Genomic DNA, 288,358 nt, shown 5'->3' on the forward strand with positions numbered 1-288,358 from the left:
GTTCATAGTTCTTCCATTTCTTTCTATCACTACATCTAACCCCGACATCACCAGCTGGGGTAGAAGTCACCTGGTCATTGTCATGCCTTGCTGTCTCGGATGATTATGGCAAACATCGATTGAGGCCGTGGGGCCTTGAGGGCTCCAGCCTACTAGGAGTCTCCTGTACTGGTGCAGAAGCATTCCCTTCTGCCTCACTGGCTGTAGTTGTTGGGGTAACTGGTGGAGGGGTGAGGAGACACTGCTAACCCTATGGCTGTCCTGAGACGAAGTCTTCTGGGCAGGTGGCATACTATCTGGGTATGTGAATGCACCTCTCTGTCCCCCTGAGTGGAAAAGGTTCCTGGGGAGAGGTCCAGGTGTCTCCTCCCTCTCTTGCCTAGCCACTGCTTCACCGAGCCCATGGCTCGAGCGATGGAATGCAGGTTAGGGTGCATATGGATAGAATGCTCGACCTGGCTCTTCAAGGCAGTCACCATCCTCTCCATGGATGAAGCCATGTGCTCAAATGCCTGAGGCATGGCAGAACTCATGCCAGGCATGGACTCTCCCATACCCTGTGCAAAGCTGCGCATAATCCCTGACATCTCTGCCATGATTTTCCCCTAGCCTCTGCTTCGTGTCCAGCAGGCTTCTTGTGGCCCCAACCAGAGGCCTGCCATCAGTTTGGGCTCAACAGGGGCTTGATCCCCAACAGTCCTCTGATCGTCTGAGGACCCAGTCCTCCCTGCGCTGCTAGGACGTGTCCATGGTGTGCTCACCAGATTGAGCGCCCGAATCTATATGCAACTCCTTTATGGACTATGTGGGTGTAACTGCGCTGCTGGAGGTTGATGCTGAGGCAGATGATTGTCTAGGGCGCTGGCTACTTCATCCCCAGAGGTGGAGTTTTCTTACTCCCTTGGCTGTGGCCTGATCCTTAGAGAGTGATGACCTGTAGTGAAGAGCAAAAAGAATCACAATAAGAATCATCACAGTTTCAGCACTTCGCATTTCATCGCATTCATCCTGTGTGCCCATATCCCACTAGCAGGATGGTTGCCTCTTCCTCCTTACTCCTGGTCGGTCCAGCCTCACCGTCTGCCACCAAACTTGCTCCCTCCTCACTAGCGATCTCCATCACCTCCTCCTCGGTGGCTGTGAGGAGCCTCAGGTCAGGAACTCCTCCTGTGCGTCTTCGCTTGCAGGCATTGTGGGTATTCTTGTCCTTCATGACAAAGTGCAGTGTTAGTGACACATCAAGCAACACCTAAACCCCTTGTCTGCATGCATCCCCGTCACAAGTATGGGCCTGTCATTCACACGCTGCATCCAAGCACACACAAAAGGCAAATATCCAGATTTTTTTTTTGAAAAATATACTTTATTCATAAAATATCTGGAAGAACATTACAAAACATTTCTAAATGGACATCACAAAAATGCAACCAGATTCAACTTTTACACATGGATCACGAGGTGCTTCAATACAATCAATGAATATTACAGTCATTTCAATATGGTCATTACAGACAGTCAGACAATGCAGTGGGATTGGTGTTATCAACATACATCATTTTGTTCAATACAATTATAATACAATTAGTATTCTTTATTGTGAGTCGTACAGACCGAGAGGCCTATACAATTCCCAGCCCCTTGGTGCACTATGGCAGAAAGTTCTTAGACAGCGACCTTTCCCCATTGCGTCTTTGCGGCGGCTGCCCCAAGCTTTAGTGCGTCCCTCAGCACCTAGTCCTGGACCTTGGAATGTGCCAGTCTGAAACACTCGGTCGGGGACAACTCTTTGAACTGGAAGACCAACAAGTTTCGGGCAGACCAAAGAGCGTCTTTCACCGAGTTGATGAACCTCCAGCTGCAGTTGATGTTTGACTCAGTGTGTATCCCTGTGAACAGCCCATAGAGCACAGAGTCTTGTGTCATAGCACTGCTCGGGATGAACCTCGATAAAAATCACTGCAGCTCTCTCCAGACCCTCTTTGCAACGGCACATTCCACAAGGGTGTGAACAACAGTCTCATCCCTACCACAGCCACCTCGAGGGCAACGTGCCGAGGGGGTGAGACTCCTGGCGTGTAGGAAGGATCTGACGGGGAGGGCCTTTCTCACCACTAGCCAAGCTATATCTTGGTGCTTGATGGAAAGTTCTGGCGATGAGGCATTCTGCCAAATGACTTTGACGGTCTGCTCGGGGAACCATCCCACAGGGTCCACCCTCTCCTTTTCCCGCAGGGCCTCTAGGACGATATGTGCCGACCACTGCCTGATGGACTTGTGGTCAAAGGTCTGCATAAATTTTTCCACGAGGGACAGGTGGTACGGCACGGTCCAACTACTTGGAGCGTTCCGTGTCAGCGTGGCCAGACCCATCCTTCGCAACACCGGGGATAGGTAGAACCTCAGCACGTAGTGACACTTGGTGTTTGCATACCGAGGGTCTTTGCACAGCTTGATGCAGCCGCACACAAAGGTGGTCATCAGGATGAGGGCAATGTCATGCACGTTTTTTTCCCCCCTTATCTAGAGGTTTGTAAATCGCGTCCCTGCGGACAGGATCCATTTTCGACCTCCAGATAAAGCGAAAGATGGCTCGGGTGATCGCCATCGCGCAGGAGTGTGGAATGGACCAGACCTGCGCCACGTACAGTAACAGTGAGAGTGCCTCACACCTGATGACCAGATTCTTAACCATAATGGAGAGGGAGCATCGCTCCCACATGCTCAGTTTTCTTTCCACCATAGACTCTCGCTCCTTCCAGTTTCTAACGCATGCCCCGGTCCCTCCGAACTATATCCCTAGCATTTTCAGGCCGTCAGCACTGACGGTGAAGGGGACAAAGGATCGGTCAGCCCAGTTCCCAAAGAACATGGCCTCGCTCTTCCCACGATTTACCTTGGCTCCCGAGGCCAGTTGGAACTGGTCGCAGATGTGGATCAGTCTGCACACCGACAGTGGATCCGAGCAGAAGACGGCGACATCGTCCATGTACAGGGAGGCTTTGACCTGAATGCCTCCACTGCCTGGGATCGTCACTCCTTTTATGTCCGGATCCTTCCTGATGGACTCAGCAAAGTGTTCTATGCAACACACGAAAAGAACAGGCGAGAGAGGACAGCCCTGCCTGACTCCAGATTTCATCGGAAAGCTATCTGATTCCCACCCATTGATTGAGACTGCGCTACTGATGTTAATGTAGAGCAGTTGGATCCAGTTATGGAATCCCTCCCCAAACCCCATTTTGGAGAGCACATCCACCATGTGGGTGTGTGATATTCTGTCAAAGGCCTTCTCCTGATCCAGGCTGATGAGGCAGGTGTCCACACCCCTGTTTGGCACATAGGCAATCATATCCCTGAGTAGCACAAGGCTGTCAGAGATCTTCCTGCTGGGCACAGCGCAGGTCTGGTCAGGGTGGATCACCAATTCCAGAGCGGACTTGACCCGATTGCTGATGACTTTGGATAGAATCTTATAGTCCACATTAAACAATGAAATGGGTCACTAATTTCTAATTTCCTCCCTTTCACCCTTGTGCTTGTAGATGAGGGTGATGATGCCTTTCCTCATGGATTCTGACATGCTGCCGGCTAGAAGCATACTCTCGTACACTTCTAGCAGGTCTGGGCTGATCCACTTCTACAGAGCCGAATACAACTCAGCCGGCAAGCCGTCGCTTCCGGGAGTCTTACTTTTCTCGAAGGACTCAAGGGCCTTAGTCAGTTCATCAGGAGTTAGCGGTTTGTCCAGGCTCTCCCGTGTACTGTCGTCTAAGACCTCCGTGATAGAGGACAGGAAGGACTGGGAGACGGCGCTGCCTGTGGGCTTCACGTCATACAATCCAGCATAAAAGGATTTGCTGATCCTCAAAATGTCAGACTGCGATGACTTTACTGAGCCGTCTTCTTCCTTCAGGCTGCTGATCACAGAGCTCTCTCTGTGTACCTTTTGGAAGAAGAAACGTGAGCACGTCTCATCCTGCTCCACGGAGCGGACTCTGGACCAGAAGATGATCTTGGAGGCCTCCGAGGCAAAGAGCGAGGCTTGCTGGCTCTTCATCTCTTGCAGTTCCTCCTTGACATCGACCCCCATTGACTGCAGCCGGAGCAGGTCCTGCATGTTTTTCTGGAGTTGGGACATTTCCCTCTGTTCCTTTCTAGCTTTCTGGTTGCCCTCGAGGATGAAAAACCTCTTGATGTTCTCCTTGATCACTTCCCACCAGTGTGTCAGGGAGTCAAAGAGGGGTTTCACTCAATGTTCTCTGGGATCAGCAGTTGCACGTTCAGCTTCCATGCCCCCCTGCCAATCCTCTGGTCTTCCTGTAAGTGACGGTCAGCCAGCAGCAGGCAGTGGTCAGAGAAGAACACCGGCTTGACGTCGGTGGATCTAACTATGAACGCACGGGACACAAACAGGAAGTCTATCCTGGAACGGATGGACCCGTCTGGCCGCGACCAGGTGTATCTACGCTGTGCTCCATCTGCAGGGTTGCTGAAGCAATCGTGCAGCTTGGCATCCTTTACTGTTCCTATCAGGGATCTGGACGTAGTGTCCAATCTGCTGTCGGCCCTTCCGGATTATCCAGCCGCATCGTTGATGCAGTTGAAGTCACCACCCAGAATGACCGGCCTGGAGGTCGCCAGCAGCAGTGGGAGCTGCTGGAAGACAGCCAGCTGCGCTTAGGCCTCAATTGCTATGTGGCATTAAAGCTGATCACGCATTCATTCTTCTGGCATAGCTGCCCACTCGCACATATACATTATTGATGACCAAACAAGAGGCTCTTGTTGAAGATGTGATACTGCTACTTACCCTGGTGGATCAGAGGAGGTCATTGATCCATTTCCTGCACTGGCCCCAGGTTTGGTGGATGGCCCGCAGTTGCTCACCACCTCCATCCTGTCCGCCTTGGTCTGGTGGGAGGGCCTTTTTATGCCATCTTCAGGAAAGAGCACCTCCCACTTTTCCCTGACCGTTTGGAGGAGAACGTGCAGGGAGGCATTGCTGAATTGTAAGGCTGGTCTCATCTCTCCAAAAAGTATGGCACTCTCAAGCAGCGGATCATCCTGGCAGTGATGCACACCCTCCCAGAAGGCTCTTTAATAAGTTGCTGATCGATGTTGCATTGTCAGCTGACAGCAGGTTTGACCAATGAAAAGTTTCCACTGATGCTCAATTGCTTGTGTTTTGCATGCATGCCTCTGACACTTAGAATTTTAATTATAATCACGGGAAAAGGCAGAAAAAGAGAAAGCAGAAGTGGCGCTCAGTTCCAGTTACTAGGTCAGGAATGACACACTATTGACAAAATCCCAGCCCCTGCTTTGAACCATCTGCTAGGAGGCACATTTTCCCTAACATCTCCCCCTGCCTTGGCGGATGAATTGCATAGCAAAACAGTTGACATTTAGTACTGTACAGCATATGAAATCTGTGGCAAACACCAACATCCTGCCACACCTAATGAAATGTAATTTGGTGATTCTGTATGTACTGCTGGACAGATTTCTGGCACCCTATCTTGTTGGGAAAAACTTTGAGAGTGCATTAGAAGTAATAAAACACTAAAAATAATTATAAACTTCCTGTAACACAGGAAGGTTCCATATTTGACCCTGACCTGTGCTGAGTTAACCAATCTCGGCCATGTTTAAAGGGCTTTATTGCCACCGGGTAAGAAGAGGAAAATCAGCCAGAGTCCCCTCTCCTGATTACTGTCCAGAGGTCCTAGCTGGAATAGTGTTTATGTGAACATTGTGTGAAGACAGAATTAGGATGTGCTGTAATGCTTCCCACAGTTCAATAATCTGTTGACACCAGTCAAAGCTCAAGTATGAAAAACAAACATAAAAGCAAAATACTGCAGATGCTGGAAATCTGAAATAAAAATAAAGTGCTAGAAAAACTGAGCAGTATGGCTGCATCTGTGGAGAGAGAAACAGAATTAACTTTTCGAGGCCAATGTGACTTCTTCGGAACTGGACGGTTGGGGTAGCTTGATTGCTATGGGAAGAAGAGGGGCCTAAGTCAAGGGACTTGCTGAGAAAGTGCAAGATGTTCACACCTGTAGTATAGGCAAGAGCATCTGTGTTGACCGTGGGTTGACTGATGGTTTCCAAGTCCCTCTCAAGAAGGTGTTTTATAAACAGTTCTACACAGAATTGTTACAGTGCAGAAGGAGGCCATTTGTCCCATCATGTCTGCACCAGCTCCCTTGAGTATTTCATCTAGTGCCATTCTGCCCTCTCCTGAAACCCTGCACATTATTTCTTTTCAAATAATCATCTAATTCCCTGTTGAATGCCTCAATTGAACCTGCCTTCACTACATTCTCAGGCAGTTCATTCCAGAACCTAACCACTCGCTGTGTGAAAAAGTTTTGCCTCATAATGCTTTTGCTTCTTTTACCAATTACCTTAAATCTGTACTCGTTTGGTTCTCAATCCTTCTGCCAATGGGAACAGTTTCTCCCTATCCACCCTGCCCAAGCCTCTCATGATTTTGAATACCTCTATCAAATCTCTCCTCAGCCTCCTTATCTCCAAGGAAGAGAGTCCCAACTTCTCCAGTCTATTTTCATAACTGAAGTTTCTCATCCCAGGAATAATTCTCATAAACCTCTTCTGCACTTTCTCCAATGTTTTCACATCCTTCCTAAAATGTGATGCCCAGAACTGACGCAGTACTCCAGCTTAGTCTAACTAGTGTTAGAAAGCTCAACATAACTACCTTGCTCTTATACTCTCTGCCCCTTTCAATAAAGCCCAGGAAACTGGATGCTTTATTAACTGCTCCCAACCTGTCCTGCCACCTTTAATGTTTTATGTATATAGACACTCAGGTCGCTCTGATCATGCACACCCTTTAGAATTGTACCTTTTACTTTATACTGTCCATGTTCTTCCTATCAAAAGGTATCACCCCACATTTCTCCGCATTGAACTTCATCTGCCACCTATCTGCCCAGCTTGTCGATGTCCTTTTGAAGTTCAGCACTTTCCTCCTCACAGTTTACAATCATTCCAAGTTTCATATCATCTACAAATTTTGAATTTGTTCTCTGTACACCAAGATCTAGCTCATTACTATATATCAGGAAGAGCAAGGGTCTCAATACCAACACCTGGGGAACTCCACTACAAACCTTCCTCCAGCCTGAAAAACATCAGCTATCCATTACTCTCTGTTTCCTGTCACTGAGCCAATTTTGTATCCATGTTGCTACCGTCCCTTTTATTCCATGAGTTATAACTTTTCTCACTAGCCTGTTGTGCGGCACTGTATCAAATGCCTTTTGGAAGTCTATGTATAGCACATCAACAGCATTGCCCTCATCAACCCTCTCTGTTACCTCTTTGGAAAAACTCCTGCAAGTTAATAAAACATGATTTTCCCTTAAGAAATCCATGCTGGCTCTCCTTAACTAACCCACATTTGTCCATGTGCCTTAATTCTGCCCCGAACTATAGTTTCTAGAGGTTTCCCACCATTGAAGTTAAACTGACTGGTCTGTCATTGCTAGACTTATCCTTACCACCTTTTTTGAACAAGGGTGTAATGTTTGCAATTTCCAGTCCCCTGGCACCACCCCTGAGTCTAAGAAAGACTGAAGAGTGTCACTGCAATTTCTGCTCTCGCTTCCCTCAGTATCCTCGGATGCATCTCATCTGGTCCTGGTACCTTGTCAACTTTAGGTATGGACAACCTACGCTATATCTCTTCCTTATCAATTTTAAACCCTTCTAGTGACTGAATTTCCTTCTCTTTCACCATGGCCTGGGTAGAATTTTCTTCCTTGGTAAATATAGATGCAAAGTATTCATTTAATATTTCAGCCATGCCCCCGACTCCATATGTAAACCCTGAATCGGCCCTACTCCTCCTTACACCACCCTTTCACTATTTTTTGGTATTTCCTGTTATGTTATATACGCTAAACTGTCTATTTAATTTCAAGGTAGAATTAAATTGTCATCTAAAGGATAACTAATCCAGGCATTTCTACCAGGATACAAGGCCCATATGATGCATGTTGCCATGGTGATTGGCTTTAGGAAGGAGTAATCCATAGCAACCATTGTAGGGCTGGGCTGCAGATTTTCCTAAGATACCCCCTTAACCTCACAGACACAGCCAGTTTTCAATGATGTGAGAGAGAGAATGAGCGGAAAGATAGGAGCAGCCAACCTTTATTGTTAACCATGCAGAATGACGGTAGGAACTCAAGCTCTGATTGAAGATACCTGAAGTTTGTGAGTGTTCAAATGAGGCTGGAGGATTCACCTAGCTTTGGTTAGAGGGAGGAATCTCCAGGATAACCCTCACTGTGAAAGTCATTTCAGGGATTAGCAGTTACCTGGCTCGGAAAGGGAAAAGGAAGTAAGCTAGTGGGAGTGGAGAATAGCTTTGGACTGATTCCTGAGTAACCTGTCTACTTTAAGGGACAAGGAAAGTATAACCATGGAGGGGGGATTTTTAATTTAAAAGTTAATTGGGGAAACTGTTCTGTAGGGTAAAGTATAAATTGCCTACTGAAATAGTGTTTAGTCAATGTCGCTTGCAGTTTGTTTGTTGCAGTAAAAGTTTTAACTTGAAATACTGTCATGTGATCCTTCCAGTCAGTCACTGGAAATTCGAATATCTTTCTAAAACTTATCAGACTCTACAGGGATCATAACACAAGAAAACACATTGGAATTTATTATTAAGAAAGTCTTAACAATGCACTTAGAAAATTAAATTATGATTAGAACAAGTGACCATGGTTTTATGAAAAAGAACTCCTATTTGGCAAACTTATTAGAGTTTTTTGAGGATGTAGCTAGTAGGGTAGATAAAGGAGAACCAGTTGATGTTGTATATTTGGATTTCCAAAAAGCATTCGATAAGATGCTACACAAAAGGTTAATAGGCAAGATAAGGACTCATGGAGTTGGGGGTAGTATATTAGCATGGATAGAGGATTGGTTAATGGACAGGGAGCAAAGAGTAGGAATAAATGGGGCATTTTCAAGTTGACTAGTGGAGTGCTGCAAGGATCAGTGCTAGGGCCTCAGCTATTTACAATTTATATTAATGAATTAGATGAAGACATGGAAAGTTTGCTGATGATACAAAGCTAGATGGAAATGTAAGCTGTGAGAAGGACACAAGAGAAGCTACAAAAACATATAGACAGGTTAAGTTACTGGACAACAAAATGACAGGCATGGGGAAGTGTGAAGTTATTCACTTCAGTCGTAGGAATAGAAAAGCAGAATATATTTTGAAAAATGTGAAACTTGTCAAGGGACATGGGGAATGGGCGGGAAAGTGGAGTTGAAGCCCAAGATCTGCCATGATTGCATTGAATGGAGGAGCAGGCTCAATGGGTCATATGGTCTACTCCTGCTCTTATTTCTAATTTACTTGTATGCTTGGCTTGCATTTATGTAGTGTTTTTCATTGCACCTTACAGTCAACAAAGCGCTTTTATTGGTTTTCACCCACTGGTGGTCAGGAGACATATTGACTTGAGGAATTCCAGACCATCTCATTTGCATATTCATTCAAGTATTGATTGGCCTAAATCCTATGTAAAACAGATGTAAGCCACAGGAGAGCATGAAAATTAGAGTGTAGTCTTTAAAAAGACAATTCTGATTGAACACTACAGCAATAACCTTGGGGGACAGCCAGGTAAGGAAGGAACTCTGCTTGGTGGAAGCAGAAACAATTAATGCTTTCTAAAGGAAATCGGATGGTCACTTGATGAAATTAACTTGCAAGGCATTGGGGATCAAGTGGGGGAGTGGGACTGACTGGATTGCTTTGCAGGGAACTAGCATTGGCTCAATGTGTCAAACAGCCTCATTTTGAGTTCATAATTGACTCTAATAACCTCTTAAAACTGTCATTCAAACTGTCTACACAGCCCTCTGCTGAGTGAAGCAGTTATATAGCATTTGAAACTCAGGCAGGCATGCACAATGGCCCCAGCTATCAAAACAAACCATTACAAATGCAAACAATGAAGCCTATTGAACCTGCAAAAATAGATGGCTAAGTTTTTTCTAAGATACACCAGATGGCCTGTCAATCGATGCACTCCAGGAGCAGATGTCTGTTTGTCTTCTAAGGGAAAGCTGCAAACCAGTTTTTTTTTTCAAATATAAAGGGCTGTGGACATTTAACACACTTCAAATCATGACAGTAGAGTTCCCAAGCAGTCATTTAGTTTTGAATGCATAATAGCACTTTTCCTAATGGGAAAAGTACTCTAATGCATCTCAACACATATACAATTCTGATTATGTAATAGTCAACTTATCTTTGCAGGAGAGACCCATATGAACAATTACTGCAGTAAAAACACATCTAATGTATAATACATCACCTAACGATTGAAACTGAAAGAACAGGATTTTTTGTATTCAAATGCCTGTAAATGAAAGAATTCCAGGAGCAGGTGACTTTTTTTTATTCCCAAGTTGGGACTCGTGCTCCCCTGACACCACCACCACCCCCCACCCCAGTTAACCACTTTTCTGAGATGCCATGAACCAGACTTACTTATGGCAGTGGCCTGACCCCACATAAATTGTGGTAATGGTGGGGGGGGGGGGGGGGGGGTGGGGGGATGTTGGACTTCCCACCCTCTCAATGGAACTGGCAAAAGCAGGGGTGCTGCATATGGGTGAGTGGGCTGCCCGCACCCTTAATCCACAGCAGCAAAAATGACTGGAAACAGGAATAGAGGTAGGAATCCTGAAATTTCCATTTTTTAAGGGCTTCTGAGCTGGCCCAGCTCAGTGAAAATCCAGGTTTATATATCTAGAAGCTTAACCCAGGCCTCTGGATTACTAGTCCAATTTTATAGCCGCAATGCTACAACATCCATAATTCAGAGTTTAGAGAAGATTGCAGCAAAAGCAAATTTTCTTTAATGGGAGACTTTAATTTTTCTACAGATTGGAAAAAGCAATGTAGTGCAAGTCAAAAAAGTAGTGGATTTCTTGAATTGATGCAAAGTAGTTTTCTGGAGTAATATGTTCTAGAACCAACAAGAGGCTGATCAGACTAGATTTAGTAGTGAGTAATCAACCACGCCTAGTTAATAATCTAAAATAATATGATCACATTTAACATTAGATTTAAAAAGGAGACATGTAACAGTTACTAATGTTGTAGATTTTGAAAAGGTTAATTTTTACAGGATCAGACAGAGCCTGATGACAGCAAACTGGTCAAAAATGTAATTAAGTAAAACTACAGATGGACAGTGAACAGTGTTCAAAAAAGAATTTACCTTAAATAGGATAAGTGCGTATTGCTTAGGGTATAAGCTCTACTTACCAAATAAAAACCACCTGGTCAACAAAAGAGCTGAGAGATAGCATGAAACCAAAGAAAAAAGCATAAAGTGGCAAAAATTATGTAAACTTAGGGGACTGGAGGAAAGATAAAGAACAGCAAAAGAAAACAAGGAAGCTAGTAAAAGCTGCAAAAAAAGTACATACAAAAAATCTTGTGAAGGGTATCAAGATTAACACAAAACATTTTTACAATTATATTAGAAGAGAAATGGTAGTTAAGGGTAATATTTAAAAACAAATATGGATAACATTGCAATTAAAAATGAAAAAATGGCAGACTCATTGAATAATTACTCAGTGCCAGTTTTCACTGTAGAGGAATAGATAATACCCCTGACATTCCAAGGAAACTAATAGTGAATCAAGGGCTGGGACATACTAATGTGTGTAAGCAAGAAAACAGTATTAGAAAAAAAATGGTGTTAAAGACTGGCAAATCTCAAGGACCTGAGTGTTTTAAGGAGGTAATTGAGGATATTGGAGATGCTTTAACCATAATCCTTTCAAAGTATGTTGATTCACAAATTGTCCCTTTAGATAGTAAAACTGCAGCTGTAACTCTATTACTCAAGAAAGGTAAGGGAGAGAAACCAAGAAATTATAGATCTCTTTGTCTGGCATTTGTTGTGGGGAAGTTATTGAAATCTAAGGACAGACTGACTAAGCACTTAGGAAAATTTGAGCTGATTATAGAGAACCAGAACGGATGTACAAAGATTAGGTAGGTCAAATCTTCTGAATCTAACTGAGTTTTTTGAAGAACTAACTAAAGCAGTAGACAGCAGATTGTCTATGGATGTAGTTTGTATGGACTTCCAAAAGCCATTTGATGGAGTTTCACTTGAAAGAATGTTAGCTATAACTGATTAGGATTGAAGATAAATTTTTGACCTTGTCAGAAGATTGGTTAGACTGTAGAAGGCAGGCAGAATGAATCTTGGCACCTGAATTGGAAGGAAGTGACCAGTAGTGTCCTACATGGATCTGTGCCGGGGCATCAACTATTTACTATGTTTATTAATGACTTAGTTAATACAGTAAAGAGAGCCATTTATCCAAATTTGCCAATGACACAGAGATCTGTGCCATGGTAAGTCATGTAGGACAAAGATCAGCAATAACCTCACTGATTGGCAGAACAGGCTTGAGGGTCTGATTGGGCTATTCCTCTTATGTTCCATGGAAATAAGCCTTGTAAGTTTGGTTCTGTAATATAGGTATATTTTTGCACATGGTAAACATGATATTCAAAACCTCAAAGTAAACAGTCATTTTAATTTGCTGTTAGTCAGAATTAATGTAGAAATAGGAAACAGATGTTACTTATGTTAGTCATATTTTCTGAAATAAATATGCATAAACATCAAAGGTTCATACATAACAGTGTCTCCATTCATGTACTGAATCAATTCTGAATTAAGTAGGGGATATATTGTGACGGAAAAGCAATACTCGATGGCATCCTTGATATTATTTATGAACGCTCAGCAGTTCAGAGGAGTTTTCCTTTCAAAATAAAACCATTTATTTATAATCAAACCTTGTTTATGAAGTTGTATGGGGGCTATCTATTTAAATAATTGCTGTTGTCTTGATAGCAAATGACTTCAATTTAAGTTAAGAAAGTATGATCAGAAGACAGATGTTTAAATTGGTGAGAATGGTAATTTTCAAACTGATGTTAAGAATGGTAATGTGGTAAGTTTTCATCATCACTATTCCCAACACAGAGTAGTATGCACAGTATGTCAAGAATTCAGGCACATACAATTTTCCATCCCCAAAGAGTGAACTATGCTTGAAATAGTCTACCAACATAGGTATAATAGCACCAAAAATACAATCAATGCTTAAGTAAGACAGTTACAGTACTAGAGAGATGAGCCTCAGTAATTGAAAAATCCTTTTATAATCCTTGACTTTTTTAGAGTTTTAAGAAAGAAAGGCTTGCATAGCACTTTTCATAACAATAGGACAGCCCATAGCAATCTACAGTTACTGAAGTACTATTGAAATGTAGTCATTACATTGGCAGCTGCTAATTTGGCACAGCAAGGTCCCACAAACAACACCATTAGGACCAAATAATCCATTTTCATAATGTTGTTTGAGGGACACTAGAGAGAACTACTGCATTCTCCTTCAAAACATGCAAATCTTTCTCTTTACTGTCATGCGATCTTTTACCTCCACCCGAGAGGGAAGATGATCTCAGTTTAACACCTCATCCCGAAGGATGACATTGCCAATTGTACGGCACTCCCTCAGTACTGCACTGGATTTTAAAACTGGATTAGGTGTTCAAGTTTCAAGAGTGGGAATGAGACACCATCTGACTTAGAGGTGAGAGTGCTGTATGTTCTTACTCATGGCAAAATTAGTCATAGTTTTAAAACTATTTATAATATGGGAAATCTCTTGCCCCATTTTGAACCAATCATTTTCCTAACAGCTGAAATATAATTATATAATCTTAGCTAATCTTTATATTTCCAGACATGATCTGAAAACAAATTTCCAATGTATACATGCACAACATCTGATTTATCATTATAAATCCTCTTGGTGTCCTGGCCATCAATTAATACTACTATTTCTGACCACTTAACCCAGGAGGAACCTTGAGCAATTTATATTAAGATGTTGCTATGAAATTAAATCTATCCGCAGAATACACATTCTAGGAATCAGTTAGGCCACCTGTTATAGATGGTGCTTCTCCCAGGCATCAGTTGGAGTCAATTAGGATTGATAATGAAATTTAGAGAGGAAATTGGATATAATCTTTTGGAATAACCTTATTCACCTGAGTATGCCAGGAGTCTAGCTGCCCTGGAGAATCCATGGAAATGTGATCCAGGTCATTATGCTGGAATGGCACTCACTGTGGGAACTCTGCCACTGAGCCCATCAACATTTAGAGAGTCGGTGGGGTGGGACCTGCAGGATGGACTATCAACATTATGGGGTCACATTTGCAGCACACCCCATCATCCTTACCCAACCCACCACCCCCCTACAATGTCCTTGGAAATGCCAAGCTGGACACTGGTGAATGTTCACCCCACATTTCCATCAGACAACCTCGAGGGCAATTTCAATGTCCATTCATCACAACATATTTTGAGCACTTCACCTTTAAATGATGAATGCCTGGACACCACCAAGGTATGAGCCATAACACTGCAGCTCCAGTTTTCAATCCTTTGGCTGGAGAAAACCAGGTCCTGTAGAAATTCCACACATTAACTAAGGCCTAGCCAAAATCCAGATCCTTCTGCCATATTCCCATTAATGTGAAACAGATTAAAGTTCATTATAAATAGTATTCTATTCATTGACATATGATATGTAAAATAAATAAAATGAATGATTATTTCCTCTATCACAAGGGATGACATAAGCAATATATCCTCCATAAGTATAATTAATGACTTTGATATAAATAAGATGGAAGTCTTAAGCAGACTAAAAGGATGTAAAACAAAGTAAAGGAATAGATGGTACTTACTCCATAGTACTAATAGAGATTAGGGGAAAAGTATGTGATGGTTAAAATGAATGAATCAATAGACAGAAAGGGCTTTTAGATAAGCGCAATACTTAAACCTTGGAAACTTGAGCTCTCTTGGGAATCTTGAGCCCTCCTGGCATAGCCCCCTGTTATTTTACCAGCTCCCCATCACCTCTAATCCACCACCCAGGGGACAGTAAAGCCCTGTCCACTGCTTCCATTGCCAAATGAAAAGAGCAGTTGATTTTAATGATGCCACTTAAAAAATACAAAATAAAATAGACAAAATATGTCAGTGGGCAGAGCTCAACTTACATTAATTGTAAGGTGCTCTGCATAAGAAGAAGCAAAGGGTGACAAAGTACTTCATGAATGGTGTTGAAATAGTTAAAATAAAATTGAATGAGTCTTAGAAATCTCAGTGACTGGACAAATAAACAATAAATCCGCTGTAGGGCAGCAATTAGCTGAGCAAATAGAATGCCAAATTATAAAGCTAAAAGTGTAAAGTGCAACTTGGAGTGGAGCAATTTGGACCAGTACTCTGGTCAGCCAACACTACTGAGTATTGTGTTTAGACTCGGACACCGGAAGTACAGGGTGACATTCATGGCACTGGAGAGAGATTCCCCCTAGTGCTAGAAGTTGAGTTCCAAGAAAAGGCTGGAGAATTGTGAGGTTTTTGTAGTCTCTGTAGTAAGTGCCTGAGAGGTAGCCTTATAAAGGTATATGATAGTAGACAATATGGAAAAGGTAAGTGTGAATACCAGTAGAACAAGGTTATACAGGTTCAAACTGGGAAAAGACAAATATAATACTGAAATGGAGTTTTTTTTTTCTCAAGAAAGACTGATCAAGGGTATGAACTCCTAGATAGGGTAATGAGGACATAATCCCTGGAATTATTTAGCAAAAACACTTGGTGCTACAATATGTGGCATGTATGGTATATTTCTGAATAGATAAGATGGGCTGAATGGCTCTTTTTATCTTTATTTATCTTGTGATTTCTCACACACTCACCTTAGGCCCACATAAATCAGTATAGGCAGCAAACTTGATTATATTTATACATATTCTGAATAGTACAAATAACATTGACCTGAAATAGACTACAGCCTGCACAATTGACTGCCCCATTCAGACAATGTGTCCCTTTATTCTGAATAATTCTCCAACAGTGGGACTTAATAGCAATAAATACAGTATCAATGGAAATATGTTCTTAGATCACACCCAAAAATGCTTCTTCCATTCCGATAACCTTTGAGTTTCTATTTCATGAAATGTTTTTCAATTCCTTTGTAACTACTGACTATACATCGACCCAAGTATGTTACATACTTCAAGCTTTCTTACAGTATTGTGGCGCATGTAAGATAAAATACTATTCATATTTAAGACTAGTCAGGCTGTTTCCAAGTAAGATCCGCTTGTTTTGTACAGAGCTAAACCTTGTCTTAAGGTAGCAGAAGGATTGTTTTGGCAATGTTTTGCTTCCTTTCTGTTCTGGGATTGTTGCAGCCTCTACTGACTGTGTCTCCCAAGTATAAATTCATCATTCTGCCAATAATTATAGCACAAACAGCCACGGTCTAACTCATATGATACTAAGTATGATCACAGTCAAATTCTTATCATGCATCGGTGGAACGGTCGCAAAATATGATTACAAAAATGTTAGATTATCAAGTGGGATTATACCGTGACGCTTCGCGAGAACATATTGCGCCAAATAAATGTGATTTAGGAGCAAAGCAATAGTACAAATGTTACAGCAAATAGGATCCTAGGGCAGGAATGTGAAACTTAATAAGGTGGATTTACAATACATTTTAAAATAATTCATAAATTATAATTTTAAAATATCCTCCTTGTTATTGGAAAATGACCACGAATTTGTGTTTGTCGTTTACTGTGAACCACTTGAATTAAGCCGGCCGTTTTCCTGCCCTGAACTATTTAAAGGTTTTATAACACCTTTAGTTATTTTGGTTAACAGTTTAATGTAGCGCAGGGTCACATTTGGACAAAACGTACATACTCATTAACGTGAACGAATATTAGCTACACGATCATCTTGCCTCTGGCGATACTTCATTTTTTTAAACTCTTCGTCCGTTTTACTTAGCTGTCAAATACAACAAGGGGGATTCCGTTTGAAAAAAAGAACTAGTCGAGGTTTGAAATGATAATATTGATACATAATTCCCGTTTTGCGTCTCCTGTTCGATACATTTAAGGACATGCAAATTTGAAAGGTTACCGGAGGCTCCGTGCTCCAGTAGGTCTGATATATCCATGGTATAATTTTCCTGAAATTTATTCCAAATTAGATTATTATAACGACAAAGATGTTGTTAAAATATACATAATGTGTTAATAAAATTGAACGTTCCACACTCAGAGTGAAGTATAACTCTTTTCAGTATTTTCGAGGGTTTTTTTTAGGCAAATGCTCCTGAGATTATACCATGTTGAACTGTTCTGAGACATCAAAATTGCCCTTCTCTTGACAGTTTCCAGCATTATTGCTTTTGTTTCAGATTTCCACTGCCTGCAGTATTTTGGGTTTCTTTAAAATTATTTTAATCCTGGGTTGCAATTAACCTTAAAAATAAATAGAATCACGCTAATTATTACCGTAGATATATTGTACCTAACAGCCAATAGTAAGACACACAGAGCGGAAAACACAGAGCCTTGATTTGATTCCCATGTGACAGCCTTGGCAAATGATCATGAGGGTGCTGGGCTCTATATTCCCATGACAGGTGGGAATGAATTTGTATTAAACGCTGCCCCGTTAGAGAGAATGAGCGGAGCTGGATTTCTTCCAGTTGCTCCGTGTCTTGTTGGGGGTCCGTCCACTCCCGGTGAAATCAGCAAGCCTTCAAGATCGAGCTCTCACTCTCCCACCGCGTAGCCTGCTTCTCCTAAGTGCAACTCCGTGAATCTGAAATCACAATGAAGAGATTTGGAAGCTACCCGTTTTGATCAATCCCTTCAGTCTTCCAGTGGCGCGCTCGCTGTTATCTCCTGCCCAGAATTGAACTGGCAATAGCCCTTCTAGATTTCGTTGTCACCTCCTCTGCCAACTAGTTCGCGGTGTATTTACTGAGCCCTCAGGCAAGGCTGATCAGTTCTGTAATTATTAAACAGGTAAAGCGGATGGCCCAGAGGGAGGGTTTTTTGGGGTTTTGTTTCCTTTTATTTTGGTTAATTTTGAAAACGAAAAAGGTGGAGGGTTAACAAAATGTGTTGGTGTATCAGAGTTTGCCAAACAGTTCCGTTTTGATCTTTTAACTTGCAAAAAGGCAAGCTGAATAAACTGGAATTAAGATAGAGTGTGGAGGTGATAATTGTACTTAATTAAGTCTGTTTAGGTAAACGTTTATTTCATGTGACAAGCAGTATTTTTTCTGGGTGAAATGGTAAGCATGTCATTCTGTTTCAGCTGTTTAGACGGTGCTGCATTTCCGAACAGAGGGAAAAAACAATCTCCAGATTTGCCTGGCAGCTGAAGTCCACGCTAGCTGGAAGGAACTTGTTAGGTACAATTATTGCAATATTGATCCTACAATCTTGCTCCAAAACAGATGGAAGCTAGACTTTATATCAGATAAAACTGCGTATGCATGCGCGATATGTTTGCAAACACTGTTAGCATATTTTTCCAAATATTGCTGATATTTAACGCTGTTATAGTTTAACAACAACAATAATTGAGTTAACTTAAAAAGCAAACATGCAATCTATATTTACTATATGATCGAATCATTCGAATGGAAAATGACTCGCGGGCGGTACTTTTCTATGTACATAGCTCAGGAACTATTCCACATATATCCATTGTATAAAAACAAGTTATCGAATGTCACACGGGAACCTGATCAATAGAATTAATGGTCACTGTTTCAAATGTACGGCTCGTCCTTCTTGTTGTTTCCTGATGTGTTCGGTGCAGTTTGAATCGGTAAATTGATTGATTAAGGATTCCGTCTTCTCCTGTTTCCTAGCTTGGATCGGTCACGGTGACTGACATTTTTTGCTGTCCCTGCCCTGAAAGCCTAATTGACGAGTGCTCGAGTCTTGAGGCGGTTAAAGATCTGAAGTGCGCAGGGCTCCCATGATCAAAGCCAAACTCCCCAGCCTGATGTCTTCAGTCGTGGCTCCAGTCCAAGAGTTTAACAGGATGGAGACCAAGAAGGTGGAGCTGATCCTGGTAAAGGAGCAGAATGGCGTTCAGTTCACCAATTCAACTCTGAGCAGCTCTCCCCAGCCTTCCGAGGAAGGAGATAGCGAGACCGTGAACAGGGAGACTTGGGCCAAGAAGATCGATTTCCTTCTCTCAGTTGTTGGCTTTGCCGTGGACTTGGCCAATGTCTGGAGATTCCCTTATCTTTGTTATCGCAACGGCGGAGGTAGGAAATCTACACCATCAGTCCCTCTCTGCTTTTCTCGTCTCTCTGAAATCTTTTGACCTCTTCTCTCATGCTCCTCCGAAGAAACCGTGCATCAGCCCTAACCTATGTTAACAATATATCGGACTGTGTGTTTTGACGACACGCTGATTGGACCACAGTGATAATGACCGTTTGTTAGTTTAGCTTTTTATCCCAGAGGCTAAATCAAAACTAGATAGTGTAATCTGACAGTATGCCCCCCAAATCATTTCCCTCCTGCTCCGTGACTGAGGTCAGTTAAATTCCGAGTGTGCTTTCAGTTAATTTATTGAATTAGTAATTGCAAATATAATGGAGTATTTCATTGAGATATCAAAGAATCGGCAAGTCTTTGTAACTTAAATGAGTGAATTGACAAAGTGAAAACATGCGATTATTCCGTTTGAAGCTCTTTTATCTGCTTGTAAGGACCTATGACTTGGTACAGAACGCCCTTCTCTCCATGTACCATATTGGCGACTTCTGTTTGCAATGCAGTTATTGCTCTGTGACTAAACCCTAAGGACAATGTAATTGTACATCAACAGCTCGAGTCTCCTCGCTGAGGCTGCACTGCCGTAAGCATGCTATAAGGTTCTTTGTTTTCCCCTAGGGGCATTTCTCGTTCCTTATTTGTTCTTTATGTTCATTGCTGGAATGCCACTATTTTATATGGAATTGGCACTGGGACAGTTCAACAGGGAAGGGGCTGCAGGAGTTTGGAAGATCTGCCCCATATTTAAAGGTAAACAGTTCCTTTTGCATTCATTCATTAGGTCTTTTGAAGATGGGGCAAAAAATCAGCTAGGGTTTGCACTCTCGGTCACTTCTCATTGGCCTGTATGAGAGAGTGCACCGTGTGAATGTCGAATAAGGTAGCATGAGGCATGTTTTTTAATAGTCTCAAGAACAAGTCTGTCCACACTTAAAGAACGGGTGAAGTTGCTTGTACACTGGAATTATCGTTTAGCGTGAATCAGACATTCAGAAAAGGAGCGAAAAAAACTAGGAAAAATTAAAATTGCACCGTTCCGTTTTTTGCTAGGCCGTGTATTCATCCAAACTCTGAAAGAAGGTTTTTACAGTATTATTATTAATGCATCCATTAACTGCAGAGCTATTGCCGTTGGAAAGATTCTGGTCTACCCTGTTAAAGCAGATCTCGATGCTAATCTCAAAACCAGATAACCGCGCAATTTTCAATGTTGAAAGTCATATACAGTGCTTCATGTCAATGTCCTAATAGATATTGCGGTTTGAACTGTCACACGGTCCCTCACAATTGTTTTTAGCCTCAATGTTCTAAACAAAAATGTACATTTTCTCGGTGCTTTTGTTAAGAAGTGGGAGTATTTCAGAGCAGTTTATCTCGTGTACCAGATTGTGGGGAAATCAGACATTGGGGGTGCAAAAGCTCACTGCAGAAACTGGAGTTCAGAGCAAATCGCACGTTTCCCTGAGGACTTGGCTACGCCCAATGCTAATCTTCTCATATTTCAGCTAAGACATTGTGTCAATAGTTTCATGGTGCAGGCGCACACCCTTCAATATAGGAAACCCTGTAAAGGGATACTCTAAAAACATTCTCCGATCTCTGAAGGCGGAGGGGCATGTTAGTGGGGTGGTGAAAAAGGCATATGGGACACTTGCCTTTATCAATCGAGGCATAGATTACAAAAGTAGGGAGGTCATGTTGGAGTTGTATAGAACCTTGGTGAGGCCACAGCTGGAGTACTGTGTGCAGTTCTGATCACCACATTATAGGAAGGATGTGATTGCACTGGAGGGGGTGCAGAGGAGATTCACCAGGAGGTTGCCTGGGATGAAACATTTTAGTTATGAAGAGAGGTTGGATAGACTTGGGTTGTTTTCGTTGGAGCAGAGAAGACTGAGGGGCGACCTGATCGAGGTGTACAAGATTATGAGGGGCATGGACAGGATGGATAGGAGCTGTCCTCCTTAGTTGAAGGGTCAGTCACAAGGGGACATAAGTTCAAGGTGAGGGGCAGGAGGCTTAGGGGGGATGTGAGGAAAAACTTTTTTACCCAGAGGGTGGTGATGGCCTGGAATGCACTGCCTGGGAGGGTGGTGGAGGCGGGTTGCCTCACATTCTTTTAAAAAGTACCTGGATGAGCACTTGGCACGTCATAACATTCAAGGCCAAGTGCTGGTAAATGGGATTAGGTAGGTAGGTAGGTCAGGTGTTTCTCACGTGTCGGTGCAGGCACGATGGACTGAATGGCCTCTTCTGCACTGTGATTCTGTGATAATGTTGCTGTACAAAATATTCTTTATAACAGTAGCTGTCAGAAAAAGCTTATTCGATATTTATTACTATCCCCCTTTGCTCAATAGATTGGCTCTCTAAAATCATCTACAAAGCTTTTGGTTCAAGTTATTTTGCAGGCCTATTGTGATAAATACCAGATACAATAATCTGATGTTGAAATTTATTGAAAAGCATTGGAAGGAAATTCAAAATACCTTCTCGTAATCCTTGTTCTGGTCTAATGAGGTTTAGTTTCATTTAAATCAAAGTTATTTTAGAGAATTTTGCATTTGTGAATAAATTTTTATTGTATGTGTATAATGGCATGGATTTAGACATTAAGGATCAATATTGTTTGAAGGAACCCCATACATTGTGTCTTTAGCTTTAAATGTTATATTGAAGGAGATGTGGAACATCATAATTTAACACTATTTAATGAAATAAATGGTTTACCACAGCCAATATTCAAATTTACTTCTGTAACTATTGACCTGGTATAGAAGAATAAACAGAAAAGCAAGATGATAAATAAAAAAAAACATAATTCCAGTATAAACCTGAGCCATAAGGAAAGATTTTCTGAGGCATTGTGGAGTTTGAGTAATATTCCTGTGGCGATAGAAGTGCGATGTGTGATGTGCCATATAACAACCACAACACAAATCAATCACACGTGCATGCCCCATCAGAATGCCTCTGAAGCAATATGAACGTTTCTGAAGTCAAGTTTATTGATAATGCATATAATAATGGCTAATGATATCCTTGGCAATCAAATAATTAACAATGTTGCATTTGTTAATTCTCTGGAGTGCATCATCATTCATGAAGTGTGCTAATGGTTACTATCTGCACTCATTGGTTGCTGCTAACATTACACAGACCTCAAATGGAGTAAAATCGTCATAAAGCTGACAGTGTAGATACTATTAAAACATATGCACTGATATCCTGGTGTGATTTCAAGATAACAATCTAATGTCAGGCATCAGTTGTTATTTATAGAATACTTACATGATGAACTCACAGTTCGTAACACTTTTGAAATCCTCAGTTAGATTTCACTCTTGTAATCACTATTCACTATTCTCCATGTTATCAACCTTTGGAGTCACTTTTTTGTATAGTACAATGAGTGGGATTGTCATGATTTTATTTGTATAAGAAATGTTCTTGATTCTACTTTTAAAATAACAGTGAAGAGCTACACCAGACATTGATTCTCTGTTATCTGCACAATTATTTTAGGTGTTGGCTTCACAGTTATCCTGATTGCACTGTATGTTGGTTTCTACTACAATGTAATCATCGCCTGGGCTCTCTATTATCTGTTCTCATCCTTTACCATGGAGCTACCCTGGATCCACTGCAACAATAGTTGGAACAGCCCCAATTGCTCTGACTTCACCAGCTTTACCCAGCAAAACACATCCACAAAATATTATGAGTACAAAAGCAACCCTGCAGCTGAATACTATGAGTAAGTAGAAGAGTTTTATTACAGCTGCTCCAGGTATTAGATGCTGTCTTTCATAGCATTACCTTTGCCTAAAGGCAATTTATCCTTTTTATGTTGTAACGCTGGTTCTGATTTGCTAATTCTTCTGGTGTGTGTCATCATTCATGAAGAGTACCTGTAGCATTGGTTGCTAAGGTTATAGCTTCTGATACTTTGGGATTTTATTACAGGGCAGGTTTAATAGGGAATACAATTCCCAGGCATAAGGTAACTGAAAGTGCCAAGAAGGACACTCTATCTGCCTGACCCTGCAATTAAGAAAAAGATGGTGTCAGATAGGTGACTCCTCTATCTCTTGCCATCATAACTTTCCTATTTCTTTCTCTCTCTCACTTTCTTCCTCCTACTTTGTCTTTTCCTTTTTGTCCTTTTCCTTCATTGTCTCTTGTTCTCTCTAGGCTTAATATTTTTATGGTCATTGCTCCTCTGTAGTTTACTTTCTTGTTTCTTCTAAGCTTTAAATACATCACTCTACATGCAGCAATTTTCTCTTTTGCCTTCTCTTCCTCTCTCTTTCTTGTTTTCTCTGTTTAATATTGTTTTAATGATCATCGTTCCTCTGCACTTCTGTTTCTTGTTCCTTCTAAACTTTAACTATATCATTCCATTTACCCTTCTTCTTCCTGTGACTAAACAATTTTCAAATCAAGGCTCATCACATGATTCCTAACTTTAACTCACAAATTTGGCAAAAATTCAATCAAAAGAAAAATCTATGATTCTAAGTTGTCAATCAAACTGTTTTCATTATTTCATTTAAGGCGTTTGTGAAAGGTTTAAAAATTCCTATCGTATGTATTTATAGGTATGTGACAAACATAATTGGACTGGATCTTGTTGAAGCGGGGCATCTTGCAGCAAGCAAGCCCCATTAGTTAAACCTTTCTCAGCTGCTCAAACATTTTTGCCCCATAACTTGCTGGAAGTGCAAGCTGATAACAGCACGATGAGAGCAACTGGGACCTAAATGAATAGTAGGACCAAGTATATCTCTGCAACCAATAAGATTTAAGAATTGAAGAAGAAACTCAGAAGGGGGATGAATTAGAGTCAGATAAGGTACTGGAAGAGAAATACAGAGAGTGAAAGAAAGATAGAATTAAGAGAGAGAAAAAAGTGGAAAAAAGGTGTAATGTTTAAAACTTCTAAGAGCAATTTAACAAGTGACTGCACAGTTTAAATTGTTCAATTTCTGAAACAGAGAATAGATGATATTGCATTAGCAATTATCACATTGTTAAAAAGGAATCACCAGGCCTAACTTTCTGTGGCCAGTTTAATGGGCAATTAATTCATATGTGAATCCTGTAAATTCTTAAAAACAATGTGTAGGCAAGTGTGAGATGTCATTTGTGTGAAACAAATAGAGGACCAGGGTAAGTAGATCAACAAGTTCTGCAAATTCACAATTTATGGCATATCTGTTAAGCCACCGATTTTGATGGTTGGTTTGCACTTTAATAATGGTATGCATCGTTAACACAACGTTATTTTTCCGGTAAGATCCTGCCCTCAAAGGAAGATTCTATTGAACAATGGATGAACCCAAGAGTTGGGATTAGAGGTCAGTTTCCCATTTGTGTATGAAGATGCAGAGAGTTTCCAATATAATGACCTTTACCTGTGCCCAAAGAAGTTTCTTGGCTGCATTAGCTTCAAATGTCACCTGTCAACATTCACAATGATAGACAGAACTGATTAACTTCCCACTAATTTTTGAGTTGATCTCTGATTTCAAAAGACAAGACCATGGGAAATATTTTCTCTCCATGGTGCCATCCAGAATTGGGTGGGGTTGCAGAGAAAAATGAACAAAAATTCAGGCAGTGATGTTCACCATTAGCCTCACTACCCAACCTCAGTTTTCTTCTCACTGCCTCACCTTTCACAGTTGGCAATACCTTGCATTTTACTTTAAAAAAATGTGAACCTTCAAATATTTGCACTTCAATATGAATTTTTCTGGTGTTATATTTTGAGTACATCTTATTTGTTGGAAAGGTACATTGGTACTTTAGGCTTGTTATCATGTCCAGGAATGCAGGTCAGCACTGGGAGTAGTACATGTTCAATAATTGAAGCATGATATGTAGCCTAAAGTACTCACAATTCATTCGGGTTGGGAATGGGAAGGAGCAAAAGGTCATGTTATTTAGGGCTGCTGTTCTTATCTGATATAGATAGCATACTTTCTACTCAGTCTGATTTCATCTTCTAGTAATTAATTTGATTACTGTTCAGGGAGAAGTGTTGTGCCAATTAACCCTTCAGAACTGCATCCCATAAAACCTGACATTTTCCAGTACTAGCTGGAAGCCAAACATTATCCATTCAGCTTACAGAGTGCTCCATAAATGTCTCCGCCACATATTTATTGGCTGTGGGGAGATCTCCTTGTTTCTCCAATTCTGGCCTTGTATTTCCTGACAATTATCACTCCACCATTGGCGACCATCTAAGCTCTGAACTTCCCTCCCCCCTAAAACTATTCACCTTTAAGACTCTCCTTAAAACCGACTTGTTTGGTTATCTGCTTGATATATCCCCTTATGCCATGGTGTCGAATTCTGTTTGAATATGTTCTTGTGAAGGGCCTTGGGAAGTTTATTGCATTAAAGGCACCGTTGTTTTTGGGAAGTGCAGCTTCTCTTAGTAAGTAGTGAGAGTTGAATTAGCTGCATTCTGTGGGGTGCAGTAAGCACGGTATTGGATCTGCCTGGTCAATGAGAGCAGTCATTGACTCAGTGGCTTTCTGTACTGCCACCCAGAGTAGTTAAACCTGCAACATATCTGGAGTATGTGCAGGAGGGTTTGCTTACTGGCTACAGCTGATTCAGTGGTTAGAGAAACACTGTTACCTTGTTTTCTGTCCTTCCAGCTTTGCTGGGTTTTTTTACCTTGACTTCTCAATAAATAACACTGAAAGCATCTTCAATTAAAGCAAAACTAATCCAGAATTTCCCCCATCTATGATTTATAAAGTACAGTTTTCATTCCTTGGCTGTTAATATAGTACATGATGTAGGGCGTTGTAGTGGTAGTGTCACTGGACTAGGAATCCAAAGGCTCAGGCTAATGCCCTGGGAGCATAGGTTTAAGTTCCACCATGGCAGCTGGTGAAATTTAAATTTAACTGATTAATTCAATTGATTAATAAAAATCTGGAATTCAATGCTAGTCTCAGTAATGGTGCCATGAAATATAATCGATTATCGTAAAAACCCATCTGGTTCACTAATGTCCTTTAGGGTAGGAAATCTGCCATCTTTACCTGGTGTGGCCTACATGGTACTCCAGACTCTCAGCAAGCCAACCAAAGGCCTAGCAAGCCACTCAGTTCTGCAAAATAGCTACAGAAAAGTCAAAAAGGAATAAATCTGGCGATGGGCCACAGAGCATTGACTTAGGCAATGGAAATGACGACAGCACACCCAGCCGTGTCGATCCTCGACAAAGTCCTCCCTACTAACATCTAGACTTGCACTAAATTGGGAGAGCTGTTCCATAGATTAGTCAAGCAACAACCTGACACAGTCATACTCACTGAATCATACCTTATAGCCAATGTCCCAAACAGCATCATCACCATTCCTGGGTATGTCCTGCCCCATCATCAGAAAAGGCCCAGCAGAGGCAGTGGGACAGTGGAGAGGGTGTTGCCCTGGGAGACCTCAACATCCATGAAGCCTCATGGCATCAGGTCAAATATGGGCAAGAAAATTTCCTACTGATTACCACCTACCACCATCCCTCAGCAGATGAGGGATGCACTCCTTCATGTTGAACCGCTTGGAGGAAGCACTGAGGGTGGCCCGGGCACAATGTATTCTGGGTGAGGGATTTCAATGTCCATAATCAAGACTGACTCAGTGGCACAATTATTGACCAAGCTGGCCGGGTCCTAAAGGACATAACTGCTAGATTGGGGCTGTGGCAGGAGGTGAGGGAACCAACAAAATGAAAAAACCTACTAGATATTGTCCTCATCAATCTAACTTTCTCAGATGCATCTGTCCATGACAACGTGGGTGGGAATGACCACTACACAGTCCTTGTGAAGACGAAGTCCTGCCTTCATATTGAGGATACCCTCCATCGTGTTGTGTGACACTACCACATGCTAAATGGGATAGATTTTGAACAGATTTAGCAACTCAAGACTGGGCGTCCATGAGGCGCTGTGGGCCATCAGCATCAGCAGAACCTTTTTAACCACAATCTGTAACGTAATGGACTGGCATATCTCCCACTCCACCATTGCCACCAAGCCAGGGAATCAACCCTAGTTCAATAATGAGTGCAGGAGGGCATGTCAGGAGCAGCACCAGACATCTAAAAATAAGGGGTCAACCTGATGAAGCTAGAACACAGGACTACTTGCATGCCAAATAGTGGAAGCTGCATGCAATAGACAGAGCTAAACAATCCACAACCAACAGATCAAATCTAAGCTCTGCAGTCCTGCCACATCCGGTCGTGAATGATGCTGGACAATTGAACAATTAGGTGGAGGAGGAGACACTGCAAATACTCCCATTCTCAATAATGGGGAGCCCAGAACATCAGTGCAAAAGATGAGGCTGAAACATTTGCAACCATCTTCAGCCAGAAGTGTCGAGTGGATGATCCATCTCAGCCTCCTCCTAATGTCCCCAGCATCACAGATGCCAGTCTTCAGCCAATTTGATTCACTCCACATGAAGTGAAGAATTGGATGAATGCGCTGGATACAGCTAAGCCTATGGGTCTTGACAACATTCCCGCAATAGTATTGAAAAATTATGCTTAAAAACTAGCTGCACCCCCTAACCAAGCTGTCCCAGCACAGCCACAGCATTGGCATCAACTTGACAATAAGGAACATTGCCCAGGTAGGTCCTTTCCACCAAATGTAGGACAAATCCAATCCAATTAATTACTCCTCGTCAGCCTCCACTCAATTATCTGCAAAATGATGGAAGGTGTCATCAACAGTGCTATCAAGCAGCACTTACATAGCAATAATCTAATCACCGATGCTCAGTTTGGATTCTGCCAGGGTTGCTTGGTTCCTGACCTCATTACAGTCTTGGTCCAAATATGGAGAAAGGATCTGAACTCAAGAGGGGAGGTGAGAGTGACAGCCCTTGACATCAAGCAACACTTGACTGAGTGTGGCATCAAGGAGCCCTGGCAAAATTGAAGTCAATGGGAATCGGGGCGGAAACATCCACTGGTTGGAGTCACACCTAGCACAAAGGAATACAGTTATAGTTGTTGGAGACCAACTATCTCAGTCCCAGAGTTTCTCAGGATAATGCCCCAGCATCTTCAGCTGCTTCACCAATGACCTTCGCTCCATCATAAGGTCAGAAGTGGGATGTTCACTTATGATTTTACAATGTTCAGCACCATTCACAACCCCTCAGATACTGAATCAATCCATGTCCATGTGCAGCAAGACATAGACAATATTCAGGCTTGACTTAGTAAGTGATGAATAACATTCACACCGCACAAGTACCAGGCAATGACCATCCCCAACAAGAGAGAATCTAACCATCTCCCTTTGACATTCAATGGCATTACCATCACTGATTCCCCCACTATCAACAGCCTGGAGGCTACCATTGACCAGAAACTGAACTGAACCAGCCACATAAATACTATGGCTACAAGAGCAGGTCAGAGATTAGAAATCCTGTGACAAGTAACTCACCTCCTGACTCCCCAAAGTCTGTCAACTAACTACAAGGCACAAGTCAGGAATGTGATGGAATACTCTGCACTTGCATGGTGAGTGCAACTCCAACAACATTCAAGAACATCATCCAGGACAAGCAACCCGCTTGATTGTCACCCCATCCACCAGCGTAAACATTCACTTCCTCCACCACTGACACACAGTGGCAGCAGTGTGCACCATCAAACAAGATGCACTGCAGCTACTTGCCAAGCCTCCTTCAACAGCATCTTCCAAACCCATGACCACTACCACCTAGAAGGACAAAGGCAACAAACTCTTGGGAACACCACCATCTGCAAGCTCTGCTTCAAGCCACATACCATCCTGACTTGGAACTATATCACCGTTCCTTCACTGTCACTGGGTCAAAATCCTGGAACTCCCTCCCTAAACAGCACTGTGGGTGTACTTGCACCACATGGACTGCAGCGGTTCAAGAAGGCAGCTCACCATCACCTTCTCAAGGGCAATAAATGCTGCCCTAGTCAGCGATGCCCATATCCCATGAAAGAATTAAAAAAACACATTCATACTGTACAAATCATACAGACTCAGCACTGTTACTAAATGCTGTAGAATTCACCTGTTCGACAAAATCACAACTTCCATTATCTCACAGACAGTTTGTTGGAGACCGGACAAGCTGTGTTTCTTAGCTCTGGTACTGAATGAAATTATCTAGTTTTATGAGAGAACTCAGCCTGACAACCAGTCATTTTACTTTGCTTTTGAAACACAATAGCTTTGTACGAAATTAAGTGGCTTCAAGCTCATTATAAGTAGTGGGACAGAAATGCCGACATTGTCTTCTCCCATAGAAAATATTGCAAGCATAATTTTGTTAAATGCTAATTTTGCTCAGCAAAAAGGTACAGTTTTGCCATCCTTCATGCTAAGGCAGAGACAAATGTAGCATAAAGGATATGCAACAGGCCCAAAATTGCACAATTCTTCTCCCAGTATGCTTTCAAATGCAAAATAAAATGACTGAATATTGAGCTGTGTTCTCCCAGCATGGAGTCCCATTTGAACAGAGTGCAGGTCAGAATGGCCAGCCTGTAATGCCCTTAGTTTTTCATCCATTGATTTATGGCTGCAAAATCAGGAGTGATGTGATTTGGACATGCTGATCTCTGCCTGATTTTCCAATTAGTGTTCTCATCAAGATTGGAAGTGGAGTTTTGCAATTTTGGGATACACTCTAATACATCCTGATGAAAATCACCTTGTACCAACTTATCATTTGAGGACTGATTTTACGAATGTGCACTACTAGCGATGAGGTTTACCCTTTGGCAGCAGATATCATGCAATCATGGATGCAGCACCTATGATTTTAATTTTGATATACAAGAAATTATTAGGTTTGCACATATGATTCCCTGATAGTTCCTTAGCTCATGATCATAAAATTAATCTTATGATCCAGCAGCATGATGTTAAAAAAGGCTTGTTACAGACTCTTGTGATTGAGATGCATCAAGTTCGTTGATTCAGATGCATAGGTAATATTCCCAGCTCTTCCACCCTCAGTAACAGCAGTGTGTACCATCTACAAGATGCATTGCAGCAACTCACGAAGGCTTTTTTGACAACATGTTCCAAACCCGCAACCTCTACTACCTTGAAGGGCAAGGGCAGCAGATGCATGGGAACACCACCACCTGAAAGTTCCCCTCCAAACCACATATCATCCTGACTTGGAAATACATCGTCGTTCCTTCACTGTCACTGGGTCAAAATCCTGGAACTCCCTTCCTAACAGCCTCCTGTGGCCTAAGAAGGTGGCTCACCACCGCCTTCTTAAGGGCAGTTAGGAATGGGCAATAAATGCTGGCCTAGCCAGCGATGCCTGCGCTCCGTGAAAGAATGAAAAAAAAATCTCTGTAGTCCTTCAAAAATTCTGACCTCTTTCGTTTTTCCAATTTTCACTTGTCTGCCATTTACCACTATGCCTTCAGCTGCTTAGATCTTAAGCACTGGAATACCCTTTCTAGACCTTTCCACCTCTCTACTTTTCTCCCCCTTTTTTGGATGTTCCTTAAAGCCTACCTTTGACCAAGCTTTTGCTTTGCTGCAGGAGCTATATAAAAGCAACTGAAAGTGGCCGCCTGAATAAGTGTTAGCTTCCTGCTACAGAAATTGATTTCGTAGTTGTGACTGGGGTGTGAGTCATAAGCTCTGTATAACAGCAGACAAAGTTTGCTACTTCAAAGTGTGGGGAAGCACAAAGTGACCTGAGAACAGAGTGCTTCATGAACCGAATGCTTAGTTGGAAATTTGGCGCTGAGGGGAGGGAGTGCTCCTGTTCATTCTTTTTGTTTTACCTTCAGTAGTTGGTGAGTCTTCTTCTTTTGTTTCCAAGCTTGGAAACTGTAACCTGTCATTGCTTTAACTAACTAAATTAGTAAATAATTGAATAATTAAATGAGTAAGGTTAAAGAGACATGACAAAGCTGGTGGTGTGTCATGAATGTGACATATAGAAATCTATGAAAAGCATTACGTGGATACATTGATGAAGATTGGGTTGTTGTCCTTACAGAAGAGAAGGTTGAAAAGTATTCAAAATCATGAAGGATCTCCTTCTTCCTGCCAAATTAAATTCTCTCCCACCAAACGCATCTCAAGGGAGGGTATTAAATTCCATCCAAAGAGGGATATAGATAGGTTAAGTAACTGGGCAAAAATTTGACAGATGGATATAAAATTGGAAAATGCGAGACTATCCACTTTGGTAGGAAGAATAGAAAAGCAAAATATTAGTTGAGAGGCTACAGAATGCTGTGGAACCGAAAAATCTGGGTGTCCTTGTACATGAATCACAAAAGGTACACCAACTAATTAGGGAGACAAATGTAATGTTGGCCTTTATTGTGAGGGGTATGGACTATAAAAGCAGGTAAGTCATGCTACAACCGTAACCTCAACATAGCTACAACTATAACCATTAGTGAGACCACACCTAGAGCTCTATACACTTTTGGTCTCCCTATTTAAGGAGGGATATACTTACATTGAGAGTAGTTCAGAAGGCTGATTGCTGGGATGAAGAATCTTATGAGGAAAGGCTGAGCAGGTTGAGCTCATTAGAGTTTAGAAGAATGAGAGGTGATCTTATTGAAACTCACTCACACACACACACGCTCACACACACGCTCACACACTCACACACACACTCACACACACTCACACACTCTCACACACTCTCACACACTCTCTCACACTCTCACACTCTCACACTCACACACACACACCCGGTAGCAAGTGCCTTCGCCCTTACCCAGGTCCCGTGGCCTCACTCCCTTGCCTCCCTGGCCCGGCAGCCTTTCTCTCTCTCTCTCTTCCCTGGGCCCTTCAGTACCTTCTGTCTCTTCCCCACATGCATGCGAAAGAGCGCATGGATCTCCCTGAGGCAAAGTGCAGCCTCAGGGACATCAGCTCAGATTTGAAACTTCAAATAAACATGAGAAAAAAATTTCGCTGCCATGTTCCCTCATGTGACAGTCACATGAGCTGGGACATGTCCATAACTTTTATTTTGAAATATTCCGAGATTTTTAAATCACTCATGAAACCGCATTCCGCCCATGGATGAGGCTTCATGTTTTTTCAGAAGCCCGCCTGGGCTCCAGGCCTGCCCGATAACCTTAAGGTTGGATGGGCAGGTCCATTAATGATTTCAATTAGTTTTTTAATGGCACTAATAGGCCATTAACAGGTCGGCGGACACGCAGCCGACCTGGCTGTGTGCCCACCGACCAGAAAATCTAAATGACGCGGGGTGACATCGGACGCATGCCCGATGTCACCCCGCGTCATTTTACACGTTGGTGAGTGGACCCCCCCCATTCACTGAGCAGAAGATTCTGCCCACAGAATAGCTTCGAGGACCACAATGGGCTGTGCTTGGACAAGTCTGCTTTAGTCCCATTAGTTTGCCTAGTACTTTTTCTCCTGTGATAGTTTTTGTTTTAAGTCTCTCCTCCCATTTTACCCCTTGAATTTCTACTGTTATTGGCTTTTAGTGTCTTCAACAGTGAAGACAGATGAAAATTTTTGAGGCAAAAGTCTCTTCCATTTCCTTGTTTCATGTTATTAATTCCCTAGCCTTATCCTTTAAGGGACCAACATTTACTTTAGCTGCATTCTTCCTTTTTATTTATTTGTACAAGCTCTTACTGTCTGTATTGATATTTTATTGCCCGTTTACTCTGATATTCTGATTTTTCCCTATTTATTAGTGTATAGTCATCCTTTGCTGGTTTCTAAAATTTTCCCATCCTCCTTGGCCTACCACTAATTTCAGCAATGTATGTCTGTTCTTTCAATTTGCTACCATCCTTGGCTTCCTTCGCCACAGATGGTTCATGATTCTTGTAGTTTTTCTTTCTCAATAGAATATATCTTTGTTGAGAGTGATAAATTATCTTCTTAAATGTCTGCCACTCCTTATCTATCATCTAACTTTTTAACTTATTTCTCAGTCCACTTTAGCCAACTCTGTCTTCATATCTTTGTAATTGCCTTTATTTAAGTTTAAGACACTAATTTCATACCCACATTTCTCACCTTCAAACTGAATGTCAAGTTCTATCATGGTATTATCAATCTTGCCTAGAGGATTCTTTACCATAAAATTATTAATTAATACTATATCACTACACGCAACTAGGTTTAAAATAACCTGTTCTCTGGTTGCTTCCACAATGTATTGTTTTAAGAAACTGTCCCGAATACATTCTATGAACTTATCCTTGAGGCCACCTTTGCCAATTTGATTTGTTCAGTTTATATGAAGATTAAAATCACCCACAATTACTGCAGTACCTTTCTTATAAGCCCGTTGTTAGGGAGCCTAAAAACTACTCCCATCAGTGACTTATTTCCTTTGCTATTTCCTAGATCCACCCAAACTGATTTTGCACCTTGATCCTCCTGGACAATATAATTTCTCACTACTGTACTGATCCCATCCTTTATTAATAGAGCTACCTCACCTCCTTTCCTTTCTTCTTATCCTTTTGAAATGTCAAATACTCTTGAATACTCAGTTCCTAGTCTTGGTCACTTTGTAGCCATGTCTTTGTAATGGCTATCAAATGTTAGAATCATATCTCTCAGGACTGAAGTTTTATTTTACAAAATGGAAGGATTTGGCATGATCTGGACATGTGGATGCTAACCAGGATTTTTTTTTTAAAACAAGGTCATAAGTTCACCTTGGAACTGTAAACAAACAGTTTAAGAAATCTAAGAAATCACCTGACCTATATGGTACTTGGGAAGGAGTTGTTTGTTCGTGTTGAACTGCAAAAACTTTAATTAATGAAAAGCTGGAAGACAAAAGGCAATCACATAGGAGAGGAAAAAAACTTAAGCTGTGAACCAGCTTGTTTTGAAGGCAGTTTTTTTTTGGAGAACAAGTTGAGGAAAGAAGGCTACCTTGACTGGCTCCCTCTTTCTACCTTGCTTAAAATTGTGTGTGGCTATCAACCTGTAGCCAGATAACCCGCATTTGAGTGTAACCAGTCTGCATTTGGACCTGCAAAGCTGAGGCCGCTGGTGAGAACTTCCAGGCATCCACCTGGACCAGTGACCCATCTTCACATGAGGGAACTCCAGGTCAACAACTTTGAGACCCTGTGGACTTTATCCTTTATTTTATAATGCACATCTTCCAAAGCCCATCTCTGTTGGGAGACTCTATCTGTTTGTCCTGTTTGTCTGTCTGTGTGTCTGTGTGTGCGCTGGGGGGAGTTCTTTAGGAAGAGTTAGATAGTTATACTTCTTGACTGCAACGATTCTCTATCACACTCTCAAACGCCAGTTATCATTACACATATTGCTGCCCTGCACTATTGCTTTGTCCTTTCTCTTTAAATTTCTAGCTTTCCCTCCACCTGAGCCCTTCCCTCCACCATTCCATTTAAGGAGACATTGCTGGATCTGGTACTGGGGAATTAACTGGGCCAACTGGAACAAGTATCTGTGGGGGAACACTTTGGTAAGAGTGATCATTGTATTGTAAGGTTTAGATTGGTACTAGATAAGAGCAAGGAACAATATAAAGTAGAACTTCTTAATTGGAACAGGGCTAACTTCAGTACGATTAGACAGGATTTAGCCAGGGTTAAATGAAACCAAAGATTGACAGGAAAAACTATAACAGAACAATGGGTGATCTTTACGGAAGAGTTATTTCAGGTATATTTCAACAAGGCCAGAAGGTAAGGGAACGAATCCCAGGGGTCCTTGAATGACAAGGGAAATAGAAAATATGCTGAAACGAAAAGGAGGATATATGGTGCAAGTCAGGTGAATTCTTCAAGCGAGAACCAGACCAAAAAAATTAACTAAGAGGGGAAGTAAAGAGGAAAATAAGACTGGCAAAGAGAGAATATGAGAATAGAATGACAGCTAACACAAAAGAGAACGCAAAATCCTCCCACCAGCATGTAAATAGTAAGTGGGCACTACAGGTGGGTTGTGGCCACTTAGGGACAAGGCAGGTGATATAAGCTTGGAAGCATAGAGCAAGACTAGAATACTTAATGAGTACTTTGTGTCTGTGCTTACTAAACAGGAGGATGCAGACAAAATAATGGTAGAAGTGGAGAAGGTAATGGAAGGGGTGAAAATTGACAGGAAGAATGTACTGAAAAGGCTGGCAATGCTTAGAATGAATAAGTTGCCTGGTCCGGAAAGTTTGCATCCCAGGCTGCGAAGTGAAGCATGAGTGGAGAAGATGGGAGGGTTTGCCATAATCTTGCAATATTCCTTACATATGGGGAAGTACTAGAGGATTGAAGAGTGGCAAATATGACATCCTTACTCAAGAAACAGCATAAGAATATTCCTAGTAATTACAGGCTTGGTCAACTTAACATCAGTGGTGGTTAAAGTTATAGAACAATAATCAAAAAAAAAATCAATAGACATTTAGAGAGGTTTGAGCTAATTAAGGATCATGGATTTGTAAAAGGCAGATTGTACTTTACTAATCAAATTGAATTCTTTGATGAAGTGACAGAAAAGGTTGATTAAGCAAAAGCAATGGGTGTTGTCTATATGGATTTTAGAAAAGTGTTTGACGAAGTACAAGGCTGGATAACAAAATTGAGCCTCATAAAATAGGAGGGTCAATGTCCGCTTAAACAGGCCATTAGCGTTAGGACAGAACAATGTTGAGTCATAGTGAATAGTTGTTGTTCAGATTGGAGGATGGTAGAAAGTGATGTTCCCCTCACTTTTTTTGATTTATATAACTGGCTTGGTTATTGGAGTACAGAGTAAAATTTCAAGATTTGCTGACGAAAACAGACAGGTACCAATCAATTGCAGCACATCATGGGCTAGCAGAATGGGCAGACAAGTGGCCAGTGGAATCTATTATAGAGAAGTGTGAGGTGATGCATTTTGGCAGAATTGATAGGGAGAGGCAATCTAGACCAAATGGCACATTTTTAAAGAATGTGTAAAGACAGTGGGAGCTGGGCGTCACGTTAGTTAGCAAAGTATATGGGTTCCTGGGCTTCATAAATAGAATTATTGAGTATAAAATCAGAGAGGTTATGCTGAATTTTCCCAAAGCTCTGGTTAGAATCACAGGGCTGAGTTTTATGGCCCAAGCGCAGGTGGGGAAATAGATGGGTAGACCCGTAAATTAGGGCGCCGTGCTAACAGTGGCATACCCATTGCTGGTCCATCCTCCCCACCCCCTCCATGATTTTATAGGTGGCTGGGGTGTTATCAGGTCGGCCTCCATATCAATTCTGCCAAAATGCATCACCTCACACTTCTCACTAATAAATTCCACTAGCCTGGCCCAATTGAGGCCCTTAAGTGGGCAATGAATACCCAATGAAGGGCCTTATCCCTTGTTGGACAGGGGAAGGGGTGGGGGGGTTAGGGTGGATGAAGGGAGGAAAAACTGTGGGTGAGGAGGCCTCTGATTGACACAGGAGCCCAGGAAGGAGGTACTATTATAGACAGGAGGGGGATTAATTTAAACAGCCATGATTTTTCCTCTCACTACCCGTCTGTAAACAGAAAGGTGTTTTTAATTTCTGATTTCCCCCTTTATAAGTGTTTTCCCCAACCCTTAAGTTTGGAGTGATCCAATCTTTAATTAATAACCCCACAGCAAACTTAACATAAGGTAAAACAAGAGTGTTAGTTTATTCTTACACACACACAAAACCCTGAAAGGGGTTTTGCAGCATTCGCCCCTGTTTGCGCTCATATAATCAAAAACAGATAAGAGAAAAAAAGGGGTACAGGGCAAGACTATGATACACGTAAGAGTTATGGTTTCACATGAGTCCAGAATCAAAGGTCCAGTGGCGTATTCCTTCAGAGGGTAGCAGGCTGAAACTGTTGCAGGGTGATCCGACTTTCCAGAAGTGAGGACTTCCACGATGAAAGAAGGCACATAGAGATGAATCAGTTTTATAGGCACCGATATAGGAGTTCCAATATTCCAGTAGTACACAGTGTAGACCATGGCCAGGCAATTTACCTGGACAGAGCTGTTTCTGCTTCTACCTGTTAGATGGTAAAATGGTAGGCTGTCTGGGCTCAGTTCCACACGGCAATATTACAGGTTCTAGTAGCTTGGGGGAGGTCGTATGACATACCTTTCACTTCTTCTCCTGAGTGTTAGACAAAGGATGTATTCTCCTAGGTCTGGAATATTGAGGTGTTTAATAGAGGAGTCAGTGTTTCTTTTGTCCTTACAGACATGCCACCTCCATTGGCAGCTTTGCCTTAGAAATGTAAAGGGTGTTGGTGCATTTCTTTGGAATTTGAGTTTCTGCGGCATTAGCACCTCTCTAAAGATAACAAGGTCCTTGCTGGTTTCTGAAGGCTGTAAATTCCTCTGGTGTGAGTCATGGCTAGTCAGGGAAAAGCCTTTGTCTATTTTTAAAAATATAATTTTATAAAGTAGCTAGGTTGACATAGATAGATATACTTTCCTTCATGTTTTCTGGATGGGTCAGTACCCTCTCCTTTCACCGACCAGCAGCAGGTTATTTGGATGGAGTGTAATATAAGGATGTGTGCAGTTATTCACTTCAGTCGTAAGAATAACACAGCAGGATATTTTGTAAAAGGTGAGAAACTTGTAAATTCCAAAGATTCACACCGCCTTGAGTGAAGAAATTTCTCCACATCTCAGTCCTAAATGATGTTCAAAGAGACTTGTGTATGGTTGTACAAAGAATGCAGAAAGTTAGCCTGCAGGTGCAGCAAACAATCAGGAAGGCAAATGGCACGTTGGCCTTTATTGCAATGGGATTGGAGTACAGGAATAAAGATGCCTTCTAACACTTGTACAGAGTTTTGGTGAGACCGCATCTGGAATACCGTGTGCAGTTTTAGTGTCCACATTTAAGAAAGGATACAATTGCATTGGAGGTGGTACAACGAAGGTTCACTAAATTGGTCCCTGGGATGAGGGGGTTGTCCTATGATGCGAGCCTGAGTAAATTGGGCTTATATTGTCTGGAGTTTAGAAGAATGAGAGGTGATGTGATTGAAACTTTGATAGAGTTTGATAAGGTGGATGCTAAGAGATTTTTTCCATTGGTCAGGGAGTCTTGAACACAGGGGCTGGGATTTTCCATGCCCGCCAGTGTTGGACGTGTTCGGTGGGGTGAACGGACAATAAGGCGCAATTGGTTTCATGCTGTTGTGAAACCAGTTCGTGATTGTCCCCTCAGCCCGCTGATGGCGTTCCCCACCATCGGACGTCGGGAATCTCATTGTAATACATCAGAATATCATTATTAGGCCTGCCCGCTGGAATTGTTCTCCATCCCCCCACCGCCCCCGGTTGGATCGCCTGCCCAGGTCCGCGGGAAAACACGCTGACATGTTTGACAACAGCACATAAGTGACGTGCACCTGGCAGACTGCACTTTACTCGGGACTTCAAGGTTTGTTTGTCTATCTTGCTTCGGTCAGCACTCGCAGTCATCAGCACCAGGCTTCACAGACAGCACCACATCACTTTTAGGGGGGCTCATGGGCAGGTCTCTACCTACCAGATCAGCCATATTTGAGTGGCTTTTCAATGGCTGCAGGGCTAGGGCTTGCTTGGGGAAGGGGGAGAAGTGGCCTCAGGCAAGGGAAGAAGCTGCAGGACGAGGGCTATAATAGGGAACGAGGGTATCCCAGGGTGTGTGTGGGGGCACATGTTGACCTGTGCAAGTGGCCTCAAGATAGTGAGGGCTGAGGAGGCAGTCTCCAGAGGAGATGAGGCCAGATGGACATATGAGAGTATGTGTGTGAGAATGGGTGGTGATGTCCTTTGAGCTGGCAGTGAGTGAGATGCCAGTGGATGTGTGATGTGCTTGAGTATGTGAGCTTAGAGTGATGAGATGGTCGCCATACCCTGGCTGCATGAATGAGACCATTCCATCCTCTATCTCCATTGGATGGCCAACCTCTTCTGTGCAGCATCGGCAGTGACCAATTGGCCATGCTGGATTGGTGATGTCGCTGCCCATCCTGCGGCCAGATGGACCTCCACGATGGGCCTCCACGGCTTCCAAAAGATATTCGAGGGATGCGTCACTAAAGCAGGGGGCTGCAGTCTTTTGCCTTTCCTGTCTTCTGTGCAACAGTCGTGGGCTGGAAGCGTTGAGAGGTGTGCATGCAGCTGCACACTTTAAATATGGCACCTGACGTGATAAAGCAGAAAAATGATGGTGGGTGGGCGAATGAGGGCCCTCTTCCCATTATATCAGAGCAGCAATGGGATGAGGCCCCAGCCTGACCCCAGCGGGATCCTGGACTTACCTGAATGTCAGAGAGTCCATCGCTGAAAGCCACCTCCTTTGTCTACCCGCAGTACTGGCAGTGATACCGCTCCTGTTTGGTGCTGCTGGTGTGCAGAGCTGCCAATCTCCGAATGAAAATGGACAGAAGTCCCACGTCATACTAATTAAAGGGTTGTTGGTCAAAAAATTAAAGCGGGCCAAGCCAGCTAAGTGGAGGTGGGCTCGTCTGCACCAACCCAAGATGATTTGGATGAAAGGGCTGAATGTATGGTTGCTAAATTTTCTGATGACATAAAGATAGGAGAGTAAGTTGTGAAGAGGACATAAGGAGTCTACAAAATGATATAGTTTAAGTGAGTAGGCAAAAAATTTGGCAGATGCGTTATAACACGGGAAAATGTGAACTTGTTCACTTTGGCAAGAAGAAGTTAAAAGCAGTACATTGTTTAAATGGAGAGAGATTGTAGAACTCGGTGGTACGGAGCAATCTGGGTGTCCTGGTATATGAATCACAAAAAGTTAGTATGCAGGTGCGGCAAGTGATTTGGAAAGGCAAATGGAATGTTGTCGTTTATTACAAGGGTATATAAAAGTAGGAAAGTTTTGCCACAGTTGTACAGAGCATTGGTGAGACCACATCTGGAATACTGTGTACAGTTTTGGCCTCCTTACTTATGAAAGGATGTAATTGTATTAGACACAGTTAGCGAAGGTTCACTTGACCGATTCCTAGAATGAAGAGGTTACCTTATGAGGAAAGGTTGGGCATTGGAGTTTAGAAGATTGAGAGATGATCTTATCAAAACTTAGAAGATCCTGAGGGGACTTGACAGGGTGGATGCTGAAAGGATGTTTCCCCTTGTGGGAGAGACTGAAACTGAGGGTCACAGTTTATAAATAAAGAGTTTACCATTTAAGAAGAGAGGAGGAGAATTTTTTTTTTCTCTGAGGGTTGTTAGTCTGTGGTATTCTCTTCCCCAGCTAGGCCAAATGAGATGGATTCTTGATTCACAAGGAAGTCAAAGGTTATAGGGGCAGATAGGAAAGTGAAGTTGAGCCACAATCAGATCATCCATAATCTTATCAAATGGCAGAGCAGGCTTAAGGGGCCAAATGATCTACTCCTGCTCCTAATTTATAAGCTTGTATATTTGTATGTTATCAATTTTTAGCTCATCCAGTATCTCAACCACCTCCACTTTCAATGTGTCTCGGGCAGAATCTTCTTCCTTGGTAAAGACAGATACAGAGTAATATCATTTAGTATCTCAGCCCTGCCCCCTGCCTCCATGCATAAGTTGCTTTTTTGGTCAATAATCAGCCCCACTGCTCCTCTTACCACACTGTTACTATCTATCTGCTTATAGAAGATTTTTTGATTCCCTTTTATATTAACTGCCAGTCTTTCTGGAACTCTCTGTGTATAACGGTGGTGGAAGTAGAAATGATGAATGATTTCAAAAGGAAATTGGGTGGGCACTTGAGAGAAATAAACTTGTAGGGTTACAGAAGGAATGGGACTGATAGGATGCTCTACAGAGAGCCAGCATGAACTTGATGGGCTGAATGGCCTCCTTCTGTGCTGTTATGGCTATGATTGTTCTCAAACTCTCCTTTGCTTCTCATTTCTTTTTTCACTTCCTCTCTGAACTTTCTATATTCTGCCTGATTCTCAATTGTACCATCTAACTGACATCTGTCATACGCATGGTTTTTCTGCTTTACCTTATTCTCTATCATTGTCGCCATCCAGAAAGCTCTAAATTTTTCTGTCCTAACTTTCCCCTCATGGGAATGTACTTCAGCCGCACTCAAACTATCTCCTCTTTGAATACAGCCCATTGTTCTGTTACAGTTTTCCTGCCAATCTTTGATTCCAATTTTACCTGGGCCAGATTTGTTATCACCCCACTGAATTTGGCCCTCCCCCAGTCAATTATTTTCACTTCGGATTGCTCCTTGTCCTTTTCCATAGTTATCCTAAATCTTATGATGTATGATCACTGTCCTCTAAATGATCCCCCATTAACATTTGATCCACTTGACCCACCGTATTCCCCAGAACCAGATCCAGCAATGCCTCCTTCCTCATTGGGCCAGAAAATACTAATGTAGAAAATTCTCCTGAACACAAATAATAAACTGTTCCCCCTCTTTACTGATAGTAATGCTACTGTATTACCATTCCAGTCTATGTTAGCATGATTAAAGTTTCCCATTATAACTATATAGTTCTTGCACCTCTCTGTAATTTGTTTGCAAATATGCCCCTTGATACATTTTCCACTAGATGTGGCCTATAGAACACACCTAGTAGTGTAATAGTCCCTCTATTTTTTATTGGCTCTAATCAGATAGATTTTGTCTTTGACCCTTTGAGGACATTCTCATTTTCCAGCACTGTAATGTTCTCCTTAAGTACATCCTTTCTTTCCTTCCCTCTCTTTCCTGTACACCTTGTATCCAGGAATATTTAGTACCCAGCCCTGCCCTCTTTTGAGCCAGATCTCTGTTGTCACCACAACATCATATCCCCCCATGGCTATCTGCGTCTGCAGCTCATCAACCTTATTTACCATTCTCCACACATTGCATGGTGAACTTAATTTAGATCTTTTTTAATTCCCTCTTACTCTGACTCCACCTAATATAATAATATTTCCTACTCTTGTGCTATCTGTCTCTTCCAATTCCCTTGCTCCTTATTTTTCCTGGCTCCCACACCCCTGCTATATTAGTTCAAATCCTCCCCAACTTAGGCCACCACTAGAGTATCGCATCCAGTTCTGGTCCTCGCACTTTAGCAAGGATGTGAGGGGCCTAAAGAGGGTGCAGGAGATTTACCAGAATTGTTCCATGAATAAGGGATTTTAACAATAAGGAGAAGATGGGGCATTCTTCTTGGTGCAAAGGTGATTGAAGGGAGATTTGATAGAAGTATACATGAGTATGTGAAGTTTAGATAAGGTAACCAGAGAAAAGCCTTTCCCATTAGCTAATGGTACAAGATCTAAGGGGCACAGATTTAAGGTTTTGGGCAAGTGATGCAGGGAGGATGCGAGGAAGAACTTTTTTTACACAGTAATTTGAAATAACCTGGAACTTGCTGCCTACCAGATCAGCGGAAGCGTTAATTATGAATGATTTAAAATGAAATCTGATGGACACTTGTGAGAAATAAACCTGCAGGGTTAAGGGGATAGATTGGGGGAATGGATTGCTCTACAGAGAGCAGGCATGGATACAAAGGGCTGCATAGCCCCCTTCTGTGCCGTAATGACTCTATGACTCTTTTGTGTGGTACTGAAAACCGATTGATTAAAAGGTATTGATATTTTCTCTTGGCTATTAGGTTATATAGGATCTCTATTAGTTACCCTAGAAATAATCTGGTAAATTTCCATACTGGTTCATCAGTAGTGTATCCAGCTTCATTAAAGAGGACAATAGCAATTTTTGTATGTATACTGGTACTACAATAATAATGTAAATTATAATGCAAAGTAAATCTATGGTATTAAGAGAAGTCTATTAGTGAACCAAAAAGTTAAAAACAATTCTTGTCTAAGTAAGTATTTTTTTTAATTTTTGTTTCTAAACAGACGTGGTGTTCTTAACCTTCATGAAAGTGTCGGGATCCATGACATTGGCAAGCCCAGGTGGCAGCTCACCTGCTGTTTATTTGTGGTTATTATCATCCTTTACTTCAGCCTGTGGAAGGGAGTTCGAACTTCTGGCAAGGTTATCCCACTATTCTGTTAAATTCTAACAACAATGAGCCATACAGACCAGCAGATTTAACGGTGGTTCCGCCAATGCAAAAAAAACAAAAATTGAATTGTATATATTTTTATTTCTAAATAAAGGCATTCATGTTTCTGTTTAGATAATCAAAACAAGTAACTTTAAATATGAAGTTGCCAGCCTTAATATTTGTTTCTCTGTGGAGGCTTGAATCCAGCCCAGTTGCATTCTCACTGATTCTTAATAAAGTTCGATCAATATTACAGAAGTCCACATTGGGAGCCAGATTCAAGATTGTTAGCTTTAACAAGTAAATAATTAATGCTAGGTCATATTAGTATACACTAACATTGGGATTGCTTCTCAGAATTTAAGATTATTAAAGATGTTAAGCTTTGTTAATTGTTAAGAATTGGTGGTATTGGCTTTTGCCTCTGACATTCTCCTACCCTATTTCAAGAGTGGTTAATTTTATCCATGAATGAGGAGATTATCATAACTAGCCAAAATCTTGTCCTATGATAGAATGTCTCAAGGTGAAACAATGAAAACCTGGATATGTGTATTGGGTAAAAAAATTTCACTTGATAGTCACATTGATTAATATTTAATGAGATGAAGCAAAAAATAAATCAAAAACTGATTTAATTTACAATTTTTAAGTGAATGAGCAGAGCAGTAAATCTCATCATTTTTGATTTCATTTCCTCAGAAAAGAAAATAATGTCACACATCATATTGCCACATTTAGTAACTTAAATGTTCACTTTTCTGATCAACTCTTTCTTTGATTCTAACTGACTCAATCTTATGGAGACCTTGGGTGGAATTTTCCGTGCCCGCTGGTGTTGGGCATGTTCGGCAGCGTAAACCGACAATATGGCGAGAAGGCCAGAAATTGGTTTCACTATGTCAGGAAACCAGTTTGCGATTGATTGTCCACTCAGCCCATTGATGGCAGGCCACGTTTCCCACATTCGGACGTCAGGAACCTCATTGTAATACACCTGCATATCATTATAAGGCCAGTCCGCTGGAATCATCCCTCCCCAAACCCCGCTGGATCGCCCGCCCACAGCAACTTGTTTCACAGCAGCATATATAAAACATGCACTTGGCGCCTGCAGATGACCAAAACCAGTGTTGCCAAATATTGTGCATGTCTAGGGACCTGGTCGGTCACAACTGCCACTTACTGCAGGATTTGGCGCCACGGGGGCATGGAGGGCATCCACTGCCTATGGCTGTGAAAGTGACCATGGTGCTCAATTTTTATCCCAGTGGCTCTGTTCAGGGCTCCACAGGCGACCTCTGTGGGATATCACAAGCCTCCACCCAAAAATGCATCCATGAGGTCAGGGATGCCATCTTTACAAGGGCACACAACTTTGTACATTTCGCCCAGGACCAGGAAAGTCAGAATGCAAGAGCGATTGGATTTGTCCAGATCTCGGGTTTCCCACAGGTGCAGGGTGCCATCACCCTCACTCACGTGGCGCTCAGGTCTCCATTGCAACATGCAGTCAACTATGTCAACCGCAAGAGATTCCACTCACTGAACGTGCAGCTGGTGTGTGACCACCACAAACGCATCCTGCAGGTCTGTGCACGGTTTTCAGTGAGTGTCTACGACTCCTACATTCTCAGTAGGTCTCAGATCCCTGACGTCTTCCAGTGTCCACAGAGGCTGCGGGGATGGCTCCTCAGGGGCAAGGACCACTTGTATGTTGGTTGTTGTAGGCTGCACCGTCTTTTTAGCTTCTTGAAAAACCTTTTACTGTTTTGTTTTCATTTCAGTCCCACGCCCCTGATCTATGGGCACCTGGTGCAGAGGGGGGCCGGAAGGGAGGAGGATCTCTTGGTGAACCTGCTCTTGGGCCTGACCAAGTTGGCCATTAACAGGTCCAGGCAGCGGGTGATTGAGGGACTCGTCCAACCTGACTGTCTGCCCTTCTTCTGTGGCCATGTTCACAGCCGGGTGTCCCTGGAGAGAGAGCATGCGGTGTCTGCCGGCACTGTCGACGCCTTCCATTCTTGGTGGGCAGTGGGGGGGGACTGGGGTGTTTTATCAATCCCTTTAATCATATTTTGATTTAATGTTGGTAAGTTTCCTTTGCATTTTGTCTTTTGTTTTTGCAGTTTCCCTTTAAGGGCCTGCCTTTTACTTTATCTGTGATTTTGTTAATTTAGTTTAATTGTTTGACTCAAAAGAGTTACATCTTATTAACCTTGTGCTTTGTTGCTGTCCGGGGTGGAGATCCCCAGTGGGGGGCCCTCTACGGGGGTGGAGGGTGTGGCACGCAGCAGTCCCATACAATCATAGGATGTGTCGGTTTACGGACTCCCAAGATACCTGTGTTTTTTGCGGCCTTGTGGAGTCCATGGACCACGCTTTTGTAAGTTGTTGTAGGCTGCACCCCCTTTTTATTTACTTGAAAAAACCTTTGTTTTCGTTTTGTTTGCACTTCAGTCCTATGTTCCTGATCTACGGGCACCCAGTGCGGAGGGGGCCGGGAAGGAGGAGGACCTCCTCGTGAACCTGCTCCTGGCCAAGTTGGCCATTAACAGGTCCAGGCAGTGGGCGATCGAGGGGGTCATCCGACCCGACTGTATGCCCCTCTTCCGTGGCTATGTTTGCGGCCGAGTGTCCCTGGAGAGGGAGCACGCGGTGTGTGCTGGCACCCTTGAGGCCTTCCGTGCTCGGTGGGCACCGCGGGGACTGGAGTGTTTTATCGACCCCTTTAATCACATTTTGATTTAACGTTTGTAAGTTCCCTTTGAATTTTGTCTTTTCTTTTTGCAGTTTCCCTTAAAGTGGCTGCCTTTTACTTTGTCCCTGATGTTGTTAATTTAGTTTATTTGGGCAGTATTTTACATCCCGCAGGCGGGCGCACACCTGGCCAACTGGGTGTAAATAGCACACTATGACGTCGAGCGAGAGTTCCAATATCATTGTGCACTCACGCGATATTTCGGTCGATGGGCATGTGCGAGGGTCAGCAGCGCACCCACCAACAATTAAGAGGCCTATTAAGGGCATTAATGTATTAATTAAATGGGATTTTACGCTGCTCGTCCAACATTACGATTAGCGGGCGGGCAAATCGGCCCGGCGGCCTTTGGGTTTTTGAGGAAACCTCATCCACGGGCAGGATGAGGTTTCTGATATTAATTTTAAAAATATAATATTTTGACAGATTTTGAATATTTTATAATCTGTATGTTCATGTAAGGGAGTCAAATGTGTAGACAATTTTTCCTTCATTTCCAAATCTTCATTTCATGGTTTAATATTCTTCAACTCCCCAATGCAGGCTCCCCCCCGCCCGGGCAGACGTCAACAGTCGCCATCCTCCCGCCCCCACCCCGGCAGCGCTGGGCCTTTCAGCGTGCGATTCACGCTGGCTGCCTGTTAATTGGCCAGCGTGAAATTGCGGCTGGGAGCCATTTGCGGGCAGCGGCCCTCTTCCCGGCCACCCCTGGGCCCACCCACCGCACCCACCTGACGACCCAAAAATCCTGCCCTTTGTGTTGGAACAAAAGAGTTACATCTTCTTAACTTTGTGCCTTGTTGCCATCCAGCGGTGGAGGGCCCTCCATGGGGGTGTCCTTCCTCTTTCCATCGGGGATCTGGGTTGGAGGGTGTTACACACAACAGTCCCATACAACTGCAGGTGTGTCGGTTCACAGGCTCCCAAGGTGCCTGCGTCTTTTGTGGCCTTCTGGAGTCCATGGACCATGTTTATATAGGGTATTATAGGCTGCACCCCCTTTTCAGTTATTTGAAAAACCTTTCACTTTTGTTTTGTTTGCACTTCAGTCCCACGCACCTGATCTATGGGCACCCGGTGCGGAGGGGGGCCGGGAGGGAGGATGCCCCCCTCGTGAACCTGCTCCTGGGCATAGCCACATTAGCCATCAACTGATCCAGGCAGCGGGCGATTGAGGGGGTTGTCCAGCCTGGCTGTCTGCCTTTCTTCTGCGGCTGTTTTCGTGGCTGGGTGTCCCTGGAGAGGGAGCATGCGGTGTCTACCGGCACCATCAAGGCCTTCTGTGCTTGACGGGCACCGCAGGGGCTGAGGTGTTTTATAGACCCCCTTAATCACATTTTGATTTACTGTTATAAGTTTCCTTTAAATTTTGTCTTTTGTATTTGCAGTTGCCCTTTAAGAGGCTGCCTTTTACTTTGTCCCTGATTTTGTTAATATAGTTTATTTGATTTGCAACAAGGAGTTACATCTTCTTAACCTTGTGCCTTGTTGCTGTACGGTGGCGGAGGTTCTCAGTGGAGGGCTCTCTACACAGGAGTCCTCCCCCTTACCCTTGGGAACCTGGTGTGGAGGGTGTTGCATGCAACAGGCCCATACAACCGTAGTATGTGTCGGTTCATGTACGCCCAAGGTGCCTGCGTCTTTTGTGGCCTTGTGGAGTCCGTGGACCATGTTTATATAGGGTGTTATAGGCTGCACCCCCTTTTCAGTTATTTAAAAAGCCTTTTACTGTTGTTTTGTTTGCACTTCAGTCCCACGCTCCTGATCTACGGGCACCCGGTGCGGAGGGGGGCCGGGAAGGAGGAGGACCTCCTCGTGAACCTGCTCCTGGGTCTGGCCAAGTTCCAACAGATCCAGGCAGCGGGAGATCAAGGGGGTCATCTGACCCGACTGTCTGCCATCTTCTGCGACTACATTCGTGGCCGGGTATCCCTGGAGAGGGAGCACATGGTGCCCACTGGCACCTTCGAGGCCTTCCGTGCTTGGTGGGCACCGTGGGGACTGGGGTGTTTTATTGACCCCTTTAATCATATTTTGATTTGATGTTATAAGTTTCCTTCAAATTCAATCTTTTGTTTTTGCAGTTTCCCTTTAAGGGGCTGCCTTTTACTTTGTCCTTTGATTTGTTAATTTAGCTTATTTGGTTTGTAACAAAAGAGTTCCATCTTCTTAACCTTCCTAACCCTGCTGCTACATCTTGGTGCTCCCCTGACATCCACAGCGGAGGTGGAGGCAGCCTGCTGACTGCTACACCCTGTCTGTGATGTCCTTGACAGGCGTCCTTTGAAGGGCCAAACCCAGAGGGCTCCAGCCTGCTTTGGGGGTCCTGCACATGGCAGTGACACCCTCCTTTACTTGTGGAGCAGGAGCTGCTGGGGTCACAGGAAGAAGGGATTCAGATGGGGGCACACTCCCGGAGTCACCTGGTTGGATGGCCACACAGTGTGCACCTGCTGATCCTCCTCCCTATGGGTGCCCGATTCCCCTTGTTGACTCCTTGAGGAGAAGGGGATGCTAGAGTGAGATCGAGCTATCCGCACCCCTCTCATGTACACACTGTTGGAAGCCAACTATGATGTCAGTGATGGAGTTCAGCCCATGCAGCAGTGTAGGACTGATGTCCTGGACCAAAGTCTCCATGGTGACCGCCATCCTGTCAGAGTTGGCCTCGGTGCGTTGTGATGCCAGCGTTATCACCTCAGCCTGAAGGCAGACGGACTCCTCCATCATGCCTTACAATCTGAGGAGTGCAGTGGACATCCCTTCCTGATGTTCCTGAGCTTGCCTTTGCAGCTCCAGCAACTGAGGTATGACCAAGCCCAGAGGATCTGACTTGTATTCAGCAAATTTCTGGCCTCCAGAAGTCCTCCGAGTTCTGGGGATCTGGTAAGGAACTGCCACCACCTGCTGTGGATCAGAAAGTGCAATGTGCTCACCAGATTGTGATCCCCAGGCTACTCTAATGCTAGATTCCACCAAGGTGTGTGTCTCTGCACTGGTGGAGGGTGTGGGTGAGCGCTGTGACGGGACTTCAGGGAGGATGCCTTCAGATTCCTCTTCAGAGGTTTCCTCGGGGCTTGATTGGAGGCCCTGGGTTGTGGAATCTGTCGGCTGTTTGGCAGATACACCTGCGAAAGCAAGGAGAGAGAATTAGTACATGGCAGGGGATTGCGGAACAGGGCATACCACTCACAGCACAGTTCTCTGATGGATGTTACACTGTTGGATCCTCACTTGGTAGAGCAGCGCCAACCACACCATCAGCACAGGACCGGTCCAGATTCCCATTGGCCAGCTGGATGGCTCTATTTTCAAAGTCCGTGAGAACCTTGATATCAGGCAATCCTCCACCACTCTGTGACCTCTCCCTCTTGTTGTGTGCCAGCTTGTCCTGCATGAATACAGATGGAGAAAGTGTAAGCAGGATGCTTGCCAGGTCAGATGATAAGTATTCTTGACCTGTGCGGATGGTGAGTGGTGCCATTGATGGGATGAGGACAATGAAGGTGTGTGTGAGAGAGTGAATGGTGATGTCCCTTGAACTGGCAGTGAGTGAGAGCCCTGTGAATGTATGATGGGTTTGAGAGTGTGAGATTTGAGAGTGATGAGAAGAGTAACTTATCCTGGTGGAACAAAGGAGATCATTCATCCTCTTTCGGCACTGGGTGGCTGTCCCCTTTACCAGAGCGGTGGCACTGACCACCACAGTCACTGCCTCCCATGCAGGATTGGTGATCCTGCTGCCCCTCCTGTGGCCAGAGCGGGGGTAGAGGACATCACGGTGGCCTCCACGTCCTGCTTCCAAAAGGCGCTCGAGAAACACGTCACTAAACCAGGGTACCACAGTCTTTTTGCCTTTCGGAGCTGTCCTGTCTGCTGTGCAGCAGTCCTGGCCTAGAAGCACTGAGTTGTACACATGGCTGCACTTTAAATATGGTGCGAATGAGAGCCCGACCGCCATGCAAATAGCATATTTCCCGGGAATGCATAATTAATGCAGCAGGTTTGGGACGAAACGGCGTGAAAAGCTGCCATTGCAGCTGGTGGGTTAAACGTCATTTTTACCCGCCCACTACCACACTTAGTGCAAATCTGGGATGATTCCGCCTCTTGGCGCTAGACTATTTCTCACTGTAGGCCTCCTACAACTCACCTGGAGTGAAGAATGTACTTTCCTGTTCTTTAATTCATTTTGTGGACAGAAAGCCAACAACCAACCCTGGCTGGCATTGAAAACAGGCTTTAGAGCCTTAGAGATAAACAAGGGGCCTAGCTCATATTTTCACCCTCTTCTAGGAAATTGGGCATCAGAAAGCAGAGCAGGGAGTGGGCCTGCTGCACTCTGGCTTCTTCAATGGCTGCCACCAAAAGATTAACTTTGAAGAAGAAGAATTCTTTAATAGACATTGCCGTGATGAGCAAGAATGCATCCCCCAACACCACAGCGTTCTGATTGGTCATCCCCTCGCTGCCACTGCACCCACTCCAAAGACTTACCTTTGGACTGCTACCAGTGGGGCAAGCTGACTGGAATTCATCAGTGCAAAAGATAAGGCTCAAGCATTTGCTACAATCTTCAGCCAGAAGTGCCGAATGGGTGATCCATCTTGGCCTCCTCCGGAAGTCCCCAACATCACAGATGCCAGTCTTCAGCCAATTCAATTCACTCCACATGATATCAAGAAATGGCTGAAGGCATTGGATACTGCAAAGGCTATGGGCCCTGACAATATTCCGGCAATAGTACTGAAGACTTGTGCTCCAGAACTTGTTGCACCCCTAACAAAGCTGCTCCAGTACAGCTGCAACACTGACATCAACCCAGTTATGTGAAAAATTGCCCAGGTATTTCCTGTACACAACAAGCAGGACAAATCCAACCTGGCCAATTACCGCCCCTTCAGTCTACTTTTGATCATCAGTAAAGTAATGGAAGGGGTCATCAACAGTGCTAGCAAGCGGCACTTGCTTTGCAATAACTTGCTCACGATGCCAGTTTGGGTTTTGCCAAGGCCACTCAGATCCTGACCTCATTACAGCCTTGGTTCAAACATGAACAAAAGAGCTGAACTCCTGAGGTGAGGTGAGAGTGACTGCTCTTGGCATCAAAGCTGCATTTGACCAAGTGTGGCATCAAGGAGCCCTAGCAAAACTAGAGTCAATGGGAATCAAGGGGAAAATTCTCCACTGGTTGGAGCCATACCTAGCAAAAAGGAAGATGGTTGTGATTGTTGGAGGTCAGTCACCTAAGCTCCAGGGCATCACTGCAGGAGTTCCTCAGGGTAGTGTCCTCAGCCCAACCATCTTCAGCTGCTTCATCAATGACCTTCTTTCCATCATGAGGTCAGAAGTGGGGATGTTCGCTGATGATTGCACAATGTTCAGCACCATTCGTGACTCTTCAGATACTGAAGCAGTCCATGTCCAAATATAGTCAGACCTGGACAATACCCAGGCTTGGGCTGACAAGTGGCAAGTAATGCAACACAAGTGCCAGGCAATGACCATCTCCAACAAAAGAGAATCTAACCATCGCCCCTTGATGTTCAATAGCATTACCATCACTGAAACCCCCACTATCAACATCCTGGGAGTTACTATTGACCAGAAACTGAACTGGACTAGCCATATAAATACTGTGACTACAAGAGCAGGTCAGAGGCTAGGAATCCTGTGATGAGGAACTCATCTCCTGACTCCCCAAAGCCTGTCCAGCATCTACAAGGCACAAGTCAAGAGTGTCATGCAATACTCCCCACTTACCTGGATGAGTGCAGCTCCAACAACACTCAGGAAACTTGACACCATCCAGGACAAAGCAGTCCGCCTGATTGGCACCCCATCCATAAACACTCACTCCCTCCACCGCCGACGCACAGTAGCAGCAGTGTGTACCATCTACAAGATGCACTGCAGGAATTCACCAAGGCACCTTCGACGGCACCTACCAAACCCACGACCACAACCATCTAGAAGGACAAGGGCAGTCTATAGATGGGAACACCACCACCTGGAAATTCCCCTCCAATTCACTCATCATCCTGACTTGTAAATATATATTGTTGTTCCTTCGCTGGGTCAAAACCCTGGAACTCCCATCTTAACAGCACTGCGGGTGTCCCTATACCACATGAACTGCAGCGGTTCAAGAAGGCAGCTCACCACTACCTTTTCAAGGCTAACTAGGGATGGACAATAAATGTTGGTCCAGCCAGCGAAGCCCACATCCCATGAATGAATAAAAAAAAGAGCTGCCTAACAGACACCAACAGCTCATCCAAACAACTATTTTCATTCCATTAGTGTGGGCTGCATTTGAACTCAGGGTATGGAGATGAAAGAAAGCATACAAGTGCATTGCACATGATGGTACATACTCTTTGTAAAACTTTGTGTATTTCTAAATTAATTCTGAAATTATTTTGACACAATTAAATAGTGTTTTATATGCCTAGGTATTAGATGAAAAATCAATGTCACAAGAAGTGAAATTGTAACATATGCAGAAAACCTGCTTTTCATAGGTATGATCAAAATGTCTTACTGTGTTCCTACGTTTGTGTTCAACTATCTTTATATCTAGTTGTACATTAAATTTATTTTTGAGACTTTTGTGCTTATATAGTGAAGGTGTTAATGAACATTGAATTTATCCTTGTTTTAAATGCTTTGAAGCTTCAACGTAGGTGAAACCCAGTTCAATAGAAATCAATAAAACGTGCAAAAATGTTAAATTCAACTTGCTTTCCCTTAATATATAACAGGTCGTCTGGATTACTGCCACTATGCCATACGTGGTTCTCACTATCTTGCTGCTTCGTGGAGTTACTCTTCCTGGAGCAATAGATGGAATCAAAGCGTATCTCAGTGTTGACTTCTTACGTCTCCGTAAAGCCTCAGTAAGTCTTTAAGACCACAGTCTCAATGTTTGTGTGGTGTCCAGTTATAAAAGAGGCACTGATCTTTTCCCCCAGTTAAAATATGGGTGCACATGATTTATTATGTATACTGTAATAAAAACATATGGTATTTAAGTACCAAAACCTGTATTTATTACATTTTAAACACCTGGCAGATTAACAAAAACAATTAGAAAATTAATTTGGGAGAAGAATAATAAAAAATGAATAATTTGGAGAACACTAAATGTGTTTGAATAAAGCAAGTAAAACACTATAAATGCAGAGTATCTTAAACAAAAACAGAAAAAGCTGAAAGACACAGCATGTCAGCATTTATAGAGTCAACAGACAAGTTAATGTTTTGCTAATGAGCTTATCATCCAAATAAACTTATTAAAATTTATTTTACTTTAAATTGAGTGTCAACCTTTAACATATTTATATTAAATTGTTTCATCCAACTAACATTATTCATTGAAGCTAGCAGGATTTTGCTCTGGATCCTCTGTTGTTTATATTGTTCTAAAAATAATGGAGGGTGAATACTTCTAGCAATATTAAACTATATGTTGATACTATCAAGCCATATATTAAATAGCACAACTGCAAAATTATGCTCCTTAGTGGCCTTTTTTGGACCAGGAGTGTCATTTTGTCTCCAAAGTGTTGCCCACTCTGTGAAAGCATGCTTCTGGTACAAACTATGCCAGTGATCATTTTGGTGTGTGCAGGAAATATGCAGAGTTGGTAGATCATGATGTTAATCAGCTTCTAGCTGATTTGACACCAGTACTGCCATTTTGGAGCTCAGTGCTTCAGCTCATGCCTTCTCTTAACCTCACACAGCTTAGTTTGTGTTCAGCAGCAGGAAACCCCCTCTCCCACTGCTATTTAAAGGGATCATCAACCATTTTCATGTTAATCACTAATTGATTTCTACTGGCTGTTGCTTTGATTGTAGAAGAGTTTGCTGGCTTCTGAAATTCATTAAAAGTTGTGGAAGTCTGCAGGCAGTGTGCGGCACATACTGAAGGACTTTGTCTTATCTTCAGCAATTCTGCACAAACCACTTGCTCTCAGACATGGGTGCAATGGTGTGCATTCCCCTTAGACTGCAATATTAGAGGAAAAATGGACAGACGTGACACAAGGAAATCCTTACTGAAATCTTCCAACTCCTACAGCCACAATTATGCTCTCAGAGCAGGACAAGCATTGTTAGTGCCTATGGTAACTGTGGCCACGAGTTTTTATATATCTGGTTCCTTTTAGCTGGAGCAGCATCTCTCAGTTTTACATCCACTATAGCACTGAGGCTCTCTATTCCAAGGAAGCTAAATTAATCTCATTTCCTCTTGCCAGAGAGTCAGGCAATGTGAGCATGCAGTCACTAGGATTGCCGGCTTCCCCCTGATGCAGGGTGCCATTGACTTTATGGACATCGTTTTGTGGACACTGCATATCAACACTGAAACGTATCTCAACAGGAAGGGATTCTACTTCCTCAATGTCCAGCTTGTCTCTGACCAAATCCAGCAGATCATGCAGGTCAATGTCCAGTATCCTGAAAGCAGTCATGATACCTCTGTTCTACGATAGCCCACTGTGCAATCTACATTGGAGCCATTATGCAAAATTAGAGGCAAAATTACGAGGCGACAAGGGCTATCTTTTGATGACGTAGCTCTTGACTCTGATGCACAACCCACACACAGGTGGGAAGCATGAAATGTGGTAGAGCAGACAATTGTGATTCTGAACAAACACTTCTGCTGCCTGGACACTCTGGAGGAGCCCTGCAGTACTCAACAGAATGTGTGCCAGGATTCATGGTGGCCTGCTGTTCCAGCTGCACAAGCTCACCATCATGAGGGGGCACTCATTGTCATCAGCTATATGTCAGCTAGCTGAGAATGAGGAAGAAGAAGCAGTAGAGCAAGGAAGGAGGCAACCCAAGACAGTCCCTTGCTGTCTGTGGTTGACTCACCTGGATGCGATACCAGTAAATGCAACCCCAATCCCCCTTCACCAACAATTCTGAACCTTACCATGTCTCAGTTACTGACCATCACAATGCCCTCTTCATCACAATGCTAAAATAAAAGCAATCCCAAATAAACATTCCAAGCCAAACTTCATCAAATCATGCCATTTGCATAGAAGTGTCAACTACTCACTCTTGTGCCTTCCCTTTGTGCTTGTTTTCCATGAACCTTTTGCCTGGTCTAGGGTTCCTATCCAGGGCTATCCTAGTGGCTGCAACATGGCTGGTGAAAGGTGGTCCTGCAGGACGGCCTTGAGCTGCTTTAGGCCGGGAAGGCTTGGCTGTGAACTGTACCATCATGGCATGGGTTGCAGCAGTCTAAGCTGACTGGCTGATAGGTATTGGCAAGGGCACTGGCAGAGCAGCAGTGGTGGAAGAATGAATACAGTCTTCATGCGAGGGGAGAAAGGTGCATTCTCCCTAGAGCCACTGACACTCCTGAGAGCAGCGTCTCAGCAATTCTAGTAGTGGATTGGAGGAGAGATTGCCGTGGCAACCTGCAAACCCCTGAATCACTGGTATCTGCAGCCATGATGGTGGCATTCTGAGCTCACATGAAAGCAGTCTGATTTCCCATGGCAGCAAGCTGAGTTTTCACTGCAGCACCCAGATGTCTGATGGCTTCTGCTTGTGCTACAATGGGTGCTGAGGTTGTATCATGTTTTTGACCATCACAATGTTAAAATAAAAGCATGTTAACCCATGCTCGGGTCATCAAATGACCTCATGGAGTTGGCCTCCGCTTTCATGCTGGAAGGGATGGGCTCCAGGACTGTGCAAAGCCCGACTAAAGCCAAATTGGTGCCAGATTCCTTTATGCTCTTTGACCTTGACAGCAGGCTTTCAGGCAGTTCTACTAATACCTTAAGCATACTAGAAATAGAGGATAACATGGGGGCTAAAAAGTGAGGAAATTAAAGTAATTAGCATCAGCAGAGAAAAAGTACTGAAGAAATTTAAGGGACTAAAATCTGACAGATTCTCAAGACCTGAGTCCTACATCGTAGGGTTCTAAATGAGATAGCTGCAGTGATAGTGGATGTGTTGGATATGATTTTCCAAAATTCGCTAGATTCCGGAATGTTCCCAGGAGATTGGAAGATAGCAAATATAACACTTCAATTCAAGAAAGGAGGGAGAGAGAAAACAGGGAACTACAGGCCAGCTAGCCTGACAGTCATCAGGAAAGTGCTGGAATCTATTATTAATGAAGTCTTAACAATGTACTTAAAAAATCATAGTATAATCAGACATAGTCAACATGGCTTTATGAAAGGGAATTCATGTTTGACAAATTTATTTGAGTTTTTTGATGTGACTAGTAGGATGGATAAAAGGGAACCAGTAGATGTAGTATATTTGGATTTCCAAAAGGTATTTGATAAGGTGCCACAAAAGGTTAATATGCTAGATAAAGGCTCATGAAGTTGGAAGGTAATATGAATAGAGGATTTGTTAATGGACAGGAAAAAAAAGGTAGGTGTAATGGAGCTAAGACCTCACACTATATGTTTATGAACTATATATATAATACTGGCATGGCCACTTCCTAAAATTTTAAAACTGGACAAAGACTTTAAAAATGCTGAAGCCATTTCTGCCTGTAACCCTGAGCATAAGGAACTTCCTGGCAGTATCAGAGAAGCTGGCACCTCATTATCTCTGAAAAGATGCTAATGACCTGTGTGGTTTCAGAGATCAAATCCAAAGGGAATTCTACAAAGGCCACCTATATTTCATAAGCCACTGGAGTCTTCCAGTCTGCTAGGACAAAGGACCCTGCAACCTCCTTTGGAATTCTTAATGGTTGGGACATTAACAAGGATTTGTCAAAGCCAAACTGGACAGGTGGGAGTCATGTGACATGATCCCTACCTGGAGGAACCTGTAACACTATCTTGCTGTACTGCAAATCGGTCTGCCATTTTCCATATAGCAAGCAGCAGCTCAGAAAAAGGGCTCTTTCCAGGTTTGAATACCTACCACCCCCCCATCTACACTGTTTCCACTGGAATCTCTCAACTCCTGTATCAGCACCTACAGGACTAATTCATTTTTTTGTGTGCTTTTCTCATCATCAAAATCATCTCCATTATAGAAGTGAATCATCCAGCATCAGTCTTCAACCTGCCGACCGCTATGAAGGAATTTGCCATCGGACTTTGATCCTGGACTCTGGGCTCACATGAAACAATACCTCTTTTATTCTGTGGTTTTTGCCCTGTAAATCTTTCTTCTTCTATCCCTCTTTTATTATATGAGTTAAAAGGGAGGCTTCGTTGTGCCTCTCCTCTCGTGTTCGTGTGTGTGCGAATAAACTACCCCTCTGAGTTGCCCTATCTTGAGTTTGCCGTGGGCTATTATTATTGGATCATATCAAAACAGAGGGGTTGGGAAATATGCCACCGCAAAAAAGGAGGAAACCAAAATCAAAACATTTTTCTGTTTACAGACGGGTGGTGAGTGGAGAAATCAGGGCTGTTTAAATTAAACACTCTCCTGTCTGTAACAGTGGGCATAAATGCAGGAATTTTCAAGTTGGCAGGCTGTGACTAGTGGATTGTTGCAATGGTTAGTGCTAGGGCCTCAGCTATTTATAAAGAGACAGAGAGTAATGTATCTAAGTTTGCTGATGATACATAGTTAGGTGGGAATGCAAGCTTTGAGGACACAAAGGGGCTTCAAAGAGATTTGTACGGGTTAAGTAAGCGGGCATCAAGGTGGCAAATAGTGTATAATGTAGGGAAGTGTGAGATTATTCACTTTGGCCAAAAGAATGGAAAAGCAGAATATTTTTTAAATGGTGTGGAACTTGTAAATCTTGATGCTCAGAAGGATTTGGGTGTGCTCATAAAAAAAACACAGGAAGTTAGCATGCAGGCACAGCAAGCAGTTAGGCAAACGAGTGTGTCTGAGAAAATTGAATGCAAACCTGAGAGTTTAATGAGTTGGGGAGTTTAAAGTGTTAATTTTGTTCTTAAATTTTGTTCCTAAAATCTAATCTAGTGTGTAATTAGCAAGTAACTGGAAAGTACTGTGCAAGTAGACTGGGTTCTTTCTTGCAGTTTAGACAGGGTAAACACATTCTGCTGTGAGAGCTGAGCAGCTAATTAGCTAACTGGGTGAATCTGGTTCTCTAGCCCCAGTTCAGTTAACTTTAAATACAGGGTTCTTTAGTGCAGCGTTGGCAAACGAGTGCAGCTGAGGAAACTGAGTGAAAACCTGAGAATTTGGTGAGTGCGGGAGTTCAGTGAAGTCAGGGAAGGAGGTGTTCATTTTCTTTTGCTTTTCTACCACTCTCACCATGTAGGAATTGATTCTTATTCTACAACACAGAAAAGAGCTAACTGTTTGGTGAGTATCTGGTAAGTGGTTAAGGTCTATTCTATATCCAAGGTTTAATATAGTATACAAATTGGTGATAAAGTTAATAAAATGTATTTAAAAAAACATACATAAGTGCACAATATAATCAAGTAAGCAATTAAAATACATTAAGAATGGCAGGACAGATGATGTGTCAAGGCTGCAGCATGTGGGAATTCCTGGATAATATTCTGATCCAGGGCAAATGCATTTGCAGTAATTATTTGCAGCTCGAGGAACTTCAGCTCACAGTCATTGAGCTGGAGGCTGAGCTGCAGACACTGCGACACATCAGGGAGGGGGAAAGTTACCTGGATACTTTGTACCAGGAGACAGTCACGCCACTTATGATAGGGTCTTCTGATTTGGTCAGGGACAGGAGGGTGTTACTGTGAGTGAGGCAAGTAAGGTGACCCAGAGTGCAGAAGTGTCAGGCTTGGCAATTGTCCAATAGGTTTGAGGTTCCTCAGCTTGTTTGATGAGAGCGGGGGCTGCAGGGTGGATAAGCAAACTGACTGTGGTACAGGAAGTCATTCAAGTGAGGGGGGAGGGAAAGGAATTTAATGGTAGTAGGGGACAGTATAGTGAGGAGATTGACATTGTTCTCCGTAGCAATGAGCAAGAGTCCAGACAGTTGTGTTGCCTGCCTGGTGCCAGGGTTCGGGACATCTGCTCAGGGCTGGAGAGGAGCTTGCAGTGAGAGGGGGAGAATCTAGTTGTTGTGGTTTGTGTAGGTACAAATGACATAGATAGAGCTAGGAAAGAGGTCCTGCATAGAATATAAGGAGCTAGGCATTAAATTTATAAAGCAGAACCTCAAAGGTTATAATCTCTGGATTATTAGCTGTGTGCAAATTAGCACAGGGTACATAAAATTAGAGAGATGAATACGTGGCTCAAAGACTGGTGTGGGAGAAATGGGTTCCAGCTTGTGAGGTACTGGGGAAAGTGGGGGCAGTACCATTGGGACGATCTACACCTGAAACCTGTGGGGACCAGTATGCTTAAAAACCACATAACTAGGGATGTAGAGAGGGTTTTAAACTAAATGGTGGGGGCAAGGGATCAAATGTGGAAAGGTGTGGTATATCAAAGAGTAGAGACAAGGTAAGAGAGGAAAATAGTAATATGTGAAATGAAAGCCAGAGAATGGCAGGAAGGGACGGAGAGAAAAAAACCTAAGAATGCACAAACAATCAAGACTATATGTTACAAAGACAACAAAAATACAAAACTAAAGGCTCTGTAAACAAATTGATAGCATGTATTGAAGTAAATAAATGTGATCTGATAGCCATAATGCAGATGTGGCTGCAGGATGAGAAGTATTGGGTCCTGATTATTATGGGGTATATGACATTCAAGAAGAATAGGAAGCTAAGTAAAGGTGGAGGGGTAGCACTGTTAATCAAGATTGGCATTTGTACAATAGTTAGAGATGATCTTGGTTCAGGAGATCAGGATGAAGAACCGGTTTGGGTGGAGATGAGGAATAGTAGGGGAAAGAAGTCATTAATAGGAGTGATTTACAGGCCCCCTAACAGTAACCACAATGTAGGACAAAGGGTACAAGAAGAATTAGTGGGTGCTTGTGATAAAGGGATGGCAATAATCATGGGTGACTCTAATCTGCATATAAACTGGGAAAATCAGACTGGCAGTAGTAGCCTGGATTAGGAGTTCATAGAATGCTTTTGAGATAGTTTCTTGGATCCAACCAGGGAACAGGTTAAATTAGACTTGGTATTGTGTAATGTGTCAGGATTAATTATGACCTCAGAGTAAATGCACCCCGAGATAGCAGCAACCACAATATGATTGAATTTTGCATCCAGTTTGAAAGGGAGAAGAGTGGGTCTCAGACTATTATTTTAAACTTAAGTAAGGGCAACTATGTGGCCATGAAAGCTGAACTAGCTGGAACGAACTGGGATACTAGACTAGGGGATAGATCAAGACAGAAGCAGTTGGCTGACTTTCAAGGGGATATTTCAGAATACTCAGAATAAGTATATTCACCATAAAGAAAAATTCTAAAGGGAGGACCTACCACCCGTGGTTGACTAAGGAATTTAGGGAAAGCATCAAACTCTAGGAAAAAGCATATAACTGTGCAAAGGTGAGTGGCAGGTCAGATGATTAGTTAGAATATAAAGAATGGCAGAGAATGACTAAAAGGTTAATCAGGAGAAAGAAATTAGAGTATGAAAGGAAGCTAGCTAGAAATGTAAAAATGGATAGCAAGAGTTTCTACAGGCATTTGAAAAGGAAAAGAGTAAGTAAAGTGAGTGTTGGTCCTCTGGAAAGTGAGAATGGGGAGTTTATAGTAGATATTAAGGCAATGGTGGATGAAATGAACAAATATTTTTCTTCTGCCCTCACAATAGAGGATACAAAATCATTTCAGTAATAGCTGTAAATCAAGAGCTGGAAGGGAGAGAGGAACTTGGTGAAATTACAATCACTAGGCAAGCAGTACTGAGCAAACTGATGGAGCTGCGGGCTGACAAGTCTCTGCGTCCAGATGGACTTCATCCTAGGGTCTTAAAATAGGTGGCTAATGAGGTAGTAGATGAGTTGTGTTAATTTTCCAAAATTCCTGAGATTCTGGAAAGATTCCATCAGACTGGAAAGTAGCAAATACAGCCCTTTTATTCAAGAAGGGAAGGAGGAAGAAAACAGGAAACTATAGGACAGTTAGCTTGCCGCCTGTCATGGGGAAGGTGTTGGCATTGATCATTAAAGAGGTGATAACTGGGTACTTAGAAAAGCTCAAGGTAATCAGGAACATTCAGAATGGTTTTGTGAAAGGGGAATCATGTTTAACTAATTTATTAAAGTTCTTTTGAAGGAGCAACATGTGCTGTGGATAAAGGGGAGCCTGTAGACGTACTGTACTTTTCCAGAAGGCACTTGATAAGGCACCACATCAAAAGTTATTGTGGAAAATAAAAGCTCATGGTATAGGGGGTACAATATTAGCATGGATAGAAGATGGCTGGCTGACAGAAAACAGAGTATGCATATATGGGTCTTTGATTGGCAGGATGTGACTAGCGGAGTCCCACAGGGGCCTGTGCTAGGGCCTCAACTTTTTACAATTTACTTCAATGATTTAGATGAGGCAGATGACACAAAGATAGGTAGGAAAGTATGTTGTGAAGAAAACATAAGGAGTTTGCAGACAGGTATAAATAGGTTCAGTGAGTAGGCGAAATCTGGCAGATGGAGTATAATGTGGGAAAATGTGAAGTTGTTCACTTTGGCAGGAAGATTAAAAAAGCAGAGTATTACTTAAATGGAGAACAACTGCTGAATTCTGAGGTGCAGAGGGATCTAGGTGTTCCAATGCATGAATCACAAAAAATTAGTATGCAGGTACAGCAAGTAATCAAGAAGGCTAATGGAGTGCTATGCTTTATTATGACAGGAATTGAACTTAAAATTAAGGATGCTCTACTTCAGTTATACAGGGCATTGGTGAGACCGCATCTCAAGTAGTGTGTGCAGTATTCCTTATTTAAGGAAGGATATAAATGCATTGGAGGTGGTTGAGAGGAGGTTTACTAGACTGATACCTAGAATGAGCGGATTGTTTTATGAGGATAGTTTGAACAGGCTGAGCTTGTTTCCACTGGAATTTAGAAGAGTGAGGAGTGACTTGATTGAACTATATAAGATCCTCAATGGTCTTGACAAGGTGGATGTGGAAAGGATGTTCCCCCTTGTGGTTGAGTCCAGAACTAGGGGTCACTGTTTTAAAATTAAGACAGAGATGACGAGAATTTTTTTCTCTCAGAGGGCTGTGCAACTTTGGAACTCTCTGCCTCAGAAGGTGTGGAAGTGGGGTTACTGAATATTTTTAAGGCAAATGTAGATAGATTCTTGTTAGGCAAGGGAATCAAAGGTTATCAGGGATAGATGGGAATGTGGAATTCAAAACACAAACAGATCAGCCATGATTTTATTGAGTGGCAGAACAGGCTCGAGGGCGAATGGCCTGCTTCTGCTCCTACTTCATATGTTCATATGTTCATAAGCAAGTGGCATGTTGGCCTTTATTGTGAGGAAAATTGGTATACAAAAATAAAGAAGTCTTGCTACAATTGTACAGGGCTTTGGTGAGACCACACCTGGGATACTATGCACAGCTTTGATCTCCATATTTAAAGAAGGATATATTTGCATTGGAGTCAGTACAGCAACGTTTCACTACCTTGTTTCCCGGGATGAGAGGGTTATCCTATTCTGAAAGGCTGAGTAAACTGGGCCTTTATTCTCTGGAATTTAGAAGAATGAGAGGTGATCTCATTGATACATTTCAGAGTCTGAAGGGGCTTGATAGGATAGACACTGAGATATTTTATCCCCTGGCTGGGGAATCTGGAACTCAGGATGCAATAAGTGGATGATCATTTAGGACTGAGGTGAGGAGAAATTTCTTCACTCAAAGGGTTCAGAATCTTTGGAATTTTCTACCCCACAGCGTTGTGGATATTCCATCATAGAATATATTTATGGCTGGGATGGACAGATCTTTGATCACTCAGGGAATCGAGGGACATGGGGAGCAGGCGGGAAAGTGGAGTTGATGTCGAAGATCAGCCATAACTGTATTGAATGGTGGAACAGGCCTGATGGGTCACGTGGTCTACTCCTGCTCCTATTTCTTATGGTCTTAGGTTCTTGTGTTTATTTCATCAGGAGTACCCACTAGCCTTTTTCTGCAGGGTGCCCCGTCAATGTCCTCATCTGAGTCCTCTGCAGCAAAACTTACCTGAGACTTCACCCCCCAGCGAGCTGGCACCTGCACTATCATTATCCACTGTCCTGGCTGCATCTCACTTTTCCCCAGTGTGCAGATCCCATCTTTAAACTGTCTTCTAAAGTGCATGCAGTGTCACAATCTGAACTGGTGGCTGCACTGAGAGAATGAGTGACAGTGTTTCTTGTTCATTACTGTCTTCCAGCTCCTTTATAGCTTGCTCTTCCACCACTACTTATCCAGGTTGCAGTTCCTGGGTATCTGAAAGGAGAAAGGCACAATGGAAAAGTTGTGGTGAAAGAGTGGTGATGTGCTAGTGGAGGTGGAAAGCAAGAGAATTCTTACACCACCTGCAGCTTAGGAATCAGAAGAGATTGTGGGATGAGAGGGAAGTGGGGTGTGAGAAGGAGGATTAGGGATGAACATATTGTCACCTTTGGTTTCAGACCCGCTGCTAGTCATATCCACAGTGTAACTGCTCCAAAGACGGCAACCACTGACTCCCAATCAGTGTAAGGACATGCAGCCATGTCTGTTCTCTGCAGGTTAGCTTCTGCTGCCTGCAGTTATTTGTCAATTTGTCCTGCAAGAGAGAGGGAAATGTGTCAACGAATGTGGTACAATATGCTTGGTGCTTGGGTGATATGGGTGTCATGGTTGAAAAGCTCATAACATGTGTAAGCTCTGAGGTGTGAGTATGAGGTTTGCAGCAGTGCTAAGCGTGTGAGGGTGAGATGAAGCTATGAGTGTTAGGTATGGGTCACGAGTGATAGAGACTTTATCTAGGTGAGTGATGGGGGTCTGGAGCATTGAAGAGTATGTGAAGTTAATGGTGCAGTTGGTGAAAAATGGCATTTTTAAAATTCATTCACGGGATGTGGGCTCGCTGGCTGGACCAGCACTTATTGCCAATCCCTGGATGCCCTTGAGAAGGTGGTGATGAAGGTACATTCAATGACTTTTATCTCGGGCAAGGTCAATTAAGCTTTTGTGGCACTGCATCCAGGTTCTCAAGACTCCTGGCATTGACCACCATGCCTATTTGGTCTTATTGTGGATAATCACATCTCACTTCCTCTCCCCTCCTGTACCAAGTCTTCCAGTGCAGTATTGGAAAACCTTCAAGCACACTATCTGCCATGCTATGCCATTATTGAATGTTCCCCACTTCAAAGTCACTTTTAGAATGACTTCTAACACTTGCTTTAGCCACAATTCACCTCCACTGAAAAGAGCTTTAAGTACTGCAACCTGGCTTTAACTCTTGCTAGCCCCTCATAATCTTGCAACCCCTGCTCAGACACGCAGTCACTCAATAGCACACTTAGTGCTGAGTGCATGCTACAATCATTTAAATTAGCAGTTTACGACTGCCTGCATTGGCCTTTGCAAGCTCCTCCCCTGTTTCTGGGCTCTGTTCAATTTCGCAGCCCAGATTTTTATTTTGCATCACCATTAACAAAGGAGTCATTTGAAACTATTAGAGGCATAGCGATAGACAGTGAGTCAGTACTCTCTGATACTCCCTCTGTAAACCTTTTCATCTCTCCCTCTCCACTTTCAAAAACCTTCTCAACACCTATCTCTTCAGTCTAGCTTTCTATTACCTCCCATGATGTTCCCCTTCCTGACTCAATGTCTGCCTTTTTATACCTATTCGTGAGGCACGTTGGAATGTTTCTTTGCATTGAGGATGTTGCATAAATGTAAATTAGTGTTGTCTAAAGTGTCAGAAAAATGAAACTTCCAAAGGTTCAATACAACCATTTTGAAATAGGCAAAGCTCAAAACTTGTAACTCAGGCATAAGCTGTCACTCTTTTCTGAACTCAAAGCACAATTCTACAGTAGAACATTGGTTATCCAACATGATAGAGGAGACCCTGGGCAGAGAACCAAAGCTGATTGAAAACCAATGTTCCACTGAAATGAAGTCTCTGTTTGTCATCTGTTGAGAGCAATGAGACAGAGGAGCAGTGTGATCAGCTATTCAGGGAAGAATGGAAGAGCCTCTTTTATATGACTTTTCTTTTGCTACGTTTCTTTTTAAATATTTTGCTAGCTCAAGCTTGATACAACTAGCTACTGGAGTTCAGCTGTGTTTGGGCGATTGGAAGCCATCAAAGCCTGTTGATTGACTTGGCAAAATGATAGAATGATTTCAGACATTCAGCTGTTTAAACATAGATAACACATCATAACCCGAAATTCTGAGCATGTACTGTGTTGTGGAAAAACAGCTAGAATCATACAGCACAGAAACAGGCTATCATCTCACTGAGTCTCCTGCAGTGTTTGCCTCCATATGACCCATTTGGTCTCTTGTTCACTCTCCATGCCCTTTAATATTCCCGTTTTTCAGCTGTTTGAATTTTTAAAGAACACAAGGACTTTGCTTGAACAATGGTTTGTGTTAGAATTATTCACATTCTAACCACTGTTTATGTAAAGAATTATTTTCCGACCTCTCCTTTAATTCTTTCATAATTATCTTAAATTTGTGCCCCTTTTGCCACCATCTGACTAATTAGTGGAAACAATTCATTGCTATCTTACAATATCCTTTCACTTTCTTGATGACTATCAGGTCACACTACCATCTTCTCAACTCCCAAGAAAAAACACCCAAACATCTCAAGTCTCGCTTGATAAGTGTAAACCTTTAACTCTGCACCATCCCAATGAATCTATGCAGCAGCATTTTCTTTGTTTTCATATCCTTCCTATAAAAGGTACTCAAATCTTTGTCGAAAACTCGAACTGCAACTTAACCAAAGTCTTGTAAAAGTTAAGATTATATCCTTCACTTTGTATTGAATTCCTCTGAATAAAAAAATCAGTGATTCCCTTTGCTTTATTAAGATCTTAACTGTCTGTGCTGTCCTCTTTAATTATCCATGTATCCGCAAACCAAAGTCCCATTGCATCTCCACTTCATTTAAAATGTAGCCACTTAAGATATATTTCTTTTCGTTAATCTTGTTTTCAAACATCATGTATTCTATCATCATTATTCTGCACTGAACTACAACTATATCTTTCTGATCATCCTACCATCCTATCTGTCCTCCTGCAGTCTTGCACAATCTTCATCACAATTTGCATTACTCTGCATCGTGATTTCGCATGCAAATTTTAATATTGCTTCCTTAAATTCTAAGCCTAGATCATATATTGTAGGCAAAGCAAATCTGAGTGGTCCCTAACACAGACCTATGTGGAACACCACTAACCATATAGGAATGGAGAAACAGGAGTGGGCCATTTAGGTGATTTGCTAGTGCTCTCGGGGCTAGTGCTATTATTAAACTAACTGGGCAGGGGTGTGGGAACCAGGAAGTAATAGTAGCGAGGAATACCGAGGTAAACAGAATACTGGGAGAGATAGATAACACTAGAGTATGAAATGCTAGGGGCGGAATAGTCCCAGATTTGCACTAAGTGCGATAGCTGGAGGGAAAAAGAGCGTTTTACCCAACAGCCACAGGCTTTTTACGTCGCATCGTCCCGATTCTGCCTCATTAATCGTGTATTCCCGGGAAACATGCCATTTCGATGGCAGGTGGCCTCCGATTCACCCACCACACCATCACCTCGCCACTTCCTCCCACCGGGCGCCATATTTAAAGTGCAGTTGCACACACTCTCTTGGTGCTCCCAGCCTAGGACTGCTGCACAAGAGACATGGCCCGAAAGGCAAGAAGACTGCAGACCTCCAATTCAATGGCACATCCATGGAACACCTTTTGGATGTCATGGAGGCCCAGCATGATGTCCTCTAATCCCGCTCTGGCTGCAGGAGGGGCAGCAACATCACCAATCTGGCTTGGGAGGCAGTGGTAGAAGTGGTCATGCCAACACCCTGTAAAGGAGGACAGTCACCCAGTGCCAAAAGAAGATGAATGATCTCCTCCGTTCCACCAGGATAAGTCACTCTTCTCATCACTCTCAACTCTCACGCTCTCAAACCATCACACATCTACAGGGCTCTCACTCACTGTAAGTTCAAGGGACATCACCATTCACTCTCTCACACACACCTTCATTGCCCTCAGCCTGTCTATGGGACCACTCACCACCCACACGTGCCAGGCATACTTATCATCTGGCCTGGCAGGCGTCCTGATACACTCTCCCCATCTCTATTCATGCAGGACAAACTGGCTCACAACAAGAGGGAGAGGTCACAGAGTGGTGGAGGAATGCCTGGCATCAAGGTTCTAACAGACTTTGAAACCAGAGCCGTCCAGCTGGCCAGCGAGGATCTGGACTATTCCTGTGCTGATGGTGAAGCTGGTGGCTCTATACCAAGTGAAGACCCAGCAGTGCAACATCCATCAGACAACCATGCTGTGACTGATGTGTCCTGTTTCACAGGCCACTGCCATGCACTAATTATCATTCCTTGCTTTCGCAGGCACATCTTGGAAACAGTCGAGGGAGTACACAGCACAGGTCCTTGACTCAAGCCCCAAAGAAACCTCTGAAGAAGAATCTGCTGAAATCCCAATTGAAGTCCCATCACAGCGCTCAGCCACACCCTCCACCAGCGCAGAGACACACACCTCGGTGGGACCTGGTTTTAGAATAGCCTCGGAATCACATTCTGGTGAGCACATCGCACTGTCTGATCCACAGCAGGCGGAGGCAGGGACCTCCCTGGCGTCTGGCACTCAGAGGACTGCTGGAGGCCAGAACGTTGCTGTGTCCAAGTCAGATGACGAGCCTCTGGACTTGGTCATGTCACAGTTGCTGGAGCTGCAAAGTCTCGGGAACAACAGGAAGGGATGTCCGCTGCAATCCTCAAATTGCAAGGCACGATGAAGGAGTCCATCCGGCTTCAGGCTGAGGTTATACTGCCAGCATGCCAATACACCGAGGTCAACACTGGTAGAATTGTGGCCGCAATGGAGACCTTGGTTCAGGACATCAGTCCTGCACTGCTGCAGGGGCTGAACTCCATCGCTGCTGCCATAGTTGGTCTCCATCACTGTCAACACGAGAGGAGTGTGGGACAGCTCGATCTCACTCCAGCACCCCCTTCTCAAGGAGTCAGCCAGGGGCCCGCGGGCACCCATAGGGAAGATGATCAACAGGTGCACATCCCAGGTACATCCACCCAGGTGACTCCGAAAGGTCTGGCCCATCCAACTGCCCTCCTCCTGTCACCCCAGCAGCTCCAGCTCTACACTGCCACACCGCCGGACCCCGAAAGCTGGCTAGGGCCCTCCAGGCCTTGGCCCTCCAGAGGACACCCATCAAGGTCATCACAGACAGGGTGTAGCAGTCAGCAGGCTGCCTCCCACCTTTGCTGTGGATGTCGGGGGAGCACCAAGACGTAGCATCATGGTTAGGAAGGTTAAGAAGATGCAGTTGCACAGCCTGGGCATGGGTGTTAATCACTTGTTCACTATTCACTGTTGTAAGTAAACTCCCAAGAATGCCTCCCTGCCTATGGCTCCTTGTTCTGACGAGCAGTGTTCATGTTGCTCAGATGTGAAACTTCAGTTCCTGCACAAGATAAAGGCAGGTGTCTCAGTCCAGGGCCTCTTCCCTGTGCACTGTGTAACCTTCAGACCAAAGTGATGGTCCAGCTTCATGCTCCCTGGACACATTACTGATGCCTGCACCTCAATGGTGCTTGTCATTGCTGCCAGAATGTCGTGGGCAGGCAGCACAGGTTTCCATCATTCTCTCTGTGAGCTCAAAGCACCTTTTAAGGTGGGGTTGGCCCCCATCTCGTCAGCATCTGTGACCAGTGACACTGTGCTCCTGAATGGGTCGGGTGCTGAAGGCTGACAAAGGATCAGGTGCATTTAAAGTTTCACGGCTGCAGCTCCATGGTATGACCCTGATCACAGGGCTCAAACGAGTCTGCCCTCAGCCAGACAGGAGACAGACATTCACAGTGGAAATTTGAAGATCTATGGAGTGTCCCCAATGAAAGTCGTCATCACCCTCCTGGAATTGAACAACTATTAAGGCCTCCGCTGCATCTCCAAGACAGGAACCTTATCACAGAGGGTATGTGCACTGCCGTCAGCCAGACTGGAGTTTTTTGTCTGCACTGGAGTGCTGCTTTGGGCTGCATTAGAGTTCTTCAGTTGGAGTTTCGTGAAAGAGGTACTTTTAAGGGTTCATTTCTATCTAAAGTCTAATCTTCCTTTAATTTAACAACTAACTAAAAGTTGCTCTTTGGGTTGGGAGAAGGTGAATTTTAGTCCAGCTTTAAAACAGGGGTTATATAGGCTCTGCTAACAGATGCAGCTAGTAATTAGTTAACTGGCTTAAACAGGTTTTCAGAAGCTAGATTCAGATAGCATAAAAGCAAGTCATCTACAGTGCTGCTTTTGTCTGCACTGGAGTGGTTTGGGCTGGTTGGAGTTTGGTGAGAGAGGGATTTCAGTGAAGAAGGAGGGAGGTGATCCTTTCATTTTCTACTTTTTCTCAGTAAGAAGACTGGTGGCCTTAGTAAGTAGGACCTGGTAAGTATTGCTTCTGTCCTTAATATTCTCTAAACTAGAGGAAGTAAAAGTAAAGGGAGTAATTTAAGGGTAAGTCATAGCAGGGCAGCTCGGCAAAGTGGAATGCTCCTCCTGTATGATGTGGGAAGTCAGGGGCACTTCCAGTGTCCAGGGCGACCATGTGTGTAGGAAGGGTCTCCAGCTGCAGCTACTCAAAATCCATGTTTTGGAGCTGGAGCTGCGCCTGGAGTCACTGTGGAGCATCCGCAAGGATGAGATCTTCGTGAACAGGCAGAAAGGGAATGGTCGACCACCAGACAGAGTAAAAGCACTAGGAAGGTAGTGCAGGAGTCTGCTGGGTCCATCTCCCTTTCCAACAGGATATCCAACGTTTTGGATACTGCTGGGGGAGATGGTTTCACAGGGGAATGCAGCAAGAGCCAAGTCCGTGGCACTACGAGTGGCTCGGCTACACAGAGGAGAGGAAAAGAGTGGAGAGCAATAGTGATAGGGGATTCTATTGTAAGGGGAACACATAGATGTTTCTGCGGCCGCAGACGTGACACCAGGATGGTAAGTTGTCTCCTGGTGCCAGAGTCAAGGATGTCACTGAATGGCTGCAGGACATTCTGAAGGGGGAGGGTGAACAGCCAGAGGTTGTGGTCCATACCGGTACCAATGGCATAGGTATAAAGAGGGATGACGTCCTGCAAGCAGAATATGGGGAGCTAGGAAATAAATATAAGAAGCAGGACCTCAAAGGTAGTAATCTCAGGATTACTACCAGTGCTACATGTTGGCAAGATGAGGAATAGGAGAATAGAGCAGATGAATGCATGGCTGGAGCGATGATAAAAGAGGGAGGAATTTAGATTCCTGTGGCATTGGAACCGATTCTGGGGAAGAAGGGACCTGTACAAGCCGGATAGGTTGCACCCCGGCAGGACCATGACCTCGCAGGGGCTTTCGCCAGTACTATGGGGGAGGGTTTAAGCTAGATTGGCAGGGGGATGGGAACCTGAGAGGGGAGACACAAGAGAGGGAAACAAAGATAGGAATGAAAGACAGAAAAGTAGAAAGCAAAAATGGAAGGCAGAAGAAACAAGGGCTAGCAGCAAATAGGGCCATAGTACAAAAAATGTGTAAAAATGTTAAAAAGACAAAAGTCTAAAGGTACTGTATCTGAATGCATGGAGCGTTCGCAATAAGGCAGATGAATTAATAGATGTAAATGGGTATGATATGATTGCGATTACAAAGACATGGCTGCAGGGTGACCATAGCTGGGAACTGAATATCCAAGGGTGGCCGATATTTAGGATGGACAGGCAAAAAGTAATAGGAGGTGGCATGGCGTTGTTAGTTAAAGATGAAATTAGTGCAATAGTGAGAGAGGATATTGGCTCAGAAAATCTAGATATAAAATCAGTATGGGTGGAGTTAAGAAGCAACAAGGAGCGAAAAACATTAGTGGGAGTTGTCTATACACCTCCAAACAGTAGTGATGAGGTAGGGAACAGCATTAAACAGGAAATTTGGGATGCATGTAACAAAGGTGCTACAGTAATATGGGTGACTTTAATCTACATATAGACTGGGCAAACCAAATTAACAATGCTACTGTGGCGGATGAATTCCTGGAGTGTGTACAAGATGGTGTTTGAGACCAGTATGTCAAGGAACTGACTAGGGAACAGGCTACCCTAGATTTGGTTTTGTGGAATGAGAAGGGGCTAATTAAAATCTTGTTGTGTGGGGTCTTTTAGGGAACAGTGGCCATAACATGACAGAATTCTTCATTAGGTTGGAAAGTGAAGTAGTCTGATCTGAAACTAGGGTCCCAAATCTTAACAAAGGAAACTACAAAGGTATGAGGTGTGAGTTGGCTAAGATAGATTGGGGAACTTCTTGAAAAGGTGGATAAACAATGGCTAATGTCTAAGGAATTAATATATGCATTGCAACAGTTGTGCATTCCTTTCTGGAGCAAAAACACAACAGAAAAAGTGGCCCATACATGGCTAACAAAAGAAATTAAGGATAGTATTAGATCCAAAGAGGAGTCATATAAAGTTGCTGGAAAAAATAGCAAGCCTGAGGACTGGGAGCAGTTTAGAATTCAGCAAAGGAGGACCAAGAGATTGATTAAGAGGGGAAAAATAGGGTATGAGAGTAAACTTGCAAGGAACATATAGAAGCTTTTACAGTCCGCTTTTAAGTATGTAAAAAGAAAAAGATTAATGAAGACAAATGTAGGTCCCTTACAGTCTGAAATGGGAGAATTTATAATAGAGAACAAGGAAATGGCAGAGTAATTAAACAACTAGTTTAGTTCTGTCTTCATGGAGGAAGACACAAATAACTTCCCAGAAATACTAGGGAACCAAGGGTCTAGTGTGAAGGAGGAATTGAAGGAAATTAGTATTACTAAAACAGTAGTGCTGGAGAAATTAATGGGACTGAAAGCTTATAAATCCCCAGGGCCCGATAATCTACATCCGAGGATACTAAGGGAGATGGCCAAGGAAATAGTGGATGTGTTGGTTGTCACCTTCCAAACTTCTGTAGATTCTGGAACAGTCCCAGAAGATTGAAGGATGACAAATGTAACCCCACTATTTAAAAAAGGAGGGAGGGAGAAAACAGCAAATTACAGACTGGTTAGCCTAACATTAGTAGTAGGGAAAATGCTAAAGTCTGTTGTAAAGGATGTGAAAACAGGACACTTAGAAAATATCCATGGTATTAGACAAAGTCAACATGGATTTATGAAAGGGAAATCATGTTTGACAAACCTACTGGAGTTTTTTGAGGACATAACTAGCAGAATAGATAAGGGAGAACCAGTAGATGTGGTGTCTTTGGATTTTCAGAAAGCTTTCGATAAAGCCCCACATAAGAGATTAGTGTGAAAAATTAAAGCACATGAGATTGGGGGTAATATATTGGCATAGATTAAGAATTGGTTAGCAGACAGGAAACGGGATAGGAATAAAAGGGTCTTTTTCGGAGTGGCAGGCGGTGACTAGTGGGGTACCACAAGGTCCAGCCCTTGGACCCCAGCTATTCACAATATATATCAATGATTTGGATGAAGCAACCAAATGTAACATTTCCAAGTTTGCTGACCACACAAAACTTAGTGGGAATGTGATCAATGAGGAGGGTGTTAAGAGGCTACAAGTCAATTTAGACAGGTTGAGTGAGTGGGCAAATACATGGCAAATGCAGTATAACGTGGATAAGTGTGAAGTTATCCACTTTGGCAGGAAAAATAGAATTGTAGAGTACTATTTAAATGATGATAGATTGGGAAATGTTGATGTACAAAGGGACCTGGGTGCCCTTGTACACCAATCACTGAAAGCAAGCATGGAGGTGCAGCAAGAATTTAAGAAGGCAAATGGGCTTCATTGCGAGAGGACTTGAGTATAGGAGCAAGGATGTCTTACTGCAACTGTACAGGACCTTGGTGAGACCATACCTGGAGTTTTGAGCAGCTTTGGTCTCCTTACCTAAGAAAGGATATGCTTGCCATAGAGGGAGTGCAGTGAAGGTTAATCAGACTGATTCCTGGGATGCAGGATTTTTCGCATGAGAGATTTGGCCGACCAGGTCTGTATTTACTGGAGTTTAGAAGAGTGAGAGGAGATCTCATTGAAACATTTAAAATTCTGCCAGGGCTGGACAGCCTGAATGCAGAGATGATGTTTCATCTGGCTGGAGGTCTAGAACAAAGGGCCACAGTCTCAGCATATGGGGTAGACCATTTAGGACTGACATGAGGAGAAACATCTTCACTCAGAGGGTGGTGAACCTAAGGAATTCTCTGCCACAGAGGGCTGTGGAAACCACATCACTGAACATATTTAAAAAGGAAATAAATAGAGTTCTGGACGCTAAAGGCATCAAGGGGTATGGGGAGAGAGTGAGAATCAGCCATGATCATATTGAATAGCGGAGCAGGCTCAAAGGGCTGAATGATTTACTCCTGCTCCTATTTTTCTATGTTTCTAAGTCAAACATTCACAGATGCAATGTGAGGATCTCTGGTGTCTCCTCACTGCACGTCGTCATCAGCCCCCATGAGTCTAGCAGCTATGAGGGCATACTGAGGGTACCTGGTTTGTGTGGCCTGTGTGATGGCCTCATTTCCATCATCCTCACCTTCGAGGACCTCCTCACCCTCATCCCCATCAGCATCCTTCTCTTTGGAGATGTCCAGCTCCTCCTTAGCCGGCTCATCACCCCGTTGCAGCTCAGGTTGTAAAGGGCACAGCAGGCAACGATGATGTGTGACACCCTCTGTGGACTGTATTATAGGGCTCCACCAGACTGGCCCAGGCACTAGAACCTCATTTTCAATACTCCAATTGTTTGTTCCATCTAGGTGCAAGTTGCAGCATGAGCCTCGTTGTACTTTCTCTGTGCTGCAGTCTGAGGCTGCAACACAGGTTTCATCAGCCATGTGCTCTGCAGGTAGCCCTGGTCCCTGAGGAGCCAACCCTGCAGCCTCTATGGACCCTGGAAGATGTCAGGAACCTGAAACCTGCTAAGGATGTAGGAGTTGTGGACACTCCCTGGGAACTATGCACAGACCTACAGGGTGTGTTTGTGGTGGTCACACACTAGCTGCATATTCAACAAGTGGAAGCCCTTGCGGTTGACATAGCAACTGCTTGTTGCCACCGAGATCTGAGCGTCACGTGAGTACAGTCGATGGCACCCTGCACCTGCAGAAAACTGAGACTTGGGCAAATCCCAGTGCTCATGCATCCTGGCTGCCCTGGTACCCGGTGAAATGCACTAAGTTGTGCGCCCTTATGAAGATGGTGTCCGTGCATTTTTGTGTGGAGGCTTGTGATATTCCATAGATGTCACCTGTGGAGTCCTGAAAGGAGCCACTGGCATAAAAATTGAGCACTACGGACACTTTCACGACCACTAGCAGTGGATGCCCTCCATGCCCCCGCAGTATTAAATCCTGCAGTAGGTGACAGATGTGACCGACCAGTTCCCTGGCAGTCTTCGGTGACACTGGTTCTTGATCATCTGCAGGAATGAAAGGCAGTGTATATAGACCCTGGGTCTAGTTAGGTACTGACCAGCTGTGGCTCTTTGATGGTGTTGGGAAGCCCCAACCGCCTCTTCTTCCTGAGGGTGCTGCTCCTCCCTCTGCACAGCCGGGTGCCTCCTTTGCTCTCTTCTCTGTCGTCTCTGCTCTCTGTACACCACAAGGCATATAGCCAGTTCACCCCGCTCCATGCTCCTGATGTACTCCTCCTGCAGGATAAAAGAAAGAGATGCATGGGTTAGCACAAGTGTACTAAGAACCTCTCTTGGTTACGTCTGAAGACCCCTTAACTCATCCTGGAGAATGCAGGCCACCATTTGGATGGTCAGAGTTTAGTGTGCTGCATGGCTGCCTGAAACCCCACCTACCTCCACCCCACTGCACCTGACCTATTGGCAGCAGCTTCGCCCACTGGACTGCATGCTGTGCTCTCAGCTCAGGCGCAAGCATTCTCCTAACCCACACTGCAAGGCTGCACTGTTAGCTTGAACCATGGGGGAGACTGGTCCAAATCGGGATGATGACGTTGCAAGGGTCTGTGAGCATCTCCACCAGTGACTGTTCGATGGCCAGATTTCACAAGGAGATTGTACAATGTGCACAGGCGTCCAATTGTTCTGCGGTCCACTAAAACACTCATTAGTTTGCAGTCTGCCTGAGCGGCAAAAAGCTCTGGTGCATGTGGTGGCACTTTCATGCCTCTGCATTGGTTGAGAGCCCTGACTCCAAACATGTCAATGTGGCTGCGCCTGAACTGTCTCAGCTGCAGAGGAATGGTCACTTTATACAAGGTTTCCCTAATGGGTGACCGCTTCCCTCCCCCACCCCTGCACGAGCTTGTGTGCTACCGTCAACTGCAGTACAGCCCTTGCCCCTGCCCCTGCCCCCAACTCACCTCACCCACGATGCAGCCATTGTCCCAGCACTGCACTGTCAGCCAGCTGGGAAAAGCGACTTGCCTGTACCCTCACCTGAATGTGCAGTGCCTCAATCTTGAAGTGCAAGAGGCGCCCATCGTGAGCGCTGTGCTCCAAGTTCCCCTCAAAGTGCAAGCTTGCCAGGTGCATGCTTTATGAATGCTTTGTGAAACATGCCAGCGTGCTATCATGCCAATGCACTTGGATGATCCAGCGTAGGGAAATTATTCCAGCGAGCCGAGCTTATAATGATATGCAGATGTATTACAATGAAGTTCCTGATGTCTGGTGGCAGGAAACACAGCCCGCTATTGACGGGTGGTGCGGATGATTGCAAACGTGTTTCACGACGTGAAACCGATTTTTGGCCTTCCCACCATATTGCCTGCTCATGCCCACCATGCTGCCCACCGCCAACAGCAGCGGACGATTCCACCCTAAGTTATTAGGTGGGTTCAATGTAACGGAGAAAGTGATAAAGTCTAAATTAGGGTTGCTGTGCATGTATGTGAATGCAAAGTGTGATAAATAAGATTGGTGAGTTACAGGTGCAGCCATGTGGAAATTTAATGTTTTGGCTATAACAGAGAACTGGCTCAAAGAAGGGCAGGACTAGGTGCTAAATACACCTGGATACAAGGGGCAGGGTTTTTTGGATGGCAGGTTTTCCTGCCCCACCACCTAAAGAGTTGGTGGTGTTGCCTGCCTCACAGGCATCAGATTGGCCGGCTGCAGTGTCAGTAGAATGAATCAGGGAATGGCTGTTCCCCAAGCTTTTGTTTCATTGAAAAAAGGTGCAATGCGTAGACATGTTATTTCTGTCTGCAAAGGACAGGGACCTGTGTGTGAATATAGCATGGGCAAGTGAGCCACAGAGCGAGCCAAACTGGTAATCTTAAATTGATTATTAGTGTAATTCTTAGCACAATTGGGATTGTTTAGTAAGTGTTGTCTAATTACAGAATCACACCTAATGTTGGACACTATATTCTGAGTTTTGCGAGCACTGGCTGGTTGGGTACGATCAGTACTTTGCCTGTTGCAAACAGCCAAAGGGATGTGCTTTTTCATATGATCCACCAATCGTACGGCCTGAATACCTGACATCACACTGGCACTGAAATTTACATACCGCATTATGCATTTGTGTGTTAGGCAGAATCTCTTATTGGCTTGACAGCAGCATCCTGTTAGTGGAGGATACCATTTTTGTTGCTACTGCATAATAGCAGCATGAAGTGGCTAGCTTCACCTGTTGCTCAAATTTTTCAGAAACCTCACCTTTCCAGAGTAACCTAAGGTAGACTGGGAATTTTTCGTTCCCCATGGCAATGCCTTGAGCAATCAGAGTCGACTTGTCTGGTTTGAATTTAAACAAAAGCCTGGCAGTTAACTGTTCCCTGGTGCATTCTCCATGGCAATGCCTCTACCAATCATAGTCTACTTGCTAACCAATCAGCACCCTTTTCTCATGTAGGATAAGGTGTCGTTCCCTTTGAGATGTGGTATCCTTGCGATTCTGTCCTGATGAGCGCAACAAGAAAAGCTTTTCTTTTTATGTCTCTTTTTTTCAGCAGTATTAGTTTCCTTAGAATGCTGGCATGCAGGCTTCTTCCTCTACTTTAAATACTGGTAAAAAGTAATTATTCAGCATGTTTTCACTGACAATATCACTACTATTAGTTTCCAAGAGCCCACATTGTTCCTGGCCACCTTTTTCTGGAATAATTATAAAAAATGTTTGTGTTGATTTTAATATCTCTTGCAAATCTTTCTTTCATTCCACCTTTTTGTTGTTCTTCCTATCTGCTTTGACACCTTTTGCTGCCTTGGTATATTTCTTCTTTGCCAGGATCTGTGCTATTTTTTGCTCTACTCGTTTAGAGAAACTTTCCTTTGTAAAATATTGTTTCCTTTCTCCCCTCCAGCATCTCTCCATTCATGTAAACACCTTTCTCGGAATTTCCTGTGCCATATCTTTCTATAAGTTTCTAATGTTGCTTATTGAACTGCTTCCTAAATATCTATATAAACCACCCTGCCCATTATTTATTCAAAGAATTCTACACGGCTAATCAACCAAGATCTGGCCTTATTAGTCTGTGTAGGTTGGTTCTCGATCAACTTTTGTTGTCCAACTGCTTAGTCATTTCATCTCTTGTTATACGGTTTAATAACGTGATGGGTTCTCCTGACCAGCCAGGCAATGACCATTTCCAACAAGAGAGAATCTAATCATCGCCCCTTGACGTTCAATGGCATTACCATCTCTGTCCCCCGCTGTCAACATCCTGAGGGTTACCATTGATCAGAAACTGAACTGGACTAGCCATATAAATACTGTGGCTACAAGAGCAGGTCAGAGGTTAGAAATCCTGCAGTAAGTAACTTACCTCCTGGTCTGTCCACCATCTACTAAGCACAAGTCAGGAGTGTGATGGAAACTCTCCACTTGCCTGGATAAGTGCAGCTCCAACAACACTCAAGAAGCTTGACACCATCCAGGACAAAGCAGCCAGCTTGACTGGCATCCCATCTATAAACATTCACTCCCTCCACCGCCAACACAAAGTAGCAGCAGTGTGTACCATCTACAAAATGCACTGCAGGATCTCACTAAGCCTCCTTCGACAGCACCTTCCAAACCCATGACCGCTACCATCTAGGAGGACAAGGGCAGCAGATAGATGGGAACACCACCACTTGGAAGTTCACCTCCATGTCACTCACCATCCTGACTGTTCCTTCACTCTCGCTGGGTCAAAATCCTGGAACTCCCTTCCTAATAGCACTGTGGGTGTACATACACCATATGGTCTAGCCAGTGATGCCCATATCCCATGAATAAATATTTTAAAAATCCACTTTAATTTTGGCAGAAATCCTGGATAGATCTATAAATGGCGTTTCTCAATTCTGCTGAAGTTACATCAGCCAATTGAGGGAAGCCCTAAAGAAGTTCCTGGCATAGTAGGACTAAATGATGTGTAATTTACTGTCTTAGTTCTGTTTTCTTTCTCACATCACATTTGATGTCTTTCAATATCCCAGCAAAATTTTTGTTTCTGCAAAATTCTGGAAGAGAACCTATGTTGTTTCTTCTTTAGCTTCCCTCAAGATTCTTGAATTGAAATCAGCAAATCTCAGTGACAGGTCTCTTTTAAGCTTGAGTAACTTCTTTAGCCGCATTTCTCCTTGAATGATGACTACTATTTACAGTTAAGAATCATTCTACATCCAACTCTGGTGCCATTTTGAAAAAAACCTACTACCAGGCACACACAGCACCTGCCTGTTTCAGGAAGTAGATCTCTTTTAAAAAATTATTTCGAGTTATCAACAGTCACAGATTGCAACTCTTTTGAGTACAATCACAGTTCTTGGTTTCCGGGAGTGGGACATGAACCCACAACCTTCTGATTCAAAGGCGAGGGTGCTATGGACTGAGCCACAGCTGACACCTCTAGATCTCTTTTAATGAGAAAATTAGAGCCCTAGGACCTGATTGCCATTTTAGATTGGAAGTGGTCAGAGTGTGTGCCATACAATTAGATGCATGATGGAACCTGAAGAGTCTTTGCAAAGGTAAGCTTGGAGTTATTTTTGTGGACCATGGAGGAGCAGGAAGTGTTCCCCTGTGGCCCACAAGAATAACCTGGTCTGCCGCCACCCTCGGACCGTTCCACTCTGCAATCACAAGTTGCCTCCACCATAGTTACTTTGTTGCTGGTTGTTGCAGCCCAAAAGAAGTATGCCTTAATCAGCGAGCTGCATCAGGGAAATCCTTTCAAAATGGCATTGGCCACATTATCCAGGTTAATGGGTCAGTAAGGTTACCAACCCCATTTTGAGATTGTCACTGCCCTGTTAATGCTGGGAGCAACAAATGAAAATGTGTCCTTGAAGACAGATGGACAAGACTTTTGTACAGATGCTAATATAAAACATAGTTTAGAATGAAGATTAGTTGGGCCAGATTTTCAATATGGGGCTGGGAACCTGACACACGGGTGAATTCTGTGTCCCAACTCTGTGCCCGAGCTGTGTCAGTATCACAATGTGACTTTTAATCTTAGATGGCCTAATTGGCCAGGAAGCGAGCTCAGCGCTCAGTTAGAGGCACCAAGCACCTCCAGAAAGAGGGAGCTGTCTGGCTAGGGCCAGCAGCCAAGGTATGCAACAGCCATATTGGAGGCTGCCGCTGCTTTGTTGATTTGAGCAGGCTGCTCATCAGAAGTGGAAGAGGGGGACTGTGGCCTTGCACGACTGGTAGGACTAGGGCTTGTGCCGGTCTTGGTTGGCTCCACAGGTTTGTTTGAAAGACCACTGTAAATAAAATTATTTGGGCTTCGCAATGAACCTAACAGCTGTGCATTGACATGGACAAAACTGGTCTGGATCACCCGAAAAAGTCTATTCTGCATTGACTCCTTAAAAAGCTTCCTAAGGAGCTTAAGGGGCTCTTAATTAGTGTCAGCTGCATTCCCTGCTCCATCCCTCCTGTTGGTGCTTTGAAAATTTGAAACTGTCACAGAGGTGTCAGGATCCCGAGATAACCTCTGGGACTATGATTTTCAAAGCTCGCTCACAACCGTTCTTGCCCTGCCCCAACCTGCTATTGAAAATCCAGCCTGTTAACTGAGTAATTTGTGTGCAAAGTGGTAGATTTTTGTTTGCTTTATGAAAGAAGGGGAAAATAATACTGGTCAGCTTATGTTTTCCAATAATCACTGTGTTAGTTGTTAAGCCGAGGAGACATTTTGCAGATACCTTTCTCAGAAATATAATTTTCAAGTGGCATTTGCTTTGATTATTTACTTGGGGAAGTTGCAATGTAAATAGATCCTGACTTTTCAATAGCACCTGTGGCAACTTTGTTTTAAATGTCAATAGCTGATCAATATTGAATAAATCAATTCATTTTTAGCAAGGTAAGTCTGTAAATTTATTGACTGCCTGCATGCAGTGTTTTACTCTGCAGTGGTGTTCACACTAATATGTTGAACTTGTACAAGCAAACACATACAAAAGACACCAATTTATGCATCCTTCCCCCGTTTGCCAATAACCAAGCATGGAGTGGTAACCTACAAAACAGATTGTACAGATGCACACTGCAACAATTTACAAAATTGCCCTTATTTTAATATTGTCTTTGATCTCTGTGCTGAATATGTTCCAGCAATTATCTCTAATAACAGCTCTTTTTCTCTCCTTTGTGTATCTGTTTTGTTCTTAGGTTTGGATAGATGCAGCTACACAGATATGTTTCTCGCTTGGAGTGGGGTTTGGTGTACTAATAGCATTTGCAAGCTACAACAAATTTAATAACAATTGTTACAGGTAGGTTATGTTGCTTTCTTTGGTTCCTTTGTATGATGCTTCTAATACCTTTTGGAGCACAGTATTCAACAACTTGCCTATAGATTGATTGGCTATTAGTTAATACTATCCAGATCGTTCTCTTCCAGTTTTCTTATCAAGAGCCAAACTGAATCATTCACTGCTAATTTGAGCACATCTTGTGACTTGTACAATGGGTACTACGTGTCCCAATTTAATCTTCACCGACTGAAAGAACCTCCTGTCTGAGAGGAGAATATTTATTTGGTTGCTTCTGTACAGTTAGGGAGTTGATCCCTACTCTAGATCAGGAAATGATGGGAACCTTCATGTTTCAGGCCCAGCTCATCAATTTATTTCTTGTGAAGGATTTCTGAAACCATTTGGGAATGTCTGTAATGCCATTTGAGAAACAATGGGTGGGATTTTCCGTGCCTGCTGGTGCTAGGCATGTTTGGTGGAGTGAGTGGACAATATGGCGAGTTGGCCAAAAATCGGTTTCACAATGTCGTGAAACCAGTTTGCAATTGTCCTCTCTGCCCGTCAATGGCGTGCCGCGTTTCCCACTGTCAGACGTCAGGAACATCCTTGTAATACATCTGTATATAAGCCCATGATGCCAGAATCATCCCCCCACGCTGGATCATCTGCCCACGTCGTCACAGAGCACGTCTTGACAAGAGTGACGTACAAAAGTTGCGGGTGAGGTTGAGGGTGGGGGGGCGCGGAACGAAGGTGTCGGGGAGGGGGGAAGTGTTGAGGTTCAGAGGGGGGAGGAAGGAGTCCCGGGAGCGGGGGGCGAGGGTGGAGGAAGGAGTCCAGCGGGGGAAAGGAATCCGGAGTGGGGGATGTCCAGGTGAACATGCAAAGGAGGGCTCTGTTGAGTCCCTGACTGCCTGGTGTGGAGTGAACTGAGGGTGGGCGTGGTAAGAGGGAATAGTGAGAATGACCAACGGCAGAGTAAGGCAGTAGGGTAGGAGGGTTAGGGTGCGGTAGAAGGGATGGTGAGGGTGGTTGGTGGGGACTTGGAGGTGGACACGGAACCTAGGGATGGGAAGGAGGAGGTCAGGGAGGTGAATGTGGATGGGGTTGGGATTTACGGGAAGGAAGGGAACATGCACATTCACCTGGGCATCCCCAAAGGAAAAGGGTTGTGGCTGGTAGATCATGGAGGGGAGGTGGAAAGTGATGCTGGGGGTTTGACAGTGATGGATGAAAGGAAATGGGTGACTCGGGGAGGGGAAAGGATGGAGGAGTGCAAGAAAAACTGTAGCACTATCATGCTTGCTAAATCGAAAGTGAAATGAGAGTTGTGGTGGGCAAGAACAGGCGCTGCAAGGGAGTGTGATCAGTGGGTGGGTGGAGATGCAGGCCAGCTGAAAGCGAACTCCAGTAGGCAGCATTAAAAACTCTCAGGACATTGAGATGAGTGGTATGCAGGAAGGGTCGTATGTGTGGGAGAGTGCTTGCATGAGGCTCTGAAAGGCCCTGCACTCGTGGGCCGGCTGCATGCAGCTGAACTCCTAGTTGGTGGTGGTGGGGTGCAGGGGGGTGAATGCAAAGCCTGTCAATGAAGCTGAAAGACACCATTACACATTATTCAGTGAAAGTGAATATATTTTTAGATTGTAAAGTGACAAAATGTGTTCACCATATATGATCAGAATTTCTTAGGTTTTGAACACCTTAGGTTTCCAAGTGCTGCCCTGACATCCACAGGAGGGGGTGGAGACAGCCTGTGCAATGGTTGGTCCTGTTGTCTCTGATGACTTCGGCGTAGGTCATCTAGGGAGCCGAGGCCTTGGGGGCCCTGGTTTGCTTTGGCTGTCCTCCCTTGGGCCGGCTGCTCTTCTGCGGAGACAGAGGACGAGGTTGAGGGGGCTCACAGGCAAAGGAGACTCAGAGGAAGAGGACAGCCTTTAGGATTCCTGAGTAGAATACCTAGGGGTGTCCAGCTGCTGCTCCTCCTCCCTTCGGATGCCTGACTTCTTGAGGGGAAGGAGCACTCGGGAGACATTGAGGTGCCCTATTTCTCTCTTGTGTTGCCACTGCAGGAACTCACCTATGGCTACTGCAATGGAGTACAGGTCTGTGCACATCTCCGCATTCTGCTGGACTAGGGTCTCCATGGCATCTGCCACCCCCCCGCCATGGAGACCTCCATACGCGCACCTCTGGGCATCACTTCATCAGAGAGCAGGCAGACAGACTCCTCCAACTTGCATGCCACTCTGCTCAGGCTTCCAACAGCTCAGTGTGATGTTCCCTGCCTTCTGCTGACTCTCCACGATGAGTTGGAAGGCCAAACCCAGAGGGTTGTCATCTGACTTGGACCTCACAAATGCCTCTTCCCCAGCCGTCCTCCGAGTGTTGGGGAGCTCAGCTGAACCTGCTTCCTCATGCTGTGGACACGTGTCCATGCAGTGACCACTAGATTGTGAACCTGAGCCTGCCCTAGATCTAGGTCCCACCGAGGTGTGTGTGTCTGTGCTGGTGGAGGGTGTGGGTAAGCACTGTGACAGGTCTTCCAGGCTGCTTATTACCAGCCCTTCAATGGAGGAGGTGTCCTCTTAGCTGGAGGTGAAGGACTGGATGGAGCTGAGGGACTGGCTGGCTGGTGTCGGTCCCTTGGCAGAGCTCCCTGTGAACCAAAGTAGAGATAATTAGTGCATGGCAGCAGAGTCAAAAGCAGGAGAGAGAGCACTGACATTTGTGTTGAGAGAGGGATGATGTGATGCAGGATCCTCACGTGGGTATTCACTGCTGACCTCACCATCGCCGCAGGCACCATCCACATTCTCACCAATCAGGGCAATGGCAAGTTCCTCAAAGTGAGTGAGGGGGCCTAATATGGGTCACTCCACCCCTGGGCTGGGACCTCTCCCTGCTGTTGTGAGCCAGCTTCTCCTGCATGAAAACAGATGGAGAGAGTGTGAGCAGGACACATGGCACTGCATGGAATGTTTGTGTGGTGAACGGAGCCATGGACGGGATGAGGACCCGAGATCGAGAGGTTTGAGCCCGATGGAGTTGTGAGGGTGTGTGTGAGAGTTAGTGGTGTTGTCCCTTGAGGTGTGAGATCCCTGTGGATGTGTGATGGATTTGTGAGTGTGTGAGTTGAGAGGGATGAGAAGAGTGACTTACCCTGGCAGAACGAATGAGACCATTCATCCTGCAGTGGCACTGGGTAGCTGTCCTCTTTTGCAGGGCATTGGTGCTGATCACTGCTGCCACCGCCTCCCATGCTGGATTAATGATGTTGCTGCCCATCCTGTGGCCAGAGCCGGGGTAGAGGACATCGCGGCGGCCTCCACTGCATCCAAAAGGCACTTGAGGGCTTGAGGGATGCGTCATTAAACTGGGGAGTGGGGTGGGGGGGGGGGGGGGGGGGGGGTACTGCTGTCGTCCTGCCATTCGGGGCCATGTCTTCTTTGCAGCAGCCCTGGGCTGGAAACACTGAGAGGTGTGCTCATGACTGCACTTTAAATGTGGCGTACGGCGTGATGAAGCAGTGAGGTGATGGCATGGCAGGCGAATGAGAACCCGTCCGCCCACCATTGAAATGGCTTGTTTCCCAGGAATGCATATTTAATGAGGCAGGATTGGGATGATATGGGGTGAAAAGCCACCATTGCGGCCAGTGGGTAAAACATTCTTTTTTCCCACCTGCTACTGCACTTAGTGCAAATCTGAGATGGTTCTGCCCAATGTATTATGTTTTATAACTGTTACATTACTTTTAGTATATATTTAAGGTATGGGATCGCATGATAGAACTTGTAATAACATATTATTTTAATAGTGAATTACAGGAATCGTTCACTAGCTTGAAAATATTACAATTATACTTTGAATGTACTATATTGTCTTCCGCTACTATGTGTTTGACCACTAGAGTGCTTTATGGAGGTAAATTATTTTGGCATGTTCATTTACTTTGCACATCAAATTGTTTGTTGAGTATTTTTTGCTCTCTGGGTTAACTCAAAATTTGTGTAAGTTTTCCCTGCACCAATCCAGTATGTTAAAATTTCAAAGACCTTGTCTTCTGATGGAGTGAAAAGTTGACCTTTAGATCCGACTTCAGCCGAGTAGAGACAGGTTTGGAATGATTTGGGCTGCAGATCAAAAATACCAGCATTTCAGAAGCAGTTAACATTTTTAGATAAAAATAAAGGAGTAGAATTTCAGCAGTGTCCTCCTGATCTTCCCCCAATCATCCAAACTCTGTAACTTTTGTAGATCATTGGAAACCATTCCTGAAAGGTGCAGCCAGCCATTTCTCTAGACTTTCTACTAATCTCTCACTAAATATACAACAGGAAATCGGGAGAATCCCCATGGAAATTCTAGATTAAAATGGATACGAAATAATAAAAATTCAAAGTTAAAATTGAAAATGCAGAAGAAAGATATGGGCCGGAAAAGAGAAGACAAATGGTTTTATCATTTAAAACTTTGACAAGTAGATCTCCCACAACATTAATCAAGTTGAAGATGTATTTCTTTCATCTGCACCTGTCTTACTTTTGCTATTCCTATTCTCTGTCTCTTCCTTTCCTCTTCTGCATTTTTGTGCCAATTTTCTGAGTTTTTCTGCTTTTTCTACAGTTGGTGCTTTTTGCGCATCACGGGTAAAATACTTAAAACACTCAGAATGTTTTCATTATTTGCTGATCTATTCTGGTGACCAGTGTTATATCTGTCCGCGTACAGTTAATGACATACCCTCTAGCTGTGCCCACCATGGTGGTTCTACCTCACCCTTTTTCTTTGTGCCCATCATGACTATGTAACATGTATGGACTAAAAGGGTTACCTGCACTAAGGGCAGAATTTTCTGAGCCCGCTGGTGGCGGGCGTGATAGGTGGTGTGCACAGAAAATATGGCACGACCTGCTTCACGACAGCGTGAAAGCAGGGCCGTAATCGTCTGGTCAGCCTGCTGACGGCGGGCTGCGTTTCCCACCATCGGTCGGCGGGGAGCAAATTGTAATACATCAGCATATAATTAAAAGGCCATCCCGCCAGGCTCTTGGAACCCTGCCATATCATTCATCCATGTTGGCGGGAAAGCACGTCAACGTTTTTCACAACAGCACGCAGGTGATGTGCATTTGGTGGCCTTCACTTTGGGGGAACTGAGATGAATGAGCAGCAGAGTTCTCCACAGCTCGCCCATTGTTTACAGGCCTCGGGGCGCCAGGGGTCGGGGGGGTGGTGGTGGTGGTGGGGGGAGAGATGGGTGCGGGGGGTGGGTGGAAATGCCCAGGTGCAAGTGCTGGTCAGCCTAGGAGCCACCGTTATCAGTGGGGGGGGATGGCCAAGTGCTGCCCTGGTGCTGCAACCCACGCACCGACAATCAAGGTGGGGGGTGAGGGAAATGGCCATGCATTAGGGACACCTGTATAAACGGACCATGCCTTTGCAACTGAGACAGATCAGGTGCAGCCACAGTGATATGATTGGGGTTGGGCTCCTAGCCTGTCCGCCCAGGCAACCAACGCGGAGGCACCAAAGGGCCACCGACCGCTCCATACTTCACACTCCACCCCATCCTACCCATCCCATACCGGCCCCCTACACCCCCCTGGCACAGACTTTGAGTCCGCCACCACATTATTGGACCACAGAGCAGCTGGACTGCACACGTTGGACAATCTCCTCGTCAACACTGGCCATGGAGCAGTCACTGCTGGAGACGCTCACAGCCCCTTACAATCTCAGCGTCCTGGTTTGGATCAGTGTCCCCCATGTCGCAGGTTGACGGGGCAGCCATGCAGCGCACTCATCTCTGGCCATCCGAGGGGTGACCAGCACTCTCCAGGAAGCATTAAGGGGCGGTCACCCAGGGCCAGGAAAGGTGCTAAGTACAGCCACGAAAACCATGTCTCTCTCTCTTTCATGCTGCAGGAGGACCACGTCAGGATCATGGATCTTGGTGACCTAGCTGTCTGCCTGATGGCCGACAGAGACTGTAGAAGATGGAGGAGAGAGCGACTGAGGCTCCTGGCCACGCAAAGGCAGGAGCAGCAACCGCATGAAGGGGCAGCAGGGGTTCCCACACGTGCTGCCCAGGAGCGACAGCGAGCCATGGCTGGTTGGAGCCAAGTGACACCCAGGGTCTATAGACGATGCCTGCCATTCCTGCAGATGACTGAGAACCAGTGTCACTGATAACTGCACATGTCCAGGGACCCGGTGGCTCACATTTGACATTTACTCAGGATTTGGTGCCAAGGGGACATGGAGGGCATCCACTGCCAGTGGCTGTGAAAGTGACCGCAGTGCTCAATTTCTATGCCAGTGGCTCCTTTCAAGGCTCGACAGGTGACCTCTGTGGGATTTCACAATCCGCCACCCACAAATGCATCCATGAGGTCACGATGCCATCTTCTCCATGGCACACAAATTTGTGCATTTCACCCAGGAGCGGTAGCCAGGATGCAAGGGCCATTGGATTTGCCCGGATCTCAGGATTCCCACAGGTGCAGGGTGCAATTGACTGCACTCATGTGACACTCAGATCTCCATCGCTACACTCAGTGGACTTCATCAACTGCAAGGGCTTCCACTCACTGAATGTGCAGCTGGTATGTGACCACCAGAAACGCATCCTGCAGGTGCACTGTTTCCAGGGAATGTGCACGATGCCTACATCCTGAGTCGCTCGCAGATCTCTGCAGTCTTCCAGGGTCCACAGAGGCTGCAGGGTTGGGTCCTCTGGGACAAGGGCTACCCGCAGAGGCTGTGGCTGATGACACCCATGCGGAGGCCTCAGGCTGCAGCAGAGCGACGCTATAATGAGGCTCATGCAACAGCTTGCAACTTGGTGGAGCAGACCATCGAGATGCTGAAGATGTGGTTCCGGTGCCTGAACTGGTTTGGTGGAACCATGCAATACAGTCTGCAGAGGGTGTCACACATCGTTGTCGTCTGCTGCACCCTTTACAACCTGGCGCTGCAACGGGGTGAGGAGCTAGCTGAGGAGGAGATGGGGGAGCTGGAGGTCTCTGCGGATCAGGAGGACGCTGCTGGGGATGAGGGTGAGGGGGTCCTCATTGGTGACGATGATGGGGATGAGGCTCTCGCACTGGCTAGACAAGACAAGCACGCTTGGGAGGGCCTCTAGCTGTGCGATTTGTAGAGGATGATGACGACATGCAGTGAGGTTTCCCTGTAAATCTTCACATTGCAGTTGTGAACGTTTGACTCCAGTCTGGCTTATGGCAGTGCACACACCCTCTGTGGGAATGCTCCTGTCATGGAGATTCAGTGGAGACCCTAATAGTCGCTCGATTACAGGAGGATGATGATAACATGCAGTGAGGACACTCCATAAATCTTCACATAGCCCCTGAGAATGTCTGACTCCTGTCTGGTCAAGGGCAGCTCACTTGCGCTCCATGATCAGGGCCATCTCAGAGACGCAGTCATGAAACTTTAGATGCTTCTGATGCTGTGTCTGCCATCAGCACCTCAGCCCTTCAGAAGCTGGTGCACAGTATCACTGGTCGCAGATGCTGGTGTGATGGGGGCCAGCCCCACCTTAAAGGTGCTGAGAGCACACAGAGTATGACAGAACTCTGTGGCACCTGCCCACTACATTCTGGCAGCAATGACCAGCACTGCCGAGGTGCAGGCATCAGTAATGTTTCCAGGGAGTGTGAGACTGGACCATCACTGTGGTCTGAAGGCTGCACAGAGCACAGGGAAGAGGTCCTGGACTGAGACACCTGTCATTTATCCTGTGCAGAAAGGCTCCACATCTGAGTGACAAGAACACTGCTCATCAGAACAAGGAACTACAGGCAGGGAGATGTTCTTAGGAGTTTATTGCCATTAATGAACAGTATGTACAAGTGATTAACACCCTTGGCCAGGCTGTGCAACTACTTTTACCTGACATTCCTAACCTACCGCTACGTCTTAGTGCTCCCTGGACATCCACAGCAGAGGTGGAGGCAGCCTGCTGACTGTGATGTCCTGTCTGTGATGACTTTGGCGGGCGTCCTCTGGAGAGCTGATACTTGGAGGGCCCTGGCCAGCTTTCGGGGTCCTGCTGTGTGGTAGTGGCACCTTCCTCGGCCTGTGAAGCTGAAGCTGCGGAGGTCACAGGAAGGGGGGATTTTGATGGGCCGGACACCCCCGGAGTCACCTGGGTGGATGACCCCAGAGTGTGCACATGCTGATCCTCCTCTCTATGGGTGCCCGAGACCCCTGGATGACTCCGTGAGCAGAAGAGGTAGCTGGAGTGAGATCGAGCTGCCCAGCACCCCTCTCGTGTACACACTGTTGGAGGCCAACTATGGCATCAGCAATGGAGTTCAGCCCGCACAACAATGCAGCAGTGACTTCCTGGACCAAGGTCTCCATGGCTGCCGCCATCCTGCCATCGGTGCGTTGCAATGCCGGCGCTATCACCTCAACCTGAAGGCAGACGGACTCCTCCATCGTGCCTTGCAATCCGACGAGTGCACCGGACATCCCTTCTTGATGTTCTAGAACTTGCCTTTGCAGCTCCAGCAACTGTGACATGATCGAGTCCGGAGGCTCATCATCTGACTCAGACTCAGCAACGTTCTGGCCTCCAGCAGTCGTCCGAGTGGTGAAGACCTGGGAAGTCTCTGCCTCCGCCTGCTGTGGATCAGAAAGTGTGATGTGCTCACCAGATTGTGATCCTGAGGATATTCTAAAGCTAGGTCCCACCGAGGTGGTGTGTCTCTGCGCTGGTGGAGGGACTTCAGGGAGGGTGCCTTCAGATTCCTCTTCAGAGGTTTCCTCGGGGCTTGATTGGAATCCCTGGGTCATGGACTCTGTTGGCTGTTTCCCAGATGTGACTGCGGAAGCAAAGGGAGATAATTCGTGCATGGCAGTGCCCTGTGACAGAGGACACATCACTCATGGCATGGTTGTCTGATGGATGTTGCACTGCTGAATCCTCACTTGGTAGAGCAGCACCAACCTCACCGTCAGCACAGGACAGGTCCTGGTCATCGATGGCCAGCTGGATGGCTCTGTTTTCGAATTCTGTCAGGGCTTTAATTTCCAGCATCCCACCACCTGTCTGCAACCTTTCCCTCCTGTTGTGAGCCAGTTTGTCCTGCATGGATAGAGATGGGGAGAGTGTATCAGGATGCCTGCTGGGCCAGATGATAAGTATGCCTGGCCTGTGTGAGTGATGAGTGGTCCCATGGACGGGATAAGAACAATGACGGTGTGTGTGAAAGAGTGAATGGTGATGTCCCTTTAACTGGCAGTGAGTGAGGGCCCTGTGGGTGTGTGATGGGTTTGTGAGTGTGTGAGTTGGGAGTGATGAAAAGAGTGACTTACTCTGATAGAATGGAGGAGATCATTCATCCTTTGGCAGCACAGGGTGGCTGTCCTCCTCTACAGGGCGTTTGCGCTGCCACCGCCTCCCAAGCTGGGTTGGTGACATTGCTACCAATCCTGCGGCCAGAGCGGGGGTAGAGCACATCCCGGCGGGCCTCCACAGCATCCAGTAGTCGCTCAAGGGACCCGCCGTTGAAGCGGGTGGCTGCAGTCTTTTTGCCTTTGCTGACCATGTCTCCCAGGCAGTGGTGGTGAGCTGGTGGTGATGAGAGCTTTGCTGGCGGCTGCCTTTTAAAGATGGCGGCCGGTGTGATGCAACAGCGGGGTGATGGTGGGTTGGCAAACGACAGCCCACTCACCATGGAAATGGATTGTTTAGCGGGCCTGAATAAATAATGAGGCGAGCTTGGGATGATACCGCGTGAAAACCCACCATTTTCGTCGGCGGGTATGTCTCCATTTTACCCGCCCGCTACTGCACTTAGTGCAATTCTGGGAAAATTCTGCCCAGTATTACAATTACTTTTTTGTGTCCTGTAGCATTCCATGGAAATGTGAGCAACCTGCATTCATTGTAGTATCTGTACCAGTTTGTCGTATTCATGCCATGTAGCTCAAGTTCATGTCCTTTGAGACAGTCGAATCCCTATTTATCATCATGACTTTATGTTCCTTTGTGCCGTGGTCTATCTGTCTCATGTCCTCTGCTTGTACCTGCTGTATGTTTGCCATCCTATAGTGCTATGAATATTTGCTTTGCCTGTTTCTCAATGAATGCTTTTGTGTCCTTGTGTTCACACCTCTGTGGTGTCCTCCCATTTATTCTAAATCCCATCTTTGCTTTTCTGATGGCTCCCTACCACTCTGTTCTTGTCTGTTCAGCTTGTCCATCCATCTGCAGTACCTGAAACTATGGCAAGCAAACACCCTCTTTTCCAGCGTACAGCTGGAAAATAAGCATTTGGTTTAAATCACTTAACATGCAATTCCAATAGGATAAGCACTTTAAAAGGGGCAAGCACCAGTTGCTGTTAGTGGTGTGTTTTGGAGAAGTTAAATGAGGATGGAGACGGCTGGAAGTTGGATGAGTGGGGCCTGAAGTTGTGCCAAATGCCTAAGAACAGTGGAAGTTGGCTGGTGGCCAATGGCCAAGATGCCATCAGGAGAAAAAAGACAACTGTTTATGCAGTCTGTAGCCCAAAGTTAGGCATCTTCCACCCAGGACTTGTCTTGGGGTTGGGAGGCAAGCAGACGAGGCACCTGAAAATCTTTGCGAGAGAACTGGAATGTGGAATTAGCAGGACACAAGGGGAGCAGGTTAAGCAGATCACCTGAGGCTGAGTGCCTGAGGAAAGGAAGGAGGGCGAGGGAGAGAAAAATATGAAGAGGTAAAGAAAATTGTGATTCTGTGAAAAGGGAGGGGGCAGGGGGAGTGGTAAGGGTTACAGGGAGTACAAGGAGCAGAGAGAGGAGGTGAATGCATACAAAACATAGCAGTGTAATTGGGCAAAAGTGCTGCAGGGTCATTATTCGACTATTGATCAGAAAAGGTAGGTGAGTGTGGAGGTCATAAACTATTTTAGATGGAAGGTTGGACAGCTGGGCCAAGGACAAATTAATAAGCTTTATTCATCTTTACCAATATATTCATTGTGCACCAGCAATTACATTGGTGCAGCATCATGCACTGCCAGATGTTTGGAATTGCTATGAAAGTTAAAATACGCAGATGAATGGCAGTTGATTAAGGAGCCATGTAACATCATAGGGAGCCACACTTGCATTACAAATCACATTGTGTTACGCTCACAACACCATCTACAGTGGAAATACTATTACATTGCAATCACACACCATTTTTGAGCATTTTATGGTATACATATTAATAGTATCAAATGTCAAGATAATAAAGCTACTCTTGATATCTCAAGACTATTGCAATAATATTATAGTTATATTCCAGAAAGTGAGAGGTACCTGTAAAATATGATGCACACCCAAGTTATGCTATGGTCATCACACTGCACTTAACTTAGTGGCAAAGAAGCTCTGTGAATTCATGGAAGCACAAACACAGATGTTCGTTCACCAGTTAGTTCAGATAATGTCTAGGAAAGGTTACTCTGTATCCCACTTTCAATGAAAAGCAATGAAAACTGGGAATGCTGGAAATCTGAATTAAAAACAGAAAATGCTGGAAATACTCAGCAGGTCTGGCAGCATCTGCAGAGAGAGAAACAGAGTTAACGTTTCAGGCCAATGAACTGGGAAAAGTTAGAAATGTAATAGTTTTCGAGCAGGGGATGGATAGGAAAAGGGACAAAAGGAAGGTCATTGATAGGATAGAAGACAGAAGAGATTGAACGGCAGCGAGTTAGTCTCCTAGGGCCAAAGAGAGTGGGGAGGGGGCAAGAAAAGAATCAAAGATGTGCTTAGAGCAGATGTGCTGCTGCCTGAAAACAAAAATAAGAGAAAAATCAAAACATGCAAAGTAGGAAAGAAAATGGGGGAGTGGTGGGTGTGGAGGTGGGTTGAGGCAGGGAGCATGGTGCAGAGATTATGTTCTGAAATTGTTATTCTCAATGTTGAGTCTGAAAGCACTTGGAGCATCTTGCATATCTGTAGGAGCTATGTAAATGAGCTATGATCAGTCCATCCGTCACTTTGTGCAGTGCAAGCCTGCAGGAATGGGATCCCAATTGCTTGCTATTTTTCCAGCCTTCGGTGGAAGCCATGTATCTTTTGGACAGACTGACATGTTCCACGCAGATATTTACTTCATATGTTTGAGTTTTTAAACATATCATGAGGATGTGTTTTCCCACAACTGGTGCAAAATCTATGTTACCTTGAATTCCTCCCATCCCTCCCAAGATTCAAATTGTGTTTGACTCTCCCTTTTGTTTTTAGGGACGCTATCGTTACAAGTTCTGTCAACTCCGTGACAAGCTTCTTCTCAGGTTTTGTTGTCTTCTCTTTCTTGGGCTACATTTCAAAGCGGCATGGAGTGGCTCTGGAGGATGTGGCCACTGGAGGTGAGATCACAGAACTGATTTTGCCCTCTGTACTTTCACTTACCATAACGTATGCCAAATAGACGTGTAAAAAAAAAGGAAGGGACCAGTGCAGAATAGCAACATCATTTTCTTTGCAGGTGAAACACCCCATAAGGTTCATCTGTGAAAAAAATCTACATATGAAATGACTGAGAATGAAGTCAATTTACAGATGACTAAGTCAGATAATATCAGATTCACCAATGTTTGTTTTAAGGAACTCTGATCCACAAACATCCAGAATGATTACACACTATTTTATCATTTGCTAAATTACTTTTACATTAAGTTAATATATTTGGATTCCTTTTTAATTTTGTTTTACAATTTGCTCTCATGAAGGTAATGACTTATACTGGACCATAGCAGCATCACTGAAGAACTCGTGAGAGTCTAGACAGTGACTCCTAGTGTACTCTTTCACTGTAGAGGCTAAAGCTGAATATTAGATCATACAGAGTGCCAAAGTTAAACAGTTATTGGCTCGTTAGATCAGCAAAGATTAAATTTGTTTCCCTCCACCAGATTTTTAGTATGTTTTAAATATACTTTGTTGCTGAGGCCATAATATTATCAATGAAAAGCTACCAGTCACTTGCTATGACACTGAGAACCTATGTACAAAATAGCTGCACCCTTGAGAAGTGGGACAAAAAAAACCTAACAGATCCTTTGTCAATCACAGCATACAGAAAATGTTCGCGCAGAAAGCAGACTGCCATTCACTTCCCATCAGAATCCAGGACAGCTAGCATCTGGCTGGCTTTGGGTGTATAGTCTAATTTGGGTTTATAGTCTAATTTGGGTCTATAAATTAGATGCCCATTTCCTTCAATTTGAATTTTACCCCTTCACCAAGTAGTACTGAAAACAGTCATGGAGCAGTCTGGTACCTGTACAGTTCGGTGTGGTGGGAGATTTGAAGACAATTCAGAAAACATGAGCAGGACTATTCTGAAGTTTGATGAGTGTAAATAACTTCCATGTTGACAGTAAAAATGTGTTTTTCCTAACTTGTTGATGCTGGAGAATAGAATCCTTTTCTATTTCATTCATTTGGTGTCAGCATCAAACACTCCAGCCATAAAAAATAGTGAAGCTTCTTTAACTTAATGGACAAAGAGGGAGACTCCATCTGCACTATATGCAACAAAATTGTAAACCTTTTCATAAAGTATTATTTTATTACATTAAGCACACAGACAAAAATGTGCACTGAATCACCTGGGCACAGTTGTAAACTTTGTACACTTGTAAAGGAATCTGCCTGATTTTCCTACCATTTAAATAAATGGAATAAAATCAGGCAGTTCCTTTCCAGGTCAGCAATGCAATCCTCTTCCAATATTTGCTCCACCCAAGTGATCCAGTGTACCAGGACAGACCAAGCTTAATCTCCCCAAACATCTTATCCAAATATATTTGATACTAATCTCAGAAGACTAATGTCAAATGAACCAACCTTACAAATGTCACAAGTTCTCTTAATTGGAAAACTACTTTATTTATATTTTCAGAAGCCGGATTGGTCTTTATCATTTACCCAGAAGCTATTGCCACTCTTCCTGGTTCATCAGTTTGGTCAGTCATCTTTTTCATCATGCTACTGACATTGGGACTTGACAGCGCAGTGAGTGCATTCAATGTTATATTTTGGAGGTCAATTAAGCAAATAGATTGTATTTTTAATCTGTAATTACTATCTCTGTAATTCCCTCCCTCTCTGCAATTTCAGCCAGCCCTACAACTCTCTGAATCTGTGCTCCTCCAATTCTGGCCTCTTGATCATCCCCGATTTGAATGACTCCACCATTGGTGGTTGTGTTTTCAGTTGCCAAGATACTAAGCCCTGGAATTGCCTCCCTAAATCTTTCCACCTCTTCTCCTTTCTTTCTTTCTTTAAGGTGCCACTTAAGGCCTCCACCTTTGAAGATTTTGGTTATCTGCCCAAATCATAGAAGCTTAGATTCATAGAATGGTTAGACACAGAAGGTGCTGTTTGGCCCTGCATGTCCATGCCAGCTCTCTGCAAGAGCAACTCTGCTAGACCTTTCCTGGCAGCCCTGCAAGTGTTTTTGCTTCATGTGCTTATCCAATTCCTTTTTGATAGCCACAATTGAATCTGCCTCCACCACACTCTCAGGCAGTGCATTCCAAATCCTAACCACCCACTGAGTAAAAACATTCTTCCTCATGTTGCTCATTTTGTCAATTGCCTTAAATTGGTGTTCTGAGGTTATCAAACTTCTGTCAACAGGAATTGTTTCTCCCTAGTTACTCTTCCTAAACCTCTCATGAATTTGAACACCTCTATCAAATCTTCTCTCAACCTCTTCCCTAAGAAGTTCAGCCCCAGCTTCTCCAGTTATATGGATAGATTGAAGTATCTCAGCCCTGGAGCCATTCTCTTACTGTCTCCTTATGAGTCGCAGTGTCAAATTTTGTTTTGACAACTTCCCCTGTGAAGCATTTTGGGATATTCTGCTCAATTGGAGGTGCTATATAAATACAATTTGTTTTTATTTGTTAGTAATCAATAGAGTGAAAACGCATGTAGCGATAGTATCAGGGCTGAGTCCTTGAAGCTTGCAGCGCTCTGTAGAACCATAGAATCATTGAAAAGTTACGGTGAAGAAAGAGGCCATTCAGCCCATAGTCACTGCACCAACCAAAAAAAGAAAAAAGAAACTAGCTACTCATTTTAATCCCACTTTCCAGCCTCTGGTCCATAGCCTTGCAGGTTACAGCACTTCAGATGTAGATCCAGGTACCTTTTAAATGAGTTGAGTGTTTCAGTTTCAACCACCAACTTAAGCAGTGAATTCCAGACACCCACCACTCTCTGGGTGAAAAGGTTTTTCCTCATGTCCCTGCTAATCCTTCTACCAATCACCTTAAATCTATTCCCCCTGGTAATTGACCCCTCATCTAGAGGAAACAAATTTTTCCTGTCTATTCTATCTAGGCCCCTCATAATTTTGTACACCTCAATTAGGTCACCCCTTAGCCTCCTCTGTTCAAAGGAAAACAACCCTAGCCTATCCAATCTCTCCTCATCGCTACAATTTTCCAGCCCTGGCAACATTCTTGTACACCTCCTTTGCACTCTCTCCAAAACAATTATGTCCTCTGTGACCTGCGAAAAGAATATATACATAAATTATGTAATTCAAGTAAATTCAAATCCCATCTCCCAGTCATAAAATAATCATGCATGCTGTCTGCTGCAAATATTAAAGCCCACAGGTATTCTCTAATAAGAGAATAAGGCCTAGCCCAGAATTTCATCAGAGCTGCTCCCACTCCCCTGTCAGAACTCCACCTTAAGTACAGCAAAAAATCTGTATACTTCCATTTCCCACATGTTTTCAGGGATAGTCTGAGTCCACACTTCCAGCAGGAGTCAGAAGCTTAAGTCAGAACTCCAACGATTTGTAAAATCATAGACAATATATGTGCAAAGTATGCAATGTCAGCAGGAAAAGTTTCTTGCCAGGGGACAGACTCATAAAATAACTGCATTTTTCTTCTTATCTGAGGCCTTGCCATGGATTTTGAGCTAAGAATAATGAAGAACCTTTCAGCACTCATCATTGTTAAGGAACAAATCATACAGCGCTTCCAGCATCCACACATGAGTAGTTAAATGTGCAAATTAGCCCATTGTTGCCCAGTATGTCCTGATGCTCCAGAATATTCACTGCATCAGTATTTCACTGAGAGACTTGGTATTCAAACACATAAAACAGTGTGAAGTTGGTGGGGGCGGGCGGGGGCAGGGATTGGGGGGGTGCGCTTACTCAATATAAGGAGAGATTAGGCTGCATAGCTCCCACTTTTATGTACTATATGGTCTCCTCATGTTGGAACATTGGCTCCAAGATGTGTGTGTACAATTCCAACAAGAAGTGTGCTAGGCACCATCTTGGAGAGTGAATTTAATAGCCACTGGCAGCATGCAGAGCAAGGAGATTATGATGTCATTTAGTGTGCATTGCTAATTTGATGCCAGAGCTGCCACCTTTGAACACCATGTTCCAACCTGTTCTAACATCGCACAGTTGAACACAACAATAAATGTTCTGATAAACTCCCGCTAGTGCTACTTAAAAGCATTATGAACTCCTTATAAATTAGTTGCTGGACTATTTCTTTTGGCTACCAGTGCAATTATAAGTGTTTTTGTAGCTTTTCTCTACTTGGCTAAAGTCTCAATAGTCTACAGGGAATGGTCTGAAGACCTTTTTGTTCATTTAAAAGCTTCTGCTGAAACAAGTTACTTCCAAACCTGGGCAATTTGGTAGACCTTTCTCTTGGAATAGAGTATGACTGGGAGAATGACGAGAAACCACACAGAGTTAGACCAGCTGCTGGAAGAGAGAGGAGGAGGAAGGGGAGAAGAGCCCTCAGTATGAAAGTGTATTCATGTAAGGTTTTTAAGGAGCAATTTTCTTACCTTAACGTCAGATAGGACCAAGGCTTGAAAAGTCTGTGCTTCACTAAAGTAATCTGTCAACTGCTGCCCTTATAAAATATTGTGGCTACAAAAGCAGGTCTGAGGCTAGGAATCTTGCAGTGAATAGTCACCTCCTGACTCCCCAAAGCCTGCCAACCATCTACAAGGCACATGTCAGCAGTGTGATGGAATAATCTCCACTTGGCTGGATGAGTGCAGCTCCAACAACACTCAAGAAGCTTAACATCATCCAGGACAAAGCAGCCTGCTTGATTGGCACCCCATCTATAAACATTCACTCCCTCCACCATAGTGGCACAGTGTGTGCCATCTACAAGGTGCACTGCAGGAACTCATCAAGCCTCCTTAGACAGCACCTTCCAAATCCACGACTATTACCATCTGGAAGGACAAAGGCAGCAGACACATGGGAACACCACCACCTGCAAGTTCCCCTCCAAGCCATGCACCATCCTGACTTGGAAATGTATCACCATTCCTTCACTGTCACTGGGTCAAAATCTGGGAACTCCCTTCCTAACAGCACTGTGGGTGTACCTACACCACATGGACGGCAGCGGTTCAAGAGACAGCTCACCACCACCTTCTCAAGGGCAATTAGGGATGGGCAAGAAATGCTGCCCTAGCCAACCACACCCATACCCCATGAATGAATTTTTAAAAACCCACAAGTACAGCATCAAAGCAGAACAAGGGCAGCATTACTGTGGATGTCAAGGTGACCGTGACACACAGCCTTTATGCATTTGGTTTCTTCCAGGCTGCTGCTGGAGATACAAGCAACATCACACAGCTTGCTGTGTACTGCTGCATAATGGAAGTCACTGAGGCTCTATACACAGGGCAGAAAAGATTAGAGCAATGGCAAATTCACCTACATCCTGATGTATGTATCATGCCAATGCCCTTTCTCTGTCAAGTCTACTTGAGCACACTGCTCTTCAACTAACTAACTTACTTTGCAGTTGCACCCATCCCTTTCTAACTATGCCCTTCCTCACATCCCCATGTATCCGGCTATCACTGGCAATCATCCCCAACCCAAAGCAATGTCATGTCTCTTCCTCATTGTCACCCTCAACAAATACTCTCCATCCATCCATTCAACACTTATCATTATTCTCAATCATAGGTTTATTCTTCCCCTCCTTGAAGGGAAAGTTACCATCCCATCTTCCTAAATTAGATTCCAAGTTAAGTCAAGGAGAATAGAACACAAAATACGAGGGAGAGGCAGAAAGCCGGAGGTGCCCCTCCAGCCATCTTGCAACTGACAGGTGCAGAGGAAAAGGTGATGCACCCCAGCACAGTGCCTGACGATCAGAGATGGGCATGTCCCAGCTTCCTGGTGACAGAATTAAATATCAGGTTACCAAATGACATATGACACTCACTCATGTTGATTTTATCTCAGCCGCGAGTCAAATATGATCATGTGGATAATGATCACTTATTCAAGTTTTTAATCTCCCACAGAGCCTTCAAGCATCCAGCATAAGGTGACGCAAGAGGATGACAAAAACTCCTTGGAGGAGGTCACTCACACTCACAGGCGTCATTCAGACCATGCACTATGTCCCTCAGTGGAACCAGTAAGCAAGATAGTTGGGTTTTCACTTGGTGACTCACTCGTTAAAAGTGAACAAGAGCAGATGTTGGAGACAGGGGGAGCTTTGGTGAGTTGTGTTGGAGGCCACAGGATATTCCATGCCCTGCTCAGTTGATGCAATGGTGAATCTCAGCAACCAATGATGAAGAGAATACGTTTGGCATAGCAACAAAGAACGTGCAATGTGCAGAGAGATTGGAGGAGTCTGACTCAAGTATGAGTGGCATTGTGCCGCAGGCCTTTGCAATAATGGGCAAAATTGTCCCAGATTTGCACTAAGTGCTGTAGTGGGCAAGAAAAAGAATGTTTTACCTGCCGGCTGCAAAGGTGGCTTTTCATGCTGTATCATCCTGCCTCATTAATCATGCATTCCCGGGAAACACCCCGTTTCTATGGCCATCACCTCACCACTTCCTCACGCTGGGCACCATATTTAAAGTGCAGACGTGTGCCCATCTGTCAGTGCTTCCAGCCCAGGATTGCTGCACATTAGGCATGGCCCTGAAAGGCAGGAAGCCTGCAGCCCCCGATTCAGTGACGCATCCCTGGAACACCTTTTGGACACAGTGGAGGCCCGCCACAATGTCCTCTACCCCCATTCAGCGCCAACGCCTTGCAAAAGAGGGCAGCCACCCAGAGCCTTAAGAGGATGAATGGTCTCATCCGTTCTGCCAGGGTAAGTCACTCTTCTCATCACTTTCAACTCACACACTCACAAACCCATCACACATCCACAGCGATCTCACAACCCAAGGGACAACACTAACTCTCACACACACACTCACATTTGCATCAGACTCATATCCCCTCGAGCTCACGTCCTCAAACCATCCATGGCTCCACTCCTCACACAAACACTCCATGCAGTGCCATGTGACCTGCTTGCACTCTCTCCATCTGTTTTCATGCAGGAGAAGCTGGCTCAAAGCAGCAGGGAGAGGTTCCAGACGGGGGGTGGAGTGGCCCACATTAGGCACATCACTCATTTTGAGGAGCCTGCCATCATGCTGATTGGTGAGAGCGTGGACCATGCCTGTGGCGATGGTGAGGTCGCCAGCGAACACCCACATGAGGATCCTGCATCACATCATCCCTCTCTCAATGCAGCTGTGAGTGCTCTCTCTCCTGCTTTTGACTCTGCTGCCATGCACTAATTATCTCTATTTTGGTTCACAGGGAGCTCTGCCAAGCGACCGACACCCTCAGCCAGCCAGTCCCTCAGCTCTATCCAGGACTTCACTTCCAGCCAAGAGGACACCTCCTCCATTGAAGAGCTGGAAATAAGAGCTGGAAGACCCGTCACAGCGCTTACCCACACCCTCCACCAGCGCAGAGACACACACCTCGGTGGGACCTAGATCTAGAGCAGGCTCAGGTTCACAATCTGGTGGTCACCACACGGATGCATATGGAATTCTCCATGAGAAGGATGGCAGACGCATGGAGACCCTGGTCCAGCAGAACACAGGTGTGTGCAGACCTGCATTCTATCACGATAGCCATGAGTGAGTTCCTGCAGTGGCCATACAAGAGAGAAACGGAGCATCTCGACGTCCCTGCAGGTGCTCCTTCCCCTCAAGGAGTCAGGCCGGGGCTGTTCACTCCCTCCGAGTCCCCTTTGCCTGTGACCCCCTCAACATCGTCCTTTTCCACCACCGAGGGAGCAGCTGGCCCACAGGAAGACAGCTAAAGCAAGCCAGGGCCCTCAAGGCCTCAGCTCTCCAGAGGACCTATGCCCAAGTCATCAGAAGCAACACGGTCAACCATTGCACAGGCTGTCTCCACTCCTGTTGTGGATGTCAGGGCAGCACCTAGAAGTGTTAGGACTACAGAAGTTAAGAAATTCTGATCACAAGTGGTTGCACTGGTGAACACATTTTGTCCCTTTATAATCTGAAAATATATTCACTTTCACTGAATAATGTGTAAAGTTGTCTTTCAGCTTCATTTACAGGCTTTGCGAGTGCCCCCCTTGCATCCACCCCTACTAGCAGTTCAGCTGCACGCAGCCAGACCATAAGTGATTCTGGAGGGAGAAGTGTGTGTGTGGCAGGGCCTTTCAGAGCCTCGTGCAAGCACTTTCCCACACACACAGAGCCTTCATCCATCACACACATCTCACTGTCCTGAGCATTTTCAATGCTGCCTGCTGGGGTTCTCTCTCAGTTGTCCATCTGAGTCGACCTGCATCTCCACCCACCCACTGATCGCACTCCTATGCAGCACCTGTTCCCACCCACCATGAGGCTCCTTTCACTTTCGGATTTAGAAGCATGGTGCATGTAACATTCTACTTTAGCTCCCTTGTTCTTTCCCCTCCCCAGTCAACCATGTTCTTTCCCCCATCACTGTCGACCCCCACCGGCATCACCTTCCACCTCCCCAGCATCACCTACCAGCCACAACCCTTTTCTTTTGGGGATGCCTAGGTGAATGCGCATATTCCCTATCTTCCTGAAAATCCCACCCCCATTCACATTAACCTCCTTGACCACCTCCCTCCCACCCCCAGGGTCTGTGTCTGCCTCCGAGTCCTCATCCACCACCCTCACCAACCCTTCTACTGATACCATCGCACCGTCACCTTCCTACCCGACTGGCTCACTCTGCCTGCCCTCATTCTCACTATTCCCTCCTACAAGCCCACCGTTTCGCTCCCCAGGAAGCAGCTATTGACTCCACAGACCCCTCTCTTGCACGTTCACGTGGATATACCCCAGCCCTTACTCTTTCCCCCTTCCTTACTCTTTCCCCCTTCCTTACTCTTTCCCCCTTCCTTACTCTTTCCCCCTTCCTTACTCCTTCCCCCTCCCCGAACTCCTTCCTCCCTACCGAAGTCCTTTCTGCCCCAGACTCCTTCCCCCCTCTGAACTCCTGCCCTTTTACCTTCCTCCCCCATTACACCTATCTCCAAAGTTGCTGTGTTCTCCCCCATTACCCCCTCCTCGCACCATACTCCCACCCCCTCCAAAACTGACACCCCCCCAACACCTTTGTTTCCCCCCTCCCAAGCTCACCTCCCCCTGCCCACCCACCCCACCCCTGATACACCTTCCTGTCCAGTGAAACCTAAACCTTCCTCTCCCACACCCCGGAACATCGTCTTCTCCCACTGACAGCTGGACGTTCCTCACCACCCCTTCAATGATCATCCATAGCACACCATGGCCAAGACTCTGATGTCCCAAAGCAGACCATCAACGATGACTTTCCACCTTCCATGAGCTGCTTCACGGCAGAGCCATGTCCGTGTGAATCCACCCAGCATGCGACACACATTCCTCCAGGGTCCAGTTGCTGTTGGGCTCCAGCATCTTCTGCTCCAAATGTCCATGATGGGAGCAAGGCCCTGATGGTGAGGTCCGACTTCTGCATGTCACACTTGTCAAGATGTGTTCTGCAGCGGCATGTTTTCCCACTGATGCGGGCAGTAAATTTGATGTGGGGGAATGATTCTGGTGAGCTGGGCTTATAATGATATGCAGATGTATTACAATGAAGTTCCCAACGTCAGGAGGTGGGAAATGTGGCCCGCCATTGATGAGCGGAGCGGATGATTGCAAACTGGTTTCACAAAACTGATTTTTGGCCTTCCCGCCATATTGTCTACTCATGACCGCCATGACACCCAACGCCAGCAGGCACGGAAAATACCGCGCAATGTCTTCATCTACAGATGGAGTAGCCACATGCAATGGGCATTACATGTGATAATCAAATGAGTGCAAGCAGACCCTCACTTGGACACTGGATTCCACACTAAATAGGATTCATGATACTCTAGCCTTGGCCTATCAGTGCCGCCTTGATCTGCAGCAAAGTGCTCTTCAGCTCATTGCTAGCAAGAATGTGTGGTTGGGCCATGATGAGGAAGGTGGTGAAAAGGGACGTGGAAGTTGAGCTCTGCTCAAAAGTGCTTCCAATTCTCACCCATTGCCCTCACCTCATGCCTTGTGTCTCGATGGCTGAGTCTGTCCCTGCACAAGTGCAGGTTGAGCAGTCTTTGGCAGGATCCTCACTGGCTCCTAAATATAGAGGATGTTGACCAAGAGCAGTCAGAGCAGGGATCTAAGGAGACTGTCCCTACCTCTGCTGGAGCCACAGGCATTGCACCAAGTAGAAATGCTAGAAAATAGAAGACTAAATACTTGTAGTCGCACGTTTGTTAGATAATGTTAGATTGTTAATCTATGTGAGTCAAAAATAAAATGGAAACTAATTTGTTTTCACCACTTTCCTGTCTTGCCCATTTCTGGTTGCTGCCTGGCACATGATCTTTTCACTTGTGATGAATGGTAAGACAGGAATTGACACCAAGCAATGGATGGCTGACAAAGGTGGGGGGCTTTCTTCTTGCATAATTGTTTTATGTTGAGAGAGGGAGGGGGGAGAGGGAATGTGCCTTTTGTCTTTCATTGATTGGGTACCTCATGGATGTCATCAGGCACATTTTAAATGGGTACCCCTTGTCTCCAAGCAGCCAGTTGTTGTGTTCGCTTCAAGGTGCAAAGAGACCAGACAGGGTGGGCTGCAACAGGGCGAAAGCATCATGGCAGCTGCCTGGGCATCATCATTGGTAAAGTTAGCATAATTGCCTGTCTTGCCAAACAAGCCATCAGTCACCTGTATTCTGCATTTGTGTGCTGTTGGTTGCAAGTTCCTGTGCATGTCTCCAGCAGAGCCCAGGAGGAAGCCAGAGGCAAACAGTTGAGGGCGGTTGTGACTTTGACAGGCACTGGTGAAGCATGACCACCAAGCATAGCACCAGGTCTTGCTCCAGCAGGCTGCAAATATCTACCACTTGACATGAGACTCTGTTGTTCAAAGATACTTATCCTTTTCCTGTACACACTGTGTTGTGGGTATGGCCCTCATCCAAGCTTCAACTCTGCTTGTGCTCTTTCTTCTTTGGAGCAGCAACAGCCTGTTCCTCACAGACTTGCTACTCTTGCTGCTGATGCCCCTGCTGGTGCTGTTGATCATCTTGGTCATCGTCTGAGATCCAGAGTAAAATGACATAAACAACACCTATGTTGATGTAACAGATCAAAGCTCCAAAGTGGGGATTAGACATACAAACCCCCAAAGATGGAAAAGTAATTTCTCAATACAAGCACTGTGAATAAAGCCACAATCAGGCAAGAAATCAGCTGTGAGGTTTCAGCGCTTATTAGCATAATTCCCTGTCATGTCTTCAGCCCCGTCAATTGCCATTGTGTTCTCACCTTGTTTTACTGACAAATTCCAGGAAGCGTGGGAAACCCATACAGCCACAGTTAAATTCCAAAACCATGTTAATAGCACTGTAATAGAGGGCTTAGCATATTGAAATTGGCAACCTGCCTCTCCAAAGGGAGTTGCTCACAAGCGGCATGACATGATGCAGTCAAATGCAGAATTTGGCAAGCTGGATCCCGTTCTCTGATGTGCTGTCAATTTTGGTGCTATTAACAACCCAATCCCCGCCCCACATACTCCCAAACCCACACACCCCTGCAAGTTAAAATTCATTCTACATATCTCAATGAGGATTCTTCAATCTGGCTGAGGGGGCATACCCTGTTACTTGCCCTATTCACACTGGTGTCAGATCCCCTGTTGAGGACATCACGCTGCTTCAGTTCAGATTATAGCAAATCATACGGCTGTAACTTCCGGGCTCCAGTATAGTGTATCTGGAGGGTACCCCAAAGATGTGCTGGGGAACACCCCACCCCACCCAGAAGTTCCCAGGTAAGGATTGCATGGCAATTGCCCAGGAATTTCAAACTTCCTTTGGGCAGTTGCCCTGCATTGGGAATAAACAATCGTTATCCAGAAAAAGTTCAAAGAATTAAACCACTTCTAGCTTCTGAGTAACTATTATATTGACCTCCCCCACTACAGCCCTGATCCCTCCCAGGACTCCCCCCACCCTCTCATTATGCCCAGGGACTCCCCCCAACCCCTGAATCCCAAGGGACTCCCCCTCCCCCCAGGGGCATCCCCCAACCCCCCCACTGCTACCCCCCACCACAACCCGCCCGTGACTACCTCTGATGACCCGACTCAATTGGAACTCCACTGGGAGTTATGAGCCTTGGTATAGAAGCCCACAAAGTGTAAGTACAAGGAACACCCTGTGCAAATCATTTACCACTGACCGCAAAATCCAAACCATTTTTTGGAAAGAGAGCTATTTTCTTTCCAATTGATAAATCTTCCCTGAATTAATACGCTACCTGAGTGTGTTAGGAATTCTTCCATCTCCAATCAGTATTTTGAGGCTGTCACTTATGTGCATGCCGATCCTTCAACTGGAGTTGGTTGTCCCACACATCCTAAGAACAAGCCCATAGATTCATTTCTCCTTCTTTGAAGTTCAATCATTTGATTAGAAAAGTTGCCCCACACAAATTTCTGCATAACAAAAATGAACCATTTTTATATTTGGTGTGTTTCCAAATTTTTTATTCTTTTTTTTTGAATATTGTACTTGAAGATTTGAACTTGGTTGCTTCAAGCTGCCTGTTGCAATCTGCAGACAATTTTCTTTATAATCTAGCATTCCACTTTTTCCCTATCAATTGCCTAGGCATCCTGTGAAACCCTATGTTCCTATGATCCTATGAACTGTTTGATCAGATGCAGTTGAACAATAGAAATACTCTCTGGTTAAGTCCCCTTTACCTTCTGTCCATTGAAACATAGTACTTCGGAGCAGAAGGAGACCATTTGGCCCTTCAAGCCTGCTCAACCATTCAATAAGATCACGACTGATCTGGTTGTGGTCTCAGCTCCACTTTCCTGTCTGCCCCCCATAACCCTTGACTCTCTTGTCTATCATTGGGTTAAACTATGGGAGACATGATAGGAAAAGATCCAGATTAATGGCTTCAGCAAGAACTAACAGAATATTTTATTGTCTCACTTCACTTTTCTTTCCCTCTGGTTTCTCTCTTGTTTATTATTTCACTCTTCCTCAACTTTTTAATTATTTTGCAACTCTTTGATGATGTTGAACTGGGAAAAGTGCAGGTCATTGAAGAGGTTAACTGTGTATTTGTCAAATTTACACATTTGGAAGTGGATCTGGATGGCCGCCATAAATACATGTTGGGCTGCATCAATTTTACTAGTAAATAAATAGTATATATAATAATCATTAATGGTGGATGGAAAATGTTGTATATTTGCCGCATGCTTTCTAACTATTTGTTCTTGTACTTACAGATGGGTGGCATGGAGTCAGTCATTACAGGGCTAATTGATGAATTCAGAGTCCTGCGTAACCACAGAGAGATCTTTACACTCTTCATCATTACAATTACCTTTCTGGTGTCTCTCTTCTGCGTAACTAATGTAGGTCACTTTTAATGAGAGTTATTTTCAAAATAAGGATTTACTGGAGCTTTTCTGATGGTAAACATACAGCCTATTGCTTAGAGAAAATTGACTCTGAAACTATTCGAAGAATGGGACCGATTGGTTGTGGCACTAAACTTTACCTGATGAGAGTGATCAGTTTCATCCTTGGCTCAGTATTGGAATTACTTTTAGTCTTGGCAGCATTGTTCATTCCATTGTATATTCTGCTATCACCTCTCTTGGAATGTTTTTGTTTCTAGGGCGGGATCTATGTGTTTACTTTACTTGACAAGTTTGCAGCAGAGACATCCATTTTGTTTGGAGTGCTTATAGAAACCATTGGAGTTTCCTGGTTTTATGGTACGTTAACGTTGATTTGGATAACCAGCCTTTTCTTTATTTAAATAGTAGAAATTCTTGTCAATTCGTCTAATCTTTGTGTTGCAATGTAGGGCAGTAATAGTTTATTGACAGCTACCTTTCATTCTTTTTTAGATATCAATCTGATAAACACTGCTAGGTTAAAGATCATCAGTAGTCAGCTTAGTGGAACAGCAAGTCACATAAGAAATTCTGCATAAAAACCCCTTCCCACTGAGAAAAATGCCTCTTTTTCTGCAGTCTTTTCAATGGCACCCAGTTAGAAGCCCCTGTATCATTGGGCTATCACAGCTGTGATTGCTGAACAAGCCATATAGTTTAAAATCAGCAAGTAGGTTAAGCAGTATAACATGTCCAATTACAGAATCAACGGATTCTTTCAGCTAGAGGCAGACAGATAATCACATTGTGTGTAGTTTGTACAGGGAATAGTTTGTTGGCCTGAATGGATTTCTAGTTCTCTACTTCTTGATGCCCTTATTGGAATAAGCTGTCCACCCCTTAGAGACTGACAGCACCAGGCATAGCTAAAAATGAGTTGCCAACCTGCTGAAGCTATAACACAGGACTACATGCAAGATAAGCAGCAGGAGAAGCATGCTGTAGATACAATAACCAATCCCAGAACTAATGGATCAGAATTTAAATCTACAGTCCTGCTATATCCAGTCATGTATGGTGGTGGACAATTGAGCAACTAACAGGAGGAGAAGGCTGCATAAATATCCCCATCTTCAATGTTGGAGGAGCCCAGCATGTGAGTGCAAGAGACAAGGCTGAAGCATTCGCAACAATCTTCAGCTAGAAGTAATGAGTGTGTAATCCATCTCAGTACCCTCCTAAGGTCCCCACCATCACAGATGCCAGCTTTTAGCCAATTTAATTCACTCTTCGTGATATCAAGGAATGGCTCAGTGCATTGAATACAGCAAAGGTTATAGGTCCCACCAACAGCTTGACTAGAGACACTGTATTGCCAAAGACAATGTCTAGAATTAGTCAACCTGTTCCAATACAGCTACAACACTATCATCTACCCGACAATGTGGAAAATTGCCCAGGTATATCTGGTCACAAAAAGCAGAGCAAGCCATATCCAGCCAATTAAAATAATAACAATATGTTGCATTTATATAGCACCCTTAATAAAACATCCCAAGGTGTCGCCCAATCAGTCACCTGTCTATCAACAGAAAAGTGATGGATGGTATTGTCAAAAAGCTTAATCGGCACTTACTCACCAATGCTTGCTCACCGATGTTTAGTTTGTGTTCTGTCAGAACCACAGGTTCTGCCACCCAAGCAAGGACAAAAAACCTGAATTTCGGAGGTGAGATGAGAATAATTGCCCTCATTTCAAGGCAGCATTTGACCGAGTGTGGCAACAAGGAACCCTGGCAAAACTGAACTCAATGGAAATCAGGGGAAATTTCAGTACTGGCTGCAGTCATAACTAGCATCAATGTTGGAGGCCAATCATCTCAGTCCCAGGCCATTCCTGCAGGAATTGCTCAGGACAGTGTCCTAGGCCCAACTATCATCACCTGGGGAAGAATTTTCCCGTCGGTGAGCGGGGGCGGGGGTGGGTCCCGCTCACCAACACATAAAATGACGCACGGTGACATCGGGCGTGTGTCCCAATGTCACCGCGCATCATTTAGATTTTCAGTTCGGCGGGTGCGCAGTTGAGTCGTCTGTGCGCCCACCGAATTGTCCAAGGCCTGTTAAGGCCATTTAAAACCTAATTAATTCAATTTAATGAGCTGCCCGTCCAACCTTAAGGTTGGCGGGCAGGCAAAGAGCCCAGGCGGCCTTCGCGTTTTTCATGAAACCTCATCCACGGGCAGGGTAAAGTTTCATGAAGTGTTTTAAAATCTAATGAAAATTTATACATTTATTCTTTGACATGTCGCAACTCATGTGATAGTGTCACATGAGGGGACATGTTTTAAAAGTGTCAAAAACCATTATTTAAAACTTTAGATCTCTGTGCCTCAGGGAGATCTCTGCGCTCTTTCGCGTGTATGCGCACGAAAAAGCGCAGGGAACCTCTCAGGGATTTCCCCCCCCACCCCCACCCGCACAGGGAGCGCTCAGCACTTCTGGGTGAACTTAATTGGCCCGCCCACGTAAAATGGCGGCACACCCCCTGCTTCATCAATGGCTGTCCCTTCAGCATAAGGTCAGAAGTTGAGGCGGGGACGAAGTTTGCTAAAGATTGGGCAGTGTTCAGTTCCATTCACAACTTCTGAGATAATGTTAACAGTTTGTGCCTGCATGGAGCAAGACCTGGAAAATAATCAGGTTTGGGCTGATAAGTGGCAAGTAACATTCACACCACACAAAGTGCCAGATAATGACCATCTCCAATAAGAGAGAACCTACCCGTTGACATTCAACAGGATTACCAGGGAAGAGAAATACGAAATGTATGAGTAAAACATTAGAGCAGAAGAACAGGTTAGAGCATGTGGCCCAAGTACAAAAGCACAGAATATAATGAAGAAACTGAATGAATTGTAGGTGCAAATTCAACCTGGAGGATATAAAATAGCAGCTATGTTTGGGACATGACTGCATGATGCTCAGGACTGGAAACTAAATGTATCAGGTTATAAGTTCTATAGGAAAGATAGGGAAAATGGTAGAGAGGGAGGAGTAGAACTTGTGATTAAGGATGAAATGGTAAGAGAGGATATAATGTGAGGTAACAGGCAGTGTGGGTGAAACTAAAAAACAGAAAAGGATTCCAGACTGTTGTAGGAGTTCTGCATAGGCTCAATCATAGCAGCTGAGAAATGGTAAAGTGCGTAAAAGCAGAAATTAGACCAGTATGTCACAAAGGCAGAATAGTTTTATTGGCAGCTTTAGCTTTCACATAGGTTGGGGTAAGCAGGTAGTGAATTTCTTGAATGTGTCCTGGAGAGTTTTCTGCAGGAGAGTAGCTTAGAACCAACAAAAGGGAATGACACATTAGATTTAGTAGTGAGCAATGAGACAGATTTCAATAAAGCTTAATGGTGCATGAGCATTTATCCGATAGCATTCATAGTATGATTGTGTTTGACATAGTGTTTGAAAGGGGGAAAAACAAAATATTAGGATTCTAGATTTAGGTAAGGTAGCCTGCAAGTCTCTTGATGTTGCTCAACCCTCATCCCGCTTCATTTGCCCTCGGCTGCAGTCGTCATTTTTCCAGGGGCATGAAGGAAGGGAAAGATCAATACGGAATGGCCAGAAGGACAAAAACCGTTAATGCAAAAGCACAATGGGAGTTCAAAACAGTCAACCCAGCGAGGAGAAGGAGAACATAAGAAATGTTTTTTTTTCCCCAATGATAACGCATGTTTAATTTTGCAACATAGATCTCATGCTCAGTGTATTTGTAGAACAAATTAATGTATTTTAGATGAGACAGAGATTGTTGCAACAAGCCGGCCAAATTGTTAGTAGGTAAAATGACAGAAGATCAATAGAAGGTGTTCAAAACAGTATTTATACCTAAGGGACAAGAGTTCTACTTGCTAAAAAAAGACAGCTATGTACAGCAACATAAATCCAAAAGAAAAAGCATGCAAAAGTGCAAAAAATAACTAGAGATCTGACAAATGGGAAAGATACAAAGAACAGCAAAGGATGACAAAATAGGTAATAGCAGCTACAGAAAGGGAGCAGGAAAAGAAACTCTCAAGGGATATCAAAATCAACACAAAAAATCTGCAATTATATTAAGCAAAAGAAGGTATCCAGGAGAAATGTTCATCTCTTAAAAATTAACAACAGTGATATTGTCAATGAAAATAAGGAAATAGCAGACATGCTGAATAATTACAGTAGAGGAAAAGGTCAGCATGCTGAAAATCCCAAGGAAACAAATATTGAATTAAGGACTCATCAACACTAACATAAGCAAAATAAGAGTTATGAAGAAAATAATGGCACTAAAGAGTGATAGATCTCCAGGAACAGATGGTTTCCAATCCAGGGTTTTAAAGAAAGTAGCTGTGAACATTGCAGGTGGCCCAATTATAATCTTCCAAAGTTCTTTCAATTCAGGAACATTTAGATTAGAAACCTGTGCATGTCACTCCTCTATTTAAAAAAGGTGACAGAGGGGAACAGGAAACTTGTCATGCGCCAAGAGAATATGTCACTGTTAGTGCAAAAAAATCTCATTTGTACATGGGTTTGTTGTTTGTGGTGCTTGTGAGGTTCAAGTCTTTTGGATGTTGCTGTCTGGATTTTGCATAGGGCCAGGTTCAAAGAAGCAGAGGTGGCTGCATAATATGAATGACCAAGTTGTGTGTAATTGTCTGACAAAGCTGTGGTTCTAAAGTGCATCATACTGAAAGCTATGCTTTCGATGGGCTTTATAAATAGAGGCATAGAGTACAAAAGCCAAGAGGTTTTGCTAAAGCTATATAAAACAGTTCAACCCTACTGTGACAATGGTTCCCAATTCTGTGCACCGGAAAGGATGTGGGGTGGGTTAAAGGGGAGGGGATAACGGGCCAAGAAACAGGAGAAGCACCAGAGCCAATGATTTCTCTCCTTGGCCCTGCTAGTGTCCCCAAGGATTCATCCTCGGATCCCTTCGATTTCTCAACTACATGCTGCCTCTCAGTTATAACATTCTCATAGTAAAGGCAATGCTACATAGCAGTGATTATAACATGATTGAATTTTGCATTCAGTTAGAGAAGAGTGGGTCTAAGGCTAGTGTCTTAAATTTAATAAAGGCAATTATAAGGGAATGAAGACAGATCCAGCTGAAGTGGACTAAGAAAATATGTTAATGGATAGGTCAGTAGAGATGCAGTGGAAGACATTTAAGGAGGTATTTCATAAGACTCAGCAAAGATGCATTTCAGTGAGAAAGAAAGACTCTAGGAGAAGGGTACGTCATTCATGGCTAACTAAGGACGTTAAAGATAGTGTCAAATTGAAAGAAAAAGTGTACAATTCTGTGAAGATTAGTGGCAGGTCAGAAGATTGGACAGAAAATTTTAAAAAGCAAAGAATGACTAAAAAGAAAATAAGGTGGAAGAAACAACAGTATGAGAGAAAGCTAGCTAGAAATATCAAAACAGAGTGTAAGAGTTTCAGGTATTTAAAAAGATTAAGTAAAGTGAGCATTAATAATAGGAAATAGCAAATGCATTGAACCAGTAAATTTGTCTGTCTTCATAGTAGAAGGCACAAATAACATCCCAGAAATAATTGTGAATCAGGAGGTGAAAGAGAGGGAGGAATTTAAACAGTTACAATTACTAGGGAAAGGATACTGAGAAAATTATTAGAACTAAAGGCTGACAAGTCCCCAGGTCCTGATGGACTTCATCCTAGGGTCTTAAAAGAAGTAACTGCCGAGATAGTAGATGCATTGATTTTAATTTTTCCAAAATCTCCTAGATTCTGGGAAGGTCCCATCAGATTTGAATAGAATGAATGTAACTCCTCTATTCAAGAATGCAGTGAAACAGAAAGCAGGAAACTACAAGCCAGTTAGCCTAACATCTGTCATAAGGAAATGCTGGAATCCTGAAAAGGAGCTTATAGTAGTACACTTAGAAAATCTTAATGCAATCAGGCAGAGTCAACATGGTTTTGTGAAAGGTAAATCGTGTTTGACTAATTTAGGGTTCTTTGAGTAAGTAACAGGTGACATAAATCAAGGGGAACCTGTTGGTGTGGTGTATTTGGATTTCTAAAATGCATTTGACAAGGGGCTACATCAAAGTTTACTGCACAAAATAAGAGCTCATGATGTAGGGGGTAACATATTAACATGAATAGAGGATTGGTTAGCTAACAGAAAATAGAGTAGAGATAAATGGTTAATTTTTAGGTTGGCAAGATGTAACAAGTGGAGTGCCGCAGGCATCAGTGCTGGGATCTCAACTATTTACAATCAATGACTTGGATGAAGGGATCGAATCTATAGTTGTTAAATTTACTGATGACACAACGATAGGTAGGAAAGTAAATCATGGAGAGGACATAGGAGTCTGCAAAGGGATATAGGTAGGTTACGTGAGTGGGCAAAACTTGTCCACTTTGTCAGGAAGAATAGAAAAGCAGCATATTAGTTAAAATAGAGAGAGATTGCAGAACTCTGCAGTACAGAGGGATCTGGGTGTCCTGGTACATACATCACAAAAACGTTAGTATGGAGGTGCAGCAAGTGATCAGGAAGGCAAGTGGAATATTGTTGCTTATTGCAAGGGAAATGGAATGTAAAAATAAATTTTGCTACAGTTGTACAGGGCATTGGTGAGACAACTTCTTGAGTACCATGTACAGTTTTAGTCTCCTTTTTAAGAAAAGATATAATTGCATTTGTAGTGCAGAGATGGTTTTTTCAACTGATTCCTGGGATGAAAGGGTTTGCCTTATGAGGAAAGGCTGCAGGTTGGGCCTGTATTCATTGGAGTTTAGAAGAATGAGAGGTGACCTTTAAGATCCTAAGGGGACTTGATAGGGTGGATGCTGAAAGGATGTTTCCCCTTGTGGGAGAGGCAAGGACTGGGAGAAACAGTTTAAAAACAAGGGGAGTCCCATTTAAGATGGAAATTAGGAAAAAAAAATTTCTTTCTGAGGGTCGTTAGTCTGTGGGATTTTCTTCCCCAGAGAGCTGTGGAGGCAGGGTCATTAAATATTTCTAAGGCTCTGTTAGATTCTTGATTACAAGGGAGACAAGGGGTATAGAGGGTGGACAGGAAAGTAGAGGCCACAATCCACCATGATCTAATCAAATGGCGGAGCAGGCGTGAGGGGCCAAATAGCCTACTCCTGCTCCTAATTCATATGTTCGTATGTATCCTAAATCATAGTGTCAATTTCCATATGAGCTGACGACACCCAGTGCAACCTCACCACCTCCTCTCCTGACTCCTCCACTGTCTCTCAGTTCCTAGATTGCTTGTCTGACATCTAGAACTGGATGAGCAGAATGTTTTTCCTATTAAGTATTGGCAAAACTGAAGCCATTGTTTTCGGTCCCCACTCCAAACTCCATTCCCCAACTATTGACTCCATCCCTCTCCTTAGCAATTGTCTGAGACTAGACCAGACCATTTGAAACCTCGGTGTCATAATAGACCTCAAGATGAACTTCCAACCCAAAGTATCCACGTCATCACTAAGACCGGCTATTTCTACCCTCAATGACATCGCCAAACTTTACCCCTGGTTAAGCTCATCTGCTGCTGAAAACCTCATTCATCCCTTCGTTACCCCTAGAATTGTCTATTCCAGTGCACTCTGGGCCAGCCTTTGACACACCCTAACAACCATAAAATTGAGGTCATCCAAAAATCAGTTGCCTGCATTCTAACTTTTATCAAGTCCCATTCACCTATCACCCTTATACTCTCTGACATACATTAACTTTCAGTTAAGCAACACCTCAATTTTAAAATTTTCATGCTTGTTTTCAAATCCCTCCATGGCCTTGTCCCTTCCTATCTCTATAATCTCCTCAGGCTTACAATCCTCCAAGATAGCTGCACTTCTCTAATTCTAGCCTCATGCCATCCCAATTTTAATTTCTCCGCTGTTAGTGGCTGTGCCTTCAGCTGCCAAGATCCTAAGCTCTGCAGTTCCCTCCCTAAATTTCTCTGCCTCTCTACTTCTCTTTCCTCCTTTTAAGATGCTCAGTGCCAAATTTTGCTTTATAACACTCCTGTGAAGCATCTTGGGACTTATTATTACATTAAATGTGCTTTTTAAATACAGATATTTGTTGTTCTATCCACTCCAAATGGGAAACATTTGCAAAATACCTGACAAACCTGCCAAGTAAACCAATCCTTGCACGTTAGATTGATCATAAATTTCTTTTCTAGGAGTTGACCGTTTCAGCAATGACATTGAGAAAATGATAGGGAAAAGACCTGGCTTATACTGGAGGCTGTGCTGGAAGATTGTCAGCCCCTGTTTCCTTCTGGTGAGTCAAAAGAGATGTATTTCTTAAAATTAATTTCAGGATGTGGGTATCACTGGCAGCTTGAACATTTATTGCCCACCCTAGTTGTCCTGAGACTATGGTGATACAACTGTGTGGCTTTCTAGGTCATTTCAGAGAGCAGTTAAGAGTCAACCATGTTGGTGTGGGACTAGAGTTGCATAGTGGTGAGATCGGGTAAGAATGGTCAATTTCCTTAGTTAAAGAACATGAATAAACCAATTGATTTTCACAATAAAAATATAAATAAATCAATCTGACTGCTTCATGGTCACTGATACCAGCGTTTTATTATTTACTCAACTTTTCTTATAAACTACCGTGGTCAGATTTGATTTCACGGAATTATTGGTCCAGTAATATAATTACTCTATCACTATACCTGTTATATCCAAGTGTATTTTCATAATGAGAGGTCAGAAAAGCTGTTGATTACCAACTCAACTCTGAAAGCTGAAACATAAACATGGATTATGTTACCTGCAGACAGTTTTATGAAGCTGATGGTTGTTTATAGATGTCCTCGTATTGCAATGAGGCCATTTCAGCATAGTGGAGAATGCAATCTTTCTGTCTGTGCTTTTGTTAGAATTACTGTACATGCTGTGCATGTAATTTATTCTACCCTTTACATTTGATTGTTCCAGTTCTTTCTTAAATCACAGACAGCTGCAATATAAATTGACAAACATTTGTATATTGATTAAGATCAAATTTAAAAATTGCTTCAACTTCAAGTAATTGGATTTTTCAAGCTGACAGATGATCTTTTTTCAATTTACAGTTTCCAATCTATCTTTGTTCAACTTGTTTCAGATGCCATCATCATGGTACTGGTAGGTGATTAGGCTTAAAAGGTAGATGGGACCACTTATAATGCAGGATTTCCAATCATCACCACTGTATGCCGCAACATTCAGATACGTAGAACCCATTTCTTTGGCTCTACAGGTGCCATGCTGTGTCCACAGTGTGTGCACACTTTTGTTGCTGGCTATGTCAGACATCAGTGAAGGTGTTAGCGCACATGCAGGGAACATCTACTGGAAGTATGCAGAGTAGGCAGATCATAAGAACAGTAAGCATGTAATGCTGATTTGACTCCAGTGCTGCCATTTTAGAGCTCATCATTCCTTTACCACCTTCTCTTAACCTTGCACAGCTGAACATCTGTTCGGCAGCAAGAAGAAACACACTCCACCCTCAAATCCATAACTAGTGCTACTTAAAGGGATTATCAGCTCCTTACAATTTAGTTGCTGATTGATTTCCACTGGCAGTTGCTACAGCTGTAGAAGTATTGGCGGTTTCCAGATTTATTTATATTTGCTGAACTCTACTGGGAGTGGCTTGGCAGATGCTGAAGGCCATTGCCCTGACTTCAATGATTCTACATAGATCAATTGCTCCCAGACATAAGTGTAGTAGCTTCCCTCCCTCTTGGACTACAGCATGACAGGGGGAATAAGCAGATGCACCACAGAGCAGGACAGGCTACAGTAAGAGGGAAGCAGGGAGAAGAGTTCTTAGCAGGAGACCATGCCCTCCTAGAGTCTTCAGGGAGCAATTCTCCACCTCAAGACCAGACTTCTCCACTTCACTAAGTAAGACCTCACTAAGATGTCCTTACTGAAATCTGCTACCTACTGTAGCCTTAGCGGATAGCAAGGTCAGCATCGTCAGCACAGTGAGGATGACTATAGTCATGAACTTTTATACTGAGGCTCTGTATTTCATGAAAGCTAAATAAGTTTTATTCTGTTTTGCCAGTAAGAAGTAGGCAGAGAGAGCACCTGGTTTCATAAGGATTGAGGCTTCTCAAAGGTGTAGGGTACTATTGACTGCACACATGTCACTTTGCAGGCATTTCATGTCACCTCTGAATTCTACAGCGCCCAGAAGAGGTTCCTTCAAAGTCCAGCTGACATGCTGGCATACATAGGGTATCATGCAGATCGATACCAGCATTCTGGCAGCAGTTATGATTCCTTCATTCTGTGGATTTTGTTGTGCCATCTTCATTTGAGCCACCACGGTAAATGAGTGGGTGGGTACTGGATGATGATGGCTATCCACTGACCACATTGCTGATTACTCCAGTGCACACCGCATGAACATGTGAGCAGCATGAGTATAATGAAAGCCATGCTACTGCACAGAATGTGCTCGAGCACACCACTGGGTGCTTAAACAATGCTTCCACTACCTGGAGCCCTCTAGAAAAGCCCTGTCATACTCTACAGAGCGTATGTCAAAATTCAATTTGGCCTGCTGCATGCTTCACGACCTCACCATGGTGAGAGCAGAGCCCTTCCAACCAACTATATGTCAGTAAGCTGAGGAGGAGGAGCTGGAGGAGGAGGCGAAGGAATGGATGGAGGAGGCAACCAGCATATCCCATTTCTGGCTGGGCTGTCCATGGGGCAACCAATTGTGGAAAACCTGAATATAACCCCAATTCTCCAGTCATCAATAGTCCCACACTTAATTTTCCTTAATGACTGATCTTCACAACATTCCCTTAGTCACAATGCTAAAACAAAAGTCATCACAAAACAAACATTATAAATCAAATTTCTAAATCAAACATTGCCATATCGGATACAGAATTCAACTATTGATTCTTCTACATTCCCTTAGTCCATGTCTTGCAGATATCTTTGCAGGCATTTTCCCAGTGCACCTATGCAGTGCTACCCCAGTGGCAGCAACATAGATCGAAGTATGCTGACTTTCAGTGGGGAGACTATCGATGGCCATGCAGAATGATTTGGAACAGCTCTGGCCCAGGAGACCTGGCTTTGAATTGCACCAGCTCAGCGTGGGTGGCAGCAGTCTGGGCTGGCTGGCTGATGGGCAGCAACAAAGGCATTGGCAAAGTGGCAGTGGTGGAAAGATAAATGCTGCCACTCAGAGAGGTCAGTAGGTCCCTGCTCCATGCTGCCACAACCACTCCCCTGTTATGGTGCCGTAGCAATCCTAGGAATTTGCTGGAGGACAGATGGTTGGACTGTGGTAAAACCCTGCAAACCCCTTTGAAAACTGAAATCTACCATTATGAAGACAGCAATCTGAGCCTTCATGGCAAAAAACTGAGCTTGCATGCATTCAGCCTGCCCTTCCACTACAGCACCCAGATGTTGGGTGGCTTCTGTTTGTGTTGAAATGGAAGCTAAGGAGTAAGCTATCAGATGCTGCTTCACAGGTGGGTCCATAAGTATTGTCATGGAGTTGGCCACCACTTCCACATTACAGAGGATGGGCTACAAGCTCCATGGAAAGCTCTGTTCCAAATTGATGCCAGGTCCCTCCATGTTTCAGAACATATGACTTTAAAAACATAAGAAATATCAGCAAGAGTAGACAATATGGCCCTTGAACCTATTTTGCCATTTAATAAGATCATGGCTGATCTGATCTTGGGCTCAAATCCACTTCCCTGCCTGTTCCCCATAATCCTTGACCCCTCTATGATTCAGGAATTGGTCTATCTCAGCCTTGAATATATTCAATGACCCAGCCTCCACTGCTCTCTGGAGTACAGAATTCCAAAGATTCACAAGTCTGAGAAAGAAGTTCCTCCATCAGCATCTAAAATCTCTTATTTTGAAACTATGCATTCTAGTTCTTCCACGAGGGAAACACCCTCTCAGCATCTACCCTGTCAAGATCCCTCAGAATCTTATAGGTTCAATAAAATCACCTTTCATTTTTCTAAACACCAGTGAGTATAGGTCTAACCTGCTCAACCTTTCCTCAGAAGACAAACCCTACATACCAAGACTCAACCTAGTCAACCTTCCCTGAAACTGCTCCAATGCAAGCATATCCCTCCTTAAATAAGGAGACCAAAACTGTATGCAGCACTGTAGGTGTGGTAATACCAACACCCTGTAAAGTTGTAGCAAGACTTCTTTTATAATCCATTCGCCTTGCAGTAAAGGCTAAAATTTCATTTGCCTTCCTAATTGCATGTTGTACTTACATGCTAAACTTTTGCGATTCATTTACAAGGACACCCAGATTCCCCTGTACCACAGCATTCTGGAGTGTTTCTCCTTTAAATAATATTTTGCTTTTCTATTCCTACTACCAAAGTTTTCCCACAATATACTCCATCTGCCAAATTTATGACCACTGTCGTATCTATATCCCTTTGCAGACTCTTTTTGTGTCATCCTCACAACTTGCCTTCCCATCCATCTTTGTATCGTCAGCAAATTTGGCTAAAATACAGACAGTCCCTTCATCCAAGTCATTAATACAAACAGCAAATAGTTGAAGCCCCAACACTGATCCCTGTGGCACCGCAACAGTTACATTTTAGCAACCTAAAATTGACCCATTTATCACGACTCTCAATTTCCATTAGTTAGCCAATCCTCTATTCATGCTAATACAATATCCCCAACAACATGGACTCTTATTGTGCATCTGCCCGAATGCCTTTTTGAAATCCAAGTACATTATCTCAACTGGTTCCTCTTTATCCACCCTGCCTGTTGCGCCCTCAAAGACTCAAATAAGAATTTGTCAAACACAATTTCCCTTTCATAAACCAGGTTGACTCTGCTTGATTGTAGAATGATTTTCTAAATGATTTTCCACTACCCCCTTAATAATGGTTTCTAGTATTTTCCTAATGTCGGATGTTGGGCTAATGGCGTACAGTTTTCTGCTTTCTGCTTTCCTTTTCTTGAATAGGGACATTACATTTGCAGTTTTCCAATCCATTGGGGCCTTTTCAGAATCTAGGGAATTTTGGAAGGTTACAATAAATGAGCCCATTTTCTCTCAACTACTTTTAAGACCCTAGGATTCAGGCCATCAGGTCCAAGGGACAAGTCAGCCTTTAGTTCCATAAGATGCTGGAAATCTAAAACAAAAACAGAAAGTACTGGGAAAAAGGTCTGAAGAAGGGTCATAAGGGCTCAAACTGTTAACTTTTTTTTTTCTCTCCACAGATCTGTCAGACCTGCTGAGTTTTTCCAGCATTTTCTGTTTTTGTTTAGTTCTATAAGTTTTCCTAGTACTTTTCCTCTGGTGATAATGATTGTTTTAAGTTTCTCCCTCTCTTTCCCCCCCTCCGATTTTCAATTATCATTGGGATTCTTTTAGTGTCTTCCAATGTGAAGAAAGATACAAAATATTTGTTCAAAGTCTGCCATTTCCTTAATTGTTTCCTATTATGAGTTCCTCAGTCTCATCCTCTAAGGGCCAATGTTTACTTTAGCTACTCTTATCCTTTTTATATGCTTCTGGAACCTCTTACTGACTCTTTTTATATTTCTTGCTAGTTTACCCTTGTAATCTATTTTCTCCCTCTATTACTTTTTATTCACTTTTTCTGATTTCTAAAATATTCCCAATCTTTTGGCCTACCACTAATTTTTGCAACATTGTGTGTCTTTTCTTTCATTTTGACACCATCCTTAACCAAGCCACAGATAGTTCGCCCTTCTTTTAGAACTTTCCTTTCTCACTGGAATATACCTTTTTTTAAAGAATTATTAAATATCTCCTTAAATTTCTACCACTGTTTATCTACCATCTTACCTTGTAATCTATTTTCCCAGTCCACTTTAGGCAACTCTGTCAACATACCTTTCTAATTGCCTTTATTTAAATTTAAGGGCAGGATTTTGTGTTTTGGGTCAAGATCCCAACTGACTTTGCCTGAATTTCTCAATTAGTGGCCAGAGGACATGCTCACTGTCTAATTAAGGAGAATGTGTGGGCTGCCGAAACTGTAAGGCCTCCAGCACAGAAGGATTGCAGTCTGGCATTGTAGATAAGAAAGAGGGAGGATGTCTCCATCTTGATGTGCTGTTCCAGCATGTCTAAAACTTTCTCGGTAATAAATGGTAAACTGCTGGGCCCCAATTGTGGAGTGGAAGCTCCACCACAGGGAAGCCTGCCACAGTAGCTGTGACCAGTTAGGGGGGGTGGGGCTGGATTGCAAAGTCATCCGGGAGTTCTGACTTCCTAGTCTGCTGCCAAGAACCTTCTTCCAAGCAGCTGCCATGCTTCCAATGCCCATGGGAGCCCACCGACCGACTGGAAAATTCCAGCCAGCCTCTGATCAGTGGCCTCAATTGACCAGTTAATTACCTTACCTAGCTAGCCATGGCATGCTGGCAGATAGCCGTTCCACTCCTGAATTGGCCTTTCCCACTTGGGGGCAGGATGTTACCAGCAAACTGGCACACTGGCCAACATTACAAAATTACACATCTGCCCACCCCCATTCCTGTCCCAAATTCTGGACAAAAAATTCTGCTCTCAAACATTAGTTTTAGACTCATGTTTTTCACCCTCAAACTGTGTGAACATATCTATTGTGTTAAGATCATTCTTACAAGAAGATGTTTTACAATGAGGTAATTAATTAATCTTCTCTCATTACATGTTACCAGATCTAAAATAGCTTATTCCCTGTTTGGTTCCACAATGTATTGTCCTAAGAAACTTTCTCAAATACACCTGTGAGCTGGTCCTCAAGACTACCTTTGTTAATTTGATTTGTCCAATCTATATGAAGATTAAATTCGCCCACATTTATTGTAGTAGCTTTCTGACAAATTCCCATTATTTTTTGGTGTATGCTCTGTTCTACAGACAAGCCAAGGATAGGGGGCCTATAGAATACTCCCACCTTTACATCTTTCCTTGCTATTTCTGACCTCCACCAAACTGATTCTTCATCTTAATCTTCTGAGCCAAGATCATTTCTCATAGAGCACTAATCTCATCCTTTATTAACTGATCTACTCCACCTCCTTTTCCTTTCTGCCTATGCTTCTGAAATGTCAGAATATTGAATATCCAGTTCCAGCCACCTTGCAACTATGCCTTTGAAATGGTGACCAGATCATATCAACTTGGTTCTAATTGTGCCATCAATTCATCTATCTTGTTACAAATGCTGTGTGCATTCAGAATAAGAGACTTTAATTTTGTCTTTTTACCATTTTTCTGTACTCTGACCATATTTGCTGGTGCACTCATGTTTGTACAATTCTCCCTTCCTGTCGCACTCTGGTTATCATTACCTACATGTCATTACTCTGCGTTATTGCCTGTCCTTTCTCTTTACATTTCTGAATTTCCCTTGACTTGAACCCCCCTCCTCCCTTTATGAAGTTAAAAGCCCCATTGCACATGAGCTTTCTGACAGGCTTCTCAATACACAAAGCATTTCAGTGTATTCATCGAACATGGGATCCCCATCGAAATCCTTGTCTGAGTACTCTAAAGCAGAACTCGTGTGCAACCTTGCTATCTGGCAATCTGTCATCTACTATCCTTGCACTATCCTTGTCTCTGCCCTGGCAGCAGCCCACTTGTCCCAGGTGCTTCACCAAATGCAGTTCATGCATCTAAACTATCCTCTAAAATAAAGAGCATGTCAGTACTTGAGCTGTTGGCTGTGAGTGTGAGCGCGAGTGACAGTGTTTCTCCTTCAGCACCGTCTTCCTGCTCTTCTGCCACTACCTGGCCAAGTCACATTTCTTAGTTATCTGAAAGGGGAAAGGCATAAAGATAGAGTTGCGGGGAGGGGTGGTGGGAAAACAAGGGGTACGTACTTGCATCATCTGCAGCTTGTAAATCAGTAGAGATTGTGGGACGAGGAGGGAAATGAGCTACGAGAAGAAGAATTAGGTATGAGCATAAAAGCATCTTCCATGGTTTCAGCCCCGCCACTGGCCACAATCATGGCCACTCCAATGATGCTGAGCACCATCTCCTTCATTTGGGGTAGGACATGCAGCCAGGCCTGTTCCACACTGTTTAGGTGCTGCTGCCTCCGTTTATGGACCACCTTGTCCCGCAAGAGAGAGGGAAGTGTGTCATTGAGTGTGGTGTAATATGTTTGGGTAATGTACCTGTCATGGATGAATAGCTGGTAGTGTGTACAAGCTTTGAGGTGTGGGTTTGAGGCATTCAGAAATGCTTTGTGTGTGAGGGTGAGGTAAAGCAATAAATGTTGAATATGAGTTGTGATTGATGGAGATTGTTGGTAAGCGAATGATGAGGATGTGATACACTGAGCAGTGTCTGAGGTTAGTGGTGCAGGTGGTGAGATATGGGTTTGAAGATGTATTCACTAACCTTACCATTCGTGTGAACTTCTTGTGACACTCTATCCCAGCCCTCAGGGCTAGACCCCCAGCATTAACTGCCGTAGCAGTTTTGGTCCTGCAGCCTTCAAAGTGTTTGTCTAGAAGGTTTCTGGCCCTGGTGGATATGTGACATCTCTCCACTTCTAGAGCTTCTCACCCAAGGCCTCCAGAACGACGTAGGAAAATCTTGGAGTGCTCTCTTTGCTATGTTGTGTTAGCCTTGTGTCTTTCCAAGGTCAAACACACTTTTACAATGTCTTTCAGCTCCAGTCAAAATGCACCTCTACTTTAGGATGCGCAGACTAGCTTTAAGCAGTGCAGGGTAGCTTTGACTTGTGTAGCCTCTCACTATTTTGCATCCCCTGCTCAGATGTGCAGTCACTCAACATGCACTTAGTTATCCTCGCATCTGTTTTCAGGTCTTCTTCAATTTCATGTCATAGTGCTTTAGTCATAATATATGAGGTCAACAGCCACAAGGAATGAATTAACAAGCTGTTATATCTGCGCTAATGATTGCATTGAAACAATCGCTAAGAGTGTGTTATTTACAAACGAGTGTGCTGTTGCCTCTCAGAGCTTTCATTATAGAGGAGACATATTTCCTAAGTTAATTTTTGAAGTTGAGTGCCTATCGTTTTAGTTTCTATATGGATATGCACAGCCACTGATTGCAAGTAGCCCCATAAATAGCTCCAAAACATGGTCCCACATTTGTGATTGTGACAATTTTTTGTTGCCCTGCAACAGATGGGACTGCTAGGCCATCAGTGCAACACTGCTTGCACATTAATGTGAGGCCAGCTCGTAATGTTTAAATATTTCTCCCAGCACACTGTTTATGATGCACTGAAAAATAGACAGACATGCAAGGATGGGGGTGCCCGAGGCAACAGTTCCCTGAGAAGCTGCTTTAACCATACCATCTTTGTGGTGGAGTGGGACAGGAGTAAGGATGGGGCGGGGGAGAATGATAGCAGCATACAGACCTTTTGAGGCCAAACTGCACACAGCAGGTAATCCTGAGTGGCCTTAGAAGAAGGTCAAAGCCAAAGGAATACATACTCTTTTCCTACTTCTTTGTAGTGCTCATCTGCAACAGGCAGACCGCAAATGGTGCTTTTCTCAGTTGCACCAGCTGCTTAAGGGGATCTTGATATACTTTAAGCAGATTGACCGGTTCCCAGCGTTCTGGGTACTTCCTGCTTACGGTGTCCAGCACTTAGCCCATGATGTGTCAGCTAGGTCCCAATCCTCCATGTCTGACGTTGCAGGCACTGCAGTTATCATGAGCTCCAGGTTGCAACATTGGCCACATTCTACTACTGGTCAGGTGACCAAATATTGTGTGAAGTAGATTCCATCAATTTTACTTCATTCTGAAAAAATATGATCAGCAATAAATAATAAATATGAGGTTGGGGATTTCAGCACCATTGTAGCACAATGAAGGCATGTTAAGTATTATAGCATTATCACTAATGAAAGTCTTATCACCTCCATTTACAGCAATCAGTAGCTTTAATGTGAACCTTTGTTTGAGTTATTCATCAAAACCTTCTCAAAGTGTAAAAGCTGTTTTAGGCTGTACTTAAAATTTGCTTTATCTGTTTCCATTTTTCCTGTTGGCTTGTTAAATGAAGTTTGTTGTGGTCGTCAGCATTTCAACATTTAAAGCACCGGAATATGACAATTACATCTTTCCAGACTGGGCCAATGTAATTGGATGGTGTGTTGCTATATCTTCAATGGCAATGGTACCCATTTATGCAGTGTACAAATGCATCAGCCTGCGTGGGTCCCTGCGTGAGGTGAGTACATCTGTGAGGTTCCATTATTTAGTAGTTGTTTTCTGATTCCTTTTTGTTCTTTTCATAGACTTGAAGGACATTAGATGGTTTCTTGTTCCTTGTTATTATCCTCCATCTCGCAAACTCAGAGAATAGATTTCACCCTTCAGTCATGATCAAACAGCCCAAAGACCATTTATTGACACAAATGGACCCTATTTCAAAACTTCCTTCAAATTTCACAGCTTTTATTATAATCAGAAGGGTTTGAATGTATGATGACTCCCACAGGTCCTTACAGTGAATTTTACCGTTGAACATTGTTGAGGTGCTTGCTGCACATCTGTTTGCAATACAACAACAATAGAAAATGTACAATAGAAAATGCTAGAAATATGCAGCAGGTCAGTCACCACCTGTAAACAGAAAAGACGGGATAACATTTCAGTTATAATCGTTCGTCAGAACTGAAAACTGAGAGCATTTTCATTGAAAAAAAGCAGACACTCCTCCACATCCCACCCGACCAGAACTGTGCTCTGACAAAGGGTCTTCACATTATGTAACAGTTCTAAAATAGAATTGGTGCAAGCCTGGGAGGAGGTGAACTGCTTTTTGTCTGACCAGGGAGGTGGCTGGTAATATTCCAATGAAGGAGAGGGAAATGATGAAAAGAGGCAAGTGTGTGACACACATTTACTCCACAACATCAAAAGGAAATTGTCTTAAACATCTCAAAGAAGAATATCATGAGCAATGTATTTGCATAATTGAATAGCATTCCAATTTACTAAGAATTTTTGGAAATAATCCAAAATTTAATTTTTTTTCACTGAACATTAAAAGAAGAATTTACAGCTAATACTGAAATGGCTAAAACACTTTATAAGGTAATAGACAAAGAATAAATGTCAAATATAAGTGTAAAAGGATAGGAGCTAGAGTGATAGCACCTTTAAAGACAAAGGCCCTAGGTTTTGTGAAGGCAGGGAAGGATGTGAGTGGGTGAAAATGCTGGAAGAGAATTCCAGAGGTTGAACATGGTGTCTGAAGGAATGGCCACCAATGACCAAGGGAGGGAACCTGGAACAAGAATCAAAAGGCATCAGAGAAGCAGATGGTGCCAGCAGGGAAATATGGCTGAAGAAGATTGCTGGGCTAAGATGGGGTGAGGTCATGAAAGGATTTGAAAACAAATGAAAGAACTAATCAATTTATTGAAAATGGAGGGCCATGGGAGTTGAGGATGATGGGAGTGCCGGGTTTTGTTGCAAATGAAGATAGAAGCTGCAGCATATTAGATTTGTTGTAGAGGCTGCAGTAATAATGGCATTGTTTGAATACCAGAAAAGAAAAGCTAGGATTGAGACAGTTGATGTTACAGAGGTGAAAGAAAGCAGTTATGGTAACAGGGATGGAGGAATCTGAGATTAGGGCCATTCAGTACACTGGCTGGGCAGTCTAGAAAGCTGATGGAGTTCAAAGGTGTCACAAAAAGAAACAAGATAATTTCAAAAGAGATTGACATAAATATCACAGGAGAAGTTAGAATGTGAAAGGGCAGATTTAAAGGAGCTGGGGTGTTGTTTTTCAGAGGACAGGACGTGTCCGTTTGAAACGGGCAGATGGATTGCAGAATAGCAATGACAAAATGATTGGAGAGAGTTCCCTTGTGAGAGAGACTCAGAGGCTTTGAAGCCAAGCGTTGACAAGAGCTAGAGGTGACCATGTGTATGTGAGAGGGGTATTGGAGAGATGAGTGTGAAGTGTAAGGTTTAAGCGAGTTGGGACTGAATTTAACGGAGGCAATGGTGTCTCATTGCCGGCTCTCCAGCCAGCCAAAGCCCTGCATTGTCGCTGCTAGGGAAGACCCGCTGAATTAAGTGACACTCAGGCACCTGCCTGGACAGCGGCAGGCTTTCTGCGGATCAAGGACCCTGAGGGCAAAAGTCCCGCCAACCAAGAGCTGGCCTATGATTGACCTTTGGAGGCCAGCAGCACTATTGAATCGCAGCACCACCAGGGAGGCAGTGGCTGCTGCCAGTACTACACCTACCCAAGGCTGAGGATCATCACCGGATCCCAGGCCACACGTGATTGATGGCTGGAGGAGAGTCGCAGGATGGGGATTGCAGGGGAGAGGACGATTCCCGGTCCCTTGGTCAGGCACTGAGTGCCTTTGACAAGAGGCCCCACCACCATACCCCCATGAGAACCCACAAGCAACCCCGCACGGGCTTGTTTGTCATGCCCCCTACAAGGCGAGCCCCAAATCCATCACTAGGCTAACACCAACAGCAGTGGAATGAGGCCCTTAAATGGGCCTTAATTGCCCACTTAAAGGCCTCAATTGGCGGTGAGGCAGGAAGGCCGCCCACTGGCCTTCCCGCCACAGCCTTAATCAGGTTGGAGGCAGGAAGGCAACAGGATCCCCATTATCGCCCTCCGCAACCCCACCCCCACCCCTGAAAAAACACCACCCCCTCACCACCAAACTCGACAGGGGGAAGGACATTAAATTCTGCCCTTGAGGGCAAGAAAGTTGATTAAAATGGGAAAAGGGGGGTTAAGAAAATGATCGAAATCACTGAGGAGAACATGTTGCTTAATATGGGGAGAGTGGATAGATGGGTAAGAGAATTCATTGAACAAGGCAGTGAGGGAACACTGGATTAAAATTCTGAAATACAGATATAGAAGAGACAGATATTCAAAAGTGGTGAAAGTGCCAGAGCAGTGGGGGAAATATTTTCAATAGTGGTTACTCCATTTGCATTCATGTCTAGGATTATGATAGAGTAAGCTTCTGTCTGATAATAATGCATAGAATCTTGTTTATCATTTCAGAGGTTAGCTTATGCAATTACACCTGAGAAGGACCATCATCTGGTGGAACATGGAGAGGTTCGCCAGTTTACTGTGAGTAACAACCAGTGAACAATGGACTTCAGGAGTATTATCTTGTATTGATGTAATATAAAACAAAACATTTTTGAAGACAGGTATATGCTTCTCAAAAGAATTTATAACATAGATAACTATTTCGCTTAACTCATAATTAAAAACTTTAAAATTAAATAACATAGCTGAGACTAGTTGAATATAACAGCCTGTAACAGGCAGAATATAATACACTATCTTGCCACCAAAATTATGTAAAGAATATATATGAAGAAACAGATACCAAAAATGGTTTAATGAAGCATGAATAACAGAGTTAATAGTCTATTATGGTTTCTGAGGGCCACATTAGATAAAATATCCAAAGTTTTCCATTATGATTTATGTCTTTACCATGGATGTAAAGCAAGATGTGAATTTTTTTTGGTCAGATATGACATAGTGAAAAGGGAAAAATGGGGTAAACCAAACAACAAAAAGCCAGGAAAATTATCTTTCATTTTTCACTCTACAGACAAAGGGCCTAGATTTAGAAATAGAGGAGAATAGATCAGAATTTTGTCTATTAATTCATCTTGTTCCCAGTGATGCCCAGCAGCTCAGGGCAGAATTTCAGTGAGAATCGATTCCACTGTTTTCCCTCTCCCATTGTAAACTTAAATCCATCATCCCATGTCACATCTAGCAGACACTAGAAGTAGCTGTGTGGATGGGTGTTTTATAATTATGTTAATAGACTGATTTTATATGTTACTCTTTGAATTATAAATGCTATAGGAACACTGGATTGAAGAAATGCCAGCATTTTACTGAAATTCAGCATTGCTAAAACTAACAGAATAGGTTTTAAAGTTTAGATTCCCACTCCCTCTTCTGAAAGTGCAATTGATCATTGGCTGTTTGATACATTTTTGAGCTTCTACCAATACTGTTCTGAACAGATGCATCTGTGCAGGTAGATTGGCGAGGATAAGGTCAAGTAGGCTTTTCTCTTGTATTGGTTCTCACCATCTGCTGCAAGCCCAGTCCAACAGTTATGTCCTTCTGGACTCAGCCAATGACAGTAGTGGCGCTACTGAGCCATTCTTAGCGATGGACATTAGAGTCCCCCATCTAGATTACACTTTGTGCCCTTGCTACCCTTGGTGATTCTTCCAAGTGCTGTTCAAAATGGAGGAGCACTGATTCATCAGCTGCAGAACGGTCAAAGATGGTCATCAGAAGGAGATTTCCTTTCCCATGTTTGACCTGATACCATGAGGCTTCATGAGGCCTGGAGTCAGTGTTGAGGACTGCCAGGCTCCCTCCTGACTATATACCACTGTGCCACCAACTCTGGTGGGTATGTTTTCCCAGTGGGGCAGGATCTAGCCAGGGATGGTGATGGAGAAATCTGGGATGTTAGCTGAAAGATGTAATTATGTCAGGTTGTTGCTTGGTTAGTCTACAGCACAGTTCTCCCTAATTTGGCAGTGAGGAGGACTTTGCAAGGTTGACTGGGATTGGCGTACCTTTGTCATGTCCAAACCCAATGCCTAGATCTATGCCATGTGGTCTGGATGGTTTTATTCTTATTAAACTTTGTTTTGGTGGTTTGGGACAACTGAGTGCCTTGCTCTGTCATTTCAGAGGGCAGTTAAGGATCAAACACATTGGGTCTGGCATTGTATATAGTCTACATGAGGTAGGGATGGCAGATTTCCTTCCCTAACCCATTGGTTATTTGGTCATCATACTAGGTTTTTAATTCTGTTTTATTTGGTTAACCGAATTTAAATTCCACACCTGCTGTGGTAGGATTTGAACTGACATTTCTATTAGTTCAGGCCTCTGGATTACTAATCAAACAATATATCCATTATACTATTATACCTGGTGCAGTTGGGATGGAACCTGGAATGATTTGACAGCAAGGGCAGGGAGCAGGCTCTCAGCAGACCCATGCTCCCTTCCTGATGTCAGGTCCCTCGATCAGTCACTAAGCGCCTTTGAACGAGGGACTCCCCCTGAAAATCTGCAAGCAACCCCAAGAGGATTTACCTTTTGGGCTTCCTGCATGGTGAGCCCCTCACCCGCCCCGGGTGAATACCAGCGGCAGCTGGATAAAGCCCTTAAGTGGGCAATTAGGGCCTCAATTGGTGGAGGGGTAGGAAGGTTGTAGACTGGAATTTCTGCCTTGGACTTAATCAGGGAAGAGGCAGGAAGGCGATGAGGTCCCCACCTGCTGCTCTCCCATCTATGTCAGATAAACGGCACAGCATCCTCCCTCATGCTTTGTTCTCCTGAGTTCTGGGCTTAAAGGTTAAAGGTAAGGGAGAGTTGAAATACAATGGAAAAATTCAAGTACACCATCATATAGAGAGAAAGTGTGTGAAGGGCATACAAACTGAGTGTGAAAGGGAGTGAGTAATATGCAGTGACAGAGATTGTGTAACAGAGCTACTTCTATAAGTTTGCAGTGCCTTAAGTTCTTGCAGTTTGACACTTGTGGACCCAACTATAACTTTAATGTAATCTAACCAGATTTGTTAAATCTGATGTCCAGGAAGACTCATTGGGCAGAACTTTGCCAATCGAATGCACAGCCTGACGTTGGGAGAAAATTCACAGGAGGGTAGCAGGACTTACCCTGCATTTTACTATCAGCAGCCAATTAGGGGGCTGCTGCAAGGGAACCACCCAATTAACAGTGGCAGGTGGGCCCACAGGCAGCTGTGATTTTAAAAGGCAGCTGTGGAGCATTCAGGCAGCTGTATGCCAGGAGCAAGAAAGAGGTGGTGGACAGTTGAGGGGGCACTACTGGAATGGAATGGCCGGCCCATGCTTCAGCAGCACCTGCTTTGAAGCTCTTGTAGAAGCAGTCCACAAAAAAAGACATGTCGTCTTTCCAGAAGACAGCAGGAAGAGGCCACCAGTCATAAGCAAGAAGGCATGGCTGGAGGTGGCAGAAGTCGTGAGCAGCTGCTGAGTCGTTGCCAGAACCTCGATCCAGCGCAGAAAGAGATTTAATAACCTGCTCGGGTCTGGAAAGGTGAATGACATTAGCAGTTGGCATTTGCAAGCCCAACATAGGTCAAAGGCACCCATGAAATTGGAGGCGAGGTAATGGACCCTGCATGGGCTATATCAAGTGCCAATGTTAGCATCGAGGCAACCAGTCAACATGCACCCAACACCTTAGACATGGCACCACACCTTTACATTGCTTAGAGTGAGCAGCACATAGGCACAATGAGACAGCACTAGCACTGGACATGTTCATGCTTGCTGGAAAAGTAAGCTCAGAATGCCAACATACAGGAGGAGGAATAGCTTTTATCATCATCTTGACACCAGTGGAGGAGGAGACCATGCAGATTAGATGGATTATTGTAGAGAAGCCTGTCACTGAGGATGAGGCAGATGTAGGGGGTATGGAGAGTTCCAAAAGATTCGGTTGTGTCCAACATTCCCCAGACTTTGTATGGCATTAGGCATCTGTGAGAGACTTCACCACCACTGGAAGCTCTTCACCAATGGGAGGCCCGAGGACTCAGTTGAGGAACTAATTGTTTCACTTTAATATTTTATCCCCACCAGGTCCTACATAACAACATAGAGCAGGAGTAGGCCATTCAGCCCATCGCACCTACAGCCGATGAGGGACAGATAAGTGATACCCTGTACCTAGGGCACCCAGCCATGGCCCCGAAGCCTTCTCGGCCTGACTGACCTGATCTGTTATGAACTTGATGTATTGGTCAGTCCCACAGTACATGGCATCCAAGACCGTCTTTGTGCAGCAATGGGCTGTTGACTGAGAGAGGCCACACAGATGTCCGGACAATCCCTGGAACAATCCGCTGATGTAGAATTTGAGTGCCAGTGTCACCTTTAAGGGGCAGGTTTTGGATGGCTGCCACATTGCAATGGCCTCAATTCCTGTTCCATTATTCCACATAGCTCCACCCCCATCTCCCTGGAAAGGCGCAGCCTGCATAGGCATTGTTGCTTGGACATCTCGATGAAGCTGAACCTCTGACAGTACACCAGTTGCACTGGGTAGTGCCTTCTGCGACCAGGCTGCTCTAGTTGCCCCATGCGCCCTCCTCGTTCACCTCCAATGGTTTCCTCCAGCCGCTGGAGCTCCCCTGGCCTCTGCAAAGCCACTCCATATGGCTGCATACCCATCTCTGGGCCACTCTCATCCTCACTAGAGGAACAATCAAGAGTCTGAAAACTCTAAGGCCTTTGCCAGGTAAAGCCTCCACTGCCTTGAGACTTTGAAGTTTTGCCCTGACTCAAGTGGCTCCTTATGACTTTGGAAACACCATTCTAGCAGAAACAACTCTCTTTGGCCCCACCCTCTGCAGAGCCACCAAACCTGAGAGCCTGGCTGCTGGGTTGAGTACACAGGCTGCAGACAGTTTCACATTTATCCTCCCAACACTGCTGACTGATTTCTCACCTCATTGCACTTGGCAACCCTCCAACTTGCTTCCTGTGTGCTCTGGTAAGATTGAAAGTACCTGGTAAAATCCTGCTCCATTGGCCCCTTAATAATGTTAAATGCCTTCCCACTATATTCAGTCTGCCATTGATCCGCCACACCAACAGTCTTTGGAAAAATTGACTGACGGTGGGAAGAGATCGGGAAACCGACTTGACATGGGCCCAGATTATTTTATCGCCCCCCCCCCCTCCCCTCCGCCCCTCCATTCCTGCCTTCATGGGGCCAGTAAAATTCTGCCTATTGTTTAAAATGTGTCACGCTTATTTTGGAGCAATTGAAGAACTGGAAGTACAAACAACTACTTACCGCCAATATAAAGGCAGCTTCAGAGACAGTGACAGAAGAAGACACAAGATAAGGAAAGACTTGTACAAAGTGATGGAGAGTAAACAAATACAGAGACAACAACTATATATATGAGGTCTACAGAGAGGGAGGGAAACCAAAGGAGTGGAAGACAAAGCAAATAGAAAGAAAAATCTTTCTTTCTGTAAATGTCCTGGCGGATCAATAGTCAAGCGGAGGAATATTTAGACAAAGAAAGATTTTTTTTTAAATTGTGTCTATAACCATGCAACACCAAAAGAGATCAACATTTCTCTGCAAGCCATAATTCAATAAATAAAGGTAAGATTTTCAAAATTAAAAACTTACTTTTTACTTTTGACAGCTGCGCCATTGGCTCATGGTGTGAAAACATGGCACAAAGGAAAGGAATTGGAAAATACAGACTAAAAGGGGCCATAATGAAAATATCAGCTCCTCAACACAAGTGAAGTACGACAAAACAACTCAGAACGTTATACTTTAAACAACGAAAACGTGAAATTTGTTGTGTAAGTGATGCTACATGTACTGTGACACAAGACATACTTCCATTTCTTTGACACTGCGAGCTGCATCAGTCAAAGCAAAATGGAAGATGTTTCTATTTTCCATGCATATAATTTGATTGAGCACTATCAAAATGAAAGAGTTTAGAACAGTGTCAGAAAACGTAATTTAAGAGCATTTAATTTACATTAACAGGATTATTTAGGGTTATAGACTTCAACTCTTGAATAAAAACCTAATACTTAATTTACTCGTACCTTAAATAACTAATCCAGAATATTAAAGTGCAATTTTTCTTCCTGTCCATTGTATTAAGATACAATACAAATTCAAGGATGACTACTGTTGATATGTCTTTTGTCTGCAGTTTAGTTTCAAAAGATTCAGGAAACTTGGATTATTCTACATTTGAATTGGAAGTTGTCCCATTTAACAATATGCTGTATCTTTTTAAAGAATTAATCTTAAAAGACACTTCATATGTTAAATTGATAAGGTTTATTAGAACCTGCCAAAATTAAGTTTGAAATCAGAGTTGTTGATAATTAATTTGTTGGTGATTAAAAATTGTTGGTGTTTAAATTACACAAAAGACATAGTGAAGTCTTGGTAAGTCAAACTTGGTTACATTGAATAACTTGATATGTTGATATTTTGGCCTTTTCCTGGTCACTAAAGTAAAATTTTACTTCAATATATTGGAGTTTGATTTATCAAAGAAATATAGCGGTTCTACAGATTCAGCTACCCAAAGCACAGCCCTGCTGAACTACAATCCCAAATTGCTATACACATTTTAAATGTTAAAATGTTAAAACTCACACAATTTGTCAGTTGTAAATTCTCTGGTGGTTTGACCCTCCCAACCCTCCAAAAACCTCTGCAAAATGAGTCTTCCTCTCTTCTTTCTTCAGTTCATGGTCAGTGTGAGACCAGGAGTTGGCGGAATATTGGGCCAGATTTTGCTGGGGCATCTCATGGCGTGTGCAGTTAGACTTGTAAGTGCATGTTTAGGTATAAAAAATTTTGTCTACAAAGATGCTGGAAGTGCAAGCTGTCAACAGTACAGTGTGGGTCACAGGGCACCTGGCCCTTAGTGAATAACAGGACAGACAATGTATCTCTTTAACCAATGGGATGAAAAGATTAAGAAATAAACAGAGGAAGGACTGAGAAGGAACGTGAAATAGAGTGGGTAAATTCAAAGTTAGATCCAATGCAGAAAGAGAAATAGAGGAAAAGAAAAAATGCATTAAAAAGAGGAAAAAGAGACAGAAATAAAAAGTATCAAACCAAAAATTAAATTTAAAATTTGATATTTTTAAAATCTCCTAAAACAATTAACAACCTGAAGGATGAAGCTCCACACTTACAGTTGTTCACTTTCTGAGCAAGCGAGATTGATTGGCAGACATTGTAAAGGGTACTATTTTTCGTTCATTTGTGGGATATGAGTTTTGCTGGTATGGCCAGCCTTTATTGCACATCCCTAATTGCCCTTGAGAAGGCGGTGGTGAGCTGTCCTCTTGAACTGCTGCAGCCCATGTGGTGTAGGTAACCTGACTGTGCTGTGGAAGGAGTTCCAGGATTATGGCCCAGCAACAATGAAGAAGCAGCAGTATAAGTTCAAGTTAGGATGGTGTGTGGCTTGGAGGGGAATTTGCAGGGGACAGTGGTCCTATGCATCTGCTATCCTTGTCCAAGATGGTAGAGGTTGAAAGTTTGGAATATGTTGTCAAAGGAGCCTAGGCAAGTTGCTGTGGTGCATCGTGGAGATGGTAGAAACTGCTGCCATTTTGCATTGGTGGTGGAGGGTATGAATGTTTAAGGTATGTTGTTAATTACTAGGCACAACCTTCTGTGAGGAGTTCAGTGGTCAATAAATGTGTAAATGTAGCGACTTCATGAAAATCATGAGGCAGTTAAAGGCAGGATGCCATTTTCATCAAACTATTAGTGGAGTGGCACTATTCAGTCAGCAACTTGTGACAATTTGCAATTCACAAGATATCTCTTCTTCATGACATATTGCTGACAAATTTGAGTATTGATAATGGTGAAGATTGTTATTTTATCATCAAAATCTGGCCCAAACTTATCTCTGTGGCTGGGTTTGCCTGTTTGCATTTAATGAACCCAGCTATAGAGAGAACACCACGTTTCAGTGCCATTCTCTCACTGGTGAGTTACTCCATTTTCTACGGTACAGAGGCTGCCACACTGAAACAGACAAACCCAAAGGTTTAGGAAGGATTATTGCTGACTCCTGACTTTGTACTGACTGTTCCAGGCATTGACTGAGGGTTGAAGAGAGAAGACCTGCAGAGAGGGAGAGCAGCACTAGAAAATAAGGGGAGGGTTGGCTATCACAACAGTTACAATGAATGAGTTGGATTTATTTAAAACATTTTGCACCCACGTATAGCAGCCTGAAACATTAGTTCCAGTTATATCCTAAAACGTCAATGTCTTTTGTCTTTCAGTACATTTTGATTCTGCTGTTCCCCAAAAGATACAGGCACTGTTATGTCACAAGTCTTCAGGACTTGAGATATTCTGAGCCAGGCAGCTAATGTTTTCACAATGAAGATGAATGAGTATTCTATTTATATATGGATTTTCATCTTTTTAATCAGCATCAGCATGCTGAATAAGACTGTTAGCTTTATAAATTTGTTGCTTCTCAGAATTTCTGGCAGAAACTGTTTGACAAGAGTTTACTGTGACTATAAATTGCATTTAGTCCTTCTCAGTTTGTTAAGGAACCATCAGGCCAATTCATTGTAGAGAAAAGCAGTGTGACCAGCCTTAATGCCACCCACAATTATAAATTTTAGACGCAGAGATGTTCCAATAATAATCAACATATCAGAAAAATCAGCATTCCAAAATTCTGTAGTGTTTGAGTCGAGAGAAGACAAGATGAGTTAGTGGCTCCAGCAGAGTCAATCTGCAACTAAATCAGAGCAGCTACAATCACTGTTTTAGTTATTAAGTAGGAAATAAGTGCCTAGGTAATAACGGTTAATAAGTAATCTTCTGCTTTTGTAATCCCGGAAGGTAGCTTCACCTGGAGCATGAAGCAGGGTAATCACCCCATCACAACCGGGAGTCAAGTTCCTTGTCATTGTAAAACCTGAGAGCTGGACCACTGAATTTCAGCTTGAAGTATACAAACAAGGTCCATTCTGACATAGCAGGTGGATTGCAGAGAGGCTTATAAAGGGTGATGGAACCCGGGTTAAGCAAAAATGCACAGGAATTTTTAAGGTAGGAAAATCAGGTGGAAGCTGCCTCGATTTCAACCATTTTTAAAATACTTCCCCAAATCCAACCACACCTTTGGAACCTCTCAGTAATTTGATAGTTGCATCATAGCTGACCTGGTGTATGTTTCAGTGTGAGGACCAGTGGCCCATCTCCCAGGTTTTACAATCTCAATACACACTGGGAAACTTAAACGAGATTTATAAAATGCAGCAGCCACCAGAAACAGCTGATCAAGGCAGAACTGAGGAGTTTCTGCAACGGAAGAGACTAGGCATTTTGGATACTGATCTCTGCAGCTGCTAATTGCTTTTTTAAAGCCTTTTTCTGGCACTTTGTCTGCAGACACCTTGGGTGGAATCCTGTGCCCTCCCCTGTGGTGAGTTTGGTCGTGGGAGGGCATTTAATCAGATGGGAAGTTAACAGGTCTATCAGCTTCCCCCCTCCACCCCGATTAATCCTGGAGCAGGAAAGCCTATGAATGGCCTTCCCATCCTGCTGCAATTAATTCCCACTTCATCACCTCGTCCTGTTATCAACTCAGTGGTGGGTGGGGTCTTGTCATCCAGGGAACTTGATAAGCAATCGTGTGCGGTGTTGTCTGCGGGTTCCTAGGGGGTCCTTTGTTCAAAAGAACTTGGGATCAAGGAACCTGGCATGGGGAAGGGTGACTGAGAGCCAACTCCGCCCTGGCTGCCAACCCTACCCACCTCCTCCCCACCGTGCAACCCCCACCCTGCAACTCGTCTCCTGCCATTATTCACCTCTGGTCTGGGGTTCAAAGACTATCGTAGGCCTCAGGTGGGTATTGTACTGGCAGCAATCATCACCTCCCCAGCGGTGTTATCAGTAGAGCAGTCAGCCTCTGATTGGCTGGCAGGTCTTGACAGGCAGGACTTCCACCCTGGGGTCCATGATCCTGGGGAAGGCCCACCGCTAGCCAGTCACATGCCTGAGTGGAAGAAGATATGGCGGGTTTTCCCAAAAAGAGTCCAGCAGGAAGACGCCTGTTGCTTCCACAAGATTCCAGCTCTTGGGCTGACTTTTCCGGATGGATTGCGATCCCAATATCGGCCTCAATTCCTGGTTGGGAGCCCAGGATGTGGCTGTGACAGGACATCGAACCCAATCTTCCCAGGTGGCCAATTAAGAAGCTACCTTCAGAAGCCCCGTCCAATTAGGGATAACAGCTGGGTTTCAGAGTCGGGAGATCCGTTCAGTGCAGCCTGTGGATATGGTCACCAGCTGCCTTCACAATGTCGGCACTGCTGAAGGGTCAGCAGCACCACTGTGGCACTTTCAGTAGGAGGGCAGTGGCTGCCATTGCAGCAAGAGCTATGTTAGTGGAGACATTGGCCTCCATGAAGTGGTTGCAATGGCATGCCTTCTGCTTGGAGAATCTGAGCACTGTAATTTGCTGCCGAAAATTTAATATAAGGCTTCAAATGGACCTCCTGCTGCATTGCCTCCTCTACTGCATTGCTGGGCTCCCGACACAGTGGGCCTTTGGGAAAAATTCAATCTATGGCCAGAATAGGGGCTAATTGCCCGATCACAAACCCTAATTGGCCACCCACCACTGCCGGACTGTTGCCATGAAAAGCACATGGAGATGGGAACCTGTTGGGGAACCAGCCTGACACTATTCCATAGAAATTTCCAGGCCCTCTCTGTCACCCTGGTCCTGTTTCCGTGTGCTTCTCAGAGTGTCAAAACCACAGGCCCCCATACCACAGCACCCATATCCACAGTGAAGGCTTCTCAGATCCTGGTATCCCATTCTCTTATATGTCACCATGACCAAGGAGGGGATGGGCCAAAGGAGAATTAGGCAGCATTTAAGGAAGATGCAACCTACCGGATATTGCAATCCTGCCCCATTGGAGGGCCTTTCTGAGGGGTTGTGCATAAGCAGAGTGAACTTGCCAAAGAAGCAGCAGAACAGATCTGAAACCACGACTAGATCAGTAATATAATTTTCAGCCTTGGCTCATAACTCCCATGACAGCCACGAACAAAAGCAGAATAGCAGGTACCAGGATCATGCTCCACTGGCATGTGAAGCAAAGGTTCAGATGTTGGACAGATCAGGAGAGATACAGCACTATAGCCCCACATAAATCTCTAAGGTCATTGTAACCTGTTGCCTATTGCTTTGCCTTACAAAGAAGCAGATAGAAGAGGAAGGCACAAGCGCAACTATTGGCAGTGGAGACCAATGAATCCCAGCCCAAAAGCAGGCCTGCTGATCCCCAAATCCCTCAATCAAGTAACAATGCCATTCAATCATCTTCACATTTTCTCAAGAAGTGGACCCACACACTGACCTAAATTTTGTGTTCGTCGGGTGGAGGGCACTTGGTGAGCCCTAAAGCGGACGCGAAATGCATTTCCGCCTGCGATCTTATACTGGGCTGGCTAATTAATGGTCATCCAGCGTGAAACGCGCCCAGAGAGACTCAGCACTGCCGTTGGGGGCGGGAAGAAGGCGGGCACCAATATCACTGCGGGTGCTGGTGAACGCTTTCAGTGAGCTCCCTGAAGGCAGACAGGTGCCTCAGGGAGCTGCAAACCTCGAAATAATAAAAGAAAGCACAAAAATGCTGCAAAAAATGTCCATGCAGCACAATCAAGAACCTGAAAGCAGATCTTATTAAAAAAAAAGTCCCCAGATATTTATTTTTATTTTAAATCCTAACGGAGATTTCATCCCACCCTTGGATGAGGTTTCATCAAAAATGTAAAGACAATTGGCCCGTCCGCCAACCATAAGATTAGATGGGCCACGAAAAATCACTGACAATTGGGCTGTTAATGGGCCTAGTTGCCCTATTAATTGTTGGCGGGCGCTCTTCTGACTTTTGCGTGTGACCGCCGAGCGAAATATCACGCGAGTGCGTGATGACGTCTGGATGCTCGCCTGACGTCATGTCGCGCGATTTCATGCCCGTTCAGGTCAGGCACGCCCACGGGCCGGTAAAATTCTGGCCACTATCTCCACCGTTGCCCAAGGATCTACGACTAATACATGGACACCAATCAAATCCTCTTCTGGGACCTTATTCCATTTCATTCCATATGAATGTTCTGGACACAATTGAAATAGAAGAAACTTATTTTGCTCCCCCTAATATTATGAGGTGCACATGTGCTCAGTGTGTCTCACTAGAGCACTTCCCCTTTCTGAAAGTATGTGACACATCTGCCTTACGATATCCATATGTGCCAGTTGGGATGGAGATGTTCCAGAATCAACTCATTTTGGGTCGTAAGATATTCTTGCAACCGCTGGAGCAAAATCTAATGCTGCTGTGTTCACCTTTTCATGTTTACAGTCTTGCTCACTTCACAGGGCAGCCCTACCGATAGCAATTTAAGATTGATTTAATTTAAAAACTAACTCATTTTTCTTATTTCATCTTCTTCTATTGACATTCAAATGTTTTATATAATACCAGTTAAAATGCTTTTTCCACACCAATCTTCAACATCATGAGAAGCTATCAAAGGTTCTGCCCATTGACAGAAAAAGCATGAAAATCACAGCTACAAATTCCAAATAAAAAAGAACACAATTTTCTTTCTTCAAGAACAAGACAACAAAGGCATCATTGCATTTTATTAACATTTAAATAGCTTAACCATCTCTTTAAATTACAACTTAAATTATAATGATGGAAAACAAAGAACCCATTCTACAATAACAGATGTTTATGTTCCTTATGCATCATCTAAGAAAGTATAAAGCAACAGTCTGAAGAACAGTTAATGTACAGATTTATCTGAGGAACAATAGTTTACTTTTAATTTAGTAGCACTTTTATGTGTGCACTGCCAATGTTTTGATGATAGTGCCCACCCAAGGTTGATGTGACACTTGTATATGAATTATGTATAGTACTTTTGGTTTGTGAATTGTGTACATACCCAGTTATTTTTTATGTGCTGTATATTCCATGTTATATCATGTTATTCTGATACATGTTGCAGATTTCAGTGTCTTGATAATCTTTACAGTAAAGTAATTGCTGTCAGTTTCCTTCTCAGTTCTCATATTTGATTTCAGTATTAAAATAAAAAGCTTGTCTGATTTACCAGCTAATAAAGAATGGTAACTTGTAATGGTCAAAAGCAACAATAAACTTCAAAATAAACTATTATGGTCTTAAAAAGATTTCTGAAATTTCATGATTATTACTTTGTGCTTTTAAAAATGTCTTTATATGCACTTCCTATGTTGCCAGTTGAACTAGATTTAATAGCCCTGAAATTTGGGAGCACTCAGGGGTTTGGGAGGATGGGAGTGTAGAGCAAGGGTGGGCTGAAGGGTAAATACCGTGCTCCAGAATAGTGAGGTCTGAAGTTCCCGAGATATCCGAGATATTGGTTTCAGACCTCATTGTAATGTAGTCAACGTTTTGCAACTGCCTTCTGGTAAAGACATGAATGAAGCCTGGAGAACACTTAATTGCAGCTGTCCTCAGAGGTAAGTAAGTTTGGCGATGCTTCCTGACCTCATTTTGGGGCACTATGTGGCCCACTTTTTAGGCCAACATTATATGAAATTAAATTACAATAACGAGCTTTCTTTATCCAATCTTTCAGAGGTATATTTTGAAAGACTCACATTTCAATCTACATTATATTTTTCTAGTCTTATATGTTCTTTTTTAAAATAGTCTCAAACAAATTTCATTCAATATTTTTATTAGTCTCCACTAAGCATATTACAAATATTCCATTATTTTGAAAATCTGTTAATTCTGTTGATGCACTATTTATCAGGGTGATGTTGGTAAAGAAGTAAGAGCAGGGGACAGCCTACCTCACCTAAATAGGTATGGTGCTTAACATGGGAAAACAAAAGCATGGGAAAATTATAAACAGTCTAAATAATTACATTAGTCTAGCCATCTTCAAGGAGCAACATTGAAAGTATGAATAATAAGAATGGTCATAGTTTATAGTCAATAAACTAACTTTTTAAAATCTGGAAATGTACAAAAAGGTTATTCAATATATCCAAAAAAAGAAAATATACATAACATGGGAGTAACTCTTCATTATGAATTTGTAACCAATCTATTCTCTCATGGGTGAGGTCCTTACATTGTTTTTTAAATACCCTCACTTTGTTCTCTATTCATCATTCTCAAATTGTCAGTAAGCTCTGTGAAAGTAGCTGTGGAGACAACCAACTTTTTCTAACATTAAAATCTTAAAGGCCATGCAGAAAATAATCTAGCCTCCTTGTAAACTGTTACTTTTATTTGTGAAGTCAAAGTAGTGTGAGACCATCTCATCACAGTGGTCCCACACCTGCTGAAAATTGGTGAAGTGGCAGAATTTAGTTGCAATCATACTTTGATCTTTGCTTCTTGTCTAAAGAAAAGCAGTATCATTGCACTTATTTTGGAGTTGTTTTAGACTATTTGCGTTATTTTCCTATATAAGAAAGAATATAATCTGTTACGATCCTTGGCCAGACCCCAACTTGTTGATGAGATCAGGTTAGAGACCAATAACATTTTGTTTAAAGTAGATGAAGTTTGCGATTTAAAATGCTTACTAAGTGAATAAAGCCACAAGATTCCGTGGGTTTTAAAGAAACAAAAATAAACTTTACTATGCAAGTTAAAAAGTAAAACAATTTACAATATCTATCTTGTACTCTAACATTCAGAGTAAGTATGAGGTACATGTAATTAATAGGCAAACAGTGGCCAAACACGCCACACACTACACAACAAATGACAAATGTGGCCAACGCGTGGATTTCAGGGATCTTTCAACAACCCACCTAGACGAGAGTCACAGTGTGAGCCAATCAATCTCACTGGAACTTCGCCTTTCTCATTAGGATTTCTAATCTCCAACTTTGAAGATCTTGCCTCTGAATTCTCTCCAAAAGTTGCTCCCATTTGGATGGCTTCAACGTCAGCCTACCTCACAGGATTGCAATCTTACCTTCCGAGTTAGGTTCCCCTGGATTTCAGAATACAGTCAAGCTTCAACTTACAAGCACAATTTCAGATCTTTGGCCATGCCAAGCAGAACACCACCTCTTCAAAGGGGTACCTTTACCGCAACAGAACCTCTTTACTTAAAAGTTTGTTTCCCACAGCCCTCCCTCTAACTTGGAGCCTGTTTCTCTGCTCTTTTTTTCTTAACTGAGACCTGTTTCTGTCCCCTGTCTATGTCCCTTTACCTGGGAATTCCTTTTGGGGCCTCTCCTTATCCCTGTCCCTTGGACACTTCTGATTAAAACTGACTGGCTGCCCGAAATTGAACTGATCTGGTGACCATCAAAAAACTCCAAGAGGGTCTCACCCTTGTTACTAGGCAGGAACAAATGTAATAAACAGTGGAGCATCCTGTACCTTAAATGTTAAAATCTCCACAGACTACACCCTTACATAGCACACAGGGACACAAAATGAATGGATTTCATAACACCTTTTCTCTCGGGAGAAAGGAATCTTCACTACAGTGAAGGTTTCTTTATAATGGCTTCACACTTCCTTTACAAGAAGTACCTAACATCATAAACTTTTAACAAATAGCTTATTACATACTAGGCAGATAAACCTTTCATTTTGTTTCACAGTTACACATGTTGCATTATAAAGTTACAAAAATGTAACCAAAACAAAAGCCAATAGAGGTAACAACTAGGATTAACATGATTTAAACATTATTGAATTATCATAACTCCTAATCTGCCTTTTCTCCCACACCCTTTCTTGAATTTTGAATGGAACCCCAATAATTACATGGTTCTTGGCCATAATCTTTTCAAACTCAACCAAAAATAGTGAAGATACATTAAAGTTTTCTTTAGGAACATCTTGACTAGCTTGTATTTCAATTTCGTACTAGGGTCTTCGACCTTGCTGGTGTGACTGCAAACCAATGCTCTGACAGTCTTCCCTCCTTCAAATATGGATACGTATCAGTCATATTATGTGATACAAATGACTTTCCCCTAGGTTTCTCAACTTGAATGCAGAAGAACATGGATTTTTTATTACTCTTCCCCTCTGTTAATGGAAACATGCCTTCAATGAGCCCTTTAGGTTCACGATGCAAACCATATATGTCTGATTGGCAACCAGCTTCAAAATTATCTTCCTCACCCATTTCTTCCATACAGATTTTCTCTTCATTGTTTTGATCAGCACCAGATGAATAAACTTGCACTGAGGGACTTTTCCTCTCTTTACTCAAGTCATTTTCTAGTTTATCCAAGAGATATACTACAGTCTTCTGAACACGTTCATATTTTCCCTGTTGACATTTCAGAAATAGAACCTTCTTTTTCACTTCTTTCACAATTTTTTCCAATTAGTTGTTTACTCTCTTTATTTCTAATTCTTTTCCAAGCTTGTTAATCTTTTCATTCATCTTCGCAACTGCTCTGGTGAGTTTAGTTGTCTTTGTTTCAGAGTTTTCTGTAAAATCTTTAAACAAGCTTAACAACTCCAGCTGGGCCTTCCATTCATTTCAAAATCTTTCTTCCATGACCACTGACCACTCCTTGTGGCCGGAATGGTCCCAGATTTGTACTAAGTGTGGTGGCAGTTGTGAACAAAGACTTTTACCTGCTGACCACAATGTCAGGATTTCACACCTTATCGTCCCCTTCCCGGAGCGTCCCACCTCATTAATATGCATTCATGGGAAACACACCGGATTGCTGGTGAGCAGCCTCGGATTAGTCATGCCATGACCTCAGCACTTCCTCTTTCTGGGCACCATCTTTAAAGTGCACCAGAGCGCAGCCTACTTCATGTCTACAGACCAGGACTGCTCCAGGTGACAAATGGACCCGAAAGCAAAGAAGATGGCAGCTCTAAAATTTAATGACACCTCTCTGGGGCGCCTGCTATGCGCAGTGGAAGTCCACCGTGATGTCCTCTACCCCCACTCGGGCCACAGGAGGTCTACCAGAGTCACCAACTCGGCCTGGGAGGCAGCAGCGACGGTCAGCACCACCGGACCACAGAGGAGACCAGCCATCCAGTGCAGCAAAAGGATGAATGCTCTTATCCCTTCCACAAGGGTAAGTCACTCTTCTCATCACTCTCAACTCACAAACCCATCACACATCCACAGGGATCTCACACCTCGAGGGACAACACCACTAACTCTCACACACACCCTTACATCTCCATCAGGTTCATATCCTCTGGAGCTCACATCCTCATCCTGTCCGAGGCTCTGCTCACCACACAAACATTCCATGCAGTGCCATGTGCCCTGTTCACACCGTCTCCATCTATCTTCATGCTGGAGAAGCTGGCTGACAATAGGACGGAGAGGTCCCAGACCGCGGTGAAGTAGCCCTCATTAGACAACTCAGTCACTTTGAGAAGCATGCCATCACGATGACTGGTGGGGACATGAACTGTGCCTAAGACAATGATGAGGTCAGTGGCGAACACCCACATGAGGATCCTGCACCACATCGTCCCTCTCTCAACACAGCTGTGAGTGCTCTCTCTCCTGCTTTTGACTCTGCTGCCATGCACTAATTATCTTTACTTTGATTCACAGGGAGCTCTGCCAAGGGACTGACACCTTCAGCTAGCCAGTCCCTCAACCCCATCCACATCCTCATCCCCAGCCAAGAGGACACCTCCTCCATTGAAGAGCTGGAAATAAGCATACCGGAAGACCTGTCACAGCGCTTACCCACAACCTCCACCAACGCAGAGACACACGCCTCGGTGGGGCCTAGATCTAGAACAGGCTCAGGTTCACAATCTGGTGGTCACCGCAAGGACACATGTCTGCAGCAGGAGGAGGCAGGTTCAGCTGAGCTCCCCGGCACTTGGAGGACTGCTGGGAGGAGCATCTGTGAGGTCTGAGTCAGATGACGAGCTTCCGGATTCAGCCTTCCAACTCATCCTGGAGAGTCAGCAGAAGTTGGGGGAACATCGCACAGAGCTGTTCAAAGGCCTCAACAGAATGGCACGTGAGTCAGAGGAGTGCATCTGGCTGCTCTCTGATGAAGTGGTGCCCACATGCGCGAGTATGGAGGTCTCCATGGGAAGGATGGCGGATGCCATGGAGACCCTGGTCCAGCAGAATGTGGAAATATGTGCAGACCAGCACTCCATCACAGTAGCCATGGGTGAGTTCCTGCAGTGGCAATGCGAGAGGGAAATAGGGCACCTTGACATCCCTCCTGGTGCTCCTTCCCCTCAAGGAGCCCTCGGGCACCTGAAGGGAGGAGGAGCGGCAGCTTGACATCCCGGGTCATCCACTCAGAATGTCCGCTCCCTCTGAGTCCCCTTTGCCTGTGACCCCCTCAACCTCATCCTCTGTATAATGCAGAGGGAGCAGCTGGCCCACAGGAGGATAGCTAAGGCAAGCCGGGGCCCTCAAGGCCTCAGATCTCCAGAGGAACCACGCTGAAGTCATCAGAGGCAACAGGGCCAACTGCTGCACACGCTCTCTCCACCCTTGCTCTGGATACCAGGGCAGCACCTAGAAGTGGTAGGCCTAGAAAGGTTAAGAAATTCTGAATTCACATGAATGCGCTAATTCGCCGGGACACTCGCCTGATGTAATCGCGCGCCATTTGATGCTCGAGCAGGTCAGGTGCGTGCCCACCCGCTCAATGAAAGATCCTGCACTAGGTCGGTTCATAAATTGACTTTATGCAAGGGAGCAGGTCATAAACCCAATTAATACCCGCCATTAATGCTTTTTCCTTGATCAAACTATCCAGAACACAAATTGTATCATCAGCCACCATCAAAGACTAATCTCCCCAATGTCCCTGAAACTATTAATTTGTTTCCTTGTTTTGTTGGCGGAATAAGGGAACACTTCCCCCTTCAAGACAAAACATCCAGAACTTCCAGTAGCCTGACTCCCTTTAGCAGTATTTCAGGAAGAATCAGCTTGACTACCCTGAGCCATACCCCACTTTCTAGTATGTTCTGAGGGAGCACGTTTCACCTGTACTATTACTATGGTTTTAACACCCATTTCTGTTTCTGGTACAGCTTTTAACATGGGTTCTCTAGGTGGCCTGATTACCACAACTGGTTTACCGTTTACCTTCTAATAATGGGCTTTGAGATGGCCTGTCTTACAACAATTAAAGCATACTAATTTCTTTACATCGCTTTTATCCTCTACACTATCATTTTTCTTGACTGGGAGATCTTCTGCTTTCTCCATAAAGCTAGACTCTTTCTGTTCCTACAGTTTCCCTGTTGGTTTACAACTGGAGATCTACTGCCCCCTAGCTGCCTACATGATACATCATACCCATCTGCCAGAACCGTTACTTCCCTTGCCCTAGAAACCTTTCGGTCATCCAGGTGTGACCTAATAGCTATTGGGATGCTATTTTGAAATTCTTCCATTATCATTAGCTCCCTCAGATTCTCAAACTTTTGTTTTAACTTCAGGGATCAAAACCACTGGTCCCACAACATTTCTTTCTCCCTAGTAAATTCTACAAATATTTTATTCAGTCTTTTCTTTACAGCCCAAAATTTCAACTGATATGCTTTAGGGACAAGCTCATAAGCATTAAGGACTGCAGTTTTACCCACCTCATAATTTGAAGATGTTTCTTCTGAAAGGCTCGAATACACATCCATAGCCTTCCCAACCAAAACGCTTTGCAAAATGAGAGTCCAAGTGTTACTTGGCCACTTTAGTTGGTTAGCCGTCTTTTCAAATTTGATAAAATATCTCTCAACCGTGTCTTCAGTAAATCCGGGAAATGAACAAAGACTCTTTGTTATAACAAAGCTCTGAATGGGACTTGATTCCTCACCCAAACTACTAGACTCTGTTTTGATCAGTAACCTAAGCTTTTCTCTAGCCAGTTCATGCTGTCTGATTTCTTCCTCTCTTTGAAACTCAAGCTTTTGTGTTTCCATTTCTTTTGCTCTTTTTCTTTTTCCTTTTTTTCCAATTCGAGCTTTTGCATTTCCATTTCTTTTTCTATTTCAAACTGTTTCATTTGAAACTGAATTCTAGCTAATTCAACTGAATTGCTATTTGAGTTAACTTTTCCTTCCAATCCCAGACACTGTGCTGTTACCACAATCACTTCTGCTTTCTTAGTCCCTGCTTTTAATTTTAACTCTTTTACTAATGTGATTAACCTAACCTTAGTTAATTGTAGCAAACCACTAATAATAAATCTTCCCTCTCCAGAAAAGTCTTTGCAATTGACAAAGTCATTCTGCTTTTCAATCAGTATCGTGAAATTCACCATGGAAATCTTAGAAACCTTAACCTTAGCAAGCATCAGCACACATATTTGTCTATGGATTCGAGATCCCGGAAGAACCCCCAATTTATGTCATGGTCCTTGGCCAGACCCCAAGTTGTTGGTGAGATCCGGTTAGGGACCAATAACATCTTGTTTAAAGTGGATGAAGTTTACGATTCAAGGTGCTTACTAAGTGAATGAAGCCACAAGATCCCATGGGCTTTGAACAAACAAAAATAAACTTTACTTTACAAGTTCAGAAAGATAAAACCATTTACAATATCTATCTTATATTATAACGTTCAGGGTAATTATGAGGTACATGTGATTTAGCAGGAAAACTGTGGTCGAACACACCACAGTACACAATAAATGACAGATGCGACCAAAACATGGATTCCAGGGATTTCTCAACAATCCACCCGCCATGGCTTTTCCAAGAGCAGTTCTTCAACCTTCAAATGAGCCAAGAGCATTACTTGAGGTGATTCAGGTTGGCCAAGGAGGAGCCTTGATGCAAGGTGAGGACAGCTCTGCCAATGGTCACGAAGGTCACCATTGTTCTCACCTTGTATGTCTCCGGTCCTTCAGGTGGGAGACAATCACAAACTCCTCTCAGTATGCTGTACACACGGCATCTAGAAGATCATGGGGGCTATTTGCATAAAGCTAGTGGATTTCATCCTCACCTCCCTCAGGAGGAAAGAGCAGGTTAAGGGCACAGGGTTCCCAATGGTGCACCCACATGGTTCTGTGAGTCCCCAGGACAATGGGGAGAGCTCTAGGAATTGCAAGGCCTTCCAATAAATGCACATTTGGTGTGTGACCACACCAAGAAATTAATCTCAGTGAATGCCTACTATCCCACAGCGACAATACCGTCATCCTGCACCATTCTGCCCCACCCTCCACCTTCTGGCTTCGCGGAAGAAAAAGAAGCTGCTGAAGTGAGACAAGTCTCTACATGTGGCTTATGATCCCCTTCCTCCATCTCAACATGTGAGTAAAATAGATCTATAATGAAAGCAAGGGAGCCATCATGAAGCAGGCATTTGGCTTCCTGAGGCAATGCTTTCACTACCCTGACCACTCAGTGATCATTGCAGTGCATGCCAGAAAGGTTGCTATGTTTGTGATGATCTGCTGCGTCCTCCACAACCTGGTTATCATGAGGGCTCTGCCATTGTCCCCTGCAATTCAACAGCAACCTTGGGAGGAAGAAAAGAGGAGGAGGCAGAGAGGAGGAATCCTGGACCCTGTGTAACTAGATGCACCGTGAGGCAATGGATTGTGAGACTCCACTGAAACATTTCCCATCCCAACATGCACTGAAGGGACAGAGGGCATAGCATAGCTCTGGGGGCAGGGGACAGAGCTGAGGTACTACATGAATACTTTGCATCTGTCTCTACGAAGGAAGAAGGTACTACTTAGGCCATGGTAAAAGATTGGGTAATTCAGATGCTCGATGGGTTTAAAATTGAAAAGGAGGTGGTATTGAATAGGTTATCTGTACTAAAGTTGATAAGGCACTGGGACCAGATGAGATGCAGCCAAGGATACTGAGAGAAGCGAGAGTGGAAATTGTGGAGGCACTGGCTATAATTTTCCAGCCTTCCTTAGATTCAGGGGTGGACCTGGAGGACTGGAAAATTGCAAACATTACACCCTTCTTCAAAAAAGGGTGTAAAAATAAGCCCAGGAACTATAGTCCGTTTGACTTTGATGGTGGGGAAACTTCTAGAAACAATAATTCCAAACAAAATTAATAGTTACATAGACAAATGCAGGCTAATTAGGGAAAGCCAGCATGGATTTCTTAAGGGAAAATCATGTTAACTAACTTGCTGGAGCTTCTTGAAGAGGTAACAAGGCAGCTTGATGAGGGCAATGCTGTTGATGTGGCGTACATAGACGTCCAAAAGGCGTTTGATACAGTGCCATACAACAGGCTTGTGAGCAAAGCTATAGCTCATGGAATAAAGGGACAATAGCAACATGGATACGGAATTGGTTGAATGACAGGAAATAGAGAGTAGTGATTAATAGATGCTTTTCAAGCTGGAGGAAGGTTTCTGGAGTTCTTCAGGTATCAGTATTGGAACCCTTGCTTCTTCTGATATATATTAATGATCTAGACCTTGGTGTACAGGGCACAATTTCAAAGTTTGTGAATGATATAAAACTTGGGAACAATATGAACTGTGAGGAGGATAGTGTAGAACTTCAAAAAGATATAGACAAGTTGTGGAATGGGCAGACAGGTGGCAAGTGAAGTTCAATGCACATAAATGTGAAGTCATTTATTTTGGTCAGAAAAACATGGAAATACAATATAAAATAAAGCGTACAACTCTCAAGGAGGTGCAGGAACAGAGGAACATGGGTGAATATGTACATAAACCATTGAAGGTGGCAGGACAGGTTGAGAGACCAGTAATAGGGTCATAGAGTACAAGAGCAAGGAGGTTACGTTGGATTTATATAAGTTACTCGTTTGGCCTCAGCTAGAGTATTGCACCCAGTTCTGGGTGCCGCACTTTAGGAAGGATTAGAGAGAGCGCAGAAAAGATTCACAAGAATGGTTCTAGGGATGAGGAACTTCGGTTATGAAGACAGATTGGAGAAGTTAGGACTGTTTTCCTTAGGTAAAGAAGGTTGAAAGATTTGGTAGAGGTATTCAAAATCATGACAAGTCTGGACAAAGTGGAGATGGAGAAACTGTTCGCATCCATGAAAGAATCAAGAATGAGAGGGCACAGCTTAAAGAAATTAGTAAAAGAAGCAGTCTAACAGAAAATAAAAAGATATGTTCTTTACAACAGTCAAACAGGGATAAAAAGATATGTTCCTTAAAATAGAAATAAAAATTAAACTTAACTTAAAGATATACCTTATTCTTAATACATCCAAATACAAATATAACTTACTTAAACTATCTCTTTTTCCTAAAATCATAGATTTAAAGTAATTCTAGCAGAATTAGAGGGGAATTGAGGAGACCTTTTTCTACCCAGAATGTGGTGGGTATCTGGAAGTCACAGCCTGAGAGGGTGATAGAAGCAGAAACCTTCATTTTGAAAAACACTTGAACACGTACTTGATGTGCCGCAACCTGCACAGACACAGTGGGCTGAATGGCCTTCTTCTATGCCATAATTTGTTTGTTTCTGTGGCCTGGATCTTACGGCCCCTGTAAGGTGTGTTTTCAGTGTGGGAGTCGCATAAAATATGTTGGAAGCCCAGCCCACCTCCTTCCTGCCCACCCCCATGATATCCCCATAATACAGGTGGGTGGGTAAGTCGCCCATTAGGCCAACTGCCCTTAGACCTATGAAGTAGCAATTTTAAGGGCCTCAATCTGCCTTTGCTGCCATAAAATGCTGGGCAGTGGCAGGTGGGCCAGGATGTGAATGCTGTTTTTGAAAGGGAAGGAAGTGTAGGGGGAGGGCACATCAATCACGGAGTGCCCTGTCCACATTGGGGGCACTCCTCCCCAAGACGTCACACCCCTTTGGTTCTCCGCTGCCTACCTTCCAAAACCCTGCACCCCCACACCCCTCTTCCCCACTCAGTCGTGCCTTTGATCCCTCCTACTCTATAAGCCCAGGACTTGCCTATGTTCAGTTCCTGAACCTCCTTGCAGTCCCAGCAGCGTCCACTACTGAGCTATGGTGCTGCCAGGAATGCTAGGGCTGCCAGCTAAACTGATTGGCCAGCAGCTCTCGAGGGTGGGATTTCCTGTCCACTGAAGGCTGGAAGTCTGACCCTGAGCCTGTTTGGCCCGGCCCCAGCACATTATCACTGAGAGGCAGGCTTTTTAGAAGTCAGTGTTCAGGAGTGACTTTCCTTTCTCTTTCCAGGGGAAGAGCAGTGTGCTCCCCTTTACCCCTCCCCTCCCCCATGGCTCCCCACATAAAATCCAGCCCTATGTTTCCAACTAAAAACTGGTTCAGATCTGATAAGGGAGCATTTAGGACAGATAACAGGAAATTCTTCATACAAGGAATGATCAATGTGGAATAAAAGTCCAGATGGAGTGTTGGAGGCACAAACATTGGAATCATTTAAGAAATAGTTGGATGCTACAATGGGTGTGTGTGAGGTGGGGGCCATTTGGATTTCTTGGATGAATCGCATGGACTGAATGGCCTTCCTCATCCATAGGTATCATATGCCAGTAGGCTTCCACAGATGACATTTCTCTACCCCTGTTCCCCACATAGCAACCATCATGTTCTCTGAAGTATTTATTTATTTCAATTAGCCCATTCCATTTATACAGCTCCCTGAAGAAGTCATGTGATCTGCACTTGCTGGTAGAGATGGATTATTTACTGATGTTTCAATGGACTCTACTAATAACACACGAGAAACTCGAACAAACCAGACTTAAGCCATTTAAACGCAGGCATTCTTTAATGTATATTTTTGTATACATCCTCATTACCATATTTAGATTAGTTTTCACAGAAACTTGAGCATTTTAAGCAATTGCAGAAAATAATGAGGAAAAACAGACAAAATGAACCTTGCTAATTTTGGTAAAAAAAATCTTTGATATATTTAAATTGAAGGAGAAATATACAAAAATTCCCTAAATTTTACAAAAAAGAATAATTTGCCTCAAACCTTATTGCTCTGAATGCTGAGGATCAGTTAACTTTGTTGTGTGCTCTGATCTAAACTGTTGGGGAGGATGGGGGAGGGAAAATGCTTTGCTCAGTGGATATGTCATGCAATACTACAGCTGATCCCTCTCTTGGTAATAATAAGCAACAGAGTCCTTCACACAAAAGAAACAATAAACCTTGAACAAGCAAGTGAAGTGAGAGACAGCTGAACTGGAAGGTAGCCATGCTAAGGTCTGCATATTGTTGAGCTTGAAGTTCAGGATGGTGAACATTTCTGGCAAAAATGAAAGCTCAGAACTAACCTAATAACAGGACCAAGTGTACGTGTGAGCCATGAAGCTTGTGTAAATATGAGTATGGGGAGCATTATGACCAGAAAACCATAAGGATTAAAAGATTCTAGAGAAAATATTTTGAAAATGGCGATTTCAAGTTCTGGAGAGAAATTGCAGTTGTTTGAAAAAAATTGTTTTTTTTCAAGAACAGTCATCAATCATACATGATCATTATTACATCAGATGTATTTTTGATAAAAGAAATGATACAACTGTTTTGAGCCTAAAGACACTATTAAAAATGTTAATGAATGAGGGAGGACACAGCTGTTCACACAGTAACACTGAATGGCACCAGAGATTATTCATATAGCTGTCAATTGTCATTATAATTGTTGCCTACTAAATGATTCGGCTTTTAAAAAAATAGTCTTGCAACTGTCCAATCATAAATACTGAGGTTCTACTACAATAAATGGTTCATCATTGATATCTCTTTTTCCTAAAATCATATAATTTTACATGCAGCAATACTCCTCATATGTTACAAGGGGCATTTTTTTAGAACCTCATTTACTATTTTTCCTCTTTTCAAGGTTTTCTAGTATCACACATCAGCCTGAAATTCTCCCAGCTTCTACCAGTCTGCCACTGTAGCTGCAGCAGGAGACTGGTGAAACCCCAGGGGAATGGTATAAACGGTAGTGTTCTAGAGGCAATAGAATCCCACGGCCCAATATCTTAATTTAAGAAAGTAAATATATAAATGACAATGATCTTCCATAAGATTTTGCTAGAAAATGCATAGAAACTGCAGCTTGGATTGAATTTCTCATAACTGGGCTAGCTATTCACTGCCTTGACTGCTTTAAGTGCGATTGGCCTTTCCTCCTTCTGGCCTAGTTACCCTATTACTCTAGAGCAACCCTGGAAATAAAGGACAACCCCAAACTCTACTCCATCATTACCCACGTCCTTTGAATTCTTCCCATATCCTCAATTCTTATAATTGATATTGGATGTAAACAATTCATAGACTTCTTTCATTCCAAAATTAACGTTATTTTTGGCTCCTCCACCTCCTCCTCCCCTCTGCAGTTTTGCTCTGACTCTCTGCTCCCCAGGTCACTTCCGGTCATTTTCTTCTCAGCATTCCTCATCCTCTGCCAATCCTCCTCCTGCCTACTCAATTTCCTTTTTCAACCAATGCTTCCAGTCACCGTAAACTAACCCCTATCATCAAAGATCGTTTCCGCGCCATTCAAAATCAATCATGGCTCCACTGTATTCTCAAATCACACATTTATCTGTAATTTGCCCTTTCTCTGCAAGTTCCTTGAAGGTATCATTGTGACCCAACTGCATCTTTATTCCTTGGGCAACTCTGTTCCGGTCCTTCCAATCCAATTTTTGCCCTTTGTAGTCAAAGCCATTGACGTTATGAAACATTGTTCAAAATATTTTTGGTTAGTTCAGTGATGTGCCAAGTTTAAAATAAAAGTTAAGAATAGTTTCAAATTGTAGAATTCATCAATTAAGATCAGATATTACAATGCTAACTATTGTTATTGTGACTAGATGAATAGGTATTGTTCTCAACCTTCTCAACCTCCCTGCTACTTTCAGTATTGTTGGTCATTCCATTCTAAAACAATGCCTATCTGCCATCATATTCTCTCTTGCAATCCCCTCATGTCTGCCACAATGCAATTACAATATCTTTTCAAATGGTTTCTCTTCTTGTGCTCAAATTATCACCTTTGGCTGACCCAGGACTTCATTGTTGGCCTCCTTCTATCCATTCACTTGGCTCAGTAATAGCATTCATCTCTGGATCAGATAATTGTTGGTTCAAATCCCTCTGCAGGACCTGAGTTCATAATCTAAACATTTAGGGCGAAATTTTTCTCCGAAGTTGGGAGTGCAGAGTTGGGAAAATTCCCAACCCCGCAAAGCTGGCTTGGGAGAAAGTGCCTCAGACAGTCAGGTTTTCTATCTGGCATGGTGGGCTATAACTGGAGTTGGGCCTGCGGTCCCAATAGATAGTGCGGAGGCAGCCACAGGAGCTGGCTGGTGTCGAGGCATGCCATTTAAAAGGCTTTCCTCATTGCTCTGCGACTTCATCCCAGTTGTTAAAAAAAACAATAAAACCATAACCATCCCTCTAGACCTCACCCCTCACACCCCCTCACCGCACACACACTCATGTCCCATCTATGCCAACCTATGCTCCTCCACCTACCCCCATGGTCCTCATACCTTCCATGCCAAGCTACGCCCCTCTATTCACCCCCGGTGCTTTACAGCCCCATACCAACTTAGTGCCAACTCATGCCAAACTATAGACCCCCCCCCCCAACGACAACCATTTGCCCTTAGACCCTTCATGCCAACCTACCCTGTATCCACCATGGGCAGAACTCAGGAACCATGCTAAGATGAAATAAAATAAAGTTCGAAGTGTCTATTGATGATTTCACTATTTTAAAAAAACACTTTCATTGTTAAAAACCCTTTCAATACATTTAAATTTCTTCAAATACTTAATCCTTTATGAAAATAAACATTTCATTCAAGCACTTAGTCCCTTAGAAAAACAAGCATTTGTATTCATAGCCCCACATTAAAGACTTTATAACCACTTAGAAATGTCAATCAAACTGTGAACTTACAGCACTCCTCTGCCCCCCCTCCCCCCCCTCCACCCCACCCCCATTGTGATAATGATAGGTTATGGAATCAACCATGCAGCACTAATCCTATAATGATAATCCTAAGCCATTTGTCAACAGACATAGTGAAAATGTAAACAGCCACAGCAGGCTGATTTGTTTTAAATTTAAAGGGCTTGGGGATTTAAATGCCCTGACAGCATAACAGTTCCAATGAGGTTTTTCCACTTTTTACACACATTCATGGCGAATTTTAACAATCCCGAAGTGCGACTTACCTCTCCCAAAGAGCACCTTACCACTCCCAAATGGGTACCTGAACCAATCCAAAAGGGTCTCTTACCTTTCCAAATGGGTACCCTACCTCTCCAGCAGCCTCGGACCTTTTGCTCAAATATCTAAAGACCACAAGTCGTGTTTTGCACATTCACGAACAAAAAATGCTTCTGTTTGAAAGCAGCTACACTTTTATATATGCACATTGAAGTGTGATAACTGTATTGATTTCATTTGTTGATATTAAACGTGCACCAATAGCTTTAGAATTGACAAATGTAGTTATGAGAGGGTGCAGAGGAGGTTTACCAGGATGCTGCCTGGTCTGGAGGTTATTGAGGAGAGGTTGGAGAAACTCGGATTGTTCTCACTAGAGCGACGGAGATTGAGGGACAACTTGATAGAAGTTTACAAAATTATGAATGGCATGGACAGAGTAGATAGTCAGAAGCTTTTTCCCAGGGTGTAAGACTCAATTACTAGGGGACATAGATTTAAAGTGAGAGGAGAAAGCTATAAAGGAGATGTGCGGGGCAAGTGTTTTACGCAGAGGATAGTGAGTGTCTGGAATTCGCTGCCAGAGGAGGTGGTGGAAGCAGGTACGATAGTGGTGTTTAAGAAGCAGCTTGACAAATACATGAATAGGATGGGAATAGAGGGATACGGACCCCGGAAGTGCAAAATGTTTTAGGTGACGGGCAATATGATCGGCGCAGGCTTGGAGGTCCGAAGGGCCTGTTCCTGTGCTGTACTTTTCTTTCTTTGTTCTTTGTTCATTGAAGATGAGGATATTTGTGGAGCCTCTTCCTCCAGTGAGTTGTTTAATTGCCAACCGCACTTCATGACTATATGTGGCAGTACTGCAGAACTTAGATCTGACCTGTTGGCTGTGGAATCACTTGGTTCTGTCTATCACTTGCTGCTTATGCTGTTTGGCATGCAATTAGTCTTGTGTTGTAGCTTCACCAGGTTGGCACCTCATTTTTAGGTATACCTGGTGCTGCTCCTGGCATGCCCTCCTTCACTCTTCATTGAACCAGGGTTGATCCTCTGGCTTGTGGTAATGGTGGTAAAGTGGGGGATATGCCAGGCCATGAGTTTACAGATTGTGGTTGAGTAAAATTCTGCTGCTGCTGATGATGATGGCCCACAACACCTCATGGATGCCCAGTCTTGAGATGCTACATTTGTTCGAAAGCTATCCTATTTCGCATGGTGGTCATGCCACACAATACAATGGAGGATATCATCAATGTTAAGACAGGACTTCATCTTCGCAAGGACTGTGCAATGGTCACTCCTACCGATACTGCCATGGATAGATGCATCTGCGGCACAGATTGGTGAGGATGAGTCAAGTATGTTTTTCTGAAGAAGGGTCATACAGACTCGAAACGTCAACTCTGTTTCTATCTCCACAGATGCTGTCAGACCTGCTGAGTTTTTCCAGCATTTTCTGTTTTTGTTTTTCTCTCTTGTTGGTTCCCTCGACACCTGGTGCAGACCCAGTATAGCAGCTATGTCCTTCAGGACTCAGCCAGCTCACTCTGTGGTTATGCTACCGAGCTACTCTTGGTGATGGACATTGAAGTTCCCCACCCAGAGGGCATTCTGTGCCCTTGCCACCCTTAGTGCTTCCTCTAAGTGGTGATCAACATGGAGGAGCACTAATACATCAGCTGAGGGAGGGCAGTATGTGGTAATCAGCAGGAGGTTTCCTTGCCCATGTTTCACCTGGTGCCAAGAGACTTCATGGGGTCTGGAGTCAACGTTGAGGACTCCCAGGGCAACTCCCTCCCCACTGTATACCACCTCTGCTGGGTCTGTCCTGCCAGATATACCCAGGGATGGTGATGGTGGTGTCTGGGACTTTATCTGTAAGGTATGATTCCATGAGTATGACTATGTCAGGCTGTTACTTGCCCCCAGATACATGTCAGGAGGATTTTGCAGAGTTGACAAGGCTGAGTTTGCAGTTGTCATTTCTGGTGCCTAGGTCAATGCTGGGTCCGTCCAGTTTCATTCCTTTTTATTGGCTACAATTGAGTGGCTTGCAAGGCCATCCAAGAGTCAACCACATTGCTGTGGGTCTGGAGTCACATGTAGACCAGATTTTCTTCCCTAAAGGGCATTAGTGAAGCAGATGGGTTTTTGCAACAATTGACAATGGTTTCACAGTCATCATCAGATTTTTAATTCCAGATATTTATTGAATTCAAATTCCACCATCTGACATGGTGGGATTCGAACCCACGTCCCCAGTGAATTACCCTGGGTCTCTGGGTTACTAGTCTAGTGACAACGCCACTACACCACTGCCACCACAGCCACACACCCCCACCCCCCAATATTGCAGAGATACTGAAGGAAGCTGCCTCAAGCAAGAGTGGCACTGTGTTGCAGAGTGTTGGGATAAATCTTCTATGAATAGAATGGTCACCTGCATGGAGCATCAAACAAGGCAATCGAATGAGTGCATGCACACCTTCAGAAATGGTTTACACATTCTGCAACCTTAAATAGGGTTTATGAAACCCTAACCTAGGCCTATCAGTGCCCCACTAATCTATAGTAAAGTGTTTTCCAGCTCATTACTAGCAGGAAAGGTTGGGTGGGCCATGAGAGGGATAATGGCTAAAGGGACATGGAAGTGCGGATTCTGCTCAAAGGGCTTCCACTTCTCTCCCGTCTGAGTAACCCAACATGTTGTCTTATACACAGGTATTGAGTTGGCTCCTAATAAGGTGAAGGTGAAGGAATCTTTGACAGGACCTTGCAGGCTCCAAATTCGGGAGGTAACCAGCCAGGAACAACTCCACAGTCAGAGCAGGGATTCAAGCAGCCTATCTCTAAACTCTGCTGAAGCCACAGGGGTTGCACCATGTAGAAATACTTGGAAGAGGAAGAGTAGTAGCACAAATATATGAGTGTGATAGACATTGTTATATGGGGTGTAATTTTACAGCCCCTCTCGCTGATCGGATCTTCCAGTCCCACTGAAGTCGGTGGAGTTTTGAACAGCTGGCTGCATTTTCCGGGCCTGCCCCCGCCACAACGCGCCATAAATTTTTGCCCATTATTACATTCTTGTTGTATATTTTGAGCATGTATATATGCTGGATCCAGTGCCCTTCGTTTGCTGGGGCTAAAGGATCCAGGTTGCATGCTTTGTTCGGGGTTACCAAGTCGGTACAGAGACAGAGAACATCAGGATGTTGTTAGAATAAACACATGCTGCTTATTTACAATCTAACTCTCCAACTATACTTTTGTGTTCACAACATGAAAAATCTGTCTTCACTCATCAGTGACTAACCCAAAACTCTCCCACATAGAGGTAGCCCGTGCTACTCTTATTGATCAATAAGATCATGTGACCTTACATTACAATACTTGTCTTAAAGGTATATCATGTCTCAAGTTACTACATCCCTCTCCTTTGCTGAAAAATACATTTTACAATTTTTCAATACATCAGGTTATTTACACAGTTCAATTATCTACAGAGTCAGTCTCTCTGGAGGTTTCCTTAAGATTGTAGAACGTCTCAACTCTATAGCTTCTGAAGTTTGCAATAGAGTCTCCCTTACTGAAGTCGTCTGAATTTCAGGTTCTACTGCAGGTACTTGTAAATTTGTTTCTTCAACTCTTTCAGGTACAGTCAGCCCTTCAAATACATTTGTACTTGGTTGAATTCTTTCCACAGGAAATGTTGATTCAGTCTCGAGCACTGGTGGAATCACTTCTGGATAGTTGGCTTCCCCATTTCATATGCGATTCACATCTCTTCTTATTATTCGATCTTCAACTTTCACATGGTAGGAAAGAGGTCCCGTTACAGGACTTACTTCACCGAACAACCATACTGGTCCTTCTCTAAAATTTTTCATAAATACCTTATCTCCTACATGAAATGTTCTGTCTCAACTGTGTCAATCGTGTCCCATTTTCTGATTTTCCTGCCCTCTTCCCCCCAAGTTTGGCATAATTAGGCTCAGCCTCGAATGGAGATGGCATTTCATTAACACTTCTGCAGGTGTGACACCTATTGTCGAATAAGGGGTGGTTTGATAGTGGAATAGAAATTGTGCTAACTGTGCTAATTTAGTAACTATCGAATCTCCAGACAATTTTTGAACTGCTCTCTTAACAGTTGGAAGAAGGATGGAATGGAGATGTTTTCACATGAACAATACCATTGAGGCTCATAAATCGATTAAATTCAGCACTTGAGAATACTGTTCCATTATCTGATGCTAGGACTTCAGGTAATCCATTTGTAGCGAAGCTTTGTCGTAACTTGTCTATTGTCGCTGAAGATGTGAGTGACCTTACTTCATATATATGAATGTGCGTCTGTTATAAGGAGAAACATTGTTCCCATAAAAGGTCCCACATAATCAATGTGTACACGGACCCATGGTCTTCCTGGCCATTCCCATGGTGTAATAGGGCTGTTGCGGGTAATTTTTGTATTTGTTGACACTGGATACAACTTTTTACGATGTTTTCCAACTTTCCATCCATTCCCGGCCACCACATAAAGCTGCGTGCTATTGCCTTCATTTTAGAAATTCCGGGATGTGCACTGTGAAGTTCAGATAACAGCGGCTTTCGTCCTTTCGGAGGAACAATTACACGAGCTCCCCACAATAAAATACCTTCTTGGCTGGTTATCTCATATCTTCCCTGGAAACAGTTTTAGTTCATCGATTCTTGTGTTTTTGATCAACCAGAAAGAACTTGATTTCTCATTTTGGATAAGACTGGGTCTCGGTTTGTCTAATCTTTAATTTGTTTAGCACATATCGGTGATGAGTCCAGGAAGTTTAATAACAAGACGTATTCCTGAGGAATTGGAACATCCTCATCTTTTACCTGCAAGTGTAAACAACTAAGTGCACCTGCATTCACAATTTGACTTTGGGCCTATGAATAAAAGTATACTCATACACTACCAAGATCAGTGCCCATCTTTGTACCCTTGCTGAGGCAATAGGGGGTATAGCCTTGTCTTCATCAAATAGTCCTAATAATGGCTTGTGGTCCATTATGATAGTAAAGTGACAACTATGTACATATTGATGAAACTTCTTAACACCGAAAATGATTGCCAGGCCTTCTTTTTCAAATTGTGAGTACTTTTTCTCTGCAGCACTAAGTGTTCTCAACACATAACCTATAGGTCATTCAGATCCATCATGCATTCATTCAAAATGCACCGTTCCTATTCCATAAGCTGATGCCTCACACATGAATATCAACTCTCTCTTTGGATCAAAATGTACTGGAAGTGTAGATGACTGTAACAACTTTTTAACTTTTGTGAAAGCTTCTTCTTGTGGTGTTTGCCATGACCATCTCAGAGTTTTCTTAAGCAAACGATATAATGGTGCCATCTGTCAATAGATTAGGCAAGAAGTAGTTAATCATCCTTAAAAATGATTTCAATTCGGATGTATTCTTTGGTTTTGCGGTTTCTTTAATGGCTTTCACTTTTTCTTCTCTGAAAGTCCATTAGTTCTTAGTGGGAAGATTTAATTCCATTCCAATTTAATTTCTTTCAGCCAGTTTCATCCAACAAGGCTAGGTACCTCGCCTGCTACTACCATCAAGGATAATTTCACTGTTTGACCTTCATAATTTACTGAGACTTTACATATGCCCTTCTACGCTTCCTCCAGTATAAGTCTTCAATTTTTCAACAGTTTCTTCTAAATTCAGCTTACATTTTCCCTGATTCAAGTATTGAAAAGTGTGCTGGCCAATCACCGCAGTGGCTGCACCAGAATCCACCTGATAGGTTTCCCATTCACTCTCATGGTTACGTGGATAGGCTGCATTCTTCCTATTTTTAAATTATATGATGAATAGATATCAGCATCTATTACTTCAGGCTTTTCAACGCTGTTTATCTCATTGGGTTTTTGCCTTTGTCTGACAGTCTGACTGATTCTATCTTTACAATTTCTCATATCCTCTGTAAAATTCTGCAGCCCCTGTGTTAACTAACCTACATTGACTGCCAGTTAAAGGAGCTCCTCAATTTAAATATTTTTTAAAAGGGTGAATGGGAAATCTATCAGACTGGAGGTGGATACTGGTGCAGTCACTGCGGTGATTGGACAGCACACTTTTCAATACTTGAATCAGGGAGAACGTAAGCTGAATTTAGAAGAAACTGTTGAGAAATCGGTTTTCAAAAACAGTTCCTCTGACATGTCTTCCTTCTTCCTTAACCGAGATTTTCCACCCACGGTGGTTGACAGGGCCCTCAACCGTGTCCGGCCCATCTCCCGTGCATCCGCCCTCACACCTTCCTCTCCCTCCCAGAACCATGATAGGATCCCCCTTGTCCTCACTTATCATCCCACCAGCCTCCGCATTCAAAGGATCATCCTCCGCCATTTCCGCCAACTCCAGCATGATGCCACCACCAAACACATCTTCCCTTCACCCCCCCTGGCAGCATTCCGCAGGGATTGTTCTCTCCAGGACACCCTGGTCCACTCCTCCATCACCCCCTACACCTCAACCCCCTCCCATGGCACCTTCCCATGCAACCGGAGAAGGTGCAACACCTGCCCCTTTACTTCCCCTCTCCTCACCGTCCAAGGGCCCAAATACTCCTTCCAAGTGAAGCAGCATTTCACTTGCACTTCCCTCAATTTAGTCTACTGCATTCGCTGCTCACAATGCGGTTTCCTCTACATTGGAGAGACCAAACGCAGACTGGGTGACCGCTTTGCGGAACACCTTTCGTCTGTCCGCAAGCATGACCCAGACCTCCCTTTCGCTTGCCATTTCAACACTCCACCCTGCTCTCATGCCCACATGTCCGTCCTTGGCCTGCTGCATTGTTCCAGTGAAGCTCAACGCAAACTGGAGGAACAGCACCTCATCTTCCAACTAGGAATTTTACAACCTTCCGGACTGAATATTGAGTTCAACAATTTTAGATCATGAACTCTCTCCTCCATCCCCACCCCCTTTCCAATCCCCCCCTTTTTTTTCCCCCAATAATTTATATAGATTTTTCTTTTCCCACCTATTTCCATTATTTTTAAATGTATTTCCATCCATTGTTTTATCTCTACCTTTTAGCCTATTTCGATCCCTTCCCCCCACCCCACCCCCACTAGGGCTATCTGTACCTTGCTTGTCCTGCTTTCTACCCTTAATGTCACCTTAATGGCACATTCCTTAGATATCACCACCTTCAACACTTCTATGTCCTTTTGTCTATGACATCTTTTGGCTATCTTCACCTATCACTGGCCCTCTATCCAGCTCTACCTGTCCCCTCCCCCCCTCCCCTTAAACCGGCTTATATTTCACCTCTTTTCTATTTTTACTTAGTTCTGTTGAAGAGTCATACGCACTCGAAACGTTAACTGTGTTTCTCTCCGCAGATGCTGCCAGACCTGCTGAGTTTTTCCAGGTATTTTTATTTTTATTTTTGTTTTGGATTTCCAGCATCCACAGTTTTTTGCTTTTAGCTTAGTGTTTAATTGACTGCCACTTATTCTTCAAGGAATGCCTACCTTGAAGAAGTATTGCTCTTCTCTCCAACAGGATTTCCATATCTCTCTTTTGCCTTGTTCACCTTCATTGCTTTTCATTTCTCTCCTGGTGTTTGACAAGGTGTTTACTAAAACCCGCTTTCACAGCCATATTTCCTTCCTCAGTGACTGTCTCCATCTCTGACTTACCCCACGTGGATTTCAACTGAAGTTCCATCCCTCATGTTTCGAACCCACCCAGGATTACAGGTATCTCCGGGACATACAACGCTCCTCGGACTGCTGTTCTCGTCACATCCTGAGATCCACACTCAGTGCCATGCACCGCCATATGAACACACTCGACCTCTCCCTCCAGCAGCACCGCCGCACCCTATTTCTAAGCTGCGCGTGCCCCCAGTTTCATTTTCTTCTTTGTCTCATCCGATGCGTCAACAAGAAAGTTTGTCTCTTTCTTTCAGATGCAAAGGAACGCAAGCTCCAACAACTCATCGACACCAACGCCCATCCAGGATCCTCCACCCCTGCCTGTCCCTTTGTCCCCATCCCATCTTCCAATCCCAGCCCCGGCAATGTATTCACCATACCCCCTGACCTTCCCCTCTCCAATACTGAACGTTCAGTGCTCAGCAAAGGGCTTCGTTTCATACCCTTGCGCCCTCATCTCAATGAATTTCGGGCTCAGCATGATGCTGAACGCTTCTTCCGCCACCTTCGTCTCCGTGCTCACTTCTTTGGGCAGGAGTCCTCTCCCCGTTCAACGGATCCTTTTACCCGACTCCAATATACTCCCTCCACCTGGACCCCTCCCTCTGGATTCTTACCTTCTCTTGATCTTTTCATTGAGAACTGCTGGCGTGACATTAGTCATCTCAATTTCTCTGCTCCTCTCACCCACTCTAACCTGTCTCTCTCTGAACTTACTGCACTCCGTTCTCTCAGGTCCAACCCTGACATTGTCATCAAACCCGCTGACAAGGGTGGTGCTGTTGTTGTCCGGTGCACTGACCTCTACCTCGCAGAGGCTGAGCGTCAACTCGCAGACACTTCCTCCTACCTCCCCCTGGACCATGACCCCACCACTGAACATCAAGCTATTGTTTCCAGGACTGTTACTGACCTCATCTCCTCTGGAGATCTTCCTTCCACAGCTTCCAACCTCATAGTCTCCCAACCTCGGATGGCCCGCTTCTACCTCCTACCCAAAATCCACAAACAGGACTGTCCCGGCAGACCGATCGTGTCAGCCTGTTCCTGCCCCATCGAACTCATTTCTAGCTATCTTGACTCCATTCTCTCTCCCCTTGTCCAGTCCCTTCCCACCTACATCCGTGATTCCTCTGACACCCTACATCATGTTAACAATTTCCAGTTCCCTGGCCCCAACCACCTCCTCTTCACCATGGACGTCCAATCCCTCTACACCTCCATCCCCCACCAGGATGGTCTGATGGCTCTCCACTTCTTCCTCGAACAGAGGCCCGAACAATCCCCAGCCACCACTACTCTCCCTCCGTCTGGCTGAACTTGTTCTTTCACTAAACAATTTCTCCTTAAACTCCTCTCACTTCCTCCAAATAAAAGGCTATGGGTACCTGCATGGGCCCCAGTTATGCCTGTCTCTTGATGGGGTGTGTGGAACATTCCTTGTTCCAGTCCTACTCCGGCTCCCTCCCACAACTCTTTCTCCGGTACATCGATGATTTCTTCGGTGCTGCTTCATGCTCTCGTCTGGACCTGGAAAAATTTATTAATTTTGCTTCCAATTTCCTCCCTTCCATCATTTTCACATGGTCTATCTCTGGCACTTCTCTTCCCTTCCTTGACCTCTCTGTCTCAATTTCTGGTGATAGACTGTCCACCAATATTCATTATAAGCCTACCGACTCCCACAGCTACCTCGACTACAGCTCCTCACACCCCGCTTCCTGTAAGGACTCCATCCCATTCTCTCAGTTCCTTCGCCTCCGTCGCATCTGTTCAGATGATGCCACTTTCAAAAACAGTTCCTCTGACATGCCTTCCTTCTTCCTTAACCAAGGTTTTCCACCCACGGTGGTTGACAGGGCCCTCAACCGTGTCCGGCCCATCTCCCATGCATCCACCCTCACACCTTCCTCTCCCTCCCAGAACCATGATAGGGTCCCCCTTGTCCTCACTTATCACCCCACCAGCCTCCGCATTCAAAGGATCATCCTCCGCCATTTCCGCCAACTCCAGCATGATGCCACCACCAAACACATCTTCCCTTCACCCCCCCTGGCAGCATTCCGCAGGGATCGTTCCCTCCGGGACACCCTGGTCCACTTCTCCATCACCCCCTACACCTCAACCCCCTACAACAGCACCTTTCCATGCAATCGCAGATGGTGCAACACTTGCCCCTTTACTTCCCCTCTCCTCACCGTCCAAGGGCCCAAACATTCCTTCCAAGTAAAGCAGCATCTCACTTGCACTTCCCTCAATTTAGTCTACTGCATTCGCTGCTCACAATGCGGTTTCCTCTACATTGGAGAGACCAAACGCAGACTGAGTGACCGCTTTGCGGAACACCTTTCGTCTGTCCGCAAGCATGGCCCAGACCTCCCTTTCGCTTGTCATTTCAACACTCCACCCTGCTGTCATGCCCACATGTCCGTCCTTGGCCTGCTGCATTGTTCCAGTGAAGCTCAACGCAAACTGGAGGAACAGCGCCTCATCTTCCGACTAGGCACTTTACACCCTTCCGGACTGAATATTGAGTACAACAATTTTAGATCATGAACTCTCTCCTCCATCCCCACCCCCTTTCCGATCCCCCCCTTTTTTCCCCCCAATAATTTATACAGATTTTTCTTTTCCCACCTATTTCCATTATTTTTAAATGTATTTCCATCCATTGTTTTATCTTTACCTTTTAGCCTATTTTGATCCCTTCCCCCCACCCCACCCCCACTAGGGCTATCTGTACCTTGCTTGTCCTGCTTTCTACTCTTAATGTCACCTTAATGGCACATTCCTTAGATAACACCACCTTCAACACTTCTGTGTCCTTTTGTCTATGACATCTTTTGGCCATCTCCACCTCTCAATGGCCCTCTATCCAGATCTACCTGTCCCCCCCCTTAAATCAGCTTATATTTCACCTCTTTTCTATTTTTACTTAGTTCTGTTGAAGAGTCATACAGACTCGAAACGTTAACTGTGTTCCTCTCCGCAGATGCTGCCAGACCTGTTGAGTTTTTCTAGGTATTTTTATTTTTATTTTTGTTTTGGATTTCCAGCATCCGCAGTTTATTGATTTTATAAAAATTCTCATACCTGTTTTCTAATTCTGCCATGGACTCGGTCCTCAATACCTCTGTAATCTCCTCCAACCTACAACCCTCTGAGATACCTGCACTCCTCCAATTTTGGCCTCTTGAGCACCCCCAATTTTTAATTGCTCCACTAATGGCGGCTGTGCCTTCAACTGCCAGGACCTAAGCTCTGAAATCCCCTCCCTAAACCTCTTCAACACTTTATCTCTCTTTCCTTCTTTAAGATAATCCTAAAATCTACCTCTTTGATCAAGCTTTTGGTCCCTTGCACTATCTCCTTATGTGGCTCAGTGTCAAATTTTGTTTGATTGCGTTTCTGTGAAGTGCCTTGGGATATTTTAGTATGTTAAAGATGCTACATAATTACAAGTTGATTTGGTTGCTTCCCTGTCTCTTCTGGAGCTACAGGTCTGTAACCAGCAGCCTGTTGCTAGTCCTGTCACTGGTCAGCTTGGTCCTCAACTAATGTTTAAAATATGACAGTGTGAGTGGCACCCACACTGACCTAATCGATCAGAGCTCCAAAATGCAGATCAAACTTCCAAACCTTCAAAGTATAAATGACATATCCAAAGTGTCATATAAACCTCCCAATTGCAGCACAAGCATCATGAACAAACCCTTTCCCTTTCCTCTGGCTCCCCCTGTTCTATGAATCACCCATTCCTGAATCATTCAAAGGCACTGTCAAGTCCTATAATGATGTCCCAGTGTAATCTTTATTATATGTTCAATGGTCCTAGAAATACAGCCTTAATCCCAAGAAGAGTCATATTGGCTTTGAAATGTTAACTCTGTTCTTCTCTCCATAGATGCTGCCAGTCCTGTTGAGTTTTCCAACACTTCCTGTTTTTATTTTAGATCCCAGGCATCCGCAGTATTTTGCCTTTATGCTATTGCCTTAATCCCTACTTGTTTCCCATATAGCCTCCACAGACTGCCCTGTGGGCCCTTCTCTTTCTTCATCTGTTGCCCTTATCAGGGGCCTCTACCTGGAGTCTTTTAACTCCAATTAATGCCAACATTAAAAGGAACTGAGTCACACAGGGGCCCATTACCCTAATTTGTTTTAAGAATGAAAAACATAGACTAGAAATAAATTGTGAAAAATCTTCTGAGGAAATAAAGTTTCTTTCCTAAGACAGATAACTGAAACAACTATTACACAATGCTACTTTAGAAATATAATTATGGTCCCTATTTTTAATGATCAAGGAAAACAAACATAGCGAAATAACTTGGTTACGAATAAATCAATAGGGAAGCACAGGAGAGTGACAGGCCCAACACTCTTCAGTCAAATAGTCTGATGTTCTCTCCATCTGATTTACCACTTTGAAAGCCACTATACTTAAGACACACATTTTCTTGCCTTAATTATTTGTACATATATTTGGTAAAACATGACAAGGAAAAGGAATATCCTTTTGGCAGGTTGAAGTGATTATCAGATTTCAGAAGAACATACGTGCCTGTGCAAACAATGAACTGATAATGGTCTGAGTGAAATATCTGTCAGTAGTGGGAAAACCTTTGTTTCTCTGTTTTAACAGAATTGGCTGCATAGGTAATCAAAGCACACAGGGTTTCAGTTGGTGATATTTTTAAAAATGTATTTGTTAAGAAAACTAGTAGAAATCGATACAAATCAAAATAATATTTGTGAAGAAATTGGATGAGGCAGCAGCAAAGGCATGAGTATTATAAGAAATAAAAAAATGGTTAGAAACCCATAGAAACTTGCTATCACCAAAGTGATGAAGATTCTAAAAGTCAATTGATTTAAAAAGCCATCAAAATGAAGTATGGGCAGCTTTCCATCACAGGGTGCAATAAAATCAACAATCAGCAAACAATGGGAGGAGGGTAAGAGTTGATGGGCAGATTTATATGCCACGGCATTATTTCTCATCACATAGAGTTAAGTACTTTGCTGAAAATAAGAACACACATGTACATCATTGGGAATTACGTGATGAAAGCAAGACACTGGATACAAGTAGCTTTTATACAGAATTTTTCCAGCACACTAGAAGATAAGCAACTTCTTTTTTTACTAAGGCTGGAATTTTCCAGCCCCTCGCTCTGGCGGGATCTTCGGTCCCACCAATGTGAACAGAGATTTCAATGGCTCCCGGGGAACCCACCGTGGGGGCATGCTGGAAAAATTCAGCCTAAGTAACTGGAGTCTACTATTGGGCTGAACAATAGAAATGTTAGCTTACTGGCCTGCTGTGAATTTTCAACATTCTGTTTTTATTTCAGATTTTTAACATAAATTTCTTCTCTCATAAAGAATGTGTATATCTAGATTTTTTTAACAATTACTTTGGTGCAAGGAAAGGCCAAATACTGAAACAAAGGCTAGTGTGGTATTGCGCTAGTTTACATTTATTACTACTCTCGGACCTTGGCTTTTAGCCACAGTTCATTCCCACTTGACCCAATGTTCCTTTGGCCAAGACATCAAAAATGTAATGATTTGCATTCCAAAACCACCTAATCATCTTTGAGATGTGGAAGCATAGCCGAAGTTTATCATCTGGCAGTTTTCTCTCCCTCCCTTTGGCAAAGTGTCCACTCTCCCCATTCAAACTGAACTCATGGTATGGGAAATCACCTGAAGAAACATACTTCTTAATTATTAAATGACACTTTAGAAAACTGGCAGGCATTGACCTAAAAGTCCTGTTTTTTTTAACTTTACATTCCATTAAGTTAATTTCAATTCTTAGTCCAAAAACCTGAATGACTATTAGTCACAAAAGTAATAAGAACAAATTATTTAGCATTGGGAACACCTATTAGACAATGGCAAATTCTAATTTGACTGTGCATTAGCCAGTTGCAACAATGATTTTAATCTTATCATGATCTAATTGTACACATAGAATAAATTTATTGCCACACCACCTTTATGGAAATTCGAACAAATGATTTACCCTTAAGCAAGACTGGGACTTATCATCAACACAGAACTGTGAACCATAGGGTCATGTCTGAAAGATTATAGAAGTTTTGAGTTAATATTGTCAGAAACAGTGCTGGCAAAGTGCATTGTAAATTCATTTTAATTCTGTGATCCAGGAGAGAACTATTATAGTGTGTAAGAAATTACAAGAAACATCAGCCAGAAATGTCAAACCAGCACGGAATTTGTTTGCTAAATATGCTGTGGATTGTTGTAAGTAATGTCAATCTTTCGGTGCACAGAAATGTGTAGTTATCGCAATTACACAGCTTTTACAAAGTGTACCGCTGAGAATGACAATTTCCCTGATGGGGGTTTCAATTCAGGTACAATTTAAATTTACAGAAACAGAGCAGGCTTTCACTCAATATAATCAAAAAGCAGAACTGTTCCTCTTAGAAAATGTCTAAAATTGAAAGGTTGTCAATGCTTATAGATCTGCTTCTTATTAGCCTCTTTAAAAGCTATAAATGTCAATTGAACAGTCTTTCATCACATTAATGTTAATTATTTTATTTTTTAAACATTTTTTCTCAAACCTGTGTCGATCTATATGAAGCAATTTCCCCCTGAAATGTGCTGTAGATCATTATTATTGAATACCAAGTGCTGTACTTATCAACGTATAAGGTGACTATAATTCATGTTTAGTTCAAATGATAGAGCATTAGTCAGACATTTGATAAATGTACCTGAGCCTCAAAAACAACCTATTCCTGTGCAGTAATATATCGTATACAGCATTTATAAAACCTAGAAGAGCTGTGTGTATAACCAGGACATTTCAGGAAAGGAATATTAGGGTAGATATCCATCATGGCAGTAGCGCTAAACAGGCAATATCACACTGGGCTCCAGCTATATACCCCCGATGCCAGGCAGCAAATGCAATAACGACCAGTTTGTACGACTACCAAGAGGAACTTCGGTGCTCTCATACAAAAAATGAGAAAAAGAGCATAAAGCCAACCACTTCAATCGTTCTCAGACTCAGAGACCAGTGCTCTTGAAGCTTAGTCTCCTTAACAAAAAGAACTTTAAGATAAACAGTTCCTCCTGATGACGATTAGCTGTCAAAATTCAGAAAATATGCTGTTGCCCTGAGAACTTTTAAGGCTGGAAAGCTTTCTACAAATAACAGGAAAAATTCAGTGGATGCATAATGTGCAAATTTTTTGATGAAGTGCCCATTGCATTTAAATCCCTCCCAGTGATGTAGGGTGTTTGAAAATTTTGTCCACAGGTTTCTTTAACGGGTTTGTAAAACTGATGCTGAGTAGATGTGTGATTGTGAAAAGAAATTACATGTCACAATATTAGGGGGAAAATTTAATTAGGCTCGATATCAGGCATGAGGACGGCAATGCACGATTGCCCTGCACCCGCTCCCATTGGCAGACAGCATGCAAATTTTGTGCTTCCTGTTCATGAACATGATTGTAGTGTGCAGCCCAGCATGAAACATGCCGCTGACTGGCTGCACATTCACCAAGGGACCCCAGAGCCTGTATGGGGTATATCTACATATTTCTACCCTGCATTTCTTAAAAGGGAAGTGCAGTCAGGCTACAACAATTGTTAGAACAGTTTCAAAAAAGCCTTTGAGGGTAGGAAGGAGGCTGGTAATACAGCAGCAGAGCAGAGAGAGAGAGCTGCCAGATTCTCAGATACGCGCTGGAGGGTTTAATCATTGAGGTCAAAAGGAACAGAGAGGTCATGTCTTCGCAGGGGTCAGGAAGCCCTTAAGGCACAGCCTGCAAAGAGAATGGGAGTAGGTGACCAAGAAAATCCATTTCTGAAGTCTGGTCCCAAAGACCTACACGCAGTGCTGAAAACTGTTCAGTGATTTCACACGTGTGGTAAAGGTCATAAATGCATTTTCAAAAGACATCTCATACCCACCGCACCACCAACTTCTCAAGTTGTTTAATGTACCTCAGCCTCACTCACCTACTCTTCAGCAATCAGGACTCATGCCTAACATTCAGATGCTCCACCTCTCCCTCACACACTTGCCAATGTTGCCAAAACTTACAATCATATCTCACAACTTCCACATACCTCCAGCTATTTAGCTATTGCAGGCACATCTCCAAACACACTCAGTGACACTCTCCCCTCTCTCTTGTAGGAGAATGTGGCACATAGCTTCAGGAAACAGCAGAGAGCAGGGGCACCTTCATCACCTGAGCCCTTCGGAGGGAAGAGTGCTCTGCATCATTGGGCTGGCTGTGACTGAGGCCATTGCATCTGGCATTATTGAGATCTTTTAGGATGATGGTATCTTCTTGCCTTCTGGCCCTTCTCAAATCTCACCTCACCCTCATCCTGCTATCTGGCATGAAGTGCATGCTGTAGGTGGTGTGACCATGGACCTTTTGCTTTCCACCCCTTCCTCTGCCTAACCTTTGTACCACACTGCAACCCTCCACTCCTTTAACTTGCTATCAGATACCTAGAAACTGCCACCTGGTCAGTCAGTGCAGCCTCACTACGAAGGGCATGAGCAGACCTCATGAAGAAACACCACCACTTGATCTGGAACTCACAGACATCAACTCAGATACCAGCACTGCATGTGCCTTAGAGAGCAGCATGGAGTCAGGATCAACATGTGGTGAGTCACCAGGCCTAAGTGGGCTACAGAAAGATGCAAAAAGGGTAGCATGTGTGCCTGCTTACCAGAGGGAGAGGTCACAGGTGACTGCCGCAGAGGACTCAGTTGAGGTTTTCAAAAGAGCAGCGTACAGGAGAATGCTGATAGGCATTCACACAGAGATGCTTGGTGCATTGGCAGGCTTACCACAGAGTGTCATGTCACTGTCAAGGAGCATGGAGGAATCCAGCTCCAACTTGGCACAGGGCTTTGCCCAGAGTTTGGAGCTCATTCTTTCCAACATGGAAAATGGTGCCAACTCCATAACAGCACTTGTGGACCACTTGTGCAGTATCTGGTAGGCCATGTAACAGCTTCGATCACAGCACAGGTAGAAGCCCCCTAATGACTGATTGCTACAGTGAAAGCTCAGACTGAGATCATCAGGTCTCTGCTTGTTGCCATGCAAGCCCAGTCTGGTGCCATGTAGGCTCACATTGCTGTCATCATGGTTGCAGCTACCAATCCTCACAGCAGTCTAGCAAACTGTGCTCTAGCAGATGACGAGCATTGCTGAGGAGACAGCCCAGTGGAGTGTCAATGGTTCCATGATGCATGAACCTACAGTTCTCACTGAGGATGACAGCATTCGTGCTCCCATCACTGCCACCCCACCAGTGCCCCTGATGTAGCCTCACAACCAGCCAGCAAGACTGCTGTCACCTACGCCAAGCAGATGCAATCCAAAGTGAGGCCCTCCAGGTCCAAGGTTGCTCAAGGTCCTGCAAGGCCATCTGCATTCTCCCACGCTGAAACTCAGCAGCCCTTAGCCACCTCTGCTACAGCCACTGTGATAGCGCTGTGTAGGGGCACTGGGCCAAGCAAAGACACCTGCAAGACAGGCACTGAGACAATGTACAAGGATGAATAATTGAGTTTTTTAATGCATTATTGGAAGTGTTTTACTGGATAAACTTGAATGGAATGGTTATAATATTTCAATATTTCAAGAATTTAGGCCAATCAGATGCTATGATATATTGAATAACAGATGGATTGAAAGGTGGGGCACAATGGTCCCGTGGGGATGAGATCTCAGGAGAAGCAGAATCTGAATATCTGCTCATGGACAGCCCATCTAGAGTGAAGGAGTTCCCGATGCCTCCTGTCTTCCTCCTCCTTCTTCTCCTGATAAGATGTCCTCCGAGGCCTGGTGGCAAGGCCTGCACCTCCATGAGAACGAGGTTGTGGTGGACACAGCAATCCACCATGAACTGGTGAGCACTTCGAAGACTCCACCCCACTGAGCAGTCCAGGCAGTAGAACTGTTGATTCACAACACTCATGGTTTGCTCCACAAGGTTCCCTGTAGCACACGGCTCTTGTTGGAGGTGTGACACCCATGCTTGGTCTGCTGGCAGAGAGGAGTTATGAGCCAGGTCTACAGCCATATCCCTTGTCAGTTAGCAGGCTAAGGTTCTTCATGGTGCCTCAAAGATGGCGGGTTCGGCTGACCGACAAAGGATGGATACATCATGACTGTTACCAGGCTAATGGACGTTCACCATCAGGATCTTCCTTGCATGGATGTACACAAACTCCATGGAATAGTAGAATTTGCACTTGTAGTACATCCCCCATAGAGATGTGGGGCCTGCAGAGCCATATGCATGCAGTTGTTGGCACAGTGCATTAGTGGGAATCTCAAATTCAAAAGCAAAATATTGTGGGTGCTGAAATCTGAAATGAAAACAGAGAATGCTAAAAATACTCAATACAAGGGAGGCAATAGTGTAGTGATATTGTCGCTGCAGTAGTAATCCAGACACCCACAGTAACACTTTGGGGACCTGCATTCGAATCCCGCCACGGCAGTTGATGGAATTTGAATTCAATAAAAATCTGGAATTAAAAGTCTAATGCTGACCGTGAAACCATTGTCAATTGTTGTAAAAAAGCCCACCTTGTCCACTAAATACCCTTTAGGGAAGGAAATTTGCCGTCCTTACCTGGTCTGACCTACATCCAGACCCACAGCAATGTGGCTCTTAAATGGCCCAGCAAGCCACTCACCTCAAAGAAGGAATGAAACCGGGCAGACCACCCGGCATCGACCTAGGCACTGGAAACGACAAGGGCAAACTCGACCCTGCAAGTGCTCCTTACTAACATCTGGGGGCTAGTGCCAAAATTGGGAGATAGCTGTCTCACAGATTAGTCATCTTCACAGAATCATATCTTACAGATAATGCCCAGACTCCACCATCACCATCCCTGGTATGTCCTGTCCCACCGGCAGGACAGACCCAGCAAAGGTGGTGGCACAGTGGTATGCAGTCAGGAGGGAGTTGCCCTGGGAGTCCTCAACGTCGACTCCGGACCCCATGAAGTCTCATGGCATCAGGTCAAACAGGAGCAAGGAAACCTCCTGCTGATTACCATGTACCACCCTCCCTCAGCTGATGAATCAGTGCTCCTCCATGTTGAACACCACTTGGAGGAAGCACTGAGGGTGACAAGGGCACAGAATGTACTCTGGATGGGGGACTTCAATATCCATCATCAAGAGTGGCTCGGTAGCACCACTACTGACCGAGCTGGCCAAGCCCTAAAGGAATAGCTACTAGACTGGGTCTGCGGCAGCTCATGAGAGAACCAAGAGGGAAAAACATATTTGACCTCATCCTCACCTACCTACCTGCCGTAGATGCATCTGTCCATGACAGTATTGATAGGAGTGGCCACCGCACAGTCATTGTGGAGGTGCAGTCCCTTCCTCATATTGAGGATATCCTCCGTTGTGTTGTGTGACACTACCACCGCGCTAAATGGGATAGATTTTGAACAAATCTAGCAACTCAAGACTGGGGATCCATGAGGCGCTGTGGGCCATCAGCAGCAGCAGAATTGTATTTGAACACAATCTGTAATCTCATGGCCCGGCATATCCCTCACTTTACCATTACAATCAAGGGAATCAACCGTGGTTCAATGAAGATTGCAGGAAGGCATGCCAGGAGCAGCACCAGGCATACCTAAAAATGAGATGTCAACCTGGTGAAGCTATAACACAGGACTATTGCGTGCCAAACAGGATAAGAAGCAAGTGATAGAGCCAAGCAATCCCACAACCAACGGAGCAGATCTAAGCTCTGCAGTCCTGCCACATCCAGTTGTGAATGGTGGCGGACAATTAAACAACTAACAGGAAGAGGAAGCTCCACAAATATCCCCATCCTCAATGATGGGGGAGCCCAGCATGTCAGTGCAAAAGATAAGACTGAAATATTTGCTACAATCTTCAGCCAGATGTGCCAAGTGGATGATCCATCTCGGCCTCCTCCGGAGGTCCCCAGCATCACAGGTGTCTTCAGTCAATTCAATTCACTCCACATGATATTGAGAAATGGCTGAAGGCACTTGATAGTTCGAAGGCTATGGGCCCTGACAATATTTCGACAATAGTACTGAAGACTCGTGCTCCAGAACTTGCTAGCCAAGCTGCTCCAGTACAGCGACAACACTGACATCTACCTGACTATGTGGGAAATTGCCCAGGTATGTCCTGTACACAAAATGCAGGACAAATCCAACCTGGCCAATTACCACCCCATCAGTCTACTCTCGATCATCAGTAAAGTAATGGAAGGGGTCATCAACAGTGCTATCAAGCAGCACTTGCTTACCAATAACCTGCTCACTGACACTCAATTTGCGTTCTGCCAAGGCCACTCAGCTCCTGACTTCATTACAGCCTTGGTTCAAACATGGACAAAAGAGCTGAACTCCAGAGGTGAGGCGAGAGTGACTGCCCTTGACATCAAGGCATTTGACCGAGTGCAACATCAAGGAACCCTGGCAAAAGTGGAGTCAATGGGAATCAGGAGGAAAACTCTCCACTGGTTGGAGTCATACCTAGCACAAAGGAAGGTGGTTGTTGTTGTTGTTGGAGGTCAATCATCTCAGCTCCAGGACATCACTGCAGGAGTTCCTCAGGGTAGTGTCCTCGGCCCAACCATCTTCAGCTGCTTCATCAATGACCTTCCCTCCATCATAATGTCAGAATTGGGATGTTTGCTGATGATTGCACAATGTTCAGCACCATTTGCGACACCTCAGATACTGAAGCAGTCCTTGTCCAAATGCAGCAAGGCAATATCCAGGCCTGGGCTGACAAGTGGCAAGTAACATTCACACTACACAAGTGCCAGACAATGACCACCTCCAACAAGAGAGATTCTAACCATTGCCCCTTGACACTCAATGGCATTACCATCACTGCATCTCCTGCTATGAACATTTTAGGGGTTACCATTGACCAGAAACTGAATTGGACTAGCTATATAAATACAGTGGCTACAAGAGCAGGTCAGAGGCTAAGAATACTGCAGTGAGTAACTCAGCTCCTGACCAAAGCCCATCCACCACCAACAAGGGACAAGTCAGGAGTAAGATAGAATACTCCCCACTTGCCTGGATGAGTGCAGCTCCCACAACACTCAAGAAGCTTGACACTATCCAAGACAAAGCAGCCCACTTGATTGGCACCACATCCAAAAACATTCACTTCCTCCACCACTGACACACAGTAGCAGCAGTGTGTACCATCTACAAGATGCGCTGCAGAAACTAACCAAGGCTACTTAGGCAGAACTTTGTAAATCCATGACCGCTACCACCTAGAAGGACAAGGGCGGCAGATACATGGGAACACCGCCACTTGAAAGTTCCCCTCCAGACCACACACCATCCTGACTTGGAAATATATCGCCGTTCCTTCACTGTCGCTGGGTCAAAATGCTGGAACTCCCTTCCTAACAGCACTGTGGGTGTACCTGCATCACATGGACTGCAGCAGTTCAAGAAGGCAACTCATCACCACCTGCTTAAGGGCAACTAAGGATGGGCAATATTGCTGGCCCAGCCAGCGAATCCCACATCCCGTGAATGAATTAAAAAAAACATCAGGCAGCATTCATGGACAGAAAAAACAAGTTAACAGGTGGAATCTTCCATTAAAGTCCGGTGGCGGGCAAGAAAGTCGGAGTGATACCCGGTGGGCAGTAGGACGGCTGAACACGTGCAATCTTCCGCTTTCCAGCTCATTAATTATGCATCCATGTGGAGCATGGCAAATCTGAAAGTCCTGCTGCCATATTTAAACAGCACCCAGACAGACATTCACTCACTGCAGGCCAGCAGTTCCAGATTCTGCATCAATCAGGATGTCCAAGAGAAGAAAGCAACATTCAGCCCCACGGTTTGGCAACAACCCCCTGGAGATTCTCCTACATGCCATCCAGGAAAGGCAGGGGGAGCCCTTTCCAAGGAATGGGGGCAGGAGGCCTTCCCACCTGACCACGACAGCTTGGGAGGAGGTCGTCGAGGTGGTTAGTGCCTGTGGGGCCCAAAATAAGACTGGCTTACAGTGCAGGAAGAGAATGAATGATCTGCTGCACTCGGCTAGGGTAAGTGAAATATTCACTCACTGCAATTTCACACTCTTATAAGGGCATCAAGAAGCCTAAGGGTTAGAATGCACAGGGATGTCACAAACAACCAGCAGATGGGACATCAGCGCTGAATGTGTGCCAGCCACTTTAAGTTCTCCATCTCATATTAGTGCCTGAACAAACAGCTTCTTAATTACTTACTGGGAAGGGATCAACAGTGACAATAGACATACATGTTTCTGAACTGTTCAATCACCCAGTGGCCTCACAATCAATCCATCTGTTTTTCTGCAGAACAAGATACCCCATAACAAGTGACAGCATGCGTAGACAGGAGGTTGCACCCCGAAAATCTGTCCCTTCAGTGCCTTCGAGGACAAGCACCTGAGTTGGCAGGAGAGGAGAGAGACTGAATGCACGGATGGTGAGGTCCAGAATCCATCTCCAATACGCTGGCATTGACTGTGAGTGATCTTGAATGAATGAGCCTGCATAGTCAATCACTAAATCTCTCTTTTCTCTATTCCAGATACCAACAAGAAAAAGGAGAGGACAGCAAACTGAATATACCACAGCCCCAGCCCCCAGGCCACCTCTGAGGAGGAAGCCTTTGTATCCTCTGAGGAAGCACCATCACTGCATTCACCTGCACCCTCCACCAGTACAGATAGATGCACCTCGGTGGATCCTAGTTCTAGAGCAGCCTCGGGTTCACAATCTGGTGAGCACATCACAGACACGGGTCCTCAGCCGGCAGACTTAGTGACAGCCGAGGTCTCTGACACTCAGAGGACTGCTGGGGACCAGGCCCCTGCTCAGTCCGGGTCTGATGATGAGCCTCTGGACTCAGCTCTAAGAGACCTCTTGGGGATGCGGAGGCAGATAGGGGAACATCAGGCAGAGTTGTCAGAGGCCGTCCGCAGACTGGACCGAAGACTGGAGGAGTCTGTCCACATTCTGTATGCGTCATGGCTCTGGCATGCGAATGCATCGAAGTATCTATGGGAAGTGTGGGGTTGCCTTTGAGACCCAGGTCCAGCAGGTTCCGCCATATGTGCACTCGGACTTGCACACCATTGCTTTAGCAATGGGCGCGTTTCAGCAGCGGCTATGCGAGAGGGGATGGGCACCTCAACCTTCCTCCAGGTGCCCCTTCTCCTCAAGGAGCCAGGGAGGGGCCATCGGGTACCAACATGGAGGGGGAGTGCCAGCCAGGTACCCCAGGGGAATCCACTCAGAACACGCCAAGAGTACTCTGACGCTCCAACTCCCCTCTGCCTGTGACCCCATCAACTCCAGCTGGTCAGGCCGAGGAGAGTGGACCTGCCCCGGAGCAGGATACCCTTAGCAGGTCAGGGCCTCTGGCCACCAGAGGATGCCTGCCAAATTTATCCAGAAAATAGGGCATTGCAGTTAGCAGGCTGCCTCCACCTCAGCTGCAGATGGTGAGGCTGTACCTGGACATAGCGGTAGTGTTAAAAAAATTAAAAAGTATTGAATGCACATTGGTGGCATGGGTGTTTACTCATTATATATAGTTGTCACTTTTGTAAATATAGGTTGAATCTATCCATCTCCAAGTCTCATGGCTTCCATTTTTATTCAATTTGCTTCAAAGTTTCATCGTCATTTAAGGGACCAGAATTTTGTCCCCTAATGTAGTCCCATAAGGAACTTCAATTGCTTTGGTTTTCCCACATTTTCACCAGAGCAAGTAGTCTATAATTCCACATCAGCAACATCAGCCAATGCACAATATTTGTGATTGTACTGCCTGGACAATACACCTATTAATCAATTATCACAGGCAGCCATGCTTTGGCCTTGGGAAAAGTGCTCATTGATGTTAGTGATTTTACTGCTGCTGTTGCACTGATGTCAGTTGTTTGTGGGTGGCACAAGTAGTCATGTCGACTTAAATTAGAATTGACTGTCCAATGTATCATTTAGAATGACTTTTCATGTGTGAGAAACTGTTTTTGAGCACCGTAATGTTAGCCTTCGAAGCTCATAGGCTACTATGCCTGTCTGGAGGAAGATGTAGTGTCCGCATTTGATGCTGAATGTACTTCCTTGGTGGATTGTCATCATCCAAGAGCATGACGCTGAACTAAGCAAGTAAGGATACAACAGACGCCTTAGACTTGACTGCAGGAGGGGTTATAGTATAAGATTTAAGAGGTGTGTGTTAATCTTGATAAAGTCATTTCCTGAGCTCACATGATGTTTACTTGTAGGTGTACGGCTCCTTAGCAAGGGTTCCCGTAGTCCTTGAGTAAGTGTAAAACACCCTATTTGAATGAGTAATCATTGCATGACAAGGCTCTCAGTGACTTAGGATGGAGACTTAGGATGGCTGATAGGAATGGCCTTGTGTGCTGAGCACCGTAATACTCTCAAAGTGATGCAAAGCCAACTCTCTTAAGGAGTCCATGCTGAAAACAATTCCTCATTGACTAGTATATTTAAACTAACTGCTCAAGGTGTCACCCTAATGCGTCTTTCCAGGACAGAGACTTTTAAGGCTTCTGATGATCACAGGGTCCTGAGTGGTTGCACCGCAGTAAGCCATAGTCCAGGTGAGGCACTCTCAGTGAGGACAATGCAAACAGACCTCAAGGCTTAATTGCATGATCGAGATGTTTCATTGTTTCATGATGTCCTAATGGCGATTGGCTGGCATTAGCAAGATGATGCCTCATCATCATTCTGCATTGAGGAGAGCTGGCAATGGGACATATGGTGCTCTCATGATGCCGCTCCTTGTTGAGCCATCCATCTGGTTATGGCTGGAAGAGTGATGTGTGGTCAGCCTGCCTTATTGAGCAGTTGTCAGACTGGCATGACTGCATCTCTGGATAATTTGGAGTTCCAGACACTTATAAGCTGCCATGCACACTGACTTGGTGAGGGCATGGGCGAAAGAATGGTATTCTGTAAAGTTGTTAAGGATATGTGAGAAGAGAGTACTGTTCAGGTTCCACAGGGGCCATATAGAAACATAAAAACTAGGAGTGGGAGTAGGCCTTTCGGCCCTTTGAGCCTGCTCCGCCATTCATTATGATCACAGCTGATCATCCAACTCAATAGCCTGCTCCCGCTTTCTCCCCATATCTTTTGATGCCTTTCACCCCAAGAGCTATATCTAACTCCTTCTTGAAAACACACAATGTTTTGGTCTCAACTACTTTCTGTGGTAACGAATTCCACAGGCTCACCCTCTCTGGGTGAAGAAATTTCTCCTAATCTCAGTCCTAAATAGTCTACTCCATATCCTCAGACTGTGACCCCTGGTTCTGGACTCCCCCACAATCGGGCACCATATGTTGCCAAGGTTACTCAGTTAATCATAGTTCAAACCATTCCAAGGATGAATCCATCATCAGGGTAAAGGGTGAGTACCAATATTTCCATAATCATCATAAAAGCATTGAACTTTCAAGAGAATTTCTCTCTGACAATAAAGGAACTGGGGCCTTCCAGGCCGCAGAAGTGAAAGAGCTAACAATGGTGACAAAGCGGCTGCACTTTACTCCTCTTGGAATCTTATAGCTATCAGATTGCCACAGGCATGTCTGTCAGGTCGTACCTGTGAAATGGCTTCATGTGGCTCATCGACATCCTTGTCCCCATCAGATCCATCCCTATCAATCCCCTTTCCCCCCACCACCGTCCCCTCCCCCACCCCACCCCCACAAGGGCCAACTGTTACTTGCCATGTTGTTCTTTCCAGAGTCCTTACCTTTGTTCTGCTATTATCACATTCTGCTTTCTTACCTTAATGCCACCAAAAGCACCTCCTTTAGCCAGTACCACTACCATTAACACTCCCTTTGTCCTTTTGTTCATGACATCTTTGTCAATCTCACCTTTGCCCCCACCTATTGCTGGCCTTCTATCCAGCTTCACCTGTTCCACCCAACTTAAACAGTATAAATTTCATCACATTTCTACTTCTCTGTAGCTCTGAAAAAGGGTCATACGGACTTGAAATGTCAACTCTGTTTCTCTCGCCACAGATGCTGTCAGACCTGCTGAGTTTTTCCAGCATTTTCTGTTTTTGTTCCCTTCAACATCCTCCTTGTCAGAGGAGACTTCTTGCTTCTCTATTTCCCCCTCAGGCAACACAGTCTCCCTTTTCACTGCAAGGTTTTGCAGGGCATAGCATCTGTGACACTTTCTGTGGTGAGTATTGAAGAGCCCCACCTGACAAGTCCAAACATCGGAAATGGTTACTCTATCAAAGACATGGTGGAGGGATGTGCAGCTGTTCCAGTACACCTATTCCAGCACAGCTACAACATAGGCATCTACCAGGCTATGTGGAAAATTGCCCAGGTATGTCCAGTACACAAAATGCAGGACAAGTCCAACCTGACCAATTACCACTCATCAGTCTACTCTTGATCATCAATAAAGTAATGGAAGGGGTCATCAACAGTGCTACCAAGCAGCAATTGCCTAGCAATAATCTGCTTACTTACGCTCAGTTTGGGTTCCATTAGGGTCACTCAGCTTCTGACCGCATTACAGCCTTCGTTCAAACATGGAAGAAACAGCTGAACTCCAGAGGTGAGGCAAGGGTAACTGCCCTTGACATCAAGGAAACATTTGACCGAGTGTGGCATCAAGGAGCCCTGGCAAAACTGGAGTCAGTGGGAGTCAGGGGGAAAACTCTCTTCTGGCTGGAGTCATACCTATCACAAAGGAAGATAGTTGTGGTTAGAAACATAGAAACATAGAAAATAGAAGCAGGAGTAGGTCATTTAGCCCTTCAAGCCTTCCCCGCCATTCAGTATGATCATGGCTGATCCTCTATCTCAACACCCGCTCCCTCCCCATACCCCTTGTTGCCTTTAGAGTCTAGAAATCTATCTATTTCCTTCTTAAATATATTCAGTGACTTGGCCTCCACAGCCCTCTGTGGTAGAGAATTCCCCTCATTTCAGTCCTAAATGGCCAACCCCGTATCCTGGGGTTCTGGCCTTTTGTTCTTGAACCTCCCAGCCAGAGTAAACATCATCCCTGCATCCAGTCTGTCCAGCCTTGTCAGAATTTTATACATTTCAATGATATCCTCTTTCATTCTTCTAAACTCCAGTGAATGCAGGCCTAGTCGACCCAATCTCTCCTCATACGACAATCCTGCCATCGCAGGAATCAGTATGGTGAACCTTTGCTGCACTCCCTCTATGGCAAGTATATCCTTTCTTAAGTAAGGGGAACAAAACTGCACACAATACTGCAGGTGTGGTCTCACCAAGGCCCTGTATAACAATAAGAGATCCTTGCTCCTGTATTTAAATCCTCTCACAATGAAGGGCAGCACGTCATTTGCCTTCTTAACCATTTGTGACTCCTCAGATACTGAAGCAGTCCTTGTCCAAATGCAGCAAGACCTGGATGATATAACACCTGACAAGTGGCAAGTAACATTCACACTACACAAGTGCCAGAAAATGACCATCTCCAACAAGAGAGAATCTAACCATCGCCCCTTGACATTCAATGGCATTACCAGCCCTGAATCTCCCGCTATCAACATCTTGGGGGTTACCATTGACCAGAAACTGAACTGGACTAGCCATATAAATATTGTGGCTACAAGAGCAGGTCACAGGCTAGGAATCCTGTAATGAGTAACTCACCTTCTGATTCCCCAAAGCCTGTCTGCCATCTACAAGGCGTAAGTCAGGAGTGTGATGGCATACTCCCCACTTGCCTGGATAAGTGTAACTCCAACAACACTCAAGAAGCTTAACACCATCCAGGGCAAAGCAGTCCACTTGATTGGCACCCCATCTACAAACATTCACTCCCTCCACCACCGACATACAGTGGCAACAGCGTGTATCATCTGCAAGATGCACTGCAGAAACTTACCAAGGCTCCTTAGGCAGCACCTTCCAAACCCACGACCACTACCATCTAGAAGGGAACACCACCGCCTGGAAGTTCCCCTCCAAGCCACTCACCATCCTGACTTTGAAATATATTGCCGTTCCTTCACTGTCATTGGGTCAAAATCCTGGAACTCCCTTCCTAACAGCACTGTTGGTGTACCTACACCACAAAGGCTGCAGCAGTTCAAGAAGGCACCTCAGCACCACCTTCTCAAGGGCAATTAGGGGCCAGCAATAAATGCTGGCCTAGCCAGTGATGTCCACATCTTGTAAATGAATAAAAATAAAAAAGCAGCACTATGTGGACAGCAAACAGGCATCATGAACCACGTCTTCTGGGGGTACCCTTTGTCTCCAAAGAGCTAGCCCTGAAAATGCCGAGGGTCCCTCAAATATCTGAGGCACCTGCGAATGCATCGAGATGTAAGAGTTGTGAGAGCTCCTTGGGTACCTAGCACAAACATGCAGCATTTGCCTTCCGTGATCACAAATTAGCTGATGTTCAGAGGGTGAAATCCTTTTCGATTGATGAATCTCACAGGCTGCTGCCAAGGAGATCTCAAGGTCACATGTGTGCAGTCAATGGCGCCCTGCTCTTGTGGGAAACCAGATATCACTGCAAATCCCACAGCTCTGGAAACCTGGCTTTCGCATCCATGCAGAACTAGGCATATTGGTGAATTCTAGTGAAAAGGGCACCTCCCTTACGCATTTGTATCACCGATTGGGAGATTCCACAAAGATCCCCAGTGGAACTCTGGAATAACCTGCTGGCAAAAAAGTTCAGTGCTGTGGTTACTTTCAAAGCCACCGGCATGGGATGCCCTCCAAGTCCTTGTGTCATAAGTTCCTCACGGACAATATGGCAAGTGTGGGCTACCACATTCCTGAACAATCGACCGCACCTACAGTACTGTCCTTCGCTCATCTCCATGTATGAGCTGCGTCTTCGATACACCCATGGTCCGGCCACTGGTCTTTGTTGCATTTGTCCCTCTTCGGGAGCATCTTGGTCTTCTTGGGGCCCCCCTTCCTCTTGTAGCTCTTGTCGCAGCACATCCTGGCCTGTGCCAATCGGTGACAGGCCTTTCTTCTCCTCATGTGTATTAGAGCTGCAAGGCAGGGTTGCCTGCAGCCCACATTCTCCACGCCTCTTTGTAATTGTCGACGAATACATTTGAAAAATTATTTAAACTTTCCCTTACTGGTTTTCTTCTATCTCCAAGCCTGGAGGCCAGTGCAAAGCCCATGACCTGGCCTCCGTCTAGACATGGCATCCCTAGGGCACGCCTTCTAGGTGAAGCACATCCTAGAGGATCACAGGTGGCTGACCCTCCCCTTCAGACATGACAGCACATGCAGATATAGTGCCTTGATCAGGACGATTACAGCCATGTGCAAAAATCCTCCATCAGGCAATTTTCAACTTGTCTTCATGAGAACATAGCCTTGTCATGATGTCAAGACTTTAAACATTGTGTCTTGTCAACTATTTAGCTGGGATTATTGAGGTTTATAGTGTGCCTCTAGCTGCTGTCCAGCAGCCATGCCCCTTGAATGATTTCACTTCCATTGCTTTTTAAATGCCTCTGCCATGAACAAATGGCCAATCACACCTTCTCAAATGTAGCCCCAAAACCAAATGGACTCTCAGATGAATGCACCCCATTAATCATGGAGCAATGCTCCTTCAGTGGGTATTTGATCACCGAGAATAGTACTCAGCTGAGCCTGGTTCTCCATGGCTTGAGCAAATGATTAATAGGGTGCCCCTTCACTTGGCCCAAAAGAGCAGTCCTGAACGCCTCTCTCATGCTTTAAGACCCCTCCCATATTGTTTTTTTCATGCTTATTTTTCCAACTGCATCATTACTGAGTAAAGACAAAGGGCAGTTTTTTTCCATGCCTGCTGGAGTTGGGCATTATGGCAGGCTTGAGCAGGCAATATGATGGGAAGGCCAAAAATTGGTTTCACAATGTGGTGAAACCAGTTTGCAACCGTCTGCTCCACCCGTCAAGTGTCTCCTGTCGCCGGATGTCGGGAATGTCATTGTAATACATCAGCATATAACTATAAGCCCAGCCTGCCAGAATCATCCCCCCACGTCAGGGGGAAAACACAGCAGTGCAGAACATGTCTTGTCAAATGTGACGTGCAGAAGTTGGGACTTATCGCCAGGGCCTTTCTCACAATGCGGACATCCAAGGAGCAGAAGATGCTGGAGCCTGACAGCAATGGGGCCCTTGAGGAACATCCATGGCATGCTGGGTGGACTCTCATGGACACGGGGTGAGGTTGGGAGGGTGGCAACGAAGGTGTTGGGTGTATGAGGTTGGGAGGGGGGAACGAAGGTGTCGCGGGGTGAGATAGGCAGGAGGGAGTAATGGGAAGGGTGGAGTAACGGGGAAGAATTCAGCAACTGGGGAGGTAAGTGTAAGGGGGAGGAAGGTGTAAGGGAAGGAGTTTGGAGGCGGGAAGGAGTCCGGAGAGGGGAAGGAGTCCAGTGGGAGGAACGACACTGGACGGAGGAAGGGGTCCAGAGAGAGGAAGGAGTAAGTGTGGAAGAAGGAGTCAGGAAGGAGGAAAGGCTAAGGCTGGAGGAAGAAGTAAGGGTGGAGGAAGGAGTCAGGAAGGAGGAAAGGCTAAGGCTGGAGGAAGAAGTAAGGGTGGAGGAAGGAGTCAGGAAGGAGGAAAGGCTAAGGCTGGAGGAAGAAGTAAGGGTGGAGGAAGGAGTCAGGAAGGAGGAAAGGCTAAGGCTGGAGGAAGAAGTAAGGGTGGAGGAAGGAGTCAGGAGAGGGGGAGGAGAAGGGAGGGGGAAGAAGCCTGGTGGGGAGGAGTCTGAGGTGGGGGAAGGGGTTCCAATGCGGGGAAGGAGTCCAGAAATTGCAAGGAGGGGTCTGTGGAGTCAATGGCTGCCTCCTGGGGAGTGAAATGAGGGTGGGCTTGGTAGGAAGGAATGGTGAGAATGACAGAGGGCAGAATGAGGCAGAATGGTGGGAGGGTGAGGGTGTGACAGTGTCAGTGGAGGACTCTGAGTGTTTTTGGTGGGGACTCGGACCATGGGGTTGGGAAGGAGGAGGTCAGGGAGGTTAATGTGGATGGGGGCAGGATGTTCAGGAAGGTAGGGAATGTGCAAATCCACCTAGGCATCCCCTGAAGAAAAGGGTTGTGCTGGTAGGTGATGGTGGGGAGGTGGAAGGTGATACCAGGGAGGTCAACAGTGATGGGGGAAGGGACATGGGTAACTGGGGGAGGGGAAAGGACGAAGGACCTGAAGAAGAATGTTAAATGTACCATGCTTGTAAGTCTGAAAGTGAAAGGAGACTGGTGGTGGGCAAGATCAGGTACTGTATGGGAGTGTGATCAGTGGGTGGGCGGAGATGCAGGTCAGCTCAGGTGGACAGCTGAAAGCAAACCCCAGCAGGCAGCATTGAAAATGCTCAAGATATTGAGATGAGTGTGATGGGGGAAGGATCCAAATGCATGGGAGAGTGCTTGGTGGAATGTAGGGGCTGACTCGCAAGGCCTGTAAATGAAGCTGAAACACACCATGTAACTGTGCAACCAAATGTGATCAGAATTTCGTAATTGCCCTGATATCTGTAGCAGGGGTGGAGACAGCCTTTGCAATGGCTGGCGCTGTTGCCTCTGATGACTTTGGCATCCTCTGGGCAGCCGAGTCTCTGGGGCCCTGGCTCGCTTTGGCTGTCCTGTGGGCCAGCTGCTCCCTCTATGGTGACAGTGGACAAGATTGAGGGGGTCACAGGTAAAGGGGACTCAGAGGGAGAGCCTCTGAGATTCCTGAGTCAATGACCTAGGGGCGTCCAGTTGCTGCAACTCTTTCCTTTCGGTGCCTGAGGGCCCCGGCCTGACACCTTCAGGGAAAGAAGCACCTAGGGGGGGCGTCAAGGTGTCCTGTTTCCCTCTCATATTGCCACTGCAGGAACTCACCCATGGCTACCGCAATGGAGTGCAGGTCTGTGCGCATCTCCGCATTCTGCTGGACCAGGGTCTCCATGGCATCTGCCATCCTTCCCATGAAGACCCCCAGACGTGCACATGTGGGCACCACTTCATCAGAATGCAGCTGGACATACTCTTCCAATTTGCGTGCCACTCTGTTGAGGGCTTCCAACAGCTCTGTGCGATGTTCCCCCGCCTTCAGCTGACTCTCCACGATGAGTTGGAAGGCCAAATCTAGAGGCTCGTCATCTGAATCGGAACTCACAGATGCCTCTTCCCCAGCAGTCCTCAGAGTGCCGAGGGAGCTCGGCTGAACCTGCCTCCTCCAGCTGCAGACACATGTCCGTATAGTGACCACTAGATTGTGAACCCAAGCCTGCTCTAGATCTAGGTCCCACCAAGGGGTGTAGAGGGTGCGGGTAAGCGCTGTGACAGGTCTTTCAGGCTGCAGATTTCCAGCTCTTCAATGGAGGAGGTGTCCTCTTGCCTGGAAATGGGTACCTGGATGGAGCTGAGGGACTGGCCGGCTGAAGGCGTCAGTCACTTGGCAGAGCTCCCTGTGAACCAAAGCAGAGATAATTAGTGCATGGCAGCAGAGTCAAAAGCAGGAGATAGAGCACTCACATTTGCGTTGAGAGAGGGATGATGTGGTGCAGGATCCTCATGAGGATGTTCGCCACCGACCTCATCGTCACCGCAGGCACAGTCCAGGTCCTCACCAGTCAGCATGATGGCACATTCCTCAAAGTGAGTGAGGGGTCTAGTGTGGGCCGTTCCACCCCCGATCTGGAACTTCTCCCTCCTGCTTTGATTCAGCTTCTCCTGCATGAAAACAGATGGAGAGAATGTGAGCAGGACACATGGCGCTGCGTGGAATATTTGTGTGGTGAGCGGAGCCATGGACGGGATGAGGACGCAGGATCAAGAGGATATGAGCCTGATGGAGATGTGAGGGTGTGTGTGAGAGGGTTAGTGTTGTTGTCCCTTGAGGTGTGAGATCCCTGTGGATGTGTGAGTGTGTGAGTTCAGAGTGACGAGAAGAGTGTCTTACTTGCTGGCCTTTGCCCAGAACAGGGTTAGAGGACATCACAGCGGGCCTCCACGTCATCCAAAAAGGGACACGTCACTGAATCAGAGGCTGCAGTCTTCTTGCCTTTTGGGGCTATGTATTATGTGGAGCAACCCTGGGCTGAAAGCACTGAAAGGTGTGCACACGGCTGCACTTTAAATATGGCACCAAGCATCAGGAAGCAGCGATGTGATAGCATGGCGGACAAATGAGAGCCTGCCTGCCATCGAAATGGTGTGTTTCCCGTGAATGCAAGATTAATGAGGTGGGATTGCGACGAGATGTCTTGAAAAGCCACCAATACAGCTGGCAAGTAAAATGTTCTTTTTCTCTCTCGCTACCGCACTTACTGCAAATCTGGGACGGTTCTGCCCAAAGACTTTTGTGAGTGCATCCAGCACCTTCCAGCCTCCTCCTGTCAGGCACCAAGTTCATCTCATCCTCCTCCACAGTCACCATTTTCTTATTCCAACCCCTCCTGTGACCATCCACCCTTCCCCATTACCTTTGACCCCATTATAATTCATGTGGATATTCCTGTTCTCCCCCCGTTCCCTTCAATGTTGACGTCCTCATACCTGTCGTTAAGCCCCCCCCTTGAAAGTGACTGCACCCTCTGCATCCCAGTGCCATGCATCGAACTCTCAGGACCAAATGCCTTAGTTGACTGACCACGCCTTATACACAATTCTGTGCGCAACCGTCACTGCTCAGAGAGGCCTTCACCCACCCAAGACAGGGACCAAGACATACATGCCATGCAGAGGCCTCTAACATGCCCTCTACGGTGTGGCCTCATTCTGTAGGCAGTCTTTTAAACACTGGCAGTGTTTCACCCTTCCCCAGTCAGTCTCTTAAACATGCCCCCAGGATTGTCTTTCACCCTTCTCCTACGGCTCTACCCACTGCCCCCCCCACTCCCCAGTCTTGCCTCCATCTCACCTCTCCCCACTGGTCGTGCCTCCTGTGCCCAGCCTTGGCGCAGCTTGTGCTACAGGCACCCAATATGTATCAGTAACGGCGTTAAAGGAAAGTGAAAGCAGCATCTACTGACCTCCAAGTCATGGATGATGTGCAGCTCGCCAGGTGCACACCACCTATATACAGTCGTAAAACAGAATGGTCTAATAACCTGCTGGCGGGGAATTTAATTTGGCGGGGTAACGTGATTCTGGCGAGTTGGCCTTTTAATGGGCATTCATGACATGCAAATGAACGCAAATAGATTTCCCAACATTATTCAGCGACAAACTTGATCCCCTTTTAACTTGCCTTGAAAGTCTGGAGAACAAATTTACAAACTATCTTCCTGCCATTGGGAAACCGATATTTTGACTCACACCAAATTAAATGCCCCCGCCAACCCCATAAGTCCTGCTGCTGGCAGGTGAGGAAGACTCCGCCCAACATTCCAGATCTGTGGCCTTTCATCAGAATATCTGTCATTGGGAAAATGCTGGAATCCATTATGAAGTAGTAGCAGGACATAATACAGTTAAGCAGAGTCAATATGGTTCATAAAGGAATAAACACAGAAAATGCTGGAAGTGCTCAGCAGTTCAGGCAGCATCTGTGAAGAGAGAAACCGAGTTAACAGAGAAACAGAAAGAAACTGAGCTGCCTCAGGAAGATGGTAAGCGCTTTTTAAAAAAATATATAAGGACAGTAAAAATTTAATGAAACATGTCCCATGACTGTGTCACATGAGATGGGACATGTTTTTATTCTCAAATTAAAATTTTTATTTCATCGGTATTAGCTTTAGGAAACCTCATCCAGCTCGTGGTTGAGGTTTCCTAAAAAACATAAAGGCTGCCGTTAGGTTGGATGAGCAGTGTAAATTTGAAGTTAATTAGTTCATTAATAGTCTTAAAAGGCCTTTTAATTATCAGTGAGCATGCAGCCAACTCCGGCACGCACCTTCCGGACGAAATATCGCGAGACAGATGATGTCAGGACGCATGCCCAACGTCATTGCGCGTCATATTACTTTCTGGCGTATTGGGCGCGTGCCCACATGCCAAATGTAAAATTCTGCCCAGTAGGTTTCAAGCAGATGAAATAGGGGAGTGTGGAAAAAGAACAAAAGGGCAGGTCTGTGATAGGACGGAAGACAGGAGGTATTAAATGGCTAAAAAATTAGTGAGGCAGAGCCAAAGAGAGAGGTCATGGAACAAGTAAAGAAACAAGGGTGTATTAGGAGGAGTGAATGGCAGAATGATGAAAGAATGAGAGAAAAATAGTCAGACCAATTCAAATAAAAGGAAACAAAGGGGGCAGGGGGGCGGCAGAGATTACAGTCTGAAGTTGTTGAACACAATGTTGAGTCCAGATGACTATAAAGTGCCTAATTGAAAGATGAGGTTACTTTACTTTGAACTCTTGGAATACTGTAGTAGGCCGAGGACAGGGAAATCAGCATGTAAGCAAGGTGGAGAATTAAAATGGCATGCCACTCGAAGCTCGGGTTCATACTTGTGGACTAAAAGGAGGCGTTCCACAAAGCGGTACTCAACCTGCATTTAGTTTCCCCTCTGTGGGGCAGATCACATTGTGAACAGCAAATACAGTATATTAAATTGAGAGAAGTACATGTAAATCACTGTTTCACCTTCAAGGAGTGTTCGGGGCCTTGGACAGTGAGAAAAGGTGGAAGGGCAGTTAGTGCATCTCCGCTGCAGTTCCATCATCTCCAGCATGATGCCAGCACCAAACACATCTTTCCCTTCCCTCCCCTCCCCTTTCTGAAAGGACTATTCCCTCTGCCACCCCTGCAACACTCCTCAATAATCCGATCTCCTTCCCATGACACCTTTTCATGCAAGTACATGATAATGCTCCTGACGGAGATAGGAAAAGTACGCTCTGAAGACCCTTGGTGTTAGGGCTTTCTATTGAGACTCCTCTTTCCTCTGCCCATAGTTTACCTTCTCTGCTGCCTGCATTCCATCTCCAAGTCAAGCTGCAACCCAAGAGGAACTGCAGCTATGGCCCCCACAACAATGAAAGAAAACTTTCTCCTGACAGTCTTTCCAACTCCTCTGATTTCCATGTCAAAATCCAACAGCACTTACTTGTGAATCCAAAAAGTGCTGTCAAGCCACCAATAACACTCAACACAGTATTTCCACTAATACTGTAGCAGCAAAAGAAAGTCCTGCACTTGAACTAAAAATACCTTTAAATTGCACTAATGGGATGTTTCTCATGCACATGTTCAGCTAGGATAATAAGCAGGGACATTAACAGGATCTGTGAGGTACAAAATGGCAGTTTGGGTGCCAAATCAATGTAGGACACTGTTTGATCTCACAATTGATCAGTTCTGCATGCTTCCAGTGCGTACACACAGACCATATTGGTACTGTCACTGAACTAGTAATCCAGAGACCCAGGGTAATGCTCTGGGGACAAAAACAAAAATACCTGGAAAAACTCAGCAGGTCTGACAGCATCTGCGGAGAGGAACACAGTTAACGTTTCGAGTCCGTATGACCCTTCATCATAACTAAGGAAATAGAGAAATGAGGTGAAATATAAGCTGGTAGAGGGGGGTGGGACAGGTAGAGCTCGATAGGGGGCCAGTGATAGGTAAAGCCAAAGAAGAGATTGCCATCGATGTCATAGACAAAAGGACAAAGGGGTGTTGATGGTGGTGATATTATCTAAGGAATGTGTTAATGGGGACATTAAGGGTAGCAAGCAGGACAAGCTAGTGGCAGATGGCCCTAGTGGGGGTGGGGTGGGGGGAAGGGATCGAAATGGGATAAAAGGTGGAGATAAAACAATAGATCGAAATACATTTCTAGGGATCAGATTCAAATCCCACCATGGCAGGAATCTTGCAATGAGTAACTCACCTCCTGACTCCCCAAAGCACAAGTCAGGAGTGTGATGGAATACTTCCCACTTGCTTGTATGAGTGCAGCTCCCACAACACTCAAGAAGCTTGACACCATCCAGGACAAAGCAGCCCGCTTGTTTGGCACCACATATACAAACATTCACTCCCTCCACCACCGACACACAGTAGCAACAGTGTGTGCTATCTTCAAGAATTCACCAAGGCTCCTTCGACAGCACCTTTCAAACCCACGACCACTACCATCTAGGAGGACAAAGGCAGCAGATGGATGGGAGTACCACCACCTGGAAGTTTCCCTCCAAGTCACTCGTCATCCTGACTTGGAAATATATCACCTTCCTTCACTTCACTGTTCCTTCACTGTCGCTGGGTCAAAATCCTGGAACTCCCTTTCTAATAGCACTGTGGGTGTACATACACCACATGGACTGCAGCGGTTCAAGAAGGTGACTCACCACCACCTTCTCAAAGGCAACTAGGGATAGGCAATAAATGCTGGCCTAGCCAGCGAAGCCCACATCGTGTGAATGAATAATAAATAAAAATGGTGAACTTTGAATTCAATAAAAAAAATCTGATGACCATGAAACCATTATCGTAAAAACCCATCTGGTTCACCAATGTCCTTTAGGGGAGGAAATCTGCCATCCTTACCTGGTCTGGCCTACATCTGACTCCAGACCCACAGTAATGTGGTTGACTCGTAAATGCCCCTGAAGTGGCCTAGTATGACACTCAGTTCTCATGGGCAATTATGGATGGGCAATAAATGCTGGCCTAGCAAGCGATGCTCACACCCCATGAATAAATAATTTAAAATGGCAGAAACATTCCGACTGACAGGAGTTTCAGGCTTCCATAGAGTCGGCACCAGTGACACCATGGAGCTATATTTCACCTACTTAATATGTTCTTATTCCAGTGTCCCCTATTGTCAGTGTGGGGTGGTTTAACCTTACTTGGTATCTATTAAATATAGAGTGCTATCACTGGACTCGATAGCTTGTTTTATTAAACTACTTAAACACGTGTCTATATGACATTGATGTTTTTGTGTTTTACAAGTAAAACACTAAAACATAAATGTAATATAGACAGGTATAAACAATAAAACTTCAATATCTTGCCAGGACACAAAAGCTTCTTCCTATCAATGGCAGAGTGGCAAATGAGGAGTAGCCCTGATAGTGAAGGATGAGATAAGGGCATTAATGAGAAAGGATCTGACCTCAGAAGATCATGAAATAGAATCAGTCTGGGTAGAAATCAGGAATAGCAAAAATCAGAAATCACTGGTGGGAGAAATTTATAGGCACTGTAACAGTAGTTATACCATTGGACAGAGCATGGGTTGATATGAGTTTTGTTTTTGCAATATTTAAGGACAGACTGATTTTCTTGCATGCATAATTGAAGAGAACAAGTGTACCAGTGTCATGAATAATCCTGAGAGCTCTGAGCTCTGTCTAACTGGGGCTCAGTTTCCCTTACTTTGGATTTTCTGTATGCCTTGTAAAATTATCCACCACCATCCGCCACCCCCCAACCCCCACAACCCCCTACCACCACCCCCAATCCTACACCTATCCTCTGCGGCGACCTGCAATATACCATTCCAGATGTTAGGAAATAGAGATAGATTAAGTAAATTATATTGGTATTTGTAGGTGTTAGGAATGAGCTTTAGCTTTAAAGTTTAAGTTTGATTTGTATTTCTGTATTTGTCTGTTAAGAAAAGGTCAAATTGAATTTTAGTTTCACTTTAAAAGGTGCCCGTATTTTTGATGAGAGTTTTACGACTGTTGCAGCTAAGTTAAACAAACAAGAGTAGAGGAACTGGGCTTTTGCCTAGCAATAGGGGTCCACAGAGGCAGGTCCCTCCCACAGACACACACACACAACAAACTAGCAACAGCAATTTGATTTGGAGGCTGTTAGAGTTCAGTTGGTTTTGAAGACAGCTGCCAGGAGACACTGGAGAAAAGGGGTCAAATAGCCAGTCCCAAGCTAAAGAAAAGAATCCAAAATCTAGGGGAATGGAACAGGAGAAAGTCCCAAGCAGACCTTCTGGTCAAAGGAGGGACAGGAACCTGGAAAAGGTCCTGATAAGCGAAGTTAAGGGTGAGGGGCAAAGAGAAAGGATCCAAGCTTCAAATTTAAAGAGACAAAAGCTACAGAAAGCAGATTTAAAGTGAGAGCAACTTGCAAGAGGCCAGAAGGTCCAAAGAGACAACTGAAGGTCTATAACTCTTTGATATGGGCATGTGAAGCAGTGGTGCACTGTTGACAGCTGAGCCGGTGAGAGTGTGTGGAAGGCAGCTTGAATGCATGTGGTGACCCAGGGAAGAGGAACATCGGAAGGAGAGTTTGAAGCCCTGGAGGTGAACCCTTGCAGAAGGCATCTGGGAGAAAGCATCAGTTTGGGAGAAGATTCCAAAGCAAGTTCTTAGGGAGTGTAAGACTGGAAACCCTCGTGTAAAAGATGGAGTTCAGTGAGACCGGTTGGCTCACAGTGTAACAAGTGTCTGGGGGGAGTTGAGAAGGGATCCACAGCATCTGCCTGGGGAGGCATCTGTCACTTGTTTTCAGAGTGCGTTGTGTCTGACCACAGACTGCCAATTGGTTTACATGGAATGTACTTACTGTGAACATTAGAGTATAAGATAGCTTTTGTAACTTGTGTTATCCTTACAAATCTGTATATATCTGTAAAGGTATAGTTATGGGTGAAGGAGTATTGTAATATAGTTCATCTTTTCTTGTTGAATAAATGTTTTATTCTTTTGTTAAAAGTTCACCAGCTGACTTATGTGACTCTGTTCAGTAGCTATTCTCCACGTATCTAAACAAAAAATAAAAGTTAGGATCGATCAAGCTGGGTTCCACCCTGGGATCAGACTTGTCCATTGATTACCTCAGCTGGGCTCATAATGCAGGCTAAGGAGATGTTTGTCCTAATTCTTGTCCTATTTTGAACATTCTATAGATTCAGTCTAGAGGTATGATGATCTCATTCACCAGGACAATAGATGCTTACAATCACAAGGCTCTCACAAAATGTTTAACTTACTGAACAGATCTTCAATCAGCACATGAGACACCCTAACTTCTTGTGAAAGCTGTTGAGGTAGCATCTAAAACTGCTGTTCTGCAGTTTTTAACTGCTGGGTGGTTATAGTTATAAGCCGAACACCATACCCCACCCCCCCACCACACCCTCCACAAACCGCAGTAATGAGCCTTTGCAGTCCAAATTGGTCTATTTCCCAAACATGCTGGATAACATTACTGGATTCCTTTCTCACAAATAAAAAGTGTAAGGTGAAAGCCAAACTGCAATTAACAATGCTTACTTCTATGCTCAAATCTTAAGCAGGCCAGCTCAAATATGGTACTGGCACAGTAAATACTTCTCTCATTTGTAGCAGCAACAAATACTGAACTAATGTTTGGTAATAGAGGTAAAAAGAACTGTAAAAGCAATGCAGGTGTAGCCTGAAATGGGCAAGCCTTTTATCCAGGGAACATTTTCTTACTTCTTTTTATTGGGCAGTCCCTCGGGATCGAGGATGACTTGCTTTCACTTCTGTTTGATTGGTTCTGAGATGGCTGATAAGTCTAATGGGTGATCTGCAGACTTTGCCAGATGCGGGGCAAGTGGTTCTCGAAGTATCAGGTAGATGAGGTGTTTGGAGGTTTGTGCAGTGTTACAAACATGAAGTTTGTAAGATTGTTATGTTTGGGGACTGTCTCTTTAATTTAGGGTTAAATAGAGAAATGAATGGGGTCATGTGACCTGTTCTGAATTCTGCCCAATAACAAGCTTGGGTGGCTTGGCGGTTAAAGGGTTTTGGGGGCGGGGGGGGTTGGTGGTAGGGTGGTGGTCGTGACTAGGTTGTGTTATTGGGAATAAGATGCAATATATTCACACCTATAACCAATGACCAGAGCAGTTGTGCTGAAAGTGGTTAGGCTTTTATCTCCAAGTCTCACAGGGCGGCATTAGGAATGTCAGGCTTTATAAGCGGTTATATTTTAAACTGTCTATTTAACTCCAAAATAGAATAGAGTTAGTCTGAACAATAGCTAATTAGCATTTCTACCAGAATATAAGGCCCATGTGATTCACGTTGCCATGGAGATGTGCTATAATGACTTCCTATGGACTTCTCCCTTCCCAAGGTCCAAACATCCTCTATGATTTCCATGATAGATTATCTTTGGATGATTAGAAATAAGGGATTAGCCATTTTATGTGTTGTATTATAGGAAAATAAAACAATTTCTTTGCTCCAAATGATTTGACTAGTATGTTCCCTTAAGAAAATATACAATGAAAAAAGTAAAGTAATTATTTATATAACAACCACTAGGGCATTAAGCAATACAGACCAGGAAGTCATAAGCACAGATTTTTATTAAAACATTAGGAACAGGCCAAGCTTTTTACTGCCTATACTGGACTCCCCCTGCCCTAGCCCTGAACTTGCAGATTTCTAGTTAGTGAATCAATTAGGTTTTTAGCCCCTAATTAACTGCCAGGAAGAAGTTGCAAAAGGAGAAAGGGGAATTGAGTTTTCACAGCGTCTACAGGATTTCTTTCTCAAGGTACACAAGAAGTCCGACAAGAAAATAATCACTATTAGATCTTGTAATGAGTAATAAACCAGAAAAGATAGGAGTAAAAATGGGAGAGCATTTTAGCAGTGATCACAACAAAGTAAGGATCAAGAGTGACCTAAGTAGGACAAAGACTGAGGTAAAAGATGGCAAATAGAAAATTATGAGGAAATAAGGGAAGAACTAAAGAATGTAAACTGGGGAAAAAAATTGAAAAACAATTGACAGAAAAACAGTGGGAAAGCTTTCGAAGGATAAATCAATAAAGTTTAAAAGAAATGTATTCTATTGAAAGCTAAGAACAAGCAAGCCACTTATTGGGCGTCAAGGGTGAATAAAGACTAAAGGAAAAGACAAAGGAGAAGCACTGAGATACTAAGGGTGAGGAGAGCCGAAAGGGAAAAAGAAGAGCTTAGGAGAGAACTGAAAGAAACCATAAAGGCAAAAGGAAATGAAAGAAACAATTTATCAAAGCATACAAAAAGAAATAATGGGTGGAATCATCATAGATTTGCAGTAAGTGCAGGAGTGGATGGGAAAAAAGACGTTTTACCTGCCGGCCGCAATGGTGGGTTTTCGTGCCGTGTCATCCCATTCCCACCTCATTTATTATGCAGCCATAGGAAACATGCCTTCTCACTGGTGGGCAGCCTCCAATTTGCCTGGCATGGCGTTACCTCATCACTTCCTCATGCAGAGTGCCATATTTAAACTATAGTCGTGCACACACTTCTCAATGCTTGCAGCCCGGGACTGCTCTGGCAAAGACTTGGCCCCAAAAGCCAAGAAGAGTGCAGCCCCCCAATTCAATGGCAGATTCCTGGGGTGCTTTCTGGATGCCATGGAGGCCCGCCGCAACGTCCTCTACCACCGCTCTGGCCGCAGGAGGCCCATCAGTCTCACCACCCAGGCTTGGGAGGCAGTGGCAGAGGTGGTCAGTGCCATCACTGCACACAAGAGATCGGCCAACCACAGAAAATGGATGAATCTCATCCGTGCCGCCAGGGTAAGGCAACCATCTTATCACTCTAAACTCACACATTTACAAGGCTATCACACATTCACTGGAATCTCACTCACTGCCAGCTCAAGGGACATCACCACTCACTCTCTCACACACACCCTCATCTCCGCTGAAACTGCCTCCTTAGCCTTCACCATCTTGAGGCCACTTGCACATTTCAACACGTGCCCCCACACATACCCTGGGATACTCCCTTCCCTAGTAAATCCCTCACCCTGCAGCCTCTTCCTTTGCCTGAGGCCACTTCTACCCCTTCCCAGGCAAGCCATAGCCCTGCAACCATTGAAAAGTCACCCCCGCCTTATGGCTGGTCTGGTAGGTAGGGACCTGCCCATAAGTCCCCTAAAAGTGATGTGGTGCTTCTGTGAAGCCTGGTGCTGATGACTGGGAGTACTGCCCGAAGCAAGATAGGCAAACAAACCTCGAAGTCCCAAGCAAAGTGCAGCTCACCAAGCGCCCATCACTGATAAACAGTTGTGAAACATGTTGGCGTTCAATCACGCTGCGTGCCCAGATGATCCAGCATGGGGGGATGATTCCGGTAAGCAGAGCTTGTAATGACATGCTAAAGTGTTGAAATTAGGTTCCCGACCTGGGGGCAGTGGGAAATGTAGCCTGCCATTGATGGGTGGAGCGGACGATCGCAAACTGGTTTCACGATGGCGAGAGACTGATTTTTGGCCTTCTCGCCATATTGTCACCCCCCTGCCCGCCATGACGCCCACTGCCAATGTGGTCCATATAAACACACGAATAACAAAAGGAAATTAAAGTAGGAATAGGGTCATTAAAGAATGAACCCAATAAAAGCACAGGTAATGGCAGAGTAATGGCAGTTTGAATAATTATTTTGCCTCAGTTTTACTGAAAAAGATTCATTAGAGGATTAGTTTAAGAAGAAAATTAATACAATTGGAATAAAGAGGGAGAAAATAATTGATAAATTAAAATCAAAAAAGGATAAAACACAGATCTAGATGGTAGCAGAGGCATTAGTTTATATATAGAAAAGCTCCATAGAAGAAGGGATAGTGCCAGAGGACTGGCAGGCAGCTAATGTTGTTCCTGTATACAAAAAGGAAGATAGAACAAAACATGGAAACTATAGACCAGGCAACTTTATATTAATGATGAGGAAGCTACTGAAATCTATCCGAAAAGAAGTGTTACACAAGCATCTAGAGAGAAAATACAATAAAATACAGTCAGCATGGATTCTGAAAGGTTAAGTCATGCTAATCTTTTTTTTGTTTATTTATTCATTTGTAGCATGTGGGTGTGGTGGGCAATACCAGAGTTTATTGCCCATCCTTAATTGTCCTTGAGATGTTGCAGTGAGCTGCCTTCAGAAGCTACTGCAGTCCAGTGTATTGCAGTGAATGTACTCCCACTATTAAGCAGGCAGTTCCAAGATTTTGATCCAGTGACAATGAAGGAATGGAAACATACTTCCATGTCATGATGGTGAGTAACTTGGAGAAGAACTTGTATATGGTTGGCTTCTCATGCACTTGCTGCCCTTGTACTTCAAGATGGTAGAGGATGTGGGTTTGAGGTGGTGGTGCCAAAAGAGCTGTGGGGAGTTGCTTCAGTGCATCTTGTCAATGGCATACACAGCAGCCACTTTACACAAATATTTAAGATGGTGGATGGACTGCCACTCATGCAGACTGCTTTGTCCTAGATGGTGTTGAGCTTCTTAAGTGTTCTAGGGGCTGCACTCATCCAGGCAATTGGAGAGTATTCCATCACACTCCTGACTTATGCCTTGTGGGTGTTGGAAATATTTTGAGGAGTCAGGAGGTGAGTCACTCAACACAAAATACCCAGCCTCTGACTTGTTCCTGCAACCAAACTATTTATATGGCTGGTACAGTTAAGTTTCTGACCAATGGTGACCTCCATGGTGTTAATGGTGAGGAATTTGATGGTAACCCCATTAAATGTCAAGGGGAGGGGGTTATACTGTCTCCTGTGGGAGTGAATATTGTCTGGCATTTCTGTGGCTTGGTTGTCACTTGCTGTTTATCAGTTCAAGCCTGCCTAGGGCTTGCTGCATGTGGGCATGGATGCCTCATTATCTAAGGAACTGCAAATGGGATTGAACATTGCACAATCATCCACACCCCCGCTCAGACATGACCCCCACCCCACCCCATCACCACCCATCCACCCACCCCATTTCTGAACTTGCAATGAAGGGAAGGTCTTTGGTGAAGCAGCTGAAGTTGATTGAGCCTAGGATGCTGCTGTCAGGAACTCCTGTAAACCATCATATGGAATGTATCGAATTGTCTGAAGACTGGCATCTGTGGTGGTGAGGATCACGGAAAGAGGTATAGATGGATCATCCACCAAGCACTCCTGGCCGAAAATGGTTGCAGGCATGTCTGCCTTGTTTTTTGCACTCATATGCTAGGCTCCATCAGCGTTAAAGATGGAATTGTTCCTGAAGATTGCTCCTCCTGTTAGTTGTTTAATTGTCCCCCAGAATTCACAACTGGATGTGGCAGCAATGCAGAACTTTAATCTGATCTATTGGTTGTATCTATCCAAAGCATGCTGTTTTTGCTGTTTAGCATGCATGTAGTCCTCTGTTATAGCTTCACCAATTTGGCAGCTCGTTTTCAGGCACACCTGGTGCTCCTCCTGATATGCTCTCCTGCACTGCTCAATGAACCAGAGCTGCTTCCTTGGCTTGATAGTAATGGTGGAGTGAGGAATATTCAGGCTATGAGGTTACAGATTGTGGCTGAATACAGTTCTGCTGCTGATGGTCCACTCTGCCTCATGGATGCCCAGTTTTGAACCGCAAGAGCTGTTCTGAATTTAGCGTGGTGGTAGTGTCAAGCAACACAATGGAAGGTGTCCTCACTGTGAACTTGAGACTTTATCTCCACAGGGACTGTGCAGTGGTCACTCCTACCAACACTGTCAAGGGGAGATGCAGTAGTGACAAGTAGAATGATGAGGACAAGGTTAGTAGGTTCTTTCCTCTCGTTGTTGTCTCACTACCTGCTACAAGCTGAGTCTGGCAGCTAGATCCTTCAGGATTCAGCCAGCTCTGTCAGCAGTGGTGCCATCGAGCCATGCTTGTTATGGGCAATGAAGCCCACCATACACTCTATGCCCTTGTTGGTGCTTTATCCAAATGGTGTTTAAAATGGAGGAGTACAGGTTCATCAGCTGAAGGAGGGAAGGTGGTGGTTGTTAGGAAACAGAGATAAGTTAAGTAAGTTATATGTGTATTTGGGTGTGTTAGGAATAAGGTACATCTTTAGGTTTAAGTTTAATTTGTATATCTGTATTTGTCGGTTAAGGAAAGAAGTTGAATTTTAGTTTCACTTTAAAAGATGCCTGCATTTTAATGAAAAATTTATGACTTTTAAAGGGGAATTAAAACAAACAAGGTAGAAAAAAAACTGTGCTGTTGCCACAGGAGGCCCCACTGAGACAGAAAAGTATTTTCAATTCAGTTTGAGTGCAGTTGGAGTGTGCTCCAATGTTGAAAGGTGTTGCCAGTTGGAAGCAGCATAACAGAGGGACAGATAGCAAGTCCCAAACTGAAGTTGAAGCCAGGATTCCAGAGAGGCTGGACTGGAAAGGAAACTACAGGAGCAGGTTCCAGAAACTAAAGAAGTAAGTCCCCAAATCCAGGAGAGTGGAACAGGAAAGGTCCCAAGAGGATAGTTAATTCAAAGGAAAAGGACAGGTACCTGGAAAAGCTCCTGTTAAGTGAAGAGTGAGGAGCAGAGAGGAAAGCTCCAAGCTTCAAACTTAGAGAAGAAAGGTGCAGGAAGCAAACTTAAAGCAAAAACTGCTTGCAAGAAGCTAGAAAGTCCAAGGAGACAGCTGAAGGTCTGTAACTCTTTACTATGGGCAGGTGAAGAAGTGGCGTTCTGTTAGCATGACTGAGCATTTGGGAGAGAGTGCATGGAGGAAATGTGAATGCATGTAGCGATCCAGGGGAGAGGAACATCAGAAGGAGAGTTCAAAATACAGAAGGTGGACCCTTGTGGAAGATGTCTGAGAGGAAGTGTTGTTTGGGAGATTCTAGAGCGAGTTCTTCAAGGGTGGAGATTGGAAGCCCTCGCGTGAAAGATGGAGTTCAGTGAGACAGGTTGGTTCACAGTGTGACAAGCATCTGGGGGAAGTTGATGAGGGATCCATAGCATCTGTTTGGGGTAACATCTGTCACTTGGTTTCAGAGTGTGGTGTGTTTAACCACAGGGTCGCCTTTTGGTTTACATGGACTGTGTACTTACTGTGAACATTAAAGTATAAGATAGCTTTTGTAACCTGTGTTATCCTTACGAATCTGTATATATCTGTAAAGGTATAGTTGTGAGTGAAGGAGTATTATAATATAGTTTGTCTTTTCCTGTTTGATAAATTTTTTATTCCTTTGTTAGAAGTTCATCAGCTGACTGTTATGACTCTGTCTAGTAGCCACTCTGCATGTATCTAAACAAAAAATAAAAGTTAGGATCTATTAAGCCGGGCTCCACCCTGGGATCTGGCTTGTCCAGCAGTAAAATTAGCTGGGATCATAACAGTGGTAATCAGCAGGCGCTTCCCTTGTCCAGCATTAGTTTAATGCCATGTGATTTCTTGCAGTCCAGAGTTGATGTTGAGGACTCCCAGGGTCACTCCGTCCTGACTGTGCCATCACCTCTTGTGGGTCTGGACATACCCAGGGACGGTGATAGAGGAATATGGGACATAGGCTAAAAGGAATGATTCTGTGAGTATGACTATATCAGGCTTGACTAGTCTGTGGAACAGCTCTCCTAACTTTGCCAGAGGTCAACTTTTGAGGGTCAGCTGTGATGGGTGTGGCTTTGTCATGTTTGAATCTAATGCCTAGAATGATATCCATCCAATTTTGTTCCTACTATAACTTTTTGCAGCAGTTTGATAAATTGTTCAGCCATTTCAGAAGGCAGTTAAGAATTAACCACATTGCAGCTGGTCTGGAGTCACATAGAGATCAGATCGGGTAAAAACAGTAGGTTTCTTTCCTTAAAAGACATTGGTGAACTAGTTGGATTTTTACAAAAACTTTCATAGCTTCACGGTCACCATTAGTGATACCAGCTTTTTAGGTGTTTGGTGGCCCACCCCTCCTTGGGCCCATTGAGGCCCTTAAGTGGCAACTAATGGCAACTTAAGGGCTTCCTCCCATACTACTGGTATTTTACCAGCAGTGGGGTGTGCCCATGCCATGTGGCAAGGCCACCAAGCAAAGCCTCATGGTGCCTACTTTACAGCACATAGTGCCCAGTGGGGCCCCCATAATAGTGATCCCCGTCCCTGCTTGTACCCTCCCCCTCCTGGTCACCCAATTGCAGCCCCACCTCACTGGAGCCTGCCTGACTGGCCCTGGTGAAACTGCCCCACTTATCTTGGTGTCCGCCCACCATCACTGTTCCTCATCCAGGCTGCAGTTCCAGTAATGGCCACTACTCTAACGCACTGTTGGGACTGGAGAGCTGCTGGCCATCTGAGAGAGGCCATGCTGAGGTTCGCTGGGAGGGATCCCTGGCTGGGGACGCATAGGCGGCTGGAACAATGGATAGAGGGTGACTCTCAGTGGGCTCCCCCTTCCCAATTCAGGGTCCCCTAATCGGGCACCGAGTGCCTTTGAACAAGGGAAGCCCCCATCGCCCCAGGAACCCGCTTCAAACTTCCCGCTTGGCAAGTCCCCCGCCTGTCACTGCTTGAATAGCACTTAAGGCCCTCACTTAGTGTCCGGGCGGGAAGACCATCCATGAGCTTCCCACCCCAAACTTAATCGGACAGTGGAACAAAGGTGGGAGAGTACCCACTCTCCACAGCCTCCTGTCTGATTAAATGTCCTCCCTGTCTCCAAACTTGCCACTGGGGATGGCAGTTGCCAGGTGGTGGGGGGTTTGAGTGGTAAGAAACATTAAATTACGCCCATTATCTCAACATTGAAAGCAACAATATTGTCACTTGGGTCCCTTTCAAAATTTCCTTCTGCTGATTCTATTTCCTTCATTGTCTACATATGTTGTTTGTTCTTCCTCTCAGGTGCAATACATTGCATTTTGAAGTACTTAAAACTTTGCCCAATTGTATTACTCATCCAAATCTTTCTGCAAAACCTAGCTGCATTCTCTTGTATGCCTGGCTTTGTAGCAAGTGATGTCTGCTCATAATAAAGGTTTACAGTCATGTAGCAGCTTTGATTCCAAAATTGATCCAAAATGAATATAGCAGTCTCTGAGCTTTCATCGTAATTGGTTTGTTTAAATTTTCCAGCAGCAAGTGCCCTTACTTCAGTTGCTGACATTTATAAAAACCTAATGGAAAAAAATGTTCTGTCTCCTTTATTCAACGTGACCTGCACAATGAAACACCACACTGTTTACAGTGCATTACAGCACTCCTGATGAATTGGGAGCAGTGTTTAACAACATCAGAGCATACAATCACCAGCTAGAACATTCTCAAGTAAAATACATCCCATTCCAAGAAAACTATCATTCTCTTGCTAACCCCATACCATGAATGCTCTTCAAAACACATCTGAACTTGACCACAATCACAAAATTCCAACTGATTCTATATAACAATTGACACCACACAGCACAAAAATGCTTCATAGCAGATTTATATAAAGACATGATAAAAGGTCATGAAAATAGTATTTTATTACGTTTCTTCATTTTATGGGTGCCTTTTACTGATTTCCTCCTATAGATAAAACAAAGGTATCGTTTCCACTCTGCTGTTTTTAGCTTATTGGTTAATGCATTTATATTAAATATTGAATATTCATATTTTTTAAATTACACTGTGTTCCCACAAGGAAACACACATGCCAAAAATTGCATTGAGAAAGTTAAGCCCATAGGAAGTGTTCTAATGCCCAGAAACAGGGCTTAAGAAGTCAAAAGAAAACTTGCATTTATACAGTGGCATAGTTACTGCTTTGGGCACGATCTTGAAATTGCACCCAAAATACACTTGAAATTAAACCTGTTAGCTTCACTTTCTTCAAATTTCCAGTAAAATGTGCATAATCACAAATGTAAATTCTTCCATGAGCCTGCACAATCAGGCAACATAATGAAACAGAATTGTTTGATTTTTTTTATTTCCATTAAAAAGTATTCATTAATGTATAGAAGAGTAGTAACCTGGTGCTGATTTATGAATGCAAGTTAAGATGGGTGTATTGTGAATATCTAATTCCATAATTCATGTGTTTTAGAGGTATAACTTTTAGTTTTAGGAACTAAATTGTTAAAGGTAAGATAAATGGAACATACGAACAAGGAGCAGGAGTAGGCCATTCGGCCCCTGGAGCCTGCTCCGCCATTTAATAAGATCATGGCTGATCTGATAGTAACCTCAAATCTGCATCCCGCCTGCCCCCGATAACCTATCACCCCCTTTCTTACTAAGAATCTATCCACCTCTGCCTTAAAAATATTCAAAGACTCGGCTTCCATCGCTTTTTCAAGAAGAGATTTCAAAGACAACCCTCCGAGTGAAAAAAATTTGCCTCATCTCCATTTTAAATGGGCGACCCCTTATTTTTAAACAGTGACCCCTAGTTCTAGATTCTCCCACAAGAAGAAACCTTCTCTCCACAGCCACCCTGTCAAGACCCCTCAGGATCTCACATGTTTCAATCAAGTTGCCTCTTACTCTTCTAAACTCCAACGGATACAAGCCTAGCCTGTCCAACCTTTCCTCATAAGACAACCTGTCCATTCCAGGTATTAGTCTGGTAAACCTTCTCTGAACTGCTTCCAGCGCATTTACATCCTTCCTTAAATAAGGTGACCAATACTGTACGCAGTATTCCAGATGTGGTCTCACTAATGCACTGTATAACTGAAGCATAACCTCCCTACTTTTGTATTCAATTCTCCTCGCAATAAATGATAACATTTTATTAGCTTTCCTAATTACTTGCTGTACCTGCATACTAGCCATTTGCAATTCATGCACTAAGACACCCAGATCCCTCTGCACCTCAGACTCTGCAATCTCTCACCATTTAGATAATACGTTTCTCTTTTATTCTTCCTGCCAAAATGGACAATTTCACATTTTCTCACATTATACTCCAATGCCAGATCTTTGCCCACTCACTTAACCTATCTATATCTTTTTGTAGCCTCTTTATGTCCTCTTCACAAATTATTTTCCTACTTATCTTTGTGTCATCAGAAAATTTGGCAACCATCCCATCCATCCCTTCATCCAGGTCATTTATATAAATTGTAAACAGTTGAGGTCCCATCTGATTGAGAGACTAAGTGCAATTCAAACAAATCTGTGGTAATTACAGTTAATAGGGTAACCTGTGTTTATTTAAAGTTAGAAGGCAGTAAACTTAAATAATGGATGACCCATCTTTGAGCTTCCGGTAGGGTCAGGAGGTCTGCAGTTATTTCAGTAAGGGATTTGGATTATTCATGTAGTTCCCAGAACAAAGAAGCTAAAAGCACCTTTGTAAATAAGGTTTCTTGGTGGAACAAACAAGTCTGGAAAATTAGATATATAAGTTATTCATGTGGGTCACAGAATTAAAGCGTTGTTTTGGAGGTAAAAGATAATTAGTTTACATTTTTGTTTGGAGCATCCCAAAGTGCCACATTGCTATGGAGAAGGGATTTGTGAAGATGTTTCTGGGATCAAATTATAGGCTTTCTTATAAACCCAGGAATATGACAGGCAGAAACACTTTTTGCTTAAGTTTTGGGTAGTTATCAGCTCACTGAGTCGAAGAGGCAAAAGAGATGAATGTTAGCCAGACCTGCATCGTAAGCAATGAAAATACTAACTTGTATCATTTACCACATAAATATGTGCATGGGAGCTTACAGTCACTTTGGAGACAGAATTTGCGAATGGGAAAAAGGCTGGAAATTTGCCTGGCTTGGAGGTGGAGAAAAAAATCTACAGCAACTCTCCAAATGAAAGGCAGTTAGCCAGGGAGCAGACTGGGAGAAAGCAATTTGCTTCAGTCCAAAGCCAGGACATGGAGCATTGAGACCGTTAGGAACCAGGAGTGTTCCTGATTTTTAAATCAATAAGCACAAATGAAGCGAGGCCCAAGCTTGAGCTGAAATGTCCCAGACCTTACGCAGCTGTGAAACAGCTTGGAGTTGGTCCCAAGAAAGTGGATAACCTTCAAGAACCTGATAAGTAGCCAAAGACTTTCTGGGGGGAAGTCATAGTGGAAAAAGGTAGGCTCAGTTGAGGGTTTTAGTCTAAAGTATCTGTGAATGTGTTTTATTGGGCTTTTCAATGTAAAGTATGAGTAATTACATAAGATAGAAGTTTATTTAGTAGTGTTTGCTTTACTTGATTCTTGTATTGTAAATTCCATTTGTTTTAAACCATGGAACCTTGTGGGCTTCATTTTTCAGTATATAACTGGATGTTCAAAATTCTCTAAACATTAATGGTCTCCATGAAAATCTTAACAGTACCACAAAAAAAATAATTTTTAATAACAGTCCGATATAAAATACTAAAAATTAACTAAAATAAAAGTATATTGAACCATTTGCTGGCGGAAGCTCTACCCAGTGCCTGGAACATAGTGAAACATCCCAAAGCACTTCACAGAAAGATAATTAACAAAACCAACATTAAAACAAAGGGCAGAATTTTGCCCTTGACGGGCGGGCTCAGCGGGGGTGGGCGGGGGCAGTTGGGAAGCTGACCACTGCCCGCAATTGGCACTGCACCACGATTTCGTGCTGGTGGGCCAATTAAGGCCCGCCCAGCATGAAACGCGAGTGGCAGCAGTCAGCGCTGCCTGTGTGGGGAGGCGGGGTGTGCGAACTGGCTGAGCGCAAACTTTGCACATGCATGCCAGTAAGCACTGCATAATCTCCCTGAGGCAGCTCCATGCCTGAGAAGATATTAAAAAAAATAAAGAAAATAAAAATATAATAAAACATGTCCCCTCATATTACCCTGTCACATGAGCAGGGACATGTTATTAATGAAAAATTAAAGTTTTTATTTTATACTTATTTGCTTTTGGAAACCTCATCCCGTCTGTGGCCTTTTCGCCTGCCTGCCAACCGTTAGGTTGGACAGGCAGCAAAACATTTACATTAATTGATAACTTAATGGCCTTAACAGGCCTTTTAATTGTCAACGAGCGTGTTTCCAGCTCCAGCACGTGGCCACCAACCAAACTATCGCGCAACTGCACATTGACGTCAGCACGCTCAGATGACGTCAACGCGCATCATTCCACGCTCGAGTGGGTTGGGCGCGCGCCTGCCCGCCAAGCAAACATTTCTGCCCAAAGAAAGTGATAATAGGATGGATGGTTGAAAACTTGATCAGATGTATGTTTTATAGAATGCTTTAAAAGGAGAGAGAGGTGGAGAGACAGAGATTTTAGTATCAAAATGGAGTCAGGTACCTCTAGCACAGGAATATACTGGAATCAGAGTCATAGAGCATTAGGTGTCTCCCCACCCCCCAGCACAGCCCCAACCGTTCCAAATACTTGCCAAAGATCCACATGATAGAACTTCTCTTTGAGTAAAGAAGGGGGGAATAGCTCTCTTTTACAAGATGTTAGGAGAATATTCTTAGTCTTGTATATACTATTATAGTGGATACCTGGTGATCTAGTAATGTGATAAACATAGCATCAATCCCTTTCCCCTTTTTTGTTGATTGCTCTTGTCTGTTTCAACTATCAAATACCATCAATGAGTTAACAGTCCACATCAAGTTGCAATCCACTACAGTTTCTTGATACCCACACTTTGATCAGTCAAGCAATGTAACTTCTGAATTGTAGAAATGAATACAGTTAAAATCATAGAATGCTTACAGCACAGAAGGAAGCCATTCAGCCGTTTGGCCCTACAAGAGCAACTCAGCTAGTCCCACTCACTGAATCACAGAATTGTTATGGTGCAGAAGGAGGACATTTGGCCCATTGTGTCTGCATCAGCTTTCCAAATGAGCAACTCACCAAATGCCATTGCCTGGTCTTCTCCCTGTAAACCTGTACATTCTTCCTTTTTAGATAATCTAATTCCCTTTTGAATGGCTTGATTAAACCTGCCTCCACCACACTCTCAAGCAGTGCATTCCAGATCCTAATTGCTCACTGCATGAAAAAGATTTTCCTCATGTCGCCATTGCTTCGTTTGCCAATTACATTAAATCTGTGCCCTCTCATTCTTGATCATTTCACGAGTGGGAACAGTTTCTTTCTATCTACCCTGTCCAGACCCCTCATGATTTTGAATACCTCTATCAAATCTCCTCTCAGCCTTCTCTTCTTCAAAGAAAACAGTCCCAACATCTCCAATCTATCCTTGAAACTGAAGGCTCCCCTGTCTTTTCCCCATAGCCCTACAAAGTTTTTCTCTTCAGGTCCTTATTCAATTTCCTTTCAAAAGCCATAATTGAATCTGCCACCACCAATGTCAGGTAATGCAGTGCAGATGCTAACCACTTGTTCCGTAAAACAACTTTTCCTCATGTCGTCATTGGTTCTTTTGCCATTTATCTGAAATCGGTCCTCTGGTTCTCGACCATTCCACCAATGAGAACGTTTCTCCCTATCTACTCTGTCTAGACCCCTCACAATTTTGAACACATATATGAAATCTCCTCTCAACCTTCTCTTCTCGAAGGAGAACAACCCCAGCTTCTCCAATCAACCTGCATGACTGTGAAGTTCCTCATCCCTGGAACCACTTTCATGAATCTTTTCTGCACCCTCTCTAAAGCCTTCACATCCTTCCTAAAGTGTGGTGCCCAGTACTGGACACACTACTCCAGTCAATGTTGAATCTGTGTTTTATAAATGCTTGTGTTAACTTCCTTGCATTTGTATGTTTTGCCTCCATACCTCTAGTGCCCAATGGGGTTCTGAAAGGGGTTTCTCCTAGGACCACTGCTTTTCTTGGTATATATAAGTTACATTAAACAAAATTCTATTTTACTGTCTTGGAATAAATGTGCTGATGTATTTTTAACTAAACATCAAAAAGTGCTTAAATGTAAAATATTAAATGTAAAACCACAAGGTCTGTACTGTCATTACAGGATTTATCATTAAACACCATAATCTAACTATAAAGAATCCAAACATTTTCAATAACAACAGTTTTTAATGTAAAAACCATCAGTAAGTATATTGAATTAATCTGCTCTTCCTGATATTAATGACTAAGACTTGGGTGTGACAGGGCACAATTTCAAAATTTGCAGATGACACAGAACTCAGAGGTTTTGCAAACTGTGAGGATAGTGATAAACGTCAAGAAGACATAAGCCAGGCTGGTGGAATGGGTGGACAAGTGGCAGATTAAATTTAATACAGGAGTGCGAAGTGATTCACTTTGATAGGAAGAATGAGGAGAAGCATTATAAATTAAAGTGTACAATTTTAGAGGGAGACAGGAGTAGAGGCTGTATATGTGCACAAATCATTGAAGCTGGCAAGGCAGGTTGAGAAAGCATCTAAAAAGGCAGACGTGATCAAGGGCTTTATAAATAGGAGCATAAGCAAGGAAGTTATAATAAGCTTGTATAAAACATTGCTTCTCCCTCAGTTGGAGTTTTGTGTCCACTTCTGGACACCACACTTTTGGAAGAACGTGAAGGCATTAGAGAGGGTGCAGTAAAGATTCATAAGAATGGCTCCAGTGATGAAGAACTTTACTTACTTAAATAGATTAGAGAAGCTAGGGCTGTTCTCCTTGGAGAAGGGAAAATTAAGAGGAGGTTCTATAGAGGTGTTCAAAAGCTTGAGGGGTCTAGGCAGAGTAGATAGGGAGAGACTGGTCCCATTTAGTGGAAGGATCGAAAACCAGAGAATTCTGATTTAAAGCGATTGGCAAAAGAAGCAACAGCGACATGAGAAAAAGCTTTTTTATGTAGCAAGTGGTTAGGACCTGGAATGCACTGTCTGAGTGTGATTCAGTCCAGGCCTTCAAAAGAAAATTGGATAATTAGCTGCAGAACTATGGCAAAAAGGCAGGGGAATGAGTCTATGTGAATTGCTCTTGCTGAGGAAAAGACTGGAGAGGCATTGGAGGCGGATTGCGTGATTAACTGTTTCAAAGACTGCAGACATATCAAGAAGGATGAGGAGGAATAGTTTACTTTTGTCACAATGACACAGGATACCATTTGTGACTTTGGTAAGGGCTGTTTTGTAGCTGTGGCAAGGGCAAAAAACTAGTTGGAGGGATTCAAATATGGAGTCCTAGGAATGATGGGCACAGATTTGGGAGGTGACAATATAGTCAAGGGCTTTGGAGAGGAAAGGGAGGTTGGAGGTAGGATGGTAGTTCGCAAGGATGGTGGCGTCAAGGACGGTGGTTGTTTTTTTGAGGACAGGTATGATGATGGTAGATTTAAAGGGGAGAGGGACAGTACCTGAAGAAATCTGTTAACAATATCAGCTAACATGAGGACCAGGTAGGGAAGTTAGGGGTGGTCATCAGTTTATTGGAAATAAAGTCAAGGGAGCAGAGGGCGCATTTTATGGATGCGCTGAGCACAGAGACGACATGAGAGAAGATAGGAGAGAAACTAGAGAAAGGTGTGAACTTGGGGCAAGAGCAAGGAGGAATTTTACTGCAAGTTTGGCCTGGTGGAATAATGGAAGGGAGGGAAGCAATGGAGATAGCTGATTGATGGTCTCAACCTTGGTGACATGAGCTCCTTGCACCTAATGTCGGAGGTGAGGGTGCCACAGATGGAGAGAGGGGTTTAAGAAAATAGTTTGCAGTAGAGAAAAGTCAAGGCTTATCTTTGCATTTTGGGCTGATCCTCAACTAGTGGGTAATTTTAGCAGACAAGAGCAGGTCCCAATAGTGCCTCATGTGGTCCAGCCAGATCTGGCAGTGGATGTAAACTAGTTGCTCACCACATCCTTTCAAGCCTGTGCCCCTTAGATTTAAGGGATGAGAAGATGAGGGCCCCACCAAGGGAACAGCCAGGATGAGAGAGAGTAATGGAGATGAGGGCCTGACTTTTCAGCTCGGCAGGCGCGATCAGCGGGCCCAACCATGATTTCACGCTGGCTGGCCAATTAATGGCCACCCAGTGTGAAATGAGCGCTGAAAAGCTCAGCGCTGCCAGGGTGGGGACGGGAAGAGGGCAGGCGATGATGTCAACGCAGGCACGGGCGAGCATTGAAGGCAGAGAGCTGCCACAGGGAGCTGAAGGCCTGAAAAAGGAAAAATAAAGATTTCAAAAGCTCAAAAAAGTGTCCATGCATCATGATCAATCACCTGAGAATTTAGCTAATGAAAATGCAGTCCACAGAATTTTATTTATATGTTATTTCATCAAGGAAATGAGGTTTGATGAAAAATGTAAAGGCCGCCCCGGCCAATTCACCCATCCGCCAACCATAAGGTTGGACGCGTTACGAGAAATCGGAGTCAATTGCGCCATTAATGGGCTTAATTGCCCTCTTAATTGTTGGCAGGCGTGCTTCCGACTTTTGTGCAAGCCCGTCGACTAAAATATTGCGCAAGCGTGGAATGATGTCGGGATGCTTGCCTGACGTCATCTTGCTCTTTTTAACATCTGATCGGGTCGGGCGCGAGGCATAAAATTTGGCCCTAGGGTATCAAAGTTGGAGATGAGGGTGTGGTCAAGCAAATCAGAAACTACAGAAATGTTGCGGAAAATAGAGGGCCAATGGCTAGTCAGTTGGGAATTTAGTTGTATGTAAATTGGGGAATAATTATTAACGGGGTGGACATAATGACGTAAGTACTCTGAATGGAATTTGACTTGCTCAGTGAAAACTGGGGTCCTTAGTAATGACATATAGGTTTGTTTTTCTTTTACAAAGATTTCCTCAGATATAATAATACAGGCAGCAATGCTACCATATGAATGCTTTATGTGCTTGCAACACTTTTAAATTCATCTCAGACATTTTAGTGGAAGAATTTGGTGAGTGTATTCAGCATTTATATAGTAACACCCCCAGCAATGATTTCTGCTCAACTGTCTTAAAACACAATCTGCAACATTTTTTTCCATAATATCTAAACCGAGAACATTTTTCAGAAGAAAAATTATCTCTCAATTCTGAGTGCAATAATATTATGTTGCTCTATGGTTACAATAATATCAACATTTATATTCATATTATTTTGTTGCCTGATCAATTAAATGGACTACAGCAGACAACACAACAATTATACAATAATTAACTTGTCGAATGACAAGGATTCAGATAAGGATTGTAAAAATATTTTAGTTATAAGGTTCTATAACAGGTTTCTTGTAAGGTAGTAATATATTTGCTTCTTGTCCTTTCATTTATAGTGTATATTAAAGAACAGAATTTTACTACTCGTGGGCAGGCGCACACCCAACTCGATCAGGCATGAAATCGCGCGAGATGACATTGGGCGAGTAACCCAATGTCATCATGCACTCACACAATATTTCGCTCGGCGGGCGCGCGTAAACATTAGAAGCGCGCCTGCCGACAATTAAGAGGGCAATTAAGCCCATTAATGGCGCAAATGTCTGTGATTTTTCACAGTCCATCCAACCTTATGGTTGGCAGACTGGCAATTTGGCCAGGTGGCCTTGCATTTTTCATCAAACCTCATCCAAGGGCAGGATGAAATCTCCATTAGGAATTAAAATAAATAGCTCGGGACAGCATTTTTATGAGGTATGCTCACGGGTGCTTGATTGTGATGCATGGACATTTTTTGCAGCTTTTTACAGCTTTATTTAATTATTTGCAGGTCTGCAGCTCCCTGGGGCAGCTCACCCACGTGCACAGTGATGCCATCGTCTGCCCTCTCCCTGCCCCCAACCCCAGCAGCGCTGGGCTTTTCAGTGCGTGTTTCACACTGGCTGGCTGTCAATTGGCCAGCCAGCGTGAAACCGTCGTCGGGGGTCCATTTCCGGGCCGCTCCCGGGCCCACCAAGGGTAAAATTCAGGCCGAAGTATTGATAAGCCATAAACCCACAAATAAGTTGACAAATATGGTTTCCCCTTGAGGGATGGAAATAGGAGGGTTATCTTCTACATGAGTCATTGCAGTGGATGGTAATTTCCTTCACTTTGTGCTTTGTCTTACCTGTTCCTGCTCTCCTATACCTGGCAGTCTAGCATTGTTCACGAGCCACTATTCTCCCAAACAGAGCTTAACTTCTCCCACACAGAAACTTAACTCCTTTATCCTCTCCCACCTGTCCGTAAGCAGAGTTTTAAAATTATTTTTAAAGTAGTGGCACGTTTCCCAAAACCATCAATGTGTGTGGTCCAATTTAATAATAACTCCCGACAAACTTGTGTTATGATTAACTCAGAAGGTTAGTTTATTTACATTCAAACCCAGAGCGGGGAATATTCACAACCTCAAACACACAAGGCAGGATTTTGAGTTTGGTGTGCGGGCGCGATTGGCAGGCCAGGGAGTGGCTGGGAAAAGGGCTGCCACCCGCGATTGGCCGCCAACAGCGATTTCACACTGGCTGGCCAATTAACAGCCAGCCAGCATGAAAGGCACGCTGAAATACTCAACACTGCTGGGGTGGGGGTGGGAAGAGTGCAAGTGCTGAAGTCAGCGGAGGCGCAGGGGAGCACACACAGAAAGCTCCGTGAAGGCAGAGAGCTGCCTCAGGGAGCTGAAGAATCCAAAAGCCATAAATAAAGATTTTAAAATGCTGAAAAAAATGTGCATGCATCAGAATGAGCCACCTAAACATATGGATGCTGAAAATTCTGTCCAAACTATTTTATCTATTTTTTAATGAATCTCAGAAACCTCATCCGACCCTTGGATGAGATTTCCTCAAAAAGGCAAAAGCCACCTGACCGATTCGCCCACCCGCCAACCATTGGACGGGCAACGAAAAGTCCCCAGTAATTGCAACATTAATGGGTTAATGACCTTAATAGATCTCTTAATTGTCGTCAGGCACTCTGCCGACTCTTGCACACACTCGCCGACCAAAATATCGCTCGAGTGCGCAATGATGATCTGATGCTCGCCGACGTCATCACGCACTACTTCACACTCGAGCATGTCGGGCGAGTGCCTGCATGCCAAGCGAAAAATTCTGCCCACACACACACAGAGACACATACATAGTAAGAGGGGAATAGTAAAGAGGAAGATTTACAACTATGGCCAAGAGCATTAAAAGAACCACAAAATGAATATTAGTTCACATGATTTCCTAAATCTGGGAAGTTAAAGTCCAGATGGTGTTTCCTTTGTGGCACAGTTCAGTCCAGATGACTTCCTGGTTGGAGACAACAACATGAAAATCCTTGAAACAGATGATGCTGCAGCATGATGGGGTTTCTGTGCTTAGACTGTTTGTTAGGCTATGATCAGACACTTTTAAAATCAAACAGGCTTTGAGGAGTTGAGAGATGGTGGCTGGCTGCTTGGTCAGCTGGGAGCTGTTGGGAGTTATTTCCAGTTAATGTTAAAGCAGCAGACTGAGCTGTGAGGCTAGAAATGTAATATTAAATGGATCCAAAAAGCTAGAATTATGGGGTTATGTGACATGGCTCATTAATGAGTTAATTGCAGCCTCACAAGCACTTTCTGTGCTCCTGGCCAAAATCATTTATTTCCCTTAAGAGTGAAACTGTGGCTGTTAATGCTTCTTCAGGTATAACAAATTTTGATGTCTCTGTCTTTGTTATCGTCTATAGTTGGTTAGTTTTATGGTTATAATGTGGCCTTACAATGGGCTGTGAGATTCAACAAGGATGAGGGTGGAACTCTTTTGTTCATGTAGTCTCTGTTGGAACCTTCCAAAACAGATGACCAATCTTGTGAGTCATTTGACCTATAGCAGCCATTTTGTGGTTCAGCAGAAGTCCATTTTAAAATAGCAAAAAGAGAATAAAGCTCTGATACATACACTTTGACTTCTTTTCATGACTTCTTGACGTAACACAAGTTGGAAACCACTTCATGCTAGAAGAGGACATTTTATGCAAGTTTACGAAAGAAAAACCCTGCCTTTCATGACCTTAGGATGTCTTCACAACCAATAAAGTACTTTTGTAGTGCAGTCACTCATGTAATAGGGAAATCAAACAGCCAATTTACCAGCAGCAAGGTCTTATAAACATTGAGATAAATGATCAGACAATCTGGTTTTGGTTGAAATATTAAGCTATCCAGGACACCTGAAGAACTCCTGTGCTCTTCTTCAGTTCATACTATGGGATCTTTTACAGCCTGTGGAGAGGACAAATAGGGCTTTTAGGTAGCTCTGTTGCATGTTGAACTTCGTGAAGACTGTGGAGTCATAAAATGACGCTGATATTCCTTTGATTGTAAGAAGTGGATAATTGTCTGGAATAATAGCTTTGTTGGCTGCTTTAGGTCGATACACAGTCTAGGTTTACCATTTTTGCATAGCGCAATGCCTGGATTTTATATCAATGGTGATAAGTCGATTCATTCAATGATACCAACTGCTTCTAGTCGTTTCAACTCTTGTGAAAATTCATCAGCATGGACTGCAAATGGCAAACTATCGCAAGGAAGGATACCAGCTGGTATAGCCTTCATCAGTGATCATGATAATGTGTGTTCTGGTGGGTCTTCAAGTTGAAATCCAAGCCTATTCTGCCTTTAGCTATTTAGAACATGAACCTGTCTAGGGTGATGTTTTTGTAGCATACTGGAACTGCGATCATTCACAAAACCAGAATAATTGAGTCATCATAAACTTGAAGAGTATCTGTCGCAGGAATGAGAGAAAGTTGTGAAAATACCGATGGTAAAGTTTGTTACTGAAAATAGATACTTTTGCATCAATTTGATGAGAAGCAACATTGAGATGCCCGTGATCTCCACTGAGCATTCCTTAAAATGGCCTGTTTGTGGTGGTATGTGCATGCTGTACCTCATTCCCCAGAAGACTCCTCCATGCGTTGAACCAATGAAGTCCTCTTTGCCTTGCACACCTTTGAAAAATGCTTCCACTTTAAGCATGAGTTACACTTTTTCTCTCGAGCTGGACAAAGCGTTGTGAATCGTTGAACATTTCTACAATTTAGACACAGTTCTGAAGGTACCTGACAATGATGGGGTACATGTTGATGAGACTGCCCTTGTACTTGAGCTGGTTGGGCAAGCTGTGTCTGCAACCTTGAATCTAAAGGTGCATTTCTGTGTAACCTCTTCAAATCTAACACGGAAGATTTAATTTGAACTGTTAAGGTCGTGGCTTTTTCCAAGGTTAAATCCCCATTCTCCATGAGGAGTCATTTCCTAATTCATGGAATTGAAGGCTTTTCAATGAATTGGTCATGAATTAGTTTATTGGTTAGTGTGCTAAATTTACATGTAGCAGCCAATTGCCACAACACTGCCATGTATTATTTAATGGGCTCACTGTTTCCCTGGCATCTCTGGTGGAATGTATATCGTTTGATCATCACACTTTTCTTTGGCCCAAAGTATTTTTCAAGAGCGCTTACTGCTGTACCAAATGTAGCCAAGTCTTCTGTCAGCTGCTTGAAAATTCGCTGGCCTTCTGCTCTGAGACAATGTACAAGTATCGCATTCTTGTAGATCGCTGCTGCATCCAAATTGTCCATCCCTATAGCGAGCAAGTAGATTTTGAACCCTGAGATCCATTGACCCCACAAGATGGGTGAATTTCCACGTGAGGAAAGGAAAAGTGCAAGAATTGATAGATTTAAACTTTTCCCTAAACTTTTCTCCATCATCCCCATTGCCACTTTGTTGTATATTTTATATTTCGGATCTATACAGAGATGACACTAGTTTCTATGTGTGGAAGTTTCCATTCTGGAAACTAAGTCCAGTGGCTGGCGGGAAAGTCAGCGTGATGCCACTGGATGGCAGGACGGCTGAGCACACAAAAGCTTCCACTTCTTAGCTCATTAATTATGCTCAGCGAATCTCATGGTCTAGCAAGCAGGGATTTGCCCACCCCACCATTACCTCATGGGGTCAAAGGTCCTGGTACCATATTTAAGTGACACACAGACAGGCATTCACTCACTGCAGGCCAGGTGTTGTGTTGCACAAGAGAGCAATGGCTCAGAGAGAACCAAACTCTCTGCACCAAGGTTCAGCAAAGCCTCACTGGGGATTCTCCTCCAAGCTGTCCAGAAAAGGTGGGAGGTCCTCTTTCCGAGGGATGGGAGCTGGAGGTCCTCACACCTGACCACATCAGCCTGGGAGGAGGTCACTGGGGAGGTCAGCACCCGTGGCAAGCAAAAAAAGGTGACCTGCAGTGCTGCAAATAGATGAATGATCTGCTCTGCTCTGCTAGGGTAAGTGAAACTTCTACTCTCTGCAAACTCAAACTCTCATACGGACATCAGATAATCTAAGGATTAGGGTCCACAGGGATGTCACGCATGACCAGGAGATGGGACATCATCAATGCATGTCTGCCTTCAACTTTAAGCTCACTATCTCATGTAAGTTCCTGCACAAATGGTGCCTTAATCCCTTTCTGGGGAGGGTTCAGCAAACACAACAGGCACGCATGCTTCTGTACTGCTCTTCCATCCATAATGCATACAGTTAATCCATCTGTTTTAATGCAGGACAAAAGCTCACAAAACAAAAAGCAGAGAGCCAAGAACAGCAGGGGAACCCCAGAGTTGCAGACCCCCTCACATTTGAAGATCAGGCAGCTGAGCTGGCTGGTGAGGATAGGGATTGGTCCTGCATGAAAGGCAAGATTGGCCTCCCCCCACCAAGACAGAGGTATGCAGTATCCAGTATGCATCGATGACATGTGGACAATGACTGTAAGTGATCTTTAATGTATGAGCCTGCCTGGCCAATCATTAATTCTCTCTTCTCCCTATTCCAGGTAAAAGTAGGAAAAGGAGGAGGTCTTCAATAAGAAGATTCAGCCCAAGCCTCCAGACTACCTCTGAGCAGGAAGCAGAATAACCTTCAGGTGAAGAACGATCATTAAATTCACCCGCACCCTCTACCTGCGCAGATATATGCACCTTAGCAGGACCTAGCTCTAGAGTAGTTTCGTGTTCACAATCTGGTGATCACTTCACACAGTCCAAAACAGGTGAAGGCAGTGGCAGGTGACATCTCTGACATTTGGAGGACTCAGGAGACCGGGCCCTTGCTGAGACCAAGTCCGATGATGAGTCTCTGGAATCGGCCCTAAGAGAAATGTTGTAGATGCAGAGAGAGGCAGGGGAACATCACTCAGAGTTGTCAAAGGCTATCAGCAGACTGAAATGAAGGATGGAGAAGTCCGTCCACATTCTGTTTGATGCCGTGGCTCCGGCATCCAAGTCCATCAAAGTCTCCATTGGAAAGGTGGTGGCCACATTTGAGATCCAGGTCCAGCAGTTTCTGCCGGATTTGAGCTCGGGCCATACCATCACTCTAGTCACTGGTAGATTCTAGCAGTGGCATGGCAAGGGGGGGACCAGGCACCTCTACCTCCTTCCAGATGTACCTTTTCCTCAAGGAGTCATGGAGGGATCATCAGGCACCCAAAGAAAGGAGTGCCAGCCAGTTACCCCAGAGGCATCCACCCAAGACACTCCAAGGGTACTCTGCCACTCCAACTCCCCTCTGTCAGCGACCCCATCAACTTTAACAGGTCAGACAGAGGCGGTACACCTGCCCTGGAGCAGGAGTCCCTTAGCAGGCTGGAGCCCTCAAGGCCTCAGGCCTCCAGTGGATGCCCGCCCATCATCTCAGTCAACAGGGCATAGCAGTCAGCAGGCTGCCTCCACATCTGCTGCAGGTGTTTTGGGCTTCACCAAGACATAGTGGTAGGGTAAGAAAAATTAAGAAGTTTTGAATGCACACTGGTGGCACGGGTGTTACTCATTATATATACTTTTCAGTTATGTAACTATGTGTCACATTAATCCTTCTCTAAGTCTCATGGATTCAGTTGATATTCAATGTGATTCAATGTCCCACGTTCATTCAAGGGTCCAAAATGTACCCCCCCCACCACCAATGAACTCCCATCTGGATCTTTAGTTGCATTAACTCTCACACAGTCTCACCACAGTGAGTAGCCTTTATTTCCACATCTGTGGCATCAACAAAGGCACATCATATGTGACACTGATGGCTGGCCAATACACCTGTCAGCCTTAAATCTCAGGCAGACATACTTTGGGCTTTGGAAAATTGCTCATAAAGATTAGTGATTATCCAGCTGCTGTCTGTTAATTCATTGTGACTAACGTTCTAATAATTTCTCCAATGTGTACTTTGCAATGGCGTTTACTTTACAAGAGTGAGTTTTTGGAAAAAGTAGTATCAAACGTTCCATGCCTCTCTGCAGGTTGTTCTCATCACTGCATTTAAGGCTGAACGTCATTCCATGCTTAGTTCCCACTCTCCCCACACGTGGCACTGAACTAGGGAAGTAAGGATCAATCGGAGACATTACAAATGTCTGCAAGAGGGGTCTGAGTGTGTGATGTCAGAGGTGTGTGCTCATCTTGTTGAAGCCATCTCCTTACCTGTGATGATCTTACATTGCTCCTCGACAGCTGCTTAGTGGTGTTTAACGTGATCCTTGTGTAAAGGCACAGCACAAAACTTGATATGGAATTCATTACATGACAGTGTCCTCATTGACTTGGTGTATGTAGAAAGGATTGGCCTTTGTGAGCCAGACCATGTCGAGGGCTGTCATCCTTTGAAAGCGATCCTCAGCAGGATTGATGAAAGGGAGAAGTTGTCATTGGCTGCTGTGCCAATACTTACTGGGCCTAATGCAAAGGTCATCCAAGACAGAAACTTGGCAGGCTTCTGATGATTTCAGGGTTCTGAGTGTTTGCAACTAATTAAACCATTGTCCTGATGAGGCACTGGCCGGGATTTTCCATGCCCACCAACATCGGACATGTGCAGTGGCGTGAGCGGACAATATAGTGCAATCAGTTTCACTACGACGTGAAACCAGTTCGCTATCAGATGTTGGGAACCTCATTGTAATACATCAGCATATCATTATGGGGCCAGCCCACCGGACTCATCACCCACCTGTGGATCATCTGCCCACATCAGCAGGAAAACACACCGACATGTTTCACAACAGCACATAAGCAATGTGCACCTGGCAGGCTGCACTTCACTCGGTACTTCAAGGTTTGTTTGCCTACCTTGCTTCGGTCAGCACTTAGAGTCATCAGTGCCAGGTTTCACAGACAGCACCACATCACTTTTAGGGGGGCTCATGGGTAGATCTCTACCTACCAGATCAGCCATATTTGGGTGGCTTTTCAATGGTTGCAGGGCTAGGGCTTGCTTGGGGAAGGGGGAGAAGTGGCCTCAGGCAAGAGAAGAGGCTGCAGGACGAGAGCTGTACTAGGGAAGGAGGGTATCCCAGAGTATGTGTGGGGGACATGTTGATTTGTACAAGTGGCCTCAAGATGGTGAGGGCTGAGGAGGCAGTCTCCAGAGGAGATGAGGCCGGGTGGACATGTGAGAGTATGTGTGAGAATGGGTGGTGATGTCCCTTGAGCTGGCAGTGAGTGAGATGCCAGTGAATGTGTGATGGGCTTGAGCTTAGAGTGATGAGATGGTTGCCTTACCCTGGCTGCATGGATGGCCAACCTCTTCTGCAACCTTGGTACTGATAACCACTACCATTGCCTACCAAGCCAAAGTGGTAATGTAGCTGCCTCTCCTGTGGCCAGAGTGGGGGCAGAGGGCATCACAGCGGGCCTCCACAGGTCCAAAAGGCACTCGAGGGCTGCAGTCTTCTTGCCTTTTGGGGCCATGTCTTCTTTGCTGCAGTCCTGGGCTGGAAGCACTGAGTGTGGCTGAACATTAAGTGTGGTGACTGGCGTGATGAAGCAGCAAGGTGACAGCATGGCGGGCGAATGAGAGCCCACTCGCCATTGAAACGGCATGTTTTCCCGGGAATGCATAAGTAATGCAACGGGTTTGGGATGATACGGCATGAAAATCCACCGTCCCAGCCGGCGAGTAAAACATCGTTTTACCTGCCTACTACCGCACTTAGTGCAAATCTGGGACCATTCCACCCACCGTCTGTGAGGACAATACAAATAAACCTCACAACTTTGGGGGCATGATGTAGTTACAGGTCACTGCATCCTGATGTGCGAAGGGTGAATGGAGGTCAGTAGCAAGATGATACCTCTGCATTATGCATTCATGAGAGCTGGCGATGGCAGAAATAGAGTTCTCTGGAAGCTGTTCCCTCTTTACACATCCAAGCACAAACCATTGAAGAATGTTTTTGTGTTCAGGCCACCTTACTAAGCTGGTGTCAGACTGACATAAGTGCATCCATATGTGAATTGGCTTTCTAGCTGCTTGAAAGTTGCCATTGCCATTGCCATGTCTTGGCGACACCATGGTTGAAAGGACTGTACTATGTGGAGTTGCTTAAGGGAATGCTAATCACATTCCACTGTGGAATGTGAAGGCTTGAAAACTTTAGAAGGCTCCTATGCCTTCCAAAGATGACCCCATTCTTAGGCCATAATGTGACTAACGTTACTTCTGTGATCATTGTGAGATTTCTGATCTTCTCTGAGATGTTCAAGCTGAGAATGAAGGTGTTGCATCCCTGCATCGAAGGCTGAAGAAAACTTTGATTGTAAAAATTAGTCTTCACCTTATTCCTCCTTGATTCGTGTAGCTATGAGGTTATCATGGGCACATCTGCTGCATTGTGCCATTGCAATTGCATCCTCATTAGGTTCATCTGAATCCTTGCCCTCTTCAGTGTCATCTCCTTCAACATCCTCCTCATCTGAGAAGATATCTATCTCCTCAATGTCTCAATCAGGCCCCTTTGCAGCACAAAGTTGTGCAAGGCACAACAAGCAATGATAATGCGGGACACTGTGGTGAGTACTGAAGAGCCCCGCCTGACTGGTCCAAACATCAGAAATGCATCTTCAGGAGGCCAATCATTTACTCTATTAAGGACCTCATAGCAGAATGTGCTACATTGTATCTCTCTTCAGATGTACTCTGTGGACAGCGAACAGGTGGCAGCAGCCATGTCTTCTGGGGGTAACCTTTGTCACTGGGAGCCAACCTTCTAAGCGTTGAGGGCCCTCAAAGATCTGCGGGACCTGTGAGTGACTCAAGATGTAAGTGTTGTGAGAGCTCCCTAGCACAAACATGCTAGATCTGCTTTCCTGATCACAAATTAGCTGAATGCTCAGAGATTGAAATCCTTTTCTATTTATTAATCTCACAGGCTGCTGTCAAGGAGCTTGCAAGGCCACATGTGTGCAGTTGATGATGCCCTGCACTTTTGGGAAACCTGAGGTTGCAGTGAACTCCACAGCTCTGGCAACCTGGTTTGCATCATCTATGCGGAACTGGACATAATAGTGAGCTTTATTGAAAAGGGCATCTGTCACCTCCCTTATGCATTTGTGTGTCACCAATTGCAAGATTCTGCAAAGGTCCCCAGTGGAGCTCTAGAAGGATCCACTAGCAAAGAAGTTCAGTGTGGCAATCACCTTCAAAGCCACCAGTATGGGAAATCCTCCAAGTCTTTGCAGCATGAATTCCTTACAGAGAAGGTGGCAAATGTGAGCTACCACATCCCTAAACAAGCGAAGACACCTACGGCACTGTCTTTTGTTCATCTCCATGTGTCTCCATGTATTTTCCCTTCCTCAGCAGCATCTGGGATTTTCTGGGGCCCTGCTGGCTCTTGCTCCTCAGGGCAATGGTCTTCCCGGAGCTGTGCAAATCGGTGACGGGCCCTTCTCCTCCTCATTCTAATCATAGCTATCAACAAGGCAGCATTGCCTGCAGCCTGCATCCACCACTCCTTCTTGTATCTGTGAACAGATACAGTTGAGCCATCATTGGTAGTTCCCCTTGAATGGCCTCCCATCTTAAGCCAAGAATCCAGTCTCAAGCACTTGGCCTGCCCTCAGTTTGTACATTGTACCCCCAGGCCATCCCTTGCAGGCAGATTACATCCTGGATGAGCATCTTCCTCAGAGCGTGACTGCACATTCACAATGAGGGTTTTCATTCTATTCAATAGACCCATGTGTTATAACAGTTAGTCAGGCTATTGTCAGTTCACCTCCAGTAGCCTAGGCAATAACTATTGATACCCAATCCTTGAAATTATGTCATGGCTGTAAGCGTGATGCCTTGTAAGCCATGACCAGTACACTGGGAATATTGAGGATTGTGGTGTCCATTTAGATTCTGTGCTACAGCCTTGGCCCTTGATTGCTTGATCCTCCTTCCCTTTTCACATGCTTCTGTGAGGATCAGATGGCCATGAAGACCAACTGCACCTGAATGCGCTCTATCAGTAAAGGAGAAAAGTTTGTTCATTGGGCATTGGACCCTCGAATCCAGCACTCAGCTGAGCTCTGTTCTCCAAGGTCTGAGCAGGAAGTTAATAGGATCCTCCTTCTGTCAGTTCAAAATAGTTGTGCTGAACTCCTCCCATACGTCTTGAGTCCTCTCCCATATTATTTCTCCGAGCTTGCTTTTCCAACTGTGTCATTGATCACTGAAGACGAACATGGTGCTCATTCGATTTGTGAGTGTGACCAGCTTCCAACCTCTCCCATCACCCACCAAGTTCCTCCCATCCTCCTCCCATAGTCACCGCCTCCTAACTCTCATTCCTCCTGTAACTATCCAGCCTTCCCGTTACCGTTGATCCTATTATTGTCAATGTCGATATTCCTGTTCTCCCCCCACTATGCATTTATAGACCTGACCCCCTCCTCTTCTCCAGGCCACATGCACACCCACTTTTTGGGACCCCTCCCTTCCCATGAGACCATCCAGTACCCCTACCAGTGACTTTTCAGCTACTGACATACAGAATACAGGTGCTGCCCCTGAATTTTACTGTGCCCTCTGCCTCACAATAACATGGCTCTAACCCTCAGGAACAAATGCCTTATTTGACTGACCACGCCCTACACACCATTCTGTGCATGACCATTATTGCCTAGATAGACCTGCCCCCACCCAAGACCGGGACCAAGACACATGTGCCATGCAGAGCCCTCTAACAGCCTCAGGACAGTGCCTATAATATGCCCCCGACAGAATGGCCTCAGCCCCAGGCAGCCGCTGACCCTTCCCCAGACAACCCTTTAACTTTATGCCCAGGCAGTCTTTCAGTCTTCCCGGACAGTCCTTTAACTTTTGCCCCCAGGCAGTCTTTTACTCTTCCCCAGACAGTCATTTACTTTTGCCCCTGGACAGTCTTTCACTCTACCACAGACAAGTTTTTAACTCTTGCTCCTGTACACACCGTCACACCCCTTCCCGCTGGTCGTGCCCAACTTTGGCGCAGCTTTGGCTATAGGCACCCAATATTCCCGCCATCGCTCAGCGGGAAACCTGACCCCCCTGCCTTTAAATTGCCTTGAAAGTCGGGAGAACAAAACTCCAAACCATTTTTCACTGGCGGCGAACTGCCATTTTCATTCATGCCAAATTTAGTGCCCCTGCCTGCCACGATTCCAGCCTCTGCTGTGAGTGCAAAATTCCACCCTATGTGTGTAACAGGGTTTTATTCACAGTGCTTTAAGATGTCTACTCCATGCTTCAGCTCGACAGCTATGTTTATTTTTTTCTGATTCCATACCCACATTTAACCAATCAAGCACAGTGTTTAGGGAACTGAATGTTTACGAGAATGGTTCCAGGGATGAGGCACTTCAGTTATGAGAATAGGTTGGAGAAATTGGGACTGTTTTCCTTGGAGAGGAGAAGGCTAAGAGGAGACTTGATAGAAGTTTTCAAAATCATGAGGGGTCTGGACAGGGTAGATTGGGAGAAATTGTTTCTGCTCGTAAACAGATCAAGAAACAGAGGGCACAGTTTTAAAGTGATTTGCAAAAGAAGCAAACGCAAGGTGAGAAAAAACTTTTTCACACAGCAAGTGGTTAGGGTTTGGAATGCACTGCCTGGAAGTGTGGTGGAGGCAGGTTCAATTGAGGCATGCAATCATTCAATTCATTCAATGGATGATTATTTCAATAGAAACAACAGGGAAAAGGCAGGAGATCGGCACTAAGTTAAAATGCTCAGAGAGCCGGTGCAGGCAGGATGGGCCAAATGGCTTCCTTCTACATGATAACAATTCTGTGATTCTGTGATGCCTGCAGCCACAATGACAGACGGCTCCACAGTTCAGCAATGCCTCCCTTCAGGCTCTCCTCCAGGCTGCAAGGGCAAGATGGGAGGTCATCTTCCCAGAGTCAGGAGGAGGAACCCAGCACAAGTGACGGAGCAAGTCTGGACAGAGATCACAAAGGAGGTCAGCAGTAATGGGGTCACTCCAAGGACATGTATCTACTGTCACAAGCATGTCAATGACCTCATTCAGTCCGCCAAGGCGAGTACTTCATACCTCTTTTCCAATTGTGGCTTGTGGGAGAGGGAGTGGCCACCAGTCAGTGTCAAGTGGGTCAGACAGTAGCTGTCAGAGGCATTGCTGCATCTCAGCAATGTCTGTCACTTCCAGCCCCCGCAAGGTCGCTAGAGAGTGGTCACTTACAGGAGGGCATTCATGTGCCCCAATCATGGATCACTGGCACCAGCATAGACATTGTGCTTATCCCTGTGGGGAAACTAACCATGTTCGTCTTTGTGCTTTCAGGAGAAGACAGCCCATAATATGGAGGAAAGGGCCAAGACTGCTGGTGGTGGTGCCATATCTGCACATCCTGACCCCCATGGAGGTGGAGGAGGCCTCAGAGCTGTCAGAGCAGCACTGCAGCCGCACTATAATGGATAGTGAAGCAGGGGTGCCTACCCAAAAGAGCGTGTGGGCGAGTCTAAATGCACAAGAGTGCATCTGACACACACAAGGCATTGTGTTCATGCACCCACCACTGAACTAATGGAGCTCCACAGTAGGGACAGTTGGAATGACACAATGGGAAGCCCTTAACCTTTCAATCTATCTGTTCCCTCATACGGGTCAGGACGAGACCATACAGCAGGCAGCTGGAGAGATCGGGGGTCAGGGAGGGAAGTTGCAGCCAGCCATCCCTGAGCAGGAATAGGGAACCTCAAGGAATGCAGCATCACATCATTCCCATTCACCTTTCACTTTCACAGATACTCTCACATTGATGGATATCTGTCCACACGTAGGTTCAGGAAACAACTTGATTAGAACAGCGTAGACACCCTGAGCAACTGATGGAACTGTGACAGCTGAGGCCACTGACAGTTAGAGGACTGTGGGAGCCCAGGCCAATGCTGAGCCCCAGGCTGATGCCGTGCCTCTGAAGTTGCCAGCAACTGCTAGAGCTGCAGTGAGAGTTGAGGCTTTGCGCATCCATGAACGGACAATGGAGGAGTGCGTCCAGCCATGATTCTGGCATATGCACATATGGTTTCCTTCATTGAGAGATTGGTGACATTTCTGCAGAGTCAATTCCAGCAGACCACTCAAAGGGTGTTGGAGATGCGCGCAGACCTGTATACCATCACTTTCTCCCTGATGTCTGTGCAGCAATGGCAAGGCAAGAGGGAGATGAGGCGCCTGGAGTCTCCACCAGGTTTTCACACTTCTCAGGTCAGCAGGGAGATACAAGTGTGCCTTACAAGGAAGGAGTAGATGCTGACTTCCACATCTGGGAGCTCCTCTCAGGCTGCTTCTAGTGTGGACAGTTGTTCCTCACAGTCACTCTGCCTGTATCACCAGTGCCTCGAGCAGCTATGTCAACAGAGGAAGGTCCTGTGCCTGTGCAGAAGGCCCTCAGCATGGTGGGGCCAAAGTCATCCCAAGACACAGGGCAGAAAGGTCAAGAGTCTGCCTGCTGCACAGCTGCAAGCACAGGGGGAGCACCACGTAGAAGCAAGTGTAAGAAATTAAGAAGAGCACCTAGCTGCACCTGGGGTTCATGGGTGAAAACAGTATGTAGGTGCTAAGGCCTGCATTTGTTTTGCTGCTCGATAAAGGGTTCATGTATTGTCCCCACTCCTCCTAATTCTTGCTCCCCCCAATTGAGAGTTCATTAACAGCCTTGCTCTCTCAATGGGTTGGACGTGAGGGACTACTCCGCATTCGGTCAACACATCAGCCTTGCCACTCTGCAATGTGTATCTGGGTGTTCGGAGATGGAGAGCAAAATGAAGGAGGTACAGCAGGGTTGCATAAAGACAAGAATTTATTTGAATATTTCTAAAAGGTAGTAAGGGTCATAACAAACGTCTGTGTATTAACACATCCCGAGTCTCCCCTGCATGTTTCTCATTGTGCTTTGTCTGTAGTCCCTGAGGTCCTTGACCTTACATCACCTGGTCAGCAGCTGCCCCCACATCGCCATTGTTAGAGAAGGCATTACGATAAGAGAGATCCTCATTGTTCAGCGCCTCCCCACTCTGCAGCACTAGGTTGTGCAGGGCACAACAGGCTACCATGATAAGCTAGGGTGGGGTATATTGAAGTGTTCCACCAGATTGATCGAGGAAACTGGATTGCACCTTCAGGAAACCAATGGCCTGTTTGAGGGTCACTCGGTTGCTCTGTGGCAGGTGTTGTACATCTCCGTTGTATCCATGCATGGGTTCCTTACAGTTGTTAGTAGCCATGTTCTCGCTGGGTAGCCCTCATCTCCAAGTATTCATCCCTGAAGGCGCTGGGTAAGCTGTGGCATCTGTGACTGCTGAAGTATTGTAGGCATTGTGACTGCTTCCCAGGAACTGTGCACACACCTGAAGGGTCCTCCTGAGTTGTTCACAGTACATTGAGCGAGTGGATGCCCTTCCTGTTGAAGAAGGGTGCTGTCAGGACTGTAGGAGCCTTGATGATCACACACGTGCAGTCGGTCACACCCTATACTTGTGGGGATCCTGTGAAGGCCCAAAGCCAATGGACCTCTCTGCTTGACTGGCAGGATCAGTGCAGTAGCCCACATAGTCACCAGCCCTCTTGAAAAGGGCACTGGTCATCTCCTTGATGCACCAAGGCACCACAGGCTGTGAGATTCCACACATATCTCTAGTGGATTCCTGGAAAGATCTGGAGGCATGGAAGTTCAGAGGCATGGTGATCTTCAGGACCACTAGTATTGGGTGACCACCCATGGAGCTCAGCTCATCCTGCAGCATGGCACAGATCAATGACGGCCTCCCTGGAGAGGCACAGTCTTCATTGACACTACCGCTCAGACATCTGGAGCTAATTGTGCCTTAAGTGGTTTACACTCTTCTGAGGGTAGCTTCTTCTGCATGCGTGACACAAACTGCACACCCTTCTGCACCCTTCTCTGATGTCCCTACACTGAGGCTGGCCCTCTTGTCCCTGAGGTTGCTGATGTCCTGCAGCTGGTGCCTGGACCTCCCTCTCTCTCAGCTGCTGCTTTTCCTCCTCAACAGGGTGGATGAGGCCCATGGCAGGTGGCTTCTCTAGTTGTTTCTGGCCTTCTATCCAAAAGGCCACCCCATTTTCCCTCACTCCCTTGTTTGGATCCTGAAAGGCACAGACAACGGCAGTATATATCCAATTCAGGATGGTGAGTGACTTGGAGGGGAACTTCCATGTGGCGGTGTTCCCATGTATCTGCTGCCCTTGTCCTTGTAGATGGTAGCAGTCATGGGTTTGCAAGGTTCTGCCTAAGGACCCTTGGTTAGTTTCTGCAGTGCATCTTGTAGATGGTGCACACTGCTGCCACTGTTCACAGAATCACAGTGCAGAAGAGGCCCTTCGGCCCATCGAGTCTGTACCGACACGTGAGAAACACCTGACCTACCTACCTAATCCCATTTACCAGCACTTGGCCCATAGCCTTGAATGTTATAGTGTGCCATATGCTCATACAGGTACTTTTTAAAGGATGTGAGGCAACCCGCCTCCACCATCCTCCCAGACAGCGCATTCCAGACCGTCACCACCCTCTGGGTAAAAAAGCTTTTCCTCACATCCCCCCTAAACTTCCTGCCCTTCACCTTGAACTTATGCCCCCTTGTGACTAACCCTTCAGCTAAGGGGAACATCTGCTCCCTATTCACCCTGTCCATGCCCCTCATAATCTTATACACCTCGATCAGGTCGCCCCTCAGTCTTCTCTGCTCCAACGAAAACAACTCAAGTCTATCCAACCTCTCTTCATAACTTAAATGTTTCATCCCAGGCAACATCCTGGTGAATCTCCTCTGCACCCCCTCCAGTGCAATCACATCCTTCCTATAATGTGGCGACCAGAACAGCATACAGTACTCCAGCTGTGGCCTCACCAAGGTTCTATACAACTCCAACATGACCTCCCTGCTTTTGTAATCTATGCCTCGATTGATAAAGGCAAGTGTCTCATATGCCTTTTTCACCACCCCACTAACATGCCCCTCCGCCTTCAGAGATCTATGGACACAAACGCCAAGGTCCCTTTGTTCCTCAGAACTTCCTAGTGCCATGCCGTTCATTGAATACTTCCTTGTCAAATTACTCCTTCCAAAGTGTATCACCTCACACTTTTCAGGGTTAAATTCCATCTGCCACTTATCTGCCCATTTGACCATCCCGTCTATATCTTCCTGTAGCCTAAGACACTCAGCCTCACTGTTAACCACCCGGCCAATCTTTGTGTCATCCGCAAACTTACTAATCCTACCCCCCACAGTCATCTATGTCGTTTATATAAATGACAAATAATAGGGGACCCAGCACAGATCCCTGTGGTATGCCACTGGACACTGGCTTCCAGTCACTAAAGCATCCTTCTATCATCACCATATGCCTCCTACAACTAAGCCAATTTTGAATTCACCTTATCAAATTACTCTGTATCCCATGTGCCTTTGCCTTCTTTATAAGTCTCCCATGTGGGACCTTGTCAAAGGCTTTGCTGAAGTCCATATAAACTACATCAACTACACTACCCTCATCTACACACCTGGTCACCTCCTCAAAAAATTCAATCAAATTTGTTAGGCATGACCTCCCTCTGACAAAGCCATGCTGACTATCCTTGATCAAACCTTGCCTCTCCAAGTGAAGATAGATACTCTCCTTCAGAAATTTCTCCAATCGTTTCCCTACCAATGACGTGAGACCCACTGGCCTGTAGTTCCCTGTCTTATCTCTACAACCCTTCTTAAATTGCAGAACCACATTAGCTGTTCTCCAGTCCTCTGGCACCTCCCCTGTGGCCAGAGAGGAATTAAAAATTTGGGTCAGAGCCCCTGCGAACTCCTCCCTTGCCTCCCTCAGCAGTCTGGGACACAAATCATCCGGACCTGGAGATCTGTCCACTTTTAAGCCTGCCAACACCTCTGATACCTTGTCACTCCCTATATCAATTTGCTTAAGAACCTCGCAGTCTCTCTCCCCAAGTTCGATACCTTCATCATTCTCTTGGGTGAAGACGGACGTGAAGTATTCATTCAACACTCCAGCGATGTCCTCTGGCTCCACCCATAGATTGCCCCCTTGGTCCCTTATGGGCCCTACTCTTTCCCTGGTTATCCTCTTCCCATTGATGTACTTACAGAATATCTTGGGATTTTCCCTACTTTTACCAGCCAGAGCTTTCTCATATCCCCTCTTTGCTCTCCTAATTGCTTTCTTAAGCTCCACCCTGCACTGTCTGTACTCCACTAATGCCTCTGCTGATTTGCATCCCTTGTACCTGCTAAAAGCCTCTCTTTTCATTCTCATCGTAACCTGAATATCTCTGGTCATCCATGGTTCTCTGGGTTTGTTACTCCTTCCTATCACCCTAGAGGGAACATGTTGAGCCTGTACCCTCCCCATTTCCTTTTTGAACACCCCTCACTGTTCCTCTGTAGATTTCCCCACAAGCAACTGTTCCCAGTCTACCTTGGCCAGATCCTGCCTTATTTTACTAAAATCCACTCTCCCCCAATCCAAAACATTTTTTTGCAACTTGTCGATTTCTTTGTCCATAACAAACTTAAACTGTACCATGTTGTGGTCGCTATCACTAAAATGCTCGCCCACCACCACCTCAGCCACCTGTCCGGCTTCATTCCCCAGAATTAGGTCCTGCAATGCACCGTCCCTTGTTCGACCCTCTAGATATTGACCTAAAAAGTTCTCCTGTACACATTTCAAGAAATCCACTCCATCCAAGCCCTTAACACTATGTCTATCCCAATTAATATTGGGAAAGTTGAAATCACCTAATATAATTACCCTATTGTTATTGTTTTAAAACACCTCCACAAATTGTGCACATATTTGCTCAATTTCCCGCTGACTATCTGGGGGTTTATAATAAACACCTAATAATGTAGTTGCCCCTTTTTTATTTCTAAGCTCTACCCACAAAGCTTAATTCGATGCCCCCTCCAAGATATCAGTGTTGGAGGGAGTGAATGTTTGCGGACTGCTTTGTCCTGGATGGTGTCAAGCTTCTTGAGTGTTGTTGGAGCTTCACTCATCCAAGCAAGTGGGGAGTATTCCATCACACTCCTGACTTGTGCCTTGCAGAGTCAAGAGGTGTGTTACTCGCCACAGGATTCCTAGCCTCTGACCTGCTCCTGTAGCCACAGTATTTATATGTCTAGTCCCGTTCAGTTTCTGGTCAACAGCAACCCCCAGGATGTTGATAGTGAGGGATTCAGTGATGGTAATGACATTGATTGCCTTCTTGCTGCATTGATATGTGAAATCTGCCATCCATGTTGGCCGCTGTTAGTAAAATGTGGAAACGAGATGATAATGCTGGAGTTCCGATATTTTCCATTCCAATTTTTCGAAGCACCCCTCCCTCTCTCCCCGCCACCACTTCCCCACTGCCTCTCAAACCATCCCTAACAGTCCTATAAAATTCAGTCCACTAATTTTTCTACTGGGGAATCAGTGACAAAGGTATCAATTTAAAATTGTCACTAAGCAAGTGAGGGGAGAGGTTAGGAGAACTTTCTATACACAAGAGTTGTTGGAGTTAGTTGAGGAAGATGAAATGAAAAAGCATTGGATTACTTTTAGGTTACTCCAGCAAAGAGGCAGTGAAGCCATCATGGACCATTTAATCTCTTCATATGTGGTAAACATCTAAGGATTTATGTTCTGCTGGACAAAAGTTACAAATGTTGATAAGCAATATGGAGCTTAAAAGAAACCGGGTAATCCAAAAGACTACCATTTCCTTTCTTAAAGATTACATTAGCCTTGGCTCCATTTGAAGGAGCTAATATAAGCCTTTTAACAAAATATCAATGATAATTGTACATTAAGTAAAGGCTCATGTTCTAGGAATATAACTAACTTTTAGAAATCTGAGCATAATGCTTCAGTTTTTAAAGAAAATTCACAGGTGAAAGAATAATGTACCAATAAATGCTGTCACAATCTGTCATCTGAAAAATAAGTGACAATAGCAAAGTAGTACTTCCCAATTTAACATAAGCCTTTTTAACATAAAATTCAATAAAAATTTAATGCATTCAATGTAATTGAAGATCATCAAAAACTGAACTCCATTTAGGTTATTATTTTTGTGAAGAAATGTAACAATCAAATTACACATTCTAAAATGGAAGCTTTTGCTTTGATTTTCGTAGTTTGTGTGTTTTTTTACTCTTCATATATTTGTAGCTGGAAAGTCTTCTGAATTGTCAAATAATATTCCCAATGGACCATTACAATCTAGTAGTGAATGAAAATTGTCAAATGAAAACTGTGCTTAAATTGATATCAAGCAATGTTTACCATAAGCTCTAGAAGTAGAGAGAGAATAGCCTCTTGCAGGTCCTCCATTTTTGACAAGTAGCAGATAGTGCATCACACCTTTATTTCTTCTCTATTTAAACGCTACGTTGTCAGGGAAGCCCAATTATGTAGCACTTTGGGCTGCAGAGTACAGAAAGTAATAATAGGTATTACTACAGCCAATCTTCAGTGATTACAGATAATTTCAAGCTTAGCTTCCAAAAACAAGGCCTAAAAGCAGAGATGACAGGGTATAAAGCATGCTTTCAGAAAACAAAGCCAAAATTGATTTTGATTTCCTAAAGTGCTTCACTTTTCCAGTTTTTACTTTGTCAACACAAGTCAGCCTTCTTTACAGTTGAGTTACAGTGATCTGTTAATTCAATTATGAATGTTGAAGGAAAGATTTATATTCAGTTTTATCAAATTGGAGGGAAAAGGAATCTTTGGGTGTAAGGTGGAGGATTTTAACTGGAAGTGAGTTTTGAGAATGTAGGAGGGTGCAAGGCAAGCATCGAACTTTCCCTCATTGGTATCAATTTAAGGCCTTGGCTAATTTCACTCTCTGGCCTCATTTACATTCTGCTGCCTGGTCAAAATTATATGGCCGGGAGGACATTTGCCAGCTGGAGAGCAAATGCTAAGAAGGATGTGTGTGGCAAGGAGGGTGTGGGGAGGAACCCAGAGCAGCAGAGATTGAGGCTTTCCTTGTGCAGTTCAGAGGAGCTGTCCTCCTCATTCTGGCCCAACAAAGTGAAGTTTAACGTTTACCATTTGTGGTCTCTTCAATCTTCCAAGCAGCTTTCACTCAGCAAGATGACATTGGCAGCTGACACCAGACAAGACCATGCTTAAATGGTCATCGGGTTTCTATTAATGTTATGGGACCCTGATTTCCATACATACACAAGGCTCTAACACGATTGAGGATAGCACCTATTCTGGAACCAAAAACAGCAGTGATGAAAACCCCTCGGAATGGAGAGAGGGTAAAAGAACAAGTCTGAGAGGGAGAGAGAGTAAAAGATCAAGTTTGAGAGGGAGCAGTGTGTGAGTGGAGAGAGGATAAAAGAGTGGGTCTGAGAGGAAGCACTGTGTGAGCGGAGAGAGGGTAAAAGAGCGAGTCTGAGAGGGAGCAGCATGTGAGCGGGGAGAGGATAAAAGAGCGAGTCTGAGAGGAAGCACTGTGTGAGCAGAGAGAGGGTAAAAGAGCAAGTCTGAGAGGGAGCAGCATGTGAGCGGGGAGAGGATAAAAGAGTGGGTCTGAGAGGGAGCAGTGTGTGAGCAGAGAGAGGGTAAAAGAGCGAGTCTGAGAGGGAGCAGTGTATGAGCGGGGAGAGGGTAAAAGAGCGAGTCTGAGAGGGAGCAGTGAGATAGCAGGTTCTGTTGTATGGATATTTTAGATGTTTCAATGATGAGATCTTGAGACTTGTATATTTGAACATGAATCATTTGTTGTTAATCCCAGGTTACTGTCATGCATGGTGCTGGTTCTCCATGTAGGCTACTTCCTGAATGTTCTCTCTAGACTGTTCTCTCAGTCTATTACCACATGACTCTATGCATCATATCATGGGCGGTACTATTCTCCAATCCCACATTAACCCTTGCTCTGTCCAACACCTTTACTTTACAATGGCATGCAGGCACATACTACAACATCCCCTTTCTTTCTCCAATGAAAACTTTCCTCCCTTCCAACAGAGTATTACAATACAATCTTTACTTGCTATCCCTTCGACCCACCGAAAGTCTCTGACTTTACAAATTCAGGCAGTCTTGAGGCTTGACAGTTCTTGCACATCTCGGTCTGTCACGTTTGGGGGATGGTAGTAGTTCTGTGTTTCTGGTACTCAGGTGTCTCTATTTGATTCACTTTTTACACTCCTTCGGGTTGCATTCCCTTTTGTTAACAACCCATCTTCTTGTTTCGAAAATAGTGGGTTTGTCCTATTCCTTCCAACGGGAATGTGCATTCCGTTCATTCCAAGACTGGACTCGAATTTTCCTTTTCCGCGGTATCCGTCATGTTCTTGCTGGACGTATATGTTTTTCAAATAGAAGCTTCATTTCCACTTGTTTCACAATTTCAACCAAACACTCCTTTGCTGTTTTATTTCAAAACCTTTTCCAAGCTTAGGAATTTTTTCATTCAGCTCAACTTTTTCTTCTTCTAGTGTCTTGCACTTCAATGTCAGATTTACATTTTCCAATCTCATTTCTGTCTTTTTCTGTCTGAAACAGAACTTTGTCCTTGTCCTTCATTTTGGATCCACTGTTGGTCAGGTCTGTCTCTAGTGAATTCTTAACCTATTTCAGTTGTATAATTGTGCTACTCATGGCTTTGTTATCCACTCGCAGTTTGGAAAGTTCTACAGCATTTCCTTTCAATGCCTCCTCTTTTCCATTCAACTGCTCCTTCAGTTCTTTAGTCTGTTGCTTGTAGCTTTCGGCTTTCTTCTGGAATATTGAACATGCTGAGTCTGCTCTGCCAATTGATTCTTCAGTTAGCTCAGTGTGACATTAAATTCATTTTGCTTCACTTCAGAATGTTTCAGAGGAATATGCTTTGAACCGAGGGATTCTTGTAGCATGTGAAGGTCTGTCAACAGATTTTCCTTTTCTTTGCAAAGCTCACTTGCTTCATCTTGAGTTTTCCTGTAATTCAGCATAGTCTCGAGTTTCTTCTACTGTTCTTCCATTCTGCTGTTTAACACAGTCTTCATTTCTTCATGCTGCTGAATGTTCGTGCATTCCTTTTGCATTTGATCTTAAAGGACAATTAGCTGTTCTTTCCACCATTCATTTTCTTGTTGACCTCTTGCCAACTCCCTTTGGGTGTGAATGCATCGTCTCATTGACTCAGCTTGAATCTTGTGCTTCAAATCTTCCAGTTCAGCTCTGATGCACACAATTTCCTGCAGAACAGCTTAATTTATTTTTTACGTGTTACTTCTTTTTACTTACCTCACATAGCTTTCCTTCACAGTTATCTGCGCACTCCGCACTGCTATCTGCTGCTGCAGTTAAGGTGCTGTGTCAGCATTTTCAAAAAACTCTTTTTTTAAGCCTTTTGGCTACTTCTCAGCCATTTCTTTCTTCTGCACTAAACTCTTCGGGCGGAATTTTCCGTGCCCACTGGCATCAGGTGTGCTCGGTGGTGTGAGCGGACAATATGGCGTGAAGGCTAGAAATCGGTTTCACGACGTTGTGAAACCAGTTTGCAATCGTCTGCTCAGTCCATCGATAGCGGGCTGCGCTCCCCCTCATCGGACGTCGGGAACCTCATTGTAATATATCTGCACATCATTATGAGGCCAGCCTGCTGGAATCACACCCACCCCGTCCCATTGGATCATCCACTCACATCAGTGGGAAAACACGCCAATGCAGAACATGTCTTGACAAGTGTGACGTGCAGGAGTCAGGACTTACCGTCAGGGCCTTGCTCACATCGCGGATATCCGAGGAGCAGAAGATGCTAGAGCCCAACACCATCGGCACACTGGAGGAACGTCCATGCCATGCTGGGTGGATTCTCATGGACATAGCTCCGCCATGAAGCAGCTCACAGAAGTTGGAAAGTCACCGCCGATACTCACAACGGATGATGGTCGAGAGGATGGAGAGGAAGGTCTGGGATCGACTACAAGAGGAAGAGGTGTCAGGATGGGTTGAGAGTGGAGGAATGAAGGTATCAGGGGAAGGTTGGGGGGTAGGGAGTACAGGGAGAGGAGGGGGTAACAGGTGAGAAGACGGCAACTGGGGAGATATGTGTTAGGGGGTGGAAGGTGTTAGGGGAGTTCAGAGGCGGGGAAGGGGTACGGAGAGGGGAGGGAATCCGGGGGAGGAGTGGAGGAAGGAGTGCAGAGAGGGAAGAGTCTGGAGGAAGGAAGGAATGCAGAGAAGGCAGGGGGTCCGGGGGGAGGAAGGACTGCAGAGAGCGGAGGGAATAACGCTGGAGGAAGAAGTAAGGCTGGAGGAAAGAATCAGGAGTGGGGAAACACTAAGGGTGGCAGAAGAAGTAAGGGTGTCTAAAGGAATCAGGAAGGGGGAAGGACTAAGGGGGCTGGAGTCTTGGTGGTGAGGGGGGGCAGACGAAGTGCGGTAGTCCGTGGGTGGGGAGGATTAAATGGGGGGGTCTGGGGGTCGGGGGGGAGGAGTTCCAAAGGGGGAAGGGGTGTCTCTGCGCTGGTGCAGGGAATGGGTAAGTGCCATGACAGGTCTTCCAGGCTGCTTATTTCTAAGCTCTTCAATGGAGGAGGTGTCCTGTCGGCTAGAGTTGAGAACGTGAATGGAGTTGAGGGAATGGCTGGCTGAGTGTGTCGGTCGCTTGGCAGAGCTCCCTATGAACCAAAGTAGAGATAAGTAGTGCATGGCAGCAGAGTCAAAAGCAGGAGAAAGAGCACTCACAGTTGCGTTGAGAGAGGGATGATGTGGTGCAAGATGCTCATGAGGGTGTTCGCCGCTGATCTCACCGTCACCGCAGGCATGGTTCATGTCCTCACCAGTCAGCCCAATGGCATACCCCTCAAAATGAGTGAGAGGCCTAATGTGGGTCACTCCACCCCCGGTCTGGGGCCTCTTCCTGCTGTCGTGAGCCAGCTTCTCCTGCATGAAAACAGATGGAGAGAGTGTGAGCAGGACACATGGCACTGCTTGGAATGTTTGTGTGGTGAACGGACATGACAGGATGAGGACATGAGCTTGAGAGGATATAAACCTGATGGAGATGTGAGCGTGTGTGTGAGAGTTAGTGGTGTTGTCCCTTGAGGTGTGAGATCCCTGTGAATATGTGATGGGTTTGTGAGTGTGTGAGTTGAGAGTGATGAGAAAAGTGAGATACCCTGGCGGAATGGATGAGACCATTCATTCTGTCACAGCACCGGGTGGCTGTCCTCTTTTGAAGGGCATTGGCGCTGATCACCACTACCACTACCTCTCATGCTGGATTGGTGATGCTGCTGCCCTTCTTGTGGCTAGAGTGGGGATATAGGACATCACGGCGGGCCTCCACTGCATCCAAAAAGCACTCAAGGGGCGCCTTGTTAGATCTGGGCCTGCAGTCTTTTTGCCTTCCGGGGCCATCTTGTCTACCGTGCAGCTGGACATTAAATATGGCACCCAGCATGATGAAGCGACGAGGTGATGGCGTGACAGGCAAAACGGCATGTTTCCTGGGAATGCATAATTAATGCGATGGGTTTGGGAAAATATGGCATGAGAAGCCGCCATTGCAGCCGGTGGGCGTTGTTTTACCCACCCGCTACCGCATTTAGTGCAAATCTGGGATGATTCAGCACATGGATTGAGTCCTATTAGGGACAAAGAGGGTGATAAATGCTTCGAGGTCAGGTCAAGGCTAGAATATTTAATGAGTTCTTTGTTTCAGTGTTTACCAAGAAAGGGGAATCTGACAAAATATCAGTAGAAGCAGAGATAGTAAAGGCAATGAATAGTGTGAAAATTAAAAGGGAGGAGGTAGATTAGTAGCCAACTCTAGATGGCTTGCATCCCAGGTTGATAAAGGAATTGGGGATCGGGATAACTGAAAGGCTTATCTTAATCTTTTAATCTTTCCTAGCTATGGGGCAGGTGCCAGAGAATTGAAGAGTGGCAAATGTGACCCCCTTATTTAAGAAAGGGTGTAAGTACAGTCCTAACTACAGGCCAGTTAGCTTAATATCAGAGGTGGGTAAGCTTGGAATCCCTAAACAGGGAAAAAAATCAACAGGCAGTTGGCTAAAAATTTTTTGGATATTAGTGTCTTCAAGGGGTATGGAGAGAAAGCAGGGATATGGCATTGAGATGGAGGATCAGCCATGATCATATTGAATGGCGGAGCAGGCTCGAAGGGCCAAATGGCCTACTCCTGCTCCTAGTTTCTATGTGTCTATGCGTGTATGTTAGAGTTAAGAATATCCAGCATGGATTGTAAAAGGCAGATCATGTTTGACTAATCTGATTAAATTATTTGATGAAGTAACGGAGAAGGTTGATGAAGGGAATTCATTGGATTTTGTCAAGATGGGTTTTAAGAAAGTGTTTGATAAGGACCACATAAAAGGCTAACAAAAGATTAACAAAATTGAGGCTTATGGAATTGGAGTGTCAGTGTCCAATTGAATTAAAAAATTGGCTAAAGTACAGAAAGCAGTGAGTTGTGTCAGATGGTTGTTTTTTGGACTGCAGGGTGGGAGACAGTGGTGTTCACCAAGGGTTAGTGCTAGGACCAGTTTTTTTTTTGCTATATATAAATGACTTGCATCTTTGAATATGGAATAAAATTTCAAAATTTGCCAATGATACCAAACTTGGAGGTGTGGCAAACAGGATGACACAAATTGCCTGCAACAGGACATAAATAGGCTATTAGAATGGACAGACAAGTGGCAGATAGAATTTAGTGCAGAGAAGTGTGAGGTGATGCATTTTGGAAGAAGGGATAGAGAAAGGCAATATAGACTTAATGACTTTAGACACAATTCTAAAGAGTGTGCAGGAACAAAGAGACCTGGGAGTGCATGTGCATCAATCTTTGAAAGTGACAGGGCATATTTAAGTGTGGTTAGCAAAGCATATGGCATATTGGGCTTCATAAATTGAGGTATTGAGTACAAAGGCAGGGAAGTTATGCTGAACCTGTATAAAGCTCCAGTTAGGCTCCAGCTGGAGTATTTTGTCCAGTTCTGGTCACTACACTTTAAGATGTGAAGATCCTTGAGAGGCTTCAGGGGAGATTTACCAGAATTGTTCCATGGTGAGGGATTTTAGTTACAAGGTTAGGTTAGAAAAGCTGGGGTTGTTCTCCTTCAAGCAGAGGAGATTGAGGGGAAATTTGATAGAGGTGTACAAAATTATGACAGGCTTGGATAAGTTAGGCAAGGAAAAACGCATCCCATTAGCTGATAGGGAACACAGATTTAAGATTTTGGGCACATCTTAGTTCTCCAGGACTTTGTCCAAGTTGTTTCAGAAGCTGTTAGGCCCTCCAGCCCTCACCTTCACACTCCCTCACCCTCATGGCCCCTCCATACCAACTCAAGCCTTGTACCCATCCCTGACGATCCCCCCCTTGTCCCCATGGCCCTGCACCCCCCTCACTTCATGTCCCCCATATTCCCTATGGCCCCTCATGCTCCTATGCCACCTTCATAGACACTCACCCAGTATCCACCCTGCGCAGACCTCAGGAAATATGTGGAAATGAAAAAAATAAACTTCTAACAATCTAATATAGCTCTCACTCCTACATACTTGGTAATGTCATAAACGCTTTAATCACAGAAAATGGTTCACCTTCAAGGAGTAAGAACATTCTGGAAGGATTTGTGTTTTTAAAAGACATTGTCCCTTAAAGGGTTAATGCAAGGACTCTAGTTGTTATTCCTGGATAAGACAGCATTTTACAAGAAAAGGCAATTCAACAGTTTTAAAGAAGCTGGAAACCACTTGACCCCAGTGAACTGTTAACAAAAGAGTCATATGATGGTTTATTGGCTTTGAACAAAAACCATGCCTGGGAAACTGTATTTAAAATCTGGTAAATTGGTTTAGCTTTGGGGGTAGGATGGACAGTGCGGTGGGGGTGATGGGGGTGCAGTGGAACAAGAAGGATCAACTGTTTGGAGAAAGATAACAGCTCCTGAAACTGCAGAGCCTGTCGAAAGCAAAAAGTGAATGGAAGTTGTTCCAAAGTCGCTCTGCGTTCTAAAATCAACTGACAGCAAGTTTTCCGCGAAGTCTGTCTGAAAGGTAGTGCAAGATTGTTTTGCAGAACAGTGCTGAGAGACTAACCATGTAACCCGGACACCATCTCAAGGACTCCATCATCTATCCTTTTCCCTTGAACCATTGACTTTTAACCTTTTAGCAGGATTCCTCTATTTTTGTGTGTGTGTGAGAGTGAGTGAGTGAGGGTATTTAGAAAGAGTCATTAATATACTTTCATATTTCATACTGTATGTTAATAAGCTTTGCCTTCTACCTGACAAGTCTGTTTTCTAGTAAACTAATGATTTTGTTGTTTAATGAAGAAACCTGGGCATTGAGTGGTCATTCTGAGATTAAAAGGTAAAGCACATATTTGGCCATATAGCTAGCTAGAGAAATCATTGAAATATACGTTGTGACCTGTGGAGTAATGGAATCAGAGACAAACAATGCATTTCTCCCATCTCGGTCATAAAAACAATGAAAGAAAACTCCCACTCATGAAACCCATTCAAAACTTTTAAACCTTAATTGTTCAATCTCTTATAAAAGGAAGATGGTTGTAGTTGTTGAAGGTCAATCATCTCAGTTCGAGGACATTACTGCAGGAGTTCTTCAGGGTAGTGTCCTAGGCTCAACCACCTTCAGCTGCTTCATCAATCACCCTCTTCTGTCATAAGGTCAGAAGTGGGGATGTTTGCTGATGATTGCACAATGTTCAGCACCATTCACGACTCCTCAGATACTGAAGCAGTCCATGTCCAAATGCAGCAAGACATGGACAATATCCTGCAGTAATGACAAGTGGCAAGGAACATGCACACCACACAAGTGCAAGGCAATGGCCATCTCCAACAAGAGAGAATCTAACCATCGCCCCTTGACATTCAATGGCATTACCATCACTGAATCCACCACTATCAACATCCTGCAGGTTACCATTGAGCAGAAACTCAGCACCTTCCAAACCCACGACCACTACCATCTAGAAGGACAATGGCAACAAACACATGGAAACACCAACAACTGGGAATTCTCCTCCAAGTCACTCACCATCCTGACTTGGAACTATATCGGCATTCCTTCATTGATGCTGGATTAGTGCAGCTCCAACAACACCCAAGAAGCTCAGCACCATCCAGGACAAAGCAGCCCACACGATTGGCACACTATCCACCACCTCAACATCCATTCTCTGCCCCATGACTCTATGACAATGTGAACTTGAAGTAATTAACCCGTGGCAGAAACTAATTAATTTACTAAACACATTTCATAAATCATAAGTATAGAACAATGTGATTTATTTTATAACTTGTTTCTCATAAATTTACAGGAAAAAATATCCATTAAGTGATTCAATTAACTAAAATTGCATTAACCATAATAAGAAATTAAATGTGAAAAGCCTCATTATTAATAGGATAATGTCAGTTTTCAATTCATCCATAACAGATGAAAAATATATCTGCATATAGCTATTTACACAAACTCATGGTTTAATTAATGGAAATGGGCTAATGATAATGAAATTGAGTATTTCTGAAAAAGAGACATGCTGACGAAGCTTTTCATCTTGCACTCATCAGGACAAACACAAGGATACCAAATTTCAAAGGGAACAAATGTTTATACTGCATGAAAAACAGGGTGCTGATTTGTTGGCAAGTAAGCTCTGTTTCAAACATTGCAATGGTGAATGCACCAGGGAGCTATTGTCCCCCATGCTTTTGTTTATTCCAAAAAGGTGCAATGTCTTGACATATTTCTTTTGCCTGCAGGTAATGAACTTAGAAACCTACTAATAGACCTTAACATTATATGAAAATGATCAAGGAGTGTGAAGGTATTAACATTTGTTTTGACATATTTACTTTTGGGCCACTTTCTACAACAACTTGCATTTAAATAGCACCTTTAATGTAGAAAAACATCCCAAGGCATATCACTGAGGCATCATCAATATAAATAGATTCCATGCCAAAGAAGGAGTCAGTTGGAAGATATCCTAAAATGTGGGAAAATTGTTGCATTTAAGGTGGATTATAAAGGTGTAGAAGAAGGTGGCAGGAGGGGATTAAGTGGGGAATTCCAGAGCACAGGCCTAGAAAGGCATGGCTGCCAAGGTCAGAGTGAAGGGAGGCGAGGTGAATGTACAGAAAGGCTAGAGTTGAGTTTGGGAGGAGTTGGAGACTGGAACGAGTTATAGATATCGGGATTGGGGGGGTTGTAAAAAGACTAAAACACAGGATGAAAAATTTATATTGGAGGTATTGGGGGACTGGAAGACAATTTAAGTCAGCAAGGACATTTGTAATAGGTGAGTAGCTAGATACTATTTGGGTCGAGGCAACATAGTTTGTGATGAGCTGAAGTTTACAGAGGGTGGAGGACGGGAGGTCAACCAGAGTGACATTGTAATACCATGACAAAGGCATGGATGTGAGTTTCAATATCAAATGGGCTGAGGTAGAAGAGGGTGGCATTATAGAGTGGAATCGACATGCTAAAAAAGTGAATATAGAGTGGAAACTCGGCTTAGGGCAAAATAAGTCACTGAGATTCTAAACAGTCTAGCTCAACCTGAGGCAGCAGCTGAGGAGTTGGATTGAATCAATGTCAAGAGTACCAAATTTGAGCCTAGGGACAAATATCATCCAAAGCTGATAATGGCGAGGTTAGGAGAGATGGGGGACAGGCACATTTGGGCATCTGCAGTGTACATATGGAAGCTAGTTCCATGTTTGTGGATGATGTCACCAAAGGGCAGCAGGCAGGTGGTGAAGAGGAGGGGAAAAGGGAATACTCTTGGGGGGAGGGGCAGGAAAGAAACCTTTGCTGGAGACACTCTGGTTGCAAATGGATAGATAGGAGTGCGACCAAACAAGTGCTATTGCGTTGAGCTAGACTATGTCGCAGAATCATTAGAAGAGGATTGAGTGGCTTCCAGTGCCAAAGATTGCAGAGTGATCGAGGAGAACACTGAAGGATAACACATCAGAGTCACATAGACTGAAATTTACAACTTTGTTTTGGGATACTCCAATGCTGTGGCAGAGGCAGAAACCTGATTGGAGAGATATAAACATGGAGGGGCAAGAAATAAAGCACAGATGTTGCAGAATATAATGCATTCAAGATGTTTGGAGGATAAAGGGAGATTGGAGATAGGGTGGTAATTGGTAAGGACAAAAGGGTTCAGGTGGGTTTTCTGAACAGGGAGGTGATAGCAGTGATTTTGAAAAGGCTGGGGTCAACATCTGAAGATATGGAGAGGAGAGTGCGGCCTGATAGGTATGCATATAGCCCAACCAGATTTGATCATGAGTGGCTCAGCCAATTGTGCATTGTCTGCACTCCTTGGACTTCTCTTTACCCCTCCTAGACCCCATTTTCCTATCGTCATGCCTCTTTTCATTTTCACCTCTTGGATACGTTGTATCCCCAAATCCCTACAACAACTCTTCAGCACTCCATGACCTTCTTACTCTCTGCTGCAGTCCCAGGCTCGACTCCCTCTTAAATAAGCCTGTAGCTTCCTTTTGTGCCTGTTTTGGCATCTTCCAAAAGATCCTACTCTACTCTTTCACTGACCTTCCCACCCAGCAACACTGTTGGGGGCTAATCTTGCCAATTTCCTCCCCGTTCAGTTCACTCCTCCCAGTGCTGATCCTGTGGGCTCTGCCAGCATATCAGCCATCACAGTCTTTGTTTGCACTCACTCCAGGATATCCGTTCATTTGTGAATATCCATGAGTTCATTGTGGATGATTGCTTGCCTTGATGGAAGCCTGGCTGAGGGCTGATGCCACCTTTCCCTTAAATGAAACATCCATGCTTGGCTATGTCTTCCAATATTTTTCCTGCCAAGACTGTCATGGTCTGCGTGTGGCTCCTATCATCAAATCACACCTTGACCTGTCCCCGTGCGCCTCTGGCACTTTTGCTTCCTTTGAGCATCTTTCTCCATCCCTCTCATCTCTCATTTAAAATCCTCATTCTCTACTGGCCACCCAAGTACCATAAAAACTTCCTCATCAAGACGTTTTTCTCTTCAGCCTATGGAGCAAACGACTTTCCACCCTTGGTAATTCCATCCCAACTCATCATATTCTCACTCCTCTGAGCTCACTGCCTTCATATTCCTGGCATAATCTCTCCCTCCACATAAACTCCCAATCCATATTCATAGCCAACCCATTGACCCTGTCATCTCATGTGACCTTGCTACTCTTATCGTGTAAAGCACAGAAGTCCATCAACTTCCTCGTATCACTCGCCACCCACATCCTCCTTCCCCATCGCAACTTGACTTTCTGTGGAAAAAAAACATCCCCAATTCACTTACGATTGCACTTTCAAAAAACCAACTGTCTGGCCTTTAGCTGTCCATTCATCATGACATTTCTGCAGCTACTGATATGCACAACTGCATACTCATCTTTGCTGCCCCAGTCCTCACTAAAACTATTAATCTCTCCTCTCTAGCCGTTGGTCCTGGAACAGCCCTCACCTCTGCCAGGGATGTAGATTTGAACCAATATAGTGGGTTTAGCCAACTGGTTTAGCCATTCATGCCAGGGTTGGCTGGACTACATAATGCAGTTTTAGGTCCTGCTCTCCTCTGCCAAAACACATTGGAACATAGAGACAGGAGGAGGCACTTAACTCAAGTCGGTTGCACCATTCAATGAGAAGGCATTGAGCACCTCGAGTCTTCCCATCATTCAATGAGATGGGCCAGGATTTTACTTGGCCTCTCACACTGACCAGAAATTCAGAAGCCTCCACTGGCCCTGGAAACCTGGTCTGGATTTTGTGGTCTTCAAGCAATTAATTGCCTGCAGTCATGGTTTCTGCCCCTCTAAGGCCAATCAGAGGGCTGGCAGCACTTCAGCCCCAGCAGCGCTGAGCATTGATTACTGCTGGTACTACAACAGGCCCCAGAGCAGACACAGTGAAGAAGCCCCCAGAGTGAATCTAAGTGGGGTCGGGGCTCATTGGGGACAATCAGACAGGTTCCAAGGAGGGCAGGATTGCAATAGCCATGGCACCCTCTGCCATCCCACCTGATTTTATTCGCCTCCACAATACCCACCCCTTCCCCACCCCCAGTCCAGTTCTGGAAGGAGCTGGCATAAAATTCCAGCCCAAGGCTGATCTGTGACCTAACTCCATCTGTCCACCTTTGCCCCATATCTCTTAATACTTATGTTTAACAAAAAGCTATCAATCTCAGATTTAAAATCAACAATTTATCTAGCATCAATTGCTGTTTATGGAAGGGAGTTCCAAACTTTTAGCACGCTTTGTGCATAGATGTATTTCCTAATTTCACTCCTGTTGCTTCTCATTATTCCAGGGTCATCTTGGAATGTGAAGATAACTCCCAGTTTCTTTTGTCAACTGCAAACCAACTTCTTTAAACACCTCCCCCCTGTCTCCTGTACCCTCACCTTCGTCACAAGAGTGAGGGGCTCGTGAATTTCTTTGCCACTAAGATTGAGACCATCTCCTCATGAATCTCCTCATAACCACACCTGTGTAAATCTTTCCTTGAGTTTCACCATAGCTGAATATTTATTGAATGGAACTCCTTGTGTTTATGAATACTCTAGGTTGATCTGTTACTGCATGGATCATCAGTTAATTGACACCCTCCACCTGTGAGAAGTCAGGCTGGGATGCAAGCCTGAGTGCTTGTTCCTTCAGCCTAGTGTCATCACAGGCAAGGTTGACACACTTGGCAAGCAATCCAGCAGTGACCAGCCTTATAACCTTTATGGGCAGAATCTTGTGTTCGGCATGCAGGGCCCGCCCCCTCATGCCGACGCTTAAAATGATGTGCAGTGACATCGGGCGTGCGTCCCGATGTCACCGCGCGTCATTCAGAACTTTCATTCGGCAGGTGCGCACCGGAGTTGGCTGCGCGCCCGCCGAACTATCAAAGGCCTATTAATAAAACAATTAACCAATTTGACAGGGCTGCCCATCCAACCTTAAGGTCGGCGGGCAGGCGAAGATCCCAGGTGGCCTACGCGTTTTTCATGAAACCTCATCCATGATGAGGTTTCATGAAGAGTTTATTAAATTAATAAATATATTTTATACATTTTATAAACATGTGTCAGCTCATGTGATGCTGTCACATGAGGGGACATGTGTAAATGATTTTTAACTTTGCTTATTTTAAACTTTAAATCTGAACTTAATCTCCCTGAGGCAGCTCCGTGCTTCAGGGAGATTTCTGTGCTTTCGCGTGCGTGCACGAAAGAGCGCAGGCCCTGACTCTCCCTCCTCCTCCTGCCCACACAGGTAGCGCTGAGCGCTACCGGGCGCGCGTCACGCTGGGCAGGCCTTAATTGACCCACCCACGTAAAATGGCAGCGCGCAGCCGATTGCGGGCAGCGATCCGCTCCGCGCCCGCTTCCAACCGGCCCACCCGATGGGGAGAAAATTCTCCCTTATGTGCAGCCAACTGAGAGGCCCTGGACATGCCTCCAGTAGCAACCTGAAAGTAAAAAGATGATGGTCACTCTTACAGCCACTGGTAATATATGGCCACCAAGTTCAGCAAGGAGTACATCTTCTAGGATGCTGACAAGGTGCCACACTTAATGTGACAATCTGAGCTTTGGAAGTGCTATTTTTTCCAAAAGGTCAAGGATGCTGAGACTCTGCCTGTATACAATGGTACATGGGTAATGCCTTCTTCAACCTCAACCTCTCTGCTGCTCCCCTCTCCGCTGACTATTGCAAGTCTCTCCATAACAAATAGTTTTTACTACTGATGGCCAACCTGCTGCTCGTCTAAGGTCCAATCTAAGAAAACTGCAAATGTAACACCTCTGTTCAAGAAAGGAGGGAAACAGAAAGGAGGAAACTGTAGGCCAGTTAACCTATCATTGTCATTGGGAAAATGCGAGAACCCGTTATTAAGGAGACAGTGGCAGTACATTTAGAAAATCATCATACAATCAGGCAGTGTCAACGTGGTTTTGTGAAAGGGAAAGTGTGTTTGACAAATTCATTAGAGTTTTTTGAGGATGTAACAAGCAGGATGGATAAAGGGAAACCAGTAGTTGTACTGTATTTGGATTTCCAAAAGGCATTCGGTAAGGTACCATATACAAGGTTACTGCACAAAATAAGAGCACATTATGTTGGGGGGTGATATATTAGCTCAGCATCTAGTTCCTTAGTAAAGGCAGATGCAAAGCATTCATTTTATACCTCAGCTATGTCCCCTGCCTCCAAGCATATATCCCCTTTTTGATATCTAATTGGTCATGCTCCTCCTTTTACGCCCTATTTACTATTTATATGCCTACAGAAGACTTTTGGATTCCCTTTTATGTTAGCTGCCAGTCTCTTTTCATAAGCACTCTTTGCTTCTTGTATATGCTTTACCAATGCCTCTCAGAACCTTTTATATTCAGCCTGTCTCTTGGTTGTAGGGTTCACTTGACATCTATCGTGAGCAATTTTTCATCTTCATCTTAATCTCTATCTCCTCCGTCATCCAGGGAGCACTGGAATTGTTTGCACCACCTTTCCACTTCATAGGAATATTCCTTTTCTGTGCCTAAGTTCTCGCTTCTCTAAAGGCAGCCCATTGTTCCAATACTGTTTTGCCTGCCAACGTTTCATTCCAGTTGATCTGCACCAGTTCCATTCTCATCCCATTGAAGTTGGCTTTTCCCCAGTTAATTATTCTTATTCTGGATTGTTCTTTGTCCTTTTCAATATTCAACCTAAATCATATGATACAAGATCACTGCCACCTAAATGTTCCCCTACTGACACTTGATCTACTTGACCCACCTCATTCCTAGATACCAAGTCTAGCAGTGCCTTCTTTCTTGTTGGACTGGAAAAATACTTCTGTAGAAAATTTTCCTGAACACATTCAAGGAACACTTGCCCCCCTCTGCCCTTTAGAGTACTACTATTTGAATATTCCATATTTGAATAATCAAAGTCTCCCATTGTAACTACTCTATAATACTTGCACCTCTTTTTAATTTCCTTGTAAATTTGTTCTTCTACATCTGGATGGTGGCCTGTAGATTGCACTGAGCAATGTAATTGCACCTTTTTTGTTCTTTAGCTCTAGCTAAATATATTCTGTCCCTTGATTCTCTGAGATATACTCTATCTCCAGCACTGCAATGTTCTCCTTAATCAACTGCCGCGCCCTTCCCTTTCCCCTATCTTTCTAGACCAGCTTGTACTCAGGAATGTTTTTATACCCAGTCCTACCTTTCTTTGAGCCAGGTCTGTTATAGCGACAACATCGGGCAGAATCGTCCCAGAGTTGCACTAAGTGTGGTACCAGGCGCCCGCCAAGGTCATCACAGACAGGGCGTAGCAGTCAGCAGGCTTCCTCCACCTCCGCTGTGGATGGCCGGGGAGCACCAAGACATAGCGGCAGGATTAGGAAGGTTAAGACGATGTAACTCTTTCGAGTTATCAACAGATCGCATGTAACTCTTTCGAGTACATTCACAGTTCTTGGTTTTCCGGGAGTGGGACATGAACCCACAACCCTCTGATTCAAAGGTGAGGGTGCTATGAACTGAGCCACAGCTGATGTAGTTGCACAGCCTAAGCAGAGGTGTTAATCACTTGTACATACTGTTCACTATTGTCAATAAACTCCCAAGAATATCTCCCTGCCTATGGCTCCTTGTTCTGACGAGCAATGTTCTTGTCACTCAGATGTGAAACCTTTCTGCACAAGATAAAGGCAGGCATCTCAGTCCAGGGCCACTGCCCTGTTTTTTGTGTAGCCTTCAGACTGAAGTGATGGTCCAGCCTCACACTCCCTGGATATATTACTGATGCCTACACATCGTCGGTGCTTGTCATTGTTTCCAGAGTGTTATGCGCAGGCGCTACAGAGTTCCGTAATCCTCTCTGTGTGCTCTCAGCACCTTTAAGGTGGGACTGGCCCCCATCTTTTCAGCATCTATGACCAGTGACATTGTGTTCCTGAAGGGGTCAGGTGCTGAAGGCGGACAAAGGATCAGATGCTTCTAAAGCTTCATAGCCACATCTATATGATGTGACCCTGGTCACAGAGCGCAAGCAAGCTGCCCTCGGCCAGACAGGAGTCAGACATTCTCAGAGGCTGTGTGAAGATCTATGGCGTGTCCTCACTGCATGTCGTCATATCCTCAAGCGACTATCAGGGCCTCCACTGCATCTCCATGACAGGAGCATTATCACAGAGGGTATGTGCACTGCCATAAGTCAGCCTGGAGTCAAACGTTCATAGATGCAATGTGAGGATCTATGGTGTCTCCCCACTGTTTGTCATCATCATCCTCCCCAAATCTAGCAGCTATGAGGGCCTCCCAAGTGCGCCTGCCTCACCTGGCCAGTGCGAGGGCCTCGTCCCCATCATCGTCGCTTTCGAGGGCCTCCTCACCCTCATCCCCGTTGGTGTCCTCCTCATCGGAGGAGACCTCTAGCTCCTGCATTGCCTCCTCAGCCAGTTCCTCTCCCCGTTGCAGTGCCAGGTTGTAAAGGGCACAGCAGATGATGACGATGCGTGACACCCTCTTTGGACTGAATTGCAGGGCTTAACCAGACCAGTCCAGGCACCAGAACCTCATTTTCAGCATCCTGATGCTCCACCAAGTTACGTGTTGCAACATGAGCCTGGTTATATCTTTGCTCTGCTGCAGTCTGAGGCCACCGCATGGCCGTCATCAGCCATGTCCTCTGCGGGTAGCCCTTGTCTCTGAGGAGCCAACCTTGCACCTTCTATGGACCCTGGAAGACTTCAGGGATCTGTGACCAACTGAGAATGTAGGAGTTGTGGATACTCCCTGGAAACCGTGCGCAGACCTCAAGGATGTGTTTGTGGTAGTTGCACATCAGCTGCACAATCAGCGAATGGAAGCCCTGGTGGTTGATGTAGTTCACCGTGTGTTGCGACGGAGATCTGAGCTCCATGTGAGTGCAGTCGATGGCACCCTGCACTTGTAGGAAACCCGAGATCTGGGTAAATCCAATCATTCTTGCATCCTGGCTGTCCCAGTCCCAGGCAAAATGCAAAAAGTTGTGTACCTTCGCGAAGGTGGCATCCATGACTTCATGGATGCATTTATGGGTGGAAGCTTGTGATATCCCGGGGGTCACTTGTGGAGCCCTGGAAGGAGCTACTGGCATCAAAATTGAGTGCCGTGGTCACTTTAATGGCCACGGGCCCTCCTTGTGCCCGTGGTGCCAAATCCTGCAGTAGCTGGCAGATGTGACCAACCATCTCCCTAGACATGCGCAGTCTTCTGCGACACTAGTTCTTGGTCATCTGCAGAAATGAAAGGCGGCATCTATAGACCCTGGGTCTAGCTAGGCGCCGACCAGTGACGGCTCGCCGTGGATCTTCGGTGGCATGTGCAGGAGCCCCAGCCGCCCCTTCTTCCTGGGAGTGTTACACCTCCCTCTGCACAGTCAGGTGCCTTAGTCGCTCTCTTCTCCATCATCTTCACTCTCTGTAAGCCATGAGGCATACAGCTAGGTCACCAGGCTCCATGATCCGGAATAGCTCCTCCTGCAGGATGAAAGAGAGAGATGCATGGGTTAGCATGGGTGTACTAAGAACTTGTCTTGGTTAAGTCTGAAGGCCTCTTAACGCATCCCGGAGAGTGCTGGCTACCACTTGGATTGCCAGAGATTTGTGCGCTGCATGGCTGCCCGAAATGCCACCCACCTCCACCCCACTCCACCCAACCGATTGGCAGCAGCTTTGCCCACTGGGCTGTATGCTGTGCTCTCAGCTCAGTTGCAGGCATTCTCCTAACTCGTACTGCAAGGCTGCACTGTTAGCTTGAACCCTGGGGGAGATTGGTCCAAATCGGGATGATGACGTTGTAAGGGACTGTGAGCGCCTCCATCAGTGACTGCTCCATGGCCAGCTTTAGCAAGGAGATTGTACAACATGCCTAGTCACCAAACTGTTCTGCAGCCTACTAAAATGCTCATTACTTTGCAGTCTGTGCCCTTGAGGTGAAAAGTTCTGAAGCAAATTACAAATCAATGTGCCATTTGTGTCAAATATCAGAGGACACCAACACATCCTGTTGTAATTTTTAAAGTTTAAAATTGGTAAAAGCGAATTTTAAAGCTCCCAGCAGATACAGAACTGCAGGAAGATGTATGAGGGTCCTATAAACCTTGTTCTTAAAACTGAACAAGGTCTCAAACTAACTCCTCATCATTAATGTAGCAAGTATTAGGAAGAGACAGCTCACAAGCAGACCTGTCCTGCTGTGACTTGCTGTGACACATCCTGTTGTAAGTCTGCCATTAGCCAGAGAATTTAATGTCACAGTGACAGCGGACACAGGAATGGGTCAAGGACTGAGGTTTTTTTGTTACACTTTGTGGACATGGTGACTAGATTTAGCCTATCTACGGTGATAAATGGAAAAGACAAACAGACCATTATAGACAAGGTCATGGAAAAATGGGTTGGTACTGAACTAGGAATGCCAACGAAATCTTTGATGGATAATGGAGTAGAATTCACAAATGATGAATTTGGTTCATGTGAGAGAATTTGAATATTATAGTCATGAATACAGCGGCTGAGAGCCTGTTCTGCAATGGTTTATGTGAGAGGAAGTTTGCTGTGATTGACGAAATGTTGTGTAAGATACTGGTCGACCAGCCGGCTTGCAAGTTTTAGACAGCGCTGGCATGGGTAGTACATGCTAAAAATTCATTGCAAATGGTTGGGGCGGTACAGTCTGTACCAATTGGTGTATGGAAGGAATCCAAAATTGCCTTCAGTGCTGTTGGATACTTCCCCCTGAGGTGTCAGCTGTGGCTCAGTTCATAGCACCCTCGCCTTTGAGTCAGAAGGTAGTGGGTTCATGTCCCACTCCTGGAAAAAAAAAAGTCAAGAACTGTGAATGTACTCAGAGCTACATAGTTGTTGGGAAAGATTTATTCCAGACCACACAGCTCAATACTCCACTTCCCCCTGCTGTAGGGTCCATGTTGAAAATGTTCGCTGCTGGTATCTGCCTGAGTAATTGAGAATCTTCAGGAAAGAACAATATTGCTTGTTGATACTTCCCCCTGCTCTATTTTCTCTGCCCACTTGAACGCCTTGCATGCATGCATGCATGCAGGCAAGAAAACTTTTATCAAGGTTAAAGTTTTGGAAAGAGTTAGGAGAGTGTTGCAACATCATGTAAGACCATCTGAGGTAGACTTTATTTGAGGTGATCTAGTTTATTATAAGAGGGAAGGGCATAGGGAGTGGAAAGGCCCAGGTAAAGTTATAGGACATGAGGGGAAAACTGTGATTATCCAACATGAGATTATCAAACAATAAAAGCCCATTCCTCACGTCATTGGAATGAATTATAAATGTTTGGATACCGACAATGCAATAGAGGATGATGAAACACCATGTGCATTGCATACTTGTATATTTTGTGCCACAAGGACAAGATATGATGGGTCAAGGGTTAGACACTGGTAGAAAAGTTGATTGTGGTGAACAAGAAAGGGCTATTTTGTCCAGAGGTCAGCTGCCCTCTGGATAGTATCATACCATCCAGCAGGATTGAATAACTGGAGGAATGCAACAATTGTAGGAAGGGCAGGAAAATCTACTGGAAAATATAAGAATTGGTTGAATGTCCAAGATGATGGATAAGCAGTGAAGGCCATGGGCTGGGAGAATGTAAAATAAGGAAGTGTAGCTCAAGTTACAGTAATGGATTTGGTGACGAATCGCTGGTGAGGAAGCATTTACGTACAGTGGATAGGGCCTCAGATAGGGTATACAGGGGATCTAATAGCAGCAGCCCAGAAGGACTTCAACATCCGAGCAGGGGTTGTAGTCTGATCAGACGATACAGAAGAATGGAGACTGCAGAACTATCACGACAAAATAATAAAAGCAGAATGTCCTATGACCAAGGGTTTTTGTAATGGTCAACAAATTAGGGAATAAAGCTATATGGGAGGCTAAACAGAAGGAGTTAGACAGTTGGAGGGAGTTTTGCATGTACTTAGAGGTCCTCCAAATAGGGGTCAGCTAGCATTATTGCATAGATGGGTCTGCATGGTAAAGGTCCTATCGGATGGAGCTTAAAAGGCCAAGGCTAGGTTGGCGGTCTGGGGATTTGAAGAATGCTAAGCAGTTAAAGAGATCAGAGTGGACTCGCCCACAGCAGGGAAGGTAATTTTGAATATTTTTTTTGCCCATTTGGCAACGTTGTCTTGGGAATGCAAATCAATAAACGTAAAAGCTGCAATTCTGCAAGGGGATCACCTCCAGAGGGAAGTGTTTCTCAAGCCTCCTAAGGAGCTGCCAGATATACAAGGAAGACTTTGGAAGTTAAATAAGTGTGTCTGTGGTTTGAATGTTGCTTCCAAAGTATGGTACTTTTCAGTTAGATCAGTATTGTTAAAGTTGGGTTGTCTCCAACTGAAGTCAGATCCTGCAATGCTTTATTGGTACCATGGTGGAAAACTTTTGGGTATCTTTATGATGCATGTTGATGGACTTCCTATGGGGTGGTACTAGTGAGTCTCAAAACAATGTTACCGACAGAATTAGAACAGACTTTAAGGTTGGGAGTCAGGCTTATGGGGTCTTTAAATGTATTGAGTTGGAACTAAAACAGTATGGGTCTGATGTTACTTTACACCAACAATCGCATTTAGAAGGTGTTAGCCCAATCACAGTCAATCGGGCTAGGTCCTCACAAAAAGATGCAGGTGCTTTCAAAGATGAGATGGAGCAACTACAAAGTCTAGTTGGACAATTGAACTGGCTCAGCATATGGACGAGGTCAGATGTAAGTTTTGATGTCCTAGAACTGAGCACTGCAATAAAACATCCCAAGGTGCAGGACATTTTACAGGCAAACAAAACATTAAAAAATTAAAGATGGAGAAATGTGTAATGAAATTTCCATCTTTAGGTGACCCTAAGAATATAAAATTGATTGCATTTAGTGACACCTCTCTGTAATAAACTTGGCTTAAACTTGGACAAGTTTCTTACTTGAAACAGGTAATGTTATTTACAGAGCCATTGTAGAAGCTACATGCTTGAACCAGGCACACGACTAGAAATCCCTGCCCCTAAGATTACCCGCGCTTAGAGCTGATTCATCTGTACAATCAGATGACCCCCTAAAGGCAGTAGTAAAGGTTTTAACCCACAATCACTACATTCCTCCTCCTTTAACTTTTTTACATTTCTTATTTACAAGAATATCTTAATCCACAACATATACATATATATACACAAGTCATGTGATTATAGATTAAGTCTCTGAAGTGGTTTTCTAATTCGATTAGAGTGACTTAGCTCCATGACTGGAGATTTTCCCACTGGATCGATCAGGATCTGCAGCATCAGGAACATCCTTAGACAATGGCAGTTTAGAATTAGGTAGTTTTCTCCTCTCACCTTAAATCTATGTCCCCTAGTAATTGAATCTTCCACCTGGGAAAAAGCTTCTGACTATCTACTCTGTCCATGCCACTCATAATTTTGTAAACTTCTATCAAGTCGCCCCTCAATCTCCGTCGCTCTAGTGAGAACAATCTGAGTTTCTCCAACCTCTCCTCATAGCTAATAACCTCCAGACCAGGCAGCATCCTGGTAAACCTCCTCTGCACCCTCTCCAATGCCTCCATATCCTTCTGGTAATGTGGCAACCAGAATTGCACGCAATATTCCAAGTGTGGCCTAACCAAGGTTCTATACAGCTGCAGCATGACTTCCCAGCTTTTATACTCAATACCCCTGCCAATGAAGGCAAGCATGCCATATGCCTTCCTGACTACCTTATCCACCTGCGTTGCCACTTTCAGTGACCTATGGACCTGTACACCCAGATCCCTCTGCCCATCGATGCACTTAAGGGTTCTGCCATTTACTATATAATTCCTGCCTGTTTTAGACCTTCCAAAATGCATTACCTCGCATTTGTCCGCATTAAACTCCATCTGCCATTTCTCCGCCCAAGTCTCTAATCGATCTATATCCCATTGTATCCTTTGACAATCCTCTTCACTATCTGCAACTCCTCCAACCTTAGTGTCATCTGCAAACTTACTAATTAGCCCAGTTACATCTTCCTCCAAATCATTTATGTATACTATAAACAGCAAAGGTCCCAGCACTGATCCCTGCGGAACACCACTAGTCACAGCTCTCCATTCAGAAAAGCACCCTTCCACTGCTACCCTCTGTCTTCTATGACCAAGCCAATTCTGTATCCATCTTGCCAGCTCACCTCTGATCCCGTGCAACTTTACCTTCTGTACCAGTCTGCCATGAGGGACCTTGTCAAAGGCCTTACTGAAATCCAGGCATATAACATTGCCCTTCCATCATTGATCATCTTTGTCACTTCCTCGAAAAACTCGATCAAATTAGTGAGACACAACCTCCCCTTCACAAAACCATGCTGCCTCTCACTAATACAATCCAGAGATTATGGCCTTTTAAGTCCTATTTTTCAACTTCCTCCCTAAGCACCTGAAAATCTGACTGTAGGACTCGATGCCTGCCCTCTCTATATCAAGATAATTGAAGCAGTTGAAGGGTTTAAAATTGGTGAGGAGGCATTGGATAGGCTGTCTGCACTTGAAATTGATAAAGCACCAGGACCAGATGGAACGCATCCAAGGATACTAAGGGAAGTGGGAGTGGAATTTTTCCTTAGACCCAGGGCTGGTGCCAGAGGACTGGAGAATTGCAAATGTCACACCCCTGTTCAAAAAAGGGTGGGAAGATAAGCCCAGCAACAACAGCCCAGTAGTCAATTTAATCTCATTTGCGGGGAAGCTTCTTGAAAGCTTCTGGACAAAATTAATTCTTATTTGGGCAAAAGCAGATTAGTTAAGGAAAGCCAGCAGAGATTATCAAGGACAAATTGTGTTTAACTAACTTGCTGGAGTATTTTGATGAGGTAACAGAGAAGATTGATGAGAGAAATACTGTTGATGTGGTGTACATGGACTTCCAAAACGTATTTGCTAAAGTGCCGCACAACAGACCTGTAAGCAAAGTTACAGCCCACAGAACAAAAGGGACAGTAGCAACATGGATATGGAGTTGGCTGAGTGACAGGATAGAGAGAGTAGTGGTTATTAATGTTTTTTCGGACTGGAGGAAGGTTTGTAGTGGAGGATGTGGTGATGTTGGGACCCTTGCTCTTCCTTCTATATATTAATGATCTAGACCTTGGTGTACAGGGCACAATTTCACAATTTATGGATGTACGAAAATTCGAAGTGTTGTGAAGCGTAGGGAGGGTAATGTAGAACTTCAAAAGAACATAGGTTGGTGGGATGGGCGGACAATTGGCAAGTGAAATTTAACGCAGAGAAGTGTGAAATGATTTATTTTGCTATGATAAACACAGAGACAATATAATATAAAGGGTACAATTATAAATCCCCTTTTATCACTATCTCTATCTTAATTATACAGAACAATGCACTTACATCAAATATATAAGGATACTTGACTATTCAATAATAATTATATTTCACACAAGTCCCTTCTGATCAAGCCATTCACGTTCCTCCACATTTAAACTTTTGATAAGGCATCGGCTATGATATTGTTTCTTCCTGCTACAGGAATAATTTTCAACGTATATGGTTGTAGCATTAAGCTCTAATGAAACAGTCTCAGGTTCATGGCATGAAATTTCGCTGGAAGGGTGAGCAGATTATGGTCCATATAAATAACAGTCTCTGCAGTTATTAGAGATGTAGATTTCAAAGTGCTCTAGGGCCAACACCAAACTCAAAGTTTCTTTTTCCACCGTTGAATACTTTTACTGGCAAAAGTTCAACTTCCGAGAAAAGTAACTAACTGGCCATTCGATCCCCATCACATCCCTCTGTAATAACACTGCACCAACACCCACGTCGCTGGTGTCAACAGCTAGTTTAAACCGCTTAGCATAATTTGGCACTGCTAAAACCAGTGCAGTAGTCAGTACAGTTTTCAAACTGTCAAAGGCACTTTGACACTCCTCAGCCCACTCAAATTTCTTGCCTTTCTTTAACAGAGCTTGTCAGGGGAGCCACTAGAGTGCGGGAATCCAGGACAAGCTTCCGGTAGAATCAACTCATGCCTATATATTGAAAAATCTCTTGTTTTGTCTTAGGTACTGGAAAATCCAAGATATCCCTTATTTTTGCTCTCTAGATGCTACTTGGCCTTGTCCCACAATGTGGGACAAGTAAGTTACTTTCGCTTTGGCAAATTTACTTTTTGCCAAGTTTATGACCAAATTGGCTTTGGTAACCAACCAAACAATTCGTTCAAGTGTTGTAAATGTTCCTCCCAGGTTTGGCTGAATACAACCAATTCATCAATATATACCACACAGTGGCACAATCCTTCAATGACCTTGTTGGTTAATCTTTGAAAAATTGCTTATGCATTTTTCATTCCAAAAGGCATGACTTTGCATTGATAAAGTCCATCCGGGGTTACAAAAGCTGATATTTCTTTGGCCGTATCAGTTAATGGAGCTTGCCAATATTCCTTCTATAAATCAATTTTTGTAATGAACGTTGCTTGTCCAATCTTTTCAATACAGTCTTCTAACTGTGGAATTGGATATGAATCCGCCTTTGTTACCACATTAACTTCGTGATAATCTATACATAATCGCTGCGACCCATCCGGTTTCAGTACCATTACAACAGGTGAGCTCCAGCTACTGAGACTCGGTTCAATGGTGTCATTTTCCATCATGAACTTGATCTCTTCCCTCACTTGGGCTAACTTCTACGGATTTAGTCTGTAAAGATGTTGCTTTATGGGTGATACATCCCCTACATTATCATGTATGGCCAAACATGTTTTCCATAGCCTATTCACACAAATAAATTCATGAGTTTATAATAGCTTTCATAAGTCACCTTGACAGTTTTCTGGAAGATAGCATAATATTGCATCTACATTTTCAAGCACCTCCATATTATCAAATCTGATTACTGGAGGGTCGACTTTAGAGTTTTCAACTTCTATTCATTCTCTAATTGCTCTGATATTTTTATTGCACTCCCTACTTCGTTTACTTCATAAACACAATCCTATCCTGACTATCTTCCCTGTCAAAATATTGCTTTAACACATTAACGTGACACACTCGCTGAGGAGGACACTGACGGGGATGAGGGTGAGGGGGTCCTTGGTGGTGACGACAGGGATGAGGGTCTCGCACTGGCTAGACGAGGCGAGCGCACTCAGGAGGCCCTCATAGCTGCCAGATTTGTGGATGATGATGCAGTGAAGTGTCCCCGTAGATCCTCACACCGCAGTTGTGAACGTTTGACTCCAGTCTGGCTTATCACAGTGCCAATACCCTCTGTAAGAATGCTCCTGCCATGGAGATGCAGTGGAGCCCTAATAATCACTCAATCACTGGAGGATGATGATAACATGCAGTGAGGATACTCCATAGATCTTCCATGGCCTCTGAGAATGTTTGACTCCTGTCTGGCTGAGGGCAGCTCGCTTGCGCTCTATGATCAGGGCCATCTCAGAGACATAGCCATGAAACTTTAGATGCATCTGATGCTGTGTCTGCCTTCAGCACCTCAGCCCTTCAGGAGCTGGTGCACAGCATCACTGGTCACAAATGCTGGTGTGATGGGGGCCAGCCCCACCTTAAAGTTGCCGAGAGCACACAGGGAGTATAAGAGAACTCTGTTGTGCCTGCCCACTACATTCTGGCAGCAATGACCAGCACCGCGGAGGTGCAGGCATCAGTAATGTTTCCAGGGAGTGTGAGGCCGGACCATCACTGTGGTCTGGAGGCTGCACAGAGCACAGGGAAGAGGCCTTGGACTGAGACACCTGCATTTTATCTTGTGCAGAAAGGTTTCACATCTGAGTGACAAGGACACTGCTCATCAGAAAAAGGAACCATGGGCAGGGAGACATTCTTGGGAGTTTATTGACAATAGTGAACATTGTGTACAAGTGATTGACACCCACGCCCAGGCTGTGCAACTAATTCTCCTCAACTGTCCTAACCCTGCCACTACGTCTTGGTGCTGCCCGGACATCCACAGCGGAGGCGGAGTCAGCCTGCTGACTGCGTCGCCTTGTCTGTAATGACTTTGGCGGGGGTCCTCTGGAGGCCTGAGACTTGGAGGGCCACGGCTTGCTATTGGGGTCCTCCTGTGTGGCAGTGGCACCTTCCTTGGCCTGTGAAGCTGGATCTGTGGAGGTCACAGGAAGAAGGGAGTCAGGTGGGCCGGTCATCCCAGAGTCATCTGGGTGGATGACCCCGGGGTGTGCACCTGCTGATCCTCCTCCTTATGGTTGCCCGAGGGCTCCTGGCTGATTCCGTGAGTGGAAGGGGTAGCTGGCGTGAGATCGAGCTGCCCAGCACCCCTCTCGTGTACACATTGTTGGAGGCCAACTATGGCATCAGTGATGGGGGTAAGCCCGCGCAACAGTGCAGGAGTGATGTCCTGGACCAAGATCTCCATGGCGGCCGCCATCCTGCCAGTGTTGACCTCAGTGCATTGCAATGCCGGTGCAATCACCTCAGCCTGAAGATGGACGGACTCCTCCATCGTGCCTTGCATTCTGAGGAGCGAAGCGGCCAGCCCTTCCTGATGTTCCCGAGCTTGCCTTTGCAGTTCCAGCAACTGTGTCATGACCGAGTACAGAGACTCATCATCTGACTCGGACTCAGCAATGTTCTGGCCTCCAGCAGTCCTCTGAGTGCCAGGAACCTGGGAAGTCCCTGCCTCCACCTGCTGAGGATCAGCAAGTGCGATGTGCTCACCAGATTATGGTCCCGAGGTTACTCTAAAGCTGGGTCCCACCAAGGTGTGTGTCTCTGAGCTGGTGGCGGGTGTGGGTGAGCGCTGTGACGGGACTTCAGAGAGGGTGCCTTCAAGTTTCTCTTCAGAGGTTTCTTCGGAGCTTGCTTGGAGGCTCTGGGTCGTGGACTCTGTCTGCTGCTTCCCAGATGTGCCTGCTAAAGCAAGGAGAGAAAATTGGTGCATGGCAGTGACCTGTGAAAGAGGGCACATCACTCACAGCATAGTTATCTGATGGATGTTGCACTGCTGGATCCTCACTTGATAGAGCAGCGCTGACCTCACCGTCAGCACAGGACCGGTCCTGGTCATCGCCTGCCAGCTGGATGGCTCTGTTTTCTAATTCTGTCAGAACTCTGAATTCCGGCATCCCTCCATCTGTCTGTGACCTTTCCCTCCTACTTTGAGCCAGTTTGTCCTGCATGGATAGAGATGGGGAGAGTCTATCAGGACGCCTCTGGGCCAGACGATAAGCATGCCTGGCCTGTGTGGGTGGTGAGTGGTGCCATGGACCGGATGAGGACAATGATGGCGTGTGTGAAAGAGTGAATGGTGATGTCCCTTGCGCTGGCAGTGAGTGAGGGCGATTTGGGTGTGTGATGGGTTTTTGAGTGTGAGATTTGGGAGTGATGAAAAGAGTGACTTATCCTGGCGGAACAGAGATCATTCATCCTTTTGCGGCACTGGGTGGCTGTCCTGTTCTGAAGGGCGTTGGTGCTGACCACCGCTGCCACTGCCTCCCAAGCTGGGTTGGTGATGTTGCTGCCCGTCCTGCGGCCAGAGCAGAGGTAGAACAAATTCCGTCAGGCCTCTACGGTGTCCAGCAGTTGCTCGAGGGACCTGTCGTTGAAACAGGGGACTGCAGTCTTTTTGCCTTTGCTAGCCATGTCTCCCGGACAGCGGTGGTGAGCTGGTGGCGATCAGTGCTTTGCTGGTGGCTGCCTTTTAAAGATGGCAGCTGGCATGATGCAACAGCAGGGTGATGGCGAGCGGGCAAATGAGTGCCCACCTGCCATGGAAGAGGCGTGTTTCTCAGGAGTGAATAAATAATGAGGCAGGCTCAGGAAGATGCGGCGTGAAAACCCGCCATTTTCATCGGCAGGTAGGACTCCATTTTACCCGCCCACTACTGCACTTAGTGCAATTCTGGGAAAATTCAGCCCATTATTTTGGCAACCTTCTGTCTGTTCCCTTGAACTAGTACCTTTTCCATCACCAGGTTTTCTATTCCTCCAATTTCCCTGTTGATTCCCATATGACCATTTCCCCACATGTAACTCTCTATGTGAGATATCAGGGATATCAGCTAAAACTGCCACTTCTCAAATCTTTGATACTTGATGCTCATCTAAATAAATCTTTATGGTTACTGGAATGCTATTTCGGAATTTTTCCATAATCATAATTTCCCTCACGTTCTCTAGATTTTTCTCTAACTTCAATGATCGAAACCACTGATCCCACAGCATTTCTTTCTTCTAGCAAATTCTACAAACGTCTGATTAGGCCTTTCCTTATGGTCCTAAACTTTAATTGATAAACTTCAGGGACAAGCTAATAAGCATTGAGCATTGCCCTTTTGACTGCTACATAGCTGCAGATTGCTCTTCTGACAGACTAATGAACACATCCATAGCTGGACCAGTCAGGACACTTTGAAACATTAATGTCGAAGGATCTTTTGGCCACATCAGCTTCACAGCTATCTTTTCAAATGAGGTGAAATACTTCCAACTCCATCCTCTGCAAACTTAAGGCATTAAACAAAGATTTTCCGTTAAATCAACATCCTCAGTGGAATCAGAATCATCCTCTGAGCCACTATCTCTCCCTTCTTCCTTTATTCTAAGCTTTTCTCTGGCCAGATCATGCTGTCTGGTTTCTTTCTCTCTTTGAAACTCAAGCTCAAGCTTTCGTATTTCCATTTAATTTGCTCTTCTTTTTCTAATTTGAGTTTTTTTCATTTCTCTTTCTTTTTCCTCCAATTCAAGTTTTTTCATCTCTTTTTCCATCTCAACCTACTTCCTTTGCAACTGAATTTTTGCTAACTCTAGCTATGATGCACCAATTTCAGGTTTCTCTTCTTTTAATTCTAAATGCTGGGTAATTACTTTAATCATATCATCCTTGCAAGATCTTGCTTTTATTTCTACTTTCAATTTATCTGCTAACTCTCTTTGTGTAGCCTTAGTCAAGGACATCAAATAATCCACTGTTACATTTTCCACTCCAAGAAAAGTCTTAGCAACAGTCAAAGCCATTTTTGAGTTCCATGCAGTGTAATGCACTTCACAGCAAATCCTGTCCCTATGTCCATCACCTCCACATATTGTTTCTTTAAGGGTTCACAGATCCCACTTAAATTCAAGGATTTTTGATCCCAGACGAGTCCCCAATTTATTACGATTCCAGCTGATATTAATAGTGGACAAGTCAGATCCCAGCTCGATAGATCCTAACTATTATTTTAGAAGCTCTGGAGGTAAGTTACTGAACAAATTCACAGAAGTCTGCTGATGAACCTTTAACACAAGGAATAAAATATTTATTAAAACAAGAAGAATTAACAATATTACACCAGACCAAGTTGGAAAGATCTCAATACAAACACAAGATGATTCAATTTCCCAATATTTCTTTACCAAGCAATATTTTACAGATGAATAAACCAGTGAAGATTTACCACTAGCTTGACATAAAGGCTCTTTGCTTGACACCGGCATACTTGCAAATGGTTTTCTTCCAGTGAATTCTTGAGCATTCACTTGATGCTTCTCACCAACTCATATCTCTCCCTGAGACACCCAAAAATAACCGCTCTTTAAACTCAGAGATAAAAACAAAAAGCTAAAAGCTACTGCGGATGCTGGAAATCCAAAACAAAAACAGAATTACCTGGAAAAACTCAGCAGGTCTGGCAGCATCGGTGGAGAAGAAATCAGTTAATGTTTCGAGTCCTCATGACCCTTCGGCAGAACTGAGTATAGTTAGGAGAAAGGTGAAATATAAGCTGGTCTAAGGCGGGGGGGGCGGGGTGATTGTGGGGATAAGCAAGCAGTGATAGGAGCAGATAATCAAAAGATGTCACAGACAAAAGGATCAAAGAGGTGTTTATTTTTATATATTTCCCATATTTTAGAAATGTCAAATACCCTTCTATATTCAGGTCCTAACCTTGGTCACCCTACAACTAGGTCTCCATGATGGCTATTAGATCGTACATATTTATTTCTAGCTGTGCAAACAATTCATCCAGTTTGTTACAAATGCTGCGTAAATTCAGATACAGAGCCTTTAACTCTGTCTTTTTACTATTTTTGCAAGCAATCTCTGGCCTTATCTACTGGTGTACTCTTAAATTTGTAATCTCTGTCTCTCCCTGCCACACTCTGGTTATCTTTACCGAAGTTGCTACCCTGCTCTAATGCCTTGTTGTTTCCCTGTTATTTACTACATCTCATACTTGATCCCTTCCCCCCATTATTTAGTTTAAAGCCCTCTCTACCACCCTAGTTACACAACACGTCAGAACACTGATCCCAGCATGATTCACATGAAGCCCATCCCAACAGTACAGCTCTCTCTTTCCCCAGTACTGCTGCCAGTGCCCCATGAATTGAAACCCATTTCTCCCATACCAGTTTTTAAGCCATGCATTCATCTCTCTAATTTTATTTACGCTATGCCAATTTGCTCGTGCCTCAGGTAATAATCCAGAGATTACGATCTTTGAGATTCTACTTTTTAATTTAGCCACTAGCTGCTCATACTTCCTATGCAGAACCTCTTTCCTAGTCCTATCTATGGCATTGGTACCTACATGGACCAGGGCAACTGGATCCTCCCCTTCCTACTGCAGGTTCCTCTCCAGCCCTGAGCCGATTTCCCAAAAGCTGAGATCGGGCAGGTGACACAGGCGACTCTAGCTCTCAGCTGCAGAGAACTGTGTCAATCGCCCTAACTATACTGTCCCTACTACCATTACATTCCTATCAACTCCCCACAATCGAATGGCTTCCTGTACTATGGTGCCATGGTCAATTCGCTCATCCATCCTGCAGCCCCCACTTTCGTCCTTCCAATTGTGGCTAGCATCTCCGCGTCATCTTCGCTCATCTAATTCTAGATTTTAATTGCATCACCGCTGGTGGCTGTGTCTTCAATTGCATAGGCCCTAATCTCTTTAATTCCCTTCCTAAATTTTTCCACCTCTCCACTGTTCTTTCTTCATTTAGGGCGCTCCTTAAAATTGACTTCTTTGATTAAGCTTTAGGCCATCTGCCCTAATATCACCTTATGTAAATCTGCATCCAATTTTGTCTCATAATGCACTTGTGAAACACCTTGGGACATTTTATTACATTAAAGACACTGTATAAATACCACAGTGTCTCCTGCCAATGCAAGGTGGCCACTGATACCTGATTGCGCATGTTCACTTGGCCGCACATGCACAGAGTGCTATGTCGTAATTTGCAGGAGACACATTGTGGTTGGAAGCCATTCACCTAGTTTCTGAGCCCTGCGGTAGGCGGGCAGTCCCATAGGGCAGGTTTCTGATTCCAGGGATCAGGATGTGGAGGGAGGGGAGGTTTCAGATCCACCCAATGATGGCCGCAATTCTGTTTGCAGCTCCGGGGATTGTTTCTCCCAGCTCAGAACATTTAAGCACTAACAGGCAGGCAGATGATGGAATACAGACTTAATTACACACCATCCCTTCCACATCACTGAGATATGCCGCTATGACAAGATGGTTTATTGGAAGAAAGGTACCTTCTCAAAAGAATGAGGGGAAAAAAAGCAAGAAAAAACGTTTAGGAAATCAAATGGGATAAAGGAAAACGTGGGACCCCGAGAGATTCTGCTGCCAACGCTGTAATATTTGCAATTCCAGGGCCAGTGATCACTGCGCATGGGCCCTGCTGCACATTGCCCCCTATAAAGATGGCGGTCATGCATTAAACTATGCATGCACAGCTTTGGCAGCAAATGCAGCCTTATAAACACAAGTTCTTATTGCTGCTGAAACCTGTTCAAAAGCACATCTGCGCCATCTGGTGGTAGAAAACAAGTAGGCATATAAGAGGTAATTTTTCACCATTTATGTTTGTTTCTCAGAGAGATTCTCAGTCAACAGTCAAAGCTCCTGCTGGGAGCATGAAGTGGGAAAATTATTTCCTAAAAAGATCCTAAAAAGAAAATTTTAAAAATCCAAAAGCTGGAAATCTAAATGAAAACAGAAAACACTTCAAACACAGGACAGGCCTGTCAATATCTGAAAATGTAGATTAACATTCTGGTATAAGACTCAGCTGGAGTATTGTGTCCAGTTCTGGGCACTGCACTTGAGGAAAGATGTGAAGGCATTGCACAGGGTGCAGAAAAGATTCATGAGAATGGTTCCAGGAATGAGGAACTTCAGTCATGGAGATAAATTGGAGAAGTTGGGGCTGTTTTCCTTGAAGAGAAGGCTGAGAGGAAATTTGATAGAGGTCTTCAAAATCATGAGGGGTCTGAGCAGAATAGGTAGGGAGAAACTGTTCCCACTTGTGAAAAGACTGAGAACGAGAGAGCACAGATTTAAAGTAATTGGCAAAAGAAGCAAAAGCAACATGAGGAAAAACTTATTCACACAATGAGTGGTTGGGGTCCGGAATGCACTGCCTGACAGTGTGGTGAAGGCAGATTCAATCGAGACATTCAAAAGGGAATTAGACTGTTACTTATAAGGGAAAAATGTGCAGGGCTACGGGGAGAAGGCGGGGGAATGGCACTAGGTGAATTGCTCCTCCGAAGAGCTGGTGCAGACGCGATGGGCCGAATGGCCTCCTTCTACACTGTAACAATTCCGTGATTCTGTGGGTGTATACATTTCATTAGAAGTAAAAATTGGAACACCTTCACTGCAGAAACTGAATGTTGTACAAAATTCAATATTAGTTTTTATGGATAATGAGTAAGAAAAAGTCAATCAAAACAGGGTGAAGTACGGTGGGACTCCTTATGCCCTGGCCCACTTCGGTTACGGTTAAGGCCTATTAGGAACCCTAGAAATACTCAGCAGATGGGGCTCTGGCAAACAAGTCCTCTACAGCAGAACTGGTGGAGGAATATGTGCCATCTGTAATATCTCAATGGCCGTTCTGACGGATGAAGGCTGCGGCAGAACGAAACGTCCAGTTGACTTGGTTTCCTTGCCATTAGATTAAGGTTTCATTCTGTCAAGACATGTGTGGAAGGAAGCGGCTGTGCAACAGTTTCTTCACATTGAAAGATGTCAAACACGGCTTCTTTCTTTCTGAGCAGATTTCCAAGCAAATGGTGACGGGAGCAGGATTATGTGGTCTGGAAGCTTCTAATCATGGTCGGGCACAGAGACAGCAGTGACATGATGGTTGTCTAGCACTCAGACGAGGAAAGGTGCCTTTTGGCAGCTACAACTCCGACCAAGCAGCCTTCTTTAGGATCTAATCTGCTCACCCCTTATTGGTGGGGGCGGTGTGGAGGGCGGGGGGGGGGGGGGGGGGGGGGGCGGGGGGGGAGCTAGAAAAAGTGTCCTAAACATAGTCTGCCTCACCTGCCCTGACTGAATAGCCACATCCAGAGGGATCACGCTCTGTAGTAGAAACACACAAATGACACAAGTAGTAAAGTTTGGGACCTGGAACATCAGGACCCCGATCGACACACCCACGAGTGAAAGCCCAGAACATCGCATTGCGTTTATCGCCCGAGAACTGGGTCGATATGACATCAACGTCGTCGCTCTGCGTGAGATCCAGCAAGCTGGAGAGGGGCAGCTCAAGGAACTCCAAGGCAGCTATACTTTCTTCTGGAAAGGGAAATCAGAAGAAGGCAGCAGAGGTCAAGGAGTTAGATTCGCCATCAAGAATGAATTTGTGAACCTGCTTCATGAGTTCCCTCTTGGAAGAAATGAGAGCCTCATGACTTTTCATCTCAAACTGGCAAGGAGCCAATTTGCCACCGTGGTCAGTGCATATGCCCCGACTCTGGAAGCCAACAACGAAACCAAGTAAAATTTCTATACCAAACTTGACCAAGCTGTCTGTGGGGTTCTGAAGGAGGACAGGCTTATTCTTCTCGGAGATTCAACACCAGAGTTGGAAGAGATTCCAATCTCTGGAATGGAACTGCCAGCAAGGAAAAAATTGGAAATGTCACCTCCAATGGCATTCTTCTCCTTACCAAATGTGCAGAACATGGGTTTATCATCACCAAAATCCTGATCTGCAGAAGAATAAGTGCAAAACCTCATGGTAACACCCACTTCCAAGCACTGGCACCTAATTGATTACGTCATCATCCATGCCCAGAATTGCAAAGATGTCTGTACCACCAGAGCAATAAGACAGGGGCTGGTGACTGTGGCCTGATCACCAACCTATTCATTCAATTATGTCCATCAAACTGGCTCCCAAGCAACGGGTGCTATAGAAGAGTTGTCCACAAAAGATCAACCTCAAAACTCTAAAGGATCCAATCAAAAGAGACCAATTCCAAAAATGCCTTACGTAAAAACTTTCAAACTTCAGTCAAGAACAGTTTGGGATGTCCTTAAGTCCAATATCATCAATGCCTGCAGAGACACTTGGATTACGATCAGGATATCAACAAACTGATTAATCAGAAGTGCAAGATTTTCTGTGCCTGGTGGAATGACTGAAACTCAAAGCAAATAAAACTAGCTTACCAACAAGTAAACACTGAGGCACAAGGTGCACCCGGGACATGAAGAACATGTGGCGGGCAGACAAGGCAAAGAAAATTCAACATCTCACTAATATGAACGCTAACCATGGCTTCACTGCCACAATGGATGGGGGAGATCTGACCAAGAAAAGGGAAGCTGTTGGAGAGAGCAATTTGAAGACCTTTTCAATCAAGAATCTATTGTTCATGAGAGTGTTTTCAACTTGATCCCACAGTTTTAGAGACAAGTTCAGAATTCTGCCAGCGAGCTCGGAACTCCACCAATGCCTACGGGGGTGATGAAAGGCATCACACAAATGAAGAATAACAAAGCAACAGAGCACGGAGGAGGGGAACTAACATTACAGCTCCAAGCCCTTATCCTACAGATCTGGAATGAAGAGGGGTCCCGAATGATCTTAAGGACACCATGATTGTGACAATCTTCAAGAAAGGGGACAAATCCAACTGTGGAAATTACGGAGGCATCTCCCTGTTTTCTATTGCAGGAAAGGACATTACAAGAATCCTTCTGAATTGACTTATTACACTTGCTGAAGAGCTACTCCCCGAATCTCAATGTGGGTTTAGGCCATCAAGAGGCACGGCTGACATGATTTTTACAGCTCACCAACTACAAAAAAAAGCCACGAACAACATCAACCTCTTTACATAGCATTCTTTGACTTGACAAAGGCCTTCAACTCTGTAAGTCATGAGGCACTCTGGAATTTCTGCTGAAGTATGGATATCCTCCAAAACTGGTTACCATCTTTCACCTGCTTCATGATGACATGCGAGCAGTGATCCTTAACAATGGATCCACTTAAAACAAGTAAAGCAAGGTTGTGTCATTGCTCCAACTCTTTTATCTATCTTCCTTGCTGCTATGCTCTATCTGACTAAAGACAAGCTCCCTGCTGCAATGCAGTTTATTTATCAAATGGATGGTAAATTATTTAATCTCAGAAGACTCCAATCAAAAATGAGGACCATCCCGAGTTCTGTCATTGAGTTCTAATACGCTGATGATGCTGTAGTAAGTGTTGTGTCAGAAACAGATCTCCAGAAAATCGTCAACATATTTACTGAGAGATATGAAAAGGTGGGACTAACACTCAACATTTAGAAACCCAAAGTCCTCCATCAGCAAGCCCCAAATGACCCGCCCTGGCCCCATTGATTAGGATTCATGATGAGTGCCTGGAAAATGTGGAACACTTCCAGTACCTTAGAAGTTATCTTCCACAGAAGGCTGACATTGATGAAGAAATCCCATATTGCCTGAAACCTGCTGGTGCAGCCTTTGGCCTCCTGAGGAAGTGAATGTTTGAAGATCGTGACATCAAAACTGAAAACAAGCTCATGGTCTACCATGCGGTCGTGATCCCTTCCCTACTGTATGGGGCTAAAACATGGACAACATGTAGGAGGCAAGTCAGAGCACTGAAGTCATACCATCAATGCTGCCTGCAGAAGATCTTACATATCAAGTGACAGAACAGACACCACAACATCTGTGTCCTCTCACAAGCAGGAACCACAAGCATTGAGGCTATGAACACCCACCATCAGCTTCGCTGAGTTGGTCATATTGTTCAGATACCAGGCTCCCAAAGCAGGTCTTCTTCTCCCAGCTCAGTCAGGGCAGACACACCAGGGAAGGACAGAAGAAGCACTTCAAAGATGTGCTGAAAGCCAACATGAAGAAATGCAACCCTGACATTAACTCCTGGGAGACCATTGCCTTGGATTAAACCAGATGGTGGCAGAGTCTATGGGAAGGATCCCAGCATTTTAAGACCCAATGGCAAAAAATGAAGAAGAAAATCCAGAATGGTGAAAAGAACACACCATGACCTAAACTGATAATACACAACCAGACATCCCACATGACAACAAATGCCCTACGTGCCATAAAGTCTGCAAACTCAGAAACAGCCTCATCAACCATCTTCAGACTCAGAAGAAAATCATCCTCACTAGCAAGGGATAGCCAATAATAATCCCTTTTTCTCCTCTTCACCACTTTTAAATCCTAGCACCAAAAGTATGCAAAAACTTTGCTAAGTAAACTTAGAGCTATTTAGAGCTGGTAAGTTATGTTTTCCAGTAACAAAGAGCGGAATCGTCCCAGGTTTGTGCTAAGTGTGGTAGTGAGTGGGAAAAAGAGCGTTTTACCCACCGGCTGCAATGGTGGCTTTTCACCCCATATCATCCCAATCCCGCCTCATTAATAATGCATTCCCGGGAAACACACTGTTCCGATGGCTCTCATTTGCCCGCCACATCATCACGTTGCCTCTTGCTCACATCGGGTGCCATATTTAAAGTGCAGTCGTGCGCACACATCTCAGTGCTTCCAGCCCAGGACTGCTGCACAGAAGGCATGGCCCCAAAAGACAAGAAGTATGCAGCCTCCTATTCAGAGACGCTTCCCCGTGGAGGCCCGCTGTGATGTCCTCTACCCCCGCTCTGGCCACAGGAAATCCAGCAATCTCACCACTCCAGCTTGAAAGGCATTGGCAGTGGTGATGAGTGCCAATGATGCACAGAAGAGGTTGGTCATCCAATGCAGAAAGAGGATGAATGATCTCATCTGTGCCATCATGGTAAGGCAACCGTCTCATCAGCCCTCACCATCTTGAGGCCATTTGCACAGATCAGCTTGTGTCCCACACACACCCTAGGATACCCCCTTCCCCAGTACAACCCCATCCCTGTAGCCCTGCAGCTGTTGAAAAGTCACCTGCCCATGAGAACCCCCCTAAAAGTGATATGATGCTGCTTGCGAAACCTGGTGCTGATGACCGCAAGTTCTTCCCCAAAGTGAGGTAGGCAAACAAATCTCGAAGTCCCAAGCGAAGTGCAGCTCGCCAGGTGCACATCGCTTATGTACAGTTGTGAAACACATCCATGATGCTCAGGTGATCCAACACGGGGATGATTCTGGCAAGCTGGGCTTATAATGATATGCAGATGTATTACAATGAAATCCCCCCGTCCGATGGCAGAAAATGCAGCCCACCATTGACGGGCAGAGCGGACAATTGCAAACTGGTTTCATGATGTCGTGAAACAGGATTTTGGCTTTCTCGCTATATTGTCTGCACACACAGCCAAACATGCCTGCTGCAGCAGACATGGAAAATTCCACCCAAAGCTTCCGCGAAAATATTCATATCATTATCTTCTTCAAGATAAGTTCAATAAAATGTCTATGCGGGGCCACCCAAGTAAATTATGTGCATCATGAACAATAGGAATTAGACAGTAAACCATTTTTAACAATTTCCACAACAAAAAAAACTTGGATTTTGGCATTTAACTTTAAATAGCATTTAACATTTGGCATTTAACTTTAAATATTTAAGTAACTTTTACAGTGTGCTGTCTTACAATACACTCCCAAGAAAAATATATTACAAAATTCAAAGAAGGGTATGCAGAATCCTATCAACAGTCAATGAAGGAGGGTGCTATGACTGAGTGTGTCTTGGGCCTATCACATGCAACAATAAAAAATAATTAGCGCTTTACACAACCTCAGAACATCCCAAACACTTTACAACCATTGAAGCACTTTTCACATGTAGTTCAGGGTTGCAATGTTTTTTTTCATTCGTTCATGGGATCGCTGGCTAGGCCAGCGTTTATTGCCCATCCCTAAGTGCATTTAAGAGTCAACCATATTGCTGTGGGTCTGATCTGGAGTCACATGGAGGCCAGACCAGACAAAGACAGCAGATTTTCTTCCCTAAAGGATATTAGTAAACCAGGTGGGTTTTTACAACAGTCAGCAATGGTTCCATGATCGTCATCAGACTATTAATTCCAGATTTTAACTGAATTCAAATTTTACCATCTGCCATGGCAAGATTCGAACCCAGGACTCCAGAACATTACCCTAGGTCTTTAGAATACTAGTCAGTGCAATACCACTATGCCACCACTTCCCCCCGATTGCAGCCAAATTGCACACTAAGCTTCTAGAAGCTGCAACGCGACAATGACCAGATAATCTGTTTTTTTTGTGATGATGAATAAGAAATCGATATTTTCTAAGCACTTCCCTGTTCTTCTTCAAAATAGTGTCATGGGATCTTTTACATCCACCTGAGAGGGGAGACTGGGCCTCAGTTTAACATCAGATCTGAAAGACAGCAACTCTCATGGTGCAGCACTCCCTTGGTAATGCACTGGAGTGTCAGCCTAGGTTTTTGTGCCCAAGTCCAGGAATGGGACATGAACCCAAAACCTTCTAACTCAGAAGCAAAAGTGCTGCCAACTGAGTCATGTTTACACTATATGGTACCAATTTGGGATTTAAACAAAATCCTGGTCATAATCTTAAAGGACCCACTTCAGCTAGTTTTATAAAGATGGCAAGTCATTCTGGTGTTCAATTTTCAAACAATCATAATTCTGATGAGCCAAATTAGCCACCACATTTACAGTGTTTTATGATTCAATAATATTCCATTGCTGACAATCATATCACCAAAGCTTGATCATGACATTCTTACAGGCGAACCTCAAACTTACAGATAACTTGGGACTATGGTATGTCTTTAACGCTATAATGCAGAACTTCCCAAACTATTTTCCAATGTGACCCCATTTTAACACTTGAAAATTAACGTGACCCCCAGACACCAATAAAAACAAGACAGCAATTAAACAGTGTAGCAACACTCAGTATATAATTAAAGTTTGCATATTATAGATCAATGTATAATACATCACAAAAATATGAAAGGTGTTTTTAAAATACATTGTAAAAATGTTATCATTTTATATACTCACCAATCCGTTACTTCATCTGAGCCACTGCAACTCAAGAACCTTGGCCAGAAAGCAATGAATACTATTGACATTCACAGTTACATTCAACATTACTGATCTAGACAAACATCACGCCAAGGTTCCCCAAGAGGACATATTGACATCATTGATTTTAATGTGAGACAATTCAAACAAACTTTTAATTTTCTATTGAGGATTTCAGTTCCTCTCTGCATTCCCAGCATGTACGCATGCACGCACTCTAATCAGCAACCCCTACACACAGACAGTAATCAGTTCCTCCCCCCCACACACATTGTAACCAGCCCCTCTGCCCTCTACACACTGTAGTCAGCCCTCTTACCCCCACCCACCCCCCATATACATACACAGTAATCAGCCCTACTCACACACACGTCAGCCAGCCAGTAGGGGCCAGAGGGGAAGTGCGCAGCTCTGAAAGCCCCTGTCCCAGCCTGAGCCAGTGTGCAACCGAGGTCTAGGAGGCAACATTTTTAAATGGTCCTGAGAAGAAGGCCGCCAGAGCTGAGATGGGATCCAGCAGGTCGGATTGGATATAATGGGAGAAGGATGAAATGTTTTTCCATAGAACTAGCCTATTTCACTTCAATAAACCAGCAATAAAGTGAAGATCACAATGATACGACTCAGAGAGAGAAACCAAGAGACAAGCAGGGCAAGGGCAGGGCTGGATGCTGCATGAGCCTTGATGCTGGTGCAGGGTGCAGTCACAGAGGAAGGGAAGCCCACAACCCAATTTGCTGTTTCTGCAATCAAAATTGGGGTTGCGACCAAGTTTCGAAACTGCTGCTGTAATAACTAGATACTAAAAACATCAGTACACCGTCAAACCCCAAAACTATTACTAAGACTGCTTTCATCCATTCCAAGTTGTCCAAAGCTCTGCTGCACCATACCTTATCTTATACCATATCTTGATATCAAGGTACCATTTGACATCAAAGTGCTCTAATAGAAAGGAAGTCAAAGGAATCGAGGGAAATTTCTCCACTGGTTGAAATCATAGCTAGCACAAAGGAAGATGGCTATAGTTGTTGGAGGACAATCATCTCAGCCTGAGGACTTCACTTCAGGAATTTATCAAGGGAGTATCCTAGGCCCAACCATAGGCTCATAGACTCATTGACATTTACAGCATAGAAGGAGACCAATCAACCCATCGTGTCCACACCAGTCAACAAAGACCTGACAACACTGATCCCATTTTCCAGCGCTTGGCCCATAGCCCTGAAAGCTATGGTAACACAAGTGAATATCTAAATACCTCTTAAATGTTACGAGAGTTTCTGACTCAACCGTCCTTTCAGGCAGTGAGTTCCAGACTCCCACCACCCTCCGGGTGAAAAAATTTCTCAACTCCCCTCTTAGCCTTCTATCTCATACCTTAAATCTATGCCCCCTGATTATTGACCCATCTACTAATGGAAAAAGTGCCTTCCTATCCACCCTATCTATGCCCCTCATAATCTTATACACCTCTATCAGGTCTCCACTCAACCTTCGCTGCCCCAAGGAAAACAACCCCAGTCTATACAATCTTTCCTCATAGCTCAGACCCTCTGGCCCAGGCAGCATCCTGGTAAATCTCCTCTGCACCCTCTCCAGTGCAATCACACCCTTCCCATAATGTGGTGACCAGAACTGCACACAGTACTCCAGTTGTGGCCTAACCAGCATTTTATACAGTTCCAGCATAACCATCTTCAGCTGTTTTATCAATGAACTTCTCTCGATCATAAGTATAGTAGTAAGGTCTGCTACATACAGGGTTAATGTGGGACTGAGTAAAGTACCACCTACACAGTGATGTAAGAAGGCACATGACACAGAGCCGGGGCAGTCAAAAGATGAACAGAGATGTGCAAAGACCTAGCACGGAGTCAGCTCCATACCTGTACCCTCTACTGTATATATGAGTTAGGAGTTCTTAATAAAGACTTGCTGTTAATACACTCAAGACTAGAAAGCCTACTGCATGGTGCCCAAAGCAGGATCCTTCATGGTGGCAGCGTCTGGATCAAAAACCCTTATCCTCACAAGAATGCAGAAAAAACTAAGAAAAAGGACACCTTCAACGGATTCTGAGCTGAAACAAACTCCCAACTGGAGCTACAGATGTGGAGAAAATTCACCAGAAAGAAAAGCTCCAGAGAGAGAAAAGCCTGGAGGCAAAAAGATAAAAGTTTTATTCCAGCATAAGACTCCATTGAATCTCCCTTGGAAATCCAACTTCAGCAAGCAGAGCTCACAGCCTGCAAGGGTGAGATTTTTTTTCTAAATTCCAGGCCAGCCAGCCTGAGAAACTCCTTTTCATTCATTCAGTCAGAAGCACTGTTTGAAAGAAACCCGTCACCAATCCCGATCCCCGACTCAGAGTCTCAACACATGGCTCCCAAGTTCGGCAAGAAAAAATAATTAAGTTAGTTATGAATTTCTTCTGCTTCGCGTACCTCACGACCATCTGATTTCCTAAACAGCAGACCTGTAGTTCTTTTCTATGCATTCCGATTCGCAACATTATACCGCTGATTAAATTAAGTCAGCAGTCAGCCAGTCCATGCAGCCATTGCGGACGCATCTCCTTAAGGCAGAAGTGCACCACCACCATATTGGAAAGCCTGTCAAAAACTGGTAAGTGCAGGAAGATCCATTGTTTGGCAGTGAATGGCAATGCCATCTAGGGCACCTGTAATCTCTTAAAGCTGTACCCACACTTCTGAAAATCTTCAAAATGGATCACAATTCCACACTTCCAGCCCCATTGGATTCACCCATGGCCCAGACCAGTCACAGAATTAGAGTCTTTGGAGGAAAAGATTTTTAAGATACAGTGTTGTTGCAGGTCTCAATAAAAAATCAGAAGCAGAACAAGTTAGTACACTTCTATACTCAACTGGGCCAATTGCAGACAACATCATTGTATGGCAAGCTTTTAATGAGTTGCCAAATTTGATGATGTTTTAAAATCCTTCGAAATTTATTTCAACTTGAGATCTATTAAAATATTGGAAAGAGCCAAATTTAATAAGAGAGTTAACTGCCCAGTGAATCTGTCAATTTCTTCATAAATGATCTCTTCAGGCTGGCAGGGGGATGTGAATATGACGATTTAAAGTCTAAGCTCATCCAAGACAGAATTGTGGTGGGTTTTGCAGATGATTCACTCTCTGACCTCCTACAAGCTAAATATGATCTTACCCAAGACAAAGCAATCCAGCTAGTTAGACTGTCTGAGCTACTTGAACAACATAGGACCATCCCATGGGGAGAGAACACTACTTGAGGCAGAAACCAACATTCAGCCCACTATATCAGGTCACGGAAAGACAGGGACCATCCAAATCAAGGAAAGCAATTCCTGAACTGCCCAGCAGAGCCACATTGCCAGCACTGTGGTGTGAAGCGCCCTCACAGGAAGGATCTGTGTCCTGCGAGCACTGCTCAATGCTTCCACTGCAACCAACAGGTACACTTTGGCGAACTCTTCAAGTCAAAACCCCAGCACCGTACAGACATCCCAAAGGTCATCCATGACATCGAGACCAAAAACCTTGATGACATAGAGCCATGCATCTTGGGTGACATCAGAGAATGCAGTTCTTCATTTTGGAATGCTAATATCCTGGTAAATGGTCAGCTAACAAATTTTAAATTAAATTCAGGTACCAGCGTGATAGTCCTGTCAGTCAAGGAACAATGGCTCTCAGGCCTCTGGATTCAAACAACCGACACTCCACTTTATGGAGCAGAGGGGGCCCCGATTCCCGGTCATCAGCATGATCCTTAAACCACTGAGTATGGCAACAAACAGACCTTAGAGCTGATGAATGTTGTCCGGAATCAGCCTCTCTTCTGAGCAGGGATGCTGCATAGCCCTAGATCTCCACCAGCCAGCAGATGATGCCAAGACTACCACTGTCGTTAGCCAGCCAGAACAAGACAGTCCTGGCCAATATCTCTGTAATTTCTACCCATAGTTCCCTCAACATCCTTGGATGTATCCCATTGGGTCCTGGTGACTTACCAATTTTAAGTACAGAAGCCTAATATTTCCTCTATCAATTTTTTGCCCATCCAGTATCTCAAGTACCTCCTCTTTCATTATGACTTTGCATCTGCCTTTACCAAGGAAGAAGATAGTGCCAAAGTATTCATTTAGTACTTCAGCCATGCCCTCTGCCTCCGAGCATAGCTTCTGGCTTTTCATCCTTAATTACCCCCACCCCTCCTCTTGCTACTTTTTTACTATTTATATGCCTTTAGAAAATTTTTGGATTCCCTTTTGTATGAGCAGTCTCTTTTCATACACTCTCTTTGCTTCTCTGATTTCAACTCCAGATCTCATTACAGCCTTGATCCAAGCAGAGCCGAATTCCAGAAATGAGGCTAGAGTGACTGCCCATCAAGGCCCAGATCTTTGCCATGACGGAGCGACTGTCCATCACAGCAAAAATAGTGGAACTGCCCAAAAATCCTAAGTCCTGCCCCTGAACATGGCACTTCCCATTTGAGGGGTGGGAATGGGGGCGCGGCACATTTCACACATGCATGTTTTACAAAGGAAGATGGCTCTTTAAATCATCAGCTACATAGTTGGAATTTGGTACCCTAGGAGTGTGGAACCCAAAGTGTGCAAAGTAGACCTTGTAAGAGCAGGTCTGAACTTAGCATAATTCTTTAGCTCGGGCACCCCTTGGAGAGATAGGGTATCGCTGTTGAATTTGCTTAAAAATGTTATTCACAGCCCCAGAAGTGGCACAAAACAATTTCCCACAGTCTTATATTAACCCAAAGGAGTATGAGGGTGGGGCTCCTGATGTCACAGGACAATTATTTTTGCCCCAACTGACTTGTGCACCCAGGTGCCAGGAAGAACTTTATGCTGGAGAAGGGCGCACCGCGCTTCTTGCAAAGGAAGATAGAAGATGGGCATGGCACCCTTGCACAAAGAGGTCACAGAAGCCAGTCACCGTGAGCAGCCGAAGGCCAGAAGATCAGGAGGAAGGGGCTGCTGCACGCGCACCGAGGAGAAGCAGGACAACCAAGGTGAACAGACCTAGGACATCCTGCCTCAGTGTCGGAGAACCAGTGTCCAAAGTGACCGAGGCTAAGCCGTGAGGTGATGGCAGATGTATGTCGCATGGTCCAGCAGCAACTCGAGCCACAATTCTTGACCCCCCTGCCCTGCCAATGGTTGTGAAGGTAACTGTCGTTCTCAACTTCTATGCCTCAGGATCTTTCCAGGGATCATCAGGAGACCTGTCTGGTATATCCCAGTCAGCAGCATACAGCTGTAATAAGGCTGTAACTAATGCATGGTTTGCTCTTGTGGGGGAGCACGATAATTTCCCTATAGATTTGGTGTCTCAGTTGCAGGGAGCCATGGCCTTTGCCCAATTAGTAGGCTTCCCTCAGGTGCAGGGTGTTATTAATTGCACTCATGTTGCCATGAAGGCCACAACTCAACATGCAGACACCTTTTTCAACTGGAAGTCCTTCCACTCAATCAATATACAGATGGTTTGTGACCACAAGGGCTTCCTTCATATGTGCACAAGGTTCCCTGGCAGCTGCCACAACTCCTTCATACTAATGAGTTCCCAACAGCCACAGCTACCTCAGCCACCAACACAGATCTGTGGTTGGCTTCTAGGGGACAAGGGCTTTAAGAACTTGGCTAATGACCCCCTTTAGGAGCCCACAAATAGAAGCAGAGAGCAACTGCAAGGGCAGCTATGTCATCACCAGGAGTACCACTGAGCAGGCCATTGGCATTTTAAAGATATACTTCAGGCACCTCAATTGCTCAGGTGGAGCTCTGCAATGCACCCCAGCAAGGGTATCAAGAATAGGAGTGGTGTGCTGCATACTACACAAAGTTGCATAGCAGAAGGGCATACAAATCAATGATGGTAATACCATGGGCAGAGATCCAACCTCTGAGGAGGAGGGAGATGAAGAGGGGGAGGAAGCCCCTTGTCCATTCCAAAGATTCTGAATTGGATGAGGAGTCCACCAAAGGCAGGGTAGCTGGGAGGCATGGCTATGTAGCCAGGGCTGACTCTATGCAGGAGGGGATCATCGCCAGATGGATCCTCGTGCAAGATAGATTCTCATAAGGTTCTCCAATATCACAATTGCCATCAGCCAGTTCCTGGTGATATACTTCCACATAAAGTACCTTGTACATTGACTCCACAGTTACTAAGGGACTGCCCATCTCCCACAAGGGAGAGAATGAACATCAATGAGTCACATATGGCTGAAACCCTCACTGTCATAACCAATGGCCTCATCATATTGTGAACACACAAGGTATTAAGTCATTCAAAACCTGGCCCCCTCACATGAACGCCACTGACTGTAAATGAAGGGCCCATGCTGCCAAATTGTCCATTATCAACTATGCCCACAATGCTGAGAGTGGCTCAACATCAGACTTAAAACCCTATACATGCTGATAGGATTGTATGTTGTATCATACATGCAGATAAGTCATCTCACACATGAGGAGCCCATAACTGTGCAATAGCTTTTTGAAAGAACTTGTTGTGTGCCATCCATTCCAGCCAATGGTCCAGTTTCTGATGTGGGTATCACATGCAACATTCTTAGTTTCCACATAAATCTGCTTACCACACAAAGCACATCCTGCGACACCTGGAGTGCAGATACAGCCAAAGCACTAGGCACAGCAGTTGACAAATATTATCTGCACTTTCGAGTTGCGAAGCCTACACCTAGGCCAATGTGTAACACAGCAGTACAGATGAATGCCTTGTATGCAGCGCTCACGCTTGAAATGCAACTGCTGCCTAGCATCTGTTCGTGGAGTGTAATCATTGAGCCTCCCTTAAGGTTAAGCTTAGATGGACAATTAAAAATACAAGGGCCATCTCAATGCTTAAACTTTTGGCCTCTGGAATCTTATGTGATATAACGGAGGAGGAAGAAGCCCTCCAAAGCATCACAAATCATCCGACAACCTTGATCCTCTTGACAGCACACAGAGATGGACCTCGGCATGCCACCCTCATGGTTCTTACCTACTGGTAAGAACCACCTTAATAATGTTACCATTCTTTTTGAGCTCTCTAGTGTACAAACATGCACTGAGTCATGCACAAATGTAAATAAGTATATTGAAGAAGTGCTCAAATGTGCTATATAGTATGAAAAATGTAACCATGGTGAACCCATTAATGCTCTAGACGAGACAGTGCCCTTCACTCTCGCACACTCCTTCAAAGTGCCTCCTGAGTTGCCTCGGAGGAGGTGGAGGCAGGCTGCTCACTACTCTGTCTAAACGGCAATGAGGAGCATGGTGGCCTGCCTCATTGTGCAGGCATGCGTTGGAGACCTCCTTCTTTCTTTGCGGCCTCTGTATCGCTGCATGGGCAGCAGTGGCCACTGGCACATGTGCAGCAGACGAGGGCTTTGGTAGGGTGACTGGGAAGGTGGAGGAAGATGAGGGTGCTGAGGAGCTCTTAGCACCTCCACCCTCCTCAATGACCTGCACAGCCCTGGGTTGGCATTCAGGTGGGGTTGATGGGCTGGCTCCTGGTTCATAACAGTCGTCCATTCCAGCAACCGCTGTGCCAACAGTGCAACCGTCCTGTTAAAGGTACGCAGCTTCTCATGTATTCCATAGATGTCAGTGCTCATACGCTGAGCGAACTGATCCAGGATACTGAGGGAGGTATGCACCATTTCCTGGCCAAGATGCTTCTCTTGAACCCACTCTGAGTGCTGCTTAGTGTGTCTCTCTGTGAAATTGACAATTCTCTCATGATCAGAGTTCATGTGGTCGATCCCCTGGGACAACGTGGAGCTCATGACAGCAATGGACTCCTCCATTCACAGTCCAAGAGCTCCTATTACCTCAGAGAGTTCTGCCAGATGTCCACACATCTGCTCCTGATTGGACAATTGCCATGCCCCAAAAGGTTTCTCCCGAGACTGCACATTCCTGCCCACTGGAGCAGCACAATTACTTTCTTCCCTCTTCTGAGTGGACTGTGCACAGATGTCTCTGACTCTTGACACCTCCTCCTACACTGTGACTTTCACCCTCTGCCTACACACATTATACATCCCTCCAAAATGCTTGTATCTGGTTTGGCAATACATGGGCAAGTATGGTATGACACTGCCTTCTCGGACATCTCTTCCACCTCTTGATGCCCAAGGGGGTGAGGGAGCAGAGCTGGGACCTGTGAGGGGCACAAAAGGAGTTATTTGGATATAGCCCTTCTCATTGTGAAAGCACTGTCTGAAGCACACCATTGCCTTAACCATGCTCACGCTGCCCATATGACGCTACCACATCATTATGCTCCCTCTTATGCCAGCATCCCATTGAGCTCAGTGAACTGACCTCCAACATTACCACCATGTGCCAAGATGATTTCAACACCGTCTTTATCACCGTTATCACCTGCGAACAGCACTTAATCATTACCAACAGATAGATGTTCAGGCACGCTGGTGATCTCCACAGCCATCTGTTCCATGGGACTGCATCTCAGCTAGGCTGACCCACTCCCAGTCCGGGCCATCTCTGTGGTGTTTTGCACCCTTTTGGTCTGCAACATGAATTTATGTTAGCCTGATATATAGTGTATGGAGGGATATTGCTCTTCACTGCATATGTACATCTCAGTGTTCATTCACGTGTCCTGTGCACACCTACATGAGCTGTGTACACAGAAGCCTCAATGCTGAAGCAGAGGTATGCGCCATACCTCGCACCTTAACTGCAACATTCAGATATGACCCTTACCTTGGAGTTGTGTGTGGATAAGCAAAACTGCTCACCATGCCAGAACGCAGCAGATCATTGAACCTTTTGCAGCATTGAATCCATGAAAGCTGATGCTCAAATTGAATCCAGACCTTCTTGGTTGCTAGAGGGGTATTACAGTGGCCAGTAGGGTGGGGGACTGGTCTCCTCTTCTGGACCTCTTCCACCAAAACTTAAAAGGTCCTGGTCAGAAAAGCATGGGGCAGCCAGACCCAACCTTTCCCCCACATCTCCTCTGTGTCATTCTATGAATAAAAATGTAAGGTGAAAAGGGCCCTGAGACATTCAGATTACAATGCTCTCATTCACTTGTGTGTGCTTACGTGCACTAACCATTTTCACATCATCATCGATAATTACTGGTACGGTCTGGTGGAGAAAATGGCTCTGCACAAATGCTTGGTGTCATGTGTGTTGCAGCTGTGATACCAAGGTAGCATGCTGTGTTCTGTGACCATTGACAGCCCTACTGGTTTCCTCCCTCTTAGTCACACTGTTATGCTGTGACAGGGACCTGGTCAAGGGTCAACAGTGTGGGCGCATCCTGAAAGATGGGTGGCAAGAGGGCAAGTGGATGGGATAATGAGAATGGCACTGTTCATCATTCACCCACCTACTGACTATTGGCAGCTAACAACACGACTGCATAATAACTGTACTAGGTAATGGTAGCAAGACGATGTCATCTCCATGGCTGTGTCTTGAGAATACACTCCATGATTTCAATGGTTCAGTAAAGTACACTTTGATTTGGCAGCAACAATGACACTTCTCCCAGAGGGAAAGCCCATGATGGGCCATCCATTCCAGGGTCAACAGTTGCAGAACATTTACAGCTTGGACACTCACCCCACAGACCCAACCTGCACAGGGCCCCACATCCAACCCCTCAGTACTTCTGGGAGGGCCTCCACCCAACCCCGACTCCTACTCTAGCCTGACCCACAGACCGAAAATTGAGAGTTCAGGCGGACATTTTTAAAGGTAAAGTTTGTGGTGCCGGGAATTCTCGTGTCTCTGCACAGCTGACCTGGGAGCAAAAATCTGGGCCCACAGCAGCATTAGGAACATAGAATCAGGAGTAGGTCATTTGGCCCATCAAGCCTGCTCTGTCATTCAATTTGATCATGGCTGATCATCAGCCTCAGTGCCATCTTCCTGCACTATCCCTTGATGTCATTGGCCTCCAGAAATTTATCGATTTCTGACTTGAACCGTGCTCTGGGGTGGAGAATTCCAAAGATTCGCCACCCTGAGTGAAGAAATTCCTCATCTTAGTATTAAATGGCCTACCCCTTATGGGGTAAATGGCCTACTTGGCATTAAGCCAAGTGTGCATGAAGGTGGTCCCATGAAACTGAAATCAATTTGGATCAGGGGGAAAATTCTCCAGTGGCTAATTCTCTGCAGCAAAGAGAAGAGTCCAGACGGCTATGTTGCCTGCCTGGTGCCAGGGTTCGGGACATCTGCTCAGGGCTGGAGAGTAATTTGCAGCAGAACGGGGAGGATCCAGTTGCCGTGGTCTGCATAGGTACCAATGACATAGGCAGGCAAGGAAGGAGGTTCTGCATAGTCAGTATGAGGAGTTAGGTACCAAATTAAGAAGCAGAACCTCAAAGGTAATAATCTCTGGATTATTACCTGAGCCACATGCAAATTGGCACTGGGCAATTAAGATTAGAGAGATGAATGCATGGCTCAAAGACTGGTGTGGGAGAAGTGGGTTTGGGTTTGTGGGGCACTAGCATCAGTGCTAGGGAAAGTGGGGGCTGTACCGTTGGGATGGTCTACACCTGAACCGTGCTGGGATGAGTGTCTTCGCAAATCGCATAACTAGGGAAGTAGACAGAGCATTAAACTAAACGAAAGGGGTAAGGGATCAAGCTTGGGTAGAGGTAGCAATTCAAGCTGTAGAGTCAAGGCAGGAGAGCAAAATAGTAATATGAGAAATGAGGGTCAGAGAATGGCAGGAAGGGGCAGAGGGAAAAAAACCTAAGAATACATTGACAGTCAAGGCTAGATGTTAAAAGGTAAGAAAAAGACAAGACTGAAGGCTCTCTATCCGAATGCACGTAGCATTCATAAAGTAAATGAATTGATGACCCAATTGAAGTAAACAAAGTAAATAAATATATTTTCAGAGGCATGGCTGCAAGGCAACAAAGATTGGGTCCTTAATATTGAGGGGTACATGACATTCAAGAAGAATAGGAAGCTAGGTAAAGGTGGAGGGCTAGCATTGTTAATCGAAGAGGGCATTGGTGCAACAGTTAGAGATGACCTTGGTTCAGGAGATCAGGATGTAGAATCAGTTTGGGTGGAGATGAGGAATAGTAGGGGAAAGAAAGTCACTAGTGGGAGTGGTCTACAGGCCCCCTAACAGTGGCCACAAAGAAGAATATTGTGTGCTTGTGATAAAGAGACAGCAATAATCATGGGTGATTTTAATCTACACATAAACTGGAAAAATCAGATTGGCAGTAGTAGCCTGGATGAGGAGTTCTTAGGATGCTTTCGAGATAGTTTCTTAGACCAGCATGTTCTGCAACCAACCAGAGAGCAGGTTATATTAGACTTGGTATTGTGTATGAAAGCTGAGCTAGCTGAAGTGAACTAGGAAACTAGACCAGAGGGTAGATGAATAGAGAAGCAGTGCAAACATGTAAGAGGATATTTCAGCGTATTCAGAATAAGTACATTCCTATTATAAAGAAAAATTGTAAGGGGAGGACCCACCATCCATGGTCAACTAAAGAAGTTAAGGAAAGCGTCAAACTTAAGGAAAAAACATACAATTCCACAAAGATGAGTAGCAGGACAGATGATTGGACAGAATATAAAGAACGGCACAGAATGGCTAAAACGTTAATCAGGAGAAAGGAGTTAAAAGAGTATGAGAGGAAGCTAGCTAGAAACGTAAAAACGGATAGCAAGAGCTTCTACAGGTATTTAAAAAGGAATAAAGTTAAGTGAGTGTTGGTCCTCTAAAGAGTGACAGTGGGGAGTTAATAGTAGATAATAAGGAAATGGCAGAAGAAATGAACAAATATTTTGCTTCTGTGTTCACTATAGAGGATACAAAACAACATTCCAGTAATAGCTGCAAATCAGGAAGTGAAAGGGAGAGGAACTTGGTGAAATTGCAATCACTAGGGAAACAGTACTGAGCAAATTGATGGAGCTGCAGGCTGACAATTATCCAGGTCCCGATGGATTGCATCCTAGGGTCTTAAAAGAGGTGGCTAATGAGGTAGTCGATGCGCTGGTGTTAATTTTCCAAAATTCGCTAGATTCTGGAACAGTTCCATCAGACTGGATAGTAGCAAATATAACCCCTCTATTCAAGAAGAGAGGAAGGCAGAAAATAGGAAACTATAGGCCAGTTAGCTTGACATCTGTCGTGGGGAAGTTGTCAGAATCGATCATTAAGGAGGTTATAGCTAGGCACTTAAAAGAGCTCAAGGCAATCGGGAAGAGTCAGCATGGTTTTGTGAAAGGAAAATCATGTTTAACCAATTTATTGAAGTTTCTTGAAGGAGTGATATGCGCAGTGGATAAAGGGGAGCCTATAGACATATTGTACTTGGATTTCTAGAAGGCATTTGATAAGGTGCCACATCAAAGGTTATTCGGAAAATAAAAGCGCATGATGTAGGGGTAGCATATTAGCATGGATAGAAGATTGGCTGGCTGGCAGAAAGCAGAAAGTATGCATAAATGGGTCTTTTTCGGATTGACAGGATATGATGAGCGAATTCCCACAGGGGTCTGTGCAGGGGCCTCAACTTTTTACAATTTACGTCAATGACTTAGATGAGGGGACTGAAGACATGGTAGCTAAATTTTACAGATGACACAAAGATAGGTAAGAAAGTATGTTGTGAAGAGGACATGACGAGGTTGCAGATGGATATAGATAGGTTGAGTGAGTGGGCAAAGATCTGGCAAATGGAGTTTAAAGTGTGAAAATGTGAAGTTGATCACTTTGGCTGGAAGAACAAAGAAACAGAGTATTACTTAAATGGAGAACGACTACATAATTCTGAGGTGCAGAGGAATCTAGTTGTTCTAGTACATGAGTCACAAAAAGTCAGTATGCAGGTACAACAAGTAATTGAGAAGGCTAATGGAATGCTATCCTTTATTACAAGAGAGATTGAACATAAAAATAAGGATGTTATGCTTCATTGGTGAGACGCACCTCGAATACTGTGTGCAGTTTTGGTCTCCTTATTTAAGTAAGGATGTAAATGCATTGGAGGCAAGTCAAAGGAGATTTACTAGCTTGACACCTGGAATGTGTGGGTTGTCTTATGAGGAAAGGTTGGGCAGACTGGGCTGGTGGAGTTTAGAAGAATGAGGAGTGATTTGATTGAAGTATACAAAATCCTGAATGGCCTTGACAAGGTGCACATCAAAAGGATGTGTCCTCTTGTGGGTGAGTCCAGAACTTGGGGGCACTATTCTAAAATTAGGGGTCGCCCTTTTAGGACAGAGATGAGGGGAATTTTTTTCTCTCAGAGGGTGTGCGACTTTGGAACACTCTGCCTCAGAAGGTGGTGGAAGCAGGGTCATTGAATATTTTTAAGGCAGAGGTAGATAGGTTCTTGTTAGACAAGGGAATCAAAGGTCATCAGGGTTAGATGGGAATGTGGAAATCGAAACACAAGATGATCAGTCTTCATCATATTGAATGATGCAGCAGGCTTGAGGGGCCAAATGGACTACTCCTGTTCCTATTTCTTATATTCATACGTAGCACCAAGGAAAATAATTGTTGCACCTGCAAGGCACAAGCGTGTGACTGAATACTCTGCACTTACTCGGAAGGGTGCAGCTGCAACAACACACAACACATTCGAGGACAAAGCTGTCTGCTTGATTGCCATTCCATCCATCAGCTTAAACATCCGATCCCTACAATGGTGGTGTACCATGGCTGCAGTGTATACCATCTATAGGATACATTACGACAAGGCACCAAGGCTTCTTCAGCAGCGTCTCCCAAACCTGCAAACTTCACCACCTAGAAGGACAAAGGCAGCAGAAAAATGGGAACACGAAAACCTTCAACTCACATCGCTGTTTCTTCATCACGGTTAAGTTAAAATCCTGGAACTCCCTGCCTAACAAAACTGTAGGAACACTTTTGCCACATGGATGGACTGCAGTAGTGCAAGAAGGCAGCCCATCACCTTCTCAAGGTCATTGACTGGCCTTGCCAGTGAAGCCATTTTTTAAAAATGCTGTTTAATTGGGTAGCATCCACGACAATGCAAACTCTGCATCTTTTGGTTAAAGATCTCATGTAATGGTCTTTCTTGGAACATACTTTAAGAAATAATTTGGAATTTTATAAGCAGAGTTCAAGCAAATTTCAATACAACCTTTACAAAAGGTTAAAAAAAACTTATTATTTCAAACATTTAAAATACAAATGATTTAATAGATCACAATGCTGAACAGCAGGTTCTGCTTATTTTTAATTTACATTATTTACATATCCCTGCTGCACAGGCCACAGGTTCAAGACTAGGGAGAAAAAGGTAAAAAGTGTAAATTTCACAAAGGAGGCAAAGCAAAACATCTTCAAATCTCTAAACCACTGTTTCTTTCCAAACTTACAAATAAATCAAACCCAACTCAGTTTCACTGTTTACATCAGTGACACTGGGTGTATTGTCTTATAAATGTTATTTTAACACTGGCATTTACCAGTTGAAAATAGTGATACTGATGTAACAACAATGCTGATGGGAAAATACGTAGTTGTAAATACACAATAATAGTATTTGCATTTAATGCCATTCATGATGATATAG

General features: G+C 44.4%; 2 protein-coding genes across 3 annotated transcripts in view; one reads left to right on the forward strand and one right to left on the reverse strand.

Moving 5' to 3' along the window:
• Positions 1-18,995: 18,995 nt before the first annotated feature.
• On the forward strand, positions 18,996-133,172 carry slc6a3 (solute carrier family 6 member 3). The gene is made up of 14 exons (XM_078535273.1): positions 18,996-19,290; positions 19,925-20,056; positions 22,832-23,063; positions 43,217-43,355; positions 52,894-53,028; positions 80,900-81,003; positions 93,247-93,371; positions 94,910-95,022; positions 106,691-106,819; positions 107,086-107,185; positions 115,054-115,154; positions 124,939-125,106; positions 127,933-128,004; positions 133,149-133,172. Exons 1-14 carry the CDS (start codon positions 18,996-18,998, stop codon positions 133,170-133,172), a joined length of 1,869 nt encoding a protein of 622 aa, XP_078391399.1.
• Positions 133,173-287,961: 154,789 nt separating this feature from the next.
• The window catches only part of LOC144678971 (1-aminocyclopropane-1-carboxylate synthase-like protein 1), a 50,599-nt gene continuing 50,202 nt past the window's right edge, over positions 287,962-288,358 (reverse strand). For both annotated transcript variants that reach the window (XM_078539115.1, XM_078539116.1), the window contains one exon: positions 287,962-288,358. This exon is cut by the window's right edge and continues 421 nt beyond it. The gene's annotated coding sequence lies outside the window, so the exon portion shown is untranslated.

The sequence above is a fragment of the Cetorhinus maximus genome, chromosome 3 (genome assembly GCF_964194155.1).
Source record: "Cetorhinus maximus chromosome 3, sCetMax3.hap1.1, whole genome shotgun sequence".
In the NCBI taxonomy this organism is placed as follows: domain Eukaryota; kingdom Metazoa; phylum Chordata; class Chondrichthyes; order Lamniformes; family Cetorhinidae; genus Cetorhinus; species Cetorhinus maximus.

Excerpts from the sequence above, each read along its gene's own strand:
- slc6a3 (XM_078535273.1), top strand. The coding sequence starts at position 18,996 with ATGATCAAAGCCAAACTCCCCAGCCTGATGTCTTCAGTCGTGGCTCCA. Across the intron at positions 95,023-106,690 it reads CATTGGGACTTGACAGCGCA|ATGGGTGGCATGGAGTCAGT; the intron begins GTGAGTGCATTC and ends TTGTACTTACAG. Across the intron at positions 128,005-133,148 it reads GAGAGGTTCGCCAGTTTACT|CTGCGCCATTGGCTCATGGT; the intron begins GTGAGTAACAAC and ends TACTTTTGACAG.